General features: G+C 41.9%; 3 protein-coding genes and 1 pseudogene across 7 annotated transcripts; 3 read left to right on the forward strand and 1 right to left on the reverse strand.

The window, feature by feature from the left end:
* Positions 1-12761: 12761 nt before the first annotated feature.
* Positions 12762-37984, forward strand: PCSK9 (proprotein convertase subtilisin/kexin type 9). Of its 2 annotated transcripts, none has more exons than XM_033225025.1 (12): positions 12762-13420; positions 17522-17713; positions 20168-20291; positions 26317-26450; positions 26689-26830; positions 30023-30219; positions 31345-31528; positions 32055-32228; positions 32825-32973; positions 33773-33950; positions 35649-35830; positions 37661-37984. In XM_033225025.1, the coding sequence occupies exons 1-12, from the start codon at positions 12857-12859 to the stop codon at positions 37874-37876; spliced, it is 2436 nt and encodes an 811-aa protein (XP_033080916.1). In that variant the 5' UTR covers positions 12762-12856; the 3' UTR covers positions 37877-37984. The 2 variants fall into 2 exon arrangements, with proteins under 2 accessions (XP_033080916.1, XP_033080917.1); XM_033225026.1 differs by having other exon boundaries at positions 26320-26450.
* Positions 37985-40739: 2755 nt separating this feature from the next.
* On the reverse strand, positions 40740-189720 carry USP24 (ubiquitin specific peptidase 24). 4 transcript variants are annotated; one of them, XM_033225027.1, is made up of 69 exons: positions 189044-189720; positions 152210-152375; positions 150351-150418; positions 146425-146568; positions 145604-145726; positions 140298-140333; positions 139613-139678; positions 138396-138461; positions 135510-135584; positions 134795-134953; positions 133181-133295; positions 132879-132982; positions 130535-130642; positions 130235-130330; positions 129983-130144; positions 129734-129781; positions 127779-127838; positions 124009-124116; positions 123175-123324; positions 122465-122596; positions 121540-121651; positions 119678-119754; positions 118208-118348; positions 117975-118028; positions 116842-116957; positions 113532-113598; positions 112891-113001; positions 112087-112185; positions 111800-111973; positions 108478-108563; positions 108218-108311; positions 106692-106847; positions 103635-103732; positions 100561-100656; positions 100218-100446; positions 99364-99523; positions 98361-98516; positions 96362-96432; positions 95396-95556; positions 85634-85695; positions 82640-82831; positions 81554-81671; positions 78965-79109; positions 76672-76791; positions 75932-76057; positions 74857-74955; positions 73565-73647; positions 73043-73184; positions 72698-72817; positions 72057-72277; positions 71603-71727; positions 70372-70513; positions 69049-69199; positions 67938-68033; positions 66839-66942; positions 64466-64579; positions 60784-60880; positions 58613-58729; positions 58151-58243; positions 56198-56300; positions 53796-53917; positions 52790-52903; positions 51487-51552; positions 49723-49789; positions 48148-48226; positions 47124-47199; positions 46647-46733; positions 46146-46256; positions 40740-43490 (listed from the first exon to the last, which is right to left on the reverse strand). In XM_033225027.1, exons 1-69 carry the CDS (start codon positions 189362-189364, stop codon positions 43428-43430), a joined length of 7920 nt encoding a protein of 2639 aa, XP_033080918.1. In that variant the 5' UTR covers positions 189365-189720; the 3' UTR covers positions 40740-43427. The 4 variants fall into 4 exon arrangements, with proteins under 4 accessions (XP_033080918.1, XP_033080919.1, XP_033080920.1 ...); XM_033225028.1 differs by having other exon boundaries at positions 40749-43490; positions 152210-152372; XM_033225029.1 differs by lacking the exon at positions 127779-127838 and having other exon boundaries at positions 42279-43490; positions 189044-189626.
* On the forward strand, positions 189526-191606 carry LOC117093283. The gene is made up of 3 exons (XM_033228278.1): positions 189526-189615; positions 189720-190371; positions 191205-191606. The coding sequence occupies exons 1-2, from the start codon at positions 189526-189528 to the stop codon at positions 190263-190265; spliced, it is 636 nt and encodes a 211-aa protein (XP_033084169.1). The 3' UTR covers positions 190266-190371; positions 191205-191606.
* A 4939-nt stretch (positions 191607-196545) lies between these two features.
* On the forward strand, positions 196546-197583 carry LOC117093798 (annotated as a pseudogene).
* Positions 197584-288358: the final 90775 nt, after the last annotated feature.

The raw sequence follows: 288358 nt of genomic DNA on the forward strand, positions 1-288358 counted from the left end.
CTCTTTTCATCGTTCTCTAGCGCTCTTATCACCAACTCACAGGCTGAACATTAATTTATTACCTATTTCACTCAAATATGAGGGCTGCATGAGGAAAGGGATTTTGTCTGTATTGTTCACTGCTGTACCCCAATGCCAGTAACATGGAAGGTGATCAAGGGAGCTTTTATTCTGTTTGCATTTTTTTTTTGAGACGGAGTCTCGTTCTTGTTGCCCAGGCTGGAGTGCAATGGCACCATCTCAGCTCACCACAACCTCCGCCTCCCGGGTTCAAGTGATTCTCCTGCCTCAGCCTCCTGGGTACCTGGGATTACAGGCATGTGCCACCAAGCCCGGCTAATTTTGTATTTTTAGTAGAGACGGGGTTTCTCCATGTGGGTCAGGCTGGTCTCGGACTCCCGACCTCAGGTGATCCACCTGCCTCAGCCTCCCAAAATGTTGGGATTACAGGCATGAGCCACTGCACCTGGCCTGCATTTTGTTTTTGTAGGGTGGAAGAGATTTGAGTGTGCTCAGAGGCTGGCAGGAAAAGGAGTGAGTAAGCTTTGGTGTGTACAAAAGAGAGACAGAAAGAACCAGGCAGACATGTCTGAGAACAGCAACACTTCTTCCCTTTAAGCCGGCAGGGAGTGGGGAGATACAGGGTGGAGAGCGGCTGCCGGTGGTAGGTGCCAGGAAGACCCCAGTGGCTTTTCTCCATGAAGTGGCAGACAAGGGGCTTCCTGGGAAGAGAGGGGAGGAGAGGAGAGGATGGAGGCTGGTGATTTGCATTGGGCCCAGAGCCATTCTTGAGCAGGTGGAGAGGAAAGCATTTTTGAGGCCGGAGTGCTGGTCATGACTGTCTTTTGTTCAGAATACCCTAGGGTCCCCTACCGTCAGGAGGGGGCCATGCCTTGGCCTCGAGAGGCATTAAAAGCCAGCCTCCCATCCCAGTGTCCCCAGCTGGGCCATGCACTGCTTCCTGCCACCATTATAACCGGACCACAACCCCCCCCCCCCCAGAGGAGTTCCCGCGGCACCTAGCCTGTCCTTTCTGTGAGACTTGGCTCCTCTCGCCTCCTATCATAGACGCCTGTGCTCTCATCTGCCTCCCTGTGGACTCTGAGGGTGAGGCGGGGTCTGATTCAGCTCGGGTGAGAGCAGGTGCCAGCAGCTGATGATGGGCTGAGCCAGGCCTGGGCGGTGGGCAGGCCATGGGCTCCCATGACAGGTACCTGGCGCCCTCTGCTGGTCTAGCTGGGCACGGCAGCTGCTCCAGAGTGGCCGGAAGCTTCCAGGGAGAGGCCTGGTTCTCTGGGCCTGTTCCTCCCGCCCTATTCCTTCCTTCCTCCCTTCCTGGAACTTCACTGCCTCCTGCAAATCCTGCTCCAGCACCAGCAACCCCCTGCTTTTCAACAGCGTCTGGCAGCGTTTCCATCCTTTTCTGGCCCTGACTGGAAGGTCCCTATCCCCCAAGGACACTGCTGCCGTCCCTGCGGTCCTTTCCCCTGGCCTGAGGAGGGGTAGGGTCTACTTGCTCTCAATGTCCTGCTCTCTGGATCATTGTCCTTCTCTCCTCCATAAACACAGTTATGTGCCACACAGCAATGTTTCGGGCAATGACAGACCACATACATGACAGTGGTCCTGTAAGATTACAACGGAGCTGAGAAACTCCTGTCATCTCGCCTAGGGACGTCATAGCCATTGTAACGTCGTAGCACAGTGACTTAAAAAAATAAATTTAGTGTAGCCTAAATGTACAGTTTTTATCAAGTTTATAGTTAGGTACATTAATATCCCCGGCCTTCACATTCACTCCCCACTCACTCACTGACACCCAGAGCCTCTTCCAGTCCTGCAAGCTCCGTTTATGGTAAGTGCCCTACACAGAGGTGCTATTTTTTCTTTTATATTTTATTTTTACTATAGTATTTTTACTATACTATTTCTATGTTTAGATTTGTTTAAATGCACAAGTATTTACTATTGTGTTACAGTTGACTACAGCATTCAGCACTGTGCTGCACAAGTTTGTAGCCTAGGAACAATAGGCTGTCTATCCCATATAGCCCAGGTGTGTAGTGGGCTACCCCATCTAGGTCTAACTACATGGTGTTCACACCATGACAAAATTGCCAAGGACATATGGATGCATGACTGTATTGAAGTGCCTGTCATCAGATTACACCGGAAGACTTAGCTCCCGCTCATGACCCCTTTCTCCTGCTGGGGGATTTCAGCGTGCTTCTAGAGAGTTGGTCTCATGCTCTGGCCTCTTGGTCCTTCCACCTCCAGAGACCTTGCCTGCCCCTTTTTCAGCCTCCTATTCCCACCTGCATACTCTTGCCCTTGTCAGTATGGTGACAAGCTCCTCTAGAATCTCCATTCCAAACACCGCGTTTCTGACCACCACTTTCCTTTTCTCCCAACTCCAACATTTTCATTCACGCCAGCCTTTCACCTCTGCCTCTCACTCACCTCCTTGCACATCTCCCCTCCTTCCAGCCCAGACTTCATGGTCCAGCCTGCCATCCATCCTCCCCACACCCTCGTCCTAGTTGTTGTACTCACAGAGGAGAAACTCCAAAACCCCACTCTGTGTAAACTCAGCCACCCCCCACCCCCTGCTCCTGCACCCAGGCGGCTGAGCACAACCAGAAAGAAACACAATTGCTTTCTGGTCTCACTCACCAACCACTTGGCTCCAGTGGGCCCTGGAGGTGGTCCTAAAAACCCACTCCATTTCCAAGTCCATCACTCTGCCTGTCTTACTTATTTTATTTTTAATGTCAGTAAAAGTGTATATAATAGTAACATGTTGCAGGCAATATTCTAAGCACATTATTATCAACTATTTTTTAAACAACTCTGTGAGGTACATTCTATAACTACTGCCATTTCACAGACGAAGAGATGGACACACAGGAGGAGACTGCGTGACTTGTCCTGGAGCCCAGGCCTGTGGCCGCATGCAGTGCTGTCCTGCCCCCAGACAAAGACAGCAACATGCCTTCTCCTTTCTCCTTAAACCCCAAATCCTTCTCCCCCAGCCTTCCTTATAGCTGTTGCTTGCTTCCCATTTCAACAAGAAAATAGGCTCAAGAAAGAGAGAACCTCCATTGGCTCCCACCTCCACATCTCCCTACCTGCCTGCCTGTGCCTCCTTCTCCACCTTCCCCTGTGATTATGGCTGCATCCCTGTCTAGAGGATGGAGGCTTCCACCTGTGCACTAGGATCTATCCCTTCTCACCTTCTAAAAGATGCTCCCTACTCTCCAGCGTTGCCAGCTTGTCCCTTTCAACTGTATCACTTCCATCAGCTTTAGGCCATCATCCACCTTCCTGCTTCCCCAAGGATATAGGGAAATCCTTGAAAGCGATGTCTGCGGTGGCCGTCTTCGGCTCCTCTTCCTGCATTGTCTCTACACAGGACTTTCTGGTGATCTCCACATGGCTAAATCTGAGCACCGGACTCCAGCATCTGACTGATCTTCCTTTCTTACCTTGCTTGCCTCGTGGTCCACATTTGAGCCAGTTGGTTGCTTCCTCCTCCTGGACTTGCTCCCTCGTGATCTCTGTGAGTCCCCTGTCATTGAATAACATTGATATGTTGACAACTGCCAGCCCAGCATCTCCCCTAAGTTCCATGTGACACCTTGGCCATCTGGTGAATGGCTCAAACCCATGTACCCAGACCTCCTCAGTTCCCCACTAAGCAACTCCTCCCTGGGGTCCCCTGCTGCTCCTGAAGTGGCAAGGCCAAAACACTGTCACATCGCACATCTCACTTGTGGGCAAATCCAAATACACTCACAGTCCCACTGCTCCCTCTGGTCCAAGCCACTGCCAGTGTGGCTCACAGTCTCCCGCCTGCTCTCTCTGCTTTTTCCCTGGCCCCCTGACATCTCTTTTCCAAACAGCAGTCACAGCAATCCTCAAGAATTATAAATCAGATCATGTTCCTCTGATATGGTTCGGCTGTGGACCCATTCAAATCTCAGCTTGAATTGTATTTCCCAGAATTCCCATGTGTTGTGGGAGGGACCCAGGGGGAGGTAATTGAATCATGGGTGATTGTCTTTCCTATGCTATTCTCATGGTAGTGAATAAATCTCAGGAGATCTGATGGGTTTATCAGGGGTTTCCACTTTTGCTTCCTCTTCATTTTCTCTTGCCACTGCCATGTAAGAAGTGCCTTTCGTTTCCCATCATGGTTCTGAGACTTCCACAGCCATGTGGAACTATAAGTCCAATTAATCCTATTTTTCTTTCCAGTCTCAGGTATGTCTTTATCAGCAGCTTGAAAATGGACTAATACAGTAAATAGGTACTGAGAGTGGGGTGTTGCTTAAAAGTTACCTGAAAATGTGGAAGTGACTTTGGAGTTGGGTAACAGGCAGAATTTGGAACAGTTTGGAGGGCTCAGAAGAAGACAGGAAAATGTGGGAAAGTTTGGAACTTCCTAGAGACTTATTGAATGGCTTTGACAAAAATACTCATAGTGATATGAACAATAAGGTCCAGGCTGAGGGGGTCTCAGATGGAGATGAGGAACTTGTTGGGAACTTGAGCCAAGGTGACTCTTGTTACGTTTTAGCACAGAAACTGGCAACATTTTGCCCCTGCCCTAGAGATTTGTGGAAATTTGAATTTGAGAGAGATGATTTAGGGTATCTGGTGAAAGAAATTTCTAAGCAGCAAAGCATTCAAGAGGTGACTTGGGTACTGTTAAAAACATTCTGTTTTAAATGGGAAGCAGAGCATAAAAGTTTAGAAAATTTGCAGCCTGATGTTGCAGTAGAAAAGAAAAATCCATTTTTTGAGGAGAAATTCAAGCCAGCTGCAGAAATTTGCATAAGTAGCAAGGAGCCTAATGTTAATCCCCAAAACCATGGAGAAAATGTCTCCAGACCATGTCAGGGACCTTCACAGCAGCCTCTCCCATCACAGGCCCAGAGCCCCAGGAGGAAAAAGTGGTTTTGTGGGCCAGGTCCAGGGTTCCAGTGCTGTGTGCAGCCCAAGGACTTGGTGCTCTGTGTCCCAGCCGCTCCAGGCATGGGTGAAAGGGGCCAACATACAGCTTGGGCTGTGGCTTCAGAGGTGGAAGCCCCAAGACTAGGCAACTTCTGTGTGGTGTTGAGCCTGCAGGTATACAGAAGTCAAGAATTGAGGTTTGGGAACCTCTGCCTAGATTTCAGAAGATGTGTGGAAATGCCTTGATGTCCAGGCAGAAGTTTGCTTTGTGGTGGGGTGCTCATGGAGAACCTCTGCTAGGACAGTGCAGAAGGGAAATGTGGGGTTGGAGCCCCCACACAGAGTCCCTACTGGGGCATCGCCTAGTGGAGCTATGAGTAGAGGGCCACCGTCCTCCAGACTCCAGAGTGGCAGATCCACTGACAGCTTGCACTGTTCTCCTGGAAAAGTTGCAGACACTCAGTGCCAGCCCATGAAAACGGCTGGGAGGGAGGCTGTACCCTGCGAAGTCACAGGAGCAGAGCTGCCCAAGACCATGGGAACCCACCTCTTGCATCAGCGTGACCTGAATATGAAACCTGGAGTCAAAGGAGATCATTTTGGAGCTTTAAAATTTGACTGCACCATTGGATTTTGGATTTACATGGGGCCTGTAGCCCCTTTGTTTTGGCCAGTTTCTCCCATTTGGAATGGCTGTATTTACCCAATACCTGTACCGCTATTGTATCTAGGAAGTAACTAGCTTGCTTTTGATTTTACAGGCTCATAGGCAGAAGGGACTTGCCTTGCCTCAGATGAGACTTTGGACTGTAGACTTTTGGGTCAATGCTGAAATGAGTTAAAACTTTGGGGGACTGTTGGGAAGGCATGACTGGTTTTGAAATGTGAGGACAGGAGATTTGGAGGGGCCAGGGACAGAATGATATGGCTTGACTGTGTTACCATTCAACTCTCAGCTTGAATTGTATCTCCCAGAATCCCCACATGTTGCGGGAGGGACCCAGGGGGAGGTAACTGAATCATGGGGGCGGGTCTTTCCCATGCTATTCTCGTGATAGTGAATAAGTCTCACAGGATCTGATGGAATTATCAGGGGTTTCTGCTTTTGTATCCTCTTTATTTTCTCTTGCTGCTGCCATGTAAGAAGTGCTTTTTGCCTCCCACCATGATGCTGAGGCCTGCCCAGTCATGTGGAGCTGTAAGTCCAATTAAACCTCTTTTTCTTCCCAGTCTTGGGTATGTCTTTATCGGCAGCATGAAAACGAACTAATATACCCTCCTCTGCTTAAAACCTGCCCTTAGCTCTCCACCTTCCCGGAGAAAAGCCAGAGTCCCCAGAATGGTTGGCGAGCTCCCCCAGGTCTGCCCCCACACCAGCCTCCAGCCCAGCTCTTCCTTGCCGGCTCCCTCCCATCTCTGGGCTGTTCCAGTCTGGGGTGACACTTCTCCACTGTGTCCACGGCCCATCCTCTCAGCTCCTTTCCTCCAGTGTCCTCTTTGCACACTGCCCTGTTTTAAAGTGCAGGTGTCCCACCCTCTTCTCTTTTCCTTTTCCTTCACGGTACTCATCACCATCTCACACACTGCATGTTCGATTTGTCGTCTGTTCTGCTCTACTAGAGGGAGGGCTGCACAGGGGCGGGCAGGGATTGTGTGGATCTTGTTCACTGCCATACCCAGCATCTAGAACAGTACCTGGCACATAGTAGGTGCTCAGTAATTAACTCAGTCATTAAACATACACGTCAGGCTCTAGCCTGGTGCTAGGGATGCCAAGGATGACCTGACTCAGACAGGTTCCCTGCTTATACTGAGTTCACGACTCGTGGGGGAGACAGATGCACTCCCTCACGGGTTTGCAGGCAACCCTTTGTATCTGTCACTTTCCAGTGTAGCCCTTATTGTACATGGGAGGAAACGCTCTGAAGTAGAGAGCTGCAGCCCCATCTCCCCGACCTCAGGAGGGAGAGCACTGGGCTCCAACCCTTGCCCTCTTGGGCTGTGAGAAACAGCTGGAAAGGGAGTCTAAGTCCACTCTGACCCATAGCTGTGTGATGTGCACAAAATGCTCTCCCTCTCTGGCTCTCAATTTTCTTGTCTGTTAAACAGAGATGATAGTCTATTAAACAGGGATGACAGTCCCACAGGGCTGGGGTGAATGAGACAGGAAGGGTGAAAATGCTTTGTGGACAAAGAGGAGGAGTTCTAAATGCTACAAGAGAGGCGTCATGTTTATTTTACAATGTTATGTCTTTTTGGTTTTTTTTTTTTTTTGAGGTGGAGTCTCACTCTGTTGCCCAGCTGAAGTAGTTCAGTGGTGCAATCTCGGCTCACTGCAACCTCCGCCTCCCGGGTTCAAGCAATTCCCCTGCCCCAGCCTCCCTAGTAGCTGGGACTACAGGCACCTACCACCATGCTTGGCTAATTTTTGTATTTTAGTAGAGATGGGGTTTCACCATGTTGGCCAGGCTGGTCTCGAACTCCTGACCTCAAGTGATCCATCTGCCTCAGACTCCCAAAGTGCTGGGATTACAGACATGAGCTACTACACCCAGCCTATTTTACAATTTTAAACATGATAGAACTGTAGAACGCAGACATCAAGACTCTCTTATAATTCCATTTGGGGTCTGTACCTTAAATCTGGTGTTGTTTATGCAGAGACAAACATTATATAAACATATGTAACCACTTTATTGAAATGGGATCATAACATGCTGTTTAAAAGTTATTGATGTTGGACATCTTTCCATGCCAATATATATCATCTATTTATTTCTTTTTACCAGCTGCCAAATATCCCACCATATGAACAGACTAAAATCTGTCCCTCCATTGATGGATGTTTGGATTGCTGAACCTCTGGAAGAAATTCAATAGGCGCAAACAGAAGTGTAATATATGACACCCCTGGCAGATCAAAGTGAGAGTTTTATTAGAGGAGACAGTAAAGCTATAATGGGGGGAGAGCTAAGTGAATCAACATGTTGCAGTGGGAGCCCAGACTCACACCACCCCAAGAGGCAGGAGGCAGTGCAGCCAGAAGGGCACTGAGGAGCTGTGGCCACAGCTCCCTGTGGCTCCCAGCAGTGGGACCAGATGCAAACTTCCCACCCTACCACGTGTCTGGGCTTCCTATATCTTGTTCAGTCTTTACTGAGTCAGAGGCTGTTTTGAGAGCTGGGCACACCCATTTTACAGCAGAATTTTTTACGGATAAGCGTGCTGCTGTCCTGGACCCTTTGTCCATCCTCGGCCATTGGGCCAGCTCCAGCCTCATCCTTGAATGGTGGGTGAACATCGCTGGGGTCCTTGCTAGATTATATTAGGGCTGCCACACACCTTAGTTGCTCTCTGTTTGGCACAATGATTTCTATATCATTAGTACCTCTTTGTCCACTTGCCTAATTATTTCCTTAGGACAAATTCCTAAGAAATCAAATAGGTCAGTATATAGCACATTTTCATAGTTTGCTTCTGACTAGAGATATTAAAGGTACAAAAACAGCCAGAATTAGATGCATAGCCACAAGGGAGTTTTGTTACTAAGACGTCATTTCGAATCAGGGAGAAAAAATGAGTTATGGAGTAAATGGTATTGGAACAATCGGCTAGCCATCTGGAGAAAAATAACCTCACTCCTTACACAAAAGTAAATCCCCGTGGAAGCCAAGATATTAAAAAAGTTTTAAAAAATGAGGACAATTTTTATATGATCTTGATAAGGGGGAGGCCTTTCTAAGCACAGTACAAAATCAAGAAGTCATTAAATAAAAGGCTGATAAGTTTGACTCCATGAAAATTAACATTTTTATGGAAAAATACAATAAAGTCAAAAATCAATCAAACTGGAAAATAGATCTGTAACATACATGACAGACAGCAGGCTAATTTTGGTATTATACATAAAAAGCTATTATGAATCAACAAACAAAAGACCCACAGCCAAAATGAAAAAATGAAGGGATAGTTCAAAGACAAACAAATGTAGATAATTTTTTAACTTAAGGAAAGGTCAAAATATTTGGCAACTCTGTATTGGCCTGGGTGTGACCGTGAGTGGTAGTTGCCAGTGGTATTCACAAATTACCCTTTCTCCTCCTTCTGGGCGCTTGGTATGATTGTAGGTTCCTACGTTTGACCTTAGGTGTGGTCATGTGTCTTGCTTAGGAGGAGGAGAGGTGAGCGGAAGTGGTGTGGGTCACTTTTGGGCGGAAGCTGCATGGAGTCACCTCTTTGCTTTCCGTCAGCCTCAGTGTTCAGTAATGTTCTGGATGATGGTTGCTTTATCAGTCTGGTTCTGGGGCAAGGGTAATAAAGTAGTGAAGCAAAGTCGTTGATGGACATGTGGTGTGAGAGAGAAATAAACCTTTGACATTTCAAGCCCCTGAGATTTGGGGCGTGCACATGCTGGAAGCAGAACCTAGCCCATTCTGACGGATTCCTCCCGCACTGCTTGTGGGAAGAAATCATCAATGTATAGCATTCTTGTGCCCTTTATCTCAAAATTCCACTTCCAGGAATTTATGAAACAGATACTCTCACATGTGCAAAGAGACACTCACATGTGAAATGGATACTGTCACATGTGCAAAGAGCTATGGATAAGGATAGACATAGCAACTTGGATTGTAATAGCAAAAGACACAACCGACCAACAGAAACACCAATCAACAGGAAATTGGCTAAAGACGGTGTGAAACATACATAGAATGAAATAATCTGCAACCAGAAAAATAAGGCAGTAGATATAGGTTCACCAGTGTAGTTTTTATTCCAAGATTAGGGCTAGGTTAAGGCGTTAGATTAAGTTGTCCCTCTCCACCCCACCAATATAAATAAAAAGTTAAAAGTAAATCATAAACTGCTTTCACAGTTTTAAAAAGTGGGTTGAAGAGCCCATCCAAATAGTTTTATAAAAGTAGACTATCTCCTAAAAGATACCCAATAAATAGGTATATCAGCTTCCTGGGGCTGTTATAACAAGGTACTACAAATTTGCTGGCTTCAAATAACAAAAATGTATTGTCTTGCAGTTATGGAAGCCAGAAGTCTGGAATGAAGGGCTTGCAGGGTTGTGCCCTTTCCGAAGGCTCTAGGGGAGGAAGATTCCTTACTTCCTCCAGCTCCTGGGGGCTCCTAGTATTCCTTGACGTATGTCGGCACAGCTGTAATGGGCGCCTCCATCGTTACATAGGTGTTTCTGTGTCTCAAGTATCTCTCCCCTTTCTCTTCTGATATCAGTCATTGAATTTAGGGCCCACCCTAAAACCAGGTCTCCTCATGAGATCCTTAGGTCAATTACATCTGCAAAGATCTCATTTCCAAATAAGGTCACATTCAAAAGTACCAGGGGCTAGTCTTGGACTGATCTTTTTGGGGGATACCATTCAGCCCACTACCATGGGTAACAGTGGTTTCCCCTGGGAAGGTGGGGGTTCAGGAGCAGGAAGAAGATGAATTTTTCACTGTATATTCTTTTTTTTTTTTTTGAGACGGAGTCTTGCTCTGTCACCCAGGCTGGAGCGCAGTGGCCAGATCTCAGCTCACTGCAAGCTCTGCCTCCCGGGTTTACGCCATTCTCCTGCCTCAGCCTCCCGAGTAGCTGGGACTACAGGCACCGCCGCCTCGCCCGGCTAGTTTTTTTTTTGTTTTTTGTTTGTTTGTTTGTTTTTTTTTTTGTATTTTTTAGTAGAGACGGGGTTTCACCGTGTTAGCCAGGATGGTCTCGATCTCCTGACCTCGTGATCCACCCGTCTTGGCCTCCCTAAGTGCTGGGATTACAGGCTTGAGCCACCGCTCCCGGCCTCACTGTATATTCTTTCAAGCTATTCACATTAAAAACAATTTTCATGTAAGTTTTAAAAAACTGAACATCCACACAAAAAGATGCCCCCTACCCTTGCAAAAAAGAGTATGTCTATTCAAAGTGTTGAAATGTACACTTACAGCAATGGCGGCTGCAGACTCTAAGTTTCGGAGGCTGGAGAAGGCAGCCAGGGAGCAGAACAGTGAGTTCTGTCTACTCATTCAGTCTCTGAGGGGAAGACAATGACTGGGAGAGCATTTTGAGGGAGAGTAAAAGTGGCATTTTTAGAGGGGGAAGCCTTTGAGGATGCTTGTGGGGTGAAGGGAAAGAATAACACAGGAAGAGGGATTTAGGGATAAGAAGAGGAGAGGAGATAGTGGAGGTAGGTGATCCCTGCGGAGGCCAGATTGGGGCAGGGGAGTGTCAGCTGAGTACAAGAGGATGGTCCCCTCTGCCCTGAAGGAGGAAGGCAGGAGAGGAAAAGGAAGGGTATTGACCCAGAAAGCACTTGTAGTGGAGGGGAGGCCCCAGAAGAGGTTTCTGACTTACCCTGATTGCTGGTACCTCTCAGGGTAGCCGGCTGGTTATTTGCTGGCCAGGGTGTGAGGGACCCATTTGAGAAGAGGGAGGAGGTGACACAACTCCTTCAGGCAACTTATGGGAGGGGTAATTGGTGAGGGATGAAAGCCCTGCCAAGTGGCAGGAGGCCCAGCTGGACTTGCCCCTCAAAGAGTGCAGTGGAGGATGTGGGATGAGAAGTGACTGCCCCTCTGGTTCCATCTGTTGCAGAGCCCAGGGTGCTTCCTTCCTCCCCAACCCCCCTCAGAACACACCCACTGCACGCTGGACAGCAGCCCCCTTCCTGGGCCTGGGGACATCCGTGTCCCTCTGTGCACAGGCTTCATCATCCTCTGGGTGCACGGTAACAACCCCTGGTAGGTGAGAGGCCAAGGTCCCAAAGAGGAGCAACAGGGAAAGTTAGCTCCCATCCATTCTTTCTCCGGGAAGAGGCCTTTGATGAGGAAGCTGCCAAAAGCACATTGCAAATACAATTCCTCCAGGCAACAGGAAGGAAAACCACCTCTGCCACCTCTGTCAGCAAACAATGAGCTCCTACTCTGTGCTGCGATGGTGGCTCAATGGGGATAGCTCTGACCTTACCTCATGGAGTCACTGTCAACCCACTGGTTGCACAGCCTTTGTGCACTGGCTCTCTGGAGTGAGGTCTTTGCAAACAAAGTGGAAAGTGCAGCAACTTTGGACTCCAGCACCTAGATTCCGAACAGGTCATTTCACTCAGAATATGCTGTGCATCTGCAATGAAGGATCATAAAGCCGCCTTTGTTTCTTCCCAGTATTGACAGCCCTTCCAGAAAGAGCAAGCCTCATGGCATGCCCCATGTACAATCTGAGGCCAGGAGCTCTCTTTCCCCTTTTCATCCTCCTGCCTAGCACACAATAGGTGTTTACTGGATGCTTGTCCAGTTGAGTTCTTGAACATGCTGTGTAAAAGGAATCTTTGCAAATTGAATCTTCTGGAACGCTGAGCTTGTGCCTACCATAGAATTCTGAATGTACCTATATGACATCTTTGCAAACTTAAAACCTGAATCTTTGCAGTATAAATCCCTTGAAATGCATGTAGGCTGGACATCAAAAGCAAGCAGTATCTTCAAGGAACAGCTAGTAGGTAAGGTCATTGTGCAGGGTGCATAAAGAGCAGAGGCCGGAGGGGGTCCAAGCTAAGTTTAGAAGGTTGCCAGGTTAAGGCCGGTGGAAAGAATTCGGTGGGCAGGGAGGAGTCCATAGTAGGATTGATTCAGAAGTCTCACTGGTCAGTAGGTGACAAGGTGGACCCAGGAAACACTGAAAAGGTGGGCCTGGCAGAACTCGGAGTCTGGCATCCCACGCAGGGTGAGAGGCGGGAGAGGAGGTGCCTCTAGAGCGCCGACCCACCTTCCAGACCAGTTAGAATTTGGGAGTTTTTTCTTCCCTCTGCGCGTAATCTGACGCTGTTTGGGGAGGGCGAGGCCGAAACCTGATCCTCCAGTCCGGGGGTTCCGTTAATGTTTAATCAGATAGGATCGTCCGATGGGGCTCTGGTGGCGTGATCTGCGGGCCCCAGGCGTCAAGCACCCACACCCTAGAAGGTTTCCGCAGCGGCGTCGAGGCGCTCATGGTTGCAGGAGGGCGCCGCCGCTCAGTTCAGGGTCCGAGCCTGGAGGAGTGAGCCAGGCAGTGAGACTGTCTCAGGCGGGCTGGAACGTGCAGTTGCAGCGGCGGCTCCCAGCTCCCAGCCAGGATTCCGCGCGCCTCTTCGCGCGCCCTGAGCCTGAACTCCAGCTCCTGGACAGTCCTCCCCACCGCAAGGCTCAAGGCGCCGCCCTCGTGGACCGTGCGCGGCCTCTAGGTCTTCTCACCAGGACGGCAACCTCTCCCCTGGCCCTGATGGATACCGTCAGCTCCAGGCGGTCCTGGTGGCCTCTGCCGCTGCCACTGCTGCTGCTCCTGCTTCTGGGTCTCGCGGGCGCCCGTGCGCAGGAGGACGAGGACGGCGACTACGAGGAGCTGGTGCTAGCCTTGCGTTCCGAGGAGGACGGCCTGGCCGACGCACCCGAGCACGGAGCCACAGCCACCTTCCACCGCTGCGCCAAGGTGCGGGCGTAGGGGTGGCAGGCCTGGGGGAACCCGCAGCCGGGACGGTGCGGTGCTGTTTCCTCTCGGGCCTCAATTTTCCCCCCATTTAAGAGAGGAAGTGGGGTGCAGGTCTCCGAGGGCTCTTCGCTTGGCACGGTCTTGGGGACTGCAGGCAAGGCGGCGTGGGAGGACGGGTCGTGGGGAGCGCGGTGGAGAGCGGAGACGGCCGGCCTTTCGGGGACTTGCAGGGGCGTGCGGCTGCGCTATTCAGCGGGAAGGCTCACGGGGTTGGGAGACTGGGAGACTGGGAGGCTGAGGGAGGGCGGGCAGAGCACCGCCAGGGTCTCCTGCCCAGATTTCAGACTTTCCGCCTCGCCGCGGCACAGGTGGGTGAAGAAGTGAATGCCTGGAACGCACTGGGAACGCACCAGACACAGAGGAAGCGGGCTTGCCCTTATAGTGGGTTCCGATTTGGTTTGGGAAATATGGGCAGCGGAGGATGGAGGGCCTGGAGAGAAGGCCCTACCCGAGACAGGAGCGGGGTGGGAAGGACGGCAGATGCTGGGAGCGCGAGGCAATTTCTTTACGACACAGAACTCATGCTGTAGTATTCCATCTGTTTCAACTGAAGAAAAGAACCAGCTGAAGGGGCAGGGGAGAAGGGGCGGAGTTATTCTCGAGGCCCATTGGTGTCCTTTAGGACTCAGGCAGGGAAGGGCCCTTGGTGCTCTGGAGCCGGAGGTGGCGCGCCTGGTACTGGGACCCCGCAGCTGAGCCCGGCGCCGCAGCCCACCTGTGAGACGAGTTTGCTCAACGACTCTGCCAGCATCTGGCCCTCAGGCTCTGGGAAGCTTCTTCCCGGGGCCGGATCACTAGTTTTTTTCTAAGTATTACCAGCCCAGGACTTGGCTGAGGTTCTGTGTCCCCCAGCTTGGAGTCAGATCTGGGGTTGAATGATGGCTTCCCCTCACTAGCTGTGGTGCTTGACAAGCCACTTATCCTTGAGCCTCCATTGCCTAGTCTTTAAACAGGAAGTGACAATCCTCCCTAAGGGCTCAGTGGCAGCAGATGGGGAGATGAAGGGAAAGTTCTGTTGACCATGAGTGACCTCACTCATGCAAGCCCAGGGAGGGATCACTTGCAGTTTTGCCCGTCTGCAGGGTGACCTGTTGGTGACATTGTCTTTGCTCCAAACCACAGCTCCCGGGGCAGAGGGGAAAATTCTGCCACTCACAGCTGCCTGCCCCGTCTGAGTGTTCTGGGTGGCAGGATGGCAGGTCCTTACTCAGCTCAGTATAGCCCTCTTCCTTGTTCCCTGAACCTTTGACTTTCTAGAAGGATGTTGTGGGGTTGTGGCCAGGATAAGAAAGGGCATTTCAAGTTACCACTGCTCCAAAACAACTGTTCTGGAAATAGTGAGTACCCCATCCTGAGAGGTGAGTAAGCAGAGGCTGTATGACCACCTGAACCAAGCCCTTGAGGATGTTTCTTCTCTGGTGGAAGTTTGGAACAGGAGCCTCCTCAAATTCATTTATTCATTCATTCAATGGATATTTTGTGGGAATCGAATTTAGAATGAAAACTTTTTTGGCAAGCAGAAAAGGATTTTTAGACCAATCCTTTTGTTTTAGTCATGATAAACTGAGGCTCAGAGAGAGGAGGTCACCCCAGGTGCATTAGAACTGGGTTTCTAGAACTCACATTCCACTGCACAGAGTTCTCTCCCAATTCATTCGATTTTTATTTAGCAGAAGGCATTTTTAGATGAATCTTTGAAGCATTAGTAGGAGTACAGCGATGACGATGTCAGGAGAACTTTATTCTAGGATTAGGAGGTACCATGAACAAAGGTACAGAGCTGGGAAAACAAGAGGTGGAGGATAAGGAGCACGTGTCCACAGTTCTTTTTCTTTTTTTGAGATGGAGTTTTGCTCTTGTTGCCCAGGCTGGGGTGCAATGGTGCAGTCACTGCAAACTCCCCCTCCCAGGTTCAAGTGATTCTCCTGCCTCAGCCTGCCAAGAAGCTGGGATTACAGGCACCCGCCACCACACCCAGCTAATTTTTGTATTTTTAGTAGAGACGGGGTTTCACCATGTTGGCCAGGTTGGTCTTGAACTCCTGACCTCCTCAGTGGATCTGAGGAGGTGATTCGCCCGCCTTGGCCTCCCAAAGTGCTGGAATTACAGTTGTGAGCCACTGCGCCCAGCCTCCACAGTTCTTTATCCACCTTCTGAAATGTAAAATGTTCTGAAAACCAAAAGGTTTTTTTGTGATTTATTTGATGGTAGCATCTGACGTGAACTGACATGAGATTATTATTATTATTATTATTATTATTATTATTTTTTTTTTTTTTGAGACAGAGTCTCGCTTTATCACCCAGGCTGGAGTGCAGTGGCCGGATCTCAGCTCACTGCAAGCTCCGCCTCCCGGGTTTACGCCATTCTCCTGCCTCAGCCTCCCAAGTAGCTGGGACTACAGGCACCCGCCACCTCGCCCGGCTAGTTTTTTGTATTTTTTAGTAGAGACGGGGTTTCACGGTGTTCGCCAGGATGGTCTCGATCTCCTGACCTCGTGATCCACCCGTCTCAGCCTCCCAAAGTGCTGGGATTACAGGCTTGAGCCACCGCGCCCGGCCCTATTTTTAATCTAGTTGTGTGAATATGTGTATTCATGTATTTTGCTGCATAGATTACATATGCAGCTCCAGATTCCTCCAAGCAGACTCTCTAATTGCCCACTACTGTCTTTCTAAAATCCAAACAAGTTCTAAGGTTCAAAACTGATTTGGCCCTAAGGCTTTGGGTAAAGGGGGTGAACTCTGTTCTACTCTGACTGGAGTCCAAGATGCGTATATACAGAGATGTGGGTGGTGAGGCTGCAAAGGTAGGTTGAGGTAGGGGCCAAGGAGGAGCATGGAGTTTAGACTTGATCCGTGAGGCTGTGGGGAGCCAGTGAAGGTTCTTGGGCAGGTATGTCTGCCTGAGAGCAGCTGGAGCAGACGAGAGCTAAAACCAAACAAATCACCTGCAGATCATGGCTGCTATAGTTTGTCCCCTCCAAATCTCATGTGGAAATGTGGTCACCGGTGTTGGAAGTGGGACCTAATGGGAGGTGTTTGGGTCATGGGGGAGGAACCTCCATGAAAGGCTTGGTGCCATCCTTGTGATAATGAGTAGGTTCTCCCTCTATGATTTCCCTTGAAGGCTGATTATTAAAAAGAGCTTGGTACCACCCTCTCTTCTCTCTTGCTTCTTCTCTTGCCATGTGATAGATCTCTGCAAATGTAGGCTCCCCTTCACCTTCTGCCATCAGGGAAAGCAGCCTAAGGCCCTCACCAGAAGCAGATGCTGGTGCCATGCTTCTTGGAGAGCTTGCAGAGCCATGAGCTGAATAAATCCCTTTTCCTTATAAATTACCCACCTTCAGGTATTCCTTTATATAGCAACACAAAAGGACTAAGACAGTGGCCTTGATTCTTCTCTCTCTTTAAGAAGTGTTGCCTTTGCTCACTTAGTCATCCCTTCTGCCTGCGTTTGTAGAGCATCTGGATGGGAGATTTATACAGCCGTCCCTCTTGACCTTCCCAGCAGGCCTATGTCATAGGTACTACGATCTCCACAATACAGCGGAGATATCTGAGGCCAAGAGAGGTTGACTGACTTGCTCATGGCCACACAACCAGTAAATATTAGAGCTGGAATTCAGGTCCACGGTTTCCTGGCTCCAGAGCCCATGAGTTTTTCCCTCAGTTTATTCTGATTGGGGCATGGGGGAGGAGGTGGCCTTTGGGCAGGCCCGCTACAGGTAACCAGGCCCATAGAGAGCTGGGTGCAGGTACAGAGGAAAACCTGTTGTCGAGTGCGGCCCATGGTTCCCATTTTTGCCTGACTGGCACATTTGAAAGTGTTATATAACTATGTGAATAATAATAGTTGGCCTATATGAGTTTTTTAATTTGCTTTTGGGTCCGCATTTGGTAACTTCTTTATCATTTACTACACTCTGTGGTGTCTCTTTTGCTGTAATTCTAATATGTAAGTAGGGGTGAGATAAAGTACACATAGGGTTTGCTGGGTTTCTTCCATGTCATCATGTTCCTCCGTGCACGGGGCCAGGATCCATGGAGGCTGCCCGGCACCTATGTGGTGGTGCTGAAGGAGGAGACCCACCGCTCGCAGTCAGAGCGCACTGCCCGCCGCCTGCAGGCCCAAGCTGCCCGCCGGGGATACCTCACCAAGATCCTGCATGTCTTCCATCACCTTCTTCCTGGCTTCCTGGTGAAGATGAGTGGCGACCTGCTGGAGCTGGTGAGCCACCCTTTTTGGGAATGGCACTTCCTGATAGGGCTGGGCCACTGCATACACACTGGGGACTGTGCTTAGTAGGCCTACTGCTGAAAATCAGAAGGGGACAGCAAGTATGTATTGAGCACTTATTAGGTACCAAGCACAGTAACCACTGGCTTTCTGTATGGAATTCCCTTTAAGCCTGGCCATGCCCCAGTGGTATGTCCATCTCCATTTGAAAGTTCAGAGGGGACCACATAGACAGCTAGGGGTAGAACCTGGATCAAACCCAGTGGTCTGCCTGCCAGCCATTCTTGTGCCAATGCATCTGCTGCCTATGGAAACCTTTAGGGACAAGGCCCTGGGATGTTCAATGGAGCCTGAGTCATTTTATAAAAAAGCATGACTCAAGGGTGCGCAATTTCTTTGAGGCTGCTGCTATCAGAGTAAAGTCCCTACTTTAGGACAGGGTGGCCCTCCTCCCTCCTAGATGTCACATCTTTGGTGGAGGGGCAGAAAGGGGACTGGGTATTCTCCTCACCCTGGCCCTAATGCTTCAAATCTTAAAAAAAACTTTCTTGTTTTTGCTTCTGCCCCACCTTCTAGCCCACCTCTTTTCCTGGCCTCTCACTTGATGAGAGCGTGTGTCATTTTCACACTGATTCTCCACATGGCAAGGGGTGCTTCTCAGCCTCCTGCAGACAGTGAGGCCCAGGGTCTTGCCCAAGGTCACACAGCATGTAATAGGCAGGGTCAGAGTCTGGACCTGGGTCTCCTAGCTGCACTGTACTGCTGCTCCACGGGTTAATCAGCTCAGCATCCCGTGGCTGAACAGCTACCTCATACCAAGGCCTGTGGGACCATGACAGGGATTGACAGGGTCCCTGCCTTAGGAACCCGTAGTCTAAGTAGAGGAGACTGACAAGTCAATGCCTTCCATCAGTCTGCTCAGCACACGTTTACCAAGCGCCTACTGTGTGCTGCAGAGGCGAAGATGACACAGCCCAGGCCTTTCCCTCGAGCTTACAGTTCAGAAGGAGAGACTGATCAGTGACCGCCAGTACAGTTGACTCTGGGACAATGTGCTCAGCATTGGGGAAAGACGAAGAAGGTACCCGTGTGGCACCAGATGACAGGCACAAGCCCCACAGGCCAGGGCAGCTGCTCAGAGGAGAGTAGGACAAGCAGAAGCCAAGCAGAAAGCTGCAGGCATTTGCCATCGAGACCTGGGCTTCAAACTGGGCATCATACCAGCCTGGGTTTGAGTCCCACCCAGCCCCTTATTAGTTGTCTAACCCTGGGCAAATGCCTTCACCTCTCTGAGCCTCATTCCCCTATCTGTAAACCAGTTATAATAATGGGAACATTCATTTAAGGACTAAATGAGGTTGTGAAGCATTCAGCAGATGCTAGGTATGGAAACTCGCCAAAGTGGGGGCAGGTTAAGAAACCTCTGGGGATACCAAGGCATCCAGGGACTAGTTGTGGCAGGAAGCTGTTACCACTTAGGTCTGAAGGGTAAGGAGAGGGAATAGTTTTCCCTCTGCCCAACTGGAGCTGGTGGCATGGAGGAGAGGCTGCCTGTGGGGAGTCACCTGAGGGTTCACCGCTGCCATGCACAGGGAGTCAGGAGGTAGGGAGGGAGTGGGGCAGATGCACAGTTTTTTGTTTTTGTTTTTGAGATTCTGTTGCCCAGGCTGGAGTGCAGTGGCGCCATGTCAGCTCACTGCAACCTCTGCCTCCCGGGTTCAAGCAATTCTCCTGCCTCAGCCTCCTGAGTAGCTGGGACTACAGGTGTGTGCCACCATGCCTAACTAATTTTTGTATTTTTAATAGAGATGGAGTTTCACCATGTTGGCCAGGCTGGTCTGGAACTCTCGACCTCAGGTGATCCCCCACCTCAGCCTCCCAAAGTGCTGGGATTACAGGCGTGAGCCACCGCGCCCAGCTGCAGATGCACTCTTGTCCCTCTAACTCCTGCTGGTGCCTCCCATTGGCTGAGCCTAACTGGAGGCTTTGCAAGGGAGCTGGTGCTGCAGTTTGCAGTGAGCAGGCTGGAGAAGGCTGGGGAATAGACTGGGGGACAAACCGAATTGCCAGTGCTGTTATGTCATGATTTAGGCATGGTGTCCAGGGCCTGAGCTTCACTCCGTGTCCATCCTGCCCAGAGCCTTGGCACAGCCTGGCTCCCAGACAAGATGTCAAGTTCAGAATCCTTCCCAGATGGAGTCCTTTGTGCCAGGCCTTGTTGCAGGGATATGGGAGTGCTGGGCTCCCAGCTTGATCAATGAGTGAGAAAACTCAGGCTCCTAGTCTGTCCTCCGGGGCACCAGGAGGGAGTCTGCCGGGACAAGGTGGGAGGCTGCTGGGCTGGGGTGTGGGGATAGGTGTGATCAGGTGAGGCCAGGCTGTGGCTGTGTTTGCTGCTGTCCAGATGGCTTAAGCAGAGTTCCCCGACCTTTCTGGCTTCTGCAGGCCCTGAAGTTGCCCCATGTCGACTACATCGAGGAGGACTCCTCTGTCTTTGCCCAGAGCATCCCATGGAACCTGGAGCGAATTACTCCTGCACGGTACCGGGCGGATGAATACCAACCCCCCAGTAAGACCCCCCATCTGTGCGCTGCCCCTCCACATCTGAGCTGAATCCATTTGCTCTGCCCCGGCCTTGCCTCCCTGCCAGTGGTTTCCACTTCTCCGAGGGCTTTGGGACTCAGCACCTCCACTGACCCCTTTTTTTCTGTCCCATCCCCAGCCCCTGCAGCCCCCACTGCCTGCCTTCCTGTTGCTCCACAAATGCAAAAGTCTTGCCTTAAATGATCCTCTTTTCCTCCTTGTCTCTTGTTTTCCTCTTCTCTCCATTTGGAATGGCCCAGCAGGCTGCACTTACCTTGGAAGGAGGGTTCATCTGATGGTGACTCTACCTAGGGCCCCCCCAGGCCTCTATAACTCCCAGTGCCCTGCAGACTGGACTAGACCCCTTAATGGGACAGACACAACCTGGACTCGGATGCCCCTGCCTAGCTTCCTTTTTTGCTGCTCCACCTGCCTCCAGCTCTGTTTGGCTTTCTGGCTCTCCCTGCATGGCCCACTTTGTGTCTTCCCTCTAGGCCTTTCCTTCCACTGCTCCCTCTGCCTGGTGTGGCCTGACTATGGGAGGGAGGGAGGAGGAGCAGCCATGGAAAACAGTCTGCATTCTAGCAGGGCCTTGCAGGTGGCAATTCCTTGCAGGTGGCAGTTCAGTTGGGGAAGACTCTAGATGCACCTGGCCTGAGGAGAGGATGAAGGGTTCTAGTTGGACTGTGTTAAGTTTGAGGTGCCCATGGTGTGAGGTCTGCAGCTCAGTGCAGAGACGATGCAATGTGGTGGGTCCGTGCAACATGGTGCCAGGACGCAGAGCTTGGGGTGAACTCGGCTTCCACCCCTTACCGGTTCTCGTGGGGCCTTGGGAAGCCACTTCGTTCTATTAGCCTTGTCTTTCTTGTCTGTAAAATGGGCACACAACCCTGTCCCTGTCCTTCTCACAGGTTGATGTGAGACTCCAGTGAGTTGAAGGATGTGCAGATGCTTTTGGAAGTGAAAGGTTGGGGGCTTCTGTGTGACTTTGCATATGCCCGGATTGTGTGACCTTGCCTATGTCTGAGTTGCTGCCATTGCAACAGATCAGAGCTGGTGGGCAGGGGGTGGAGTTAGGGTTTGTGTGGGGGACATCCTCTGGCAAGGGTGGCAGCAGCAGAAGCGAGGGACCTGGTCGGTCATGTGTGCTGACCTGGCCTGGGCAGCCTGTGACCAGGGAGAGGGCAGCTCCTCTGTAGGAGGAGCCTGTTCCTTTCCAACCAGGCGGGACCTCTTCTGTGGATCCCTGGAGCCCCCTGCACTCTACATCGGTGCCTCAAGGACCTCCCAGAGCAAGTTAATATCAGAGACTGAGAGGGACACTGGCAGAGGGTCACAGAGGCCCCAGTCCAGGCAGAAGACCGAGAAGATCTTGCCCCCTAGGTTAGTTTCCTAGCACTGCTGTGACAAAATACCACCCCCTTGTTGGAACAAGTTGATTCTCTGCAGTACTGGAGGCCAGAAGCCTGAATCCGTGTTGGCAGGACCGTGTTCTCCCTGGGAGCTCCAGGGAAAAGCTTCTCTTGTCTCTTCTGTGTCCCAACAGCGGCGGCACACCCATCCCAGCCTCTGTCTTCACACAGCCTTCTCTGTGTCTCTCTCCTCTTCATTGTCTCCTAAGGACACTTGTTGTTGGATTTAGGGCCAACTGGATCATCCAGGATGATCTCATGTGGAGAACCTTAACCACGTCTGCAAGGACCCTTTTTCCAAATAAGGTCACAGCCACAGGTGGTGCGGGTTAAGATGTGAGTGTACCCTTTGGCAGCCACCATTCCCTCCTCTCCCTTGGACCAGAAGCAGCTGTGGGGCCCTTTCCTCCCCATAGGATGCCCATGGATTGTCCCCCTCCCCACTTCCCCCGAGTGTCTGTGGGAAGTGGCAGGAATGGCAGGCAGGGGTGTGGAACCCCTTCTGGAGTCACATCAAGGGCTTGGCTGGAGGACGTCCTACTGGAGCTGTTGGGCTGGCATGGGGCAGGCTGGCTGGGCCCAGCAGCAGCCTCTTCATTCATGGGGAGGCCACAAGCATGGGCCCTGGAGCTGGCTGCCGCCCTCAAACCCAGACTCTGCACTCTTAACTGTGTGACCCTGCACACGTCACTCACCCTCTCTGATCCTCAGGTTCCTCTGCAAAAGCGAGGGAATAGTAACTCTCACTCTGCAGGGCTGTTTGGAGGGTTAAATGAGTTATTGCTGTAGCATGCATTTCTCTTTCAGGTATTGAGTGAGGTGCTATGATTTTAGCCCTGCATTTTTCTTTTCTTACCATTCAACAATGACGTCTTGAGCACCCACTGTGTGCCAGGCACCATATTAGGTGCTGGGGATACAAAGGTGAATGAAATGGACGTGGTCTCTTTCCCCAACAGTGTATCCAGAAGATTAATCCATTCCTTAAACAAATGCTACTCGACACAAATTAGTTCTGGATAGGCTGAGAGCTCTGAAGGAGTGCAGGCAACTGCGAGCCTGTGTATCCGGCAGAAGGATCAGGAAAGGCTTCCTGGAGGAAGCGCTGTTCCAGCCAAGACCCGCGGGGGCATTATTAACCAGGCAAAGGGGACAGTGTCCAAGCAGAGGAATGAACATGGACTGAAGCTGTGAGGCAGGAGGGAGTGTAGCCTGTGCAGAAGGGACTGAGGCTGGTGAGACCAGCAGGGCCTGGGTGACCTCCAGGGCAGACGTGAAAGGAAGAACTCGGCCACAGTCTGAGCTTTACAGGCGCATGGCAGGGCTGCCTGGTGAGAGCTAATGAGCTCCCTGCTCTGGAGGTATGCAAGCAGGACTGGGCTCCCACCTGCCAGAGGCCACAGAGCTTTCTGTACCAACCCAGAGGCTGGAAGAGGCCACTCCAAGGCCTCTTTGCCCCTGAGAGTGGTGGCTTTTCTTGAGGCCATCTTGCCACGCTGTCACAGGGAACTAGCAGCCTCTGCCTCACCCTGGGGTTTGGAGGATAGAGGGAGGCCTAGGAAGGGCCCCAGAGGCCCTGTGTCCTGTCCGAGCTGAGCCCTTTTCCAGCCTCTCACTGGAAGGAAGCCCAAGGATGTTCCTGTGGGGGCTTTGGCTTGTGCTTTCCCTCCAGCTGTGGAGGTCGTGGTAGGGCTGTGGGCCCTGGGTGGGCGTTCCAGGCTTACAGCCTCTCTCCTGGCAGTGTCTTACCAAGAGCTGCCCCTTCGCCAGGCCCACCTGCCCTCTGCTGGCCATGCTTGCAGCCTCCTGACCCTGTCCCAGCAGGAGAGTGCGCTGGTGTCAGCGGGCAGGAACTGCCTGTATTTAGAAGGTGTGGGGCTGCGCTGGGGCCACACCCCAGGCCCAGGGATGTGACCTCACAGTGGTCACATCATCTTGCAGCGGACCCCAAATACAGCTCCTGGAACAGATGGTGGTCCCAAGCACAGGTGGGACCAGAAAGGATTGTCACCTGGGCTAACTCAGCTGCAGCCTCAGTTCCCTCCTCACACACGACGAGGAGCATGGACTGGAATCCTGCCCAGCAGGCCTTCTGCTTGATATGCGTTATGTGGCTTATGTCCAGGTAGGGAAGCAGCTTCTGTGCTGTCTTCTAGATGAGGCTGTATCCCCTGGGCTGTCTGCCAATGTATCATCCAGTCATCCCGTCAGCCTGGAAGCTCTGAGGGAGAACCTTGGGCTGCTTCCTAAGCACCTGTATCCCCTGTGGCCAGCTCGGGGCATCTGCTAGGGGCAGACTGAGCATGGCTTATGGGCCTGGCACCATCTGGCCTCTGCCCACCTTGCTGGCCCTGTCATGTGTCTGCCCCTCCGACATTCCATAGCCCAGTTCAATATCTAGTGGTTCCTCTAGGGTGACCAGCACCCTTTGGTCTCCAGATGTCTTCAGGTCGGAGCTCACAGCGCTCTCAACCACCCCTTCCCAGTGTAGCACCGGGCACGTGATGAGTGAAAGCTCCTAACACACTCAGAGAGCAAGGACTCTGCCTCATCCCGCAGCCTGGGAGGACAGGCAGCCTGCCGAGGACCTGCCCAGCATGCTACAGAAGTAACCAAAGTGCCCATGGGCACTGATCAATGGAGCTTCCTGCTGAGACTGGAGGCCATAAGGCAGGGTGAATAGTGTCTGTGCAGGCTGGGGACTCACAGTTCGGACTGTGCCCAACCCTACTGCCATAGTGGGTGGGAGGATGTAGGACTGGGAGCTGACCTTGCCTGAAATTAGTGTGGGATCTCAGAGTAGCCACTGAATTGCTATGTAGTGGGCTAAATAGTGGCCCCCACAGATATACACACCCAGACAGAGCCTGTGAGCCTGACCTTATTTGGAGAAAAGGTCCTTGTAGATGTAATTAAGCATCTCAAGATGGCATCATCTGGATTATGCAGTGGGCTGTAAGTCCCATGATGTGTCTTTAGAGACACACAGGAGGGGCCATTTGGAGACAGAGGCGGAGATTGGAGAAATGTGACCACAAGCCAGGGAGCATCAGCAGCTACCAGAAGCCGGAAGACGTGAGGCAGGGTTCTCCCTGGAGCCTTCGTTGCTGAGTCTGGGAATTTGTTACTGAAGCCATAAGAAGCGACGACACTCCCTGAGCCTCCTGTACTTGCTTACCTGTCCTGAGATGAGAATCTCTACTCTGCAGCATATTTGGAGGATCACTGCGGGGGACACAGAGGTGCTATTCAGATGGCACTTCAGAAGACTCAGGAGACCCTGGGGCAGGAGCAGGTTGATTGACAGCCCAGAGGGCTACCATCTGGTTCTACCTGAGGCCCTGCTTCTCCTGGCTGCAGGGGTTCCAGGGCCAGGCCATTTCCGCTGGCGCAGGACTCTTCTAGCAGCAATCTGCCTGAAGTCTTCTTTTGGCCTGGCTGAGAGTTTCTGAGACCCGCGCTGGAGCGGAGGTGCTTCCTTCCTTGCTTCCCTTCTTTCTCCCTCTCCTCTCTGTCCAGTGGGCTGGACCTGCCTTGCATCTGTGAGCTCTCCCTACTTTCTCCTACACCCCGATCTTTGTCCTGCACAGGCGACTCCCCCAGTGAGTCTCTTGCAGCTTTTACTCCAGTACCTGCTTCTTGGAGAATCCAAACTGATCCAATTAGGGATGATAAGTGTAGGGTAGGCTCTCGGTGACTGTTTTCTCTGAGGCTGTGACTCGTGTGAGGTGGAAGCAGCCCCTATGAGCCCTTCTGGTACGTTGTGGAGTGCAGAATGCTTGGACCCGGAGTCAGGAGGCGCAGACACACATCCTATCCGAGCTGCAGCTTCCTGTCTCTAAAATGAGCCGACCAGCGCAGGTGGCCAGACATCACTGTTATTCTTTGAGTCTTTAAATCATGTTGTCTTTCTGGCAGACTTGGTGAGCTGTGAAAAGCTATAATAGGGGCTTTATTTTACACTATGATATTATTTCTTGAACATTCATATTATTGTTGGATATTGATATTAATATGAAGGAGCAGGATGACTTGGGTCCTTCCTGGCAGTAGCATTGCCAGCTGATGGCCTTGGACAGTTATCTGCCCCCTCTAGGCCTCCCTTTCCTTGTCTATGAAATATAGAATAGGATGTAGCATGTGAGGACTTTTTTGGAGGTTCAATGAGTGCATATATATATATATATTTTTTTTTTGAGACGGAGTCTCGCTCTGTTGCCCAGGCTGGAGTACAGTGGCCGGATCTCAGCTCACTGCAAGCTCCGCCTCATGGGTTTACGCCATTCTCCTGCCTCAGCCTCCCGAGTAGCTGGGACTACAGCGCCCACCACTTCGCCCGGCTAGTTTTTTGTATTTTTTAGTAGAGACGGGGTTTCACCGTGTTAGCCAGGATGGTCTCGATCTCCTGACCTCGTGATCCGCCCGTCTCGGCCTCCCAAAGTGCTGGGATTACAGGCTTGAGCCACCGCACCCGGCCGAGTGCATATATTTAAGGTACTTTCACTAGTGCCTGGGATTTCCTCCACAGTTTCTGTGTGTTAACTATAAGGTTGACTTCATGCTCATTCCCTCCTCTCCCACAAATGTCACTTTGGAAAGAAGGAGGCAGCCTGGTGGAGGTGTATCTCCTAGACACCAGCATACAGAGTGACCACCGGGAAATCGAGGGCAGGGTCATGGTCACCGACTTCGAGAGTGTGCCCGAGGAGGACGGGACCCGCTTCCACAGGCAGGTAAGCACGGCCCTCTGGTAGGAGGGCTGTCTCTGCCCATATCCCCATCCTGGAGGTGGGTGGGGACTCCCGTCCAAGAGTGTTGCAGCTGTACTGCTGGGCCACAGCCCCCAGCTGTCACTGTCCCCTCCCTGTCATCAGTTGTGGGAAGGGTGTTCATCCATCCAGCCACCTGCTGATTTGTTATGGGGTGGGGGGGGGGGGTCTTTCTTACGTGGTCCTTGTGTTGGCTGAGCAGGCCAGCAAGTGTGACAGCCATGGCACCCACCTGGCAGGGGTGGTCAGCGGCCGGGATGCTGGCGTGGCCAAGGGCGCTGGCCTGCGTAGCCTGCGCGTGCTCAACTGCCAAGGGAAGGGCACAGTCAGCGGCACCCTCATAGGTGAGTGATGGCCCCAGACAGCGTTGGTCTCTCTCCATCTGGACCTGGCCTGGGAAGTGGCTTGGGCTGGGCCCAGGAAGAGCTAGTCTCCTAACCAAGAATGCTGTGGCAGCCACTGCCGCAGAGCCAGAGAACCAGAGTGCCAAGGCTGGCAGGGTCCCCAGTCACCACGAGTGCAGATGAAGAAACCCAAGCGAGGGTTACGCAGGTAGCCCAAGGAGTGCAGACTGGACCCTGGGTCAGTGACCTTTCCACAATTCCACACTGCTCCCCTTTTCAAATCTGGTGACATCTTTGTGTCTTTTGTGATGTTATCTTCAATGTGGAGGGACTGGAGGTGATCTAAGTAAACTTCTTCTATTTTCTGCTTGCATACCCCTGAGACCAGGGGACTCACTTACTTGCATGACTGGGCCCTGCAGGTCACACTGGCCAGGCAGATGTGGTGGAGGAACTGGCAGAGGACTTTTTCTAGACTATGACTATATTTAGTCCATCTGGCGGCCCCCCTGTGAAGTCCAGCTGAGAACTAGGACTCCAGGGGCCTGTGGACAGAGAAGAGGGAGGGTGCTCTCCCTTACTGACTTCCTCCTGTGGCCATTGAGCAAGGCCTCTGTACAACATGCCCTGGGGCTGGCCTTGCCATAGCTGCTGAACAGTTGATGAAACCAGTCCAGAGAGGGGAGGTGACTGCCCAGGGTCACACAGCTCAAGCTGATGACCTCACTGGGAAAGGTGCCAGCTCTGGGCAGCAGCTTGACTTCCACTGCAGACCCCAGGCCCCAGGCCCCAGGGTCAAACACTGGCTCTGGAGCTAGCGGAAGTAGCCCATGAGTCTGAAAGGCTGAGGAGGCCAGGAGTCTTCCCTGTGTTCCACCAGTTCTGCCCTGAGACTTTCCTACAGAGTACAGGTTTTGATGTTCACTTTTAAAGGCAAGAATCAATAACCTTCGGCCCCATCAGGTGACCCCTTGTGCCTGTCCCACCCCTTTATTGACTGACCTCGGCTCAGTCAGGCCAGTTCCTGAAGGTCAGTGTGTGGAGAGGAGGCTGTTCTTTCCCAGAAAGGCCTTCCCCAGGCCTGGTGCTCTGGCGTCTGGAGGACCTCCTGGAGAAATCCCTTCTTTGGCATCCCAGTCAGTCTATGGGAAGCCCTTGCTGCATGACCTGGCACGGGGCAGGGGCTCAACAGTCACTCTTGCCTTCCTTGCCGCTGCCATTTCCTCCTCTGTAAGCAGGTGGTTGTGTGTCGAGTCTGAGCACAGAGATAAGCACACAGCAGGTGCTTAATAACTAGCAGCTGCAGGCTGGGCGTGGTGGCTCATGCCTGTAATCCCAGCACTTTGGGAGGCCGAGGTGGGTGGATCACCTGAGGTCAGGAGTTCGAGACCAGCCTGGCCAACATGGTGAAACCCCATCTCTACTAAAAATACAAAAATTAGCGAGGCGTGGTGGTGGGTGCCTGTAATCCCAGCTACTTGGGAGGCTGAGGTAGGAGAATCACTTGAACCCAGGAGGTGGAGGTTGCAATGAGCCGAGATTGTGCCACTGCACTCCAACCTGGGTGACACAGCGAGACTCCATCTCAAAAACAAATAAATAAATACATAACCAGCAGCTGTAAATGTGGCTGTTGTTCTTCACATCCACTTCAGTGCCCCTCTGCTCCCTTCCTCCGTGGTGTGAGGGGCCTCACTAACTGTCTTCTAGGAGGAGCATGGCTGTGAGATTCCAGCTCCATCCTTGGCCACAGCTCCTGGAGACATCTCAGAGACCAGGATCTGGAAGGCTCCCACACCCCATTTGACAGGGGAGAAACTGTCAGCTCCAGGTCCCCTTGCACATCAGGGCCAGAGCTGTTAGGCTCCCAGTCTCCAGGCCACTGGACCAGAGCTCACAGGCTGGCAAAGGGTTAGAACTGTTACTGGTGGCTGGGTGCGGTGGCTCACACGTGTAGTCTTAGCACTTTGGGAGGCTGAGGCTGGCGGATCACGAGGTCAGGAGATCGAGACCATCCTGGTGAAACCCCGTCTCTACTAAAACTACAAAAAATTAGCCGGGTGTGGTGGCGGGGGCCGGTAGTTTCAACTACTCAGGAGGCTGAGGCAGGAGAATGGCGTGAACCCGGGAGGCGGAGCTTGCAGTGAGTCTCTGCACTCCACTCGCCACTGCACTCCAGCCTGGGCAACAGAGCGAGACTCCGTCTCAAAAAAAAAAAAAAAAAAAAAAAAGCTGTCACTGGTGACAGTAGCATGAGGTAGATCATGGTCTACACCAAAATGGGGGATGTAGTGCCACTGAGGCCAGAGGGAACCACACCCTCAAGGGTGGGGAGTTATGGTATGAGGGGTCCTGGGTGTGGAGTCTTTTAATTCTTCAGACAATCCTGGGAGCAGCTGTCCCTGTTTCATAGAGAGTGGGGTCACACAGCTGGTGAGTGGGCAGCCAAGACTCTGTTCAAGTTTGTGTGGGTTCAACACTTATGGCCATGGTGGGGGGGCATCTGAGCAGGCCTCAGAGAGTGGCAGGGGGAAGTTGGGTGGGGCAGGGCACCCTTCTCATTCCTCTGAGGCTCATCCTCTCAGTGCCTCTGTTTCCTGGAAAGGGATAATAAGGTTATTGTGAGGATCCCCTGAGTTCATATATTCAGACTCTTAGAGCCAGGCACACAGAAGGGCCAGGGTTGGCTAGTTTGATTGCTGAGGTTTGATTGCTAATATCTTCCAGTTTCTATTGGTCAAGGTTCTGCAGAGAAGCAGAACCAGTAGGATGTATATATTAAGAGTTTCAAGGAATTGGCTCATGTGACCGTGGGGGCTGGCAAGTCTGAAATCCACAGGGCAGGCCAGGCAATTCCTGCAGAATTTGATGTTGCAGTATTAAGTCCTAAGGCAGGCCTGGAGTAGAATTCCTTCTTCCCTGGTAGGCCTCAGTCTGTTCTCTGCAGGCCTTCAACTGATTAGACGAGGCCCACCCACGTTATGGAGAGTAACCTGCCTTACTCAGTCTCCTGATTTAAATGTTAGTCACATCTAAAAAATATTTTCGCAGCAGCATTTCCACTGGCTTTTGACCAAACATCAGGTCACCAAGTTGATCCCCAAAATTAACCATTACTCTGTGCCTGTAAGGGAGGGGCTGGGAAAGGGGAACAGTCCTCCCCAGGGGGTGACCTAGGTTTGTTCCTTCCAGGCCTGGAGTTTATTCGGAAAAGCCAGCTGGTCCAGCCCGTGGGGCCACTGGTTGTGCTGCTGCCCCTGGCGGGTGGGTACAGCCGGGTCTTCAACGCCGCCTGCCAGCACCTGGCGAGGGCTGGGGTCGTGCTGGTCACCGCTGCCGGCAACTTCCGGGACGATGCCTGCCTCTACTCCCCAGCCTCGGCTCCCGAGGTAGGTGCTGAGGCTGCTGCCCCAAGACGGGGGCGGGGGGGGCGGCGAAGGGCAGGCTGGCCCCGTGCCCTTCTTGCAGCACGTTCCTGGAGGCTGAACCCTTCTGGCTTTGGAAGGAGTCGTCAGAGACCGGGAGGCTGGGGAGGAAGGGGCTCGAGCCTCCATCATCGCAGAGTCTGAACAGCAGTGACCCCGCCACGCCCCCACGTAGCGGCGCCCACGTAGCCACGCCCCCACACCCCGTCCTGGCCACTCTTCCTCCTGAAGGTCGCCTGGTAGCCGCCCCCTCCGCATCTCCATCCCCAGGCCCTGCGTCCTCTGCCCAATATTCTTAGGGCCCGCCCAGTATTCTTAGGGCCTCCCCACTATCCAGATACCTCCGCGGCTGCATGACTGACCACTTGAGCAAGGCTAATGTGAATGGGAGCAGTTGAGGGCTCAGACCTCACCCAAGGGACATCCAGAGTGTGCCGCAGGGCCGCGCAGTGTGGCTGCGGGGACACAGACACGGAGCCTCCGCCCTGAGGAGCTGGGGGGCAGTGACCGTCCCTCCTCTGAGCACCACTCCTCCAGTGTCAGGACACTGCGCGTATCTAGGGGAGAGAATCTTGTTCCACTTCAAGTCTGGAACTTCAAGTCTTTGTGTGTGCGCGCGCTCATGTGTGTGCGCGCGCGCGTTGTGGGTGGGGATTGCGGAGCAGATGCGTACCTGACCACGGTAACCTGGATCCTCCCTGGCCTCTGAGGCTTCCCTAGCAGCCGAATTTAAAGGCATCAAGCAAACAAAGCCCAACACATCTCTGCCTTGCCCTCTCAGTTTCCCCCCGTGGCACTTAGAGCCACCTGATACACCGAGTAGTTTCCTGTCTCCCTCACTAGAATGTAAACTCCACAGGGGCATTGGGAATGCTGCCTGGCTATGGTAGGGACAGAGGGGAACACCAGGGCGGGGCAGGGCTGCCAGAATTCTGCCTGGGGAGTCAGATTTTCCTTAGGAGGGGACATTTGAATGGGACCCAAACAGGTGTATAGCAGTTGTTCAGCCCAGCTGGCAAGGCCTCAGTTTGCTTCTGCAACCCCTCTCTTGGGCTCCTTTCTCTGCCACCTACCTCCTCACCTTTCCAGGTCATCACAGTTGGGGCCACCAATGCCCAGGACCAGCCGGTGACCCTGGGGACTTTGGGGACAAACTTTGGCCGCTGTGTGGACCTCTTTGCCCCAGGGGAGGACATCATTGGTGCCTCCAGCGACTGCAGCACCTGCTTTGTGTCACGGAGTGGGACATCGCAGGCTGCTGCCCACGTGGCTGGTAAGTCACCACCCCACTGCCTTGGCTACGGTGATGCTAACAGCCCCTTTGGCAGTCAGGGTCTGTGCCGGGACCTCCAGTGCCAGGCTCTGTGCAGGGGGACCAGAGATGAGACAGGCCTGATGGTGCCTTCATGGACACTCAGTCTGATGAGGGAGGCAAGTGCACAGTGGGAACACGAGGTCAGGGCTGTATTAGAGGGAACCCAGAGGAGGCACCTGCCCAGCCCAAGGGTCAGAGAAGGCTTCTTGGATGAGGGACATTTGATCTGGAGCTTGATGGATGAATAGGAGTCCACCTGGCCGATAAGACAGCAACTACCAAGGCTTAGAGATGTGACGGAAGGCTGTCTTACCTCACTGTGTGAGGGACTGCAGGCGGCTTACCTTTGAGAAGAGAGCTTGGTGTCTCTGTGTGTGCACGTGTTTTTGTGTGTATGTGTGTGCCTGTGTGCACTAGGAGGAGTCCCCTGCTGGGGCAGGAGGGTCAGGCCATCACCATCTTTCACCATTCACCCCTGTACCAGGCATTGCAGCCGTGATGCTGTCTGCCGAGCCGGAGCTCACTCTGGCCGAGTTGAGGCAGAGACTGATCCACTTCTCTGCCAAAGATGTCATCAATGAGGCCTGGTTCCCTGAGGACCAGCGGGTTCTGACCCCCAACCTGGTGGCCACCCTGCCCCCCAGCACCCACAGGGCAGGTAAGCAGGATGGCAGGGTGGGCAAGGCCAGGCTGGGGCTTGGGAGGGCTGTGTGACCTTGACAGTCTCTCCCCTCTCCCTTGTCTGTGTAAGGAGGATGACATCACCTTAAATAGGATTAAATGAGAAGGGGGCTCTGAAAGGGCTTTGCAATATTTCCATAACATGTTTTTATAGAGACAGTTGAGTATGTTCTTTTTTTTTTGAGACGGAGTCTTGCTCTGTCGCCCAGGCTGCAGTGCAGTGGCCGGATCTCAGCGCACTGCAAGCTCCGTCTCCCGGGTTCACGCCATTCATTCTCCTGCCTCAGCCTCCTGAGTAGCTGGGACCACAGGCGCCCGCCACCTCGCCCGGCTAGTTTTTTTGTATTTTTTAGTAGAGACGGGGTTTTACCATGTTAGCCAGGATGGTCTCGATCTCCTGACCTCGTGATCCACCCGTCTCGGCCTCCCAAAGTGCTGGGATTACAGGCTTGAGCCACCGCACCCGGCCGAGTATGTTCTTTAAGCCCTCCTCTCTCCTACCATGAACTAAAGATTTTTGTGGAGGTCCCCTCACTCCCAGCACCCCCTCCTCATCCCAGGTGCTTTTTGCAGGTTGGCAGCTGTTTTGCAGGACTGTGTGGTCAGCACACTCGGGGCCTACACGGATGGCCACAGCCGTAGTCCACTGTGCCCCGGATGAGGAGCTGCTGAGCTGCTCCAGTTTCTCCAGGAGTGGGAAGCGGCGGGGCGAGCGCATCGAGGTGGCTACCTCTCCTTTGTATGTGTGTGTGTGTGTGTGTGTCAGTGCTGGGCTCTCAGGGACCTGCAGCAAGCCCCTCCATCCTCGACACTCCAACTCTTCTGTAAGCTTACAGGACTGGCCAGAGCAGGAGTGGGGCACTCCTCGTCTCACGCGGCTGGGGGCCGCTGGAGAGAGCCACAGTGAGAAGGGTTTCCTAGAGGCTGCAGGACAGTGCTGGATGGATTTTCAATGCCCATCTGGGTGTCAGCGTGAGGGTCAGGGATCTGCTACTCTGGACTCAGCCATCTCTAGGCCCTTCTCACTCAGGTGCTCCATGGTTCTGGGAGCTGAGAAAGCTCAAACCAGCAAAAAAGGGGAATTGATGTTGATGCTACAGGATAGTGCACAGATGCCATCTGATCGCAGCATTTTGGTGGAAGGGCAGTGCCCAGCCAGGAGAGTGAGGAGGGGCAGGCATTTCTGGCCTGGGAGATGGTGTCTTAATGCTTGTGTGGGAGGCAGAGTGGGTGGGGTGGAGCCAGCTGGGTCCTTGCTTTGGCCTCTTGGATTTCCCTGTATCTCCATTTTGAAACCACTCTGTGTTTGGAAGAACTTTTGAGTATTCAGAGCTGCCCATTGGCAGAACAGTCTACTTTGGGCAGGAGTGAGCTCCTTGTCCCCAAAAGGCTAGGAGCAGGGTCTGACTGGCCCCTGGTAGGGACACTGATGAGGGTGCTTGAGTTGAGCCTGTCTATTCCCTTTCTCTGTTTTCAAAGCCCATTCTAAAGCAGATTCCCATTTCTGTCTTTGACTCTCAGGCCCAAGGGGGCAAGCGGGTCTGCCGGGCCCACAACGCTTTTGGGGGTGAGGGTGTCTACGCCATTGCCAGGTGCTGCCTGCTACCCCAGGTCAACTGCAGCGTCCACACAGCTCCACCAGCTGGGGCCAGCATGGGGACCCGTGTCCACTGCCATCAGCAGGGCCACGTCCTCACAGGTAGGAGGCTGGGCCTGCCCTGGGGTGAGGAGAGTTCCCTTTCTCCTTATGCACCCACTGCCCACGAGGCTTGGTCCTCATGAGTGTGATCCATGAGACTCGAACCTGACTTTCCATTCCATACTCTGGTTCTGCCACTTCCATGCCCTTTGACCCTGGGCAGGTGACCTTACTTCTCATCTCAGCTTCCTCCTCCATAAGAGGGAAAAAGGTATTACCTGCCTCATTGTGTTGCGAGGAGATAGGGCACTGGCCTGGAGCATGGCAGGTGCTTTGCCTAAGGTGGTGCAGTTCAGGAGAGGCAGCTCCAGAGAGAGGCCCCCGGCTGGGGCTGAAAGGAGAGCAGACCTCGGTTTGAATTTCACTCTGCCACTCGATAGCTCTGTGACCCTGGGCAAGTTACTTAACGTCTCTGTACGAGGAAATGATGGGTGCTAAGCACTTAGCTTAATGCTGGGACAATATAGATTCTAGCTATCGTTGCTATTATTGTCATCACCCGTTGCTTTAAAATCCAGTCTCTGGTATAGGCAACTATTGATAGGCTACCCTGTGTTGAAAACATGTCCAGGCAGGTAGCAGGAAGTCAGAGATGGGGACTCTTGGGGCATCAAGGGCTGGCGCCCCGAGGCTGAGCTGTTCTGGTTGGGTGGAGTGTGAGAGGTCTGGGAAGACAGTGGAGCTCCAGCCTGGAATAAGAGGCTCAGAGTTGATTCTCGTCTGAACATGTCCAGGGGAGTCACTGAGGGTTTGGGAACAGGAGGGTGAGGGTGAGACCTAACTCTGGGCACAGCAGGCTGGCATGTAGGATGGATGTTCAGGAAAGATGAGTGTAGTCAGGTGGCTGGTGCCCTTGTCCAGGGGAGAGGCTCCATCCGGTCCAGGGATCCTGGCTTAGAGAGAAGTCCGCCATGCTCTAATCACACTCCCCTTTGGAAGTGCTCAGCCGATGAACTCACAGGCACATGTCAGTTGGAAGTCATGGAATCTGACTCTATGAGGCACACCTCAAAGAGCCCCTAAGGGAACTGCAGCTAAGGGAACTGCAGGCTGGACATGCTGAGTGACTGCCCTGAGCCCTTACATCTAGGACATAAAGAATGTTAGTAACCACGACCCTACCATGTTCAGAGCACATGCCAGGCTCCATGCTGAGGCTTCACATGTGTCATCTTCACAGTGTCCCTGTGAGTAGGTGCGGTTTCTCTTTCCATCTTACAAATGAGTATACAGAGCCTCAGTGTAGCTGAGTAACCACTGTTTTCGGTTTCTTAGCCAATGGGTGTGTCTGACTCCTAAGCCCATGGAGGGCATCCCCAGGTGGTCCAGACAGACCCCAGCTTACCCTTGAACTTCTGCCTGCTGGCTGCATGGGGAGGGGCTGGGGGGAGTTTGAGCATCTCAGACCATAGAGCCCCTGCCTCACTGTCTCCATCTCTGGGTGGAGAGATGATGTTTTCCCTGAGAAACTAAGGCTCAGGTTGAATGGCTCTCCCATGGTCACACAGCTGGACAGGAGCGGAGTTGAGAACACAGGAGTCCTGATGCTCAGGCCAGCATCTCTTATCTTCTTTGAGTTGTTTCTGGGTTTTCTAGCTCTTGCCTCACACCTTAAAGAGAGAAGGTCTGATGGGGATGGGCACTGGAGACGGAGCATTCCAGCATTTCACTATCTGAGCTAGCCTTCCTCTGACCCAGGCTGCAGCTCCCACTGGGAGGTGGAGGACCTTGGCACCCACAAGCCGCCTGTGCTGAGGCCACGAGGTCAGCCCAACCAGTGTGTGGGCCACAGGGAGGCCAGCATCCATGCTTCCTGCTGCCATGCCCCAGGTCTGGAATGCAAAGTCAAGGAGCATGGAATCCCGGCCCCTCAGGAGCAGGTGAGGAGGCCTGTGAGGACGGGTGGGTGGGGTGCCATGGGGTGGCGTGGGTCTCTCCTGTGCAGCTTTTCTGTGTCAGTTTGTGCCACCACCATACCGCCATGCATCAGGGTGGCGGTTTGCCGGGTAGATGCTGTGGGCAGCTTCCGCCATTGTGTGGACAGCGTGTGTACGTATCTGTGTGTGGCTGGGTCTGTTTTTGCTTTTGTCCAGATCAGTAAGGTTTGTTGCCTGAGTACCCCACTCTACTTGGTGTAGAATGTGCATAAATTTGGCATAAAGAAATACAATATGCTTGCATTTATTGATTGATCTATTTTTTTTCTGAGATGGGGTCTTGCTATGTTGCTCAGGCTGGTCTCAAATTCCTGGGCTCAAGCGATCCTCTGGCCTCAGCCTCCCCAAATGTTGGGATTACAGGCATGAGCCACTGCACCTGGCCTCTCTGATCTATTTAACAAACCTGCTGTGAGGTTCTCAGGGTCAGGAGCAGCACTGGGCTGTGAGGACACAGAGCTCACTCAGCCATGACCCAGAGGGGGTGCCTGAGCTGCATGCTGAAGGTTGTTAGCATGACCAGCAAGGCAAGAAAAGGCCCTGCTGAGATGAGCGAGGCACGTGCCAAGCCCTGGAATGTGAGAGCCAGGCCTTCTAGAAACCTGGGTGTGGACATGACCAACAGTTGCTCTGGAACTCTCCTTTTTAAAAGCCAGTGGGAGCTTCTTAAAAGGCAGCCTAAGGAGTCCACTCTTAAATGAACTCAGACTCGGTTTTAAAATGCGAGTCTGTGTTGATTCTGGTCTGGATGGTGCATTCCTTGATAGCAAAAGACAGTGTTGTTCTTGGATCCACTTTCCCTGGGTGCACTGAGGGCTGCGAGGTTTCAGGTGCTCTTCCTGGCACTGGGGAGGGATACAGGCCCGACAGACATGTTGTTTTCCCTCCTGGAGCATCTATTTTAGTGGGGGAGGACAGAAAACAAACCAGTAAATTACAGAGGACTGAAAAGATGCGATGGAGAAAACTATAGCAAGGAAGGGAATGGGGTGGGGGAGAAGTCAGGAGAGGTCTCGCTGAGAAGGTGGAGGAAATGGGCCATCAGGCAGGGAATGTGTTCCAGGCAGAGCAGAGGCCCCGGGGTGGGGATGCGCCCGGGAGTACCAGGAAACCAGAGAGGTGGGGGTAGTTATGAGGTGGGGGATGCCTCAGAGGGGACAGGGCCAAGTCAGGTGAGACCCGAGGGCCACAGTCAGGAGTCAGCTGGGGCCACACAGGGGTCCAGCCTAGGGGGAGTGTGATCTGGCCTGGATCTGAACCTCTCACTGTGGCCTAGCTGCTGAGCTGAGAAGAGATGACAAGGGCCTTGGGCAGAACCAGGGAGACTGGAGGGAGGCGGTGGAGGGTCCAGGCATTGGGGCGGGGCTCAGGCTGGAGTCTGAAGGGAGCTGCAGGCCTGGTGGGTGGACATGGGTGGCAGAAGGGGAGGACGGCACCAAGGCTTGGGCCCCTGGACAGATGGAGTTGCCATTAAGTGGAATGGGGCAGGCTGTGGGGCTGTCAGTTTCAGAAGGAAGATGAGTTTGGCATTGGCATGGTAGGCATCTGTCTGTCCCCACGCCCCTCAAACCAGGCATGAAGCAGGAGCTCACGTGTTTGGTCAGCGATGGTGCAGAACCGCCGGGGCGGGAGATGCGTGTTTGTGTCTCAAATGGGCCCTGAGCCAGGGAGGGCTCTTTGGCCTCACAGCGGGATGTTGGAGGGAGAAATGAAGTGTAGGCGGGGGTCCCGGGCCACGCTGGACATGTGCTTTCTTCTCCTCGGCCCTGGCAGGTGATCGTGGCCTGTGAGGACGGCTGGACCCTGACCGGCTGCAATGCCCTCCCTGGGACCTCCCACGTCCTGGGGGCCTACGCTGTAGACAACACGTGTGTGGTCAGGAGCCGGGACGTCAGCACCACAGGCAGCACCAGCCAAGAAGCCGTGGCAGCCGTTGCCATCTGCTGCCGGTGCCGGCACCTGGTGCAGGCCTCCCAGGAGCTCCAGTGACAGCCCCATCCCAGGATGGTGCCTGGGGAGGGTCAGGGGCTGGGGCTGAGCTTTACAATGGTTCCAACTCAGGAGGCTGAGGCAGGAGAATGGCGTGAACCTGGGAGGCGGAGCTTGCAGTGAGCCAAGATCGCGCCACTGCACTCCAGCCTGGGCGACAGAGCGAGACTCAGTCTCAAAAAAAAAAAAAAAAAAAAATGGTTCCAACTTGTCCCTCCCTCAGCCCTCCATGGCCTAGCCCGAGGGAATGGAGATGCTTCCACCTTCCTGGAGCTGCTGGCCTGGCCCTTGAGTGGGGCAGGCTCCTTGCCCGGAACTCACTCGCTCTGGATGCCCCCTCCCCTGGTGGAGGTGCCAGGAAGCTTCCTCCCTCACTGTGGGGCATTTCACCATTGAAACAGGTTGAGCTGTGCTTGGTGCTGCCAGCTGCTCCCAACATGCCGACATCTGTGGGCAGAATGGCTTTTGTTGAGCTCTTGTTCTGTACCAGGCATTCAGTCCTCACGTCTCCACCAAGGAGGCAGGATTCTTCCCATGGGTAGGGGAGGAGGTGGTAGGGGCGGCAGGGACAAGCATTGTCAGGGGGCGAGTGTGAAAGATGCTGATGGCCCTCATCTCCAGCTCACTGGGGGGAAGCCCCTTGGGGCTCCCTTGATTAGTGGAGGCTCAGCTTTCTGGATGGCATCTAGCCAGAGGCTGGAGATCAACGCGTCCCTGGTGGTCATGGGCTGTGCCTTGGTTTCTTGAGCGACCTTTACTCTGCTCTATGCCAGGCTGTGCTAACAACACCCAAGGGTGGCCTGAGGGAGCCGTCACCTAGGACTGACTCTGCAGTGTGCAGTGGTGCACGCACCATCTCAGCCAACCCGCTCCACTACCCAGCAGACTACACATTTGCACCCCTGCTTTACAGGGGAAGCAACCTGGAACCAGAGGAGGCATGCCTGCCAAGCTCACACAGCAGGAATTGAGCCAGAAACCCAGATTGGGCTGCCTCTGAAGCCAAGCCTCTTCTTACTTTACCCCGCAGGTAACAATGAGGCTGGGAAGGGGAACACAGACCAGGAAGCTCAGTGAGTGATGGTGGAACGATGCCTGCAGGCACGGAACTTTTCCTCTATCACCTAGGCCTGATTCACTGTGGCCTGATGGAGATGCTTCTAAGGGATGGTGGGAGGAGAGGGACAACTGTCCCTCCTTGAGCACCAGCCCCATCCAAGCAAGCAGACATTTATCTTTTGGGTCTGTCCTCTCTGTTGCCTTTTTACAGCCAGCTTTTCTAGACCTGTTTTGCTTTTGTAACTTGGATATTTATTCTGGGTTTTGTAGCATTTTTATTAATATGGTGACTTTTTAAAATAAAAACAAACTTTGTCCTGACTTTTGCATAGACTTGACTGCCTAGGGTGATGCCTTGTTTATACTAGGAACTGGGTAAGTTTGTTGAGTAAGCCAAGTACTTGTATCTTGAGTACAAGTATTGGGTAAGTACTGGTGATGTGAACTTACTCCCTGTGCCTGTCCTAGGAATGAAGTGAATGTCTTCCTGCAGCTCCCCTGACGACCCTGGCAGTCAAAGTGCCTCCTTCTTGGTGGACGGGTGCCCTGCACCCTAGATGCTCTGTTGTCCTAACCTCCCAATGCCCTTTTCATTCTTTTTTCTCCCCCGTTCCTGGCACAGGGCCTGGCCCAGAGTATTTATGGAATAAGTTACAGTGCCAGATGCTTCTGTAATGAGCCAGTGCTAAGTCCATGGCTATTTTTCATGATTTGAAATTCAGAACAGTCTCAGGTCGGGTGCAATGGCTCACACTTGTAATCCCAGTACTTTGGGAGGCTGAGGCAAGAGGATTGCTTGCATGTAGGAGTTCAAGACCCTGGGCAACACAAACGTCGTCTCTACAAAAAAATTTTTTAAATTAGCTAGGTGTGGTAGCACATGCCTGTAGTCCCAGATACTCAGGAGGCTGATGTGAGAGGCTTCCTTGAGCTGGGAGGCTGAGGGTGCAGTGAGCTGTAATTGCATCACTGCACTGCAGCCTGGGTTACAGAGTGCACTATGATCCCATTCAATGTAGGGCCTCCAGGCCCTCCATTCTAAGGCTGGTGAGCATAGCTGTCTTAAGCAAGTTGTTTCTCTACACAGCCCAGGTCACATGGAATCTCAGGCAAAAATCCTCCCAGATTACATTTTCTGACAATTTAGTGTCATATATGAAAAGCATTCAAGAGTTGACAGATGGCAATGGCTTGAACACCCCAACTGTGTATCTCTGCCCCTTGGAACCTAGGCCTGTTGTGCAAGCCTCGATTCTCTTTCCTTCCCCTCCCCAGGATCAAGTGTCAGCCGGTTAGATATCCATACCTTGACAGTTCTGTGATGTTGGAACAACTTGGTTCTTGCAGCGGGTTGGCAGGTGGTCACCAGGGATCAGGGAGGAAGGGGTGTGGCTTGCAGGAAGAGGAAGATCTGGACTAGCAAATAAGGGGACCCACGTGAGCAACGCCGGACACTAGGAATGAGACTGAGACCTGTGGGATCTAGCAAGAAGCCCAGCGTGACCAGCAACACGATCTATGCTGGAGACCACTTGGGAGAGCCAAAAGCTTTGGTGGAGATGAATGGAGAACATCAACCTAAGTTCAGCATCCTCCTCTAAGCTTTGCAGACGAATCCTAAAATGGTCAACCTCTCCAGAGGGAAGAACGGCAAAAGGCTCAGAGGACCCACAGTCCCCTTTATTAGTGTAAAGCACTAAGAGGAATCATAACAGCATTTAGCCCCAGGCACAGGCTCGTGTTCCCCCACCCACTATGGCCGTGTTCTGATACATGAAGAATGGCGGCGAGACTCCAACTCTTATGTTTTTGAAAAAATTTATTTTGTACTCTTAGAAGCTAAGAACTTTGCCACGCATGAACCAAATTTAGAATTAAGGTTCTTCCCTAGTGTATCTACTTCCTTTTGAAATTGTATAAACAAGATTTTATACACAAGAGGTAGCAGAGGAAAATTCCAGTCTGCTTGTTCCAAGCTCAGAAGGTAACTGCACACACCTCAATGTTAGCAGGGAAGGTGGGGCAGGACAGGGTAAGTTTGATGATACAGTGCTCTAGTTCCTAAAACTGATTGTAGTTGTCAGTGACCGTGTGAGGACTCCAGGAGAAGTCGTGGTGAGATGCCCGCTGGGATGCTTGTTTTCTTTCCCAGGATGCCTTCAACGGGCAGAATCGGCCATCCTAAGATCGGCCTCACTAAGGGAGCTTCTTGAGAACACACAGCATTATTGAGTTAATTGTGCAATTCCTGTTCTGTTTGCAGACCATTTTGAAAGGTTTATAAAAACATCTTCATCCAAAAAATTGGCAGTAAAAATGACAACTCTTCCAAGGTAAGCCTGTCATAATTGTCACTGTTGTACTACATTAAAAAAAGTCATCAGCAGGTTCATTGACTGTAGCTGTCAGCAATCAAGTGGTTACCAGCAAAGTGAAAATGATGGTCATTGCAGCAACAATATAAGCAACATGATCTGAAGCGTATAATATACACGGTGGACGATCCTGATGAAGCTTTTCAGTGAGGACTGCAGGTGCTGGGGGTGTGGAAGGCGTTGTTTCCATAGGAAATAAGGGGACTAGAAGTGGCGATTTCACTCCTGATTTTGGGCTCCTGAGAGTGCAGTTGCCAGCGATGACATCCCAGCGTAGATCATCGCCAGCATTTCAAGGTCACGTCCCACACAATCTCTTGGTGAGGATGCGGGTGGAGAGAAGGTGAGAACAGGGTAAGGGAAACAGTAGGACAGGAAGTATTCACGTACTCAAAACCAATGTTAGAACATCACATTTCAAACTGCAAGAACACTGGAACTGTCTGAAGTTTGCCACTCGCCTCTGTCCATTTCTCTAAGGGCACAGTTCTGCTCTGAAGTGCTGGCCCTTCCATCTTTTCAGTGTGTTTGACAAAAGGCCATTGCCAGCCTCCAGCAAGTCACAGAATAACAAAGTGAAGTCTGACGGCACAGAAACCCTCACTGCCAGAGAATGAAACGACTGGGCCAGGGCGAGAGCACAACAAGGAGACGCCATCCGCCTGGCCACGTGCCCACACAATGCCACAGCAGCCAGACAGGCACTTCGGGCCTGGCTGCGCCTCTGTGACTTGGCACATCTAACTGACAGTGAAAACCTGGCACTTCCTGAGGCTCCCTAGTTCTGTGCATGGTGAGATGAAAATAAGGCAGAACCTGTAACTAAAGGCAAAACAGGGCCGAAAATGTGAGCAATTCAAAATGTACAAAATATATATGAAACATGTGGGTGTAACCTCCCCCACCATAAAAGGGAGCTGGTATAAATGAGTGAATGGTGCTATACTTTGCAAATACAACTAAATGAATGGTTATTCAATTGCTTTATATTTATTTCTGGGAAAATAAATCTTAAACCTTGACTGTCTTTTCAGTTAATCAGTCATGTTGAGGAGAAACAAATTCTCAAATTCCTTCTCTGCATTACAATTACTACGAAACTCACAAGCAGTGTGTACCAACTCAAATAGTTAACCTCATATACAACCAATACCAAGGGTTTCAGTAATTATGTTTTAAGCAAAAGCAAATGATTGCAGATCACATGACTTAAGACTACAGTTTATTCAATATGTCTCCAAGCATTAAAAAGATAATTCTGTGAAGTCAAGCGCAGTAAAATTATAACTTAAAGTGCTTTTATTTTGCTGTTTTTAAAATCTGTTTGGGGAATAACTCATAAGTGACTGATGTCAAATAACGCACCCTGTACTTCTGGAGAACACAACATTTTCAAAATTGCTCTTTTTAATATCAATTATATCAGAAAAATACCTTCAAGAGCTTAATGTTTCCCAATTTTTGATCCTGATCCTGGTAACCTTTCATCAAGATCCAAGCTTATGCGTAGGGTTCTCATCTAGACCCATCTGAAGTTCTATACAAATAGGGAGACATATTAAATACAAAGGTCTGTGTAAATTGACTTCTTTAACTACTATTTTACAATGAAAAGGAATTTTATTACATCTTTACATCATTTTAAATTGGATATTCCTGTTTAATGTTACTGCAAGATTAAAAATTTGCCCCCACCACATATCTAAAAGCAGCTTGCTTTTTTTTTCCGTAAAATATAAAAACCAAAGGAATTTCTTTTGTAGCATCGTAGAGAAAGCCACAGCTTTATGCTCACTTTTGTATGTCTGTGTAACAAAAAAGTCTGCCACTGGCTCTATTTCTGAAAATCTCCACAGAAATGTGAATCCACATATAGACCACGCTCCCGGGACAGCTGATCCACATGCCGGAGTTCTCCCACTGTCAAACAGCTCCCAAATCTTCTAGTGGCCTAAAAACGCTTTCCTTGAGAAATACACGATCCGCCCAAGTCACAGCAGCTTTCCCAGTCTAATCTCCAGGCTCTTCCAAAGGGTTCAAGTTTGAGATTCTGATTCCAAGCAGGTGCTGAGCATCTTGTATTGTGTCTTGACTCCTCTCAGGCTGGGCACGTTCCTCTAAGGATCAACATCGTCAAGGTCACTTCTCAACTCACCAATCATCATGGGAGATTCTGAACCCTGCAGAAAAGAAAAGGAAGTTAAAAGTTCATATGGTTAGAGAAAAGATTTTCTATGCTGACTTGTGTTCTGCAATTTAAACATGTCTTCATCTGGCAACTTAATGCAATGTTTATCAAAGGGTAATAAAATGTGATAACCATTACATTTAATATTTGACAATTCATGATTATGTAAAACATGCACATTTCTATGATCTCATTTAGTCAGTGAAACAACCTAGTGACTTGTCTGAAGTCACAATGCTACTCTGCACTCACGTGAGGACGCAGAGCAGTGATAAAGCTGGGAGAGGCATTGGTGGCCACTGTGCCCGCTTCACGCTGGGCACTGTGTGAGCCTCCCTGCCCTGCACCTGCCAAATATGGGCTCTGGGTCACTCCTGGGTCTGAAGCCTGCCTCTGTCACCATCTGTGTGGCCTTTGGCTTACACACTTGGCGAATCGTTCTGAATACTCACTGTATGCCGTGGGACTGATCTAGTTGGAGCTGGGGTGGGGAGGAGCCAGAACAGTCTCTCTAAAGTGACAACCTAAGCTCAGTGACAGTTGGGGGTGAGTAGGGGGGCCCTGAGGTGGAAGGAAGAGAGTATACTTGATAAATAAAATTTTAAAAAATGGGCCAGGCACGGTGGCTCATGCCTGTAATCCTAGCTACTTGGGAGACTGAGGCAAGGAGAATCGCTGAAACCTGGGAGGCAGAGCTAGCAGTGAGCTGAGATCGCGCCACTGCACTCCAGCCTGGGTGACAGTGCAAGACTCCATCTCAAAAACAAAAACAAACAAACAAAAAATCAGAAAATGGGGTGGGGAGGTACACAGGGGCTAGATCAAGCAGGACTATGTTGAGGATTCTGGCTTTTCTCCTCATAACAAAGGAAAGTCTTTGAAAGGTTTTAGCGCATGAACTGGAGAGAAGCAGGAGTGGAGGTGAGGGGGTCCTTCCTTACAGACATGAGGAGAGAGAGGCTGATGACAGGTAGAAGAGAGCGACGAGCACCCTTTCAAAGGGAACTGTCCGCGATGACATGGGGGTGCTGTGTGTGAGATAAGGAACACTGATGGAGGGCCAGCTTTGGTGGGGGCAGGGAGGAGTCGTCGGGCACATCGAGCATGAGGTTTTTAAGGTATACCAAGTGGAGAACATCAAGAACAAGAGAGCTGGATGTTCATGTTCAGAAATCCAAGGAGGACACAGGTCGGAGACTCCACGAACCTTTAGTGGTGGCCTAGAAGAGGTGGTATGAGGAAGGAGACAGAGAAGGAGCAGCCAGAAGGGTCTGAGGAAAACTACGAGAGAGAAGTGTCAGGAAAGCCCTGGAGGAATGTTTCAAACGGGAAGAGTGCCAGGAGCGCCAGATGCGGCCGAGCACTCAGCTAAGATGAGGCCTGAAAGCTGCAGGCCACCTGTCACTGCAACTGCTGAGTGGGAGAAAAGTGGGAGTCAGTAGGGAAGAGGCTGAAGAGCGAGTGAGAGATAAGAAAATGGGGAAAGTTAAGTTTAGAGAATTAGTTGAAGTTTGGCTGCAAAGAAGAGGAAAGAAGGCAGGGGCAACAGGGAGAAGAGAGGCTTTGACAGGGCAGAAGAGAAGCCAGTGTGCTGAGACGCCGCTGGGAAGGGTCTGGCGGGGGGAGCATTCCGGATACTGAAGAGTTACATACACACTAGAATGCAAAGCTCTGCCAAGGTGGGCGGGGATGAGTGCTGGGGCTTTAGGTGGACAGAGGCAAATTCCTACTGTCACAGGAGAGGGGACAAGAACAGTGCAGATGCTTGGGAATTAGTGGCTGTAGGAGCTTTCCTGTGACAGCTTTTATTTTCTCTGCAAATGAAATAGGTGATGAGGTCATGTGTGGAGTGACCTTGGGCTAAGTCACATCGCTGTGCTGGGCCGCAGTTACCTTTCTGTGAAATCAGGGTGACAGCTGCCTCACATAGTGCTTATGAGGATAGGAAAGATAATGCTTAAAAAAAAAATGACACCCACTACATCAGTAACATTCATTTAATGGGGCCTATTCTGTATCAAGTACTGTGAAGGGACCACAGAGGAGACCGCTGTTAAGGAAGGTTACAGACTATTGGAAAGATGTAATGATTACATTGACACTTAGTTCAGTGTTTGCACACAGTGGGTGTTCAATACATATTTATTTTCTTTTTCCACTATCATGATTGGTATTAAAGCTGTTTTTTTTTTCTTTTTTTAAAATAAATGTCAAAATTTTCTTGGACTCCCCCAGAAAGCAGGTATACTTCAAGAACATGGCAGCTTTTCTTTCAAGAGTCCACGTTTCCAGGAAGGCTGGTGAGAGCAAACGAGGGACTTTCAGTAACCTGGCAAGGCAGAATAAAGTGAACGAGCTGGAACAAATCCACCTGTGGCCTGGCTTCATCGGGACTACCTACAGATTGATCAGGGTGGCCAGCCAGACATCTCGAGGCTTTGCATTCACTTCACACTGCAGCACTGCTCAGCCCCGTAAACACACGCTTAATGCGTGCTAAGCTGAGATCACTAGAGGGCAGTGCTGGTGTCTCTTTGGACTCACATTCCAGGGGAGGCATCTTGTTTTCCTCAACTGTGGAAATTCTTTTTGGAAAGCTTAAGAGCAAGGCTGCCCTTTGCACACAAGGACATGCTGACAGTTATACCTGCTGTAGATGCCTGTCTCCGTTCTCATTGGCAGGACTGCTCTCCGACCCATTACTGCTTCCTGATTGCTCTTTTTCATTCAACAAAGCTGTGGCATACGCTAATGTGTCCTGCAGAAGATTCAAACACAAGATGACAAAGTTAGGACCCATTCAGTGGCAGCAGCAACCACCAGGGAAGACTACCTTTCATGTGACCTTCCACTGTACCGGAGGCCTAAGAGTGAGGCCTTCATCAGTCACCAGAACCCCCTCAACCCCTGTCCCTTTTTGGGACCAGACTGCCCAACCTGTATGACTTTCCTTCTAGACATATAATCTGCACATATTTGCATAAGTGTACATCAATCTGTTGTCTTTTCATAGAAATCCAATTGTTTCTTCTGCTTGTTCTCATTTTCAACTCGTATCTCTCTTCTCAGAGGTTGCAGTTTCTGAGAAACACACTGAGAATCTTCCGTAAGGGATTCAGACCACACAAAAACGAGAGACGACTCTCACCTGAGCTGAAATGGTTCGCTGAAAGGTTTTTCCAGTTGATGTTTCATTAGAGACATTACTCTGTGGTGTCCAATAATGTTCTGACATCTGAGATGAAAGGTCAAAAATAATGCCATCAGAGGTGACAAATAAGCCCCCATGAGTTCACAGTTTCTACCATTAGATATTAAGAGTCTTAAAAGCATCCAAAGTAGGCTACAAGTCTACCCAGACCTTCCATCACATAAAGTGATTCAAGACTTCAGTCAAATATTGGTGCTTATATCATCATCATCCCTACCTTTTCCCCTAGGAAGTTAAGACATATGTATTAGGACAAATTTAATGCACACAAGATAGAAACTGTACCAAATAAATGTTTCAAATCTGAAAACACTTTAAGGTCAGTCTCCATATTCAGTTCCAGAGATTTTTCCTGACAAGATGTGCTATTATTGATTCCTGTGTTACAGCTAGAAAAAGTCAATGTTTAATTACCTTCTTCTGTAGCCACTGCACAGCCCAGCTCCAGTGGTGGGAATTCTCCTTGAAGTACTCCTTAGCTGCAGGACACCTGATGACCCAGGAGATTTTTATTAGCCAAATTCTTTCTTTCCTTGTTCCTAGTGCTTCATTTTGAAATGTAAATGCTAATTTCATTAAAATTCAGTTGTCTTTATATTTGTGATTCTATTTAAATGGAGTTCCTAGAGTAGTCAAATTCATGGAGACAGAAATTACAACTGCTTCCCCTAGGGGCTGTGGGAAGGGTGGAATAGGGAGTTAGTCTTCAATAGGTCCAGAGTTTCAGTTTCAGAAGATGAAAAGAGTTCTGCAGATGGATGCTGGTGATGGTTACATATCAATGTGAATGTACTTAAAGTCACTGAACTATACACTTAAAAATGGTTCAAATAGTAAATTTTGCGTTATGTACATTTCACCACAATTAAAAAAAAAGAGCCTTCATTTTGCAGTCAATCAGCTTGTGTTCAAGTTTTCACTCTAGGATTCTAGGCATGTCACTTAAACTACCCATGATATATGACTCACAACTGTACTAACTTCATGAAGTTGTTACCAAGGTGAAATAAGATAATATAGGCAAGGTTCTTGAACAGTGCCTAGGTTCACAAGCGCTCAGGAGCTACAGGTGACATGATCTGAAAGGCTATTCTGAGGTTAGGGGCCTAGAGCCTGAAGAGCTGGTGGCTGGGTTACATTAACGCGAGACCTTGAGTGAAAGCTCATGAACTCTTGCTCTTAAAGCCTCCATATCTGCCCTGATTCCTGCCTTTCTGACATAAGGCCTGATGGGTGAGCTTTTCTGGGCCACTCTTTCAATACTTCCCCTCATATTTTTTTGACATCATTCAAATAGGTTTCTGTACCTTCCAAGCAAGCAGACCCTGACTGAGTCAGATTCTCCAGGTATCAAAACCGGGCACATGTTTCCCTTCTGCTCATATGTGACTTGTAATTAAAACACCATTTCCTCCCTGCATTTTAATTCAATACTTACTTTTGAGCAAGAGTGACAAGAAATTTGACACACTGGTAGCAGCGACTGCTGTCCACATGATTACTGTGGTGCATCAAAGCTGACGGAAGAGAAAAGGACATTTTAACAATAAAAGACTAAACTGAAAGTGGCTCCAAGTAACAACAAGCTCTCCTGTTCTAAAACAATTTTAATAAACAGATAAAGAACAACTTAACTAAAAGCATGGTGGTGTTTGACCCCATAGAATCCCCAAATTCTAATGAGCAGAAACCCTACTTTAAGTATGTTAAAAAGAAAAAAAACAACGACAACAAAAAACATACATGGTGCTGCAAATTTGATTTTTAGGAACAGGAACAAAACTTTTTACTGCCTAATTATTCACCTAGAGACTTTTCCACACATCGTATTATTGAGAGTAGTTATAACACTTTTAGTTTGATAAATGAAATTTTATGATACTAGGGTCAGTTCAGCAATTATCTCCTGCTCTGTGTTTTAGAGATTTAAACATAAATAGGCTGGGCACGGTGGCTCATGCCTGTAATCCCTGCACTTTGGGAAGTAAAGGTGGGTGGATCACTCGAGGTCAGGAGTTTGAGAACAGCCTGAGCAACATGGTGAAAGTCTGTCTCTATAAAAAAATACAAAAATTAGCTAGGCTAGTGGCGTGTGCCCATAATCCCACCTAATTGGGAGGCTGAGGTGGGAGGATCACTCGAGCTTGGGAGGCAGAGGTTGCAGTGAGCTGAGATCATGCCACTGCACTCTAGCCTGGAAGATAAAGTGACACCCTGTCTCAAAAAATAAAAATAAAAATAAATAAATAATACTTGGTCCTGCTCTTGAGGAGTTTATAGTTTTTAAGTTCCAGAGGGCCTGTGTGTGACTCTGACTAGAGTACAGAGTTCCAAAGGGTGGCCTGAAAAGCTGAAGCTACAAAACTTTTTAGCTTAAAGCTCCTTTCTACAACAACAACAAAAAAACGCCCTAAATCTCTTAATACATAGCAAAATCTAAAAGGATTCAGATTAAGTAGAAATACGGGTAAATGGTGGGAGCTGGCTAAAATTATTCTTAACTAAACTTTTTCTAATAAATAGCTCAGGAAAGCCAATTTAGTCTTCTGAAAAAAAAGCCCTGCCAAAACAAGAGTAGACTGTGAAAATGTGGTTACGCTTGTACCATAGGTAAAAAGACATTCACATTTCATGAGCCTGACAACATCCTGAGTCTCAGGTTTTGGTTTTTCCCTTCCCAGTGGCTACAGAGTGGAATAAAAGATTTCTTGCATCAGGGAGAGGCCATTAGCTTGTTGAAAAAAATTCACAGCACCCCTGAATCTTACCTGATCTGGTAAAAGAACCCCAAGCTACACCTTCCTGACCAAAAGAGGAGAATGTGTAGGGTGAGAAGATCCCTGGGTTTTAATTTTTCTGACCAGCATGAGGCAGCCCAGTGGCCCTGACCAGACTTCTACTGTATCAGTCACTGCAGAGCCCACCGAGAGTAGCAGGAGGCAGAACTGGCCAGAACAATAGATTATCCACATATTTACTATAGACATTTGTGCATAAGGCCAGGCATACTTGCCTAGTAATCCATTTTCTGTCTCAAACACAAATTTGACTCGCTCTACTTGTATGGGATCTTCAATAACCTGTGAAGGAAGAAACAAAAATTAGTAAATAAAAGAAGGAACTTGTGTCATAGCCACGGGTGCTTTCTTTATAATTCTATTCAACAGATTAATTTAGTGTTCAACAACACCACCACCACCACCAATACAGAACAGGCATGGTGGCTCATGCCTGTGATCTCAGCACTTTGCGAGGCCAAGGCAGGAGGATCACTTGAGGCCAGGAGTTCTGAACTAGCCTGGGCAACAAAGCAAGATCCCATCTCTAAAAAACAAAAAAAATTTAAAAAGAAATTAGTTGGGCACAGTGACATGTGCCTGTAGTCCCAGCTATTCAGGAGGCTAAGGCAAAAGGATCACTTGTGCCCAAGAGTTTGAGGCTACAGTGAGCTATGACTGTGGCTCCAGCCCGGGCGCCACTGCACCCCAGCCTGGGCAACAGAGGGAGACTCTGTCTTGAAAAAAAGAAAACAAAAAAACCCCCAATACAAACAAATATTACATCATTCCCCATATCTCAAATATATCTTAAAACTAAGAGAAAAAACTATTAAGTATACGTAAAGATCTATTCATTTTCTATCTATGTGTTGCTATCAACTACACCTATAGTTCTCTGTGGGTTACGAGAACATATACTTTATGTTCCTAAGGATAAGAGGTTTATGCTCTAACTTGCTTATTAAAAATGTGTTGAAGTTTTGCTATCATAGCTGTATTTTTAGTTCTTAGTACTGAACTGTGCATGGTATAAAACTATATGAGTTTGTTGTTGATAGATGAACAATACGCAGTCCTACTGTGTATTAATCTGCCAAAGTTTGTAAAAGCACTAGGACCAAAAGGAGGTAAAGAACTTGAAGAATAAGCTTTTAACAAATGGCATCTATGATGTCTTTTCTTATTCAAAACTCTTTATTAAATGGCTATTCTGTGCCAAGGCCTCTATGAAGTATCAAGAATCCAAAGGGAACCCAGGCCCTCACTCTCTAAGGAACCTCTGGACCAGACTCTCATTAACTCATAACCAGTCACCAAATCCCATTGATTCTCTTTCCACAATACCTCTTGATCTGTCTGTCCCTTGCCCCACCACAGGCCTTGTTATTTCACACTCAGAATATTCCCAGACTCCTAAATGGTCTTCCAGTTCCCAATCTTGCATCCTTCTTTACTCCATCCTTCAATACAACTGCCAGAGGATTTTTTTTTCCCCAGCTCTTCACACTTCTGAGACTGGAAAGCATCCTACAATTGATTACATTTCAGTTTCATGGCTCTTAAAAATATTTTTCGTAGTACGTACATACAATCAATAGTGTCTAAGATTTGATAAACTATAAAACCAGAAATGTATCTCTGAGGGTGATTGTGAAGTTTAAACCTAACATCATTTGTGCTAACACGATGCCTTCTCCACCACAAGGCCCTGGCAGGGGTTAACCATCACTATTACTCCCCTTCAGTCCCCTGCACTACAGTTGTCTGTGTACTTGTCTTGCTCCCTCACTCAACTGTGAGCTCCTAGGAGGTAGTTTTATTACTGCTTACCTCTAAATCAAATGCGTTAGACACGTGACTGACATGAAGATTTGGTCTCTATAAATGCAGACCAAATGAATGGAGAAACAGTAGAAAGACATATAATTTTTAATTTATAAACACTTGTTGACTAATACATTCTTAAATAAAAGTGAATCAGAACAGTTATGACTTACCAATATTTCATGAAGTAGTTGGAACGTATTCTTTAACTCATGGGGTGGAGCCGTTTCTAGTTGGTTCTGAAATATTTTTTAAAAGCATAAAAATTTCAGTGGAAAGCATATTGGAATGGCAATAAACAATGCTGGATCCACACTCTAGTTCTATCACCATCTGGCTGACCTTGGACAAGTCAATACCCCTTTCTAGGCCTTAGTTTCTCAAATGCTAAATCTGGGAACTGAAATAAACAACCTCTAAGGTTCTTCCAGCTGCAACACTCTGATACTTTACTATGAAATTAGGAAGGAGAAAAGAGAAGAAAGAGAAGGGGAGATTTCAAGTCACTAAACAGATCCCATTTTATATATGTCCATATCCTAGCTTGTTTTCCAGAAGATGCTGGTAGAGAGCTACAAGAATACAAATGAGAATACTCTTGAGTTAAGGATGCTATAAACAAAGTACACAAAAAGTCAGCTTATAAAATAGAAAAATGTGCCAAGATATACTAAGTGAAGAAGGCAAAATTCATAAAACACATTCCTTCAGCTGTTTTAATAAACTTTTTATGTATAAAAGGTGGGAAAGGACATTGTGGTAAAATACCACACTTCCAAGAGGCCAGGTACGGTACTAAGTGAGCACTTCACATATTATACCACCTCACTGAATCCTCACAACCTGTGAAGTCAGTCACAGAGGAAGGAACTGCCCAAGGTCATATAATTAGTAAACAGCAAAGAGAGGAACTTAATCACCTCTGATAAAAGTCTGTACAGAAAAGGCTGAGGGAAAAACATACCGTAGTAAGAGCCTAAAGACATAATCCACTAATCACCTGCTTCTTGTTAACACTACATGTATCACCACTATAAATACTGGTGCAGAAAAGAAGGCATGCAGAAGTTCTGTGGGCAGAAACTAATATATACATAGTGTAAATCCATACAAAGAGGCCTAGAAGGAAATATCAATGTAACAGTGTTGGTCCCTGGGGTAGAGTGAGCAAGGGTGACTGGTGGTGACCACAGTAGACTTCGGTCTCATTTCTTATTTATTTATTCTTTTCCTGGCCTGTATTTTTTCTTTTGGCCTCATTTCTATGCTCAAATTTTTCCCAAAGAGAGTGTAGTAATTAATCTATGTAATTAAAAATTAAAGATTAAAAATGAATAAAAATGAGCCTATAGCAGAATGATTAGGAAAAACAATTTAGGCTATGAGAACAAGCATACTGCCTTGGAGCAAACAGATGCTCTCCTAGAGTCTCACCTAAAGGCGATCTGGCTATCACTCGTTTAACTGAGGTCTTACCTTAATGAAATGCAGCATCGTGAAGGAAAAATGCTCATTACAGAAACAGCAGTACACTACCATCTCAATGAGTGCCAAGAGCGAGCCTGTCAACTCCCGCAAGGCAAACATTACCTGGTGGGAGGACATAACACAGTCAGCTCTTCTCATGTCACAGTTAACAGTCCATCTGTTGTTGCTGCCTTTAACTGAAATCTACCCAGATTGTAAGATAATTAACACTGCCTGAAAACAGGGTTTCTTAACTGTTAGAAGTCTATAGATAGACTTCAGGGTGTCTAAGCCTGTCTGAAATTTTACACAATTCTGTGCAAATGTGCACTTTTTCAGGAGTCATTTCCATCAGTTTTTCAAAGGCAAAAGCTCCCACAATTAAAATAATCACCAATAGATCCAAAAAATATCAAGCCAAAAAAAAAAAAAAAAAAAGATATGTATTAAATAGTACAACCCTGTTGATTTAATTAAAAAAACAGAATTATAGTGTTCATAGATTCACATATCTGTAAATCAGGTAGGGAAGAAGAACTGGAAGATGGAGTTCACAGCTGGGGGCGGCTCTGCTAGAAGGGGAGGGTCAGACTGAGGATGAGCCACACGAGCGCCACAATGGAGAGCTGAGAGCAGCCCACCCACACTTCTGAGGTTTAACAACACGTGGTTCAGAGCTGTAGTATTCCAGGACCAGGGACACACAAAAGAGATTGGGGACAAAACCCTCTACAATGAATGAAATGATTCTGATGGATGAAGTGCCATTTACCTCCCTCTGGGGCCCTGATGGGTAGCTGGCTGGGCTGGACCTGGAGGTCTGGACCTTGGCTGAATGCAGGACTAAAAATATTCTCTTCCACAATTATTTCTTTTTGACATATAAGAAAACTTAATTTGAAATAATCATTTCTTCTCTTAACAATACTCTTCATGCCACAACATAACTACTAACAAAAAGCAATTTTCCTCAAATAGGAGAAAAAAAAATGGCTTTAGAATAACAAATACATACCTCTAACAGGTAAGGTTTCCCTTCAGACATGAACAACAAGGCTTCCACCTCCTCATGGAGGGGCAGCAGAGGGCTTGAGGGAGCAATGCTAATGGGTGGTCGTTGCTTAAATAGGCCAGGAGCTTTAAGAGACCAAAGAAACAAAACAGAACCTGTCTCACCTGGTGTTACTCCACAGAATACACATCCATAAGGAAATGTGCCTCCTTCAAGACTCGCACAAACATTGAGTACTCTCACACACACTGAGTACTCGCACACACACTGACTACTCGCACAGAGTACTCACAGAGTACTCGCACACACACTGAGCACTCACACAGAGTACTCGCACATACACAGAGTACACACAGAGTACTCGCACACACACACTGAGTACTCACATACACAGTACACACACACTGAGTACTCGCATACACACACTGAGTACACACACTGAGTACTCGCACATACACAGAGTACACACACAGAGTACTCGCACACACACACACTGAGTACTCACATACACAGTACACACACACTGAGTACTCGCATACACACACTGAGTACACACACTGAGTACTCGCATACACACAGTACACACACTGAACACACACACAGAGTACTCGCACACACACTGAGTACACACACACTGAGTACTCGCACACAGAGTACTCACATACACAGTACACACACACACTACTCGCATACACACACCGAGTACACACAGAGTACTCGCATATGCAGAGTACACACAGAGTACTTACACACACACACTGAGTACTCACACACTGAGTACTCGCACACACTGAGTGTGCACATACACACTGAGTACTTGCAGAGTACTTACATACTGAGTACTCGCAGAGTACTCACAAACACTAAGTACAAGCACACACACTGAGTACTCACACAGAGTACTCACAAACACTGAGCACTCACACACACTCTGAGTACTCACACACAGAGTACTCACACACACACACAGTACTCGCACACACACAGAGTACTCACACACTGAGTACTTGCAAACACACCGAGTACTCACAAACACACTGCATGCCCACACAAGCGGATCCCTCACAGTCTAGGGATACCTAGTAATTCCCACTCAATAATCTTTCAAACAGGTAAAAATATAAATAGTATATGAAATACTGCCGAAAGCTGCCACTGAAGATACAGTGGAGAAGACACTTCCGTTCCTCAAACAGCTGTTCTCAAATAATGGTTAACACCACCTATGCTAAGCAGAATCAACCCATATGGAAGGAGTTATCTCATTTACTACAAAAACCAGAATGTATACTTTAGTTTTCGTTACAAAATTGTCTGAACTCACGAAATTAGGCAGCTTTGTCTTTTTAGATAAGTCGGAGTTTAGTAAGCAAACTGTGCCTTATAATACAACCGTCCAAGTGTTCCTCCAATGTCCCTTTAGAGAGTCAATAAGCATTTCTCTATCAGAAGGATGCTCTGTGTTTTTTATTTAGTTTCCTGACATTAGATCTTCGTAGCAGCTTCTGGGTCTGAGTTTGCATTCATGCCTTGGCTTCTATGCCACTAACTAGCTGTACAACCTTGTTACTGAACTGAACCTTTCTGTACCTTAGTTTTCGCATCCATAGACAGGACAAATACTCCTCATAGGTTTGTTATGGGGATCAAACACAGTAAGTTTAAAGCACTGTGCGCGTTAAACACAACAAATTTAAAGCACAGCACACAGAAAACATTGAAAAGCTGGTTTGTTGTATTATTACTATGGTGGTTGTCGCTATCATGACAAGACCTAGGAAGAGTATAAAAACAATACACACATAGTTTAGGACATTGGATAATCATATAGGACAATCTGCGGTTTTGCTGTATTAAATGATGACTATGTTATTAGTTCTGGGAGACAAATGGAAAATGCTACCAACTATATCTTACATTCAAATATATTTCAGTGATGTAATTTATATCTGCATCTTCTTTGTTTTTACACAGTACTTTATCTCATTATACCTGGGGAATTATGTTTTTAGTATTTTCATTTTGCACTGAAGATCAGACCGGTCAGGTTCACACAGCTAGCTAGGAGACTCCAACCCACACCATGGCTATTTTCCACACAGTAGCAGTTCAAATTAAGGTGATAAATGAGCTCTCAATTAGTTTTTAATCCTAAAGAGTTATTTAAAAAAAAAATACTTATATACCCTCTCACCTCCCCCAAATAAATAATGACTCATTTTCTCTTATGGCAAACTAGTAAAACATTATAAAGTTTAACATGAATTAAAACAAAAATTTTAAGTGCACCTCAATTAGCAAGTAGTCGAATGACAAACAAGAGATATTCATTTAATTGCTAATATTATTACTCCCCAAACTAGACAAATTCAGTAACTCTTCATTCTAAGATATGTTAGGCTTACCAACATTCCTTTGGGATGAGACATCTGAATGCAAAACAAGTAATGCCACTGTATTGTGAAGATTCCCAAATTCTCGTGCTTGTGCTGAACTCCATCGACGTATCTGTCATGAGGGAAGATAAAGTGGCTGTTAGTGTTGTCGTTAGAAATAATATGAAGAGGAAGGGACAGGGTTTGCTGGTTCATAATATTCTGGGCTTTAATTATTTCTCAGTGCTTGATAGAAGAGGTCAAAGTACAAAAAAATCACAGGTTTTAAGCCAGCTCAAAGGGTTATATTAACTCTTATTCTAAAACCAGTCCCTTTATGGATTCACTGTAGGTACAGAGTGCTTACAATGTGCCTCAGTATAATGGGAAAAACTCTGAGGCTGGAGATCTGCAGGTCTGGCCCTGCCTCTGCCACTCACTGTGCCATATAATGTGAGTGCGTTGTTCACCACAACAGTTATCTTGAGTTCTTCATGTACTGGCAGAGGTAAGGCCACCTCCTACCTCCCTATTCTGCCTACTTTGTGATTTTGAGGACCAAATGAAATATTAAAAGTGAAAATGTTTTCAAAAGTAGAAATGTGCTCCATAAATGCAAAATAATATTAATTTTATATGCAACTGAATTATACTGAATTTAAATCAATTGCTAGTGACAATGGGGCCTTGGATACTGAAGAGCTTGAAGTGGAAAAGGGATATTGTTAATCTCAACATAGTATCAACACACAGAGCACATGATGCTGTCAGTACTTGTTTTTCAACACTAAAGAGAAACCTGAGAGGAAGCCTAAGCCGAAAAATCTGTCTCCCTTAGCAGGAAGGAAAAGTGCCTATGCAATGTATTTACACACAGGGGAAAAGGCTCTGGCTTTGACACCAGCAGAGCTGGGTCTGAATCCGTGCTCCACCAATGCATTAGCTTTGTAACCTGCGACAAGTTACTTATCATCTCTGAGCTTTACTCCTCGCCTGAGAATGGAGATGAAGCTGCTTAATTTTGCTGAACTGAGTATCAAAAGTATACCACCACAAAGTGACCAGATGTAGTATGGAGTACAAAATAAGTACTCTATAAATAGTACTTATTATCACTGCATGTTAGCATTTCACGTATTTTGAATATATCAAATAAAAGAAATACAATGGATGGGAGAAACACTGCAATAAAAGAATTTCAAACAGGAGAGTTGGTTTTGGACATATTCAACCCTATTATAACAAAACAATCTTGGTAGGCCAAGGAGGGCAGATCACTTGAGCCCAGGAGTTCAAGACCAGTTTGGGCAACATGGTGAAACTCTGTTTCTATACAAAATACAAAAATTAGCCAGGCATGGTGGCATGTGCCTGTAGTCCCAGCTACCAGGGGACTGAGGAGGGAGGTTCGCTTGAACCCAGAAGGTCTAGGCTGCAGTGACCCCTGATCACACCACTGCGCTCCAAAATGGGTGACAGCAAAGCTGGTGACAGAGTGAGACCTTGTCTCAAACAAACAACAAACAAAAAAAAAACCCAAATAACTTCCTTTTCATTTGAACAAGAGTATTATATCTGCAATATCATTCAGTTTATAACGGCACACCTTTGCATTTGGATTCTGGCTGTGTTTTCAGCATCTGACTTAAAAGAACCACCACCAAGACAGCCTTGTTCACAGCCCCAGAGAGAAGTAGAAGATCCCAATACCACCTATTCCTTAAAGGATTTTGAAACCCCCTCCCCAGTCAGAATCCATCCTTCCCTCTTAAGACTCTGTCATTAGTTAGTAATTTCCATGGGTTATTAGACTAAATTCTATGAAGAAGTTGTAAAAATAATTTAACTCCAAAGAATTTTAAAGTCTCTATGGTACTAGTACTTAGACTTTTATGAAATTCAAAACATTTTTCACCTACAAAAAGAAACACAGAGGCTACGAAAACCAGAGCCATTCCACTAGGGATATAAAGTAGTCCTTACCTGGTTGTTTTGCCGATTGGCCCCTAGGAGGAAGCTGATCATGTGCCGCAGAGCTGAATGCCTCAGAAGAAGGTCTCCAGCCCTAATTCCTTGCTGTCACAAGATATTGAGAATAGCAAATTATATTTCTATCCAGACAAAAATTGGTTTTAAAAACAGCTATTTCTATTTCCATATAGAAAGTACTTGTTAAAATCTAATAAAAAAAAACTCCTGAGCCTCACATTGCTTCACAATAACTACTAAACAATTAACCCCTAGTTTTAATGCAGACTTCTACTGCTATCAATGAATAACTACACGCACCTCATCAGAATTCTTACAAGTAGTATAATTCACAAGATTTTTAAGAAAAAACATCATAAAAAACATACCATATAGAACTTTACCAACCAGTCTAAAAATTTTTTAGCGTATAAATCTTCTGTATTAGAAAAAGATATGAGGAAAAAAATTATTTACCTTTTGTACAAAAGTGTTGAACAGGAAAAAGTACTGAGCACAGTTTTTACAATTTTCTGGGACGTCTTTGTCCAATAGAGCAAGCAGTACCTCCAGTAACTGATGAAGGCTTTTTAGCTGGTTAGAGGAAAGATAAAATTACATGAAGAAAAAGAACATAAGACAGACATTTATAACAGGATTAATTTGAGGTAAACCACCATAAGAACAAAAGGAAAGTCTGATTGATACAATCCAGTCTCAGATTCAGATGGACTTATGCTTTGAAGAGCTAAAACAGAATTATCCATTTTACCTTCCAGAGAAAGATTGGTACCATAGCAATAATTAAAGAAAAGCTTAGTTTCAGTTCCTAGATTTCAGAGTCAAGGGCATGATTCTACTGCCGAGTCACATTTTCTCCAGAGCCAGTATCTCTCTGTCTCTTAAAAAAAGGTGGGGTGTTTAGGGAAGACATTTCTGAATCCCTCCCTCCACTACGTTACTTCTTCACATAATCACAGATGCAAAGAATAAAAACACAGACACAGGCATAGGGCTGGAAACCAAGCCGATGGAGCAAATGGAGAGCAACAGCCTGACAGCATGACAACGGTGATATCGACTCAGCCGTGAACTTACTTGAGAGCCCGCTGACGCCTCATGGAAAGCTTTGAAAAACATTTTATTTGTTTAGAAACCATTTTGGTTATGACATTGCTTCTTCTTTCCCTCCCACCCCAACTGTTGTTGGACAAGTCCCTAGAAATTCATCTGTGATCTAGAATTAAGACCAGGCTTACTACTCTCATTAGTTCGTTTCCTCTGAAGATGGTATTCAAACTTTTGCAATATTCCCATCCATCCTGTCACACCCATTATAAATACAGTAAAATTTAGCATTTACATAGCACTTCATTTTCAAAGTACTTTCCAAGATAAAGTGGGTGGCAAGAGGCACCATTTCCATTTATGGGGGGAGGCGGGGGAAATAGACATGAAAATCCATCAGCTGGGCATCAGACAGAATTCACTGAGCAAATGGCTTCCAAGTGTATGGCTGCCATTCCCTTCTCTGCCTGCCACCTGCTGTCCTGCCTTTAGAGGCTGGTGGGTAATATGCTGTGGCCTGACCCCATCTCTAGGGAGGCTGCACTAACTCTGCCTTTATCCTTTGTTTGGGTTGGTACATGGGAGGAAGGAGGAGAGTGATATAGTCCTTACGTTAAGGATTCTTGACACATCTTAGAAACTTCTACAGGGAATGGAGCAATGGCATTTGAACTGTCCTCAGCAGCTCCTGTGGCTTGTATTCTATATTGTGCATCCAGATAGGGTTTTGTTTAAAAAATGGTTCTGCTATTTAAGCTGATCAAAACCACTGCCTTACAGTAAACCTCAACTTCCTAATGACTCCCGGAATTGAGACACAGTCTTTGAGGACCTTCCTAAAGGGCATATTTGACCGCCTTGTTCATGGAACTAAGTGCTTGGGTGGCAGGCACTGTATCTGGATCAACATCCTCCTTAAAGGACTTGCTCAAAGTTGCACAGCAAAGCCAACATCTGCATTTGAAGCAGTAATTCCTAGAATCTGTATTTAGTTCATTGAGGCACAATGCCTCCAGCCAATGTTTATAAGAAGCCAATTTGTTGTGAAAATAACATTTTTCAAAGTTTTCCATGTAGTGTCAGCTGTTTGAAACAGCAAACTTGGGAAGTAACTGCTGTATCTGTAAGGACTTAACGCCCCTGGATGAATGGCACCATTTGGTTTGGTTGCCAGCTGCAGGTTTAGATCAGGAAAATAGCTTATAAGGAAAAAGACAAAGCCAGAGGTGGCTCAAAATGTCTGCTGGTCTAGATGAGTCTCTAGACACAGATTAGTCTCAGTTCAGAGAGATCTAATACAAATTCTTGAGAGAGGACTCTGAAAAGGGAGTGATTCTAGAGAGAAAATCCCAAAGCAGACCAAAGCAGGCCTGAATTCCTGGCCTACCATGGTGTTTGGGATGTGTGGAGGAAGGGACAGAATGCCTTCTCCCTGGCATGTACCAAAAATCAGTCCACAGAAGGTGCGTTTATGTGGCAAAATTACCAGACTCCAATCCTAGGCTCTTTCTTATTACCTGTAATTTAAAACATTTGGTAAAAATACAATGTATACATAACATTTTAAAAACGAGACCGACCTTATCCTGATAAAACAAGGCACTGTCTAGGGTTTTCTCCAGAATGGTGGCCACAGCAACTCGTACTTCTCTCACACTGCACTCCAGTAAGAAAATCCTGAAAGAAAGAGAAAGGTGGTGTGAGAAAGCAAGATACATTTCCATAACCTCAACCTTTCCAACACAGTTCCCACCTAATAGCCAAGAAACAAAAGTAGAGTCTCCTGATACTGTTAGCGCTTCCAGGCCAAGTGGAGCTTTCCTAGGTCACTTCACTTCTGCTTATTCCTGCTAACTGGAATGCCACGAATTAGCCGACAAGGCTCTGCTCAAAATTCACTAAGATTCTAAGTGGCAACTATAAGAAAGTTTAAAAGATAACAAGTACTCCCATAATGTTCAGCTCTAGAGGTATAATCAGACTCAGGTACAATTCTCTTGAAGCGAATACCTAGAGGATGCAGAGATCCAGAATATGGGGAGCTCTACAGAGCAAACAGTCTACTCCCCAAACAAATGGCACAGCATACAAGGGGCAGGGGGACAAAGGAACGACTGATGGTCAAAAGAGCCTTAAGAGACACAGAAAGCAAAGGCCATGTGGGGACCTCACTGGATCCTGATTTGTGCAAACTCAATGGTAAAATGACACTTCTGAGACCTTTGGACGAAATCTGAACACGGACTAGATATAAGGTGATATGAAGGAATTATATTAATTTTGTTGGTTCATGATAATGGTAAAGTACTTACATTTTTTTTTTTTTAACTTTACTGTTAGAGATGAACTTTACCTTCAGATACATGCTGAAAATTTATTGTGAAATGATATAATGTCTGAAATTTAAAATACTTCGGAGAGAAAAAAAAGCCTGCATGTGGGTGTCGTGTGTGAGAGCTGAGATAGTTAAGACAAGACACGCAAAAGCTGACAACCTGCCTGGGGCCTGGGTCCAGGAAAGGGCTCATTCTGCCTACTTGTGTGTGTGTTTAAACATTTCCACAATAAAAGGTTCTTAAAAGATGTAAAGTATCCTTCATGTTAGTAGTTTGAATTCTTTACATCAATCTGTAAGCAATATTTACTATGAATTAATTTTTTTACAATTACAGTTAGGTTTAAAGAATTGCCTTAAAAGAAGACTATACCAAGGGGCTGATCTAAAAGACAACACCTCTTCATGTTTATAGTTACTAAAATATGAATACAGTATACATATCTATTTTTTAGTTGTAAAAATGACTATCTTAAAAAATTGTAAAGAAATAATTAGAAAAAAAGACTATTCTTCGAACAAAAAATCATAGCAATTGATAGTGATGAGTAATTGGTCTTTATAAAGAAAGAAACAAACTATAATAAACTCCATCAGGAAGAATGTAGAAGTACTTCACTAGGATTCTTGAGCATTAGGAATACTAAGAAACCAAACATACTACCCAAAGGACGTTACAGCTTCTCTGGAGACATTTAAAAGCAAGCCTGCTTGGATATAAGGGAATGAATAAAATATCTGCTATGTTCCTTCCAAATGGATGATGTTTCTATAACATTCTAATGCTTGCACAATGCTCAGGAGTCCTGTTGGAAAGATATTTTGGAATCAAACTAGAAAAAATGGTTATCTCTAACGCAAACTCTAAAGGGAAAGGCGTATAGTACACAGCACTTCAAAGAAATGCTTACTAACCCTTTAAATGAATTACATGGATATATATGCATGCATGCATGAATAAGTATTTGGGTGTCTGCTATTTGCCAGCCTCTTTGTGTCTAGTCGGGAATGAACTGAACCTGGCTTCTGGCCTCAAGAAGCTGAAGTGGTAGTGGAGGAGATGGGCGGAAAAACAGGGAGCAGACTAGCAGGCAAACATCCGTTAGACTGGGTGACCGGGAACAGCCTCTCAGAGCAAATGTTATTCACGCTGATGTCTGAAGGAGAAGTCACTTACTATGCGAAGAGGGGAGGACAGTTTTCCAGATAAGGAATAACAGGTGCAAGGACCTTGAGGCAGGAAAATAAGCTCGGCAGGTTCAAGGAACCAATAAGCCAGTATGGCTAAAGCCTGATAAGCAGGGAGAGGGTCAAGGAAAGCCTGGAAGGACAAAAACCAGATCAAGCAAGGCCTTGTGGGTAGTGGTGAAAATTTTGGATTTTATTCTGAGTCCAATAGGATTCCGTTGAATAATTTTTAACCAGAGAGGTAATGTGATCTAATTTGTTTAAAAAAGAACAGTTCTGTTGCTGAATGAAATAGATTAGAGGGAAAAGTGGAGATATCAAGTAGGCAAATAAATGTTTGGAGCTCAGACCTAGAGAGGAAGGGGATCAGGGATCAGCAGTTCTGAAAAGATCTCTAACTTACCACCAGACTGGCTTGTGGGAAGAGACTTGCGTTTCTGAATTCCCTGTTGTGTGTTTGTTTTGAGAGAAAACAGAGCATATTTGTATGCTGGCAGAAGTGACAGAAGTGACAGAAAATTCTAGAAAGTAAAGATGCAAGAATTAAGAATGAGATACTTAAAGGATCAACTTCCTTGAGAAGGTCAGGACATGCAAAGAGACTCATTTTGAGAGAAGAGGGGATACTTCCTCCACAATAAAGAGAGGAAAGGGCAAGCTGGAACAGACTCTGGCAGGTGTGTGGCATCTGTGGTTGGGGTAGGGAATGCTCATTTGCTAATCCGTACTTCCTCAGTGACGTTGAGCAGCTAGGAGCAGGCACAGTTGAGGAGAGTGAAGGAGAAACCCAATGGGAATAGAGGAGACAGGACACCAGAGACCACAGCAGTGCTTGCTGGAATTCCACATAAATGTTGAACTACCAAGGACAGGAGAAGCTGACTTGATGAGGATGATCAGAAGTAAAGTATAAACATTCATAGCGAGTGGAGCACTCTGAATTTCTGCCAGAAAAGCAACTTCTCTTTTTTAAATTTCAGGTACACAGATAGATGTACTATCATAGGTAATACACTACCAGTAGCTTTTTTTTTTTTGAGACAGAGTCTTGCTCTGTCACCAGACTGGAGTGCAGGGATGCCATCTCAGTTCACTGTAACCTCCGCCTTCCGAGTTCAAGCGATTCTCCTGCCTCAGCCTCCCAAGTAGCTGGGCCTACAGGCACCCACCACCACGCTCAGCTAATTTTTTTGTACTTTTAGTAGAGACGGGGTTTCACCATGTTGGCCAGGATGGTCTCAATCTCTTGACCTCGTGGTCTGCCCGCCTCGGCCTCCCAAAGTGCTGGGATTACAGGCGTGAGCCACTGCGCCTGGCCTACCAGTAGATTTTTAAAAAATTATTTTTTAGTCACAATCCAAACACAGTTAGACAATATTGTAAACTATGGTAACCTGGGATTGTTTATCTCTTTCCACCAGATTCTGAGTCCCTGAGGGAAAAGACTTGCGTCTTTGATCCCCTTGAGCCATAACAGGGTAAGTTTAGGACCCACGTGCCTATGAGCACCTGGCAGGCAATCTGCCTCACAGGCTCTTCCTGCGGTCACTGAATACTTGCCTGAGATGATTTTAGAGTGACCTGAATAATGTCCTCACTGTTTCAGTGAAGAGAGTTTAAAACGGACTTTAAGCAGAAAAATAATTTCAAGTTGAAATAAAAAGGGTTATAAGAAACTTCAGCTCTAAATCACTGGAAGAGACACAAATTTCTTTCAATTAAAAGACTCCAACACTTACTTTATCAATTCTCGTCCTTCAGAACTAATAAAATATTCAACTAACCACTGACAAGCATCAAAACTTTTTGAAAGCAATGCTTCAATGGTAGCAATCCATTCTTCAGTATCAACCCTTTAAAAAGAAGCAGAGACAGCAATGTTAGGAGCATGAGCCCAGCCAATGACCCCATGCAGTATCACTCTTATTGGTTCTTATTTCTATCTACCAAAGTCTGTCTCTCTGTCTATCGTGGGTAGGGTGGAGGGATAAGAAATACTCAATGACTGCCCACTACCATGGCTCAGTGTACTCTGGAAACCAGTGCTTTGCATTCCTTGGCTCCTTATGCTGTGGCTCATCTTTCCCCACAAACAAAAACATGTAAAGAAGTTTAAGTCTTAGACTTTACCTGCCTTCTGCATCTTTACCAAACATCTCTAATTGGAAAAAAGGCCTGAACTATATAGCATTTTGTTTTGTTCAATTAATTTACACTCACAAAATGTCCACTTTCAGAATAACTTACATTTACATTTTTATACTTTATTGCTAAAATCGTTAATATTCTACCTTACGGAATAAAAAAAAAATTCAGGCAGAAAAAAAGCATAATGACTATTCTACCCATGCCCTCATAACACCTCCCTTACATCCCTCAATGTCCCAAAATGATCATTGTGTGTAATGACCATATAAACAAAGTGGAAATAGTGTGCAACGTGTAAACAGCATGAGCAAATTTCACAAACAGAAGTGACCAAGTGTCCTTAGTTAATCCTATGCCATTAGGACATAAAAATCCATGCCATCTGGACATTAAAAGAAAGGAATACATTATTTTTTCTTTTTCAACCAAATACTAAAGACTGAGATCACTTAATACATCTTTGATTATTACACATAAAAATGAAGTTGTCACTATATATATATATATTTTTCTCAAGAGTTTCTTGACTGCAAAATCTGTCCAAAAACCTCTCCACACTTGGAGAAGTTGACTTTGCTAGCGAGAGGGAAAAGTCTGGGAACTTCGGTGGTCTTTTAACTCTAACTGGTCTCCTCACCCTGGGTCTCCCCTTACTCTAGGTATATTCTACAAACCACTGCTCAATACTCTTCATTCTTCACTCATTTATTCACAGAACTACTTAACCAGAACCTATAATGTGCAGGCACCTTATAAGGTGCTGAAGATAAAAATCAATGATGAGGCCAGGCGTAGTGGCTCATGCCTGTAATCCCTGCACTTTGGGAGGCTGAGGCAGGTGGATCATCTGAGGTCGGGAGTTCAAGAGTAGCTTGATCAACACAGCAAAACTCTGTCTCTACTAAAAATACAAAAATTAACTGGATGTGGTGGTGCATGCCTGTAATCCCAGCTACTTGGGAGGCTGAGGTAGAAGAATCGCTTGAACCTGGGACGCAGAGGTTGCAGTGAGCTGAGATCGTGCCACTGCACTCCAGCCTGGGCAACAGAGCGAGACTCCGCCTCAGAAAACAAAACAAAACAAAACAAAACAACCATAAAACCAATGATGAATAAGATATAGTCATGTCTGTAAAGTTTCTAAGGCAGAGGTCCCCAACCCCTGGGCCATGGACCAGTATCAGTCTGGGACCTGTTAGGAAGAGCCTGAGCTCCACTTCCTGTCAGATCAGTGGTAGCATTCGATTCTCATAGGAGCAAGAACCCTATTGTAAACTGCACATGTGAGGGATCTAGGCTGTGCATTCCCTATGAGAATCTAATTGTCCCTCAACCCTCCCTTCTGTGGAAAAATTGTCTTCCATGAAACCAGTCCCTGTTGCTAGAAATATTGGAGACTGTTGTTCTAAGGCATTACTCTGGACATACTTCCCTGTTCAAAAACCTTTCATGATCTCCCACTGAACAGAGCCCAAACTCCCTGCTCTGGTACTAAGGGCACTCAGTGAGTTCCAAACCCAACATTCAGCCTCAGCTCCAGGAGTCTCTCATCCGTCCTAGTAAAACACAATTAGTCACTCATGGTTCCCTAGGCCAAGTCTTGTCTGTTACTCAGGCTTTCCCTTCTGCCTAAAATGAGCCCTCTGTGTTTCAGTTTTGCCTTTCAAAACCCTCTGAGAACATCAGTGTCTTACAGCCCACTCTAATCTCCTTATCTGGGTATGATTTTGCCCAATTCCAAGATGTACAGAATTTATGCCCATTCTCTTTTTAGGTATTTCTCTTTTGTTTGATCTACTCTGTCCATTAGATTAGAAGTTTCTTAAAGCTAGAGAACATGTCTTAGTCCTCTGAATAAAATTAGCTAGCTGCTTTCACAATATTTTAAAATTGTAAATTCAACTTCAATTGAATTAACCAGTGCCCTTTGTCACAACAGATTATCAAAACATATCACTTCTCACCTGAGTTTCTTCTTTGTCCGTAGATAAGTTTGAAAAAGAAATTGAATAGCAAGCTGTAAGCTCACCTTTGCCATGCAAGGATAATATGGATGCTTTAATTTAGTCTAAGAGGGAAACATGAAAGAGGACGTTTTTCACAGAAGTTTTATAGATTATTACACATTGTTACGAACTAAATATGACACAATATATGAATATGATATACATACATGATAAAGTTAAATACTAATAAGAATCTAGCCAGCTCATTATAAAAAATGTTCCATTTAAATTTTAAAAAAGGTTAAGAGAAGACATCTTCTTCATTTCTTTTATGAAATCCTCTCAAAACAGTTGTTAGACCACAGGAATGCTAAGTCATCAAGAGACTAAGAACACTGTTTTCCCTTATTGGCAAATTATAATCATGGTACTCAAGGAAAAGTAGTTGAAAGTTAATCTTTAGTCTTGTAACATTTTACTACAAATTAGGAATCTCCACAAAGCCCAGTATCCATTGACATGAGTTCACAGTTACAGCTACTCTAAGATTCTTCTTCTTTTTTTTTTTTTTGAGACGGAGTCTCGCTCTGTCGCCCAGGCTGGAGTGCAGTGGCCAGATCTCAGCTCACTGCAAGCTCCGCCTCCCGGGTTTTACGCCATTCTCCTGCCTCAGCCTCCCGAGTAGCTGGGACTACAGGCGCCCGCCACCTCGCCCGGCTAGTTTTTTGTATTTTTTAGTAGAGACGGGGTTTCACCGTGTTAGTCAGGATGGTCTTGATCTCCTGACCTCGTGATCCGCCCGTCTCAGCCTCCCAAAGTACTGGGATTACAGGCTTGAGCCACCGCGCCCGGCCTAAGATTCTTCTATAAATCTAAACAAGGGCACTTTAGAAAGCCAGTATGTGGGAAACTCACACGTCCCCACCATCTATATTATACATTCAGAATGCTGCCTGCATTTTAATATTACCCAATACAGGCTACATTTATGGGAAAATCTTTTTGCATGTAATCTGAATGCTAACTACTGAGATTGAAGACGAATCACTGAATGCTTTAGCTAAAATATATTTCATTGTAATCTTTCTTATTTCTAACAATTCAATTAGCTACTTACAGCATTCAACGAAGCTAAAGACAAAACAAAACTGAAATAATCACTACTGTACACATCTCTATTCTTCATAAACTTGAGGTTCTCATCTCTCACCATCTACAAAAGAAGATTAATAGTTATTTTTATGAAATGGAAAAATGAATTCAATATGTGAAGGACATGTCTAATGATATGTAAAAATATAGGTAAAAAGCACTTATAAAAAGTGAATTATAATTTATAATTCCCCTTTCTCAAGTTTTGAACTTTCAAAAGAGGAGAGAGAAAACCTTCCTTTGGAATACAAGATGTTATAAGAACTATTATTCATCAAACCATACCCTTTTGGGAAATTCAGGTAAACTGTCACATGAAGGACAAATAAATTCTAACTTGGTATTTTAGGCAGAAAGGGACAAATAGAGCTCTCCCAAGCACAACCAACTCCATGCTTCCTTTGTATCAGATGGCTTAATTCTCTTTCTTTCTTAATGTAAGACTCCGTATTTTTCTCAAAGTCTCTTGTTCTAGCTACTGAGCTTTTGATTAATTAGTGTATAAAGTCTGGACTGAGTAGACAGTTCTGAATTTAGATCCTTGCCCTGTGACACTGGCACGTTTCTTCTTTTCTGAACCTGTTTTTCCATCCAAAAAATGAGAATAAACCCTGATACTGCACAATAATCTTTCACAAATTAAAGATTTGCTTAAAGCACGTAGCACACAGTAGGTGTTCAATAAATAATGGCCAATCATTGTCTTATTAGTCCTACTCAAAGGTTATGAACCTTGTTTTTCTCTCCAGACAAAATAAGTTTATTTTGGCAACATGGTTTCTTTACTGCCCACTCCCCACAACATTGTTTATTTGTGACATCTCACACTCACACAGCAGGTCAGTGATTGTGCCTGCCAATCCTGAGTGTGTATTCACACTTGTGTTCTTAGCACTCCATGGCTCTAGCTCTATGGTCCCCTCTGTGGCGTGGCATAAAAGTTTCATGAGACAAATGTGTAAGATAATGTAGCACCAGTGGTACCACTAACCCAGCAGGAGTACTTCTGGACCTACGGGATACATTTTGATGTCCATGTGGACATTCCTTCTTAGAATTTTTTATATGGTTCTTACCTGGTATATTCGAGCAGGCATTTTCTCCACAAACAGTCCTTTCTTCTCACCTTTTTTAACCAGCTTGGTAAGAATAGACAGCCGGTCATTGTTAGGCCTATGGGGCCGAGGAGATGACTGAGGTGAAATTTCCGGTGAAGATGGAGCTGACCTAAGAGACAGAATCAGAAAATTTTGTCTAGTATAAAATGGCTATTTTTTCAGTAGTTAGTAAGACTTGCCACATTCACATAAACAGGGTATTAGACTTAAACTATTTGATTATTATACATGTATCGAAACATAAAACTGTACCACATGAATATATATAATCGTAATGTATCAATTAAGAAATTAAAAAATGCAATACCTTCTAATTAGTTGGGAGAACTGATTGACATTATAGAAAATAGTGCAGGACAAACTTTAACACAAATTTTTACTTAATTGGCATATCAGATTTAACATTTAGTAAGCACAAAAATGAATTCTTTCTACATTATCTTTCCCAGCCATTAAAAAGCAGTGAAATAAACTTATCTTAGAGCCATACACTCAAAGTCTTGTAAGAACAAAGTATTAAACCAAGTTTTCAAATTTAATAAAACACATATAGTCATATTTCTCACATGAAAAAGTAAACACTTTCCTGACCCAACACATTAAAAGGCAAATTCACCAACGACAGGACCTTTAAAAAAACAACAACATTCTGACAGTTTTGGCACAGTACTGTGCTTTGGACAAAAAGTGTATTCAACAAATGCTGCTAACATCAAAAAAAAAAAAAAAAAAGTCCAGGTGTGGTGACTTATGCCTATAATCCCAGCACTTTGGGAGGCCTAGGTGGGAGGATTGCTTGAGCCCAGGAGTTCTAGACCAGCCCGGGCAACATTGGGAGACCTCGTCTTTACAAAAAACAAACAAATATCTGAGCCTGGTGCCTCTTGCCTGTGGTCCCAGCTATTGGGGAGGCTGAGGTGGAAGGATCGCTTCAGCCTGGGAGGTCAAGGCTACAGTGAGCTATGATCATGCCACTGCACTCCAGCCTGGGTGACAGAGTGAGACCACTCTGTCTCAAAAAAACAAAACAAAACAAAAAAAACAAAACACTTCAATTCTAGAATGAAATAACTTACGTGCGTCTTTCTAAATATGTAACAACCTCTTGCCAAGAAAATAACCAGAAGCAATAAGAAAACGGATTTATTTTCTTTTTGGAATTCTTTTTAGAATTTCTCTCTAGCTTAGCTAATTATCTTTAAAATCTCAAATAGTATATTCTCACAGACCACATCATCACCACAGAAATCACACAGCAAATTACAGGGAAGAGACACTTACAGAGAGAGATCTTCAGCTTCCTGCCGTACAACGCTGACTCGACTTTTCTTTGGTAATACTGGGGAGTTCTGATCAGACACCCTTTGGTAGAAAAGCATATAGGCATTCCAGTATCTTCGGCGTACATCAGTGTATGGGTTTGCTTTATAACAAGACATGAAGAAAGACATCTGTAAATAAAAGTTTTTCTTGTCTTGACAATCTAAAACAAAGGTCCCATTATTCCAGTAAGTAGTTAACTACTCCCTAAATTTGTAAAATGCAAAGTATAAGTAAAATATGAGCGTCTTTAGAGTAGTGCTTAGCATGGAAGTCAGGATACTTCAGTTCTGGGCCTAAGATTGATCTCTTACTTGGAAGTGATATAGGCGGGGGCAAGGAATAAGGGAGCAGTATAGTAAGTAAGAGAAAGAAAGTAAGTATCCTAGGGAGGTCTAAATGTTAAGCAAATAGCAAGTGACATTTAAAAATATGTATATGGCACAGGATGCGGTAACTGGCCTCACTTAACCATTTCTGCCAAGATCGGCCAAATCTAGGTAAATTCTGACAATACTATATCCAACCCGTAAAGGTTACCACCATAAGATGCATGGTTATAATGGCATGGTATCAAAATCTAATACAGTGAATCCAATACAGCTAAAAATTTAGAAATACCACTAGAAGATTTCAAAATCAGGTTTCTGAAATGCCAAGGTCTCCGTCAAATAGTTTTATCAAAGAGCAAGTTCTGATTGGGTTGTGCTTCTCCTCATACTCTTTTCTCCTGGGAGTGGGGGTTGTGGAGGGGAAGACTGCTTTGCCACACTGCATAATAAATATGGTTTTAAAAACACAGGTGCTAGAAATGTCTTCTCTAATTAGTCACACCTCTATATTAGTGAAAAGGAAATCTGAAAATTTTAATGGATAACTACTTCCAAAACTATTTTTAAGGTTCAATTTCTGTATTCATTAGTTTCTCTTTGATGTTCACTTCATCCTTTTAACTTACTCCCAGCTCCCCTACCTATCCCTCAAGGTTGTTGTAAGAAATTATTTGTAAAAATTTTTATAAACACCTTGAACATTTTCACGCTGGTTATTAAAGAGCTTGCTCATGGTTCTATAGCTAGAATAGCAGTATAATAAAAATCACAAAATCTGTTGTTTTTATATAAAGAATACTATATATTTTTATAGAAAACTATAAATAAAAAATGGAAAATATCCATTTGTAAATACTTACTTTGATCATAAACTTTTGGTCTATATTCTCCTCCAAAGCATTCATACTCCAGGGTCTCATCATTTAGGTCAAATTCTTCTATAACTGTGTCATTAAATTTATACCACTTTCCTTTTCCACACCCTCTAGAGCCCAGAAATCAGACAAACATTATAAGGTTAAAAAAATTAACATTCTCATCCTTAGCATTTATCTCTATGTACTGTCTACAAATAAAGCAGGTGATTATCATTTGAAAATATCTAAGAAATATGTAGTAACAATTATTTCAAGTTCTAAAACAACTTTTCAAATTGAAGGGGTAAAACCAGTTGCACTAAGCTTTAAAACTTCAAAATGAAACACAGTCAAGAAAAATGCCAAAGTGTGTCTGCACCACAGTGGTGAGTATGGATGATAAGGGAGAGCAGGGGAGGGCAGAAAGTGAGTAAGTGCCGCTTCAGGAAACCCTTACCGCCTGTCCTTAATGAAGGAATAGTAGTGGCCTGCGTGTGCCTGCCCACTGTGTACGATGACACCGACAAGTTCATAGTTTTCTGTGAGGGCAACCTTTTTTCGTGGGGATCCTCCACCTCCCTGATCCATACTTCGCCCATTTTCCCCAACTTCAGAAGAAGAATCTTGGCGAGCCATTCCTGAAACTGTGTAAGGCTCCATGTTTAGCATCCAGGGAAACTACGTAAAAGCAAAAAGACCATATTAACATTGATTAGTAACGTATACAGCAGTACCCAGTTAAGTGAGATCCAAATAAGAGGATGTGTTTTCCTAGTTTAAGCTAGGAACAACTACCTCTCCAATTCAAATATAAAATCTCAGAAATGCTAAGTCTGAGAAAGTCTAAAGTAGTCTCTGGTTTGAGCACTAAGGAAGGCATTTTCCTTCGCAGTAATCACTAGGGTGCCTTCTAGAAATGAGGGCTACTGTTTCCAGATCTGCCTATTCCAGTAGCAGCAACTGCCTAAGACAAGGGGCTCTTCATAATGCTGAGACAACAGCCTTAACATGGTAGATGGAATACGAAAATAGAAAAAGGAAAAAAAAGGAGTGAGGAAATGAATGGTTGTGAAAAATTTCAGGAAGAAAAAAAGTTACCCTTATTTGTTCATCATATTTAATGGAACGTCCACTTTCCCAGTCAAATCCAAATCTCATTAGGTGAATTACCAAGACGCTAGGTAAAGATTTAATACAGGTCCTTTTCACAGTTATTCTCTAAAGACAAAAAAAAGAAAAAAGAACAAATGTGAATGATCTCCACGGAGAAAATAAAACAGCACAATAATTAAGGCAAAGGTCTTTCTGACCCATGTGAAAACAAGTAATGACACAATCTAATGGAAATAACAATATGAGCTTACTACTGATTTTACATAAAACAAAGACACACTATGTGAATAACAAATTAATCTTGTTTTTTAAAAAGGGCAAACTTAATACCTTTTCTTTACACTTTTCACAGTAGTATGCGTTACTTCCCTCTAGAACTTCTCCTCTGACGAATTGGTCCAAAGAAATTTCCAAACTCTGACAAGAAGTCACTCCTAGATTGAGAGCCATGAAAGCTTCTTCACGCTCATATCTGATTAGGAAATAACAGAAAACCCACAATCAGCAATGGAATTTAAAACTCTTCAATTACCATAATTGAACACAGAACTACATTTTAAATCTGGGAGTCCCTTAATATTTTAAAAGTCCATTAATAAGTTAAAATGCCACTTTGTGACAATTTAGAATTGCTTAAAATTATGAATTTCAATGAATATTTTCTTAAGCCCACAAAGAAATTTTTTCTACTTCTGGAAGTAGAAACCAAAGAAATTTAAGTCACTAAATACTTATAGATCTATTGAGAGGGAGAGGGTTCTAAGTCTCTTAACAAATGCAAAATTTACAACATACTAGAAAAATCACTTCAAAAGGATGTTTATTTTTCCTGTCAGTGATATCTTCACTCACCTGTGAGGACAGTCTTTACAGATCTTCTGATCAGAGTAGATGCCCTGAAATGTATTCTTAAAAATTTGGTCTCTCCCCATTTTCTGTTGGAATGAAAAGTTACAATTTTAAATGATGCCTCCAGAACTTATGAGTATATAGAATTTTATTAACACATTGCAATTTAAGGGCCAAAACAAAACGAGTCATTCTGGCAGTGTCAGCTGCGATGAATGGAGGCCAAACCCATTATTGGCCTCATTGTCAGAGTGATGCAGACGATCAGAAGAGGAAGAGGAGGAGGAGGAGGGATGGGTCAGGTAGAGCTAATGACAACAGAATGTTCTCCAGGGTGATTCCGAATCCTTCTCCCTGTGCTACAAGGACCAAGTTGGGGCAACTCTCGGCAATCTTTTCTTTTTTCTTGTGGATAGAATGCCATCAATTTGCAAGTTACTTTATAAAATGGAAGAATTGTGCCTACTGATGAGAGGCCAATGCTGGCAGTGACAGCGGGATCTGAGAAGGCAATATCGTTTAGGAAGTCTGCCACATGGCTTACAGGGTAGAGGTAGAGAGCTTTGGGTTTCAACAGCACCACAAATAACCTTTTAAACTGGCTCCTTTCTCCCCTTTGCCAGAGCACTCTCTGCTCTGCACAGGGCCGTCAGCTCACTGGTGACTGCAGCACTCTTCTGAGGCCAGATTATTTCAGTGGACACACAGAAAGAGTATGTAGGTAGGAATGGCTATTATTATGTAGTAGAGATTAAGAGTTACATACTTCATTGAGCGTTAGATGAATTAAGAAAATATACAATTCTAGGCCAGGCACAGTACCTCACACCTGTAATCCCAGCACTTTGGGAAGCTGAGGTGGGTGAATCATTGGAGGCCAGGAGTTTGAGACCAGCCTGATCAACATGGCGAAACCCAATCTCTGCCAAAAAATAAAAAAATTAGCTGGGCGTGGTGGTGCACACCTGTGATCCCAGCTACTTGGGAGGCTGAAGTGTAAGAATCTCTTGTACCTGGAAGGTAGAGGTTGCAGTGAGCTGAGATTGTGCCACTGCACTCCACTCTGGGTGACAGAGCGAGACTCTGTCTCAAAAAAAAGAAAAGAAAAAAAGAGAAAATATACAATTCTATTGATCTGTGTTATGTTTTGATGTTTAAACACAGAATACATTATGGTTCTTATGTTAATCAATTTCTGATTTGTCAGTTTCATAGTAACCTCAAATTCTAAGACACTATTCTCATACTATAATTAGAGTTTGAGGGAGTTAGAGGGAAAGTAAAACTTTTATTACCTTGAGATATTCATCCATCTGATCAATGAGACTAGTAAAGAACTCATATGCATCCTGCTGTTCTCTCACATAAAGTTCTTTATTCCACATCTTGAAAATCTATATAACAAAAATTAAATGTTTTTAAAGGAAAAGTAGCAATTTCTGAATGTGGTAGAAAGGGAACATAAAAGAGCACTTAAATGCTTCTAAAAATCAGGTTCACTATTAGGATGTGAACATTTCTAGTAAAGTGAGACTAGCTTGTGTTCAGCCATCCACCCTTTTTCCTAGTCCCCTTACAATCATAACAAGTCTCTGAAATCAGAAGTGGATACTGGGTAAGATCTAGGCCATGGAACAGAGAATTTCTCTCTTAGAAACTAATCAACCTATGGGGAAAAACACAAGGTGATCCTCCAATCTGTGAAACACAGTACAGCAATGTTTCAAAGTAATGTTCTTGGCCGGGTGCGGTACCTCACGCCTGTAATCCCAGCACTCTGGGAGGCTGAGGCGGGCAGATCACCTGAGGTCGGGAGTTCAAGACCAGCCTGACCAACACGGAGAAATCCCATCTCTACTAAAAATACAAAATTAGCCGGGCATGGGGGTGCATGCCTGTAATCCCAGCTACTTGGGAGGCTGAGGCAGGAGAATCGCTTGAACCCAGGAGGTGGAAGATGGCGGGAGCCAAGATCGCGCCACTGCACTCCAGCCTGGGCAACAAGAGCGAAACTCCATTTCAAAAAAAAAAAAAAGTGTTCTTTATTTAAAGACATTAGTGAAATTGGCACAGGTCAGGGGAATGATATGAACAAATATTGCAAAGAGCTAAAATAAGAATCATGAAAAATATTCAAAACAATTAAGATGAGCAAATTCCTAGGAATTATGAATGACTATTCTCAACATTCTAATGATTTGAAACCAAGTACCAATTTCAACAAGGGTATACCAAATCCTTTTAGAGTTTCTTGGCAAGGAATTAGTCTACAGTTAATAAAAACAAAAAACCATTATCATTAGCGAAAGAATGTAGCCAAACTCCAAATATTTAACATCTTTAAATCTCAAGAGTTACTGGGTGAAATACCTTCCAAAAATTCTCAGGTACATAATACTGCAGCTTGCTTTCCATTAAATGCCCAAAGAGAGACTGCACTTGGTAAAACACGCTATCATCTGGATTGTCTGTGTCATCATCCACCGAGAGTAACGACTGCACAGAAAAGAAACATATCAAGCTTGAAATATTTAAAATGCTTCACAGGTAACTCTGACATATGCACATGTTAGTACCCACATTACTTTTTTAGAATGTTATGTATGTTTGGACATGGCTGTAATGCTGCAGATATTTAACTTCAATAATTTCTAGCTGGTGTAATTATGAACAAATCATGTCCTTAAGGTCTGATTATGAAAATCGGTCTAGTAGTAAGTGCAGCCCAATACACATGGAAGACTCCCAAAACCACTGACTACCATATTATAAGCCACTACCATATTATCATAAAGTGCTCATGGTCGACCCCATATATTTCTAAAATACTAAAACTGTAACCTTATGGAACATAATTTAAAAACAACTTTGAAGTTCAAAATTCACATTAGGCCAAGTCCATCTGTAATTAATACAGGCAGCTTATTACAACAGCAGCTTTATAAAAATGTGTGATTATAAACAACATGTCTCTACACATCTCAGGAGCTACTAAAAAATCGCCATGTCTCATTTTAGCAAACCCCAAAAGCAATAAAAAACTATGAAACAATTTTCAAGTAACGCACATATTATCTATCATACCAAAAAGGATAGAAAAAGGAAATCACCTCAGGGAGCCCAGGTTGCATATACAGCTGCTGGAAGACTGCATTCATATAACAAGTTGCACCACCATTCCTCAGCCCCACAAACCCTGAACTGGACCTGCTATCCACTGGGGGAAGGTACTGGGAAAGAGAGGAATAGAAACAGTAGAGGAGAAGAATGAGCATCTCTGCCACAGATACATTTATACTATAGCTATGTGGGAGATACATTCACAGATTTACCCATCCAGCATGTTATGAAAGCTATGCTGGCAAAAACCTATGTTCATGAAGTACTTCTGCAGATGCCGATATAATTATCAAATACTGCTATCTCAATGTTGCTTCTTCATTCATAAAATACCTGGCAGATAGGTGCATATTTGTTTATCTATTTATATAGTCACTTGATTATCATTCAACAAATATTGATTAAATACCCCACTATACGCCAGGCACTGTGCATGGGATATAAGAGAGAACAGAAATGTGCATCGCTCCTGATCTCAAGGTGCTTATAGTCTATTAGGGTAAAGAGGCATAATCAAGCAAATGTCCTGATATATATTCATGAATTAAGGTAGTACTCTGAAAAAAAGGAATGTGAGTCTAGGAAGCGATTACCATGAAGGATCCTGACCAATCTGGATGGTAAAAGAAGGCTCATATTGTAATTCCTTTTAGAGAAGGTAACACTCTTCTATTAAACTTCTTCCAGTAAACATATAATAGGTGATTATCCTACCATTTTACTTACAGGTGTTTTGAAACAACATAGACCCCAGTACAGAGCTTTTCTAGGTAGAAATGATCCAGGAAAAGCATAGTGGATAAAGTTCAACATGGCATTTCTCCAAGTGGAAAAGGATACTGTAATTTTACACTTTGAAATGCTATTATAGCAAGATCTTGGTTCTCATGCCATGACCAGAATCATGTTATCTGCACATATCAAGTATCTGCATCCATGTAATAACCAACTAGCAGACATAAATGTGTACGTCTTCTAGACCTCAAGGAATTGCTAAGTATTACTTATTCTTCATTAACATCAGACATATACTTAGAGCAGGATTATTTCTAAGACCTAATTAACACCGAAATTTATTTGTAGTCCAAAGCATAGATTAAAAAAAAAACTGGTTTATAACAGTGTTAAAAATATAAATATCTAACACAGATATTGCCTTCATTATGCCGATATAATTTTTGATGTAAGGAAAAATATAAAAAGTTCAAAAATCTGATTAAATAAATGCATATAAAGTAACACATAACCTATAAACTAAAGCATTATAAACCATTTTGATCAGTCAAAACCATTTCCAATTTATGACAGCCCACATTTCTAAGTCTTTGCCAAGTGCGATTCCCTCTATTTAGGACATCTGTCCCCACTTCCTTTCCTACCTAACCCCTATGTTCTGTAATACTTAACTCAGGCATCCAGAGGGTAAGTCTGACTTTCTGTGATGTCAGAGAACACAAAAGGCAGCTTTGAAAGCATCCTCCCATTTCTGGTCTGGTATTCCAGTGGACCTGCAATATACTTCCCTCTCGCAGATCCCAACATACACTAAGCTATTTCATGGCTCCACAGCTTTGTTCATATTCTTCTCATTACTGGAATGGAATGACCTTCCCACCTTGCTTCACCTGGCTCACTAGTTTTTACGGCCCTATTTTAAGTTTCATCTCCCCTAAGAAGCCTTCTGAGCTGGTGGTGAAGTGCCTCTCTGTGTTAGTAGAGCATTCAGGACATATCTCTATCTTATATCGTATCACATTGTATTGAAATTATCTGCTTACGGGCCTCTTTCACTATACACTGACCTGCTTGAGGGCTGGGATCCTATTTCCATTTTTGAGCTCCAAAAGCCAAATATGCCTCTTAGCACATACTAAACTCAGTAAATCTTCATTGAATTTAACTGAACATAGGCTGTACTGTGATAGAGCCAATGTCTACTTGACTTGTATCTCTAGGGTCTGGCCTATGCCCAGCACAAAGTTGCTCAAAAAATAGGTTGGAAAGCTACTTTTTACTTATTTACTTGGCAGTTATTTTAGAATAACTACCAAGCAACTTGAAAATGTCTCTCCCTCTTTAATTAAAAGGATACTATTTCACAATATATTCAGTATATTAGAGTGATACTATAGCTTATGCTTGATTTGAGTATGTGAACACAGTAAGCAAAATAATAATACTGACTTTCTTTGTGGTCAGCAGAATGCAAATACAGTCTTAAAATTATATGTTTAAGAGATCATTCTAAAAAAAATTAAGTTCATCAAGGTCTAGAAAACCTACATCAAACTCCTTGGTAAGAGCAGGGTCAGGTTGGTGATGCATAGAAAGCAGTTCTTTTATAATAATTTGAAGATTTGAAGGTGAACTATCAGCCAACATCACAAGGACTTCATAGGCTGCCAATCGGCTATTCGCTGTACTACACCTAGAAACAAGACACAAGTCAATGTCAACAATGAATAATCTACTTAAATTACTCATTAAACTAAAACAACAGTTGGAAGTAGAAGAGCTCCAATTTGTCCAATTTGAGGATAAACATACTTAACTCAGGTCTAACCCCAGACATCTAGTAATCGAGAGGTCATGAATACAGAAGGAATTAATAACTATCTTCTTGGCCTGATGATAAAGTAGCAAAATTCTTTCACTTATGATCAGAATAGTCTTATCTAATGAATGGATCAGCAAGAATGGAGGAGAAAGAGTAAAGAGAACTCTGTAATAAAGATGACATGGGAATAACTGTCTTTCAAATAAAATAGGTATGTAGACAGATTTTATTGCTGTCATCCTAAGATCTGAATATATAACTGGCAGCAAAAGAAGGCTGTAAAAACCAGAATAGATAGCTGTAAACATTTTATGTGAACTTTCTATGAAAAAATGGAGACAGAAATACAGCTTGTCAAATCAATTCGTTTAAAGTGACACAAAAGATAACTAGTGGCCGGGCGCGGTGGCTCAAGCCTGTAATCCCAGCACTTTGGGAGGCCGAGATGGGCGGATCACGAGGTCAGGAGATCGAGACCATCCTGGCTAACACGGTGAAACCCCGTCTCTACTAAAAAATACAAAAAACTAGCCGGGGGAGGTGGCGGGCGCCTGTAGTCCCAGCTACTCAGGAGGCTGAGGCAGGAGAATGGCGTAAACCGGGAGGCGGAGCTTGCAGTGAGCTGAGATCCGGCCACTGCACTCCAGCCCGGGCGACAGAGTGAGACTTCGTCTCAAAAAAAAAAAAAAAAAAAAAAAAAGATAACTAGCAAGCATTCTGCATGAAATCAAAGGATTTCTACACTGCCTGCCTTATAGTAGAAATCACTTTGGGGACGGACAATAATATCTCACTTTAACCAATGCTAACCTTGTATTACTGAGGGATCACTGGTTAAGAAGGATACACAGAAAAGAGGATAGCCAACCTCTGGGTGAAACACTGAGGGAGTGTAGGAGGCATTTAAGGCGGGGGTTATGAGGCTTTTAGACCAGCACACCAGGCACTGAGGACAATGGCCATGGAGCTGGCACTGTCCTTTGCTTCTTATCTGAACTTCAGGGTTGCAAAGGACAGTAAGAAAAGAATAGGGAGGTGCCATTTACACAGGTTAAACATTAAAAGTTGCTTTGTTACTGTGATACAAACTAGCATTACTTCTGAAAAGAGTTTCTGTGTATTTTAAATCTCTTTCTTCCTTGAAGGTTTTGGTGGGAAAAGACTGGGAGTTACTGTGATAAATCAACACCATTCAGTACAATGGGGAGGGATGAACAAATGTTTCGTTTTTTAGTCAAGGCACTGTATATGATTTTTATAAAAACACTCCTTCCTTCTTCATTTATGGAGGAACTGCTTTTATTAATAATAAAAGTGCTAAAGAAATGTCTTTTGTGTTTACTGAAAATTAAAATATTCACTTGTTTCTGCTGCTTTAATAAAAGACTTCCATAGACCTAGCACCAAATCTTCCAAAACAGGGCTGGGATAGCAATGAGGATGGGAGTCACAGCCTGAGGAACACCCCAAGAGTTCTAATGAAGGGTTTTGCTTTTTTTTCTTACCTAAAACAGATTTTGCTAATGAGGCAACTTTAAGTAAAGAAATATTTATACATGATAAGATACCTCTTAGGATTCCACAAAATACTGTTTATTATGCCTTGTCCATTTCAATAACCACTGATATTGTACAGGAACCCTTTTCACTATAAATAGCAAATCAGTTTCTTCCGGATTACTCAATTAACTCTGGTTTTCACAAGAAAGGAACAAAGTTAGTTAGATTTGGAGCAAATGAAATAGCAGCTTGTAGCTCTGCCTCGTCTTCCTACCCACAAGAGTATAAATACCACTCAAGTAGGGTCAACATTACAAAGAGATATTTCAAATTTGTATCCATAAAACTAATACAAAATTTGATTCCAAAGTTACTAGCGCAATAAATCATGAGCAGCTGCAGTTAACAGAACACAGCCAGCACTCAGCAAACCACAAGGTTCATGCACTAAAGCACCTATCGTTTTCTCCTGAGAAATCTTCAAGATTTTACTCAGAGCCTATTTACTTGTACTTTGGACATAATTCTTATAACCTTCATTTCTCTTGGAATTTGTTACTGACCAAGTTAGCCACATTTTATTTGTTCTTCCATTCTGATGATAATAATGGTGCCAGCACACTTGCTCCACGCTTACTATGTGCCAGGCAGGCTTGACGCTAAGCCCCTTCACATGCATTTCTTCATTTAGTGGATAACATAGGATATACAGACTCACAGATGGAAGACAAACTCCAGGTTAACAAAATCTTTTGGAACTGAAGTTTCAAATTAGAATTTTTACCAAAACTGAACACAACGTGCATTTTCCATACTTTGGATGAAAGTCCTGTTGACTGATGGCGGCACTGCCAGCTGGAGAATGACTATTTAAAATAATTCTAGAAGCTCGGAAAAGGAAGTCATCTAGCAATGGTTTAATGAGTGATGAACCTGGAATAGAGCATAATATTCATGTTGAAGATGAACACATATTTTAATTCAAAGATCCTATCTTGCGCTTTCTTATCAGAGCAGCAAAGGTACCTGAGGCTACCCAAAAGCAGGGCATTTAGTTTAATTTAATGTTTATTTTTTGAGAACTTACTACATGGCAAAGCTTGTGGGGTAGAATACAAAGGGGACAGAATACAAAGATAGGTAGGTGAGGGTGCTTTCCCTTATGGGCTTACAATGCAGTGAAAGGAGTCAAGCTTTCACTTTAGAAACACAAGTGCCAAGAACACCACAAGGCAGAATGGTTTGAGTGAATAGTTTTTACTCTGGGCATAGGGGAGTCCACATAAGAGTTCCTGAAACTTTTAAAATCTTGCCTCTTTAGTTTAAAATGATATGTCTTTCTCTCTCTGGTTAAGAATCACTCTTTTCTATATATCCCCAGTAGCCAAGAATATTTTGTAAAGCTTGGTTTGTGTTATAAAATAGTTAATTTTTCATTTGTCTTCTGAATACAATTTATAATACTGAATAATCTTTTACAAATTACATGTGCACCCTAGGAGAACCTCATATGTACCCCACCACTGAAGGGCAGGGGTGGTTAGGGGCTGCCTCCTCAGATGAGAATCCCCCTTAAAAGAAGACAGACAGTAAATTATGTATTATAAAGTACCTAACAGCAAAAAGAGAAAAATCTACTTTGAATTATAATTCTTACTTGGTATTAGGAAGTTATGTGATCCAGATATTTTGAACACTATAAAATTCTCTATGTTGTTTAATGACACGGGTAAAGTACACCTTAAATTTGTTAGCCACTAAAATAACAGACAATTTCCTACTGTGTGAAGGGTCAATTTGCCATGGAACACTTGGCATCTATCTTAGTTTCCCAATTACACACAACACTGGCAATAATTGAGCACTGAAGAATCTGCCATATAAGATGAAGCAATAATTACCAAGCATTTCCTTTTCTGCCCCACAGAGTGAAAGAAGGGTCTTGATGAGGCGTAAGTGCCCTGCCAGTAAGATGTTGTCCGCTTCACTGGTCTCACATTCAGCTGTGCGATTAGGTTCAAAGTTATCCAGCCAAGTAATCTCATCTTCAAGCATGGTAGCTGGGCTGATCCTTAACTGCTCCATTTCTGAAGCTAAGAAGGAAAAAAAAAAATCCATTACAAACAAAGAAGAATTTTCCTTTATGGAGTCAAAGTCTTCAATTAAAGTAAGCAAAGTCAAGCAGTCAAAGTCTTGAATTAAAGTAAGCAAAGTCAAGCCCCAATTTTTTACTTCATAGGTCTTTAAAAAACTATCATTAAGGCCGGGGCTGCTGGCTCACATCTGTAATCCCAGCACTTTGGGAGGCTGAGGCGGGCGGTTCACGAGGTCAGGAGTTCGAGACCAGCCTGGCCAGCATGGTGAAACCCCGTCTCTACTAAAAATACAAAAATTAGACGGGCACGGTGGTGCGTATCTGTAGTCCCAGCTACTCAGGAGGCGGGGGCAGGAGAATTGCTTGAACCCAGGAAGCAGAGGTTGCAGTGAGTTGAGATCATGCCACTGCACTCCAGCCTGGGCGAAAACAGCAAGACTCTGTCTCAAAAAATAAACAAAACAAACAAACAAAAAACCCCACAAAACTGTCATTAACAAATAGTAGGCGACAGCTGCTGCCCACAGGGAATGAAGGCACCCTCATTCATAAACTACTTATTGGTTGCCTCCTCTGTGCAGGTCACCGTGCCATATGCTGAGGCTGTAAGATGAGGGAGACAAATCCCGCTCTGAAGGAGCTCCTGGTTTGGTGGGGGGTAGCAGAGGTCCCAGGAAACAAAATCTTTTAGAGAAAGAAGGGGTAGAAGGGTATGAGGAGAATCAACACTCCCGCAGTGTTACCTGAACCAAGGGAGGGCCGAGTTCAGCAAAGGACAATGAGGTCAGAACTAGAGCTGCCAGAGTCCAGGTTTCTAAACAATGTGACAAACTCCTGAGAACTACTCTGTTCTTTTGTATTATGTATTTCACTTGCCCCTTCAAACAAGGACTTACAGCACAATTTCACATTGGAAATTGAGACTGGGGAGGAGAGGAAGAGTGATTATGCTCTTCTTCCACTGTACTATAGTGAGAAGCAAGCAGGGTCTCCACACAGTGAAGTGAAGAAGAACCCTTTAGGGTCAGTCAGAGCTGGACTGGGACCAGATACAAACCCTCTGTCTACCACTTACTGTGTGATCTTCTTTCCTTATTTATGCAATGAGACCAGCACCGACACAGCAGGGTGCTGTGTATGAAGTGCTAGTGTAGGCACTGGCTTATGGAAAACACTCCAGAAATGGCAAATATTGTTTGTTTCAAGACATGTTATTACCTGAGAATTAATTCCCCTCACCTCCCAAGATCTTAACAAGAGATCCTGGGTCCCTCATTTATCACTCAACAACACAGGGAAGGTCTACATTAATAACTCATTCATTCATTTCAAAGTTGCATGTGTATAGCCAACTCATGATTCCTGTCCTTGCTGCAGAGCAGAAAGCAAAGCCTGGATGGCTGCTGGTCAGCTTTCCCTGGGAGCCTGGATGAAAACCAGTGTTACGTGAGACTGTAAGATGGACATGGAGTCCACCCACTTCGCTAGATCCAACAGATCTTCTCTCTGAATCAAGACACACTCTCACACTGTATTAACTCCCTCTTCACGAAACCAATTCCACTGCATTGCTCAGAGCAATGTGGCCTGTTTTTCTTTTTTGGTGACTTTGTCTTGCTCTGTCACCCAGGCTGGAGTGCAGTGGTGCAATCTCGGCTCACTGCAACCTCTACCTCCCGGGTTCAAGTGATTCTCCTGCTTCAGCCTCCCAAGCAGCTGGGATTACAGACACGTGCCACCATGCCCGGCTACTTTTTGTGTTTTTGGTAGACACAAGGTTTCACCATGCCGGCCAGGCTGGTCTGAAACTTCTGATCTCAAGTGATCCGCCCGCCTTGGCCTCCCAAGGTGCCATGATTACAGGCATGAGCCACTGCACCCAGCCACCTCCTGTTTTTGACAGAAACTTACAAAACTGATGAAGGCATCTGCCACCATAGAAATGTTGTTGAGGATTATTAGTCACTGTCTTTATGTGTCCATTACATGATGGCCTTTGTATGAAATTTCTTCTAGACTTAGGTGCTGGGAAAGAGATTTGCTTCTTTTGAGAAAGTATTCTATTTCTTCTTACAGGGCATTCTAACCATATGCTGAACAACTAACCATACGCTGTTTTCTTTTTACTTCTGGCTTTCAGGAACCTCACAAATTAATTCTGAGGTATTTTTTTTTCTCCTGGCCTTGATGTTCTTTACCAATTGCTATTTTTGTGGATCCTGATTTTTATTTTATTAATTTCCTGTAAGCTGAAGCAAATTCTTTGTAAAGAGTGGAGAACAAACTCTTGATGTGAACTAAAATTTACACAGAGCATTGCAACATACATTTGCTTTATTTAAGAATAAGTACAATTAAAATCTCAGCACACTAACAAAAGAATTTCTAACCGTGATACTTTACAAGTAACACTAATGAACTGACTTCTAACACTATCAACATGCTGCAATAAAGAGTTCCTCTTTCCTTCGACAATTAACCTTTAAAATTATAACAGACTACACTGGAGAGAAAGACCCTTCATAATAGTTTTTTATCAGTGTAATTAAAATATGAGCCTTAGACAATTTAAGAATCAACAAATTTTCTCAATTCATTAATGACTGGTTATGTAACAGAAGAAGAGCTCACTGGTACATAGGTTTATACGCTATTTTCAAGAAAACAAGGTTCAACTTCAAACAATAACTGTAATTTTATTTACACCTGAGATATGTAAATCATACTTAGAAATGTCCATGTGACTTTCTCTTCTACTCTTCCCCAGTCCCTCTCCCCTACATATTAGTCATTTACTTACTTGTCAGATCATCTAATAACTGGCATCTCAAGTCAAAATACTCCATACACTGAGATAACAGTCTAAAAAACAGAAAGGTTTCAGTTACTAATAAGAGGCTGATTTGAAAATAAAAAGCATTTTCCTTGTAAGAACAAGTTCATAAAACAAGTTTCATAAGCATACTACTTTCATATTAATTCATATTCTATATTTTAGCAAGAAGCATATTGATTTTACTAATGCAAATATAGTAATAGAAGTAACAGTGTAAAGAGAGGGAAACATTAAATCTATCACATCTTAAAATAATAAATGCACAGATTGCATACATAATACACTCATTACATTCATTCATTTACATTTCAACCTGTATCTGCTAAGCACCTACAAATGCCTGGAACTGTTTTGGGAGATCAGTGAAATTAAGAAGGGAGACAAACAACAAATTAGAAATATACCCATTTGTCAAGTGGTAATATGCACTAAGAAGAAAAATAGAGCAGAGTAAGAAGAGAAAGACACAGGGAAACTATTTTACAGAGGATGATCAAAGAAGCTTTTTCTGCAATTATAGTAGTGAACAGCACAGGTTTTAGAATCAGACACAAATGGGGTTTAAACCTGGCTCCCGTACTTATAGCAACTGGATGTCCCATGGACAACTATTACACTTTTAACTTTTAGTATTGTAACTTTTAAAATGCTTACTATAATATTGGAAATAAAAAACATGCATATACACAAACACGTAGAAAAGGTTCAAGCACAAACTAATGAGGAGAATATATAATGAACCAAGAATTATGGTTATAACAAATGAAGACAATAAAACTGCCAAACTCATTAGGCCAGTCTGAGGATTAAAAGAAAAACATACATAAGCAGTTTAGTATGCTGTGTGGCATATAGTTGGCCCATGGTAACTGCTATTATTATCACCATACTGTTTTTTTTTCCCCTGGTATTCAGCATGTAACTATCATCATCACACTACTGAAGGAGAAAATATGTACCAAACTTGGGCATTAAAAAAAGCTGTGAGATGTAATTTTTTAAATTATGCAAACATATAATTAAAGATTCAGTTTGATGTGAAATTAAAAAGCTCTACCTTCAACATATTTTTAAGGATTCTTTAAGAGTGTACGTTAAAACTCTCATCTAATGCTTTCTGCTTCTTCCGTAAAACTTGGAGGAACTTAATATTAAATAAAAAATTAAATCTTAACGCGTACTTATATTAAGTAAACTGGCTTACAAGTATAAGCACAATAGCTTTAACTTCTTAAAAAATGGCTTAAACATTTATACTGAAGAACCATTTGTCTTTCAAATAAAAAGTTCGTCTGTTTAGAAAAATTTGAACCAGGAAAAGTTGGAATTCTAAAGTAAAAAGTATACAAAGACAAAAGAAGAAATTTCTACAGCTTTTAATTCACATGTTTACTGGGGGAAGCAATTCTCTGAAATATCATTAAAGAATTATTTTTTATTACCAGAAATACACAGCTAATGTCTAATTCAGCTTAAATCTTGATGGTAACCTATAACATAATTTTTAAGTTTTGGCTGAATTTTTAACATTTCTAAGTCACTCATAATGACCTTATCCCAGAAAACAAAATCTTGACTTCCTTCTTAGACATTTGGAATGTTAAAACAGAAGGTTAAATGTTTCAAAATAATATTTATGTAGAAGCCTGGATATGGGGGCCAGAAATCTCTGTATATTAGAAAGTGAATGAGAATATAACAAGTGTTTATACACACATTTAATCCTATAATAAAGACTTGCAAACAACAGATAAAATTATAACTAAATTTGAGAAATTCTATAGATTATACATATTATATCTAGAAAACAGAGGTATTAAAAAAAAGTCAAGAATGGATCAAAGAAACCAGAAGGGAAATTAGAAAATACATTAAGACAAATGAAAACAAAAACACAACTTGCCAAAAATTATGGGAAATATCAAAAGTGTTATGAGATGGAAATTCATAGCTATAAATGCTTACATTTATTTCGTTAATCTTTTCAAAAAATCAGCTCCTCGAATCACTGATTTTTTTGAAAGGTTCTTCATGTCACTACCTTCTTCAGTTCTGCTCTGATCTTAGTTATTTCTTGTCTTCTGCTAGCTTCTGAATTTGTTTGCTCTTGCTTCTCTAGTTCTTTTAATTGTAATGTTAGGGTGTTGATTTTAGATCTTTCCTGCTTTCTCCTGTGGGCATTCAGTGCTATAAACTTGCCTCTAAACACTGCTTTAGCTGTGTCCCAGAGATTCTGGTACGTTGTGTCTTTGTTCTCATTGGTTTCACAGAACTTATTTATTTCTGCCTTAATTTCACTATTTACCCAGTAGTCATTCAGGAGCAGGTTGTTCAGTTTCCATGTAGTTGTGTGATTTTGAGTGAGTTTCTTAATCCTGAGTTCTAATTTGATTGCACTGTGGTCTGAGAGATTGTTACAATTTCCATTCTTTGGCTGAGGAGTGTTTTACTTCCAATTATGTGGTCAATTTTAGAACAAGTGCAATGCGGTGCTGAAAAGAATGTATATTCTGTTGATTTGGGGTGGAGAGTTCTGCAGATGTCTATTAGGTCCGCTTGGTCCAGAGCTGAGTTCAAGTCCTGAATATCCTTATTAATTTTCTGTCTCATTGATCTAATATTGACAGTGGGGTGTTCAAGTCTCCCACTATTATTGTGTGGGAGTCTAAGTCTCTTTGTAGGTCTCTAAGAACTTGCTTTATGAATCTGGGTGCTCTTGTATTGGGTGCATATATATTTAGGACAGTTAGCTCTTTTTGTTGCACTGATCTCTTTACCACTGTGTAATGTCCTTCTTTGTTTTTTTTTGACCTTTGTTGGTTTTAAAGTCTGTTTTATCAGAGACTAGGATTGCAACCCCTGCTTTTTTTTTTTTTTGCTTTCCATTTGCTTGGTAAATATTCCTAGACCACTAGCCAGATTAATAAAGAAGAAAAGAGAGAAGAATCAAATAGACACAATAAAAAATGATAAAGGATATATCGCCACTGATCCCACAGAAATACAAACTACCATCAGAGAATACTATAAACACCTCTATGCAAATAAACTAGAAAATCTAGAAGAAATGGATAAATTCCTAGATACATACACCCTCTCAAGACTAAACCAAGAAGAAGTTGAATCCCTGAATAGACCAATAACAAGTTCTGAAATTGAGGCAGTAATTAATAGCCTACCAACCAAAAAAAAAAAGCCCAGGACCAGATGGATTCACAGCTGAATTCTACCAGACATACAAAGAGGAGCTGGTACCATTCCTTCTGAAACTATTCCAAACGAGAGAAAAAGAGGGACTCTTCCCTAACTCATTTTATGAGGCCAGTATCATCCTGATACCAAAACCTGGCAGAGACACAACAAAAAAAGAAAATTTCGGACCAATATCCCTGATGACATAGATGTGAAAATCCTCAATAAAATACTGGCAAATTGAATCCAGCAGCACATCAAAAAGCTATCCACCACGATCAAGTCGGCTTCATCCCTGGGAAGCAAGGCTGGTTTAACACATGCAATAAACTAGGTATTGATGGAACGTATCTCAAATATAGTAAGAGCTATTTATGACAAACCCACAGCCAATATCATACTGAATGGGCAAAAGCTGGAAGCATTCCCTTTGAAAACTGGCACAAGACAAGGATGACCTCTCTCACCACTCTTCTTTAACACAGTATTGGAAGTTCTCGCTAGGGCAATCAGGCAAGAGAAAGAAATAAAGCGTATTCAAATAGGAAGACAGGAAGTCAAATTGTCTCTGTCTGCAGATGACATGATTCTATATTTAGAAAACCCCATCCTCTCTGGGGCCAAAATCTCCTTAAGCTGATAAGTAATTTCAGCAAAGTCTCAGGATACAAAATCAATGTGCAAAAATCACAAGCATTCCTACACACCAATAACAGACAGAGAGCCAAATCATGAGTGAACCCCCATTCACAATTACTACAAAGAGAATAAAATACCTAGGAATACAACTTACAAGGCATATGAAGAACTTCTTCAAGGAGAACTACAAACCACAGCTCAGGAAATAAGAGAGGACACAAACAAATGGAAAAACATTCCATGCTCGTGCATAGGAATAATCAATATCGTGAAAATGGCCATACTGCCCAAAGTAATTTATAGATTCAATGCTATCCCTATCAAGCTACCACTGACTTTCTTCACAGAATTAGAGAAAACTACTTTAAATTTCATATGGAACCAAAAAAGAACCTGTATAGCCAAGACAATCCTAAGCAAAAAGAACAAAGCTGGAGGCATCATGCTACCTGACTTCAAACTACACCAAAAGGCTACAGCAATCAAAACAGCATGGTACTGTACCAAAACAGATTTATAAACGAATGGAAGAGAACAGAGGCCTCAAAAATAATGCCACACATCTACTACAACCATCTGATCTTTGACAAACCTGACAAAAATAACCAATGGGAAAATATTCCCTATTTAATAAATGGTGCTGGGAAAACTGACTAGCTCTATGCTGAAAACTGAAACTGGGCCCCTTCCTTACACCTTATACAAAAATTAGCTCAAGATGGATTAAAGACTTAAACGTAAGACCTAAAACCATAAAAACTCTAGAAGAAAACCTAGGCAATACCATTCAGGACACAGGCATGGGCAAGGACTTCATGACTAAAACACCAAAAGCAATGGCAACAAAAGCCAAAACTGACAAATGGGATATAATTAAACAAAAGAGTTTCTGCACAGCAAAAGAAACTATCATCAGAATGAACAGGCAACCTACAGAATGGGAGAACATTTTTGCAGTCTATCCATCTGACAAAGGGCTAACATCCAGAATCTACAAAGAACTTAAACAAACTTACAAGAATAAAACAACTCCATCTAAAAGTGGGCAAAGGATATGAACAGACATTTCTCAAAAGAAGTGGTCAACAAACATGAAAAAAGCTCATCATCACTGTAGAGAAATGCAAATCAAAACTGCAATGAGATACCATCTCACATCAGTTAGAATGGTGATCATTAAAAATCAGGAAACAACAGATGCTGGAGAGGATGTGGAGAAACACTTTTACACTGTTAGTGGAAGTGTAAATTAGTTCAACCATTGTGGAGACAGTGTGGCAATTCCTTAAGGATCTAGAGCCAGAAATACCATTTGACCCAGCAATCCCATTACTGGATATATACCCAAAGGATTATAAATCATTTTACTATAAAGACACATGCACACGTGTGGTTACTGAGGCACTGTTCACAATAGCAAAGACTTGGAACCAACCCAAATGCCCATCAATGATAGACTGGATAAAGAAAATGTGGCACATATACACCATGGAACACTATGTGGCCATAAAAAGGGATGAGTTCATGTCCTTTGCAGTGACACAGATGAAGCTGGAAACCATCATTCTCAGCAAAGTAACACAAGAACAGAAAACCAAGCACTGCATGTTCTCACTCATAAGTGGGAGCTGAACAATGAGAACACATGACACAGGGAGGGGAACACCACACACCGGGGCCTGTCGGGGCGGGGGGGGAGTGGCGGGCTAGGGGAGGGACAGCATTAAGAGAAATACCTAATGTAGATGACGGGTTGATGGTTGCAGCAAACCACTATGGCACGTGTATACCTATGTAACAAACCTGCATGTTCTGCACATTTATCCCAGAACTTAAAGTATAATTAAAATAAATGCTTACATTAAAAACAAGAAAAGGATCCAACTGACAACCTAACTTTACACCTAAGGAACTAGAAAAAGAAGAACAAACCAAACTTAAAGCTAGCAGAAGGAAAGAAATGAGTGGAAATAAAGAATGATAAAAAAATACCAAAAAGAAAAAAAAAATCAACGAAATCAAAAGTTGGCTCTTTGAAAAGATCAACAAAACCAACAAACCTTTAGGTAGACTAAGACAAAAAAGGCAGAAGAATCAAATTACTAAACTCAGAAATGGAAGTGGGTACGTAACTACCAATTTTACAGAAATGAACAGGATATAAGAGAGTACCATAAGCAACTGTATGCCAACAAATTAACCTAGATGAAGTGGACAAATTCCTAGAAATACAAAACCTACCACGATTGAATCAGAAGAAACAGAAAAGGTAAACAAACCTATTCAGCAAGGAGACTGAATTGGTAATCCAAAAAAAAAAAAAAAAAAAACCTCCCAACAAAGAAAAACCTGGACTAGATGGCTTCACTGGTGAATTCTACCAAATATTTAAAGAATTACCACCAAGTCTTCTCAAGCTCTTTCAAAAAACTGAAGAGGAGGTAACATTTCCCAACTCATTCTATGACACCAGTATTACCCTGACAGAAAAGTCAGAAAAAGACACCACAAGAAAACTACAGACCAATATCCTTTATGAATGCTAATGCAAAAATCCTCAACAAAATACTATCAAACCAAAGCAGTGCATTTAAAGGATTACACCCCATGAACAAGTGGGATTGACTCCTGGAATTCAAGTATGGTCCAGGGTACAAAAATCAATGTAATCCCATATTAAGAGAAAGAAAGAAAAAGACCTACATGATTATTTCAATCAAAGCAGAAAAAGCATTTGATAAAATTTAACCCACTTTCATGATAAAAACACTTAAACTACAAATAGAAGGGAACTACCTCAACATAATAAAGTCAGATACGAAAAACCCACAGCCAACATACTCAATGCCGAATGACTGAAAGCATTTATCCTAACAGCAGAAACAAGGATGCCCACTTTTACTACTTCTATTCAACATAGTGTTGGAGGTTTCAGCCAGAGCAATTAGGCAAGAAAAAGAAATAAAAGACATCCAAATTGAAAAGGGAGTACAATTATCTGTTAGCAGATGACATGTTACTATATATGGAAAGCCCTAAAGTTTCTGCAAAAGAAACTGTTAGAACTAATAAATTCAGTGAAGTTGCAGCATACAAAATCAACACAAAAATCAATTGTGTTTCTTACACTAACAATGAACAAACTGAAAAAGAAATCAACAATTCCACCTACAATAGCATCAAAAACAATAAAATACTTAGGAACCAACTTAAGGAAACGAAAGACTTGTTCAGTGAAAACTACAAACATTGCTGAAAAATTAAAGATGACATAATGAAAAGACATCTTGTGTTCAAGGATTGAAAGACAAAATCTTGTTAAGATGTCATTACTATTCAAAGTCACCTACAGGTTCAATGAAGTCTCTATGAAAATCCCAAAGACATTTGCAAAAACAGAAAAACCCATTCTAAAATTCACATGGACTCTTCAAGTAGCCAAATCAATCCTGAAAAAGAGGAACAAGGTTGAAAGACTCATACTTCCTGATTTCAAACTTAGTACAATACTACAGTAATCAAAACAGTGTTATACTGGTATAAAGACAGACATATAGACCAATGGAATAGAAATGCAGAACTCAAACATATGGTCCTGATTTTCATCAAGGGTACCAAGACCATTCAATGGGGAGGGGAGAGTATTTTTAAAAAGCAGCACTGGGAAAACTGGATATTCACATGGAAAAGAATGAAGTCAGACCCTTACCTTACACCATATGCAAAACTAAACTCGAAATGGGTCAAATACCTAAATGTAAGAACTACAACTATAAAACCCTTAGAAGAAAATGGGGAAAACTTTGTAACATAGGATTTGGCCATAATTTCCTGGCTATGACAGCAAAAACACAGGCAACTAAAGACAAAATACACACATAGGACACCATCAAGAGAGCTAAAAGACAACCCACAGATTGGGACAAAATATCTGCATATCGTATTATCTGACAAGGGATCAATATTCAGGATATATAAAGAATTCCACAACAAATAATCCAATTTAAAAATGAGCAAAGGTCTTAAAATAGATGTTTCTCCAAAGAAGATACATGAATAGCCAACAAGCACAAGATAAGACGCTCAACATTAGTTATCAAGGAAATGTAAACTGAAACCACAGATGCCAATTCGCATGCATTAGGATAGCTACTATCAAAAACAAAACGAAACAAAAACAAAAACAAAAATCCTAGAAAACAATAAGCATTGGCTAAGATGCGGAGAAATGATGAGAATCCTTGTACATTGCTGGTGGGAAAGTAAAATGGTATAGCCATTGTGGAAAACAGTATGGTGGTTCCACAAAGAAATCAAACACACAATTACTAAATGATCTAGCAATTCCACTTCTGGGTATACACCCAAAAGAACTGAAAACAGGGATTCACACAGATATTTGCACACCCATGTTTGTAGCTGCATTCGCAAAGGCCAAAAGGTGGAAACACCCAAATGTTCATCTATGGATGGATATACCAATATTGTTTATACATACGATGATATATAATTCAGCCTTAAAAAGGAAGGAAATTCTGATTCATGCTACAACATGAATAAACCTTAAGGACATTATGCTAACTGAAATAAGCCAGACATATAAGGACAAATAATGTATGGGTCCACTTATATGAGGTACCTAGAGTCGTCAAATCCTTAGAGACAGAAAGTAGAATGGTGGTTGCCATGGGATGGTGGAGGGGGAACAGGGAGTTATTGTTCAATGGGTACAGAGTTTCAGTTTAGGATGACTAAAGAGTTTTGGAAATAGACAGTTGTGATGGTTGCATCACAATGTAATGTATGTACTGAATGGCACAGAGCTGTACATCTCAAAAACGGTAAATTTTATGTTATGTATATGTACCACAATAAAAGAAATTTAGCAATTCAAACAAAATCTACATGTCTTTGAACAGTCTGTTTACATTCTTTGTCCCTTTTTAACTTGGCTGTTGGTCTTTTGCTTAATAATTTGTAATAGTTATCTCTCTCTCTCTCTCTCTCTCTCTCAAATTAGCTTATTGTCTGTCATGTATGTTGCAGATTTATTTTCCCAGTTTGGTGATTGACTTTTGACTTTGAGGCATTTTTTTTCCTATATAGAAAATTTTAATTTTTATGGAGTCAAATTTTTCAGTCTTTCATTTAATGACTTCTTCACGGGCATAGTGTTTCAGTTTAGGATGACGCAAACGTTTTGGAGATGGACCTAATTTATAAAGCACATAAACGAGGAAAGGAAACATTGACTTCACAAATCTCCAGGACACTTTATAAGCCCCACAGTAGGGGCTGTGTGGTAAAGGTGAGTTAGAAAAAGTCGTATGAACTTGAGGTCAATGTGAGACCCCTACCTCCTACCCTGGGACTAGACTGAGGAGCACATGCATGCAGGCTCACCTGTAGAGATAAGATGGGGCAGGCAGAACAGTTATCTCATGAGCCTGGACTACAAGCTCTCTTACATACTGAAGCATGTATAAAACCAAGAAAGCAAGCCAGGAGGATACCCCGGCTACCTCTAGACAAGGAGCTATGAGATATCAGCACTGAAAAAGTGATGCACAAGGGGAAAGAATCAGTATAACCTTTACACAGTGACTGGGCTCCAGTAATTCCAGGCTCTCACCAATCAGGTGAACTCCATTTTCTCTCTGGGGTAGATGAATCACACAGGGTGAAGCAAGAACTAGGGGTATGGAGAACAAGGCCTGGCAGTGTTTCTTCTAAATCTCCTATCCAAATGCCGTCTTTCAGGATCCAAATGTCAGAAGAAGAAAGGAGAAATTCTAGTCATCTCAATAATGCACTGTGGACTTTAGGGGAGCAGCACACAAATTATTATGTATCCTCTCTCTGTAGAAGGTGAGCTTTTCCATTTTTATTACATACCTCTGATTGACTCCTCTCATAATACTAGTTGGAGACCAGAGAGGCAGCTGAGCCGTGAGGATGACGCCTAGAAGAAACTGATTTGGCTTCTGCACATCCGGATGCGCTGATGTGTCTGTCTGACTAAGAGTGTACAGCTGATCACAGGCAACCCGGCGAATCTGAAATTACATGATCAGCAGCAAAGGACAGACATGAATCAACATGTTGAGACTACTTCAGGAGTGATTTTCTTCCAAAGTCCACCCTATTTAGTCACTCAAGTTATTGAAGGATACTAGAAAGGTATGAGTGTTTCAGTTTTTAGGCCGGGCGCGGTGGCTCAAGCCTGTAATCCCAGCACTTTGGGAGGCCGAGACGGGTGGATCACGAGGTCAGGAGATCGAGACCATCCTGGCTAACACGGTGAAACCCCGTCTCTACTAAAAAAAAAAATACAAAAAACTAGCCGGGCGAGGTGGCGGGCGCCTGTAGTCCCAGCTACTCGGAGGCTGAGGCAGGAGAATGGCGTAAACCCGGGAGGCGGAGTTTGCAGTTAGCTGAGAACTAGCCACTGCACTCCAGCCTGGGCAACAGAGCGAGACTCCGTCTCAAAAAAAAAAAAAAAAAGAAAGGAAGTTTATGGGTTGAGGTTGATCTTTCCTGATTCTGACCAACATGTGGATGCTTAATGCCAGCTGCCCTTGCCAGTTATGGATGTCAGACACTGGTTGTAACATTGTTTTAAACAAAAATAACTTACTAACATTAGTCTCATAACTTTTGGTGGCATATGGAGGAGACAGTAGAAGGAAAGACAGTAGAGTCCAAATGGTTACTTTTCTTTCATGGTCTGCAGCCCCTCTGTACACTCCCTGAGAGCACCCAATGCCACTCCTGTATTCCCAACAACGTCACAGGTAGTTGAGAGAGCTCACAAAACAACAGGACCAAAGGAGTTTTGTAAGGAACGTGAAAAATCCTCACCTCAGCACTTGGTGATCCGAGCAGAATATCAATGATGAAATCAGCAACACAGGGCAAGTTATAGAAAGATGCTAAGAAAAAGAAATGGGGGATGTGGGTGTGTGAAACAAGTTAGGTAATGCATTTTCAAATTTTGATTAATTTCTTAAGCTCATCTTAAGCATAAGCTCATCTCTTTTACATACAATAATTCAGAACCTTTTACAACTGCTTTCATGCCTGTCCATTTACCCCATAAAATTCTAAGTTACTTAAGAGAAGAAACTGTGTCTTATTTTTGGGCCCCATATTTTAGCACAATGCCTTGCACATACCAGTTACAGAATAAATGTCTTGCCTTGAGAAACTATCAATGGTTGCAAACTATAAAATATACCCTAAAATAAACTTACAAATAATAACAGATAAAAGTTTGGAGGGAAGTTATTTTTTCATCTTGATTTGAAAATATCTCTGTTAAACAATTCTAGGAAAATTAAACAAAATCAAACAGCTAAGAGTAGGACTAGTACACTTTTTAAAAGTGGAGTTGCTAAAACTTCATTTCTGAATATTTATTTATTGAGAATCTACTACACATCAGACAGTGTTTGGGGGCTGGTGATTCATTAGGGAACAAAATGAATAAAAGTCTCTGTCCTCATGGAGCTTTCAGTGTAGTTGGGGAGGAGATAATGATAATAAACACAATAAATAATTATTTTGCATGTTATAAAATGATAAATGATACAGGAAAAAAATAAGGTAAGGGGTCTGGGTAGTGCTGGGGCAAGAAGAGCATTGTAATTTTTTCAAAGGTGGTTGGGAAAAGTCTCAATAAGCATACTGGAAAGAGAGAACAAACAGCCAGTGCAAGGGAAGGAATGTATGCTGGCTGTTGGGGGAACAGCAAGGAGCCCAGGGTGGCCGAAGCACAGTGAGTAAAAGGGAGAGTAGAAACAAAGGCACAGAAGTATCAAGGAGTACACCGTGTCCACTCCTTGTAGACATTTGGCTTTTACTCGGTGAACTGAGACGCCACCGAAAGGCTTTGAAAGAGGAGTGACACACTCTGACTTAAAATGTAGAAGGTCCACCCTGGCTGCTGATAAAGAATAAACTGCAAGGCAGAAGCAGTGAGATGATTTAGGGCACTCTTGCTATAGTCCAAGTAGGAAGCAATGGCAGCTCAGAGGGCACCAACAGTGAAAGGGGTGCTAAGGGGTAGAATCTAGAGAGGGCTTGAAGGGGGATGTGCTGACAGATTAGAAGTAGGGGGTGAAAAAAAACATATCAAAGATGAAGCCAAAGTTTTTGGCCAGAGCAACTGAAAGAACAGAACTGCTTTTAAGTTGAGAAAACTCTAGGGTGATATGGGCAGGATTAGGGGACCTCAGTTCTGGAAATGAGAAGTTTGGGATGTCTATTTGATATCCAGCTGGAGATATCAGGACAGTGGTACAGGCCATAGACCCAAATTTAGGTGTTGTCCACACATAGAGGAATTTAAAACTGTGAAACTGCACGAGATCACCAAGGGAATGAATGGAGATAGAGAATAAATGATGAGGAGCTGAGCCCCGGGGTGCTCTCATGTTAGAGAATGATGAGTAATGGTCCCCGTTCACCAAAGCCAACAATAAAGATGAAAGGGTACATCTCAAGTTACACAATTTTTAATACTAGAGTCATTATCAGAAATTGATATACAATTCTAATTCTGTAATTTACAAACTAGTAAATTTGGGCTGTTTGAATTCCTCAACTAGACAGCAAGCTCGTGGCGTGCAGACACACTGCCCTGGTGACAGCAACTGTGGAACCCTATACAGAAGGTGCTCAATAAATATTTCTTCAGAATGAGCTACTTTAGCATCATCCTTAGCTACTCCACATGCCAACTTCCCGCCTTTTTCATTTCGACTAATGGGACCTTATCTATAAAGAAATGTAAATAATTCCCAACAGAAACGTGGCCTTTCCCTGAAAGAGATTAATCACAAACAAGCCTCCAGCACACCTAGTTGCTGGCTCCGAAGCTGTAGGCACGTAACAAGAAGAGACAAAGCCTCTCCCGCAATCAGCGAGTCTTTGGTGGATACAGACTGTTGTCGAACACAGATTCCTGCATGCAGGGCTACCGGTTCTCCTTCACTTCCAGAGCTGCAATTGCTTCCTGAAAATAGGTAAGCAGAAATTTACTGTGGATCCAACAGGAACTATGCAATATTTTAATCTTTTTACTATATGTTCCAGAATCCTCATGTGACATTAAATACTTCAAGAAAGCACTTAGGTCCAAGAAGCAAGAGAGACTTAACACTGTATTTGAAACACTCTAACTACTTTTTCTTTAAAACACATTTGCAGGCAATCAAAATGTGTTCACAAGGCAAAACTAATTTCAGGTGACAGAAATGAGAATAGTGCAATTCTGTGGGCCTGAGGGAGCCCTCCAGAGGATATCAGAAATGTTTTCTACCTTATAACTTGATGTAGATGGGTTATATGCACACAAAAATCCAAAAAACCCCACATGCTTTACTGTAGGTCAACATTTTAAAAACTTCCTTTATTATTGAGGTATTTCTAAAACAGAGATTGAGCAGGAAGACCAAACAAAGCTGGGAAATAAAGCTATGTTTTCAAAAGGCCTAATGAAAAATAACCTGGCAAACGAAGAAAAGAACTGTTTTCCAGGACAGAATTCTAAATGAATTTGTATTATTGCCACAATGATTGGTTTCATGACACTTTTATACTCAGCTAAGCTAAAAACTGCTGATTTGGTTTCTTCACTTACTCTGTGTGTTTATAAATATTTTTCTTCTTAAGTGAAACATGACATGCATATAGGAACATGCATAAATACTAAGTGTATACAGAGCTTGATGAATTTTTACTCATGCTCACAAGCAAAAGAGGGTCTTCTCCTTTTGTGACTCTGGCAAACCTACACATAGATAATTCTTATGGCTATTTCTTACCCAATGTTCTCATTACTGTCTCTTTTTAATCAGTACCTGAACTGCTGAGTCTGTTTCGAATTCCAGCAGGACACAGGGAATTACTTTCTTTAATTGGTTGGCTACTCCCAACAAGATCAAGCCGTCCTGCAGCCGCAGCCCATGATAATCTCATGAAGCAAGCCACAGTAGAAGTGAAATCACTTACTTCCATCGTCTAAAGAATGGAACAAGTATTATGAGAAAAAGCAATACTTGAACACATGCCCTGACATCTACAACCTTCTTACAGGTCTGTTTCATAAGCCTCCTTTCCCTCCAAGGTCATCCAGAAGGATGGCCTTTCTCAAGCTGCCATCCTGCTCAAGGACTTTCAATTTCTCTGTTTTTTCATCTGTAAAACAGATTGATCTTCATGCTGTGGCTTCAAATTACGCTTTACCAATTTTTTTTCACTTTTCCCCTTTCCCACATACTATGACCTCGTGACCTCCCATAAGCTCTGGTATTGTCTCTAGTTTGCACGTGTGCTCCCTTTTGCTTGAACAAATCTCCTTTCTCCAACTTTCTAAGTACTAATCTCTGTATATCGAATCCTCATCTGTTCTTCAAGGCCTAGCTCAAATGCCATCTATTAAATAAAATCACCCATCACAGCCACAGGTGAAGGAAATTATTCTACCTACTTTGAAGACACACAGAACGTTTTATCTTGTAGTTTTACAACACCTGATACTTTCTACCTGGAATTAGAGTTATTTATGCCCTAGTGATCTCTCTTTAAATCACCATAAATTTCTTGAAGGCAATATTCATGTCTTAATCATTTTTAAATCCCCATAGCACCTCTTCCTAAACAGGACATTCTGAATAAGAGGTACTAAAATGTCCTGAATACACAAATCACTTACTTGTATTGCAACTCGAGCAGCAGGGATGATTTCCTCAACCCTAATAGAAGACCTGTCAGACACTGACAACTGTCGGTAGGATGACTTTTCTGGGGTACCACATAAGGACATCTGTCTGCTTGTCTGCCGGCTGACATTTCGGAATGGGCGGGAAGAAAGTGCTTCTATGCCATCTTTGGTGAGGTCTTCATCTAATAACGTGGGCATTGTTTGTCCAACAAGTAAAAATCTTAAAAAGAAATAGCTAGACTTATTCTGAGTCCATTTCACACTATTTAAAAACATGATTTGAAAGAAAAAGTCAAATATTGCCTGTTGAGACTAATGCAATGTATTTACATACCTTGCAAGCTGTAGACAGATGGAATAAACACCCTGCCTTGTTTCATAGTCTACTTCTGATGGGATGGAGTCTCTCTGCATGACATTTACAACCAAACTTCAAAAAGAATAAAAAAAGGCAGGATATTAAAGACTTCTATTTCTTTCATTTTAAATTTTCCATAAGTACAGTAATGTAATTGGTCATCAATATTATCAATCACTTAGTTTCTACACGATTCTGTCATATAAAGAGCCTACATATATCTATCATAATAATTTCCTATGATACCTATAAGCTTCCTAACTGTTCTCCCTGCTTCTGCTCTTGACTCTCCACCTTCCAAACCTATTTTCAAAAGACCCATCAGGGTGATCCTTGGAAAATTTGAGTCAGATCATGGCACTCCTCTGCATAAAATCCTTCAATGGCTTCCTATTTCCTACGCTGAAAAACAGCAGAGTCTTCACAGCAGCCTATAAGATCCTTCATAACTTGACCTCTGGTATCTCTACTATGTCATGTCCCAGACCTCTGTCTCATTTGAGAATGGGAAGCACTGCCTCATTCACTCTGCCCCAACCACACTGGCCTCCTGTGGCCTCTGCAGGCACTCCAGGCAGGTCCCCATGTATGGGTGTGTGCTGGCTGCTCCTCTGAAAAGCTTTCTCCTGGGTCTCGCTCCCTTATCTCCTCAGGTCTTTGCTAGATGTCACCCCAGTGAAGCTTTTCCTGATCACCCTACTGAAAATCACAGCCCCCGAATCCCTGCTTCCTTCTTTATTGTTCTCTACAGCTCTCCTCACCACCTGACACATATTTTTACTTACGTTAATTGTTTCCCCCTCTAAACTGTAAGCTTCATAAGGATGTGGATTTTGGTCTAATCTACTCACTGCTCTGTTCTCAGTGCTTAGAACAATATTTGGTACATGAATTAAATGACATACACAAATAAGCCAAATGTTTAATGCCTTTAGTTTGACAGCCCTGTAAATGGCTGAGTGATATGAAAGGAGCTTTTACTAAAACCACCTCTACAGTGTTGAACACAGAATAAAGCTACACATGTGTGCCAGACATTCTACCATACCTGGGAATACTTTTCGCCATCATTTCCCTGTTTCCCATCCCCTCAACCTCCTCAAGGTCCCTACCCAGCTTCTCTGTGCCAGATCTCCTCACATGAATTCCTTCAACCATCCTCTGCTCATGCGTCAAGCTGGCGTCCATGCTTTCCTTACCCAGAGGAAATGGCATGCCTACTTCTTTCTAGAGAAAATCTGCTTCCAACTGCAGTACAAGTTGGCCGCATCATTTACCCCTTTCTCTTTTATCTTTATTTTTTTCTCCTTCATTGGTCCGTTTTAGTTAGCCTATGAAAAGAACCAAGTCTTCTAGTCTTTCACAAGCTAAAATCAAAACAGAAAAGCCAACTTTCCCCTCAGTTATTTTTCTCTTCAATTTACTGTCACCCCTTTTTTCTGACTCATCTGAAAGGAGAGATCTCTATGCCCTGATGCTACCTTCCTGCCTTACACTTGCTACTCAGCTCTGACAGCTGGATTATGCCCTCGTGGTTTTACTCACACGCTCCCAAATCTCTCATGCCATTCTCCACTTTTCTAACAAGCACCCTATCCAATCCAAACCATCTACTTCACATGACTCGGAAGGACCTTGTATGCAATCAAACTTATTTCTCTTGCTTTCCTCTGTTCCTTCCATCTCTCTCTGTGTTTATTTCCCATACTGACTAATGACTCACCATTTCCCCACTCTACCAAGCTACAAACCACAGGGCCATTTTATAAATGTCCCCACGCTCTACCTAGTCATAAATGTCATTCTGTCACTGCTCTTCATCTCCTCTCTGAATACTGTCAGTGCTCAGTCTTCCCTTCCTTCAGTCTCTCCCATTTCCCTTCGTCCTCTTCACTGCTGCCAGAGTAATTGTCCCAGGTAATTCTTGGCTTAGAAGCTGCCTGCTTTTTCATGGACTACAAGACAACACTCATATTCCCCAATGAGACCCTTCTTGACACGTTTCTCTCCTTCATCCTTTGCTTGAACCTCACCAGGCAACTGAGGTTCCCAGGAGAGGCGATGCATCTTCATGCTCTCACTCATCCTTCCCTCCATACCTGCTTGGAGTGCTCTTTCCCTCCTTATTTACCTAGAGGATTTCTAGGTAAATAATTTCCCAATTCCTAGCTCAATGGTCATTTTCTGTGAATCATTTCCTAACCTTATGACCCTAAGCAAATTCAACCAATTTAACCACCACTTTCTTGCCCCTCCCCATCACAAGTACTTTTTATATATAGCTCTGTTTTAATATCTTTTTTTTTTTTTTGAGACAGGATCTTGTTCTGTTGCCAGGGTGGAGTGCAGTGGTGCAATCATGGCTCACTGAAACCTCTACCTCCCAAGCTCAAGTGATCCTCCCACCTCAGCGTCCCAAGTAGTTGGGACTACCGGTGCATGTCATCACACTCAGCTATTTTTTTATTTTTATTTTTCGTAGACATGAGGGTCTCACTATGTTGCCCAGGACGATCTCAAACTCCTGGGCTCAAGTGATCCTTCTGCCTCAGCCCCACAAAGTGTTGGGATTACAGGCATGAACCACCATGCCTGGTCTGTTTTAATACTTATAATATAGTTACCTAGCTTTTGTTATTCTTTGTTAAACCATCAGCTGCCTCTCAAAGGCAGAGATAATATCGAATTTATCTTTGCATCCACAACACTAATACCTTGCACAATATGGATTCACAGGGATCAAATTCACCTTATTTCAAACTGACATGAGACACAGAAGAAACAGATACAGTCTCCTTGCTTCTACTCTTCTTGAAAATGTCCCCCACTACCAGAGGGGAGACATGCTTCCATACATTTTTCAAATAATCAGAAGTAATAAAAGGATTTAAAATATTCTAAAGGACTGAAACATCATTCCTTCTTATAAGAACTCTCACAATGAGTCATATGATACCTTGTAGGAATAAGCAAGACTTTGCAGGGGAAATTAACTAAAATAACTATATTCATTTTCGGCAACTCATGTAACATGACATTGAAACTCCAACCTCAAACCGCCGGCTTTGAGGAAGTTTTCACAGAAGGATTTGGCACAGCTTCTGGCCATGTCATCATCAGCTGTTGGCATGAGTTTGGAGCTCAGAACCTAGGAAATAGGTAAGCACAATTTTTCATTCACATATTTTCAGCAGAAATTACTCCGTTATTAAATAAAACATTCAGACAACTTGAGTTAGAATTTCTTTAAATGTTGCACACTGTTTTTCCCCCAGAAGTATGTAGAAGCTGATGTTTCACGATAAAATAATCACATTTTCCCTATTCTATTTACTTTGGAAGAAAAATCTTTCCATTCTAGAGAAAGTTGGTGTGTTCTTTTCATGAAACTGGCAAACATGAAAGTCTCAGGCCCTCAGGCTTAGATAAGAACAGATAATTCCATGTGATATGCTAGATATATTCTTTAGAAAGATACAAACCAAAGTTTTATAAAACAGCCCATATATTAAAAATGCAAGATGAGTTCCCCAATAACTCTAACTCCTACTTATTGAACATCTACAATGTATCAGGCATATGTATTTTACTTGATAGAGAACTGAGACCTGAAAGGTTAAGTAGGTTAAGTGACCGCCCACCCAAGATCACATGGTTAGAATTCAAATTCAGATGTGTCTCATTCTAACACCCATGCCCTTCTATGATGCCGCAATGCCTACCTAAAGTGGAGTTCAACTGAATACTTTGGTTGGGCAGAATTTCACACAAATAACCATACTATAGCCAAGACTACAAATCTAGTTCACATTCTAGTTTTACCTAGCTGAGAGACCTTAGGCATACAATGCTCCCTTTTGTCCTAGTTTTCTCATCACTAAGTGGGCATAGTAATTACCTTTACAGGAAGACCAAAGGATTAAATACTACAGCACAAGCTTTAAGGTGCTTAGTAGAAGCATCAGGACAAAACAACTACTCAGTAAACAACTGCTTATTTAGTTACGATTTAAAAATAAAAACTCACATTGCCTCAGTCTTAAACTAGATGTGGCTCAAGATCATTTTCTAGTCTAAAAAAATCTGCTTCTATGAACCCATGAGTTTTATGAGTTTAGAACTTAATGTGGGATTTTGTTAAAGATGCCTTCTTCTCAGGTTGCTCTTGGAGAAACAGGTCCACTAACCTGGGATAAAGAGCATTACATGGGAGAAAAGGAACCTGTGCTCTTCTAAGCCCTTCAAGCCTATATAGCTTTGTCTACATGGACACTCCGACCCCACCCACCTCATGCTTAATGGACAACAATTTAGTGAATTGACAGGTTTCTTCAAAGACACGGAAATACCCACTTTGAAGTTTCCTAGCAGGTACGTAAAAGTTAATGAACAAACTGTAAAGAAATTAACCTTTTGGCTGACAGCAAAATAAGAGCTTTTGGGAGTGTTAGGTTTCCAACTATTTTGTGTATCTAAATCAAAACAAAAAATATCAAAGGAATTCACACTTACTCAGGAGTCCTAAAATGATACCAGAGGTATTTTACTACTGCAGTGCTATGGCTCTAAGATAATGTAATTTGGATAGTTGATGACAAGTTGACCCATTGTTGGACCATTCTGTTTTTCTATCAAATGTGGGTGTTAAAAATTACACTTGAACTTTTTGGAGATAATCATTTAAAAACAAATGACAGATCTGGCAGGAATCACAAGATGCAAATTCTACAGACTTAAGTGGGCTAAAAATTCCTAGGCAATTTTCTGTTTTGGAATACTGCATACATTTTATTTTTTGACATCTGTTTATTAAACAGGGTGAACACTAAGTTAGTATTTTCATTTTGAATATAAGCCTCCGCAGTATGCACGAAAATGTAAAATATAATCTAAACAGAAAGCACTTTGGTACTTCAAGCTGTTGTTATAACTTAATACTACACTGAATGCTACTACATTTCATAAAGTTAATTCTTAAACACAGGGATGACTCAACCTCAAACATGGTTTTCATGCTGAATACTGCATATATTTTTAAATGTTCACACTAAATAAGGACATGCTTAATTTTTAAAATATTTGCTAAATACTTTCTCCTTTTTTAGACCAATATGTCTTTTCACAAGAATGATTAAGGCAAATATGAAATGTCATCACACCTTGAAGCAATAAGATACTGCTTGTATGAAAAGTTATCACATTGTACAAGCAACGAGTGGGAAAACGAAGGACTATAATTATATGCTCCCAATTAGATTGTCAATGAAATGAAACTTGGAAAAAATGCAGGTACCCTCTTAAAAAGTTTGACTTTTGTGTACTTAAGATACATGATATAATAATTAAGATTGCTTAGGCACTGATATGGATTCTTTATTGCCTGGATATAACTTCCTAAGACAAAGCAAAATCATTCAGGGCCTTATTTTCTTCAAACCAAAAGTGGTATGAGGGTCTGACCTATTACTCTCCAAGAGCAGAACTGATTCCAGTTGGTCACTTTCACATAGTGCTTTGTTTACTCTCTGCCATCCAGACTCAGTATATCCAGCTTCCATATGTCTTACTCGTAAGATCTTGGAGAGAATATCTTGTTTTTTTTCAACTCTGTTCCTTTAACTATCACCATGACTTGTAGACAGTAAACAATTAAATGTGTTAGTTTAAAGCTTCCTTTGGGGAGGCTAATTACAACGAACTGAGTGTTTGTATTCCCCTGAAATTCCTATTTTGGAAGTGAGGACACAGTGAGGCGGTACCATCTATGAACCAGGAGGCCAGCCCACACCAGACACCGAATCTGCCAGTGTCTTGATCTTGGACTCCCTAGCCACTCCAACTATGAGAAATAAATGCTTGCAGTTTAAGCCATCCAGTCTATGGTGATTTGTTATAGCTGCCCAAATGGGCTAAGGTAGTGATAGAAATAATCTTTTGCATATTCAAAGGCAAAAAAGTTTCAATTTATAATCTATTTCTTAAAACTAATTTTCAACCAATCATCACATAACAGAAACCTATTTACTTATTTCTGACATCTGAAAGCATGAATCTGTAAATCCAAATAGATCTGTCAAAAGGAAACGGAAAGAAATTAGGTTTCTTACTTCCAAGTTGTAGAGCACTCTGAAGGTAGACATTCCCGGGGCAAAAGATCGAAACAGACTTTCTAAAATTGAACTGGCACTTGGCTGGTGCTGTTGCTTTGATGACAGGGATGGAGATTTTGAGGACTGAGAACTTGATTCAGACAGCAATGTTTTCTAAGTTGAAGAGAATAAAAAAAGACATAAACTTCTTAAAAGGACAAATTAAAGAGAAATAGATCTTAGTACATGTTCTAATATTCTTTCCCTCTTTAATATAAGCCACATCAATGTTATTTTCTAAAAATTAACTTCATAAAACCACATTACTCTACTATTAAAACATCAAACTTGATCATACAAATTCTAAACATTCAATAAGATTCAAATACTACATGAATGCTTCTGAGCATGTATTCTAAGCAACACTGAGAGGGTCGTTTTAATTTGTTTCTGTGTTTAAAATTTGTATCTCTAAATACTGATAATAAAATTATAAGACTGCTAAAGTGGTAGCCTTGAAAAATGTGTTAAGCTAATACTAGTGATACATTTTATAATTACATTAGTTCGCTTATCCTTCAAATTAATTTGTAAGCAATAAATGACATGACTGAGCTGACCTAAATTTCTAACACTAAATTATAAAATAGAAAACACAGTTCTAACAACTTTTTCTACATGAATTTATTCTGAGAACATAATTAAACAGTATTATACATAAGACACAATATCAATATATAGATAAATCTCTTAAGGAACAACATTCTAACAATTAACACAAATGAACTTTAAATATCGACTGTGAAAAAATTAAATGGTAATCCATTTATATAAGCAACTCAGACAGAGGCAACAATCAGATTCAAAGAGGCATCATAGCTAATGAAAAACTTCTCAGCTGAATCACAACTAGAGTCTGATCTGGGACAAGTAACTTCATCTCTTTGAGCTTTGGTTTCCTAATATATAACATGAGGAGGTGGAAAGGTAGATGATATTAAAGGTTCTTTCCAGTTCTGAAACCTGATGTCATTATTGACTTTTATATAGATACTTTAAAAGCCAACATTAAGTTCTGATTTCCATTTATGGCAAAGGTATTTCTTTCTTTCTTTTCTTTTTTGAGACAGGGTCTTACTTTGTTGCCCAGGCTGGAGGGCATGTATAATCTTGGCTCGCTGCAGCCTCGACCTCTTGGGTTCAAGCTATCCTCCCACCTCAGCCTCCTGAGTAGCTGGGACTACAGGTACATGTCATCACACCAGGGTAATTTTTTAATTTGTAGAGATGGGGTCACCCTACATTGTCCAGGCTGGTCTTGAACTCTGGGGCTTAAACCATCCTCCGACCTCGGCCTCCCAAATTGTTGGGATTACAGGTGTGAGTCACTGCAATGGGCTGGCAAAGGTATTTTTCAAAAGAAGAAAAAACAGTATGGGAAAGATATCATATGACCTTGATGTGATTTCAGGTTGCATTTTCACTCACTGAATTGTGATATAAAATTGTCATGCTAGTTAAATAACTATCAAAAATACTCATACCTTTCTTCCTAAAGAATCAAGTTGATCAAGGGCTTCCTGAATAGCTGGATCAGTGGGTATCAAGAGCAGAAGCTTCCGTACTCGTAGAGTTATCCTGAAGTTTTTCAAATACAAATTTTTGTTACATATAAGCCATAGTTTAATAACAAAGTCCATTTGCATAGAATATAAAGTAAAATGCATTTCAAGTGAAAAGTGACTTGGCTCCCTAATGTTAGTAACTTTCTCTCTGCCCAAGTCTCACAAATATTTATATTTACCTTGGCTCTTCCAGATTGGCGAGCTGATAAAGCATGTCAAATACATTACATACGAGAGCCATCACTACACCAGGGAGGGATTTCTCCTGATGGAAAAAAGCAAAATAGAAATTCAAATTTACAAAAGAATGTTCTCCTTTCCTAATCAAACTTACAAACAATAAAAATACTAGTTCTGAAAGGCTGGTCACCGTAAAGCTTGAGGGAAGCACAGTGCTCATCTGTACTGAAGAACACCACAAGGGAACATAATAGATGAGGGATCACTACCTTCTAGTATGTATTACTTGCTCTCCCTTCTCCTGGCCACCTGCTAGTGAAGGGACTAAGATGACAAAGGCAGGCACAGTAGAAGAGAGGTAAAGCAGAGGGCATATGTGATTAATATAATGGAGAGCAGGCACCACTAAGCTAATGACTGCTCACCAGCAGAGAACAGGGTGAGTGATGTGAAAACAAAAGTAGTGTGTTTATGTGTCTACATTCACACGTAACACTAGATATATGTAATTTAAGTTGAGAAAAAGAAGTTACCATGGTTTTTTCTTAAAGATCAGAAAAGACAAAATGGTTATAACTGCATAAAAGAGATTCGGGTATGATTAAAGTACTATTTTCTGGTTATAAGGAATAAGAAATCGGACATCATTACACAATGTATTTATAAGTGGGAAGATTTTTAATAAATTCAGGATAAATGTGAGACAGTTAAAAATTATTAAACTTGAAGATACTATGTACATTGTTTTTGTTGTTATTTAGCTGCTATAATACCATTCTGAGTGGGATTTCTTTTTAAAATTCTTGTTATATATGAAACATAATTTTTTTAAAAAATTGAGACGGGGGTCTCACTATGTTGTCCAGGTTGGTCTTGAACTCCTGGCCTACAGCAATCCTCCTGCCTCAGTCTCCCAAACTACTAGGATTACAGGCATGAGCCACCACACCCAATCTTTCAATATAGTTAACTTTGACAACCCCACAATACCAACACAGGCTGAGTATCCCTAATTCAAAAATCTGAAATGTGAAATTCTCCAAAATCGGAAACTTTCTGGGTGCCAACACGACATCACATGTGGAAAATTCCATGCCTGACCTCATGTAACCGATCTCAGTCAAAATCTTGTTTCGTGCACAAAATTATTTAAGATGTATAAAATTACCTTCAGGCTATGTATATAAGGTGTATATGAATCATAAATAAATTTAGTGTTTGGATTTGGGTCCCATCCTCAAGATATCTCATTATGTATATGCAAATATTCTAAAATCCTAAGGACTACTCAACTTGCACTAAACTTTAAGAATTCTTTGATCTCTCTAGTAAGGTGTATGCTCTGTAAATTAAAAAGATGCAGTCACACAAAGTCTTATGTTTGGAATTAAAGAAATATATATAATAACCATAGGGGGAAAAAACCGTATATGTCTTTTCAATACCTTTATTTTACATTAGCTTGCTTTCTAGACTATAGAAGCCGAAAAAGCAGAACAGTCTTACACACCTGGAGTCCTAACACAGAGAAGGTACAAAATAAACTAATTCATGAAGTCACTGAAATACTGATTATCTATCGTGTTCTAGCCACTGTTTTAGGTGTCGAGGATGCAGCAGTGAACCAAGCAGAAGAAAACCTGCTTTCATGGAGCTTATGTTTTATTAGGGGAGAGAGATAAACAAGATAAATAAAATACACAGTATGCTAAAGAAAAAATAAAGTAGGGAAGGGAAATAAAAAGATACAGGGATAGGAAAGAGGCTGAAAATCTAGATAAGACAGTCAAAGAAGGCTGCCTGAGAATATGAGTAAAAGCTGAAGAAAGTGAGAGTGAGCCACCTGTATATCAGGAAAGAACAGCTTAGGCACAGGGAAGAGCAAGTTCACAGACCATGCTATTTGAGGACCAACATGGAGGCCAGTGCGGCTAGAGTGGTGAGAGGAGAAGCTCACAGGAGACAACCTTGGAGAGGCTCTGGGGGACACATTAGGAAGGCCCTGAAGGTCCCAGTAAAGACTGGCTCTTATTCTGAGTGAGACAGGAGCCACTCGGGCCGAGTGGTACAATCTGACTTATGTTTAGTAAGATCCTGGGCCACTGGGTGCCCTGTAGCGAAGAGACTGAACTGGTGTAAGAGCAGAAACTGTGAGAGCAGTTAGGATACTATTAAAACACGCCAGGTGAGGCGTGGTGATTGCCTAGACTGGTGTGCAAGCTGTGGATGCAGAAAAAAGTAGCTGGATTCTCGATGCATTCTAAAGGTGGAGTCAAGAATTTGCTCATGGACATGGGTGTGAAAGAAGGAACCCAAAGATTCTGACATGAGCCAACTAGAAAGCTGGAGATGCCATCATTTGCAATACAGCAAGACTGTGGGAAGAAGAGATTTGGAGTGGGAATGAGGTAGTGGGGAAAAGGGTATAAGGAGTTCAATTTGGGATAAATTGGGATTGGGGTGCCTTGTAGACACTTAAGAGATGTTAAGTGGATGGATCCATTTCTTTGAACTTCAGGTTAAAGCTAAAAACCAGAAGTCAGCAATGTACACACAATATGCGGAGACTGGAGACTGGATGAGATTATTAAGGGAATGACTGTAGACAGAGGAGAGGTCCAAAGATTGGGCCAGGGAACTCCTCAGTACAGAGATCAGGGAGATGAAGAGAAATTGGCAAAGGAGACCAAAAAACAAAAAACCAACCAAACAGGCAGAGAGGCAGTGGAAAGTCACGCAAGTCCTGAAAGCCAAGTGAAGAGTGTTCCAACGGGGAAGTGACCACACGTATCAGCTTCGACAAAACACCAAGAAGACAAGGACTAAGAGGTGGAGGTGACAGACTAACTTGAAAAGAGGTTAATTCTTATCAAGAGAGATCAAGACAGTATGTCAAAGAAAAGCTGGAAAGAAGTTTAGACAACTCTTTCAAGGAGTTTTGCTGATTTTGGAAGGAGAATGGGGCAGAAACTAAAGTGGAAATGGGGTGAAGAGTTTTTTTAAGATGGCAGAAATAACACAATATGCTTGAACACTAATGGGAATGACCCAGTAGAGAGGGGAAAAAAAAATAAATGAAGAGAGAGATGCATGAGAGGACAGTGAGTGGCCAGGCAGAATCATTCAGTGATTGATTCAGAAGGCTGGTGAATTATATTATCTTCTTCTCTCAACTAAATCCCAGCGTTTGTTATACAGTTTGGAAGAGTCAGAACTTGTCTGAGAGAAAAGGATATCATCATCCAAACCCATATGGGCTGAATACAAAAAGACAGTGATTGTTAAGTTCTTGTTTTTAAATTGAAATTGATCACCCAGTACCTGCTCCATGACATATGAAGAACTAAAAACCCCACTGCTGCTGCTACTGGAGCTGGTTGAAGAATCTGCTGAACTCCCAGATGGGGTCCCACTGCCAGAAGTCTTCACTGTAAGGATCTGTTCATCAGAAAAGCCCAGTTGGTGGAGTAGCTTTTGATCTTTATTCACTGTCAGCTGCAAAAAGTGGTTTCTTAATTATTGAGAGGAAAAGAGGAAATTATTCATATCAGGCTAAATATTTATATTATATCATTTATTATTCATAAAAACTGCTTATTTAAACCTACCAGGCTATCATTTGTAAATATCTGTATATTATCCATAGGAGAGCACAACTGCTTGGCTATTTTCCACCGGACACTCCCTATGGTTTCATTACTGTGAGCCTGTAAAATAAAATTAAACATGTTGTGAGAGAATTCATTTATTTATTCATTTAAACAACTGGGCATCTACTAGGTAATGGGCACTGTTCTAGAAGCTGGGAACACAGCAGAGAACATAAAGACAAGAATCCCTACCCTCGTGAGGCTTCCCTTCTGCTATAATTAAATGTTCCATTCTACACTCCACCTCCTCCCCATCAAGCATGGAATGAGACCTCAAGCCCTTCTTCCACTGCGGTGTTGTCCACTCTTTCCCTTTTTCACTGTGCTCCCCTCACACCAGCCACCTTGCTTGCCTTTGTACCTGTTCCTCCATTTGCCTGGAACGTTCTCCCAAGCAAACGTCATTTACCCTGTCACTTTACTCAAGTTTGTGCTCAAACGTCACCACCTCAGAGAGACTTTTCCCTGTCCACCTTTAAATAAAATATTTTGTGCATTTCCATCACCCTCTTATCACCGTCCTCACCAATGTATCCTACTTTACTCTTATTTGTTCTTTATAATACTCACCACTGCCTGACATTATATAATATTTATTTATATATCTGCTTATATCCCCCAGTTTCATTTCAGGTCTTTATTCTACATCTGTTTACCAAACAACCTTTAGAATGATTATTCATGCAGCTATCTCAATCAAGACTGCTTTATGAAACTAGTAAGACAACATGAAAATGGCTATAGTTCTTAATATAAACCTACCTCGACAGTGAAGGTATCTTTGGTAGACTCATAGGTAACATTAAGAGTTAAAAGATGTCCATGAAATGAGGCACCATGAGGTAGAATAGTTCGTGGAACAGAGTAAAAATCCTTAAAAAACAAATAAGTCAAGTCAGATGGACAGTACCACATCAGAAATACATACCTTTGTACATATGATGAATGAAGATGCTTTCTTAAGAAAAGAGAGGCTGGCCGGGCGCGGTGGCTCAAGCCTGTAATCCCAGCACTTTGGGAGGCCGAGACGGGCGGATCACGAGGTCAGGAGATCGAGACCATCCTGGCTAACACAGTGAAACCTCGTCTCTACTAAAAATACAAAAAACTAGCCAGGCGAGGTGGCGGGCGCCTGTAGTCCCAGCTACTCGGGAGGCTGAGGCAGGAGAATGGCGTGAACCGGGAGGCAGAGCCTGCAGTGAGCTGAGATCCGGCCACTGTACTCCAGCCCAGGCGACAGAGCCAGACTCCGTCTCAAAAAAAAAAAAAAAAAAAAAAAAGAAAAGAGAGGCTAACTGGGTTTGGTGGTGTGCTAAACTCCCAGCTACTAGAAAGGCTGAGGTGGCAAGATGGCTTGAGTCCAGCCTAAGCAACATGCGTCTTAAAAGAAGGAGGCGGCTTACCTCTATAGTGATCACATAGCGCTCTGCCAGAAGCAGCAGTCTCTCAATTATTACAAGTTTAGTGGATCTACAGATTAAAAAAAAAAGTATTACAAAGTATTTGAAGTGAGTTACTGATCTGACCTCAATTCTAGTCTGTTTCACCAAAACCACAGTAACAGTTAGCACTCAGTGGTCAAAGACTGAAATTTGCAAAGATTAAACTTCCCTTTTACCCAATGGGGAGGTGGTTCTACCAGCTGACAGCTGTAGCATACAGATGGAATAAGGGAGAAGCCTGTACCTTCCCATGTTTCCTTTCCTTTCTTCTTTTTAATTCTTTAAACATTTATTCCACAAATGGAGGACCTGGGTTTCTAGGCCTATCTGTCCATTAATTCATCAAGAATGAAATCAGTGAGTTTGACTCTCATTAATCTTGTAACTAAAATATGACATACAATTCTGTGAACACATGAAATCTGACGAAGTTCTGAACTGCCTGAGAATTAGAAGACAAATGCACATCAGTAAGTATGACACAAACAAACGTTGCTATCTGAAAATGAGATCTGAGATCTCTTTTGGTTGAAGACTTATGGGAGCTTACTTATCAGTTGAAATAATCAGACTGCAATATTCATCAGCTTATATAGTCATAACCCTATACTTTACTAAAGAGAACACTGCATGTATTAACATTAAGAAATGAAAATCCAAGTCCTCTTAATTTAAACATTTTATATTCCAGAGACTCTAGATATTTCAAAGAGGTATATATCCAAAACTGAAAAGAGGTGCTATTTTCTAACAATTGGTCTGGTATGCTGATTAGCAGTACCAAAAATTTCACTCTAAAAACAGCTGATTAAACACATTTTAGCAGTTCTGTTAAATATATTTAACGGAGTTCTAAATTATTCCAGTCTATGGGCAAGAACTAGAACTTGAAATTCAGATGAAAAATTTTCAGAAAATATTTAAGCCCATAATAAGTGAGTGAACTATTAAGTGAACTGTTTTTAAATTATGCCTCAATAATGAATTAAATCACAGACAGTATTATGAAATACTGTACAGATGACAGAAACCCCACTACACCAAGCTGGAACAATTATGGATACTGAAAAGTTCTTTCCAAACTAGTGAAATGAGATAAACTACAATGTTCTGGTTCAAATTCGACTTTGAAACTATATATTCTTATTAATCCTATTTAGAGTTTGTAATAAGAATATTTTAAATTATGTGGTTTTTCTCTGTAGTCCACCAAATATGAAATGATTCAGAATAAAAAGCACTTAGTAAAGAGAAAAAAACAAAAGGCATAGTCATTTAAAGAAGTAGGAGTTTGGACATCCTAACCCAACAGCACATAAAATACACTTACATTCTAATTTATCAGATAAATAAACCATTAAGAAACTGAGTCATAGAGATGGACTACATCTTACAAACATGTAATTGGGAATTCTTAATATACATTTTAAATGAAAGTCTATTTGAGATATACTTCCAACAATGTAGGAATGTGAAAGTCATGTTAGTGTTCTTATCATGAGTTGAATCTATCATTACTTCTGCCATTTAAAAATGAAGTCGGAAAAGGCTGAGTTTGTTGGCTTCCTTCATATTAACGAAGTATAGTACACAATACTCAAGTCATTTTTAAAAAGAAGAATGGGCTGGGCGCAGTGGCACAAGCCTGTAATCCCAGCACTTTGGGAGGCTTAGGCGGGCGGATCACCTGGTCAGGAGATCGAGACCATCCTGGCTAACACGGTGAAACCCTGTCTCTACTAAAAATACAAAAAATTAGCCGGGCGTGGTGGCGGGTGCCTGTAGTCCCAGCTACTCAGGAGGCTGAGGCAGGAGAATGCCGAGAACCCGGGAGGCGGAGCTTGCAGTGAGCCGAGATTGCGCCACTGCACTCCAGCCTGGGCAACAGAGCGAGACTCCGTCTCAAAAAAAAAAAAAAAAAAGGAAAAGAAGAATGGGAGAAGGACTCACTGCCTTGATTCCCCTTTTTAAAGGAAGGCTTTAACAAGCAAAGGAATATCCTTATTCAGTTGTGAATAAGCATAGTCACTCTAGAGTAGAGACAGACTCTATGAGTACCCATCACTAGAGGGCAGCAGCAGAGTGAGGTACGGAGAGCAAGCCCTTCCCAGAGCACTCGCCAGTTTTCTGGGAAACAATGACGTGGTGCTGCTTACCAGTACAGGCTCAGAAAGACCCACAAAAGTATTTTAGTTACTTCCATCTAACGTTCCAAATTATGCATTGTTTCTCCTATATCACCTATTCATGAAATCTGAGTTTAGCGTCTGCTGTAGTTCTCTGACATCAAAGAACTACATCAGATGCTAAACTCAAGATTTCATCAATATGGCTGGGCACGGTGGCTCACGCCTGTAACCCCAGCACTTTGGGAGGCCGAGACGGGTGGATCACGAGGTCGAGACCATCCTGGCTAACATGGTGAAACCCCGTCTCTACTAAAAATATATAAAAAAAAAATTAGCCGAGTGTGGTGGCGGGCGCCTGTAGTGCCAGCTACACCTGAGGCTGAGGCAGGAGAATGGCGTGAATCCGGGGGGCGGAGCTTGCAGTGAGCCGAGATCGCGCCACTGCACTCCAGCCTGGGCAACAGAGCAAGACTTCACCTCAAAAAATAAAAAATAAAAAAGATTTCATCAATAATAACTGAAAACTCAAAAAACAGCAATGTAATAGATTGAGACAATGTACAAAAAAAAAAAGAGACAATGTCAGTTTAAAGTTTTAACACAAACATTGGGGGATAAAGTTCTCACTAAAAATTATTTTGAAAAATACTTTTATTATTTGAATATTTTAGTGACTATGATTATATTATAATGCATAATTTTAATTAATCATCTTCCACCTCATTCTGCTTACCCTATTAATGCTCTGAGCTTGAGTATTCAAGGAGAAAAGCCTAAGTAAATATTTTAAACTTGAAAAAAATTAATCTTCATACAATGTATGTGTATTCCATTCTAAACAGTAAGTTATTCATACTACATAGAATAAAAGTAAAATGAATCAAATAAAAACTAAAACAAGAAGACTTGTCCACCAGGCACAGGGCAGTACTTGGGTGGTTCTGGTGATGACCTACACACAGAACTTCCAAAGAGACACAGATTCAGGGGTGTATGATGGGGAACATGTAATTCTCAGGATTATGACAGCTTGCAAAAATTATGATACAAAATGAAGAAATCAATAAGAAACCTACATAAAAAATACCATTTAAGAAAACTGACGTGTGTGTGTTGTATATTTTTCACTTCTGATCACTTACCTATAAGGAGACTGAACTGAGGTTGCTACAGTTGGCATGGCAGTTGCTGTAAGCATTTTTGTTGCTCTGGTCACAGCATGTGTTAGAGTGGGGCCACCAAGTGCTGAACTGGCTGCCTAAAAGATACCAAACAGTCATTCTTTATCAGGGTTTCTCAACCTGGACGCTAATGACACTCTGGACAGGATAATTTGCTGTTGCAGAGGGCTGGCCTGGGCATTCATTGCCAGATGTTTAACAGGATCCCTGGCCTCTACCTACCTAGGGACCAGTAGGATGCTTCTAGTTGTGACAACCAAAAATGTCTCCACATATTACCAAATGACCCCCAGAGGCAAAATAAGCCCCAGCTGAGAACTAGTGCCCTACATATGTTAATACTTACATGGGACCTCATAAAGGGTATTTGAATACTTGAACATTTTTTTCTAATGACATATTTGCATAGAAGTCACAATTAGGGAAATACTGTACATATTCTGGCACATACTTATCATCAGAAAGTTTTATTGGAATTGGGAGGCAGTAGCATTTTAGGCTTTTGGAATATTTTTGATTAGATATAAAACTTAAGCATATCAACTGAATATGAATGTTTAATGCTTTAACCGTCATGCTAGAAATAAAAGAGATACATGTGAGATAGCATTACACAGCAGGCTTCTAATGAACAAAGACAACCGATACCACCTACTACTAACTGTCCTGCTGTGGCCTTTAATAACATTTATGGTATAACTAGGTGAAACATAAAGTAAAAAAAAAAAAAAAAGAAAAGAAGCAGTGCTTGTATAAAATTCCTGAACAGAAAAAGAAAAAAGAGAAAAAGATTCTATTACAAACATGGAATGTATAGATGACCTATTTTCTGAAGATAGTTCCTATACTCCAAAAGGGGAGGAAGGTGGATGGAATGGGGAAAACAGCTGATGAGAGGGAGAAAGATTTCCTATAAAGTACCCTTATATATTGGGCAAACATCTGTTCCCTATGCCACAATATGGTACTGTTGATAAATTCTTCAATAGGATCCAGCCACAAACATCAATATTATAAATTATCTAAAAATATAAAATTACAAAAGGAAAAAAAAATTTACCTCAAAGAGAGGTTAAATAAAATTTGCTACTCACTTCTAATCTTGTGTAGCAATCAGCAATGAATTTCTTATGTAAAGATACTGAATCCTGAAAGAGTATATGGAAATTACAATTAGTCCTTGACATTTAGCTGTAATCATTATTCAGCACAAAATATCAAAATAAGCCAATTTTTGGTCATGCCAAGGATCACAGCTTATCACTAAAATATATATATAATTTTCTGCTTTTTTGTGTATGGGTAACTTCTTTCCTTAGATACCTACCTTCTTTAATCTAGGATTTAGATTAATGTAACTATAGTTTATGATTAGCTGAATAGCTTCATTAGCAATTTCTTCATCAGGTGATTCCATGGCTATTTTCCAAATGAAATCCATTCCTATCAATTCCAGCTTTTCTACATACTGTTCAAAAGAAGAAAAATTATAAAGCATATCAGGATCACAAAATTACAAAACCAGAGACAATTATTTTGTTACATCATGAGTCCACACTTCTTCAGTTCAATACAAATTAAGGCTGCAAAACCTCAGCTATATGAAAATAATATTATACTGATGTGGAACTTTAAAAAAGCAACCAACCACAGAAGCACTGGGCAAATTCCATGGCAACCAGGATAGGTATGGAGATACCTCTTCAGACATCCCTAGACCCAAAATGGACACACAGCCCAACAGGCTGCTGAAGCAGAAATAGAGCAGGAGTGAGATGGGCACCATCTTCAGGAGCTTTTCTTCAAAAGGAAACACAGTCAAGCCAGAAGTGGTCACTAATTCTTGGGGCTCAATCTGGTCTTACTAAAACTCAGTAGGAAATAGCAGGACCCAGAGCTTGTAAGATCTGGTAAAAACTCTTACCACCCAGGAAGTCATGTCTTAAATAAAAAGGACGTAGAAAAAGAGTTAATAAGCCTTTTTTTTTTTTTTTTTCCCAAAGGGGTATGTGTAAACATAAACATAAGCTGTACATCCTAGTTTTCCTGCCTGTCTGTTCCTGAATTTTTCTCCCCAAATCCCTGCCATTGTGATCCCAGGACGAAGACTGCGCTTGCTTTTTTTTTTGAGACGGAGTCTTGCTCTGTCGCCCAGGCTGGAGTGCAGTGGCCAGATCTCAGCTCACTGCAAGCTCCGCCTCCCGGATTTACGCCATTCTCCTGCCTCAGCCTCCCGAGTAGCTGGGACTACAGGCGCCTGCCACCTCGCCCGGCTAGTTTTTTGTATTTTTTTTTCAGTAGAGACGGGGTTTCACCGTGTTCGCCAGGATGGTCTCGATCTCCTGACCTCGTGATCTGCCCGTCTCGGCCTCCCAAAGTGCTGGGATTACAGGCTTGAGCCACCACGCCCGGCCTGCGCTTGCTTTTTTAGGTACATGTGAATTGCTGGATCTGAGGAGTTGGAAGCTTAGGTGAACTATCCCTGCTCTGCATTCATGTAGCCACAGGAGGCCACTGGCTGTCCCTAGATCAGCCAGAAATAGAGAGATGTGAGGAGGGACTGGTGTCCTCCCAGGTAGCTGGTGAGGCATGGTAGTGCAGGTAGGAGCCTCCCTTACACTCTAGGAGCTCTGTCATCAAGGTAGAAACTGGCAGTCAAGGAGATGCTGTTCTTTAAAAAAAAAAAAAAAATCCGTGTTATCTCTCAAAACACTTTTTTTCGTTTGTTTTTGTTTTGCTGAATATCAAGTTATACTAGATTATCCAAACTCTCTAGATTTGAGAATAACATACTTACCAGCTGAGCTCCTTGTCTTTTCAATCGATGATCACAAAGATTCACATTTTCAAAAAAAGTTTTAAATAAGTTAAAACCTGTAATTATAAAATGCCAAATAAATTAATGTACTCTAGGTAACACAGATAATCAATGAAAAGACTCAAAGTGGATCAAGAACTAAAACCATAAGACTCTTGGCATTGGTTTCTTAGATATGGTACCAAAGCAGAGACAACAAAAGAAAATATTAGTAAATCGGATATAATCAAAATTAAGTGCTTCAAATGACACTAACAAGGAAGTGAAAAGACAACTCACATAATAGAAGAAAATACTTGCAAATCAACTATCTGATAAGGAGCTAGTATCCAGAATACATAAAGAACTCTTACAACTCAACAATTAAAAGACAAACCCATTTTAAAATGGGCAAAAGATTTTAAGATTTCTCTAAAGAATATAAACAAATGGCCAATAAGCACATATAAATAGATGCTTAATATAATTAGTCACCAGAGAACCGCACATTAAAACCATTAGATTTGGCCGGGCATGGTGGCTCAAGCCTGTAATCTCAGCACTTTGGGAGGCTGAGGCAGGCGGATCATCTGAGGTCAGGAGTTTGAGACCAGCCTGACCAACATGGTAAAACCCTGTCTCTACTAAAAATATAAACATTAGCCAGGTGTGGTGGCATGTGCCTATAATCCCAGCTACTTGGGAAGCTGAGGCAGGAGAATCACATGAACCTGGGAGGTGGAGCCAAGATCGTGCCACTGCACTCCAGCCTGGGCGACAGAGCAAGACTCCATCTCAAACAAACAAATAAAAAAACACCCATTAAATTCTGATACCACTTTATACCCATTAGGATGTCTAAAATAAAAAAAGGCAGATAATAACAAGTATTGGTGAGGATGTGAAGAAATTGGAACCCTCATATATTGCTGGTGGGATTACGAAATTACAAAATAGTGTGGCACTTTGCAAAACAGGAAGTTCCTCAAAGGTTAATTACATATCACAACAATCTGACTTCTAGATATACACCCAAGAGAAATGCAAACTAATACCCACAGAAAAACTTGTACATGAATGTTTACAGCAGTATTAACCATAACACCCAAAAAGGGGCAACAATCAAAATGTTCATTAGCTCATGAGTGGATAAATAAAATATGGTACACCCACACAGTGGAATATTATAAAGCCATAAAATGGAACGAAGTGCTGATACATGCCATAACCTGGGAGAACCCTGAAAACATTATGCCTTAATACAACGAAAGAAGTCAGAGATGACAGATCACAGTGTATGATTCCACTCATATAGAATGTTCAGATTAGGCTAATCCATAAAGACAGAAGATAGATTAGAGGCTGCATAAAATGAATGGAAAGTGACTGTTAATGGGTATAGGTTTATTCTTGGGGTGATGAAAATGTTCTGGGATTGGAACAGAGTGAAGGTCACATAATTTTGTGAATATACTAAAAGCCACCATGTGTACACTTTAAAAAGTGAGTTTTATGGTATGTAAATTATATCTCAATTTAAAAATTCAATGAAAAGAAACACCTGAAAGGAGGATTTGTATACTTGGATACATTTTTACCTTAATGAATCCTTTGTACTAAGAAATTTTAAAAAGACAATTTGGCAATTTGACCTAGCAGGCCCTATGATTTAAACACTAATTATAAGATACCATTCATGTAAAAAGGAATTTGAGTACTAAATATGTCTTTGTATGTACATGAAAAATTCTAGAATGATATTCCTGTTTAGTTGCTTCTGGGAAGGAGGATTAAAAGTAAAGGAAAGAGTAACACTTCTTACTTAAAAGTACTGAAAAAAATGATCTTAAGTTTTTTCCTACCATTCATAGTGATTTCATATGACTCCAATTTAAGAATTTTCTCCTTGAAGAGCTGTTGCTGAACATCACTCTCGAGATCATGCTGCCCTTTTGTAAACCATTCAAAACACATCTGTGGAATAAGACAAATATTACCCTGTAACTAAGATCCATTTCAGGCACATACATACTCCAAACTGGAAAAGTAAAGATAAATTATTTTAATACTTCAAATGTTTATATTGTCAAAATACCACTCAAAGCTAAAATGCCTGGAATTCTGAAATTAAATGAAGCGGTTACTAGCAATCTTTCCTCTAGATAATGAAAATATCTACTCATACTTTTCATTGGATTTTATACTTGGGTTTTTCCATCAACATTTATTGCCTGCTTATGCCAGGCACTATCACGATAGTGAAGCCTTTTGACAAGTCTAGGAAGTAGTTAATATTATTCTGTCAAATAAGATGAGGAAAATGAAATTCACTGTTAGAAAACATCAAGGCAGGTGTTTTGTTCCTGATTTAATCTATCTTTGGCAGTTTAATTATAGTTTAAACAAAATTTGGCCAGGTACCAATTCTTCTTTACTGTTTTTGGGGTGCAACATCATTATAGGAACTCAAAGTTTTCTGTTGATAACTTAAAATTAGTTTCATATGGAGGGGAAAAAACTTAAATATATCTAGAATTCTTTATACTCATTTGGTTAAACTTGGTATTTTATCCAGAATGGTATCAAAATTACCAAAGAACTCATACATTTATTTTTATCATGAATACATGTTATATAAAACATTTTTTCAGCACTTACAGTTCTTGGCCCATACTATTTATGCTTATATAAACTGAAAAGTGTTTAGAAGATGTGAAAACACTTTTCAGAAAAAGTGAAATATTTAAATATTTCTGCCTTATTTTATCCACACTACCATCTTCTTACCTCTCTATCTAATTCACAAACATCCTGGCCAGTTACAAGACACTCCCAGATCTCCTTGGCACGATTCCAGCCCAGATACAGAGTAGCTTCTTGCAAGAAAAACGCCAGAAATTTTAGATGTGCTTCTAAATACTGCAAAAAGAAATAATGCTAATTAGTTAACTCCAGGCATTCATTCCTAAAAGCAACATTAAAACAAAACAAAACTCTTAACAACAGTCTTACTTAATCCTTTTTCATATAATTTAGGGTAAAGTAAGTATTAGAATTCTGTTTACAAGTTGATAGTACAATGTAATAGCAGCTATCTATCTCAAGTCTTTTAGAAATTCGGTTGATTTTGGACGTCAATAAAATGTAATTTCAGCAATCTCAGAGTAAAACACTACAAATTCACAACTGGTGAGTTAACATTTTTTTCCTAATTTTTACAAAAACTATAATATTGCTAATCTATTGATTTGGAAAAACAAAACCCATTATCCACTGAATTAGCAATTATTATTTCAGATCAAAGAAAAAGATGTTTATTCCTTCATCATATGAAAGATAACTCACAAACATCAAGATACAAAACTGTTTCATCACTACAAAGATACTTCACACAACCTCTTTATAGTTACAGCTAACAAAAATTCTTTTTATAGCAAAAGTATAAAAAGGTCCAATGAATGTTGTAAATCATGAAGCAAAAACACAAGGCCTGATACCTCCCGGTAAGTGTACCGGCCATCCACTAGTGTAGAGCCACTTAAGCCTCCAGGCCCGGCCACAGCAGCTGCAAGCCGATGACAAGCGATCAAACTTCCCGTTACCAATTTCACTATTTCAAAATTTTTCTTCAAGTCTTGAATAATGCTCTTGGCGAAAATAACAAAAAGAAAAGTGGTAATGAGAATTTGCAGTTATTTTGTTGGTTTAATACAAGCTGCTATTTAAAGATGTAGTCCTAGATGAGACAAAGCAAACATAAGAATTTCCTCATTCATATTTCCCACACAAAAGTAAACAAAATCAATCTGGTATGTACATTTACTAGAAAATTAATAAACTACTAACATTTTCCATCTAAAAAATATTCCTTTTTTTAAAGCTATTTAAAAGTTATTTAAAAGTTTAAAATTATTTAAAAATGACTATTTCACTTCCTGTATATTTTTCTGGATCGTTCTTCCCGTGTCTATATACTGAGGAAACTCTAGTACTTTAAGCAAACTGATCTTTTTATGATACAAAACAAGCAACAAGCTTTTTAAATCTTTTCAAACCAATTTTTAAAATGCCATTCTAACTTTTGAAAACTGGTTTAACTACTTCAAAATTAAGCAAATAAAAAGAAAATGAGTTAAGGAGATATCAAAAAAAAAGCTCCACAGAGATGAAAGCAGAATGATGCTTAAACTCAAGATTATTAAATGATGTAAGTGAATTACATTAATAAACATAAAGATAGTGCCTATAAACTCAGCAATCTTAGCCATGTTTTGTTATTATAAAAGTTATGCCAGTAACTGTATAATAATAAAAAATAGCTATACCCTTACCTTGTCTTGCTTTTGATAAGTTTGTTTTATGAATGAGCGAGTAATTTCATGGAGCTGACGTAAAGCTGGTACCACCCATACAAACTGGGGATTATTAAGCTGAGATGACTAGAGTTAAAAAGAAGTTACATTAATTAAATTTAGAAATAAACAGCAGATTCATTTATTAGCTATACAAAATTTCCAAGTCAATCAGGTTTGTAACACATTTTATTATTTTACTCTTTATATTGACCATTTAGAGCTTATCTCCATGCACTCATAATTCAGTCTTCAACTTCTTACTCTGCATGCAATTTCCTAAAGCCAAGAACTGCAAACAGGAGTGGATGTGAAGTGACAGTAAATGTACAGGGGTACATCAGCAAAAAACAGACAACAAGGAATTAGCAACTTCAGAGGACAGATTAAGTAGCACAGACTGCTAAGTCATGTTGACACAAAATAAACTGATGGCCAAAGCTTAACTTGGATAATATTGAACTGCATGGTAAGTAAAATGGAGTAAGAATATTGCTTTCTATGATTATATGATTAAGATACCAATGACATGATCAAGACACCAATAGTGGTCTAAATATTAAAGAAAATATTCATAATCTGTATTTCCTAGTTAAAACATTTTCATAAGAGGTAATTCTACTTTTATTAATTATTACAGACATTTTACACTTACACTGTACATTTTTCAAAACACTTTCAAATATATTATTTCTGAAACTGGTATATGACAATCCAGATCGTCATAGCACAGATCTAAAAAGTCTACTGTTTGTGTAATATTCTTTTTTTTTTTTTTTTTTTTTTTGAGACGGAGTCTCGCAGTCGCCCAGGCTGGAGTGCAGTGGCCGGATCTCAGCTCACTGCAAGCTCCGCCTCCCGGGTTTACGCCATTCTCCTGCCTCAGCCTCCCGAGTAGCTGGGACTACAGGCGCCCGCCAACTCGCCCGGCTAGTTTTTTCTATTTTTTAGTAGAGACGGGGTTTCGCCGTGTTAGCCAGGATGGTCTCGATCTCCTGACCTCGCGATCCACCCGTCTCGGCCTCCCAAAGTGCTGGGATTACAGGCTTGAGCCACCGCGCCCGGCCTGTGTAATATTCTTTATAAAGACAACTACTTTTTAATAAATAGCATCTTTCAAACTATGAAATTTCAAAATTGGTAAGAATTTCAGTCAAAACATGACTATAAATCTCTAACCAAAAAGCTGAGTAAAAACTTAAGTCCTCAGCATTCTTCAGAGGCTGAATTTTTTGTTTTAAAGCCTCCTTGTTCTATTGAGCCTTAGTATAAGATGAAGACCCTTGTGGAGGGGAAATACACTTTTGTTGTCTTTGTAGAGAAACATCTCACTATTGAATATGTAAATGTGAGCAAGTTATTGTCACACAATAGTTTTTTCCTTGCCTCATAGAGATCAGCCAATCCTCAATCAGCAATTAGTATATTTCCTAGATTCTAAGACAAAGATTTCATATATTTTAACATTTCTGAAATTGACACATTAGACAATTATGTCAAAAGAAACTCACTAGCCACTAGGCACAGGGGAGTCAGTTTTTATATAGCTGTGCTTACCTGAGTATGTGCAAACTTAGCTGGACACAAAAGGTATTTATTCATCTACCTGTCATTTTGGTTGTCACCTGGTATAGGTAGTACCAAACAAGAATGGCTTTCTCACTTAAATTTGGATCACTAATATGTTACTTAAATGTTATCAAAAATACTACACTATAATGCAGCACTAACTAACCAGTTGTGTCCATCAACATAATTAAAATAAAAGAAAACAGGCAGTGGTCTCACACTAAAGCATTTTCCAAAGCCAGGAGAAGTTGGCATGACAGACTCATACCCTGTGAAGGGCTGTACCACTCAACACTAAATATCTCTGTGTCCTAAGCTGCACCTTATTTCAAGAGAAGGTGTTTGACTTGTAGTGTACATAACTCAATCATGAAAAAAAGCAGCTTGAGTTTTACAAAATAGAACAAGCACACAAAACTCCATATTCATCAATATGCCTCAAAATTATACAGCCAATCTTAAAGATTTCAGAGAGGTCCAAAGCATTACTATATACAATGCAAAGCAGTGTGCTCCCATGAAGCTGTTCATAATTGTTCAAAAAAGGCTTAGGCTCAACCTCTCATTAAGAATCTAAACCAATGGTCCATAACTGCAAAATGGACAGTTTCTTTTTTTCTTCTTCGCAAGTTTATTAAATCTGAGATGCAGGCTGCAATCACTGGCATCTTAGAATCACAGAAATAAGGTATATATTAAAGGCCAACTATGTAGTGAGACCAGCTAGACTATTTCTCGCTACACGTTGCAAAATGACAGTAATAAAAACTGTAAGGTTCATATCCAAACAGATACCTTCCCAAAAGGATTACAAAATTGGGACATAAATATGAACTCTTCAACAACAAGCAAATATATTAAAAAGTATCATGATGGCCAATTAAGTCAATTATGGTAACACTATTTTTATTTAATATTGAAAATTATCCTTTGAAGGTAACTTGTTATACAATAAAATTCAAAGAAAAAGTCCATAAAATTAAAATTTAAGTATTTCTAATATAGCCCTTTTAAAGTTTAGCAAACAGGAAAGATGTTATTTATTTCATCTTATCTATGACATGGTGACAAGTTATAAGAAAAATTTTAATTACTCTTCTCCAATTACAACGAAGACATCTGATAATGTCACAGAGTGGAGGTTTCATAAGTAGGAGCTAATGGGATGTCTAAATTGGACTCAACATTAGATGAAGCCCTAGAGGTCAAATGGTTTAGCCTGCAAACCTATGCCTAAATTATATTTATTCATTTTTTATACAATGACTGACTTACTATTTCCAATGATGAGGAACTCACTACCTCAGAAGGGATTGAATTCTGTTTTCAGACTGTTCTCACATAAAAGTTCATTGATACTAAAACATGTTTCTGCATAACTTCTTAGGAGACATAAAAAGTAAGTTGAATGAAATTTCTCTATGACAATGCTCTAAGTATTTAAAGAAAGCTTTCATGTTTTCTTGAGTTCTCTCTTCTCAAAGTTGAACATCCCCACTTCCTCATCTGTCTTGTTTTTCCAGACCTACCCTTTTATCTAGGACCACAGCAAAAATTTTTGCTTGGGAGGACAATTTCTCAAAGTATTTCCTCTTGTACTAACCACATCATGTGAAAGTATCTGTACTGAGGACATTTTGCTACTTTTATTTTCGGTTATGTGTTTTGTTAAGTAGAGGCAACTCAGCTACGGCTACGTGAGGCTTTTGGTGTCCTCATAGGGTGAAGGGGAGGAGGTAAGAGGAAGGAAACCAACATTTGCTAAAAGCCCGTCAGGCACTGTGGTAGGTGGCCTGAAGATAAACAACTTAAGGAATATCAGATACAACTAATTGAGGAAAAATTAGGTTTTTTTTTTTTTTTTTTGGTTTAGTAATTTGTTTTTGGATGAGTACATTTAAACTTTTTAATTGAAGAAAAAAAGAAGTGAAATAAGAGGGAAGGATTGGGGTAGACAGTGGAAGGTATAGAAGCAGCAAAGGAAAGAGGACCAAAGGAGCCGAGGGTACCCTGCAGAATCTACAGAAATAAAGTTAGGAAATCAAGGTCAGAATTTCTGAACACAACAGTGGAACTTGGGAATTTTAAGAGTATCAAAAGCACAGGGAAGGGGAATCAGTTGGGGGAATAGAGGTAGCTGAGGACGGGAGGGGAGTAAGAAGTGGGTGATCTTGTCTTACCCTTTGCTTAGTTTCTGTGTAGCCTGGCAGGGAGACATAATCCCCAGTCAGCCCACCTTGCTGCCTGGCAGGAAAGGGCATAGCATAGAAAAACACCTTTAGTGGAAGTAAATAATTCACCCCCCTGCCTGGAGCCATATCCAGGGGGCTTTGATCTTCCCACTGCCCCCCTTCAGCAATGTGTACTTTGTAAAAGTCCATGAAAGCACTTAGTAAACTGAAAAGTGCTATATAAAAGGCAAGATATTATTGTTTAGAATGAAATAATGGTACACCAGAATTTCTTTACTGGGAGCAGTGGGGAAATAAAAAAGAAAGAATATTCCTTTCAAGTCTCACAAAATAACTCCAAAAATTTTTTGACTTTTTGAGTTTTGTTATAAAACAACAGACATAAATGAAATGACTGCAAAGAGAAGCAATAAAGATGCAGTGATGTAACTGACTAGAAAAGCTAAGTAATGCTTAGCTGTAATAAGGAAGGAATAATGGTCAGGAGGGATATTCTGGTTTCGTAACGCCACTTCCCTGGAGGAGGGAAAAGTCCATTCAGCTTTGGCCTTTTATATACAAAGAAACGTGTCTGTTGCTGAGAAGAAAAGACCATTTTTCTATGGATACCCTTTTCCTCTTACTATTACTATTGAAGGTTCTAAACATCTTCAATAACTGTGGATGAATTTTAATCATAAGGAGAGGTTGCTAAATTATCTGAATCACTGAGCTAAGGAAACTGGGAAAATTCAAATTGTATCTGAGTGAAACGAAAGCAAGGTTGTTGAGTTAAAAGAAAAATTCCTCATAACCTGAGAATTACCAGCTCCAGTTTGCAAATACCTTTTAAAATCTCTAAAGCTGGGTTACATGTAGAAATTAACTTGGTCACATTTCAGTGTCAGAAACACAAAACATAAAGTTCTTCAATGCCCCCAACTAAACTTTATGATCAAACACAACATAAGAAATAAAAGCCCATTGAGCTAAGAGTCTCTTAATATACCAATGAGTGGTATCCAAGATTCTTTAAAGAAATACTTAACAAAAGTCAAACAATATGTTTTGCCAATGAAATTATTAAGCCACTAGTTATTCTACCAAAAATTTTCTTATGTTAATAATAAAATGAAAATCAGAAAGTGGAAGCCTTCCCGGTGCTAGGCTTTAAGTTTGGTCTGGGCATCTTGGTCTAGGTGAAAGGACACTGCTCCAATTAGGGCTGCTGCAACAACAGCAGCACAGTCCACTGAGCTGGCCGCTGTGATCAGCCCTCTCAGAGGAGAGGCTTGAGGCGTAAGGACTGGAGAGCTGCAATCATTACCGCTCAATCTGCTAACCACCACCTCCAAGGAAAGTCCAGAAGTTCACAGTAACCTACAGTCCCAGTCCCTCTTATACAACTCACTATCCAACACTGTCTTCTAAAATCAAGCCCCAGCAACAGATACTCACTGAATGACTTTGCCTATAGAATTACTTTAGGAACATGTCTAAATGAAGAACCTAAAACACTACCATGTGCCATCGATGACTGAACCTCCTCCCTTTCTCTCTCTCATTCTATGAATGTTCCTCCATTTCTCCCTTATGGGAGGAAAACAAGCACAATATTTATTTAGAATCCACTGTACTTATTAAAATTGTGCATACTTTAGATTTAATTTTAAAAAGAAAAACTAAGTTGAAAATCTTCTTACTTTTCATAAAATTAGAAGATTTTAATTTTAATTTCAGAAAATTAACTCTTTGAATGTGACCCTAGATTTGTTTTCCCATTAAGAGTAACTCCCAAGTTTTTAATAAAGCATAGGCCATAAACAAATTTTTAGACATCAAATTTGAATATGAACATTAAGAAACATTAAAACATACTATTATTTTAAAATTGTGATGTAATTTATTAAAGGAAATTATTAAACTAGTATACCTTTTAGTTGGTTCCATCTGCAAATTCTTACCTTGAATCCATCCTTCTTGTTTTTTTCCAAACCTGACCATTCTCCAGGCTGAAAATTCATTTTAAGAGAAATATAAGTGACTTGGTAAAAGCAATACCTATAATTTCCCAATCTTGTACTTTAAGGTAAGAGCTTCCAGATACAGTATTTAGTTTAATTTACATAATAGGGGAGGAAAATTATTTGGCTCTAATTACTCAGCGAATACTGTTGCTTTAACAACAAAATCAGATAAAAGCTGAAACCAACCCTCTTAATATCTTCTATGCACTTGATGATATAGCTCCTCTTGATTGCTTCTTTCACTGCATACGCATCACTAAGGATTGTCAGGTGCTCCTCCAAGGCCTGCTGAATAAGGCTACTGGGCAGGGTTGGAAGGTGAGCCAGTTCCCAGAGTACGTCTAATACCTACAATAATATTACATATAATCAGCCAGCCAATACGCAAATAGCTGCTTTGAGCATTTGTAGCTAGAAAAATCCATTTGATTCTCCTGCCTTTCCAGAAGTGGTCTCAAAGCGAGCTTCCCGGCCTATTCGTCCAATCAGGCTCAGTAGCTTCTGTCTTACTCTATCACTCTCAGTCTCCCAGCTCTGTAGAATGAAAAAGACACAGGAATTGCTTCACGATCAAACTGGCAAAATATGCAGAAATTTTAAACTTGAGCTAAAAACATTAATAACGTAAGAAAAGTACACTTAAACACTGCTAATTGGTGGGGAGGAAGGGTATTCAGGACCACAAAAGAGCTTATTTTAAGAAAATTTAAAAGTAAGCATGTCTGACGGAACACATACCTTCTGAATGAGAACAAACAAATGATTAAGCTGATCTGAATTAAATTTCACAGCTGCTGCAGCAATAATAGTATGAATGTTCTCAATCACGGTAGATGATTGTCCTGACTGGAAAAGGAAACATTGGCAAAAAGTTAAGTCTTGGAACTTGGAACAACCTAAGTCTTCCCCCTAGCAATTTACAGAAGCACAAGCAAAAATATAACAAAGATAAATTGACTCTGGTCTAATCAGCATCCACTTGCATAATATTGGCAAGACTATATGAAGCAACCATTATTAATCGTTATCAGCTGGCCTTATTTAAATTCCTAGCAGCATTAATTCTTTAAACCGACAATGGAAACACACACACACACACACACACACACACACACACAAGAATCAAGTTCTCAATCTGACATACTTCACTTCAAGAAAAGAACAAAATATTTTCAACTGCTAAAAGATTTAAACAGATTGAATTATAAAACAAATGTACTCACTTTTGGCATTTTATAAATGATACTGAAGGTTCCAATTGAGTGTATTACCTGCCTCATTTCTTATTTTACTCATAGATATTTTGTGATTGCAATTAATGTTTATTTATCCCGTTAGCAGTAAGTCTTTGCTACAGAGCTATAGACCCTATTGTCAACCTTAAGGTTTAAATTCACTTTATAACCTCAATTATGTCACTGTTATGCCTCACTGTTCATCGTGTGAGAGACTTGAAAGGAAAGAGGACATTTTTAGATTCAATTTCTTAAGAATTTTCTCAATATATACTAGGCACATAGAGTCATTCATTGAATGTAGTAGGAATATACAATATATAAATCATGGTCTCTAATCGTCAACCTAAATCTTCAACCTTATGTGGATTCAAAATTTATATTCGCAGAACAAAATTATATGAGTGTATTCCACCAAGGTCAAGACATGGGAAGTAGTATCTTGGGGACTCAGGACTGTTTTCTTTTACTCCTGCACCTGACTTTTTACAGTCGGCTCTGTAATGCTGGGCTGGGAGCCTGCCAACTACATTTCCCAAACTCCTCTGCCAGCTAACTTCCTGTTATGTTCTGCCAATGAGAAGAAGCGCTGGGAGATGAGTGGCAGGATGAAGTACGTCTGGCTTAGGCTCAGAGTGGATGTAGATGCTGGCTGTGGTAGCAAGGGACTCTGGAAACCTTGGTGGCGGTAGCACCTCTCTGACAGTTCCAGCACTTCAAGTAAAAGCACCTCCAAGAGCAGCTTCAGTTCTGTGAACTTAATACCCCTTCTTTCTTTTTGCTTCTCCAACATTCTCCTTTTTTGTTCCTCTACCTTACTTAGGAACACCTTTGTAAACAATCCCCTGTAATCAATTCCCTTTGTTTGATATACCTAGCACAATTTCTACTTCCTGACTAGATTCTGACTGATACGGTGACTAAGTTGATACAGTCAAAAAGTGCTGCAGGTTTTTCTCTGGCTCACCAACTAGATAAAGAATAACACCATTAAGAAACAGACTGGAGAATGACTAGGTTTGGAAACAATGAATTTGAGATGCCAACGCACTACGCATGGGAACGTGTGTTACATATTTAGATATATTGAACTGGAGCTCCAAGAAGAGATCTGAATTAGAGATATAATTCATAGAGTAAACAGCATACAAATGTAGTCAAAGTCACGGGAGTGCCTGCAATTGACTTATGAATACAGTGAGAAAGGGGCTAAGAACTAAGGCTTGAAAAAAACCAAATAAAGTCAAAGTAGAAGAGAATAAATTAGTAAAGGGGACTCAAGGAGGAATGCCAGGAAAGTTAGGAAAACCAGTAAAATGGACTATGACCAAAGTGAAGAAAAGAGAAATTGAAGACTATGTTGGATTCTGTCACACCTCTTGACAGTCCTAGTAAGATGAGATCTACAAACTCATCTATCATCTTTATTTAATAGGGACTAAATGGGAAAAAATTATTAATGAAAATAATACAATGAAAAGAATACTACATTGATAAAGACACACACCTATTCCTAGCTCTGTCACTAACTGCTATATAACCTTCTCATTTTTTAATCTAAAAAAAAGTAATTTAAAAAAATTTTTTAAATTTTAACATTTTAATTTAAAAAAATTTTTAATATAAAAAATGAGAAGACCAGACTAGATCAGCAGTTTGAAACTTCTTGTGGCAAGTGGATTTACACATACAATCTTAATAAAAACCTGAAACTGTAAAGTGGGTTAGGTACAGCTGCTCTGTTTAAAGCAAGATAGGTTCCGTTACCCTGCTCACTCACCACCCTTCTCCCTCTCCTGTAGTCCAAAAACGTTAGGCAAAGGCAAAAATAATTCTGATCCACCTACCTGTATCTTCCAAATTTTAGTCAGCTCATCTAACGACAATTTACTACCCAAGAGTTCAATAATTCCCTTTATACGGTCACAGTATTGTGCTTGGTCTATGTTGCCTAATTGAAGAAACATGAGAACGTCAGATATAGTGAACACTGACTCTCTAAATACAATTCTATTAATTCAAAATAATAACTTGCTATAAGATCATTTAAAGGCTAATACAGTCAAAGCAACAATTTTGTACACTTTTTAATACAAAGATATATTATTTAAATTGTTAGGTAATTTTTATTTTTTTGAAAGCAACTTACCTTCTAGTGCAATTGACAGAACTGAGTTTTCAACTAGCCAATCTAATAATCTGTCCGTATCTATAGCATTCTTCACAGATTTGGATAAAGTGCTATCTTCTATTAGTTTGGTTACCTAAAAAGATAAGATTATTGTGATTGAGTCTAATATACATTATCAAATATTCATATGTATATAATTTTTACAATGTTACAATGTGCTTTGATAACTAGCCAAAACGTATCAAAGGCCAGTTATAAGAAGTTAACAGACTACCATTTGTGATGTCCCTTTAAAAAAAACATGGAGGGCCAGGTACGGTGGCTCATGCCTGTAATCCCAGCAATTTGGGAGGCCAAGGTGGGCGGATCACTTGCGGTCAGGAGTTTCAGACCAGCCTGGCCAACATGGAGAAACCCCGTCTCTACTAAAAATACAAACAATTAGCTGGGCAGAGTGGTGGGTGCCTGTAATCCCAGATACTCAGGAGGTTAAGGCAGGAGAATTGCTTGAACTTGTGAGGCGGAGGTTGTAGTGGTCCGAGATTGTGCCACTGAACTCCAGCCTAGGTGACACAGCACCACTCCATCTTAAAAAAAAAAAAAAAAAAAAAAAAAAAGGAATATGGAGTCATTCTTACAGCTCTCATTCCCTGGACCACAGCTAATTGGCTCAGGGATGAACATCTAACCCAAACCTCAACCAGGCACTCCCTCCAAATTTTATATGTGGAAAGTATAAAGAAGTGTCAAGAAGACACTTCATATACAGAAAGTCAGTCCCTCTCTGGTGATGGGAACCGCAGGATGTGAAACATGGGATCTATTCATTGTCTTGATCTCTACCATATGAAAAATGCTAAATGCAGGTAGAGAGGGAGCAAGGCCAACATACTATGAAAAGCAGGCACGAGACTTGGACAGAATCCTGACAGTGGTCAGGTTGCAAATTCTAGTTGTTCTGTTGCCCACATGTGCCCACCCTTTCTTGGTCTGGCTAGTAAACCCTTCATTCATGTGAAATAACCCAGCCTCTTTTCAATAAACTCCTCTTTTGGCCTAAAATGGTTCAAGATGAGTTTCTTTCACTGGTAGCCAAGAATCCTAACCAATACAAAACTGAAGGAAAAATAACTGAATTATAACTGAACTGCACTGGATCTATATGTCACACACCAAAACCAACTGTGCTGTTTCTGTGGATATGATAGCAAGTTCAGAAAGCTACAGAAAATTATTTCCATCATTTTGCTTTGACCAATACTGTTGCAGTCATTTTGTTTTTGTCCCAACCCCAGTTAGAAGATTGAAGTAAACTTACATCTGAAATAAAACAAAATGAACTGTACCCTTAGAGCAAAAGTCTCAAACTGTACTTTCTAAGGGATTATATTCTAGGAAATTTCACAAAAACACTACATATTTTAAATATTTCAGACATAAATTTTGAAAGTAACACAGAAGATGTCTTTACTAACAATGATATACAATGTTTTATACAGAATTGTTACCTCTTTTTTATATGATTACAATAAATTATTCATATTTCCCAACATTTTTATAGTAATAAACATACATTTTGGTAGGACTTAGTATCTGCACATTAAGTCTTGTAGAATCAAATGCAAAACTTACTTCTTTGAGAGAATTCATCTTAGCACTGAAATGTGGTGATTTCAGCATGCGCAGTAGAATATCTAGTCGAAGGTCATCCACAATTGTCACCAGATCCGGTTGGAAGCGCATGCAAAGTAACTTAATGGCAGACAAGAGCTCAGGGATGCTAACCAATCTCTTTTATTGAATAAAAACAAAAAATAAAAAAGGAACTGTAAAAACATTTTGATCCCAATTCTTATAACACACAGAAGAATATTGGGTAACAATGGTCTGGCAGTATCTGATATTTTACAAAGCCAATTAACTTCATTTTGCTTAGAAACAAAACAGCACATAGGTGAGCAGTAAAGGAAAGGGAATGGTCCTGTGAAAAATTTAGGCTAGACAAAATAAATCATGTTAAATTTAAATGGTAAAATTGCTTTAAACAACTCTGGGTAAGTTTTAACACTATTATTTTAAAGTTTCCTCTATGCCAATTGTGATACCATCAAAATCATGTTAGTAAAATTCTGAATGGTATAACTTACTCACTGTGTTAACTCTACTGACTGAGGCAACAACAACCAACGGTGCTTCAACAACAGTACTTTTTAATTAGGAAATGTAAAGTTAATTCGATGTGAATGCATGTGACCAGAATCCAAAGCGTGTGAACCCTGCTAAGTCCTGGCTCTGCTTCTGTGAACTAACTGGCACTAGGGCGTATCTGGCTGGAGAGAGTGTTTACCTTGTCTTTGAGGTCCTTCTCTTCTACGCTCCGTACATCTTGGATTGTAGTAAGAATGACTGGGTCTAGCATGGGCTGTAGAAATAAAATGTTACAGTTATTAAGAACTCCCGAAGCTGTCCCAAAAGTAGAGAGGGAATACTTCTTCATCTACAATTCGCAAAGGAGAGGGTGCAATGAAAAGATAAAAATTTTCATATCAGAGCAGCTACTAACTAGCTAATACTGCCAAATAAACTCTTAACTGATTCTGCTTAATCTTAGGTGCCTCAGTTTCTTCAATGTAAGTAAAATTTCTGTCATTACCATCTTATAAAGGTAATTTTGAAGAGTGACTCAAGACACATAGTCTAACGTTTAAAACATTGAGCATGAATTGTTTTTATAATAAATATTTTGTGTTTGATTTTTAAAAATGAATATGGCCGGGCGCGGTGGCTCAAGCCTGTAATCCCAGCACTTTGGGAGGCCGAGAAGGGCGGATCACGAGGTCAAGAGATCGAGACCATCCTGGCTAACATAGTGAGACCCCGTCTCTACTAAAAAAATACAAAAAAACTAGCCGGGCGAGGTGGCAGGCGCCTGTAGTCCCAGCTACTCGGGAGGCTGAGGCAGGAGAATGGCGTAAACCCGGGAGGCGGAGTTTGCAGTGAGCCGAGATTTGGCCACTGCACTCAAGCCTGGACGACAGAGCGAGACTCCGTCCCAAAAAAAAAAAAAAAAAAAATGAATATAAACACAGACCATGGAAAATATGCTGTCATATGAACGACTTTTGCTTACTGATGTGAATGAAGCCTATAGATGAGATTCATACAATACACTGCTCCAGAATGGTAACACAACCAGAAAACTAACTAAAGAGTATGTGAGAATGGTAAAGTATTAGCAATTAATACATCTAAATTACCATTTCCATCTAAGAAAGAAAATATTTAAAACTTAGCTGATGAAGAAAGAGCTAAACAATATTTGGCTGTCAAACCCAAGAATACATTAGCAATGAGCTAAAATGACATCAGGCATTTATCCAGATAGAATTTCTTCATTTACACTTAATGCCAATTGTATAGGAAGGAGAGAGAGCTGTTATAGTTAAGAGAGTCATAGTGTTCTTTTCAGCATGTGCTGTTTAATCCTTACTGCAACTCTTGAGATAGCTATTACTATTATGGCCATTCTACAAATTAGGAAATTGAGGCACACAAGTTAAATAAGAGTCTTCTGAAGTCATACAAGGAGCAAGTGGTAGAGACAACTGTTATGTAAGTAACATGTATTGTATGAATTTATTGCTGAAATTTAATTTTGGATGGTTTGATATAATTAAAATAAAGATGAAGTCAGATGTGCTTGCTTGGGAATTCATACACTTCTTGTTCTTTTTAAAGTACACTCTGTTTATATAGTAAATCTGGAATTTCTAAAGACCTTAATGTTAGCAGCTGGGGTATTTATGCTAAATTCCCTTCCACAGAGCAAGGCATGAGTAAAGAGCACGCATTTAAAACCCAATCCTGACCCTGATTATTAAATTATTAATGTTTATTATTAAAATATTAAAAAGTTCAATCACTTTATCTCTTTATGGTCTTCATGTTTCAACTATGAAATTAATGATTATATGCTTAATAAACTGAAGGAACATTAGCTGTTTCTAAAGAGCTTAATATGCAGAATGGAGAAATATGTAAACAGCCATCCTATTTCACCTAAAACTCTTGCAGGATTACCTTGACATCTAAAGAAAGCATTTAACATTTAGAAATAACAGAGATTGGTCAGGCACGGTGGCTCACGCCTGTAATTCTGGCACTTTGGGGAAGCCAAGGAGGATGGATCACGAGGTCAGGAGTTTGAGACCAGCCTGGCCAGTACAGTGAAACCCCATCTCTACTAAAAATACAAAAATTAGCCGGGCGTGGTGGCACACGCATGTAGTCCCAGCTACTCGGAGGTTGAAGCAGGAGAATCGCTTGAACCCAGGAGGTGGAGGTTGCAATGAGGCGAGATCACACCACTGCACTCCAGCCTGGGCGACAGAGCGAAACTCTGTCTTAAAAAAAAAAAAAAAAAAAAAAAAGAAATAACAGAAATTTCCAGAACCTACTAAAAAAAAATCCTATCTCCCTTATTAAAGCAGCCCTAAATAAATGTGATGTTGGAAAGAAGGAACAGCGCATTTAAAAACACCGCTCCAGAAGGACACCATGCTTTCAAAACCATTCACGGTGATTTTGTAAAAGCTCTATAAAAGTTTAGGGTCCACAGACTTATTTATAAAAATAAATAAATAAATAGAAGTACTTCAACGTGACATTTTGCTCGGTAAAACTTGTTAATTGAAATGAAGGAAACAAGGTAGTAGAATAGGCTTTTAGCATTAGAAAACTGAACACTCACAGCTTTGACTGTTCTATGACCTGCTGACTTACAATCCTACAGAGGCAGGATATCAGACAAGATGTGCTGTTAAGCTGATATTCAGAAGTGAGCGACTGAGCCAGTAAGTGAGCCTAGTTGATTTAATACATAAATACTAATCTGATTCAATACATAATGGCATTAAATCCTTAAATAATCCTGTGAAGCAAATAAGGACATGCTGCCTACTTTACAGATAATAAAATGAAAAATACATGAAAATTGTATTTTATAAAATGATAAACTGAAAAGGTAAATAGCCTTCTCAAATGTTAGGTCTCCTCTACTTCAAATTATTCAACAATTTTTATTATCTGATGGCATTTTTATTAAAAGGACAGCTAATGTGAAAAAAGGAGTTACTCTGGATTAAAGACCATTCTGAATAACCTGATAAAAAGAAGTTATTAGAGTTTGCATGTCTTCAATCATAAGAAGTAACATGAAATGGTTTAATCTTACCTGTACCACGGAGGAATTGAGGTACTCTGCACATACTCCCAAGGGTTGAATCAGTGCTGAGACAGCCTGGAAAAAGACAGTGAAGATTAGAAATACATTTGAGAAGATTTTTTTTCCTGTCAAAATTAAACAAATCTCTTTTCATGTATCAGAAAAAAGTTTGAATAGTGATTTGATCAAGTCATGAATAAGACTAGAGAAACTAAACTCCTGGATAGAAAGAATTGATATAAAGATGTCAATCCAATAAAGTCATTTCCAACATACTTGATCTATTCAATGGGGATCACAAGGACAGTTCAACAACCTAAATAACTTCCAGGGAAGCAAGAGGAGGCTTCTGCATCAGTGTCTCTGATCTGGCAGACATCTGATCTTTAGGATAAACACTGGATGGCAAGGAAGAGTCAATACATTACTACACCATCAGTCTCTCTCCTTGACCATTGCTATTTCCTTCACCCAGAGAGGGACCAATAGGAATCAATTAGTCATGGTTTCACAGAAATAACTGCAACTGTAAGCACAATCTGTAACACCTGGGTATGTTATTTTAACACATTATTTTCTGTCTTGTTTATGCCAAGTATGTAATAGCTTTTAATTGAATTATTAATTATAGAAAAGAATAAAGTGCTCTCAGCAACAAACAGGTCAACAGTATCTGAAAAATTAAAGATTAGTTATTCCCCTTACTATGAGGTTATGTTTTAAGAAAATGAAGTTGATACGAACACTGTACCTGATGATTCTAAGCTCCCATGTTACAGCCATTTGTTATCTAAAAGTTTTTGTAACACCAAAAAGCTTACTAAACAACTCTGTTAAAGTATTTTTATTTGTGCCTGAGTCTATGAAGTAAATTCTGATTTTATATAATCATTTAACTGAGCCATAAAATTGTTATGCATATATATACTTGCCATATATAGCAACCAACTTTAAACAGCAAGATAACTTCATGTAACCATTACAAATTAAGAGAAAAACTCCATAGGTAAAGAAAAAATAGTGAGGAAAAACACTCTACATGGCAATTTGATTATAATTAGGAGTAAACATTTCTTTGGTTATCAGGACTGTGGAATCTGCTCCTCTAAAGATGAAAACCTTGAATTTGACATTTAACTTCGCATGTCCAGACCGTGTCCTCTGGCTGTATACCAACTCAAATGAAATGAACTTCCACACTGGGCACAGGCAGTGGTTTAACTTACCCCAAGTTCTATATCTTCTGAATGGAGCTTGGCTTGGATTGCTGCAAATCCACCTAATTCTCCAAACTGAGAAGAAAAAAGGCACACATTAATTTAGTTTATTTTTCCCTTTAATTGTTTTATTTTGAAAAATTTATATCGGCACATAGTAGGTGTATATGTTTATGGGGCACATGAGATGTTTTGATACAGGCATGCGATGTGAAATAAGCACATCATGGAGAACGGGGTATCCATCCCCTCAAGCGTTTATCCTTTGAGTTACAAACAATCCAATTACATTCTTTAAGTTATTTAAAAATATACAATTAAGTAATTATTGACTGCAGTCATCGTATTATACTACACAAATTAATTTTAAAATGTTATATATTAATAATTTAAGCAAGGAACTAAAGCTAACATTCTACGTTATCACTGTGCTCTGTAACACTGGTCTTGAGAGAAGCCTTGCATCGATCCTTCTACTGCTCCTGTGGCATACTGCAGCTAGTACTAAGTCCAAAAGCTGATGTTTACCTGCTAATATTGTACACACAAAAAAAGGAAGAAAATATGAAATCCACTCCTTAAAGCATTTTTATTATTCTCTGCAGCTGCCATTTGCTTTACATACCAAACTCTAGGACATCTCATTAGAAAACTGAAAATATACCACATGACAATATTAACAAAAGTCATATACCTTATTTACCAAATCCACAACCCATCCATGAGGCTCCTATGAGAAAAGAAAAAAAAAATTGAGATGGCAATATAAAAGTTTCCCCATTAACCCTTACATTTATTTTATCCTAAGTGAAAAGTTAGAGGAAAAATTATAAAAGTTTGGAAACTATTTCCAAAGTTTTTTCCCAAATGGAAAGCTTCATAATATGTCTTTAACATTACTGTATATAATTTTGGGAGTCTATAAGTCTGTATTTTGATGGAATTGCCACAATGTGGAACATCTATGCATTTTTGGATAGCTGAGATCAGTTGTTTCAGCTCTCCAACATACAGGATAACTTGAGTTAAATTCTTTAAAAAAGTTTTATTTTAGAAATGAAAACTTAATTATTAACATAAAAAGTAGTAAATCAGCAGAGATTAAAAGTTTTAGTCCCAGTTAGATAATTAATTAATGCTCTTAAGCAAGCTCTATTTTCTCCTCCTTTCTTCTTTTCTTTTTTGAGCATTCACTGTTCTAGGGACTAGACACAGAACAGTGACTACGAAGAGATGTTGTACCTGCTTTTACGAAGCTCATTCTAGCAGAGTCAACAAAACCAAGTAGAGTATCATATACAGAAGATAATTCAGATTGTGCTAAGTCCCAAGAAAGGAAAAACAAAAAGGCCTCAAAAGAAAAACAAGAGCTTCCTCTACTTGGGGTGGTGGTCATGAAAGACTTCTCTGAATACATAATCTTTAAAGGATGAGACAGATGTAGCTGTTTAAAGAACAATCCAGGCAGTGAGGCTAAAATGGTAAAGGTCCTGATTGGGAATGGCAGAAAAGAGTCTGCTGTGTTTAAAAACTCTCCCAGCTGCGACACAGTGAGCCAGGAGTGACAGAGATGAGGTTGTACAGAGAGGCAAAGAATGTAGATCATGGAGACACTTACAGACCATAATTAGAAAGAAAGCAACAGAAGCGTTTTCAGCAAAAGAGTGTTTTATATTTTAAGGTCATGCTTGCAGTTCTATGGAGAATGGAATGGAATGGATGAATGGGAGAATGAGACATAGTCAGACACAACCAGTTAGAAGGCCAGTGCAGTGTCTAGGTAGTCCACAGCTGTGTGTGGAGAAGGATGGCAGCAGAAGTGGGAGAGAGAGGTCAAATGGAGACATATTAGAGATTAAATCAAAGGACTTGTTTATGGTTTGGTTATTCTTTATTCAAGGAATGAATCCTGGCCGACTCCTATGCTTCTGGCTTGAGCATCTAGATAGAGGATGATGTTATTTACTAAAAAGGAGAATAAAGGCGGAGAGGCAAAATGAAATTCCATTTCAGACACACGAAGTTTGAGAACTCTGTATGGCAACCAAAAGGAAATAACTGACTCTTCAAGTCTGGTATACTCAGAGAAGAGGTTTGGGCCACAGAGATATAAATTGGAGGCCCATCGGCATAAGTATGACATTTAAATTCATTAGAGAAAGTATAGTGAATAAAGAGAGGAAGCACTGAAGAAAACTGGATAGAGGTGAAGGAGTCAACAGAGGAAACACGGCTTGGGGGCAAGCAGAAACACAAGGCACTATAGTATCCTGAAAGCCAAGCAAGAAACATCTCCAAGAAGAGAACAACTGGGACCAGTGCTGTTGATGGGGTCAAGGGACATTTCTTTCCAATGTGGAAACATGGAGAGGTGTTGGTGCCTTAATGAGAATGATTTCAGTAGATGGTGGATGAAGGCAGAATGGAATGCCCTGAAAATTTAGTAGACTTCTATGTAGGTATCCTAAATGGCTCTCCAACTAAAAATACTACTACTGGATAAAAACATACAATATTTAAAACATACAGCTGAGTTGACAAAAAAAAGAAAAGAAAAAAGCTCAGAAGCTTAAAACAAAGAGAAATTAGGAATCCTGTGACGCAGCCAGGAAGGCTCTGAAGCCAGCTTCACCCACAGGCAGTGCAGAGCCCTGGTGACTGTGAGCTTCCATTTGCAGGAGAAAAAGGACACCAATCCCAGGTGGTACAGGGTGACTCAGAGGGTACTGTAACATAAAGCTGGAACTAAAGGGCTACATCCTTGGTGCCAGATGAACTGATATAGATTTACCTGTGGAAAGAGAAAATAAGGACGCCTAAAAAGAGAAAAAAAATTCTCCAAGAATTCATAACCACAGGATTGCCCTCATATGGCTTTACTGCTCAAATTCACACTGACGTTATGGTCTGAAAAACCCTAAGCTGGCCGGGCGTGGTGGCTCAAGCCTGTAATCCCAGCACTTTGGGAGGCCGAGACGGGCGGATCACGAGGTCAGGAGATCGAGACCATCCTGGCTAACACGGTGAAACCCCGTCTCTACTAAAAAAATACAAAAAAACTAGCCGGGCGAGGTGGCAGGCGCCTGTAGTCCCAGCTACTCGGGAGGCTGAGGCAGGAGAATGGCGTGAACCCGGGGGGCGGAGCTTGCAGTGAGCTGAGATCCGGCCACTGCACTCCAGTTTGGGCGACAGAGCAAGACTCCGTCTCAAAAAAAAAAAAAAAAAAAAAAAGAAAAACCCTAAGCTGATAATTTATTCTAAAAAGGTCACAAAATGTAGTGCTTCCAGGAACCCAGAAGAAGTAAAAGTAAATCCTTTTTGGAAGAAAGAACTTTCAACTTAGGCCTCAAACTGCCCACTCCTAGATTAAATGCAAACAAACACGAGTTCATAGAAAAATGAACAACCAAATAAGTATAAGTACATTTCTACACACCTACATACATACACAAAGCAAGTGAGTAAAGTAGATATCAGACACAGAATATAAAGTATTAAACAAATTAGGGATTGAAAATATGAGTTAAGAACATGAGACAATACAAAATTAAACGGAGTCAAAAACAAAATTTATATAAATGAAAAATTCAGTAACTGAAATTAAAGACTTAAACAAGTTAAATAGCAGATTAGATACAAATAAAAAAAATCAGTGAACTGTACTGCTATAGATCTGAAAAAAAGCACAATTGCAACACAAGGAGACAAAAAGATGGAAAATGTGAAAAGGAGTTAAGGGACATGAAGGACAGAACCAGTGTGAAAAGGAGTTAAGGGACATGAAGGACAGAACCAGTCAGTCTAACATGTATCCAATCAAGTTTCAGAAGAAGAGAGACTAATGGGGAAGAGGGAATATTTTAAAAGACAAAGGCTGAGAAATTTCCAGAATTGACATAGACATTAACCCTAGATTCAGAAGCCCAATGAATCTGAAGCAAAATAAATAAAAAGAATACCATGGTTAATCACATTAGAGTCAAATTTACAAACATCAAAGAGAAAGAAAAGATTTCAAAATACAGCCATGGAAGAAAGGCAGACTTCTAATAAAAAAACCAGTCAGATCAATAGTCAACTTCTCCACAGCAATAATCAAAGTCACAAGACAGTGAAATGGCATTTTAATATTCTGAGAGAAAAGAAATATCATCTAGACTTTTGAACCCAGTGAAAATACACACTTCAAGGAATGGGAAATAAAGTAAAGTTCAGGTCATCAAAAACCAAGACTTATCCACAAACAGAACCTTACTAAAGGATTCTTTATAGAATGCACTATCGACTTTACCGGGTAAAAAATGATAGGAGGGGACTAGGACAATGCACAAGATAAAGAGGTAATGAATCATTTAAGAGGGGAGTGAGCACATGCAACGTTATAAGGTCTTTACGTACTGCTCAAGGAGGAGAAAGATACTAGTGAAATTTAGATTTTGTTTATTAAGTTAAAATTTTAGGATAACCACTGAAAGAATAACTGAGAGGGAGGACATGGAATCTTCAGGTCTGGTTGGGAAGGGGAGCAGAGGACCATGCTCAAACTACAGAGGGATATGATATTAAAGGCAGAATATTTAAAGATGAGAAGTACTAGATCATGTTGCATACAAGGGTAACAATCCCAAAAATGAGGGAAAGATCGAGGATACCAAAGAAGTAATAGAAAGCTGAAGGAGAAATATGCTTGAGAAGGCAAGAGGAGAGGGGATCCAGAGGAGAGAGAATTCCTTTGTGGTAATGAGATGAAACACAAAGACTGTACTTTTCTGGGTCTCAGCAGATGCATACGTAAAGTGAAAAAAGAGAATGAACATCTGCTGAGTGCTCACTATAGTGAACCACCATGTTCATTATTTCTATGTATATTTGTCACTTGATCTTCACAACGCATATGAAGAGAAGAGTTTAGCATTTGGGGAGGCAGTACTGCATATGGTTAAAGAACACAGACTAGCTGCCTGCATGGGTTCTCCCTGTAACTAGGTATGTGGACTTGGGCAAGTACTTCACTTCTGTCTATTTCAGTTCTCACCTATGAAATGGGGGTAAAAATAGTACCCAACTCAAAGAGCTGCTGTGAGGATTAAATTCCAAAGTACATATTCACTGCCCTTGCCGCTCAGCTTTTTCCTCCTCTCTGGGGAACTGTCTGACTTCCCAAGGTGGCAATAACTACTCCTTCCCCTGGATTCTGTGCACAGTACATATTATTATAATTCCACCTACTGTTTATCATGCTGTCATTGTTTTCTTTTCGTATTTCCTCCACTATGCTACAAGCTAGTAATCACATCTTATTACTCTTTATATTAAAAGATAGGACTGTGTACTTATGTTTAACATCTCAAACTTAGAATAATGCCAGACATATAGTAAGTGTTAAATAAATGATTGTTGACCTAAACCTCTGCTTCCACTAAAGCAATGAACAAGTTTTCTATTGATTAAACTCAACTTCTTTCAACTGTTTCTGAAACCAAACAGTGTTTTAACCAGAGGATTGTTTAGCTTATGTACTTCTTGTGAGTATACTCTTATTGGCAGACTGTAGTCTTTTGATATACAATATATTGGTTCCAGGCCTGAAAAAGCAAGTTTTAATGCGTATGAAGTTCAAAAGAAAATTATATATGAGATTAACTACTAGATTATTTTTTCTAGGTACAACTAATCATTTTAAATGTTCTAGTCTCTCAACTCTAAGAAACTGGAACACCAATTAAACTGGGGTTCTGATAATCTAATATACGACACTAAAGACATTTCTCATTTTACTAAACATCATTTCAAACCTATAAAATTCTTCATGATATTAGTTAACAGCTATGGAAAAATTATGTACTATCTGAAAAAAAAAAAAATTTATGAGCCAGATGGGATATTTGTCATTTTTCAGATTGTTTTAATCCTCCCATGTAAATTGTCTTTTTTATAGCACAGAAAACATTCTTTTTCAACACATTTTTCTAAAAAAAGATGAAACTAAACTATGTTTACCTTTTGGAAAGTCGATACAGGTGAAACAGCAAACATACTTCCCTCTCCAAACACTTCTGCCCAATTCCTTTGAGACACTTTCATTCTGTTCTTAAAATGGTATTCATTATCAGGATTGAAAGCCTAGATTCAAAGAGAACAGAGAAACATTATTATCTATTTCTATAGCAACACATATTAGCATTAGAAAAGAAGATGAAAATATAGCCTTGGACTCCCCTCATTAATGGAATCTTTCAAGAATACACCAAAAGCATACGCCTTAGCTAGAGCAGAGGCGCTAAGAATCAATGTGCTATTCTCCTGTCCTGTTCAGTGTTCACTGTGAAGGAAGAGGAGGAGGTAACAGGATGAGAGGTCTGACTCAAGGCAGTGTGACGCCAATGCCCCAGGTGTGCTAGGGCTACCGGGGATGAGATGAGCAACAGAGGCACTGAAGGCAGAAGTCAGGAGGGGAAAATATGGGGGTCCCTTCTTCATGCAGCTACTGTTACCTGTTGGGGGAAAAGGCCAGAAACCAAACTACATCTACATGAAAACTCCATATAAAAGTACTCAAGACATGAATAATCAGGGAGAGGTAAGAGAAAGGCATTTAATCATTCTATAAGTCGAAAAACCCATTGAAATTAGAAAAGTACCTCTTTCAAACTGAGAACACAAGACGGTTGCTCTGCTTTTAAAATAAAGACAAAGGATCCTAACAGCTAATATCCTTAATGATAAAATCATTATCACTCATTACTAATTATACGTCAGAGAACAGCAAGTATTTTAAACAAAATCAAAACATAAAGTACTTAATTTTAGAGATACTATACCATTGTAAGCACACCCAGGAGACCAATGGGAATTGGATCTTGTTTTATTCTCTCTGCAACCAGCTCTATTAGCAGCATCAACATGTTGTAAATTCCTTCATGAATTTCAGTACCCCACTTGTGAACAGCACTTGATGTCAGGAGCTATAAAAACATACAGGGCAGTCTAGAGTCTAACTTGAAAAAAGAAAATAAATCTACAGTTTATCAGGTCCATCTCAAATAACTGAGAGATTATGATGAAAATACTTTTTTATGCAGATGATTGGCTTTTAAAACACCCATAGCTATAGTTCATCTACTTGCCCATTTATTTCAAAGTCAACACAGAGTTTTGCTTTTGAGTTTTAATTCTCTTGCATTAAAGCACTTGGTTTAAAATAAAAATTTTATTTGGTTCTCTACTTTTCATAATTACGAGGGGAGGTCAAGTGGTACAGGGCAAGGTAAAAATCTGAGATCAATTCCAGTATTACTGTTTTCTAGCTGTGTGACCTTGAACAAATTTACCTGAGTTCTCAAAGGTTCAGTTCTCTCATCTCTAAAGAGGCACAATTCCTACCCACTTCACACAAATGCTATGAGGATTAAAACATATAACAAACATGAAAACATTTTACAAATGGTAAGGCATTATTAATATATCTTGATGGGTGGCTATCCATATTAATATTTCTGGAACCTAAGAAATGAATGCTGTATTGCATGGATTCTACCATACATATCCTTTTAACATTTTTTAACATCTCAGAAATAGGATAATTTTTTTCTACCTGTTGATTAGATGATAGCAGGGCTCAGAATGTGAAAAAAAAAGTCTTAGAAATATCTTAACAGTTTATTTGGCTTACATTTTCCTTTTTGGCATGTACAAAATAATATTTAATTTTTTAACTGTTTAAGCAAATCTAAAATAGCTCTAAGCTTTAAGACACTGAACTGTTTACTTTGTAGCTATGCTTCTTAAACATAAACATCAAATATAAAACAATGGTACAAATCTTATAATTAGATACCTTCTTAGATTCCTTAAAAAGTAGAGAAATTGGATGCCCCTAATTCTCAGTCTTCTGGTCTTTGGGGAAGTGTAGAACAAATGCCAGAATAAGAAATGAAAAAGCAAAGGATTTCACTTAAATTGGTATGGTGGTTTCATGTTTTTGTAAGATTTTTCAAAGGTAAAATACTATGTAACAAAAATTTCATCTTGGCCTTACTGAGAATCTCTTTAAAAAGAGTAGGCTGGAAGAGCCCAAACTGTAATAGCTGCAGAGAAAAACCTCAGTTCCAGATTTTCTAAATACTAATTAGCCACACTATTTGCTCAAATTAGCAAAAGTCATAAGACTGATTTTATGTAAACCAATGAGTTACTATTTTTTGCAGAATTTTTTTTGCCTGACTACATATTCCTCCTCTAGTTAAAAAATAAATAATAAAGCAAAACAAAGCAGAGATTACCAACTAAAAAGCTTCAAGTGACTACAAAATAAAAATGTATGTGGATTAAGCAGCAATCCCTCTGGCGCCATTCCATTTGTTCATTTTTCACTTTGAAAATGCAATTCTGCCTACATTCTAGAAGAGACAGGGAAAGGGAGGCAGTACCTTGTGGAGAAGATGCACACACTAATAACCATGCACTATGGCCAAACCTGAATTATCTTCTCTGCCTGAATATACTAGGAAAAAATCCAGGCTAGCCTGAAGGTAAAAGGTGAAGGAGGTGGAAATGACAACAAAGCTCCTTTGGTCACCTTATTCATGTAATCACCTATCATTTATACCCTCACTTATAAAAGAAAATGTGCGGCAGCTCATGAGAAAAGCCTGGAGAATTGGGGAGAGGGATGGTCACCCAACCAGGAAACACAGCTAGGGAAGTAGCACCAATTATATCAAATCCTACTGAGTTTTCTGGCAGACAAGCCTAAAGGTACACAGAACTCTAGCTCTTCTGATGTAATAAAAGAAAGTATGCCTAATTGACGGGGAGGAGAACCTTTTTAATAGCTCTAAAGTGCAAGATAATTTAATATTTTTACCTTAACAGAACTGAATAACATACGGCAGGATACCTTTGTACTCATAGTTTTACAGAAAAACGACCAACCATGTGACCATTTATTACACTGCTACTAACAGCTGAAGGCATGAGACGAAACAGTTCTCTGAAGTATCTCTGTACAGAGTTAGAGTATTATATTCCAAATATGCAACTTGCTGGTGAATGGACTGGATACAGGGATTTCTGGATCTGGAGATCCTCAACCTTGAATAAGCCCTTTTCCACAACTCTGAATACACTTTTCAAGTTTATGTATCCACTGTGATATGTGTCTCAATATGTTACAATATAACAATTTTGCTATTTCTAATTTTTTTTAATTTTGTAGAGACAGGGGAGTCTCACTATGTTGCCCAGGCTGGTCTTAAACTCCTGACCTCAAGATGTCCTCCACTTTTGGCCTCCCAAAGTGCTGGGATTATAGTGTGAAGCACTTGGACTAGACAATTTTGGATTTTTTTAAAGTTGCTATAATTCTTAAAAGCTTAAAATTATTTTAAACTACAAACTGATAGATGACCTAATCTAAAATGAAGGTAAATCTTGATTTCATATAATCTTTGCCCAAATGGCAATTTGAAAAGATTTCTCCAATTTTTTAAAAAATGAAGCTACTTTTGCTTCTAAAATTAATTTTATTATTTTTTAAGGCTTGAATCAAGGGAGGTTCTGTCTACCAAAATGCAGCTGGGAGTAACTATTTGCAAATGAACTGTTTGTTTTACTGGGTCTTTTTTTCTTCTTCTTTTTTTTTGAGACAGAGTCTCGCACTGTCATGCAGGCTGGAGTGCAATGGCGTGATCTCAGCTCACTGCAACCTCCACCTCCTGGGTTCAAGAGATTCTCCTGCCTCAGCTTCCCGAGTAGCCGGGATTATAGGTGCCCACCCACCATGCCCAGCTAATTTTTTGCATTTTTAGTAGAGATGGGGTTTCACTATGTTGGCCAGGCTGGTCTCGAACTCCTAACCTCGTGATCTGCCTGCCTCGGCTTCCCAAAGTGCTGGGATTACAGGCGTGAGCAACCGTACCCAGCCTTATTGGGTCTTAAGATAAACACAAACATTACCCATCTGTAGTTCTGGGGACTTATTTGCATATTGTACAAAAATGGACGTCAAAATCCAGAAGTTAAGCCAGCAAAAGAATCATTCATTGAAACTTTTCTGAGCTCTTTCTATGAGCTAGGCACTTAGTTATATGCTGGGGGAAATGGCAGTATGTTAACAGACACAGTCCTTGCTCTAATGAGGATTCAAGACTCACCTACTAAAAAGGGAGGCTGATTCAGTCTGCTTTTAGAAACACAATTCTTGTGATCTCCTATTCCTATTGTTAAGAAACATTGCTTTCTAAGAGATGTGACCTGAATGGAAGCAAGCGTATCACTCTGGCTCTAATAGAAATGGTGCCTTATGCATACTATTCTGTCAGTGAGAACACCTAGTCAATCTTTCAGTAGTTTAAATGGTCTACTCCTGTCTCACACACTTAAAACGGCTCATATTTTGATAAGTATATACTGTCTTAGTTCTAAGTGCCACAAGTCTTTGTTTACTAATATGTGCAATATCCTAGTATAATTAAGTCTTAATCTATTCTTTAGCAATTAAATAGTAGGAAGTATTTATTATTAATAAAAGTTATATTTAACCAAAGATACATGCAGACAATATAAAAGAGATAAATCATTTATAAGCCCCAAATTCAGAGCTCCGTTTTTCATATTAAAAGATTCCTCAGTTGAACAAGATTCATAAACTGGTCTTAAACATAAAAAACTAAAAACAAAAAGTTTCTCTTCCTTCACCCTCGCTCCCCAACACACACAAAATATCACATCAGCACGTTTTTCTTACCTTTTTAAATGCTTCAGGCATACATCTATCCATAAACCTTTTACAATTCTCATCAGACTCGGAAAGACCTTAGTAAAATGAATGAAATAATATACTTTATTTAGGTCAGACTCAGAAAGACCTTAGTAAAATGAATGAAATAATATACTTTATTTAGTTCTTTGGTAGTTTGTAAAAATCATACACATTGTTCTAAATTCACACACATGGAACTATGTCATAGGAATCTTAATTCTTAAGAAATTATTAAAAGTAGAATATATACCTTTGATGAAGGAAAGGCTGAGAAATAACCACAGCATTAGATTAAATAAATACCAATTGAACTGAAATGGTTGAACTTATATTTCCATGTCAGAGTAACTTCAATGATCTGATTAAATAGCTAATAAAACACCAACAGCAGCTACTTACTAGCCATTAGTATTTCCTAAAAAGTTCTACAGAAACACAAATATTTTCTAATCCCAGAACTTCGGGAGGTTGAGGCAAGAGGATCACTTGAGCCGAAGGGTTTGAGACCAGCCTGGGCAACATAGTGAAACCCCATCCCTACAGAAAATAAAAAGCTGGGCGTAGAGGTGCTTGCCTGTTGTCCCAGCTACTTGGGAGGCTGAGGTGGGAGGATCACTTGAGCCTGGGAGGTTGAGGCTGCAGTGAGCCATGACTATGCCATTGCACTGCAGCCTGAGCAACCCTGTCTCAAAAATCAAAAATAAAAAACCAACAACAACAAAAAAACACACCACACAAATAATTGCAATAAATGCCTAAGTCACTCTTCTTCCCTAAAACAAACCAATGAACTCTGTTACACAGATTTGTGTTTGGCACAATTCACATAGTAAGAGATAAATACTTGCTAAGTGAATGAATGAATTCCCTGTAAAATCATCTTTTGGAAAAAGTACATTTCTTTATTAAACTCAATAATGGATTCTGCTTATCATTGGGAATACTGCTAAACATACTTTCTTTTTCTTCAGACCCAATGCCTGGCATAGTACCTAGATCCTAACAGGCACTCAATAAATGCTACTGCTGAGAAGCCAGTCAGAAATACACCATATTGTGGCCATATTCATTTCATAACTGAATTCAATATGAAAAATAAGTTATTTTCTCTTTTTTAGTACAGGTGTTCATATTGACACCCACTCTTCCAACCTAATCATATTTTATTATTTTAATAGCTTGATATTTATAAAGCTTAAAACAATGTCAGCCACTTAATAAGCACAAGTGTGTTAAATAAAGATTACTTTCTTCTCTTAAAAGAAACAAAGGGGCCGGGCGCGGTGCCTCAAGCCTGTAATCCCAGCACTTTGGGAGGCCGAGGCGGGTGGTCAGGAGATCGAGACCATCCTGGCTAACATGGTGAAACCCCGTCTCTACTAAAAATACAAAAACTAGCCGGGCGAGGTGGCGGGCGCCTGTAGTCCCAGCTACTCGGAGGCTGAGGCAGGAGAATGGCGTAAACCCGGGAGGCGGAGCTTGCAGTGAGCCGAGATCGTGCCACTGCACTCCAGCCTGGGTGACACAGCGAGACTCCGTCTCAAAAAAAAAAAAAAAGAAAAAAAGCTGTTGAATTGAGGCTTAAAGTGCTCCAAGCTTCTGTGGAAAAAGTTAATTTCAACTTCCATTAAGTTTTTCAATTATATTTTAAATAATCTTATACTCTATCGAAGGTAGAAGGAAACAATTTAGCTCAAAGCTTTCCTCCTGCAGGAGATAAGCGAAGACTAAGAGAAAAATGATCTGTCTAATATCACACAGCTAGGCAACAACAAAAGCTAAGATTAAACTCAGGCATTCTATGAAACAAATGTCCTCATGTGTTCTGAGGTCTGAAAACTTACCAAGCCTTGCTAGGTAGGTAGATGCCAACAGGCATTTGCCTAGTGATTCTTCTCGCTTGTAAGGGATGGACCAATGATCAGTCAAAACACGGCTTTCCAGCTCATATAAATTTGTTGTAGGGAATTCAATTCCTTCCCCTGAGCAGTTTCCATTTTCATCATTCTTCTGACGAAAAGGGATTATGATAAAAAAGCAAATAAACTAATTAGTGATTACTCTAAAAACTTCCTGTGTAACACAGAGCAGATACTTAATCAATGGTAGCTATTAATATCAATAGCGTGGATTCCACCTTTTTTTCTTATACCACATCTTTCACCAATATCTGAGAATATCTGAGATATTCTCAACTCTTATCATTCTGGCATGTCTACTCGCTCTCTCAGAAGGTGACCTCATCTCTTTCTTTAAAAATGAACTGTCCAGGCCAGACACGGTGCTCATGCCTGTAACCCTAGCATTTTGGGAGGCCGAGGCAGGAGGATCACTTGAGCTCAGGAGTTCAAGACCAGCCTGGGCAACAGAGTGAGACCCTGTCTGTCTTAAAAAAAAAAAAAAACTGTCCATTTCTCATGATAAAATATCAAATGCTTGCCTTCATCAACAGCCCTCCTGTCCTCACCTCTCTTTTCTCACTGAGGGGATAAATTCTTCAAAGAGGCATCTATATTTGTCATTTTCATCTCCACACCACGGACTCATTCCTGATAACACCCCAATCTGGATTCCAGATTCCCTATTCTCCAAAATGGCTACTGTTAAGGCCACCAATGAACTTTATTTCATTAAATCCAATGATGTCTCAGTCCTGACCTTCCCTCTCAGGAGTATTTGGCCTTCTGCCCATTCCCTCCTCTTGAAATGCTGGCTTCTCTTCCCTGCCTCCTAGAACAGCACACTCTCTGTTCTCCTCCCATGGGTCTGGCTGTTATAGTCTGTCTCCTCTTCTGGTACATTTTCCTCTTCCTAATCATCAAATATTTGAGTTCCTCAAACCCCAGTGCTAAGCCCTCTTCTCTTTTGTTCCTGTTGATTACCCTGGTTGACCATATCCACACTCCAAATCTCAATTACCTCCTACCTGTAGATGACTCATACATTTCTATCTCCAGCTTAGACTTCTCCTCTGAGCTTCAGATCCACAAAGGCAACTGCCTACTTGACATCTTCTCTAATTCAGTGTTTGCCCCAAACCAAATTCATGATCCTTCCCCCGTAAATCCTGGTCCCCTTCTTGTGCTCCTCATCCCAGTGAATGGCACCAGATTCATCTAGCAGCATAGCCAGAAGCCAGGGGATCATTCTTAACACTTTGTTCTCCCATCCCCATCCCCAGGACCTGGTGATTGGACCTCATATATTTCTCTCCAATTCCTCTACTCCTGTCCATCTCCACAGTTACCACCTAGCCCTGGTTTATGCCTAGATTACTTCACCAGCTTCCTAACTGTTCTCCCTCTGCCTCATACACACATTTACTCTTCATACTGATCTTCATAAAGCACTAATCTGACGTTAAGCTTAAAACCTTCATGGCTTCCCTTTGTTCTTAAGGTAAGCCTAAATCATGTTTGAAATATTTTACAAGGCCTTGAATGGTCTATTCCCTAACTCACTCTCTCCAGCTTTCTGCACTCCAGATCATTTCTCTGGGATTTAGCTTCTTGTCAGGCATAATGCTCCATGTATTGGGCTATTTTCCCAAAAGGACACAGCAGTATTTCTGGTCCTATATACTCTTCCAGAACCTTGTCTCTCTTCATCATAAAGTGGCATTTACTTCCCCTGGATCTGAACCAGGGTGGAACCGTGTGGGTGCATGCCTCGGTGAATAGAATACAGCAGAAAGAGACACGTCTAAGCCTAGGTCATGAAAGGCAATACAGCTTCCTCCTGGCTCTCTCTCGGGACACTCCCTCCTACAATGTGGACACCATGTCCTGGGGGAACCCACGCTAAATGCAGAGGGCCCGTATGGTTGTCTTGTCCAACAGTCTCACTGAGGTCTCCTCGGACAACCAGCCCCTGAAAGCCAGAGAAGGAGCCTTCAGATGAGTCCAGCCTCCAGCCATCAAGTCATCCCCAGCCTTAGTCTCCCAGCTGAGGTTCTCGGCATCATGGAGCAGAGACAAACTGCTGTCTGAATCCCTTCCCCACATAATCTATGGGAACAATAAATGGTTGCTTTATGCCACTATTCCTGAGCTCATCTTTCTGTTCTCTTTAACCGACTTAACTCCTACACAACTTTAATTCTTTCCGGGAAGCCTTTCCAGAATTTCTAAAATAGACAAATTCCTCCAGTTATTATATACCCTAATTATCCTCAACCTCTCCTTCACAGCACTACTCACAGGTGTAATTTTACATTTAGCTGTGATTTATGTTTGCCCCTCACTAGACCAAGCTGCTTAAGGGCATGGACCCTATCTATTTTTGACCACCTTTGTATCTCTAGAAGCTGGTACCTAGCATAAAGCAGGTATTTAGTAAATATTGTTAAATGTAAAAATAATCCATATAAAGCTTCAATGATTAATAGGGTAACTGCCAGACGTTCCTTCAGTTCTCACCATGCTAATTTGTAATAAAGCAAACTGGACCCCAAATTGCCTAATACCTACACTAGTTTGTTTGGTTTTTTTTTTGAAAACCTACATATCCTCACAACTTACTATATAATTACAAAATAAAATAATCCCATTAAAAAATAATGTTTAATCTCAATGAAGAAAAAGACCATAAATATAAAGCAGAAATAATAAAACACAGAAGACGACTAATTTCAATGCCGTATCAATGATATCTGAAGAAATCCAACACATTTCTACCCCCACAACCAAAGTTTGTAACTAAATAAAACAAAAAACTGGAAGGTAATTAAGCATAGACAACAATGTAAATTGGGCAAGGGTAGAAGGAGGGGGTGATGAATTAAGTATGCTTAGAATCACAATGCACAGGAAAAATTCAGTTTTTAAAGTGTAACACTTTACAGAAATACATTTAATTCATAAGTACTATAAGTAAGCCAATTTTACTTAAAGGAACCTGATGGGACTCAAATAGTAAAAAAATTTAGGACAGTTTTAAAATTGCACACATGCTAACTGCTTAGATTTATTACCTTACGATTAAAGTGGAATTAAGACATATAAAAACAAAAAAATTCACTGGGCTGATTTTGAAGTGGATATATGTCATTACTATGGAGTATCTATCATTAATTTCTATGGAGTTAATACATCAAATCATATATAAAATCATCAAATGTACCCAGTAGCTATAAAAACTAAGAGCCTCTTTGGTGAAAGAAACAAAAGTCCTCTAGCATCATCAGTGTTAAGGAGTGAATTGTGTCTACTCCCTCAAATCCAAGTCATCAATTGAAGCCCTAACTCTCAATGTGACTACATTTGGAGACAGGACCTTTAAGGAGATAAACAAGGTTAAATGAGGTCATAAGGGTAGGGCCCTAATCCAATAAAACTGGTGTCTTTATGAGAAGGGGAAGAGACATCAGAGATCTCCCTCTTTGTCAGAGAAGAGAGGAAAGGCCAGTTGAGGACACAGCAAGAAGGCAGCCCAGAAGAGAATCCTCACCAGAAACCAACTCTAATGATTTCTCTTTTATTTTTATTCTTTTTTGAGACAGAGTCTCGCTCTGTTGCCAGGCTGGAGTGTAGTGGTGCAATCTCGGCTCACTGCAACTTCTGCTTCTCGGGTTCAAGCGATTCTCCTGCCTCAGCCTCCCAAGTAGCTGGGACTACAGGAATGCGCCACCATGACCGGCTAATTTTTGTATTTTTAGTAGAGACGAGGTTTCACCATGTTGGCCAGGATGGTCTCGATCTCTTGATCTCGTGATCTGCCCACCTCAGCCTCCTAAAGTGCTGGGATTGCAGGCGTGAGCCACTGTGCTCAGCCTCTAATGACTTCTTGATTTTGGACTTCTAGCCCCAACTGTAAGGAAATAACTTTCTGTAGTTTAACCCACCCAGTCTGTGGTATTTTGTTATGGCAGCCTGTTCAGGCTGATTCTGAGGTGGGTATATTTCATTACTATGAATATCCATCATTAATTTCTACAGAAATTAATAAACCACATATGAAACTGTCAAATGTACCTAGCAGATACTAAATCTAAGGGGGAGCAAGGGGGGAAATCTTAGTATGTGCCTCCTGATATAGCACACTGTAAACAGCACAGTTCTTACGTCTTTGATATTCCCACCAAAAATGTATAACCTGAATCTAACAATGAGATAACCCAAAATGAAAAACAGTCTTTTATTTTTTTTGAGACAGTCTCACTTTGTCGCCCAGGCTGGAGTGCAGTGGCGCCATTTTGGCTCACTGCAGCCTCCATCTCCTGGGTTCAAGTGATTCTCCTGCCTCAGTCTCCCGAGTAGCTGGGACTACAAGCGCACACCACTATGCCCAGCTCATTTTTGTATTTTTAGTAGAGACAGGGTTTCGCCATGTTGGTCAGGCTAGTCTTGAACTCCTGACCGCAAGGGATCCACCCGCCTTGGCCTCCCAAAGTGCTGGGATTACAGGCGTGAGCCACCATGCCTGGCCAAAAAATAGTCTAAAAATGGTCTAGCCACTATTCCTAAAAAAATGCCAGAGTCACCAAAGACAAGGAGACTAGACAAATACAACAACCAAACACAACATGGTATCCTGGACTGGATCTTGAAACAGAAATTATTATGTGTTTTATTTTACATTTTTGGCTTCAAACGACTTAGTACTGGATCAATGTTAATTTCCTGGTTTTCGTAAATATACTAAGGTTAAGAGAATATCCTCATTTTTAGGAAGTGTATAAGGGTAAAGGGGCATGTAATTCATTCTCAAACAGTACAGGAACAACAAAATACACATTTTATACACACATGCATATTATATATGTCTGTATATCTAAATACATACATAGAGAGAGAAATAAAACAAATGCGATAAAATGTTAATATTTAAAGAACATGAGTAAAGGTTACTTCTCTGTAAAGGTGAGATGTTAATTGTAATCCCCAGGACAACCATGAAGAAAATAAAAATATATATAGTGAAAGAAACAAGGGAATTAAAATGATACACCAGAAAATATGTATTTAATATAAAACACAGGAGTAATGGAGGATCAGACGAACAAAAAGATGTAAGAGATAAGAATAACAACAAAGTGGCAAATGTAAATCCTGTCTTACCAGTATTTATATTAAATGCAAGTGGACAATAACCAAAAGGCAGAAGTTGGCAGAATGAATTTTAAAAAATATTATACAACTATATGCTGTTTACATCAAACACAATTTAGACAAAGATACAGATACTGGAATAAAAGAATGTAAAAAGAGATCATACACACATACAGGAGCTGGAGTGGCTGTATTAGATAGGATAGACATTAAGGCAAGAAATGTATTACTAGAGAGTAAGACACTTCATAATAAAAAGGTCAATACAACAGGAAGATAAAATGATGAAAAAATATATACCCTAAAAACAATAACCAAAGAGAGCTGGGGTGACTACGATAATACTGGGGGAAAAAAGACACTGAAAAGTTGTTGCTAGAGACAAGAAAGGCTGTTTTTTTCCCCATTCTTTTGGGGTTTTGAGACAGGGTCTGGCTCTCTCACTTAGGCTGGAGTGCAGTGACGTAATCTCAGCTCACTGCAACCTCTGTGTCCCAGGCTCAAATGATCCTTTCAACTCAGCCTCCCAAGTGGCTGAGATTATAGGCACACACCACCACGTCTGGCTAATTTTTGTATTTTTTGTAGAGACGGGGTTTTGCCATGTTGTCCAGGCCGGTCTCAAACTCCTGAGCCCAAGCAATCCACCTCCCTCGGCCTCCCAAAATGCTGGAATTGCAGGCATGAGCCACCATACCCGGCCAGGAAAGGCTATTTTGTAATGACAAAAGGTTAATCCATCAGGAAGATATAACAATTATAAACACATATGCATCTAACAACAGAGATCTAAAACACAGGAAGCAAAAATTGACAGAATTAAAGAGAGAAATACACCAACAATAGTTGGAGACTTCAACACCTCAGAATTAGGCAAAAGATCAACAAGAAAATAGAATACTCAAACAACACTATAAACCAACTAGACCTAAAACACATTTACAGAACTCTCCACCCAATTACAGTAAAATACAGATTGTTCTCAAGTGCGCATGAAATATTCTCCAAAACAGAGCATATGTTAGGTTGCAAAACAGGCCTCAACAAATTTAAAAGAATTGAAATCGTACCAAATATGTTGTCTGACTGCAATGGAATTAAAAATCAACAGCAGAAGGAAATGTGGAAAATTCAAAACTATGTGAAAATTAAACATCACATTCCTTAATCACCAATGGCAAAAAGAAGAAATCACAAGATAAATAAGAATGCACTTTGAGATGAATGAAAATTAAAATATAATATAAAACTTTTGGGTACAGCAAAAGCAGTGATTAAAGGGAAATTTGTTTGTTTTGGGATTTTTTTTTTTTTTTTTTGAGATGGGGTCTTGTTCTGTTGCCCAGGCCTGAATGCAGTGGCACAATCATAGCCTACTGCAGCCCTGACCTCCAGGGCTCAAGGGATCCTCCCATTTCCCAGCTCCCTAGTAGCTGGGACCATGGCTGCATACCACCATGCCCGGCTATGTTTTGTTTTAGAAATAAGGTTTTATTTTGTTGCCCAGGCTGATCTCAAACTCCTAGGCTCAAGCGACTCTCCCAGGTCAGCCTCCTAAAGTGCTGAGATTACAGGTGTGAGCCATCATGTCTGGCCACTAGAGGGAAATTTTTAACTGTTAATGCCTGTATCACAAAGGAAGAAAGATTTCAAATCAACAACCTAACCTCCCACCTTAGGAAACATGAAAAGCAAGAATAAACTAAACCCAAAGCAAGCAGAAGGAAGGAAACAGAAAAGATCAGAGTGGAAATAAATACATTTAAAAATACATAATAAACAAAACCAAAAGTTGGTTCTTTGAAAAGATTTATAAAAAAAAAGGGACAAACCTTCAACTAGACTGACAAAAAGAGAGAAGATTCAAATTTAATAATAAGAATGAAAGAGAAAACATTACCACTTTTTATTTTATTTATTTTTGAGACAGGGTCTTGCTCTGTCATCTAGGTTGGAGTGCAATGGCACAATCACGGCTCGCTGCAGCCTCGACCTTCTAGGCTCAAGCAAACCTCCCATTTCAGCCTCCTGAGTAGCTGGGACCACAGAAGCACCCCACTACACCTGGCTCATTTTTCTGATTTTTTTTTTTTTTTATAGAGATAGGGACTCACTATGTTGTCCAGGCTGTTCTCACACTCCTGGGCTCAAGTGAACCTCCCAGCTCAGGTTTCCAAAGTTCTGGGATCACAGGTGTGAGCCACCTCGCCAGGCCAAGAAAACATTACCACTGACCTTACAGAAATAAATATGATAAGATATACTACTAACAAATGTATGCTAAAAAATTAGATAACCCAAGTGAAATGAACATTTCCTAGAAAAGCATAAACCACCAAAACTGACTCAAGAAGAAACAGAAAATCTGAAGACCCGTACCAAGTGAAAAGAATGACTTGTAATCAAGAACTTCCCACAAAGGAAAGTCCAGGACCAGATGACATCACTAGTGAATTATACAAAACATTTAAAGAACTAGCATCAATCCTTCAGTCTTCCAAAAAATAGAAAAGCAAGGAACACTTCCCAACTTATTTTATGAGGCAAGTATTACCCTGACATTAAAAATGGACAAGGAAATTTCACATCTATTAGTATGGTTATTATCAAAAATATAGAAAAAAATGTTGGCAAGGATATGGGGAAACTGGCACTTTTGTACATTGCTGATAAGAGTATAAAACTGTGCACCTACAGTGAATAACAGTATGGAGGTTTCTCAAAAACTTAAACGGAACTACCACGTGATTGAGCAACTCTACTGGATATACACACACAAAAAAACCGAAAGAAGAGGCTTGAGCAGGTATGTACACACCCATGTTCATAACTGCATTATTCACAATAGCCAAAAGGTGGAAGCAACCCAAGTGTCCATCAACGAATGAATAAACAAAATATTATATAAATACACCATGGATTATCCGGCCTTTAAGAAGAGGTATTTCCGATAACATGTTACAGCATGGAAAGATCTTGAAGATATTACGCCAAGTGAAATAAGCCAATCACAGAAAAAACAAATATTATGATTCCACTTACATGAAAGTACTTAAAGTCGTCAAATTCACAGACGAAGAAAGTAGAATGGTGGTTGCCAAGGGTTGGGTAAAGCGGGGAATAGGGAGTTAGCATGTAATGGGTACAGAGTTTCAGCTGGGGAAGATGAAGTAGTTCTGAAGATGGATGGGACTGACAGATTAATTAAATGTACTTAATGCCACAGAACTGTACACTTAAAAATGAGTAAAATGGTAAATTTTATGTTATGTATATATTATCACACTTTAAAATAATGTACAAAAACACACACACACCCCAAACCAATATCCCTATGAACAGTGACACAAAAATCCTTAATAAACCAGTAAACCAAATCCAGACATATATTAAAAAGATCCTAACCTATGACCAAGTGGCACTTATCTCAGGAATCAAGGTAGGTTTAGCATACAAAAACAAACCCAAAAAAAAAAACCAATCAATATAATAACACCATAGTAACAGAATAAAGGACATTAAAAATCACATGAGATCATCTCAAGTGAAGCAAGAAAAAACTTCACAAAATGCAACACCATTCCATGATTTTAAAACAACGACAAAACATTCAATAAACTAGAAATAAAGGGGAACTTCCTCAACATGATTAAAGGCATCTACAAAAACACCTACAGTGAACATCATATTTAACTGTGAAACGCTGAGTGCTCTTCTCTAGATCAGGAATGAGACAAAGATGTCTGCTCTCACAGCTTCCATTCAACATTGCACTCGACTCTAGTCAAGGCAATTAGGCAAAGAAAAAATAAAAGGCATTCAGATTTAAAAGGATGAAATAAAACTACTTCTATTCACTGATGCCATAATTTTGCACATAGAAAATCCTAAAGAATTCACCAAAACAAATACCAGAATTAATAAATGAGTTCAGCAAGGTTGCAGAATACAGTATCAATATACAAAATGCAACTGTATTTCTATACACTAACACTGGGTAATCCTAAAATGAAGAAAATGATTTCATTTACAGTAACATAAAAAAATAAAATAGGAAGTACAAGATTTGTACACTGAAAACTACAAAGCATCATTGAAAGAAATTAAAAGAACTAAATAAACAAAAAGACATCCTATGTTCATAGATTGGAACTTAAAACTGTTAAGATACCAATATTCCCCAAATTGGTCTACAAATTGAACACAATCTGCATCAAAATTCCAGCTAGTTTCTTTGCAAAGAACGACAAAGTTTAAAATTTACAAGGAACCCTGAATAGTCAAAACAACAAAGTTCAAGAATTCACATTTCCCATTTTCAAAACTTACTACAATGCTATAATAATCAGGACAATCTGGTACCGGCATAATGAATCAATGGAATATAATTGAGATTTCATAAATAAAACCTGATATTTATGGTCAATTAATTTTTCAACAAGAGTCACGAGACAACTTAATCTTTGACAAAGGCACAAAAGTAATCCAATGGAGAAAGGACAGTCTTTTCAACAAACGGTGCTGAGACAACTGAATATACACAAGCAAAAGAATGAAACGACCCCACCTCAAGCCACATACAAAAACTAACTCAATGTAACTTAAGACTAAATCTTCATGACCTTGGATTAGGTAATTATTTCTTGGAAAAGCAAAAGCAACAAAGAAAAACTTCATCAAAAATAAAAATTTTGTGCATCAAAGGTCACCATTAAGAAAGTGAAAAAAGAAACGGCCGGACGCAGTGGCTCAAGCCTGTAATCCCAGCACTTTGGGAGGCTGAGACGGGCGGATCACGAGGTCAGGAGATCGAGACCATCCTGGCTAACACGGTGAAACCCCGTCTCTACTAAAAAATACAAAAATCTAGCCGGGCGAGGTGGCGGGCGCCTGTAGTCCCAGCTACTCGGGAGGCTGAGGCAGGAGAATGGCGTAAACCCGGGAGGCGGAGCTTGCAGTGAGCTGAGATCCGGCCACTGCACTCCAGCCTGAGCGACACAGCAAGACTCCGTCTCAAAAAAAAAAAAAAAAAAAGAAAGTGAAAAAAGAATCTACAGAGTGAGAAACAACATTTGGAAATCATAGATCTGATAAGAGATTTGCATCTAGAACACACACACACACACAAAAAAACCCTTACAACTCAATAAAGAGACAAATAACCTAATAAAAATGGGCAAAAGATTTGAATAAATGTTTCTCCAAAAAAGATATATAAGTGGTTCACAAAAAGATGCTAAGCCTCTTCAGGAAAATGCAAATCAAAATCACAAAACACCACTTCACACATACTAGGATGGCTAAAACTTAAAAAGAAAAGAAGCCGAGCATGGTGCGTCACACCTGTAATCCCAGCACTTTGGGAGGCTGAGGTGGGTGGCTCGCCTGAGGTCAGGAGCTCGAGACCAGTCTGGCCAACAGAGTGAAACCCTGTCTCTACTAAAAATAAACAAGTTAGCTGGGTGTGATGGCAGGCACCTGTAATCCCAGCCACTAGGGAGGCTGAGGCAGGAGGATTGAGGCAGGAGGATTGCTTAAACCTGGGAGGCGGAGGTTGTGGTGAGCTGAGATCGTGCCATTGCACTCCAGCCTGGCCAAGAAGAGCGAAACTCCATCTCAAAAAAAAAAAAAAAAAAAGATAGGAAATAACAAGTATTGGTGAGAATGTGAAGAAATTGGAAACTTCACACATTGCTGGTTGATTATAAAATAGGGCCACCACTTTCCAAGAGAGTTTGGCAGTTCCTCAAAGGTTAGTAAGTTTCCACATTACATAACAATTCCATTCCTACAAATATTCATAAGAGAAACGGAAACATGTCCACACGAAACATGTGTACACGACTGTTCATGGCAGCACTGTTACTAACAACCAAAAGGTTTGGAAATTATCCAAATGTCCATCAGAAAGAATGAATGAGCAATCCATTTTATGTCCATGTGTTATACCCATACAATAAAGTATTTTTTAGCTCTAAAAATGAACAAAATATTGACAAGTTACAGTACTTTGAATGAACACAGTGAGTTGGATGAATTTCAACAAAAATGAGTTCTGAAGTTCAGTTCTCAATGAACTCCAAAAATATACTAAGTGAAAAAAGCCAGACACAAAAGGCCACACATTGTATGATTCTGTTTATATGAAATGTCCCCAACAGGCAAATCCATAGACACAGAAAGCAGACTGGTGGTTGCCACAGAACGGCAGGAGAAAGAAAAGGAGAGTATGAGGTTTCTTTTGGAGGTGATGAAAATATTCTCAAAATAAATGGTGGTGATAGTTGCACAACTCTGTGAAGGCACACTTTAAAAGGGTGAACTTTATAGTGTGAGAATTCTTTCTCAATAAAGCTGTTATTTAAATGACTTGATACACAAAAGTGAGTTCAATGATTATAGTCACTAAACAAAGTGAGTATATATCTAAGAATTGCAAAACAGAGTTGTACCTAATGATCTATAATAAAAATTTAACACATACGACAATTAGTTTTAAAACAGCAATTAAAAAATATTATTATATAAGGCCAGGCACAATGGCTTACGCCTGTAATCCCAGCACTTTGGGAGGCTGAGGAGGGCAGATCACTTGAGGTCAAGAGTTTGAGACCAGCCTGACCAACATGGTGAAACCTGGTCTCTACTAAAAATACAAAAATTAGCTGGGGATGGTGGCAGGAACCTGTAATCCCAGCTACTCGGGAGGCTGAGGCAGGAGAATTGCTCAGACCCAGGAGGTGGAGGTTGCAGTGAGCCAAGATTGCGCCACTGCACTCCAGCCTGGGTGACAGAGCAAGACTCCATCTCAAAACAAACAAAAAGAAAGAAAGAAAGAAGGAAAGAAAGAAGAAGGAAGGAAGGAAGGAAGGAGAGAGAAAGAAAGAAAGAAAGAAAGAAAATATTATTTAGGACTTGACAGGTGAAAAATACCATGCTGCCTCCTAGGTAGTTAACATTCTTGGTCTTAAAAATGGAAGCAACAGCACATTATACACAGTGTTAAGGAATGATACAAAGCAGCACTACATTTTCAGGAGGGTGCTGCAAACACAAAGAGATAAGCAACCACAGAGGGGGATAGTATGAACCCATATTTAGGTTGGCTTGCTATTTTGAGTTATCACTTTAAGTAGAGCCTGTCCTTGGCAAAAATTACATATTGACCAAGAGACATACACAAAGCAGCTCAGTATTGTTCTACTGCAAAATGTCATAGCTCCAAACAGACATAATGTATTCAGTTTTTAATAAGATCTCTGTAATTTAACTTACTATTTTCTCATTAGATGCCAAATCCAAATGATACAAAAGTAACCATCAATGGTCACTGATTCTAAATTAATTAAAAACATATTTATCGAGAGTGCTGTGCTCCAAACAAAATGCTCAGTGCTGAGGACAGAGATAATGGACACAATTCTTGTCTTTAAAGAACAGGATAATGCGAAAGTAGAGAAAGGGCTGGTGGATGCCAAACCAGCCTGTGGGTGTCCATGTATATGGGCAGTGAGAACAAACGTGTACACAGTTGAAGAAGTTTAAAGGAAATGGTGCTCCAGAAAGAAGATTATAGATCAAACTATTTCAAAACCAGTATTTATTTTTCAAGTATATTTATAAAACTTCAACATTTTTAGCCATTTGACTACTGGAATTCATAACTTTGCTGCTTTTTATGATACTCCATCAACTTCATTTAAAATTGAAAAATAATTTTTATAAAATATTTTATAATATTCATGTAAATCCGGCAGTTGTTAGGAGATGCACAGCTCTGGCACGAAGGTAGAAGAGAAATGAGCTTGCCAACAACTACTGAATGTCACTTTTAACCTGAAAAATGTTTAGTGACATTAAATCTAGTGTATTCAGTTGTTCAAGAAAAACAATACAGATGAACTAATGTGTTCAATTATGATTTCTAATTGGTCAGTTTACGATTAAAGAAAGAACAATTAACATTGTTGGATACATACTCATCTCTTCAGTATTTTAGGCTACTTTCTAAATATGTAATATTTTTATGCCCATAAATACAAATGAAAATATAAACAAGTCTCTGTAACTGCCATAATACTTTATAGTGCCATAAATATGGTAGGAATTCAAATAGTTATGATTATGACTTCATCTGTTTACCAACTGTTTGGACTAAGGACTATTTACTCTCTTATAAGATCAATATGGCACTTTTTTTTTTTGAGATGGAGTCTCACTCTGTCACCCAGGCTGGAGTGCAGTGACATGGTCTTGACTCACTGCAACCTCTGTCTCCCGGGTTCGAGCGATTCTCCTGTCTCAGCCTCCTGAGCAGCTGGGATTACAGGCGCCTGCCACCATACCTGGCTAATATTTTGTATTTTTAGTAGAGACGGTGTTTCACCATATTGGCCAGGCTGGTCTCAAACTCCTGACCTCGTGATCTGCCCACTTCAGGCTCCCGAAGCACTGGGATTACAGGCATGAGCCACCCTGCCTGGCCTGGCACTTTTCATTGTTGCAACTGAAGTTTTTCATGGAATTGATATGCACTGTCACTGTACAGTATTAATCTGCCCCCACACAGTTTAGCAAAGATCTTTAGGTTTAAAATATAGATTATTTTGACAAAAATATCTTTCTGCATGCTACCTCTCATATTGCAAACTGTAGCCAGACATGTTTCTACATATGTTGCTATCCATATCCAGAAACTTGCCCGTTTGAAAAATGCAAATGAACCAACCTAAGTACAGATGATATCTTAACTGGCAGTTAAGTACACACGCACACAAAATCTACCTAATCCTTGCAAATGAGCTTTAAAAAATCAACATGCAAGCTTTCAATAATGGAGTTTAATATCTATTTAGAAAAAGTACCCTTAATTTTTTTAAAGACACAATAAACTGATGACTCGTGAACCCAACAAGGATACATGATTGTCATTTAAGCCTTCTTTGTTGAAAGAAGTAAAACCTGCTGCGGAGGTACATACCACCTGCTAGTTTAGAGCTAAGCTCCTGTCTGCCCACTGACTCAACAAATACAGATAAAAGAAAATTATTCAACCTAACGGATAAGAGACTACCAGTGTTGCTTAAAGTTTATTTGAATAACTAAATTCAATTACTGAACTATGCTATTAACCGACATGTACTCAAAAGAATCTCTGATCAATATACAGAAAAATGAAGATGACAGACTGATTTCTTCATGATGACTTAAAACAGATTTGTCTATTATTTAACTGTTTATCATAATAAACATTTAGTAACATATATGTCAACAGCCTAAGGAAAAACATGCAAACATGGGCATTTGATTGCAAGTCACTAATGACAGACTGATTTCTTCATGATGACTTAAAACAGATTTGTCTATTATTTAACTGTTTATCATAATAAACATTTAGTAACATATATGTCAACAGCCTAAGGAAAAACATGCAAACATGGGCATTTGATTGCAAGTCACTAATTTAGAATACCTTTCATTAAACCTTGAGGTTGTCAGTTTTACTAAATATTTTTCAAAGCAATTTGGAGATGGTTACATGCAGATCTGATATTCCCTGTTAATTCAGACTAGAGAAAATAATTCCTACAATATTGCTTCCTGGAAAAAGAGATGATAAACAAGTGTAGGTAGTCCCCATGTATGAATACATTGTGTCTGAAGTCTGCAAATATTTTCCTGGAATGCATCTTCATTCCATGTTATGAGTAGTAAATAATTTCCTAAACTATTCAACAAAAGCTGACTTCTTAAAGTCAGTCCTCCATACCCATGGGTTCAACCAAATGTGAACTGAAAATATTTGGGGAAAAAAAATGGATGGTAGCATTTGTATTGAACAGATCCAGACATTTTTTATTGTCATTATTCCTTAAATACATAGAAAATAACGTATTTACATTTTGTGATTTACATTACAAATAACGTATTTATATACAGTGTAACAACTACTTGCACAGCACTTATATTGTATCAGGTATTACAAGTAATCAGAGATGATTTAAAGTACACAGGAGGATGTGCTTAGGATACATGCAAATACTAAGCCATTTTATATAAGGGATTTGAGCATTTCGGTATCTGCATGGAGGGCAGGGGGATGCAGATTTTGGTATCCCCGAGGGGGTCCGGAAACCAATTCCCCGCAGATAGCAATGGACAACTGTATTTAGAATATAGAGGAACAAGGTTTTCATGAGAAGAGGTTGTCCTATAATCCAAAGGTGATATCTTACAAATAGAGGGTAACCTTCATAAATGAAGGTTATTTAAGGTTTGGGATGTCCAGATGATCCATTACAAGACCGAAATAGTAGGTAGTTGTTCCAGTCCCAGTTTTCTTAGGGCATCCCCAGTGACTGCAGTTATGCTGGGCCCTCAGTTTGAGCGGCCAGCAGGAAGGAGGAGAGATATGGTAAAGGGGATTGAGATAAATTCAGATGAGAGCAATATGAGTGAGCGGCAAAGGAGAACTAATACGTCTACTGAGCACTTAGCTGCTACATGTCAGGAACAGCACTAGTAACTATGGAAAGTGTACAAATATTATAATTTAATTACTCTCAAACCTCAGGAGGTAAGAGTTATCATCCTAATTTTTTACATGAGCAAACAAACTGAGGCTCAAATAAGGCAAAGTTACTCACCTAAAGTCACATTTCTTATGGTCACTTGCCTAACACCAACAGTCATTAATGCATTCAGACTGGAATGAAAACTTAAGTCAAGGTTTCTCCAAATCTCAGGCTCCAGATTAAGCACACTTGAAAGTATTCCAATTCCTCCTAAAATTGGTAGCATGACATGGCCTCAAAAAACAACAATGCAGAATGGAGGCAAAAATGCTTTTACAAAAAATAAACAGAACTTATATAATGGACCCCAAGCCAAGAATTGGGAGAGGATTATCAAGTAAAGCTTATTTTCTTCCAAAGCACTAGTATTTTTTAATCCATTAAAACTTCTAAAGTTCTAGATAAAGAGCTATCTAGCATAAGCAAGCAACTTTCATTCTTAATTTTGTTGACATTTCCTTTACTAAGTATTCCCACCTAACAGATCTAATTGTTGATTCTTTCACTACCACTTGCTAGCTGTGTCACCTTGAATAAACTTCTTATAATTTGTCTTTGTTTTCCTCAATGAAAAAGAGAGCATGGTGCCTAATTTGCAGGATTCCTACACCGATGAGGGATAATTCACTACAGTGCCAGCTATAACACACAGCAAAGTAAGAAATGGAAGCCCAGCCTGGGAGCAGTGTGCTCACACCTGTAATCCTAGCACTTTGGGAGGCTGAGGTGGGTAATCACTTGAGCCCAGGAGGCTGAGGCTGCAGTGAACCGTACTCCAGGCTCACTGTACTCCAGGCTGGGCGACAAAGGGAGACCCTGTCTCAAAAAAAAAAAAAAAGAAAAAGAAATAGTAGCCTAGTCCGCTCCTCAGACTTCAGATGAATCTTTCTTTCTCCCCCCGCCTCTCTCTCTTTCTATGCTAGACTCTAACCTTGGTGCCCTCAAGGTACTCCAGATTTACCACATCCACAAAGAACTCAGAGCTGGCTCAAATCTGTTACTTCTCTAACGTTCCTAATCCCTGGAACTGTATCATCGTCCCAGCCAGTTGGTCACCACATGACAATAATTCTACCTCATAAATTTCTTCTGAATAGTCTGTTGTAGCCAAGCCTGCTTACTTGAGGTCTCCGTCATGTGTTGCTTGGACTGCTGCAATACTCATATAACTGCCATTCCTTCCACCAGTCCATGTATCACTCCTGTGCCCCCTCCAAAGGGCCACCAGAAGGAGCTTCCTTAAAACAAAACAAAAACCCTAACCCCAACCCAAACCAAAAAAAGAACCTGATCCCATCACTCACTTCCTCAGAAAGCTCCATTTGCTCCCAGCTGCCTAGAAAGTAAACGCAAACTTCTTGCATTGGCAGGCAAGGCTCTCCATCCTTTGACCACAACCTATCACAATATATGGTTTGCCACTTTCCAAACCTTCTGCTAGAGCTACACACAAGGTCCTATCATGAAACCAAGCATAGCTGTAAGCTGCTCTCTCTACCTAGGTTGCCCTTTCTCAGCCTGACAAATTCCTACTTCTTCAATACCAGTTCAAGTACCATCTCTTCAACAACATTTTGGAGTATTGAGATTCCTCCAAACAAAGGAAGGTATTCTGTCTTCTATTTTTACACAGAATTCTCATTCAGTGTCTTCCAGAGGCTATGAATACATCTATGAACAAGACAAACATATTCTGCCACTGAATCTTGGAAATATCCTGTCTTTCAGGAGAAAAGACAAATAAGAAATTACAACTTCCTGTAAGGAGTGTTATCGTAACAGAGTATTATGAAAGTACATAAGGAGGCCCATTCAGCCTTTAAAAAGAAGGCAATCTTGCTACATACTATAACATGAACAAACCTTGAGGACATCACGCTTAGTGAAATGAGGCAGTCACAGAAAGACAAATAGTGTCTAGTTCCACTTATATGAGGTATCTGAAGTAGTGAAACTCAGAAACAGAAAGCAGAGTGCTGGGTGCCAGGAGCTACAGGGTAGGGGAAAGGAAAGGTTGTTGTTTAACAGCTACAGTTTCAGATTTGCAAGATGAAACATTTCTGGAGATCTGTTTCACAACAATGTGAATATACTTAATACTGAACTGTACACTGAAAAAAGGTTAAGATGATAAATTTTACGTTATGTGATTTTTACCACAGTTAAGAAAAAAGGGGGGACCCATCCTAATCATAGTCAAAAGTACCCTACTAAATGAAATAATACTTAAGCCGAGACCTAAGTAAATATCCACCTTCTTCACCACAGCCTCATATACACAGTTAATTCTCAGTTCTCATCTTACCTGACCCATCAGCAACATTTAGCACAGCAGATCCCTTGTCCTGGAAACACCTCTTTCTCTCAGTTTCCAAACACAGTTCTCACCTGCTTCCTCACCCCACCAGCTACTCCTCAATCTCCTTTGCTGGTTCCGCCTTCCCACCCCAGTCTCTAAACATTGGAGCACCTTCGAGCTCAGTCCTCAGACTTCCTCTTTATCTACAGGCACCCCCTTGGTGACCTCAGTGAGTTTAATCTAATGCAGTGTTTTCTACCTGATTTTCATTATCATTCTTCCAAGGAAACTTTCAGACATCTTTTTCTTAACCATCCTACCTCCCATGAAATTAAATACTAAGAATTGACTGGGTTGGGTAGGGCTGAGTTTTAGTGTGATCCACTGTAATATCTAAGATTGTTTTTCATCTCCCTCAAGAACCAATTTCTGCCCCCGCACAGAGTTACATTACTCCTGTTAAGAACAGTTTAATGGTTTAAGTGCTATCTCTAAGTTGAAGACTCACATTTTGGCTCCAATACAGACCTCTTCTCTGGACACCAGGCATATAACCAACTTCCTTTTTGACAACTCCACTGGGGTATTTAATAGGCATCTAAAATTAACATGTTCAAAAACAAACCCCTGATCTTTCTCACCAGATCATGGTATCTCCCTGTTGAAAACCTTCGATGCCTTCCTTCCTATTCTGACAAAAAGTTATCGTGACAGTTGCTGCAAGGCCCTAATGGGGAGCTGACCTTTGCCTGTTGAGTTCCAGCCATACTGGCCTCCCTGCAGCTCCTCCAACATGCCAGCCCTGCTGCTACCTGGTGTTTTTGCATTAGGTGTTCCTTCCACTTAAAGCAGGAGTTGGCAAAGTAGAGCCCACTGCCTGTTTCTGTATTTTATTGAAACAAAGACCTGCGTATTTGCTTACATATAGTATATAGTTGCTTTCATACTACAATAGCTAAGTTGAATAGCTAAAACAGAGACTGTGTAACCCACCAAGCCTAAAGTATTTACTTTAGGCCCTTTACAGAAAACGTTTGTCCACCCCTAACTTAGAGTGCCATTCTCTCAGATAACCAGAGTTGGCTTCACCTTCTTCAGGTCTTTGCTCAAATATGACCTGCTCTGTGAGGCCTTCCTTGAATAATACTCAAAAATCAGCCCTTGTCATACCCCCTACCCACTGCTGTCCAGCATGATCTCTCTCCTGTGCTGCTTTTCCATAGTACTTATCATCATCTGACACTCTTCATTTCACTTATCTTGTTTGTTGTCTGTCTCCCCTCGTTAGGATATAAGCTCCAACAGGGCAGAATTGTTTTGTTTGTTCCATTATCTGTAACAGTCCCTAAGACAGAATGGGTGCTCAACAAATATTTGGTGAATGAATGAATGAATGTTAAGACCTAATAGATGCTCATGACATGAAAGAAAGGAAACAGATCCTGAGCACAGAGAACTGTATGTGTGTTCAGGCATGAAAGAGAAAGCATGGCACATTTAAAGTACTACCTTCATAACATCAAATACTGAGCTGTAGTAAACTTCACCTATTTAAGGTCTGGCTCCTCAATAAGAGTGTGTTACTCAATGGAGCTCTATCTAATTCTCCATTGTATCTCCAATGTCTATTCGATACCTAATCACTTGTACAACATGCCCAACAATATCCCAGAACCTCTGCCTAAATACATTTAGTGACCAGGTGCTTAGGACATTTTGAGATTACCTGTTTCTGTTTTGCCCGTTCAACTGAAATCTATCTCCACATAACTTTGACTAATACCTTACCTGACCACAATTAGATAGGACGTTATTTTCTGGGAACCTTCATTTTCTCACTTGTGAAAAGCAAATGCTTTTTGCTTTGCTCATTATTATAACTACAAGGGGTTTCTGTGAGTACCAAATAAGATAATGCATGAGAAAGTGTTTCTTAACTCAAACCTCATATAATCAAAAATGAAGAGCAGTCATGGTTATCTAAACTACCCAAAAGTCATTCTGCACAAATTTTTACTTATAGGAATAAAACCCCACTGAAAGCACATTTATATTTCTTTTTTTCTTTTTTTAAAAAATATTAAAGATATATATATTTTTTAAAGACAGGATCTCACTATGTTGCCTAGGCTGGTCTCAAATACCTCACTTCAAGCGATCCTCCTGCCTTGGCCTTCCAACATGCTGGGATTACAGGCGTGTGCCACCATGCCCAGCCCATATTTCTCATTTTAGAAAGATACTCCAGGTTCTCTCAAGCAGTATGTTCTAATTTGTCTTAATGGAAATGGAGGATGAAGGCAGAGAGAAGGAAAGGGTAAGAAAGGCATTTCTATTTTTGTGTGTAGAAAGAACACAGAATTGAAAGTCAAGTAACGTGGTTTTAAGTCCCACCATGAGCTGTGTGATTTGGGACAGGGTTTCTTAACCTTGGCTCTACTGACATTTTGGGCTGGACAATTATGTTCTGTGCACTGTAAGATGTTTATCAGCATCCCTGACCAGTAACACCTCTGTAATTGTGACAACACTAAAACATCTCCATATATGCGTAATGTCTCTGGGGTGGGATGACAAATCACCCCTGGTTGGTTAAGACTTGATATCTCTATACCTCAGTTTCATCTATAAAATGAAAATATTTACCTACAGATCCAAGATCTCTTCTGGCTCTAAAAATGCTAAAATTCTACTACAAGTCAAAATATAGGTTGCTGAGAAATGCAGTCTTACTAATGGGGAACAAATTATGTAATGAAATAAGGTAAATATTTTTCTTTGGTTTTCCTTAATAAATAATAAAACATCCTTGGGTATTTAAAATGATTCATTCATAAAATCTTTTTAAAATAAGAGATCTGAATTAGACATTTCACAAGTGTCAGTATAAAAAGATGAAAAGACCATTCTAGAATCTGGATTAAAAGAGCATGATAACCAGGACAGGCATGGTGGCTCACACCTGTAATCCTGGCACTTTGAGAGGCCAAGGCGGACAGATTACTTGAGGCCAGGAGTTTGAGACCAGCTTGGCCAACAGGCAAAGTCCCACCTCTATTAAAAATATAAAAAGTAGTCAGGCATGGTGGTGGGCACCTGTAATCTCAGCTACTTGGCACCAGAATCACTTGAACCTGGGAGGTGGAGGTTGCAGTGAGCCAAGATTGCACCACTGCACTTCAGTTTGGGCGACAGAGTGAGACTCTGTATCCAAAAAAAAAAACAACAAAAAAACAAAAAACATTATTAACAGATGCAATGCATACTTTTTGATTCAATCCTAAATTACAATTTCTATAAAAGCCTATAGAGGATATTTGTACTATAAATGGAGAATTTGAATATGAACTAAATAATAGGCAATATTATCGTATTAATGTTAAATTCCTTTGGTAGGATAATGGTACTGCAGTTCTGTAGGAGAACGTCTTTGTCCTTAGGAGATTCATACTAAAGTATTTAGGAGTCAGATGTCCTGACATTTGCAACTTATTTGAAATTGTTTCAGAAAAAGTGTGTGTGTGTGTGTGTGTGTGTGTGTGTGAGATGGGGGGGCGGCGGGGAAGGGGGGGAAGGAGGAGGGAGACGGGGGGGAAGGGGGAGGGAGAGAGGGGGAGAGAGAGAGAGGAGCTAAAGCAAATATGACAAAGTGTTTGCAAATAATGAATCAAGGTGAAGGGTATGCAAGTGTTCACTGTATTGTTCTTTCAAATTCTGTAGACTATAAATTGTTCAACATAAAAACTTGGGAAAAATATATCTAGTATTGCATTAGTCCATTTTCACGCCACCGATAGAGACATATCTGAGACTGGACAATTTACAAAAGAAAGAGGTTTAATTGGACTTACAGTTCCACGTGGCTGGGGAAGCCTCACAATCAAGGCAGAAGGCAAGGAGGAGCAAGTCATGTCTCACATGGACGGCAGCAGGAGCAGGCAAAGAGAGAGTGAGGAAGATGCAAAAGTGGAAACTCCTGATAAAACCATCAGCTCTCATGAGACTTATTCACTACCATGAGAACAGTGGGGAAAACTGCCCCCATAATTCAGTTATCTCCCACTGGGTCCCTCGCACAACACGTGGATATGGGAATTATGGGAGTATAATTCAAGATGAGATGTGGGTGGGGGACACAGAGCCAAACCTTATCAAGTATCAAATCAAATTATACGCAGTTGAAATTTGTAGTAGACCATTTTCTAATATTTTACTAAGTAGTTTTCCACAACATTCCCCAGTCTGTCAGAAGTTCCTAGGATACTTTGAGGTCCTAATGGGGATAAGCTATACTGAAAAAACAATCCAAGTGACTCTGATCTGATGTTGGCCATCCCTAGCAACTCTTTAGAACCACTGGAATAGGTTATGAACCTCTTAAAAGCAAGGGCTGTATCTTAGTTCTCAGAAGCCAGAAGAGAGCCAAAGACATTCAATAGATTGCTCAGTGTTGAACAAATAGTTACCATACCACTGTTTCTTTCCTCTTCCTACTCCCACTCCACATACTTTTTTTTTATTTTGGGAGGAGAAAGGAGAAAAAATAAACAGTATCTCAATAGCTTTACTTCAAAATAAACTCACTTGGATTAACAGTGTAATCATTAATCATTATAGAAATAAATGAAATAAATGTGACTATTTGAAACAAAAACAACACTAAAAGTCAGTTTTCTGCTTTATACTGTGACATGTTTTCTCTTTGCTCTCTTTCCTCTCCAGAAATGATAATCTCTACAAATAATCTTTTCCTTACTAAAGTAGAGCTCACCTAAGTGATGTAACAAAACTAAATAAAAACAGACTGGCAAACAGTCCTACTAAAGGCTGAAAAAGGGTTTGTTTCTTTTGGCGTTCACTATGTTCTTTCTTGTGTCCAATATTTTTCTATGAGGTAAAGAAAAAACATAAATCAAAGGAAGTGGTACAGAATACCAAAGTTCAAATTTAATGTGTTATATCCAAAATTGTATACATTATAAAGACACCAGCAATAGCTCAAAAAATGTTCCTTCCCACCAACTGTAATACAAGGCAAACACTATGACAGAAATCTGCCAAAAGACTACAAAAACATTTATGCTATTTTCAAGCTATAGTGTAGGGCATTTTAGGCAAAAGTAGATTTAAGAGACTATTTGATAAGCATGAATGGGGGAAATGTGTTCCCAAATGGTGATGCAAATAAATATTTTCCAGATCAGATTCTCTGATTCAGTTGAGTATCTCCTGTGTCAAGGGTTTCCCTGAATTGTCAGGAAACACAGAAAACCAGACACTGCTCTCAAAAGACTCAATTTAGGCTGGGCGCAGTGGCTCATGCCTGTAATCCCAGCACTTTGGGAGGCCAAGGCAGGTGGATCACGAGGTCAGGAGTTTGAGACCAGCCTGGCCAAGACGGTGAAACCCCATCTCTACTAAAAATACAAAAATTAGCTGGGCGCAGTGGGAGGCGCCTGTAATCCCAGCTATTTGGGAGGCTGAGGCAGGAGAGTCACTTGAACCCAGGAGGTGGAGGTTGCAGTGAGCCGAAATCATGCTACTGCACTCTAGCCTGGGTGACAGAGCAAGACTCCGTCTCAAAAAAAAAAAAAAAAAAAAAAAAAAGACTCAATTTAATATGGTGACAAAGGAACAATGCCAATGTAATGAAATAAATGCTATGACAGAGGTACGAAAGGGTTTCTATTCAAACTCAAGAAGGGACGTATAACTAGCAGGAAGGGAAGAAAGAATGAGCGGAGGTATAATGGAAGGCATCAAGTTCTCACAGAAAACCATTAGCAAGTGATTAACAGTACAGGTGGTATGTTAGCATTCGGAGTCTCTTGGGACTTGCTGGACTTAAGGAAGGAGGATGTTCCTACCCTATCTCTGCCAACTGCAAGGCTGTGTGAAATCTATTTTGTAGAGAAAGGATCAAATGCAAGGATCAAATTGATACCACACACATAGTGCTATGGAACAGCCCACTATGGCAAGAGGCGAGGGAGGAGGGCATGCCAGGCAGGAGTAAACCCACGTGCACAGGCAAGGAGTCATAAGAGGATCCAGCAAATTTTAGAACTGATTGCCTTTTTAAGTATCTTCTAAGAGTTCATCAATATTCACCGTGCTTTATTTTTATATTCATTAAAATATATAACCTAAGGCAAGTGTTGTATTTTCAGTATATTTACACCATTCCAAGGTATGTTTCAAAATGTTTTTCAAAACTGCAAGCATATAATACATTCCAGTTGATATTTGTAATCATTACCGTGTTTGACACACAGAGAACAAAAAGGCTATTCTAAGAAACTAAACAACACACATCTGAAACAAAAAATTACTAAATTAGATGGTATACTGTTTCAAGCGATGTGTATACCGACTCTTTTCTCTCTCTCTCTCTCTTTCTTTCTTTCAAGATGGAGTCTTACTCTGTCACCCAAGTTGCAGTGCACTGGCGCAAGCTTGGCTCACTGCAAACTCCGCCTCCCAGGTTCAAGCAATTCTCCTGCCTCAGCTTCCTGAGTAGCTGGGACTACAGGCACCCATTACCACACCCGGCTAATTTTTGTATTTTTAGTAGAGACGGGGTTTCACCCTGTTGATCCAGCTGGTCTCAAATTCCTGACCTCAGGTGATCCACCTGCCTTGGCCTCCCAAAGTGTTGTGATTACAGGCGTGAGCCACCACGCCCAGCCTGTATACTGACTCTTAAAGCTTATTTTTAAAATATTCAATACCATGCGCAACTGTGGATAGACTCAGGCAGGGGATCACTTGTACAAGCATGCTAGTCGAGAGAACGACACAGCACCTTCACAAGTGACAGCAATTGCTCAATATTCCTTTCCTCAACTCCCACCATCTTTATAAACTTACGAATAACCAAAGTTTAAAAGTACCTAATGAGAAAGCAAGATAAACTCTAGAATAAACACTCTAGAGCATGAGTACAATAAGACATTTTAAGTGAGAGAGATCACATTCATAAAACTTTTACTACTGTATATTGTAATTGTTCTATTTATCAGTTCCTGTTGTTAATCTCTTACTGTGCCCAATTTATACATTAAACTTTATCACAGGTATGTACATATAGGAAAAAACAATATATGTAGGGTTCAGTACTATCTGTGGTTTTCTGTATCCTCTGGGGTTCTCAGAATCCATTCCCCACAGATAAGGGGAGACACCAGTGTATATCTAACAAAGGAAATGTGATGATTAAATAGAGAAAGTTTATGAGGAAGGATATATTAAAGATAACCTACAGTCAAAGACTTCCTCAGGTCAGAAGAACAGTATGGTAAAGTAAATAAAATACATCTCAAGAGGCAGAAGGCTGGGCTCCTTTTCTGACTCTGCTGAGCCAAGAGTCAAGGTCCTCCTCCCTAAGCTGACAAGGCTTACCACCACCAGATCTCCATGGTCCCAGCTCTGAGACAAATAATCCATTTTAATCCTTAAAGTTTCAACTTTTAGTTCTACTTACTGGAATAAGGAGAGGGAAATGCAGGAAATATTGTCAGCTCTACAGATAATTGTGCTGTTTTATGAAGTATACCTTGCTAAGTAGTCTTAATATTTCTCTCCCATATTACAATCACTATGAACTGGGAGAATACAAGGTAACTGCATCATTTCTAATCTTCGATCCTCCTTAATAGATGCTTAAAATTTCTCTACCACAGGCATGTTTTATACTTCAACCATAAAAAGCTCAAAGTATTAGAAAGCAAGCAGCACTTCCTTGTTATTCTCTAAAGGTGTCAGTATATCTACACATATATCATGAACCAATTGTTTTAATGGTATAAATCATATATTTTTGGCTGACATAATTCAACACAGAGAGTCTGGTTGCTCAACAGACACCTGACATTTTCTCAAAATTAAATACATTACATACATGTGTGTGCATGTGCACATCTAAAATATTTTAGCTGTTAACTAGGGAATTATAGGATGATCTGCTGCTACTGTAACTCACCAAAATATTTCAAAATAAGGTAGACATCATGAGAAGTGTATTACTAAAAGAAAAATCATTAACATTTTCCAAGTTTTAGCACAGTTCATTCCAATATAAAACTGACCACAAAAGCAAAATACTTATAATAAACTAAGCAGTCCTCATGTTATTAATGCCAGACAGGTTTTTATTTACAGAGTTACTGCTATTTCCACCATAATTAAGTCTTTCAAAAATTACCAACATTTCTCTAAAGTAATTTTTTTTATTATCAATAATCATTAAGAGATTTTTAGCCTAAAATAAGACCTAAAGCAATTTCTCTTTTTGGGAAAAACTGATACACTTATGCTTTTAGGACAAAAAATAATGCCATTTCATTAAAATAATTAACATCACTCTTTAAAAAGATACTAGTTGAGAGAGTCATCAATCTACTAATATTAAACATCTAACAGGCAAATAAATACAAATTCTGTATATTCCATGACACTACAGAAATACTGCTTAAAAAATATATCATTTGGCTTCTTGGCAATGGATACCACTATGAATCAAATTACATCACAAAAAATTCTAGAGGCACTATACAAATGCTTTTGATACACAGATTTAAGCTTTCATATTTAACCCACAACTCTTCAAGACCTCTCTCTAGTTTCTGAAAGAGAATATTAAGATTTATTAGACCTGGGGCATAAGAAACCAACCAGCCTTGAATTTATAATAAGAGAAGGAAAATGTCTGATTTGTTCACCATTGTATTCATTTCTAACATCTCGCTTAGTACCTAGCACACAATAAGTTCTCAATAAAAACTTACTGAATGGTTATTTTGTTGAACTGGATCATGGCTGTTTTGCTGCTCTGACATTTTCAGTATAATGCCTATTCTTTCCACTGGAATTTGATCTAAACCATTATTTAATTTAAAACTAGTTTTTATTCTGAGAACTCTTTATTTTCTACTTAATAAAAACAACAGAAATAGCAGCCCCACCTTCTTAAAAATGTGCAGACATGAGAGTACATTAAAGTATACAAATGACAGAAAGAAAGTTAAGTAACAGATAAGACTGTGAGTGCAACTACCAATGGCCCCACAATGAGTAATACTGCACAGGTCACAGGAACAGAGGTCACTAGGGAAGGCCATGTCAGCCAAGTGTGTGTTTCCATTCCATCCCTTTGGCCAAAAAAAGGGCTCTAAACACAGCTGGTTTCAAAATGTAGTCACCACAGAACTTTGAGAGTCTTCAAAAGCTGGCAGATAATCTAAAGGTCAATCAAAATACACACTGGAGTCATATATAACAATGTCCTAAAAACAATTAGCAAGGCAAAATGCTGTGAGATATGGGGGCAGGACAAGGGGAGCATGCAGAAAAAGAACAGAAGGGGCAGAAAAGGCAACAAAATAGAAGCTCCATTAAAGCTTAAACAGTGACTCAAATTCGAAAAGTCCTGCTGAATTGCATCTTCTGAGTCAGTTTTCTTAAAGCTAGAAATAACTATATAACAGAACAGTCAAATGTGAATTCTAGATTTTAAAAAAATAGTTCCCAATGATGTGCTAGGAAGCAGTATACATTCTTCCTTATTTCAATTAGATAAAAAGCAAATTAAATCTTTTTTATATTTCATTTTCCTCATTGGTAAAGTTTTTGAATAATTTTAGAGTCTGCAAAATTTTCCTAAGAATTATGCAATACTTTAATCTTTTTAACTACTCTCATTTGAACACAGTTTGGTTTGCTTTTAATTTTAATAAAGTTTATATACTTTTTAAAAACTCATGAAAGAAAAATTCTAAAACACAGAAAAATAGGCAGAGTATAGCCCCATCATCCCAAAATAACAGTATTAATATTTTAGTACAAGCTTATTTTCAAAATTAAGTATGCATATTTACATGTATACACGAGAGGTCCCATAGCTCTTAATTTCTTAAAGGAGTCAATGAATGAAAAAATTAAGTATTCTAGATCTAGTCTAAGATGATGCCCACTTTATAGAGGAGAAAATGGAGTTTCAGAAAGGCAAACTGACTTGCCAAATAAAAGCAAGAAACAGAACGCTGAACAGAAAGGTACAGTCTCCCAAATCCTGGGCTGAATACTCTTTCAAATACCACGAGACGTTTTCTTTCATTTCATTTACGATTTTCTTTCCATCCAACCACTGAGTCATCTCTCTATCCAACTAAGTATTATTGTGAGCCAGTACTAGGGACACAGAGATAAAAATAGTCCTGTTCAATGCCTAATGGGAATTATCAATACACACATGCAAATGCAGAAAATTTTTTAACTGTTTTACTTGGTGTACATGCAAAATGCAGTGGGAGAATGTAGTGGTGTAAGACAAGTGTTCCCTACAGAGAAGTGGCAATTGAGCTAACCTTGAAGAATGATTTAGTGTTAGACAGGCAGAAGAGATATCGGGGAGTAGGAATGAGAATGGGAAAATAGCAGCTAAACTGCAAAAGAGCTTAGAACAGGAAGGCAGGAGATAAGACCAGATAGGTAAGTCTGGAGACCTTGAAAGAAAAGGAGTTTAGGTTTTACCTATACGATATGAGGAACCACAAAACCATTTTACCAAGATTATTCCACAATTAAAACTTACATTTTACAGAAATCATTCTTGTGCCAGTGAATGGCAGAGAAAAACACTAAAAAAGAAAAAAGGGTGGCGGGGAGGACATAAGCCAAAACCAGAGTAGTAATAGTGAGGATAGAGGGAAGGGGCATGAGAAATATTTAGGATTAGAATAGGTTATTCCATAAGAAAGAGAGCAAGGAGTCTAGAATAACACAGATGATTAATGATAGTGTTGCTATTCACAGAGTACCTTCATATTTTCTAGGATCTGAAATACATCTTAAACTGCTACCAAGGCTGGGCATGGTGGCTGGCTCACACCTGTAATCCCGGCACTTGGGGAGGCTGAGGTGGGCAGATCACCTGAGCTGAGGAGTTCAAGACCAGCCTGAGCAACATGGCGAAACCCCGTATCTACAAAAAAGAATACAAAAATTGGCCAGGTGTGGTGGTGCACACCTGTGGTCCCAGCTACTTGAGAGGCTGAGGTGGGGAGGATCACTTGAGCCTAGGAGGCAGAGGCTACAATGAGCCAAAATCGCCTCACTGCACTGCAGCCTGGGTGACAGAGTGAGACTTTGTCTCAAAAACTAAAACAAAATAATAAAATTGTTACCAAAATGCTCCACACTATAGATTACCAACTATAGTTCTCAAAAAGCAATTAATGTTCAACCAAAACTGACAATATAGGAGAAATGGAAAAGGGGAAAAAAAAAAAAAGGAAATGCTGAACTATTTATGAAAAGGTGGGTTTTAACAGTACATGAAGCAGAGACTGAAAAGTCTTGGATTTGAATTTCTGACCAACAAGTCTTTCTGACAAAGAATTTAATTTCAGAAACAATTTTGGAAACCTACTGATACAGGAGTTAAGTACAGCTGGCTCTCTGTATCCATGGGTTCCATATCTGCAGATTCAACCAACTGCAAATCAAAATTATTTGAAGAAAAAATTAAAAATAAGACTACAACAATAAAAAAATACAAACAAGAAACAATATGATGTAACAACTATTTACACAGCATTTCCATTGTATTAGGTATTACGAGTAATCTAGAGATGACTTAAAGTATAGGGGAGGATGTGTGTAGGTTAGATGGAAACACTAGGGACTTGAGCATGGCCGAGTGGCGTCCTGGAACCAGCCCCCTATGGGCATCAAGGGACAACTGTATTGTGTTGCTTTGTAAGTAACGGTTTTATAAAATATTCTTGATATAAACTTAAGTGAAAATATAATAAATAATGTCAAATGAATTTCACAATACAAATAACTGGCTTGATGCTACAGGAAAGTAAATCGTGTGCTACAACAACTACTTGTTAGTGTTTATCTTTAGAAGTAGGAAGCCTTTGGCGAGTACCTAAAATATTATTTATTTTTTAAGAGAACAATCACATCTTCAACTCAGTCCTTTAAAAGATTTCACAGACTGTTGCATCATGTCTGAAGCATTTTAATTTCTGGAAAGATTGTAAGAATAAAATTTAAACTTACTTGTGTTAGCTCTTCAGAGAAAATAAAAACAAATCAAATCTACGGTTATATATTCCATTAACTAGCTTATGGTAATCACCTCTAAAACAGTGGATTCTACTTCTCACACATAACACACACAGAGAAATAAAAAAATGGAAGCTAACAAAGGTGGGAGCCAGGTTTCTCACTAGTGGACAGACAAGTGACCTTGTAAACATACTATAAAAACAAATGGTTATAAAACACTTCGCCAAAACTCACCACAGAGATTATGGACAAAAACAATAACGTTGGCCAGGTGTGGAGGCTCACACCTGTAATCCCAGCACTTTGGGAGGCCGAGGTAGGCGGATCACTTGAGGCCAGCGAGACCAGCCTGGCCAACATGGTGAAACCCCGGCTCTACTGAAAATACAAAAATTAGCCAGATGTGGTGGGGGCATGCCTGTAATCCCAGCTACCTGGGAGGCTGAGGCAGAAGAATCACTTGAACCTGAGAGACGGAGGTTGCAGTGAGCTGAGATCGCACCACTGCACTCCAGCCTGGGTGACAGAACTATACTCTGTCTCAAAATAATAAAACAAAACAAAAAACAGCGCTGGTCATGATGATTCACGGCTGTGATCCCAGCACTTCAGGAGGCCGAGGCAGGCGGATCATGAGGTCAGGAGTTCGAGACCAGCCTGGCCAATATGGTGAAACCCCATCTCTACTAAAAATACAAAAATTAGCAGAACATGCTGGCAGGCGCCTGTAATCCCAGCTACTTGGGAGGCTGAGGCAAAATAATCGCTTGAAACTGGAAGGCGGACGTTGCAGTGAGCCAAGATTGCGCCACTGCACTCCAGCCTGGGCGAAAGAGCAAAACTCCATCTTAAAAAAAAAAAACAACCAATAATGTCACCTACTATCACCTACTGTCAATACGAGCTTAACAACAATTTTTATATCAGCTGTGACTGAAAAATGTGATAACACTAAACAATAAAAATTCCTATGATAAGGAGAATGAGAAATACAAGCTTTAAAAAAAGGAAGTAAAACTCCCTAGAAAAAAAGGGAGGAGAAAAACATTTACTCTTTTGAAAATGAAGCACAACTCTCTTAGCTGTACCTCTGTAATCTAGTATTGTGACTGAAATGTCCTCACATCTGAATTTTCCAGGTATCTGAAGCCTACTTCTCCATCCATCCAACTTTCTTCTTCTTCTTCTTTTTTTTTAAGGAAAACCTTACTAAAATACATTAAACATTCCTGACCCTTCTTAAGCAGACCATACTGGAACCTCTTCTTGACTGTGACATCATTGAAAACACAGTTATCCTCTCAGGGCCATGAAACACATAAAGCTGTTTCAAATCACCCTACACAAATTGGCTAGTGTGATTTGGTTGAGTCGGCTTTTAAAGCTTTCCTGTCCCCTCCTTGACCACTAAGCTGCTACTGTCACTTCTCACTATTGTCAAATGCTTGTCTCTAAGAGCTCATCACCTTGTGTTTAGACTGCCATAACACCATTCTAATTTGATAGGAAACCTAATATTGAAACTTGTTTGAACTATATTTTTTTTAAGTTTAAACACGAATGAAATGTATGAGCTTTAGTGCACTGAGAGCGCTTAGTGAGTGGAGTAGTGCATGAACTTTAATGCATGTATGAAGGTGTTCTGAAATGGTTCAGTCTTATGTGTTTACTTCTTATGTCTCTCTGTGGTTCCATATAAGGAAAATTTCCAGGAAAACTGAACTCCAGATTTGAGATTCTACTAAATCTTTCTTAATATTTTCTTATTAAAAGCAAAAAATGCCCTCCTTCACACTCAGATTCAAGTAAATGGTATATGATATTGTAGGCAGTAAGTATAAAAATACTTAAGTATATGGACTTATTTTTCTATTAACATTGAAACCTTTTCCTCAAATTGCTAAAACATTACAACATTTGTTTTTCTAACACTGAAATTGTTTTCAAAATTTAAGCTAACAATATTACTATGCTGTATAAAGCTGTCACAACCTACTATGATTCCACTAAAACCACATTCACAGACACGCAAAAGGTACTCCCTTCATGCCAAATTACATTCATTCTAAAAGTGAATGGCCAGGTAATTACAAGGTGAGACTCCAACCATTAGATTAACTCACAGACCTAATTCCCAAAGGAGATATATATATATATATATATATATAGGATCAGAAAGAAATTCTTATTTAAAAAGTAGGCTATGCTGATTCTTTAATTCCCTATTTTTATTTCATCTACTTTCAACTGATTTGGGAAATTATTTCATTTTCTTACTCTAAAGCCTTTTAAGGGCCTTTTTTTTAAAATTTACCAAATCACAGTAATTCATAAACCACAGGTCATGGATTCAAATCACTAATAGTTAACTAAAAGCTACTCATTTGATATTCACTCCACTAGAGGATTGCTGTATTTTGGGAAAAGAATAACATGAATTTTAACATAAACCTTAATTATACACACTGACAGTATTACAATTTTAATCCATTTATAATTAACACTTACTACCAAAGGGGAAAAAAGGAGACAGGAATGAGATAAGTTAAGGAAGTACAAATTAATATGCTTTTTATTTTTATGTGACTTAGATATATTACAACAGGACCAACTCTGGGGCTCTAAACTTAAAAAAAAAAAGCAATGAAATCTTGAAAGCTCTTCTGACAAAATAATACCTCCAGAAGGAACATCCACATTAAAACAGGAACAAAGCAAGGAGTTCACAATGTTTATCAGATCACAGTATTAAATGGCACTTCTGGGAATATTAATTAACAGCACTAGACAGCTAAGAAAAGTATTTCCTCAGTTAATATGAAATTTCCTTCCCAAAACTTACACTTTAGTATTTTCTAAAGACAAACTTAATAAATAAGGTATTCATTATAGTATTAATGTACAAAGGTATTCCTTATGGATAAGGTATATTTCATAATTGTTAAGTTCTGTAAGATGCACAGGATACCTGGTTCAGATTTCTACTGATCCCCTGGAGGGATTACAAAGGCCTGACTCTTCCCATTGTGCAGAGAACAGAACCAATTGGTACGCACTTAGGAGGCCAAAGGAGTTTACATTAGCCATGCAGTAAAGAGTGAAGAATTCTGACAGGGGGGTGGTTAAAAATCAGAATAAGTTATTTAGAGCAGCTGTGAGAGATCACGCTCTTTAATAATAGAACAGACTCTTGTGTGCTGTGGAATGATTTTGAAGTATTGCTATTCAAAATCAAAACTGGACAGCTTCTCAAAGTCCCTTCCAGACCCAGAGACCAAGAACATTTACATCCAACAATACTAGTGAGAACCAAACGCATCTTTTCTGAAAAACAGTATCTTTACTTACTTAATTGGAGGATATTAACAAGGTGGCTTTCTATGCAGTTCTGTGTTTTGCTAGATATCTGGGTCTTTTTTATCTGCATTCTCCTTGCTTCTACTGAACCGGAAGTTAACAGCTTTCACTGTTCAAATATTAATTTTTAAACCAACCCCTAATTACAGTAGGGCCCCAAACAGATTTACCTAACTAGCTACATGACCTTGGGCAGTCATTTCTCGTAAAATGAGAGGCCTGGACTAAGACTCACTAGAATGTAAACACCATGTTCTGTTCACCACTCTACTCCCTGCCCCTGGGACAGGAAGGCATAAGAGAAAACCATTGCTATCCCCAAACTACAAATATAAAAAAAAACTTAAGTCATTTTTTTCTTTTCTAATCAATTAGATTTTACTGTTTTCCCAATTTTTAAAGAAGACAATGAAACTGAAATTTCCTATGCAGCAAATAGAAATGCATATAATTTAAAATAAGGTTCTGTTTTTAGAAATAAAAAGGGTTAACTATATAATAGCTGACAATCTTCACCCAGTTTTTTTACTCTTTTCTTCCTTCCCTTTAACCCATTACTGTGTCCTATTCCTTTTTCCTTGAAAGAGAGGCCAAAAGAGTGCAGGACTTAACAGCAAAAGGGCCTGGGTACTAGCCCCACCTCTTCTATTAACTGACTCTGTGGGGACAAGTCACTTCCCCTTTGGGGCCTGAAAGGCTGCATCTGTTAAACAAGGGAGCTGCACTAGTTATTAATTTCTAAAGTATGCTTCTTTTTTAAAAATCTGATTCACCTTATTTTCTATCCATTATTCGATTCCTAATGCCTTGATTGGTGCTCACCACATCATTGCACAGTAGCCTCAAAATCTGTCTTTCCCCCATTATTTTTCCTTACTATCCATAATGTTACCAAACAAATTTAATCCCAAAACCATGAGTTGAGCAGAGTGAAAATCACACTGGTTTTGAAGTCAAAGACCTGGGTTCACAGCCTCTGCCACCCACTACATAATCGTATCACTAAAATGGCTACGTTAACTCTCTCACTAAGGGTTAAATGAACTGTATAACGCACCTAAGACAGGGCCTGACACCCTGTAGATGAGATGCTGGATAATATTTATCGCCTTTCCCTATTTCCCAAGATCAAGAGATTGAGTTTCCCACTGCGTACAACAAGGATGACCAAGAAGTTGCATAGGTGGCATGCATTAAGATTTTTAAACCACAGAGGCACATTCTGCGTTAAATGTTCCCAAAAGGCTCCTGGCTGTCAGGAAAGTGCCAGCCTGCCAACCTCTGCCAACACGCTTCCTGGGTAAAGCAGCCTCAGTCACCAGCTCCTCTAGAACTCTAAAAAGTAAACAGTGCAGCCTCCCTCCCCCAGGCCAAATCCACAGGTCTAGGAGAAATGAGGACTTGATGCACTGCTTCAAAAAGATGAAGATTTTATGGATTTTAATTTACCGCAAACCAAACTCCTTAGCCTGCCACTCACATAAGAAGCCACTCCCAATTCTTTGTACTTACATGTACTGGCAGTAAGCTAAGGTTAGCGCTAATGTTAACATGAATGCACCAAGCATTGTAATTTAAATTGATTTTCCAATCACAGGAAATTAAAAGGTATGACAAAAGAAAAAAAGAATCAAATCTGTCGCATAATGAGGATACACTGAGCTTTGCAGTTATACAAACACCTTCTGAAAAAGCAACGGCTTTCTTCTTGATTTCAAAACTGGGTCAAAACTAGAAGGAACAAGGGAGGAGTGATAGGAACTGGCAATGAGAAGCTCATTTCTTAAAGTGACTTAAGTACGGTTACTCAATTATATGGGAATTTTTAAAAATTCCCAAACTAGGAATAATAACAATATTTATTTCCAAATACTAGTCAACGATACAGCTGAGTTAGCGGGTTACAGGGGCAATCTAGCAACTCTGTCAAAGTGTGGAAGCCAAAGAAATCTTGTGCAGAAACCATTTTTTTTTTAAGTGCCACCTTCTTGCTCAAGCTACTTCAGCCCCAGGAACTGTTGCAAAAGCATACAATTAAAAGGATATAAAACTGCTCAGGAAAAAGTCTTTCAGAAGGCTTAGCTTCTCTAAGCTTCCAAATTCGTATCTCTACCTAATAATGCAATCCCAATAATTTGAGATCTGTGGTTTTCTGTGGTCAGGTCAAGCTGCTCTACCGGCCCCTGAAATGAACTACCCAACGAATCTGACCAAAATTCCTGCCATGAGCTATGTTTCTGCAAAGTAATTATTCAAAAGCACTGCTGCTTCTGGTTGATCTTTTTTCTTCATTGTAGAAGAGTCCGTTTTCTTCCCCCATGTTCCTTGCTCCCACCCCAAACTAAACAGGCATAGTTTTCTCCATCTAGACTTGAGGTCTCTGATTAAAGCCATTAGCCTCAAGACTCCTCCTCCACTTCCATCGGGCTCCCACCCTGTTCCGTGCCCCTCTGCATAGCACCTCAATATGACTACAATCTCTTTCCCCAGTCTAGTTTTCTCTCATTTCTGACCTTACCGATGACCAGTGACTCCCTCTTAACCCAGACCTGGTCCCAGCTCTATCTTCCAATTCCAGTTCCCACCCCTGCCCAGGCCTCCCACCTCTGCCCTCTCAGTGCAATCCCCACTGCTCTAATACCTGATCTTATTCAAGTCCAGTGCCCACATCCCAGACTTTATTCAAGCCCTCATTCCTGGCCCCGGCCCTTTCCCTCTTCATTTTAAATCCTACTCAATGTCCTCTTTCCGATCCTTGACTAAAACCCCAACCTCATTCCTAACCCCAACAGTTTTCCTGTGATCCTGTCAAAGACCACTACTCCGGCCGGCGCACACTACTTTTTCTGACTCTGAACCTGGTGCCTCCGCCAATCCTTCACTGAAACCTCGTGCCACAAAATCTCCGACCTAGCCTAGTGCACCAGTACCCCATTTCCGACACCCTACTGCACGCATCCTTCTCACTATACGCTCAAGTGTCTGTCTTCCCATCTAGGATGATAGCCCTGGAACCTCCTCCCCATCGTCGGCGTACATAGCCAGAAGCCTAAGGGACCCCTCCTCACCCCAACCCACAGCTCTGCTCTCGGCATCCCTAATTCCCTTTTACACGCCTCTCCTAAGGGTCCCTCTCCCCACTTAACCCCAATCAAGTGACTTCGGTCCCCAACTGGAGCCTGGGGCTTCTGTCTCCGCCCCGCCCCCACTAAAGCCCCCGCCGAATGCCCTCTTCCCACACCAAGCCCAGCGGGGTGTGTCCCCTCCCAGTAACTCCAGCCCAGTGGCTTCCCACAGAGGTCTGGTGTTGCCCCTCCTCACCTCCGCGTCCACTACCTCGTGGTAGGCGGGCGGGGGGTCGAAGCCGCCCCCGCCTCCGGTGCTCCCGCCGCGGGAGGGGCCGCCGCCGCCGTCACCTCCGCCGTCGCCCCGCGGGCCCCCGCCGGGCCCGGGGCTGGGGCCGCCGCCGCTGTCCATGGGCTCGTAGCCGCCGTAGTCGAGGCCCGGCCGCTCGTTGGTGAGCAGCGCCACGGCCTCGTTGATGTCGTTCTTGGCCAGGCGCAGGGCCTTGCGAATGGTGGCGGGGTCCGAGAAGCCCATGCACAGCAGCGTGGTCATGTGCTGCTCCTCCTCTGATTCCATGGCTTGGGCCTCCGGGCCGCCCCGGCGAGCGCACGGCGAAGCTACGGGTCCCGGGCCTGGCGGACCGCGCGGCGGACCGCGCGGCGCACCCCCCGCGCCGCCTCCGCGCCCAGGTTGGCCCCTGCGTTCCTGCCCCGCGTGCTTCGCAGCAGCGGGCCAGGATGGGTGCGGGCGTGGGTTCTGCGAGCCGTGCTAGGGCGGTGGGGCGCTCAGGCACGGCGGCTGCCCGGCCCAGCCCTGCGCGCCGCCATGTTGGCCTCCTCCCCCTCCGCCTCCTCCTCCCCGGGCCGCGGGGCCGCGCCTCCGCTCCCGGAAGCGGCACGGGAGGTGACGGTGCTCGCCGTTGCCCGGCTAGGGGTGGCTGCGGCGTAATCTGTTTGTTTCAAATGAAGGAGCCGAGGAAGGGGCCGCGCCGCGGAGCGTGCCTAAGGTGAAAGGGCTGCCGCGCAGCCAGGCAGAGGCGAGGGAGGCTCCTCCATCGTCGCCACCGCCCGCCCGTTTCGCCGGCAACAGGTTCCCCCGGGGCGGGAGGGGCCGCAGCGCCCCGCCGCGCAGCTCGCAGCGCCGAACGTCGCCGAAATCCCCTGGCCGGCCGAGCCTCCGCAGCCGCGACGCGGCTTCCCTCCGTTCGAGTCCCCCGAACCTCTCCGAGCCCCCGTTGGACTTCCCCTCCCTGGCCGGCGCCGCCCGACCAGCCTCCCCGCATCCTAGAGGGAATTCCCTCGCCGCGGCTGTGAGGCACCTACACCCCGGCCTGAAATGCACCGCAGTCCTGAAGGAAATCCACCCTCATCCCACGCAGATTCACCCGCAACGCTGCCTGAATACGCCTGGCTGCCTACAGAAATTCCTGCCCAAACCAGACGCGTGGACCACCCGAGCTGAAATTCACGCTCACTGACACTCGACCCTAGCCCCGCCAGCCCTTGTCGAAATCACCCTAAACCCGTTGAAATTAATTCTCAGCCGTCCGAATTTTCCTTCCAAGATTGACCACCGGTCTCCGCCAAACTGACTGAACTCTACCGAACTCTTACCCTGAAATCCCCTGGGAGTCCAAAACATATTTTTTCAGCCCGAAATCTAAATCCCAGTTCTCTGTATGAAAACCTCCAGAAACCCAGACTCTGTTACTTCCTTCCGCCACAGACTCGTTCGAACATCGTGGACATCGCCTTCCCACATTTTCACCGCAGTCTTTGGCTCTGATTCGTTGTCCCTGCCTCTTGGGCAGCATCCTATCCCTATTTCTTTCCACCTTTGAGCATTCCTCTACCCCTTTGAAAGCCTGCTTTCTTTGCTTTCTCTTCTCTTTCACCTTTGGCATTGGCACTCTGGGGCCATATCTTTAGTTCCCTTGACTCCACCATCTAAGCCAAGGGTGTCCAATCTTTTGGCTTCTCTGGGCTACCTTGGAAGCAGAAAAACTGTCTTGGACCACACATAAAATACACTAACGCTAATGATAGCTGATGAAATGTTTTAAAACTCTCATCGTGTTCTAAGAAAGCACATAGAATACACTAACGCTAATGATAGCTGATGAAATTTTTTAAAACTCTCATCATGTTCTAAGAAAGTTGACAAATTTGTGCTGAGCTGCATTCAAAGCCGTCCTGGGCCTAAGTCCTTGCTATTTTTCCTCTTCAATTTCCTTCAATTCATAGTTCTCTAGGTTATTTTCCCACCCTTTCCCAAGATTCAGATATCTGTTCCTTCGTTCTTGCTGAGTTCATCTTCTATGCCTATTCTTACATACTTGCTGAGTTCATCTTCTAATGTTCTCATCCTGGTTTCTTCCTGAACCTGAAATCCAACTAACCTTTCTTTTTCATCCCATCAAACCCCTGCTGTTGCCAAAACCAGCACTCACTAAGATCTCCACATACACCAAATATTAAATTAGTGCCAGTACCCAGCCATTGTCTCTGCATTCTGCTGGCATATTTTCCCCTGGACCACGAACCCTTCATACCTAGTAAATTGCCACCTATATTTGTAAACACCAGCAATTTGATTTACAGGGTGAATTTGTCACTATTGTTTACTTTTAAATGAAGTTACTGTATTTGTTTTTTCCATTAAATGCGACATTATAAAGCCTAGACCTCATATCGAAAGCAAATAAAGTCTCATAATTTTTGAATTAAAAGTAACAAAAGGAAACCTTCTCATACTTCTGAACAACGACAAGAAGGAATGCCTATAATTGGTTTGAGTCACAATGTATATATTGAAATAAAATTTTATTAAGTGTGAACTTCTAGGTACACAATGAAGTTTTAAATGTTACCTGAATAAATTTATTCAATAAATAATTCAATAAATAATATATTCAATACATTTAATTAATAGAATAATAAATGATTCTATTTACTAGGTGCCAGGCACTATTCTTGGCACAAACAAAAATTTGATGATGGCAAAGTGAGGGCATTCAATTCTGCCCTGTGTTTGAAGAGTTAGTGACTAAGAAATGAATTACAAGGAGAGAGGAAGTAACAGGTGACGAAAAAATTGTTTGCCACTAAAATTTGAGGTTGAATCTAAGAGGTCATGAGAGAGCCAACTGAATCAGATGGCACGTTAAAAGACACATCAACGGTGGCAGGTTTATAGAACATGACAGAGGAAGCTGTGCTTAGCTGAGAAGAGGAAGCAGAGAAGGAAGCAGAGAAAAACAAAGTCTGTGATAAAAACTGGAAAGGAGCCACAAAAGGCCACAAAAAACAAGGAAGTCCATTTTGGAACCGGATCCTGGAGTGACGGAAAAGGCAGAGTGTCATTTGAGGATGCGAGTAGTATAATCATACTTTTTTTGCATATAAGAAAGCAAGTGAGTACTTTAAACTGTGGAATTGGGATAGCAGGGGTGGGGCCTATGATATGAATATTCATAATTTTCATTTACATTTTTATTTTTATTGCAGTAAAATCTAGAAAATGTTGAGAGGATTTTTAAAAATTTAAATTACATTCAATTCCCATACCTCTTTCTCTAGAAAGGTTCTAAAGGAAAAAGAAAAAAAATAGCTACATCTAGAAGTTAGGTATGATGAATTATCTTGAAGACTGAGGGTTTTCTAATGTTAATAAGTAGTTTTTCAAATTATATATTGAATATCTACTTTGAGCCAGGCTGAGGACTAGGGAGACAACTGTGAGAAAAACATTACACAATTTCTGCCCCTTTGGAACTTACCGTCTATAATAAAGGGAAATCGGCAAATAATAGTCATAAAGCATGATAGGTACTTTGATGGGGGAATTTCAGGACATAAGGGGCAAATTCTTGCCCTATGTGGGGGTAATTACCAAGTCTATAAAAACTGAAAAGTTTCCCAGAGAAGATGACATTCAAACTATAATCTGACATAAGATTGGAAAGCCAGGAAAAGGAGTATGAAATAAGGGGAGAAAGTTCAAAAGAACAGGAACAGCATGTGCAAAGGTCCTGTTGTGGGTGAAAATAAAGCAATTTGGATGAATTAAAGCCAGTGGAGTATAGAATTCTAGAGAGATATGGATTGAGCATTAACCTGAAATCTGGGGGAAAAAATTTATTTTCTTATTCTTTTTTGTTTTCTTATTAAGAGATGGGGTTTCACCATGTTGCTCAGGCTGGTCTCAAACTCCTGAACTCAAGTGATCTTCCCACCTCGGCTTCCCAAAGTGCTGGGATAATAGGCATGTGAGCCACTGCACCCAGTCCAAAATTTGAATTTTTTTTTTTTTTTTTTGAGATGGAGTCTCACTCTGTCACCCAGGCTGGAGTGCAGTGGTGCCATCTCAGCTCACTGCAACCTCTGCCACAGGTTCAAGCGATTCTCCTGTCTCAGCCTCCCAAGTAGCTGGGATTACAGGCATCTGCCACCATGTCCGGCTAATTTTTGTATTTTTAGTAGAGGTGGGATTTCACTATTTTGGCCAGGCTGGTCTCAAGCTCCTGACCTCAAGTGATCTGCCTCCCTCGACCTCCCAAAATGCTGAGATTACAGGTGTGAGCCACCGTGCCCAGCCCCCAAAATTTGAAAATTTGTGTGCTGACATGATGCCACAAGTGGAAAACTCCGCACTTGACTTCATGTGATGGATTGCAGACAAAACATGGGTGGAAACTGAAAGCCTGCCATTGTTTGTTATTGTTGTTGTTTAACAGCTAATATAGGTATTCTGGGGATGATACTGCCCTGTTTAGGTATGCTGAACACATTATTCTTTCACTGTATTAAGCGTATGCCATATTTTTTACTGTTAAGTACTTAAGTGTGAATGGTATAAGAAAAAAATTGCTTATTGGTAGCATACATATTCATAGTCAGGAGTGATGGTGATGCCAGACAATCACAGATTGTCTACATCAGCAGCTCGCATGGTGACACCTCTGCTTTCTGATGGTTCAATGTATATAAACTTTGTTTCATGCATACAATTAAAAATGTGTATTAGGTCGGTGCAAAAGTAATTGCAGTTTTTGCCATTGCTTTTAATGGCAAAACTGCAATGACTTTTGCATTGACTTAATATAAAATTATCTTCAGGCAGAGAGTGATAGCTCACACCTGTAATCCCAGCTCTTTGAAAAGCCGAGGCAGGCAGATCACCTGAGGTCAGGAGTTCAAGACCACCCTGGCCAACATGGTGAAACCCTGCCTCTGCTAAAAATACAAAAAATTAGCCAGACATGGTGGTGGTTGCCTGTAATCCCAGCTACTCGGGAGGCTGAGGCAGGAGAATCGCTTGAACCCAGGAGACGGAAGTTGCAGTGAGCCAAGATTGCACCATTGCACTCCAGCCTTGGCAACAAGAGTGAAACTCCATCTGAAAAAAAAAAAAATATTAGCTGGACATGGTGGCACACTTGTGAGCTCAGCTACACAGGAGCTAAGGCAGGAGAATTGCTTGAACCCAGGAGGTGGAGGTTGCAGTGAGCTCAGATTGCTCCCCTGTACTCCAGCCTGGGTGACAGAGAGAGACTCCATCTCAATAAATAAATAAATAAATAAATAAATAAATAAATAAATAAAATTATCTTCAGCTTAGGTGTATAAGGTGTGTGTAAAGGCTGGGCACAGTGGCTCATGCCTGTAATCCGAGCACTTCGGGAGGCCAAGGCAGGCGGATCACAAGGTCAGGAGATCAAGGCCATCCTGGCTAACATGGTGAAACCCCATCTCTACTAAAAATACAAAAAAAAAATTAGCCAACGTGGTGGCACACACCTGTAGTTCCAGCTACTCAAGAGGCTGAGGCAGGAGAATCGCTTGAACCCAGGAGGCAGAGGTTGCAGTGAGTCGAGATCACACCACTGCACTCCATCCTGGGTGACAGAGTGAGACTCTGTCTAAAAAATAAATAAATAAAAATAAGATTTGTATAAAACAAATGACTTTTGTGTTTATACTTGGGTCCCATTCCTAAGGTATCTTATTGTGTATATGCAAATATTCCAAAATCCAAAAATGTCCAAAATCTGAAAAACTTGTGTTCCCAAGCATTTCAGATGAGAGATATTCAACATGTAGTAGTGAGAAAAGAAGCTAAGAAGGTGGACAGACACCAGTTCCAAGAGGGCCGCTTAAACTGCAATAAGGAAATTGAACTTTATTCTGAGGGAATGGAAAGTCACAGAAACATTTATGAGAGGACACAAATGATGCTACTTAAATTGTAAAAAGATCAACCTAACTCAGTTTGGAGAATGGTTAGAAGGGAGGAAAAGTGAAGGTAGAGAACCCGGTAAGGAGACAAAACCAGTTAGCCTTCCTAGGTAACCACTTTGGAATGAAAAGTTGAATTTTATTTTCTTATGCAGTGTACAATTTTTGTCTTTTGTCTTGTTTTGAAGCAGTTTTAGTGTGATATGTCTAGATGTGGCTTTCTTTTTATTTATCTTCAATGGAGTTTGTAGAGTTTGTTGAGTATGTGGTTTGAAGTCTTTAATTAGCTTGGAAAATTCTTGGTCATTATTTCTTCATATATTGCTTTTGTTTCATTGTCTCTCTCTTCTCCTTCTGGGACATTAATTACATAAATGTGAGACCTTTTTCACCAAATCACATTTGTCTCCTATGTTTGTTTATTTTATAATTTTTTTTTTTTTTGAGACAGGGTCTCACACTGTTGCCAGGCTGGAGTGCAGTGGTGTGTTCCCAGTTCTCTGCAGCCTCAATCTCCTGGGCTCAAACAATCCTGTCACCTCAGCCTCCCAAGTAGCTGGGAGTAGAGACATGAGCCATCTGCCTGGCTAATTTTCAAAATTTTTTTTTGTAGAGACAGGGTCTCACTATGTTGTCCAGGCTGGTCCCAAATTCCTGGGCTCAAGTGATCCACCTGCCTTGGCCTCCTAAAGTGTTATATTCTTCTGTCTCTTCATGCTCATCTCAATATTTTTTTCTGCCTCTCTTCTCATTCACAAATTCTCCCTTCAGCTATATCTAATCTGCTGTTTTTTTTTTTTTTTTTTTTTGAGACAGAGTCTTGCCCTGTTGTCCAGGCTGGAGTACAATGATGTGATCTCGGCTCACTGCAATCTCTGCCTCCTGGGTTCACACCATTCTCCTGCCTCAGCTTCCCAAGTAGCTGGGACTACAGGTGCCCACCACCATGCCCAGCTAATTTTTTGTATTTTTAGTAGAGATGGGGTTTCACCATGTTAGCCAGGATGGTCTCGATCTCCTGACCTCATGATCCGCCTGCCTTGGCATCCCGAAGTGCTGGAATTACAGGCATGAGCCACCGCGCCTGGCCTAATCTGCTGTTGTCTACTTATTGTGTTCTTAATTTTAGTTATTGTATATATTTCTTTAAATTCACTTTAATTTTTTATGACTTCCACATCTGTGCTGAAGCTATCTTATCATTTAATTTTGCAAACATTAATCACAGTTATTTACAGTTTGTGTCTGATAACTTTCAAACCTGGATCTCTTGTGGGTCTGTTTCTATTGTCTGATTTTTCTCTTGATTATCAGTCACTTCTTATATTTTTATCAGCATAGTTTTTTTGAAATGGAAAATTGTGTTTTAAAAACTATAGAGATGACCTGAGGTTCTAGTTGATACCTTATTTAAGGGAGGATTCACTTTAGTTTCAACAAGCAGTTGGGAGTACATATAATAAGCAACTTAAGTCCCACTGTGCCTCCTCATTGGCCACACTCCCTCCAGGCACTGGCTTCTCTGAGCCACCAACCTGTGGCTGCCCTGGCCCACCTGCACCTCTGGCAGCACCATGACAGATCAGGCCTTTGTGACACTGACCACAAATGATGTCTACACCAAAGGTGCCCTGGTCCCGGACTCATCTCTGAAACAGCACAGGACCACCAGGAGGCTAGTCATGCTCCCCACCCCACAGGTCTCAGACTCCATGAGAAAAGTTTGAGAGAGAGTCTTTGATGAAGTCATCATGGCAGATGTCTTGGACAGTGGTGATTCTGCTCATCTAAGCTTAATGAAGAGGTCACAGTTGGGTGTCACGCTGACAAAGCTCCACTGCTGGTCGCTTACATATTATTCAAAATGTGTATTCATGGATGCAGATACTCTGGTCCCAGCAAATATTGATGATCTTTTTGAGAGAGAAGAATTGTCAGCAGCACCTGACCCAGGGTGGCCTGACTGCTTCAATTCTGAATTTATCAGCCTTCAGTTGAAACATATAATCAGCTGTTGCATCTTGCTTCTGAGCAAGGTAGTTTTGATGGTGGGGAACAAAGCATACAGAACACGTTTTTTAACAGCTGGGCAACAACACATAGCAGAAAACACCTGCTGTTTATTTATAGCCTAAGTCGCATCTCTATATATTCCAATCTCCCAGCATTTAAAGTGTTTGGTGGAAGTGCCAAAGTTGTGCATTTCCTGGGACGAGGCAAACCATGGAATTATGATCCCAAAACAAAAAGTGTCAAAAGTGAGTTCCACCATCCCAACATGACTCATCCAGAGTTTCTCATCCTGGTGGAACATCTTTACCACCATCGTTTTACCTCTGCTTCAACAATTTGGCCTTGTCAAAGGCACCTGCTCATACATAAATGTGGAAGACGTCTCAGGAGCCATATCACATCTCTGTCTTGGGGAGATCCCCGCTATGGCACAGCTTTTGTATCCTCAGAAGAATGGAAGGAGCGGTGGGAACAGGTCCAGGCTGATTACATGGAGCAGATTCCTTTGGCAACATGGAGAGGAAACTTGACACTTACCGCCAGTAGAAACACTGCACTTTCCTGTGAACACATCCACTTCACAAGCCTTGTTTCTGATACTTAGTATCTAGAGCTGAGTTGAGAAAAGTCTGTTACAGTCGCTAGAGGTTTTCACTAAAACTTACCAGATGAGAGGTTTTTGTAAGACAACAGGTGAGAACTGGGCAAAAGTTGTGAAGCAGCAATTCTCTTGTTACCTGGACAGCGTTTTGCTTTTTAATCCTATTTAGCTTGTTTCAGAAATTCTCACTTTTGTTGACTGCCAACATACAAAGTAAGGGAAGCTCAATATTAAGCTGTTAAGGTGGCTGTATCGATTCTTAAAATCTGCAGAGCCTGGTTCCAAATCAGTCACTGCCTTCAGAAGTAGACATGGCATCTGATCCTTCCTTGCTTGCTTGCTGGTTGTACCTACCTTTCACTAGACCTGCATTTTAGAATTGCCCAGTGCTGCCAGGGTGAGTGATTGTAATTCTGCTTGCAGGTAAATATAGCTTATATTAACACTGCTGAATGATTCATAAACGTATCAATAAATAGCATTAACCCATTTTATTTCCTGGTCTTAGTGTCTGAAGATGTTCATCAGTTTTCTATGTACGATAAGACAGCATGCTAAAATGCTTTTGTTCAGTCTGCATATTTGAAAATAGCAATATGTTCTCTGATGGTTACCTGCAGTGGCACCCTGTATGAAAAATAAAGACTTATTGCAGTAAAAAATAAAAAATAAGCAACCTTTGCGAGGCCGAGGCAGGTGGATCATAAGGTCAGGAGTTTGAGACCAGCCTAGCAAATATGGTGACACCCTGTCTCTAATACAAAAATTAACTGGGCATGGTGGCGCATGCCTGTAGTCCCAGCTACTCGGAAGGCTGAGGCAGAAGAATCGCTTGAGTCTGGTAGGCAGAAGTTGCAATGAGCTGACATCGTGCCACTACACTCCAGCCTGAGCAACACAGCAAGACTCTGCCTCAAAAAAAAAAAAAAAAAAAAAAAAAAAAGCAATTTAATTCAGAGATTAGAAGGGTTTTTATGGGTTTGCTGGACCTCAGTCTTTGTGAGGGCTAGTCTATATTTGGCCCATGCTTACTTGTAGGATTCTTTAGGGTTCCCAACTGATTTACTTGTTTATTGCTGTATCTCAAACCACTTCAATACTTGTGGCTTAAAACAATAGTGATTTCTTGTAATTATCTGGGTTGATTAGACAGTTCTCCATTTGGTGTTGGCTGGGATCGTTTGTAAAGCTGCATTCAGCTGGGCACTGGGCTGGGGCATTTTGGTAAGCTTTCACATAGCATCTCTATACAATGTTCCATCCCCCAGGGCCTCTCCACATGGCGTATTTCTCCACTGGGATAACCTTGACTTAAGCATGGAGGCTAGATTCTAACAGGGAGAAATCCAAAAGTACAAGTCCCAGTGAGCAAGTGCATATTTAATCTTTGTTTTCACCTTCACTAATGTACTATTGATAAAAACAAATCACATGAGCCAGATGCAGTGGTGCACACCTGTAGTCTTACCTTCTAAGGAGCCTGAGGCAGGAGGATTGCTTGAGGGCAGGAGATGGAGGAGAGAGTGTGCTGTGATCACACCTGTGAATAGCTACTGCACTCTAGCCTGGGCAATACAGCAAGACCCTGTCTCTAAAGAAACAAACAAAAGAAAACAAATCACATGGCTAAGCCCAGAGCCAATGTGAAGAGGACAACCCACAGGTATAAATCCTGGAAGGTTTGGTTCACTAGCGGCCAGCAATGTAACATATTACCGTATCAAATGAAATCCTATGGTGTTTACCAGAGTACCTCCTCTTTAATGGCTCCTGATCTCTAATTCTTGTCATCTCAGCCCTGTAAGCTCTCTTCAGCTTTTGGGCTTCTCAGTTGCTGATTAAGAGTCAGCAAAAATGTCAAAGGAAAAGCAATACCAAGTGATGGGTTCACCTCTCTGTACTTCCTTTCTCTTTGAGATTGGTCCTCTGAGCTCACATTTTCTTAGAAACTTTCCAGTGCCTTCAAACTGATATTTCCTGTATTCTTACCAGCTTTTCTAGTTATTCTCCATAGGAGGGATGGTCTTAAGCAAGCTGATCTGTATTGCTGGCTCACAGTGGCCCGGGAAGTAGAAAGAGCTCAAAGAGAAGTGACTGGTTGGGTCCCAGGGCTTCTAGTCTTGGAAAATCCCTCAGTCTCTAACAGGGCAGGGCAGAGGAGCAGCAGAACCACCTTTCCTCAAAGTACTTTAGCCTCTGCAAGCTTAGACTGTCATTCTTTCACTGTTAACCAGTATTAACCAGTTAACCAGTTCTTCTGCAGTCAAAAGCATCAGGAAGTACCCACCAAGTACCAGTGAGCCCTTCTTGATGCTCTTGACTGCAGAGGAACCCTGCAACCTGAATAAATTCTCCTGGAAGGTAAGTAGGGGAGTCCTAATTGTAACTATAATTCGATGTCTCAATATTTTAGCAAGGTTCAGGTGAGTTTTAATTTGTTTCAGAAAAAGCAAAGTAAAATGATATTTAATGTACTGGATTTTGATGGATACAAATCTGTATCCATTATATATTATATGTTTGTTTTTTCTAAAAAAAAAAAAAAAATAGCAACCAGAAAATTGTCATCAACATCAACGTTCATACCTTGAATACTCTGAGTATTGATTTTTTTTATAACAGCTTTCTTGAGAGGCATAATTTATGTACCATACAATTCACCCATTTGAAATACACAATTCTAGTTTTCAATGCATTCACAGGTATGTACAACTATCACTATTGGCAATTTCAGAACATTTTTATCACCTAAAAGGAAACTCTGTAGCCTTTAGCTATCACCCTCCCATTTCCTACTTCCCCCAACCCCCCCCAGAGATAAGCAACCACTAATCTACTTTTGATCTCTATAGATTTGCGTATTCTAGAAAATTCAAATAAATGGAATCTTACAATATGTGATCTTTTGAATCTGCTTCTTTCACTTAGCATACATTTATAAGATTTATTCATGTTGTAGCATGTGTTACTAGATCATTCCATTTTATGGCTGAATAGTATTCCATTATATGGATATTTTATTTATCTATTCATGATGGACATTTGAGTTGTTTCCAATTTTTGGGTATTACGAATAATGCTATAAACATTTAAGTAAAAGTTTTTGTGTAGACATATGTTTTCATTTCTCTTGGACATAAACCTAGGACTTGGATTGCTGGGTCAAATGTTAACTCTATGTTTAAATTTTTGAGGAACTGCCAAATTTTTTCCAATTTTATATTCCTACCAGCTGTGTATGAGGGTTTTGATTTCTAAACATCTTCTCTAATATTTAGTAATAAGTATTAAGTATCTGACTTTTTTTTTTTTGAGACAGAGTTTTGCTCTTGTTACCCAGGCTGAAGTGCAATGGTGTGATCTCAGCTCACCACAATCTCCATCTCCTGGCAGAGATTCTGGGGTCAATCTGAGCAGGAGGGTTTTGAGGGGCTGGACTGGCAGAGGAAGTCTTCTGCTAGAAACTATGCGATTGCTGAAATCTGAGCATTCTCAGATCCCATGGAAAGAGGTATCCAATAGCCAGAAGAGACCACATGCAGATCAAAAGCAATATGGAAAGCTGGAATATGGAACCAGCTATACAGGAGCAGGGAGACGAAAATAAGTATCAATGAGGTAAAAATGGACAGTGTGGGCTGGGCGCGGTGGCTCACGTCTATAATCCCAGCACTTTGGAAGGCCAAGGCAGGCGGATCACCTGTGGTCAGCAGTTCAAGACCAGCCTGGCCAACATGGTGAACCCTTGTCTCTACTAAAAATACAAAATGAGCCAGGCACGGTGGCAGGCACCTTTAATCCCAGCTACTTGGGAGGCTGAGACAGGAGAATCGCGTAAACCTGGGAGGCAGAGGTTGCAGTCAGCCAAGATCACACCACTGCACTCCAGCCTGGGTGACAAGAGTGAAACTCCGTCTCAAAAAGGACAGTGTGTACTTGGGGCACTTTTCCCAAAACAAGCTTTGCTTGCTTCCCCTGACATATAGTGTGACGGGTAGGTCAGTATGCTGAGTTAAAGGCTAGGAACTAGGTCATCAGATAAATAAATAGATCCTTTCACCTTTCTCTTTTTTTGCTAAATCTTTTCACTTGCTAAATTAAATAGCCCCAGTGTCCTTTCCTTGTAAATGCTTATTAGCTTTGGCTGTTTTATTTCCAATTGTTTGCATGGGATATGATTGTGGAAGCCTGCAGGCAAACTTTCCTAGTTTTAAATCTTAGCTCATCTAAGGCCAAAGCCATCACCTTTCCTTCTAGTCAAACTTTGACTTCAGAAAATACCACCAGTATTGTTTCAATTGTCCAGCCTTAAAATCTAGTAGTCTTTCCTTTCCCTTGATCATCAAACCTAATTGCCAGATCCTGCAGAATTTACCTTACTTCTGCAAGCTGCTTTTCATTCTCATCACCCAGCTGCTTATTTGATCTTTTATATCCAATGCACTAATGCTAGTTGAATCTTCTTAAAGCACAGCTTCAATCATGGTATTCCCTGACTCAAACATTTAATGGTTGCCTACTGCCTAATGAATCAAGGAAAAGTCCTGGGTTTGGCAGTCAAAACCTTGGTCTTAGCTCCCATGTCTCCTCTACTTGACAATCCAGTATCATGCATTTTTAAATGCTGTGACTACCAGATATAAATCCAGCTCGACTACTACCAGTAAAAGGTATTCCAAAGTGGAGGTGGTGGAACCAATTTGCAGTGCCCAGGAAATAGGTCTACCTTAGTGATGGGGGCTCAGAGCAACTCATTGCTGCTGCTGCTGCTGGAAAAATAACTAAAAGCTAATGTTGGGTTGTCATTAGATCAGTCACATTATCAGTCACATTATTTCTTTTTTTTTTTTTTTTTTTTTGAGACGGAGTCTCGCTCTGTCGCCCAGGCTGGAGTGCAGTGGCCGGATCTCAGCTCACTGCAAGCTCCGCCTCCCGGGTTTACGCCATTCTCCCGCCTCAGCCTCCCGAGTAGCTGGGACTACAGGCGCCCGCCACCTCGCCCGGCTAGTTTTTTGTATTTTTTAGTAGAGACGAGGTTTCACCATGTTCGCCAGGATGGTCTCGATCTCTTGATCTCGTGATCCGCCCATCTCGGCCTCCCAAAGTGCTGGGATTACAGGCTTGAGCCACCGCGCCCGGCCGCATTATTTCTTATGTGAAGGACAATACCATGTTAAATTTCCAATGACTCTCCATTTGGGAATATACTGTCTTTACTAAGGGATAGGGAAACTTAAGAATTATCTTTTCTCTTCCTTCTTTCAGCCTTCTCCATTGTCCATACTGACTTTTTAAAAATTATTTATTTATTTATTTATTTATGTTTTGGCAGTACAGACTCAGAACCTAGATTCCTATAAAAGTAATTGCTCTTGGCCAGGCACGGTGGCTCACGCCTGTAATCCCAGCACCTTGGGAGGCCGAGGGGGGCAGATCACTTGAGGTCAGGAGTTCAAGACCAGCCTGGCCAACATGGAGAAACCCTGTCTCTACAAAAAATACAAAAATTAGCCAGGCATGGTGGCATACACCTGTAATCCCAGCTGCTTGGGAGGCTAAGGCAGTGGAATCACTTGAACCCAGGAGGTAGAGGTTGCAGTGAGCTGAGATCACACCACTGCACTCCAGTCTGGGCTGGAGTCGCATAGTTTCTAGCAGAAGACGTCCTCTGCCAGTCCAGCCCCTCAAAACCCTCCTGCTCAGATTGACCCCAGAATCTCTGCCAGGAGATGGAGATTGGGGCAGTTTATCTTAATTTGGTTAGCAGGTTTAGCTTCTCCAAAGCCACATTCTTACAAGGAATATTTGAAAATACATAGTTATAATGTAACAGCTTGTAATTCTCTTTCTTATTCTATAACTGATTGAAAATTCTAATAAGGAATACATGTGTACCTTGATAGCAATGTTGAAACTCAGTTGTTTAGAAAGATGGACTCCCCTATATTTAGCTGAAAAATCAGGGTTTGAGGCTTTTAGTTCCCTCTGAAACCATGAGGACTTAGCCCTCGGGCTCCAATTTAATTCTAACATGATTTAGAAGTCTGTTTCATTTCCCTGATGTTGAGTCACCAGGCTGGATTAATTTTCCAGGGTGTTGTGCTAATTATAGGTTAGTGGAGGAATGGACTAAATCAAAATGGCAATAAGCGAAAAAATAGTAGGTTACTCTGGGTGCTGCTCGAATGTAAAGCTATTTATAACATCACAGTTGTATGGCTACTATTAATTAATAAGCATCGCAGTGACCCTCAATTTTCAAAGACGTTCACCATCATTTTCTAGTTAATCTTTCTCATCCATGACTGCATTTGTTTTATATGAAGGGCAGAGCTGATGAATTACTTCCCTGAAGTCATGTCTGTGGTTAAGCCAAAATTACACTTTAAACAGGTGAATAATAATAAAAATAATATATTTGTGGAGTGTTTTTCAATTTTCAAAGGATCTTTTCCTTCGTTGTTTCGTGACACTTTATTCTTCATGCTTACTAAGCATCCCCAAGAGGGTTTTCTGCTGGTTAGCTTAGGATAGTAGAAGAGAAGAGGGTTCAGTTTATGGGTATCTTGGTTAAACTTGAACTGAATAGGAACATAAGAAACACAACATTCAGGAGTTTAGAGGTCTGAGTTGTATGATCTTCGTTCCTTTCCACCTTTTTTTGTTAGGTTTTCTTGGCCTTTGAGGACCCATAGAGCAAACATTCAGTTACCTTAACTCTTTGTTTTTCAAGGCTTTAATTTTATTCCATTCAAACGTAAAATGTATGAATCCACAGAATGTGGTGTCAAAAGAAGTCTCAATTTAAGAAAGTTTAGTTAATCCAAAGATTACTTACATTAGAATATTGGAGTACAATCTCCAAATAGCTTAGCTGATCCTGGTGTCTGCTCTGAACCTTCACGCAGTATACCATTTCTGCTCCCTTTTTCTCACTCAACACCTGGGCTTTTCTTGACCCTCATAGACCCAGGATATCCATACAGTACAGTTAATCCTCCCAGAACCTTCTATACTCCCACAAGCAAAGAAATACATAGTTGCATGGATGCTTAAAAGGTTATGGAGTCTAACATTGTCATCTTACAAATAAAGAAACTGAGGCTCAGGGAGTTGAAGTGACTTTTCCAAGTCTCACAGTAATTACCAGTGCTGGGGTAAAAGCTGTCAGAGTTTCGCCCATGTAGAAAAGGAACTGAAAGTCACCAGAAAGTCAAACTCTCACTGCAGCAGTATTTGCCATAGCGCAACTACTGAGTTAGCCACTTAGATCATAGAGTGGTTCCCAAGATGTTCAAAGACGCGCTCTGACATAGGGTTTTGTGGTCAGATTACTTGGTGTAGTTGGGAATTCATGATGCAGATTTGAAGATTGGAAACTCTGGTAGGTTCCTTAGGAAGGATTTTGTTAAGCATTTCTCAAATCATTTCTTCATTATTTTCTTCCCAAAGAAAATCTAGTAACAGCTTGTGTAATTAGTGTTCATTGGTGATAGTGACACTTTGATGAACAAATACATGGTATCTGTTAAAGCAGATACCAAGCAGTCACAAGCAGGCTGAACTGTTGAGTTCTTTATTACAGGTTATTTTATCTTCACATCTTAGGATTAGGTATCACTATTCCTACTTTACAGATGGGCTTGGGACTCGTTGCATGTGACAGAAATTGAGCTCAAACTTGCTTCAGAGGAAAGGAGTGTTATTAGTTCCTGGAACCAACAAGCTTGGAACATTGAAACCAACGAGGTTCTTTCTCCTATCTCTGCTTCTGTGTTTGTCAAGTCATTTACAGACAGATGTCCTCACAAGAATGAGCATATGGCTGTGCACAGCTTAGATTCACTCCCTAACACTCTGCAGCTAGAGAGGAAAGGACTACTGCTGCCCCACTTAACCAGATTCTGGAGAGGGACTCTGGCCAGCAAGGCCAGCCCCTCTGCTGTCTGTCTCTATGGAGGAAAATGGGTACCATTGTTAACCGAAAGGGGTCCTGATCCAGACTCCAAGAGAGAGTTTGATAAAGAATTCAGGGTGAGTCTATAGAGTAAAGTGAAAGCAAGTTTATTAGGGAAATAAAGAAACAAAAGAATGGCTATTCCATAGGCAGAGCATCCCCAAAGGCTGCTGGTTGGCTATTTTTATGGTTATTTCTTGATTATATGCTAAACAGGGGTGGATTACTCATGAGTTTTCTGGAAAAGGGCTGACGAATTCCCAGAACTGAGGGTTCTTCTCCCTTTTAGACCATATAGGGTAACTTCCAGATGTTGCCATGGCATTTGTAAACCGTCATGGTGCTGGTGTGTGTCTTTTAGCATGCTAATGCATTATAATTAGCATATAATGAGCAATGAGGACTTTTGTCACCATTTTGGTTTTGGTGGGGTTTAGCCGCTTTTACGGCATCCTGTTTTATCTGCAGGGTCTTTGTGATCTGTATCTTGTGCTGACCTCTTATCTTATCTTGTGACTTAAGAATGTCTAACCTCCTTGGAATGCAGCCCAGTAGGTCTCAGCCATATTTGACCCAGCCCCTATTCAAGATGGAGTCGCTTTGGTTTGAATGCTTTTGACACCGTGATTGGTTTAGACTCAATCTCACACCCTCTTTGTGGCATAGGAGATGTGTTTTCAGAAATCCAGAAAGGAGCTTAGACAAAACAGTAGTCTCAGGGAACATAGCTAGCTAAGTAATGGAACTGAGATTTAAAGTCAGATCTGTCTGACTCCAAAGTCCATGATTTTTTTTGTTTGTTTTCTCTGTGGTTTGTTGTTTCTATGATGTAGTATCTGTCACCTTGACTCTCCTTTTGTCCCTCACCACCTTCTGTAGTTTCCCAGTCCTCCTGACTCATACCAGGGAAGCCTCCTGTTTCCATATATAACAAAGGCTCAGGGACTTCTAACTCCTGGCGGCCTGGCTGTTTGAGCCCTGGAATTGTACTCTCTCCTTCATTTCCCTCCTGACCCTCACTGGGAGAGTTTAGACTCCTGAGAAATACAGGTCTATGGCCTGCCTAAGAGAGGACCAGCCCACACCAAAGAAAGTACCACTGCCTCCTCCTCCCTAGTGGATGCCACTGAGCCCTGAGGAGGACAACATTTTCCTTAATCTCCTTGAAACCCAGGCAAACTTTGACAAAAGGAAAGGTGTTTCCAGTGTGTTGTTAATGGAACCTTGGTTGCTTGGCAGAAGTTAGGTATGAATGCTATGTCTGGCAGTGTGCAGTTCTTGTCTAATTTACCCGAAGGAAATGTCTGTGTGATGTATTTTTAATTTGCTGAAGAAGGATAAGTGTTCAAACCTTTGTACATTTATGCTGAAATTAATTTTTCAAAGTCCACATAACTTCAGTGCTCTGGGATAGTCCTTAAAAACAGAAATTATGACTAGCCATAATAAATGACACATTTTTGTGAATGTCATCTCTCATAAAGTTGTTGTGAAACTTAAAGAGGATGAAGCATGGAAACCACTCAGCACCATGCTTGGCATATGAGTTGCCTTTCCTCTTACTCCCTTTTTAGCTCTTGGGGTGGTGATAGAAGCCACAAGAGATAAAATTCCTATGTGTATGGGATAGGAGTAGCTTTGGCGGTAAATAACAGAAAACTCAACATAAGAGCATAAAGAAGATTGGTCCGGCATGGTGGCTCCCGCCTATAATCCCAGCACTTTGGGAGGCTGAGGTGGGTGGATCACCTGAGGTCAGGAGTTTGAGACCAGCCTGGCCAACATGGTGAAGCCCTGTCTCTGCTAAAAATACAGAAATTTAGCCAGTGTGGTGATGTGCACCTATAATCCCAGTTACCAGAGAGACTGAGGCAGGAGAATTGCTTGAACTCAGGAGGCGGAGGGTGCAGTGAGCTGAGATTGTACCACTGCACTCCAGCCTGGATGACAGAGCAAGATTCCATCTCAAAAAAAAAAAAAAAAAAAAAAAAAAAGAGAAGATCTTTTTCCCTCACATAACACCAAGTCTGATGTTGGAATCTGTTGGTTCAGTTTTAGTCTGGGAGCCCACTAAACCTATGGCTAATAGCTGTTCAATTCTCCTGGCCTTTTCTTCAGGCATTTTGACTCATGGTTTCAAAATTGCTGCCACAGCTCCATATATCATACTAACATCTTTATTTTTATTTATTTATTTATTTGTTTATTTATTTATTTAGAGATGGAGTCTTGCAGTGTCACTAGGCTGGTGTGCAGTGGTGTGATCTCAGCTCTCTGCAACCTCCACCTCCCAGGTTCAAGTGATTCTCCTGCCTCAGCCTCCCGAGTAGCTGGGATTACAGGCATATACCACCACGCCTGGCTCATTTTTGTATTTTCAGTAGAGATGGGATTTCACTATGTTGGTCAGGCTGGTCTTGAACTCCTGACCTCGTGATCTGCCCACCTTGGCCTCCCAAAGTGCTGGGTTTACAGGCGTGAGCCACTGTGTCCAGCCTATACTATCTTAAGCATGGAGGAAGGGTAAGTGACCCACCTAGTCCTTTTATCAGGAAAGCAAAAAGCATTTCCAGACCACTGTCCACCAGCACTTCTTATGTCTCATTGGCCACTCAGCTCCGCAGGAAGTTGAGAAAGAGAGTATTTAGCTTTTCCACCCTTTATAAGTAGAGGTAGCCAAGGGAGAAAATGGTCAAGAATGGGTCTTGGGTCAGCTAACTTGTAATATTTGCTACACTGAAGCTTTCAGTGTAATTCTTAGTTGTTCTGCAAAGCTAGGGAGGGGGTTGGAGTTGGTGGTCAGTTAGCAAGAGTCAACTTTGCTTTCTCCCCTTTGTCTAACTAAAAGACCCAGTAGAGCACAGTCAGATCCCATCTAGAACATATAGGGGTGTGTTAAGCTGCACAGTCAGTAGGAAGCCACTTCATGGGAGCCAATCATTAAATTTTTAGGAATTTTGTGAGCCAGCTGATAAACACAGACATTATTAAAAACTGAATTATAGGCTGGGTGCAGTGATTCACGCCTGTAATCCCAGCACTTTTGGAGGCCGAGGGTGGCGGATCACCTGAGGTCAGGAGATCGAGACCAGCCTGGGCAACATGGCGAAACCCCATCTCTACTAAGAATATAAAGATTAGCTGGGTGTGATGGCACACGCCTGTAATCCCAGCTACTTGGGAGGCTGAGGCAGGAAAATTGCATGAAACTTGGAGGTGGAGGTTGCAGTGGGCCAAGATCTCGTCACTGTATTCCAGCCTGGGAGACAGAACAAGACTACGTCTCAAAAAAAAGAAAAAAAAGAAGAAAAAAAAAAAACAAGCCAGGTGCAGTGGCTCACGCCTGTAATCCCAGCACTTTGGGAGGCTGAGGTGGATGAATCACAAGGTCAGGAGATCGAGACCATCCTGGCTAACATGGTGAAACCCCGTCTCTACTAAAAATACACAAAAATTAGCTGGGCATGGTGGCGGGTGCCTGTAATCCCAGCTACTCGGGAGGCTGAGGCAGGAGAATGGCGTAAACCCGGGAGGCAGAGCTTGCAGGGAGCTGAAATTGCACCACTGCACTCCAGCCTGGGCGACAGAGCGAGACTCCGTCTCAAAAAAAAAAAAAAAAAAGTTGAATTATATGAACTTATAATTAAATGAAGTGTGCAAAAAGATAATAAATACTCAAAGACCGTCACAAATAATACTCAAGTGCTTTACTACATTTTACTATTAACTATGCTCTTGGGGATATTTATGTCTACTGTATCCGTATGGTATTTTTAAAATGTGTTACTGTGCATTTCTTCCCTTCTCTGTGTTTAATAGTAGTATGTTGATCGCTTTAAATTGGCCATGGGAGTATTTAAACCAAAAGAAATCAGCAAATGCCACAAATCTGTCATGTATTTATTTGAGAGTATTAGTTGCTGAGCATTCACCAGCACACCACTGGGCGCAATCCTAAAAATCAACAATTTGGAGACAGAACAGAAATGCATGTACATTTGGGACAATTAGGTAGGAATTTCAAAACAATTTTCAGATCCTTACCAGAGATAAAACACAAACAAGTGGTTTCTTGTGTTTGAAACCAATGCAATAAGAATGCGCTTTATAGGCTGCTTTCGTTTTGCAAGGATACAGAAAGAAGTGTCATTTCTTCAGCTCCTGGTACTTAAGAGTCATTCCCAAACAATAGGATTCATTGTCACTACACCCTTAATAAAAACTCACTGTATATCTACTATGGGTGAGATTCTGAGCTTAACCAAGTGACATAAAAGATGACCTTTATTTTCAAAGAGCTGATGATTAAACTAGAATATTCACAGAAAAAAATAAATGAGAGAAGTCTGTTCTGAATGCTTCTCTTCATAGCACTTACCTTGATTTGTAAATCTACATATACACACACACATACACATACAAACTATTTATATTTATATATTTGTGTATATATTATATGTATATACACACACACACATAGTGTATACTTGCGTAAATGTTTGTTTCATATTGTGTCTTCCATTAGTCCACAAGTTCCATTAGGGGTGGCAGCTGCATCTCATTTGTTCACAGCAGTGTCCTTGTATCTGCTCGGTGTCTGGCAGATAGTAGGTACTCAATTAATGTTTGTGGAATGTACATAAATAAATGAAATGAGCATTATGGACAATTGGAGCTCTAGGAGGTGAGAGGAAGGAACACTTAGCAATGACTGGAATGATTGGAAAGGCCTTAAGGAGGTGCTAGGACTTCAGTAGGACCTCAGAGGAGGGGTAAGGCATAAATTAGGCACATGACACATTCTGCAGAAGATGTGTAAGCCTGGAATGGAAAGTTTATTCCTTTTGTTGGAGTTGGAGCACATTCAGTGGAGCTTCTGGGTTAGGGTCAGCAGGGTTATATTCAATTGAACTATGGTATTACCTGGACTCAAAGGAGCCAGATGCAATTTGAGAAGCAAATGCAGATCAAGGCCCAGAAGGGAATTCAAGGTTGAGTGAAAAGAACGATATCCATTCGGAGATCTAAAGGACAATTTTGAGGTCACACCTAAGAGACTAGGGAAACAAAAAATGCAGGATGGCAAGCAAGGCTGGAAGAGGCAGAGTTCTAACCTGTGCTCTTCTTTTTTTTTACCAAGTGAGTTTGGTTTATTAGAACATAACATACTTTAAGCTTGTTAGAAACTTACTTTTACATAAAATAAACAGAGCTTAGAATGTTTTCTTTTTATATTATTTTAAATTAGAGATGGGGCCTTGCTATGTTTCCCAGACTGGTCTCGAACTCCTGGACTGAAGTGATCCTCTTGCCTCGGCCTCCTAAAATGTTGGGATTATAGGTACATGCCACCGGCCCCAACCTAGAATATTTTCTTTTCTTTTCTTCTTTTTTAAATTTTTTTGAGACAGAGTCTTACTCTGTCTCCCAGGCTGGAGTGCAGTCTGGGTTCAAGCGATTCTCATGCCTCAACCTCCGAAATAGGTGGGAATACAGGCATGTGCCACCACACCCAGCTAATTTTTGTACTTTTAGTAGAGACGAGGTTTCGCCATGTTTGCCAGGGTGGTCTTGAACTCCTGGCCTCAAGTGATCTGCCTATCTTGACCTCCCAAAGTGTTGAGATTATAGGTTTGAACCACTGCAATCAGCCTAAAGTATTTTCTTGATGGTTATTACAATAAGAAATAAAAATATAATAACTTTGTTTCCCCACTCTTTGTAGTCTCATTTCCCTCACTCCCTATTGGACATTCAGTATATAGTTCCAGATGGAATAAAATAAACCCTCAATATCAGATTAAGCTTAAAAGACTATTCAGGAAACCATTTTTTGAACAAAACTGAACCAGAACATGTTTCTCACAAATGCCTATTAAAGAAACAAGAAATAACATCACTATCATTATTAATATATTTAAATATAATGTGTATCTTGCCACAGGCTGCATTTTAGGATACTTATTTTAGATGTATTAGAGAAACTTTGGCAATACAAAAAAGATGAAAAATTAGTGCTAAAGGAGTAATTATAAATCAAGACAGAAATATTATGGGCCAGGCGTGGTGACACATGCCTGTAATCCCAGCACTTTGGGAGCCTGGGGCGGGCGGATTACCTGAGTTCAGGAGTTCAAGATCAGCCTGGCCAACATGGTGAAACCCTGTCTCTACTAAAAATACAAAATTAGCCAGGAGTGGTGGCACACGCCTGTAATCCCAGATACTCAGGAGGCTGAAGCAGGAGAATCACTTGAACCCAGGAGGTGGAGGTTGCAGTGAGCTGAGATCACGCCATTGTACTCCAGCTTGGGCAAAAACAGCGAAACTCCATCTCAGAAACAAACAAAGTTATAGAAGCATTGTACACAAAGTGGGAAAATTGCTTTAGAAGTAGGTAAGTCAAGATAAGAAATACCAGAAAAAAAGGCCTTTCTTTTTTCAACCAAGATTTGCTAAAAGGTTTTTGTTGTTCAGTAATTCACATTGATCCACAAAGATAGCATTAAACAAAATAGGCTTAAACTGTAATATAAGATATTTAGGTTGCATAATACAAGATTTGTTTCAGTGAAGATTACTAACCAACAGAATTTGATATAATAAATATAAATGTCGGCCGGGCGCGGTGGCTCAAGCCTGTAATCCTAGCACTTTGGGAGGCCGAGACGGGCGGATCACGAGGTCAGGAGATCGAGACCATCCTGACTAACACGGTGAAACCCCGTCTCTACTAAAAACTACAAAAAACTAGCCGGGCGAGGTGGCAGCGCCTGTAGTCACAGCTACTCGGGAGGCTGAGGCAGGAGAATGGCGTGAACCCGGGAGGCGGAGCTTGCAGTGAGCTGAGATCCGGCCACAGCACTCCAGCCTGGGTGACAGCGCAAGACTCCGTCTCAAAAAAAAAAAAAAAAAAAAAAAAAAAAAATAAATAAATAAATAAATGTCTTTTCATATATTTTTATTTTATTTTATTGAGCAAATGTAAGAGGGTTGATAATCTATCAAATCTCTTCTATGCTTTTGCTTCAGGATATTTAAAGTAAACATAAGAGATATGCCATGTGACAGATTTGACAGGGTTTTTTCCTCTTGTTGTTTATTCAATTATAATTAAAGACTTTACCTGCAGAAATAAGCCACATGAAATACCAATGGAAAATCTGAACAAAATTGATTACTTCCAAATATCATTTTACAAAACAATCATTCTATCTTATGATATATCCCAAATATATTAGGGCAAACAAGAGGAAGATGATAATGCTTTCTTTTATTTCCTCTTACATCACAAAAAGTAAGCAAAAACAACAAATAAGAATTGCTACTAGGTGTGGTGGCTCATGCCTGTAATCCCAGCACGTTGGGAGGCTGAGGAAGGAGGATTACTTGAACTCAGGAGCTGGAGATCAGCCTGGGCAACATAGCAAGAACTTGTCTCTACTAAAAAAATAAAAATGAAAAAATAAAAATAAAAAATCAGCTGGGCATGGTGGCATATGCCTATAGTCTCAGCTATTTGGGACGCTGAGGTGGTAGGATCTCTTGAGCCTGGAGATCAAGCCTCCAGTGATCTGTGATCATGCCACTGCACTCCAGCCTGGGTGACAGAGTGAGACCCTATTGCAAAAAAAAAAAAAAAAAAAAGAATTGCTAATGCAACCCATATTTTAAATATTTACCCTGCATCTAGATGTCAAATAAAGGAATAAAGGAGTGAACAAAAAGGGAACTATATTGATTCAGTGATTAAAGAACAAATGTTTCATTGAAAACTTAAGGTTTTTTTTTTTTGTTTTTGTTTTTCTTGAGATGGAGTCTCCCTCTGTCAGCCAGGCTGGAATGTAGTGGCACGATTTCGGCTCACTGCAACCTCCACCTCCTGGGTTCAAGCAATTCTCTGCCTCAGCCTCCTGAGTAGCTGGGATTCCAGGAACCCCGGCCACCATACCCGGATACTTTTTTTATTTTTAGTAGAGACAGGGTTTCACCATCTTGGCCAGGCTGGTCTTGAACTCCTGACCTCATGATCCACTGGCCTTGGCCTCCCAACGTGCTGGGATTATAGGCGTGAGTTACCGTGCCCAGCTGAAAACTTGAAGTATTTTTAGAGAAAGAGAAAATTAAGTTTTCATGAAAGAAAATCTAAAATTAGAATGGCATAAAAGATTCCTAGGGCAGGTTGATAATATTCCGAGTGATGCCAAATACCTATTTATGGAAACAAATGGTCTTTTTCTTCTATCAAGTTGCACCTGTGCAGGACAGATGAGATAATGACTATGCACATTTATGCTTTCTACTAAGACAAGGGAAGAATGAAAGCTTGGCTAGTTCTTGTACTTGTCTCTTTTTAAAAATATTAAGAAGAAAATGAAATGGAAAGAATGATTTAGAAAAGAAAAAAGAAGTGTGGATTGAGGATCATGAAATTGGCTCATTTAAGGAAGTGGTATAATAACAAGTTCAATTAATAAGATACTTTTCTATTATTTCAGAGCCAACAAAAGGCAGTGTGCTATAGAACAGCATTTCTTAAACATTTCTTAACCCCCTGGGGGTCATAAGAGGTCAGTTCTGATTGAGCAGTTCTAGGGTAGGGCCTGATAGTCTGCATTTCTGGCAAGCTCCAAGGTAAAGCCATGCTTGCTGCTAGTCCAAGGCCAACACTTGGATCAGTAAAGCTGTAAAATTAATGTTAATCTAAGTCATAAAGAAGACAAATGAAAATGTCAGATAATTTTGTCCTAGGGAGAAGATTTAAAGCCCTAGAAATTTCTTTGGGAGGGCTGGGTTCCCATGTAGTTTAGAAATGGAAAGGGCATGTAGACCAAGAGAGCACTATCAAGTCACCCAGAGTTAAGGAATATTTAAGTATAAGTCAGAGGGGCATGAAAGGCTGTTTCCAGAAAGGTAGCTACAATCCAGCTTCTCCTCTGATTCTGAGCTCAACTCAGAAGTGGCAAAATTCTTTGGAAGGCAGAAGAATCAGAGCTTAGGGATGCATAAACTACTAAAAGCTCTGCCTGGAGCACAGACATAAAAGCACAGCAAGAACACAGCAGTGTATGTCTTGAATTAATCCTGGCTCAAGGGAAGCCTCAGGTCTTTATTTTACCCAAACCCCAAAAATAATCAAATTGTCATTATTAAATACCTCTATGTTCAGAAGAGGTGCTATGTTTATTTTTCTTTAATGTTTGTTTTGATTAAAGGGAGCCAGTATATATTGAGTACATAGTATTTACCTCTCATTGTAAGATTAGTACATGAATTAACTCTTCCAAATTTTCATCCACCTTTCTACACACATTTACAATTGAGAAAACTAAGAATTAGTGTTTATGACTTTCTCAAAGTAACACACATATTAGGACTTACTTATAGAGTTAAGTTGATAACCAAATTAATGTATTAATTAATAATTTATCACCAAAAGATACTTGCTTACAGTTTATTCTAAATCTCTGTTGCAAATCTGGAGTCTTTTAATTGTCTGATTGATGGTCTGATTGTAGCAATACTTTGTGTCAGCTCCATGAATTACAAATTTGACATATTAAATGATCAAATCAAATTTGAGATGTGAGTTCTGGACTTGCACTGCCCAATATGGTAGCCTTAGCCCCATCTGATTACCTACATTTAAATTAATAAAAATTGAGTTAAATAAAAAAACTCCTTTCCTCAATCACATAAGCCACATTTTCATTGTTCAGTAGCCATAGATGGCTGGTGAATACCACATTGGACAGCATATTATTCTAAATGAACATTTCCAGGATATTTTCAACATCACAACAAATTCTGCTGAAAAATTAAATCCGATTTTAATGTTAACAGATCTCCTATGCATTTGTTAATTTTTAAGCAATTTAACTTACTACCTAACTCTATTCTCACAATCATATGAAAAATACCTAAGGTAATGTTACTATGTTTTATAAAGCAGACTCATGCTGGGATTTTTTTAGAGCCACAGCTGAGGTTAAAGATCCTGGGGACTTAAAACTTGTGCAACTTGTTTATGCCCCTCTTCTTAACTCTTCTGTTCATCCATTGTCTTTCCCTAGGTGATGTCATCCAATTCCGTGACTTTAAATACCTTTTCTCTTGGGACTGGGGATATCCAACTGCTTGACATTGCCATGCGAGTTCTTACAGGCACCTCAAACTTAATATGTCTAAAACAGTACTCCTGATTTTTACATCCCATCCCCCTGCCCAGCTTTTCCCCCTCCTGCCTTTCCCATTTCATGGAATGGACTCTGTCTATTCTCCCTGGCGCTCCTCATTCTTAATATTTCCGTTTCCTTCACCAGTCCTCCTTCCCACAAAGCCACAGCTAATCCAACAGCAAGTTCAATTAATTCTCTCTCTCTTTTTTTTGTTTTTTGAGATGGAGTCTTGCTCTGTGGCCCAGGATGGAGTGCAGTGGCAGGATCTCCGCTCACTGCGACCTCCACCTCCCAGGTTCAAGAGATTATCTTGCCTTAGCCTCCCAAGTAGCTATGCCACCACACCCAGCTAATTTTTGCATTTTTAGTAGAGACAGGGTTTCACCATGTTGGTCAGGTTGGTCTTGAACTTCTGACCTCAGGTAATCTGCCCACCTCAGCCTCCCAAAATGCTGGGATTACAGGCGTGAGCCACTGTGCCCGGCCCAAGTTCAATTAATTCTATCTCCACAACATATCTTGAATCCAATGACATCTCCTCTACTGACGTAACATCTGGTCCACTCTGACTAGCTTTCTAACTAGTTTTCCAGCTGCCATTCTTAGTCTTCTGTTTATTCTCCACAAGAAACCAGAGTGATCTTTTAAAAATGGAAATTAGCCAATATCTCTCATGAACTTAGATGCAAAAAAATTTAACAAAATATTAGCAACTTGAATCAAGCAGTGTATAAAAAATTACATACCATGACCAAGTGGGATTTATTCCAGGGATGCTGGGCTGGTTCAATATTTGAAAATCAAATAATGTTATCCACAACATTAACAGACTAGAGAAGAAAATTCACCTAATTATATTGATTGATGTAGAAAAACAATTTGACAAAATTCAATATCCATTCATGAAAATTTTAGAAAAAATAGAAATAGAAGAAAATGAATCAACTTGACAAAGAGCATCTACAAAAGATCCACAGGTAATATTATGCTAAATGATGAAAGACTAAATGCTTTTCTTCTAAGATTAGGAAAAAAGTAAGGATGCCCACTCCTACTACTCTTAATCAACACAGTCATGAAAACTCTAGCCAGCACAAGGTAGAAAAAAAAGCCAAACATACAGATTGGAAAGGAAGAAATAATTTGCCCTGATTTGCAGACAACATGATTGTTTATGTAGACGAACCCCACGGCATCTACCCCCAAACCCAAACAAAACAAAACAAAAATTCCTACACCTAATAAGTTGAGTAAGGTCACAGGTTACAAGATGAACACACAAAAAAAGTCTGTATACTAACAAGGAATATGTGGAAACTGAAATTAAAAACACAATATCATTTACAATAGCTCCAAAGAAAATGAAATACCTAAGTATAAATTTAACAAAGCAAGTACAAGATTCATATACTAAAAATTACAAAACACTAATGAAAGAAATCAAAGATCTAAATAAAAGATAGTGGTAACATTGAATGCTGCTGAGGATGCGAAAAAACTGGATCACTGAGAATACAATCCCAGTGGGAATGTAAAACAGTTCAGCCACTTAGGAAAATAGTTTAGCAGTTTCTTTTAAAACTAAAAATTTGGCCAGTCGTGATGGCTCATGCCTGTTATCCCAGGACTTTGGGAGGCCAAGGCGGGTGGATCACCTGAGGTCATGTGTTTGAGACAAGCCTGGCCAACATGGCTGAAACCCCATCTTTACTAAAAGTACAAAAATTAGCCAGATGTGGTGGTGGGTGCCTGTAATCCCAGCTACTCAGGAGGCTGAGTAGGAGAATCGCTTGAACCAGGGAGGTGGAGGTTGCAGTGAACTGAGATGGTGCCACTGCACTCCAGTCTGGGGGACAAGAGGGAGACTCAATCTCAAAAAAAAAAAAAAAAAAAAACAACTAAAAATCCACTTAACATACAATGTTGCAATTGTACCCCTGGATATTTATTCCAGAGATATGAAATTGTATCCTCAATGTTCAAACCTGCACACAAATGTTCATTTATGATCATTTATTTATAATTGCTAAAAAATGGAAACAACCTAGTCGTCCTTCAATGGGTGAATAGTTAAATTGTGGTACATCTTTACCATGGAATACTATTCAGCAATAAAGTGGAAAGGACTATTTTTATTTTTATTTTTTTGAGACAAGGTCTCACTCTGTCACTCAGGCTGGAGTGTAGTGGCGTGAACATGGCTTACTGCAGCCTCAACCTCCTGGGCTCAGGCCATCCCCCCACCCCACCCTCCCAAGTAACTGGGACCTGCTGATTTTTAATTTTTTGTAGGTACAGGGTTTCACCATGTTGCCCAGTCAGGTCTTGTACTCCCGAGTTGAGCTGATCTGCCCACCTTGGCCTCCCAAAGTGTTGGGATTACAGGTGTGAGCCACTGCATCTGGCAAGGAAGGGCCTATTGATTTAAGCGACTAGTTGGATAGATCTAAAGGGAATTCTGCTGCGTGAAAAAAGCCCATTTCAAAGGATTACATACTGTACAAGCCCATTTGTACAATATTCTTGAAATGCTGTAATTATAGAGATGGAAATTAGATTTGTGTTTTCCAGGAGTTAGGATTTGGGGTTTTCCCAGGAGTTAGGATTTTGTGCGGAGGGAGTAGGAGTGCTACAAGGGGCACTACATGGCACTACAAAGTGCCATGGAGCCTTGTGGTAATGAAACAGTTGTGCATTTTGATTGTGGTGGTGGCTACTGGAAGCTACACATGTTAAAAAATTGCCAAGAACTACACACACACACACACACACACACACACACACACACGGGAGTACCTGTATTGCTGGTGAAATCTGCATAAGCTCTGTGGATAGTAGCAATGTCAATTTCATGGTGTTTGTATTGTACTACAGTTATATAAGATGCTAACATTGGGGAGGAGGGGGAAGGGTATTATGAGACCATTCGGTACATCTTTTTGCAACTCCCTGTGAATCTACAAATAAAAAGTTAAAAAATATCAATCAGATTGTTTGTGTTCTCTTACTTTAAGTCATTTGAAGGCTCCCCATTGCAAGTAGAAGAAAATCTAGGTTCCTTACCTTATTTTACCTGCTCCCTGCCTAGCTCTCTCTGACCTCATCTCACTCCTTATCTTATTAACTGAGCTGAAGCACACAAATCTCCCCTCTCACACACACTGCTCTTTGTGCTCTGCTCCTTCTCACCTGGGAGAGGCTTCACGCTGTTTCCTTACTAAATAGCTCTTCGCATATCTCACTGCATGTCTTGTTATCATTCAGGCTCACCTCCAGGTCACCTCCTTGGAGGAGCTTCCCTGACCTCCTGTTGAAAGCATTCTGTTATTCTCTAGTGCATTTTCTTCCCAGCACCTGCCAATATCTGAATTTATCTTTTATCTTTGTTTATGAACTGTCTTCTTCCATTAGAAGGTAAACTCTAAGAGAACTGGGGCCATGCTATTTTATTCATAGCATTATCTCCAGTGGTAGAAAGTGCCTGGTGCTGGATTCCAAGGACAGTCTACACCCACACACCCACAGATGTGCACACACACACATACACTAAAAAGCACTCTTCTTCCTCCCCTAGGTTCTGGACAATTTCAATAAATATAATAAAAGGGTAAAGACAGAAGTGAAAACATCACCTTTCTTACTAACAAGGGATAGTTGAGAAGTATAGTTAGACAATGCTCACTGGCAAATTAGGCAGCCTTACCCCATCTGGTCCCAGGCAGCTCTATGGTGAATTAATCCCTCCTTCACCAATACCAGGAACATAGGTGCATGCAAAATATTCTGTGAATGAAAGAGGGAAGGAACAAAGGCTGTAATGAATTCCTGAGTCTTCACTCATATTGTCTCCCAGAAAAAGGCACAGAAGTAGGACTGCTGATTTAAAGATACAGGGCACAGATGGAAAAGATGCTAAGGATGGTTGGAGGCACAGGTAGGAGGAAGTCTGCAGAGAGTCTCAATGCCAGGCCCAGATATTGAGAAGCTGTTTAAGGTGAAGTTGGGGGTGATCATACATCTTTTTATCCACCTCCGTCTGCTCATTTACCTAGGTGCTGTTTCTGTTACTTGGGGGAGGTGTAAGTGATTGCTGTTTCTATGAGTAGGCTCACTTTAGTACTCCTTGCTGGTACAGTATTAAGCAACCCATCAGCCTTAACAGAGTTTATGTCTGTATCACAACTCCCTTGTCTCAAAAATAATAAAGGCACACCTAACCTTGTCAGCGACCACAAGGTGCCATATTAATCAGAATTGGAATTTTTTGAAAAAGATAACCCTTGAGTTACAAACCACCCCCACAGCATTTTCTTTAATGAAAAATGGAAGTTTGGGGAGCCAAATAGATTATCTGGAGCAGTCCGGCTATAGTGATAAATAAGAGACAAAAAAAGTAATTGTCAGCACCATCAGAGGAAAGAGAAAGAAAGTGGGTTAGGCAGAATACAGGTTATACACAAGTATGAGGAATAAACAACACCCCTAATTCCAGCAGCCTAGAAAAAGAAACCCTTTAAGAAAGAGGAAATGTTGTTTCTACCCTGAGCCACCACCACTAAATTATCTCATTGACCCAATATTGCTCAACACACAGATACAGCTTTTTTTTTTTTTTTTTTTTTTTTGAGATGGAGTCTTGCTCTGTCACCTAGGCTGGGCTGGAGTGCAATGGCACGATCTCGACTCACTGCAACCTTCGCCTTCTGGGTTCAAGCGATTCTCCTGCCTCAGCCTCCAGAGTAGCTGGGATTACAGATGCCGGCCACTGCATCCAGCTAAATTTTGTATTTTTAGTAGAGATGGGGTTTCACTATGTTGGCCAGTTTGGTCTCAAACTCCTGACCTCAGGTGATCCACTTGCCTTGGCCTCGCAAAGTTCTGGGATTACAGGCGTGAGCCACCAAACCTGGCCAGATCCAGATTTTTCTTGATGGTTTCTCTATTATTTCTCCAGGTATTTTATATATATATATATAGTGTGTGTGTGTGTATATACATATGGTGTGTGTATATATATATATATGGTGTGTGTACATATATATATGGTGTGTGTATATATATGGAGGTGTATATATACTTGGAGGGGTGTGTGTGTGTGTGTGTATATATACATATATGTGTGTATATATATATAAAATTTCTTTTCTATTCTATCTCTCTGGTTTGCTTGTGCCCACTGGGCAAGGTTAAGCCCACCCATATGCTCTGTCAAATGCTTCAGTGTTTTGTGTGTGTGTATGTGTGTGTGGTGGGGGGGCGGGGCGGGGTATGGGAGGATAGAGGTGTCAGAGGTCTCTGTGTAAAAACCAGATCTACTTACTGTTCTGGAATTGTTTTAAGATTTGAAGAGCTGTTACAGGTCACTAATGGCTTGGTGGCTTAGCTTTTCACCTTGCTTTGCTGTGGAAGAAGAGACCCTGAGCACCAGGAATAGCATGAAATGCAGGAAGGGGGAAGGTAAAAGCAGTTTTACTTACTTTAGGATTTTACTTAATGTCTATTTGTAGAAACCTACTCATTGAAATGAACATACCTCTCTATGTCAATCAATGGTACGCAAGATTGCAGGAAAAAACGTTCTCCACTAGTCGACATTTGAAAATGTCTTAAATGTCTTGTGTGTTTCTTTTTCTTGAGATGAGGCTTCAGTCTGTCACTTAGGCTGGAGGGCAGTGGTGTAATCACAGTTCATTGCAGCTTTGACCTCTTGGACCTCAGCCTCCTGAGTATCTGAAACCACAGGCACATCACCATGGCTGACTAATTTTTGTTTCAATTTTTTTTAGAGACAGGGATCTCTGCTATGTTGACTAGGCTGGTTTGTAACTCCTGCCCTCAAGCAATTTTCCTACCTCAGACTCCCAAGTAGCTAAGATCACAGGTGTGAGCTGCCACCCCGGCCTGAAAATGTCTTTCAGTCAGAAATTTAGCCACATTTGTGAAAATACAGGAGCTGCACCATATAACCCACAGAAAGCTTCTGAGCTTTCTGAGTTTTTGAGACAGACTTTGGGAATTCACTTTTCTAAGTTAGAAAGGAAATATGAGAGTCCCTGTTTGGTGCTTAAACGTATTCTCAAGTATTTATCATTGTTTCACTCATATTACCATTTAACTTTTCAACTGTTTATCCCTCAGTCCCCTAATGAAAAGGGGGACAAGGAGGGTGTGTCAGTCACGGTCCCTACAGGAAGCAGACGGCACATTCAGATAGAGTTTGGAAAAGAATTGAACGAAGGTTACCTATTTACAGAGGTGAAGCCAGGTTAGAGAAACAACTAGGGCTGAGGAGGCACCCAGGAGTAGCCACAGGGAGAAGTCTACTGGCTGTTGGCCTAAAGGGGCCTTGTGGGCACTGGAGTCGTGGAGGAGGAGCGGCCCGGACTGGCATCTCAGAGGGGTCTTAGAGGTAATGCATTACCAGAACCCCTGTGCAGCAGCAGAGAGGGATCAGCAAAAATATACTGACCTCATGCTCCTCTAGCTCTTAATCTTCCACCAGTGCCTTCAGTAGCCAAACCCAGCTGGAACCCAGAGGACAAGGAAACCCAAGAGATATGGCCTATAACAGTTCACTCCTTGGGACATAGTGCAGGTTACAGAACGGCCCTGAACAGAAGGTAACAACAGCTATCATGTTGCTACCCCCTGGTGGGGTGGCAAAAAGGGTGAATTTTGCCAATTACTATTGGTGCCCTTGATACTCCAGGTGAATGAAAAACTGGACTTAGCAGTTTCCCTGTGGATGGGACCACTTAGGAGAGAGAGTAAAAGCGGATGAGAACTTTGTGATTGCTTTTTTCTCATAATGAGCATGACATCACCTAGACTTGGGCTATGCAAGGAACGAAAGAGGAAAAGGAGATCACACACTCTCAGACTGGTCTCCAGAGGCAGTAGGCAGCCCAGATTTGAAGTAACTGCCCCAGGTCTGGGACAATTTCTGGCCTGTTCCTGCCAGAATGTTGCTCCATTTTCCAAGGAATTCAGGCAAAGGTTGATTTAAGAAGTCTGGGTTCAGGCCGGGCGCGGTGGCTCAAGCCTGTAATCCCAGCACTTTGGGAGGCCGAGACGGGCGGATCACGAGGTCAGGAGATCGAGACCATCCTGGCGAACACTGCGAAACCCCGTCTCTACTAAAAAAATACAAAAAACTAGCCGGGCAAGGTGGCGGACGTCTGTAGTCCCAGCTACTCGGGAGGCTGAGGCAGGAGAATGGCGTAAACCCGGGAGGCGGAGCTTGCAGTGAGCTGAGATCCGGCCACTGCACTCCAGCCCCAGCGACAGAGCAAGACTCCGTCTCAAAAAAAAAAAAAAAAAAAAAAAAAAAAAAAAAGAAGTCTGGGTTCTTTGAGAAATTGTCTTGGCCAAAGAAGAGCTGACTTAGCTCACCAGGTCTTCCATCCACAGGGATGAGCTTGTGTGACATGGCATCCTCAGTCTGGATGCTCCTGGCAGAGCCTGATGTGCACATAGTACTTCTAAACTACGTTGATCAGAAATCATATTGCTCAAGACAGGGATTTTCTTGCCATCAGAGCTAGCTTTGTGGATGAATGTACAGAGGGGTAGCAGTTGATGGAAGGTGAAAAGTACCTTCCAAACCCATGTTCTTTTTCAGAGGCCTGTTTCTAACTTGTTTGTGTTGTTTACTCGTTCATCATCTGATAAATATATTTAGAGTTATATGTGTCAGGCAGAGCCATCATAGCTCAACTCTAGCACCGCCCAACTTGTGCAATGCCATAGCCCTGTTAGGCTGTGTACTTGACCCAAGTGACATAAGGAAAACATGGTATTTACCTCCTTAAGAACATAATTGGTTTGCATATGTCCACACTTGCCTCTTCTTCAATTAATTCTCTGTAGAAGACGCATAGTGATGATTGAAAAATACAGTGTAACCATGTGCCCCTCTGCTTAAAATCACTCAATGGCTTCCTGCTGCCCAGAAGGTCAACAGCAAAATCTTAGGCCTTGTGAGTGAAGAAGACAGATGATAGATCACAGTACAACATTGGAGGTCCTGCAATAGACACTAACCAAGTGCTGGTGCTCAGAGGATAGAGTCTGGGGCTATCCTCTTGAAAGTCTCACACTGATGGGATGCAGTGGCTCACACCTGTAATCCCAGCACTTTGGGAGGCCAAGGTGGGTGGATTACGAGGTCAGGAGGTAGAGATCATCCTGGCTAACACAGTGAAACCCCGTCTCTACTAAAGAATACAAAAAATTAGCCAGGTGTAGTGGTGAGCGCCTATAGTCCCAGCTACTCGGGAGGCTGAGGCAGGAGAAAGGTGTGAACCCAGGAGGCGGAGGTTGCAGTGAGCCAAGATTGTGCCACTGTACTCCAGCCTGGGCGACAGAGCGAGACTCCGTCTCAAAAAAAAAAAAAAAAGTCCTACACCATCTATTACTTGGAATAAGTTATCAAGTATCTAAACAAAAACAATATTTCCTGGGAGGTGGATGGTGTTAACTTTACCTGATAACAATTTTCAGATTTATTTGATAGAAAAAATTGAACCTCTTTCTACCTATGTTTATGTGCCTCTTCAGCATTTAATCACTTAAGGCTCATACATCCTAAAGTGTTCTCCCTGGACCCCACTTCCCTCACTATTCATACCTCCCCTTTTCCCTGCATAGCAAAACTTCTCAAAAGAATTGTCTTCTTCCTGGGAGGTCATTTTCTCATGCCTGTCATTCCTCATCTTCCAGCTTACTTCATCCTTTTTTACAATACCGTCATGCAATCAGAATGATTCTCACTAAGGTTAATAATGGCTGCCATGTTGCTAGAACAACTGGCAACTCTTCAATCCTCAGCTTGCTCAACTTGCAGCAACATTTGATACTATGGACACCAGCTCCCTCTCAAAACACTTGCTGCCCTTGGCATCTGTGAAGCACATTCTCCTAGCTTTCCTCTTCTTTCTTTGGCTATTCCTTCTTAATATTGTGGCTAGATTACCCTCCTCTGCATGATCTTCAAATGTAATTCCCAAAGGTTTTTCCCCACGTGTCTTTCTCTTGTCCCTCTACCCTCTTTCCCTAACTGAACTCATCCACACCCATGGCTTCAATGATCACCTATGCAACAATAACACGAACATTTTTTTTCATTAGCCCAATCTTCTCTTTTGAGATTCAGATTCACATATATTGACTTTTCTGTTCTAAAAGGCATCTCAGGTTTGTCAAAGATCAGATGGCTGTAGATGTGTGGTATTATTTCTGAGGACTCTGTTCTGTTCCATTGGTCTATATCTCTGTTGTGGTACCAGTACCATGCTGTTTTGGTTACCTTATACGAAAATTAACTCAAGATGGATCAGAGACTTAAATGTTAGACCTAATACCATAAAAACCCTAGAAGAAAATCTAGGTAGTACCATTCAGGACATAGGCATGGGCAAGGACTTCATGTCTAAAACACCAAAAGCAACGGCAGCAAAAGCAAAAATTGACACATGGGATCTAATTAAACTAAAGAGCTTCTGCACAGCAAAAGAAACTACCATCAGAGTGAACAGGCAACCTACAGAATGGGAGAAAATTTTTGCAACCTACTCATCTGACAAAGGGCTAATATCCAGAATCTACAAAGAACTCAAACAAATATACAAGAAAAAAACAAACACCCCATCAAAAAGTGGGGAAAGGATATGAACAGACATTTCTCAAAAGAAGACATCCATACAGCCAACAGACACATGAAAAAATGCTCATCATCACTCGCCATCAGAGAAATGCAAATCAAAACCACAATGAGATACCATCTCACACCAGTTAGAATGGCAATCATTAAGAAGTCAGGAAACAACAGGTGTTGGAGAGGATGTGGAGAAATAGGAACACTTTTACACTGTTGGTGGGATTGTAAACTAGTTCAACCATTATGGAAAACAGTATGGCGATTCCTCAAGGATCTAGAACTAGATGTACCATATGACCCAGCCATCCCACTTCTGGGTATATATCCAAAGGATTATAAATTACTCTACTACAAAGACACATGCACACGTATGTTTATTGCGGCACTATTCACAATAGCAAAGACTTGGAATCAACCCAAATGTCCATCTGTGACAGACTGGATTAAGAAAATGTGGCACATATACACAATGGAATACTATGCAGCCATAAAAAAGGATGAGTTTGCGTCCTTTGTAGGGACATGGATGCAGCTGGAATCCATCATTCTTAGCAAACTATCACAAGAAGAGAAAACCAAACACCGCATGTTCTCACTCATAGGTGGAAACTGAACAATGAGATCACTTGGACTCGGGAAGGGGAACATCACACACTGGGGCCTATCATGGGGAGGGGGGAGGAGGGAGGGATTGCATTGGGGAGCTATACATGATATAAACGTCATGCACATGTACCCTAGAACTTAAAGTATAATAAAAAAAAAATAAATAAATAAATAAAAATAATAAAAAATAAAATAGATTATTAGACAATGAAGTCAAATATCATAAAGTTAAAAAAAAAAAAAAAAGGCATCTCAAACTCAGCTTATTTAAAACCAAACTCATGATGTCGCATCTACCTCAAAACTGGCCTTTCTACAGTGAGTAACTCCACTATCTATTGACAAGTGTGGCTTCATTCTTAATACCTTCTCTCCATTCTTCCCAAAGACCAAGTCCTGTTTTTTAACTCACCTATCTCTCCAGTCTGAACATATCTCTCCTCCTCCACTGTCATCTCCTAAATCTAAGCTACCATCACCTCTCCTTTGAACTGTGGCAATGGCCTGCTGATTGTTTTGCATATGTGCGCACTTACCTCTTCTCCAATTAATTCTCCATAGAACACCCACAGTGATCATGGAAAAATACGGTGTAACCATGTCCCCCTCTGCTTAAAATCACTCAGTGGCTTCCTGCTACCTAGAAGGTCAACAGCAAAATCTTTCCCAAGGCCCAAGGCCCTAAGGTGATCTAGACCATAAATGATCCAGCCCTGGGTCCCTGCTTCAGTCCCAGCTCTTTTCGTTCTTCCTCTTGCTCAACCACACTGGCTTTCCTTCAGTTGTTCCTATTTTTGTGCTCCTCCTGCTTTAGGACCTATGGAGTGCTAGTCCTTATTCCTAGAAACCCACCTCCCCTCTTTTCACTAAATTATATAAACCAACTTTTAGATCTCAGATTACATTTCCATTCCCAGGGAGTCTTTCTTAAACTCTAGGGTAGATGAGGCCCATTTTCCTTCTTAGTTATTTTAAATGTGTAATCATATGCTTCTATGGTTATTTGGTTAATGTTTATCTTTTCCTCTATACTGTAATATTCATGATGTCTGAGTCCACTTCTGTTTTCCTTAGTATAGGATCCCTAGTTCTTAGTGTAGTACCAGGGACATAGTAGGCACTCAATCACTTTTAGAAGAAAGAAAGCCTAAAAAGAAGGGCCCAGAGGGAAAGTGACTGAGGGTAAGTGGATTACGACCTTGGGAATTACTCAAGACAGATATAGACAATTTGGTGGCTATGTCTTGACAATGGTGACCCTCAGGCAGAAGAGAACTATGAGGGTGTGTCAGGGACAGAAGGCCAGGTCCACAGGCACCCTCTGTGCCTCTGTAAGGCTGCATCATGGCTGGGGGCACACACAGTAACCTGTGAGTCCAAAGACCTGCTTTCAAGGCCTGGATTTGATGCTAACTAGCTGTGTGTCCTTTCCCTGTCATTCACGACTTCATCTGTAAATTAACAGGGTTGGATTATTATATCAGTCAGGGCTCTTACTTGCAAAGAAACAAATATTGCTTCTGGACAATTGAAGCAGAAAATGAACTGATTGAAAGGATGCTGGCCAGCTTACAAGATTACCTAGAACCCTGGAAGACCAGACCTAGAGGACAGGCAAAAGCAAGGAAGACTGTGCAGACAAGCCAGGGCCAGAATCTCAGGGAGGGACCAAGGCCACTGTGGCCGCTTGACACACCAAGTGTCACAGCCTGCACCTGTGCCATGAATGGGCACAGAGTACCCCTGTACTAAATTGGCTGTGCTGTCCTTGGAAACTAGATGTTACTGCCTTTGCTGCTACCCTTGGAAAGAATTCGCCACTCTCCCTCCTTCTTTGCGTCACTAATTCCTGACTCACAAACCTGAGCAGGTGCATCTGACATTCTGAGCTAGGTCACACTTAGAGCCCTGGCTGCCAGGGGAAGTGGGAAAGCAGAGCTTTCCAGAGAAAGAGGCAGCCTCTGCCAGCCAGCTTTACTCCTGAGATGGAAAGTTCCCCAGTGTAGGAGCTGAAGGGTTCAGATTCTGGGTAGCCATGAACATCACATGTCCAGTACTAGGCCGTCTACAAGGTCCCTCCAGCACTAACGTTTCCATGTTTCTGGGCACCACAGTGAGAATTGGCACAGTCATCACATCAACATTCTTTCCTTTAAATCAGCAGATTCTAAGAGCTACATCAACATCTCTTTGCCACGGACAACTACGCTATGTATTACAAATCCTTATTTCTAGGTACTTGGAGACATACTCTGCATGTCCTTGCCTTTGTGTTTAATTGAGCCAGTGACACCAGGCTGTTTTTCCAGGCCCCACAGCCCTAAAAATAGGGCATTATTGAATAGCCCAGTAACCTGGTCAGAGCTCTCTGCCTGCCCCTGGCCTGTGTGTGGATTCATATTTTCAGTGAGCAGATGCCCTTTCCATTAGATGATCTATTTTTAAACTTGCCAAATGTCAATTCTCTCTCAAATGGCAATTCCCATTCTCAAAAACTCGCTGGTTTGTTTGTTTGTTTTCCTGGCAGAATTTACTCTACAATGTACAAAACACATTTGTCATTTATGGTTCTTTTTGGACAGAAGTACATTTTTAAATTCTTGCCTCTACTCTCTTCTTTTTTATTTGATTGAGAGCTAAGAGAACTGATGAAAAAGGGATTCTGGAAGTGCAGGGTCCAGGATGTTGGAGTAATTTATGCGCCTTCTTTTAATTCAGTTTCCACCATATCTGCTTCCTTTTTTGGCATTTAAAGTAGACAAGCTGCGGGAGCAAAGCAAACTTTATAAAATCATTCAGTGTGAATAGCTGATTCCGGCTTAATTTGTTGCCACTCCAAGGTAACATAGAGGTGTGAATATAAAGTAATATGACTGATGCTTAAAAACCTCCAGACATCTGACACATCCAAATGAATGTTGAACTCCTCAAAGAGTCCCCTTTGGATGACACTGTTGTTGGTTTGACAATATTCTCTTTTTGCTCAAAGCACTTTTGGAATATTTTTTCAGAATCATCTCCCCAAATGTGGATCAGACCCTCAAATGTCCTCAGTGCCTGAGGAGCATGGGGCGTTAACTCCGGAGATGGAGCTGTCCTACTCTTTGGAGATGGTGTGAGAGAGGCATTAGTGTGGTCATAGTGAAAAGGGTGTGAGCTTTGGAGTCAGATGATTTGGGTTCAAATCTTCTCTTTCCCACTTACAAGCTTGGCCATGCTGCTCAACATCTTGAGGTATCAGATTCTTTGTGTAAAATGAAGGAAGTACAACTTCCTTGCAGGGCTGTCATGAAGGTTAAATGAATTAATGTATACAGAGTTCTGACACCTGGTCAAAATGTAGAGTGTTAATACTGTTCTCTCCACTGTTTATTTTTTTTTCTTCTTTTTTTTTTTTTTTGAGACAAGGCCTCATTCTGTCACCCAAGCTGGAGTGCAGTGATGTGATCACTGCTCACTGCAGCTTTGATCTCCCAGGCTCAACCCATCTCCTGCCTCAGACTCCCAAGTAGCTGGGACTACAGCTGTGCACCACCATGCCTGGCCAATTTTTTATTTTTTAAATTTTTTTGCAGAGATGGGGTCTCATCATGTTGTCCAGGCTGATCTCGAACTCCTGATGTCAAGTTATCCAACCCGCCCTGGCCTCCCAAGGTGCTGGGATTACAGGCGTGAGCCACCCTACCCAGCCCTCAACTGTTCTTCCTAATACACTGTGTCCAGCCAAATGAAGCTGCTTTGCTCTTCCTGTGTGTTTAGTCATGCTGTTCCTTAAAGACGGTCCCCTCTTTAATGCCCTCTGTCTCACCTTTGTATGTCCCAAACCTCTTTCTCTTTTAAGTCTGGCTCAAATAAAAATAAGAATACTAATGAACAGAAAAGTTAAGCAATTTACCCAAGGTCTCACGACTCTTATGCCAGTAGTAGAGGCAGACTTTGGGCCCAGGCTGTCAGACACCAGTGTCTACACTCTACAATGTCCGCACTACAACATTAGGCTATGCTACCTACTTGTGTAACTTCCTCTACAAATTCCACCATCTTCATGAAGCTTAGCAGATCTCTCTTAGAACACCCTCTTCTACCTTTGAATTCTATGTACTCCACTTACAAAGCTTTTCTAATGAAATGTATATCTTTCCACATAATATTAGAATCATTTGGTTACTGGTCTCATCTCCCTGCTAAACTGGATGTTTAATAAGTGCTATTTTTTTCATAATACTCTTCTTGATACCTTGCATAATCTATTGTGCTCAAGAATATTTATTCAGCAAATTATTTTAAAATGCAAATCTGATTATGTCTCTTCTCTGTTTAAAATGTACCGTTTCCTTTAAGATAAAAACTGAAATTTTCAATGTAGCAAGAAGGTCCTGAGCAAGGAGTTTCCCACCCTGCTAGTCTCACTTTACCACTGCCCCTAGCCCATTGCTGCCCAGCTACCAGTGGCTTTTTGTCCACACTCCAAGCCACCAACCCCCTCAGGACCTTCTCACCGGCTCTCCCTCTCCCTGGAAGACTGGGTTCTCTTTCCCCACATTGACCTTGGCTCCCTCCTCTCATGACTATTCTGATGACCTTCCCTTGTTACTTTGCCACCAGGCACCACTGCCCTTCTCAGGAATGGATGTGTAACATTCTGGCCAGGTCTTATCAGTCCTGTGAAAGGAGACCAACCTGGGGGCCCTGACTCTGCCCTCACTTTCCTAGTGGGAAATCCAGGTTGGCTGACACTTGGGGATCTGGGCCCGACGTCTGTAGGGGCCTCTGGGGCAACAAAGGCTGCTTGTCCAGTCCAGCTCACCCTGCCGTGGAGGAGGCGAGCTCTGACTCCATGCCAAAGATTGATCCTGACCGTGGCATTTTCTAAAGGGACTTGTATCCTTCATCTCTCCTTGGCTCATATATTCTGGCTGCCAGCAGGCCTGGCTCAAAGCCATCTTGGCAAAGAAAAATTTGTATAGCCTGGTTGGTTTAATTTTGTTTTCTTCCCACCTAATTCCAGGCAGAAATATCTCCAAACAGCTTTTATATTATCGGAGATAGGATGGGGGAGCTATGCAGGGGAGGAAAGGGATCAAGACAAGGACATCTATGTTGGAAATAGGTTATTTCTTCATTTAAAAATAATATATGCTGGGCTTAGTGGCTCACACCTGTAATCCCAGTAATTTGGGAGGCTGAGGTGGGATGGATTTCTTGAGGCCAGGATTTTGAGACCAGCCTGGGCAACATAGTGAGACTCTGTCTCTATAAAAAATTTTTTAAAAAATATATGTTAGTTTTACAATAATTGGTAACATTTACTAAACATCTGCTAGGTCCCGGGTATTGTACCAGGAATGTGGACATATATTAGTTCATTTAATTTTCCTAATTATAGCCCTTCGAGTTAGGTCTTATTATTAGTCCCACTTTATAGATTAAAAAGTTGAGACTTAGGAAGGTTAAACAACTTGTCCAAGCTTAGTAAGTAGCATGGGTGGGCTTATAGCTGAAGATACGGGAATGCTTGCTGAATTTTCTGCCATGGGAATAAGAATATCAAATTACATTACGGTTTTGAGTGCAGGGGTCCAGCAAAGAATGATCATCAAAACAGCAGATTCCAGAAAGATTCAAGTGTGAACCCTGATATTCCCCAGGTGTCCACATGTCAATGATTACTTTTCATTAAGTAATCATTGTAATCAGTAATGGATGGTTACTCTAGTTCACTGGGAAGCAGCCTGGTGCAAAGGAGAGAACATGAGCTTTGAAGTCATATAGACCTTGGTTTGAAACTGAACTCAGACTCTTCTTTTTGTCTGTTTGTTTGTTTATTTGTTTTTGAGACAGGATCTTGCTGTCGCCCAGGCTGGAGTGCAGTGGTGTGATCTCAGCTCACTGCAACTTCCGCCTCCCAGGCTCAAGCGATTCTCCTGCCTCAGCCTCCTGAGTAGCTGGGATTACAGGCAGGTACCACTACTGCCTGGCTAATTTTTGTATTTTTAGTAGAGATGGGGTTTCACCATGTTGGCCAGGTTGGTCTTAAACTTCTAACCTCAAATGACCCACCCGCCTTAGCCTCCCAAAGTGCTAGGATTACAGGGGTGAGCCACCACGTCCAGCCTGAACTCCGATTCTTCTCTCTGTGTAGCCCAGTACAATTTATGTAATATCACGGTGACTCAGTTTTCTCATTTTTAAAATGGTGCTGTGATTCATTAGTCATAGGGACGCGAAGATTAAGCTGGAAAACACACTGAAGCTTCCTGCACTATGCCTGGCATGTAGACAGTGACCAATAAATGGTAGGGATGTTCCAATACCATTGTTAGCCTCCCTCTAATATGTTATTGTTGGGTGGTGATTCTACTATTAATATTTGCACTAAGGTATGCCATCTCTTAGAAGCCCTATTAAAAGAAAATTCCATAGACGGGAAACACATTATACTATGATTAGTCTGAATTATTAAGTTTTTTTTTTTCTTGGGACAGAGTCTTGCTCTGTTGCCCAGGCTGGAGTGCAGTGGCACAATCTCAGCTCACCACAACCTCCGCTTCCTGGGTTCAAGCTATTCTCCTGCTTTAGCCTCCTGAGCGACTGGGACTACAGGCTCCTGCCACCACATGGGGCTAATTTTTGCATTTTTAGTAGAGACGGGGTTTCGCCATGTTGGCCAGGCTGGTCTCAAACTCTCAACCTCAGGTGAACCGCCCACCTCGGCCTCCCAAAGTGCTGGGGTTACAGGCATGAGCCACCGTGCCTGGCCATTGTCTTAATTAATAATTAAGCTACACAGATGGGCCTCAACTTACAATGGTTCAAGTTACGATTTTTTGACTTTATGATGGTGTGAAAGCCACATGCATCTGGTAGAAACCATACTTCAGATTTTGGATTTTGATCTTTTCCTGAGCTAGTGATATGAGGTAGGGTACTCTCTTGTAATGCCGGACAGCAGAAGTGAGCCACAGCTCCCAGTCAGCCACGGAATCACAAGGGTAAAACAGTACTTTGCCGCATATAGTGTTGCCAGCGTTTTTTGAATATTGTGTTTTCACATCTTATCATGTCTATAAAATGCCCACCTGCAAACAATATTTAACATTTATTATAAAATAGGCTTTATGTTAGACGAGTTTGCCTAACTATACAGTAATGTAAGTGTTCTGAGCACGTTTAAGGTAGGCCAGGCTAAGCTATGATGTTTGGTATGCGGGTGTATTAAATCCATTTTGGTTTAGGATACTTTCAACTTAGGATGAGTTTATCTGGATATAAGTTGAGGAGCATCTTTTTATTGTGCAAGCTTTCTGGAAAGTAAGATGGCAACTTACAGGAAAAAAAAAGCCCTCAAATTAGTAATACTAACAACAGCTGCCTCCATTTAGTTACGGCCTATTATGGTTTCACGTCTTTTATTTTATTGCTAATCCTTGTAACTACCTTGTGGGAATGATACTATTATCATTTGCTTTATGAGGTTTACGAAGAGATTAAGCAACATGGTTGAAGCCTCCTGAGTAAGTGGTGAAGAAAGGATTTAAATCCAGGCCTCACTCCAATGTCTGTGTTTGCCTCAGCAAGCCTTTCTGTTGTCAGGCCTGGCAGTCCCACTTTTGGGAAAATATCCTAAGCAAATAATTTAAAAAGAAAAGAAGGTCATTTGTTAAAACAAAACAAAAATGAAAAATATTTATAGCTCTGTAATGTTCATCACCCAGCCCTATGACCTCAAATTGGAAGGTGGAATGGCAAGCTTCCACACATTAACATAAGATGGCAAGCTTCAAAAGACAAATGCATGAATTACATCAGTAGAGAACATCTGAAGCTACACTTAATAAAAAGGATGGGCTCCAAAATAGCACCAAAAAGAATATGTGGACACTTCTCTAAAGTTAGGTGAAATTGATGTCTGTATGCTAGTAAGAATCAGAAGTATTTATAGAGGTATGCAAATGATTAGTATATGGAGCTTCCTTCCTTGCTGTTGTATTTTTGGGCAGAGCAGTTTAAATATTGTAGTCAATAAAAAAAGAAAAAGAAAAAAATGCTGAATCAAGTTTTAAAAAAAGGAGTTTTTTTTTTAAACTCTAGACTGAAGTGGTAAAACCAGCTTCTTTAAAACACTAAAACAAAAAGTAATTACTATCTTAAAGAGGGATTTATTTATTTACTTATTTATTTATTTGAGATGAAGTGTCACTCTGTCACCCAGGCTGGAGTGCAGTGGTGTGATCTTGGCTCACTGCAACCTCTGCCTCCCAGGTTCAAGCAATTCTCTTGGCTCAGCCTCCCAGGTAGCTGGGACTACAGGCATGAGCCACCATGCTGGGCTAATTTTTTTGTATTTTTAGTAGACGCAGAGTTTCACCATGTTGGCCAGGCTGGTCTTGAACTCCTGAGCTCACTTGGGAGCCCTGGCCTCCCAAGGTGCTGGGATTACAAGCATGAGCCACAGCACCTGGCCGGCCAGGTTTTATTTATTACAGTGTTCCCTTACTTGGAAGTTGAGAGCTCTTAGGGGTGTACTAGGATAGCGATAGAGGGGCTCTAAATTTTTAGTATATTTCATAAAACATGATGGACATTATATGCTTTAACTGCATATTTAAGCACCTTGGCAATAGTTTGATAAAACAAAAAGGTAGAAGATCTTGGGTTCTGTTATCAGGTTACCTGTTTTTTTTTTTTTTTTTTTTTTTTTGAGACGGAGTCTTGCTCTGTTGCCCAGGCTGGAGTGCAATGGCATGATCTCAGCTCACTACAACCTCTGCCTCCAGGGTTGAAGTGATTCTCCTACCTCAGCCTCCTGAGTAGCTGGGGCTATGGGCCCTCACCACCATGCCCGACTAAGTTTTGTATTTTTAGTAGAGATGGGGTTTCACCACACGGGCCAGGCTGGTCTCAAATTTCAGACCTCAGGTGATCTGCCCACCTCAGCCTCCCAAAGTACTGAGATTACAGGTGTGAGCCACCATGCCCGGCTACCTAGGTTTTAATTCTAGCTTGTTACCTAGTTGCTGTGTGATGTCAGGGAAGCTAAGCCCTTCTGTGGCCTTGTCTGCAAAATGGGGATAATAATAATGCCTACCTCAATGGATTGCTACCTAGCACATGATAAGTTTTCCATAAACATTAGCTGTTTTTAAGCCATAAAGCTGCATTGCTTTGACCTGGAATTATATCAGTTCAGCATGAATTTTATCTCAAGCAAATCAGAAGTATTGATTGACAATTGTACAAGCTTCTGATTGCTAAAATATGGAGAAATAAATAAACTATGAGCCAATGTACTTTGATCAATAAAATCTTTGAAAATTACAGGAGAGAGGAAGAAGAGAGGGAAGGATAAATGACAGGGATGTTTGGTGATAAAATCTGAGGATGAATATACAAGACAGATACATTCTGATAAGGACAAGAGGAACAGGAGGCCTGGGCAGAGAACAGAAGTGAAAACTGAAGCCACGACATGCTTTTGCCAGAATCAGAGAGAGAGGGTCAAGTTGTTGAAGTCTGGCTTTTCCTGAAGACAGATCATTGTCCTCCTGTACTGTCGGTGCTTTGGTCAGAGTGCAACACCTGGCCCCACACTAGGACTTGTAGATGTGCAAATGTGTTTCAGAAAGCATATGTGCAACCTAGATGCTAGCTGGGGCTCCCGCTCCCTGGGAAGTCGGGTTAACCTCGACCTGAACCCAAACAGCACAGCCTGTGACATCATGAGTCCTCTATGCAATTTTTCTCTTGCTCTGATCTCTTCCTCCACCTCTCTGCTTTGTGCTCCGGGCCCCAAGTCAATTCAGAGGCAAAGGTCTGCTTTTCCACCAAGTTCTACAACAACCCACATGCACCAATTCTTTTGTGAGCTTAGTTATGCTGCTGAAGATGGCTGGGGCAGTTCTTGCAGGTTGGGGGTCCTAGCCACAGAGCTTTCTGCCTTCTCCCAGTTCCATTTCCTCCATTTTTCTGGTCTCTTCCTCTTTCCTCCCTCTGGCCCCAACATAAGTGTCTCCCCTGCCTCACACAGGGGAGACATTCCAACCCAACCACTTAATGTATTTTGCCAACTAAGAGAGTTTACTCATCCTACGGGGAAGTCTGTTTAAAGTGTTTTTCCATTTACATAACAGGTGTATTAGGCTAGACCAACACTGGTGTGACCATGTTTTATGCAAAAGAGTGCTTATAAGTAATGTATAATTATTGACTGGGCCCAGTGGCTCATGCTTGGCCAACATGGTAAAACCCTGTCTCTAATAATAACACAAAATTAGTCGCGTGTGTGCCTGTAATCCCAGCTACGCAGGAGGGTGAGGCAGGAGAATTGCTTGAACCTGGGAGGTTTCAGAGGGCCAAGATTGCATCACTGCACTCCAACCAGGGCAACAGAGTGAATGAGATCCCACCTCAAAAAAACACAAACAAAAAACAAAAAATAATAATTATTAAAAATATAAAAATGGTTATAAATAAACAGTGGCCTACCTGTGGAATTTTGGCAAAAGAGAACGCCGGTGGTGGCAAGGGTTTAGGACTAAGAGTTAGACTATGGGGAGCCATTGAAGGATTTTAGTGTGTCTTCTGGGAAGGTCAGTCTATGCCGGGCACATGACAGGGAGGCAGAGTCGTATGCAAGGAAACCACAGGCAGGAAACAAGAGGCTCAAGGATAAGGCTTGTTGGTGGCAGTGGAATGGAGGGATGGATTCAGAAGGTTGAGCTTGTGGAAGTCAGTGGCCAAAGGATGTGGGAAGCTGGGGAAGGATTAAGAATTAGGGTGGCCCTTATCCTGGTTGGCTTGAAACTTTACCAGTTGTAAAACTGAAAGTCATACATCCTGTGACACCCCTCTTCCCTGAGCAAACCAGGATGGTTGATCTTTTCCTAGGCTTATGACTTGAGAGAGTATGGGGTTAGCAATGCCATTCATCAAAAGGAAGAATATAGAAGATAAAAGTTAGTGGAATGATAGGGTAGGAGGGGAGGTGGTGTTTGGTGATAATAGAGTCTGAAATAAAATGTGTTTGAGATGTCTGTGGGATATCCAAGTCATGACAATAGCATCATGGTCAGATAAAAGGACAAGGTAGGCGATACAGGCTTGATAACAATAAATTGACAAGCACAACCATCACCCAACAAAAACAGCCAAGATTACTGACTGCTTATTATGAGCCTGGTACTGTTCTAAGTACTCTGCATTTTTTGGTCTCATTTGATACCCAGAGCCATTCTATAAGGTGGAAATTCTTATCTCCATTTTACAGTTGAGGAAACTGAGACACGGAGACTATAAGAAACTTGTTCAAGGTCAAAAGTCAAAGAATTAGTCAGTGGAGGTTCTGGGGCAAACATATCTGGCCAAAGATGTTCTTTAAAACATATTTTACAATAGCAAAATGTTAGACACATCTAAGTAGGAGGTAAATAGTTAATTAAACTAGAATGCACCCAGAGAGGGATGATTGAGCTCTATTTGTCCCCTGCTGTCACTCCAAGGGAAAGAAAGCCACTCTCCTCTTTCTGTCTCCTGCAGAGGCTCCAGCTGTGCCAGTTTTGTTTTTTGCTGCCTATGCAGTGTCAGAAGGACAAGAAAGTGAGAGCAGAGATGAGGGGGAGCGTTGAAGATACTGGTTCTGATGCAGCTGTGGCATCTTGGGGAAGTAGAAGAGAGAAAAAGGGAAATTTTGAAAGACATATTCTTTTTTTTTTTTGAGGCGGAGTCTCGCTCTGTCCCCCGGGCTGGAGTGCAGTGGCCGGATCTCAGCTCACTGCAAGCTCCGCCTCCCGGGTTTACACCATTCTTCTGCCTCAGCCTCCCAAGTAGCTGGGACTACAGGCGCCTGCCACCTCGCCCAGCTAGTAGTGTCAGAAGGACAAGAAAGTGAGAGCAGAGATGAGGGGGAGCGTTGAAGATACTGGTTCTGATGCAGCTGTGGCATCTTGGGGAAGTAGAAGAGAGAAAAAGGGAAATTTTGAAAGACATATTCTTTTTTTTTTTTTTTTGAGGCGGAGTCTCGCTCTGTCCCCCCCGGGCTGGAGTGCAGTGGCCGGATCTCAGCTCACTGCAAGCTCCGCCTCCCGGGTTTACACCATTCTTCTGCCTCAGCCTCCCAAGTAGCTGGGACTACAGGCGCCTGCCACCTCGCCCAGCTAGTTTTTGTATTTTTAGTAGAGACGGGGTTTCACCGTGTTAGCCAGGATGGTCTCGATCTCCTGACCTCGTGATCCGCCCGTCTCGGCCTCCCAAAGTGCTAGGATTACAGGCTTGAGCCACCGCGCCCGGCCTAGTTGAAAGACATATTCCTATTGAATGCATCCCCTTCACAGTGTTAGAAGATATAAACAAGGCCGGGCGCGGTGGCTCAAGCCTGTAATCCCAGCACTTTGGGAGGCCGAGACGGGCGGATCACGAGGTCAGGAGATCGAGACCATCCTGGCTAACACGGTGAAACCCTGTCTCTACTTAAAAATACAAAAAACTAGCGGGCGACGAGGCGGGCGCCTGTAGTCCCAGCTACTCGGGAGGCTGAGGCAGGAGAATGGTGTAAACCTGGAGGCGGAGCTTGCAGTGAGCTGAGATCCGGCCACTGCACTCCAGCCTGGGTGGCAGAGCAAGACTCCGTCTCAAAAAAAAAAAAAAAAAAAAAAAAAAGAAGATATAAACAAAAGGCTTATGTTCTTTAGCTTTCTGTTTGCTGAGCCCAGTTTCTGTGATGGTGGCAGCACCCAGAGACAGGGCTGGGGGAATGGCTTTACCTGTACTGCCACAGCATTGTCTCAGGTTTCCAGGGCAGTGGAGGCCCTAGAAACCACCTGAACAGGAAGGGCAAGGGGAGTCACCAGGAACTAAGAACTTAACATGTGCCAGGTGCTGGAATCCCACTCAAGCAGAGAGAAACCACACCCTTGGTCTGCTAGGAGCTTCTGGCTTAGTCGGGGAAACAGACAGACATAAACAGTTGTACTATAATGCAGTAAATGAATAGGTGCTGGTCTACATAGCAGGATGCACAGGCAAGGAGGAGCTTCGCTTAGGTAGCGGTGGAGGGGTGTAGGTGGTCAAACAAGGCTTCCTGGAGGAAATAGCAATTGACCTAAGTCTTGAGAGAAGAGAGAAGACAGGAGGGAAAAGATGTTCCAGAAAGAAGGACCTGTATGGGCAAAGGCGGTAAAGCAAGAAATAGCCTAGTGTGCCCTACAAGTAAGTTAATGTGCCCAGAAGAGCGAGCCTGAGCTGGGGAGTGGGCACTCCTGGGTCTGGGCAGGAAGCAGGGATTGGATAAAGAAGGGCCACGCCAGCCTGGTGTGGTGGCTCATGACTGTAATACCAGCACCTTAGGATGCCAAGGCAGGTGGATCACCTGAGGTCAGGGGTTCAAGACCAGCCTGGCCAATATATGGAAACTCCGTCTCTAATAAAAATACAAAAATTAGCTGGGTGGGGTGTCACACACCTGTAATCCCAGCTACTGAGGAGGCTGAGGCACCAGAATGGCTTGAATCTGGGAGGCAGAGGTTGCAGTGGGCCAAGATCCGCCACTGCACTCCAGTGTAGGCAACAGAGTGAGACTCTGTCTCAAAAAAAAAAAAAAAAAAAAAGGGGGCTACACCTAGGACCTTGGCTGGCATGCTGTGGGCTAGCTGAGCCCCAGAAATTCTTTTAAGCAAGGGTGTAACTAGTCAGATTTGTATCTTAATAAACCACCTCTGGCCGGGCGTGGTGGCTCACGCCTGTAATCCCAGCACTTTGGGAGGCCGAGGCAGGTGGATCACGAGGTCAGGAGATTGAGACCACGGTGCAATGCTGTCTCTGCTAAAAATACAAAAAACTAGCCAGGCGCAGTGGCGGGTGCCTGTAGTTCCAGCTACTCGGGAGGCTGAGGCAGGAGAATGGCGTGAACCCGGAGGCGGAGCTTGCAGTGAGCTGAGATCCGGCCACTGCACTCCAGCCTGGGTGGCAGAGCAAGACTCCGTCTCAAAAAAAAAAAAAAAAAAAAAAAAAAGAAGATATAAACAAAAGGCTTATGTTCTTTAGCTTTCTGTTTGCTGAGCCCAGTTTCTGTGATGGTGGCAGCACCCAGAGACAGGGCTGGGGGAATGGCTTTACCTGTACTGCCACAGCATTGTCTCAGGTTTCCAGGGCAGTGGAGGCCCTAGAAACCACCTGAACAGGAAGGGCAAGGGGAGTCACCAGGAACTAAGAACTTAACATGTGCCAGGTGCTGGAATCCCACTCAAGCAGAGAGAAACCACACCCTTGGTCTGCTGGGAGCTTCTGGCTTAGTCGGGGAAACAGACAGACATAAACAGTTGTACTATAATGCAGTAAATGAATAGGTGCTGGTCTACATAGCAGGATGCACAGGCAAGGAGGAGCTTCGCTTAGGTAGCGGTGGAGGGGTGTAGGTGGTCAAACAAGGCTTCCTGGAGGAAATAGCAATTGACCTAAGTCTTGAGAGAAGAGAGAAGACAGGAGGGAAAAGATGTTCCAGAAAGAAGGACCTGTATGGGCAAAGGCGGTAAAGCAAGAAATAGCCTAGTGTGCCCTACAAGTAAGTTAATGTGCCCAGAAGAGCGAGCCTGAGCTGGGGAGTGGGCACTCCTGGGTCTGGGCAGGAAGCAGGGATTGGATAAAGAAGGGCCACGCCAGCCTGGTGTGGTGGCTCATGACTGTAATACCAGCACCTTAGGATGCCAAGGCAGGTGGATCACCTGAGGTCAGGGGTTCAAGACCAGCCTGGCCAATATATGGAAACTCCGTCTCTAATAAAAATACAAAAATTAGCTGGGTGGGGTGTCACACACCTGTAATCCCAGCTACTGAGGAGGCTGAGGCACCAGAATGGCTTGAATCTGGGAGGCAGAGGTTGCAGTGGGCCAAGATCCGCCACTGCACTCCAGTGTAGGCAACAGAGTGAGACTCTGTCTCAAAAAAAAAAAAAAAAAAAAGGGGGCTACACCTAGGACCTTGGCTGGCATGCTGTGGGCTAGCTGAGCCCCAGAAATTCTTTTAAGCAAGGGTGTAACTAGTCAGATTTGTATCTTAAATAAACCACCTCTGGCCGGGCGTGGTGGCTCACGCCTGTAATCCCAGCACTTTGGGAGGCCGAGGCAGGTGGATCACGAGGTCAGGAGATTGAGACCACGGTGCAATGCTGTCTCTGCTAAAAATACAAAAAACTAGCCAGGCGCAGTGGCGGGTGCCTGTAGTTCCAGCTACTCGGGAGGCTGAGGCAGGAGAATGGCGTGAACCCGGGAGGCGGAGCTTGCAGTGAGCCGAGATCGAACAGATTCCTGTTCGAGAGATTTGCTGGGAGAATGCTCTCCGGAGAAAAGGAGAGACGCAGGCAGCATGAGGCAGTGGAGGAAAGCTAAGCCAGAGTGTGGTCCAGCTTCAGTCTGCTCCCACGGGAGCACACATCATGCACATTCATTAGTCTCACCTAGGGTAAGGGAGTGGGAGTGGGCCTTTTATACCCCGATGTCAATCAGTCATTGGCTGAGGTCCGTGGGCAGGTGAAGTAGGGGAGAAAGTGGGGTAGCCTCTTTTGTTTTATTTTGTTTTTGAGACGGAGTCTCACTTGTTGCCTAGGCTGGAGTGCAGTGGTACAGTCTTGGCTCACTGTAACCTCTGCCTCCCAGGTTCAAGCCATGCTCGTGTCTCAGCCTCCCAAATACTAGGACTACGGGCATGTGCCACCATGCCCAGCTAATTTTTGTATTTTTAGTAGAGACAGGGTTTTGCCATATTGGCCAGGCTGATCTTGAACTCCTGACCTCAGGTGATCCACCTGTCTTGTCCTCCTAAAGTGCTGGTGAGGGTAGTCTTGTTGGCCTAGGGCAATTCTGTGCAGAAGAGGGCAACAAGAATTTTATCAGCAATACTCATATCTGTTGGCTGGGAAAAAGGACCATGAACAGATCCACTAGAGCTATCCTACGAATAACAAATAGAAGTATCTTCAGGTTTGTAGTGGATGGGAAATCACATATAAGTAGATGGAAACAAAACAAAAATAAATGGTGGTCCTATCATTCATGCAGATTTAAAAGCAATTTGAAGGGCATATATAATCAACTCATAAACATCACTCACCATCCCAGTGACAAACACTAGAACTGCTCTCACCCTTCCACACATGTTTATTAAGTTTCACATTGCCAACAAAGAATTCATACCTTAATATGTAAAGAGCTCCTACAAATTGATGAAATTAAAACTCTGATAGTTATGTAGGTGGCAGATTTTAACCAATCCAATGGATTTTAACCAATCCATTGAAGAGGAAATACAAATAGCTAACAGACATTAAAACAATAATTCAACTTCGCTGGTAATCAAAGAAGCACAAAGGAAGGAATACATTATACACTTTCACCTTTTATTTTATAATGTAAAAAATGTTATTTTATACATTATAAAATAACAAATACTTTAAAATGAGAGCACACAAAACTGGCAAGGGTAAGGAGAGATGGGTGCTCTCTACATAGTTGGCAGAAATATGTATTAGTCTTACTATTCTTGGAAAATAATTTTATAGTATGTTCACAGGATTTAAAAACATTTAAACTCTCTGATTTGTATTTTTACTCCCAAGAATTCATCCTAAAAAATAATGCAGGCCGGGCATGGTGGCTCACACCTGTAATCCCAGCACTTTGGGAGGCCGAGGCGGGTGGATCATGAGGTCAGGAAATCGAGACCATCCTGGTTAACATGGTGAAACCCCGTATCTACTAAAAATACAAAAAATTAGCCAGGTGTAGTGGCGGGCGCCTGTAGTCCCAGCTACTCGGGAGGCTGAGGCAGGAGAATGCCGTGAACCCGGGAGGCAGAGCTTGCAGTGAGCCGAGATCATGCCACTGTGCTCCAGCCTGGGCGACAGAGCGAGACTCCGTCTCAAAAAATAAAATAAAATAAAATAAAATAATGCAAATGTTTCACTATCGTCATATAATGTGATTGAGAAGTTGCTATATGCTAGGCATTGTGCTAATTGCATTAATATGCATTATTTCATTTCATCCATAAGTTTCCTTTTGAGGTATTTTCATGAAGTCTTTTCTTTCTTTCTCTTTCTTTCTTTCTTTCTTTCTTTCTTTCTTTCTTTCTTTCTTTTTCTTTCTTTTTTAACAGGAGAGGAAACTGAGACTCAAGGAAGTGAAGTAAGGTTATATTGTGAAGAACTGAGGAAGCTGGGATGATCTGACTCTAGTGTGTGGACCTCTAATAACTTTACTTGCTTTATGTGCTCGTTAATATATGAGTTCAATAAGAGTAAAAAAAAGCTAATCCTTAAACAAAATAATTAAATCAGGCAAACTGTTCCTTGCTCCATTGATCAGGGAGACTTGGCAGTGTTTGGATTTCTAATTAAATCAGGCAGATTTAATTAGAGTTCCTAGGGCTTTCTCCTTGTCCTGTGGAAAGTTTTGTGACGAGTTTTACATGAGAATATAAAACAGTCCTAGCCTCCTTTATGCAAGCTCGTGTCATTGGCTACTGAATTTGACACCTTTTATGAGTTGGGATATCTGTGAACTGACGGTGGTTTATTGCAACCCATTACTGAAGCAATCAATTGCATGTACCTGTTTACTTACCTATCTTTTCCCCCAAACTGAGAGCTGTATAATAGCGGGAATAGTGTCTGTCTAATTTATTAACCTTAAAAGGTGAGAATGGGTTATGGGAGGCATTCAGCGGTGTCTCCCAAACTCTCACAGTGAAAAAGAAGACATTTCACAAGAATGGCCCTTACAATGGTGTTGTTGGTATTTGCAAACAATTTGGAAGTCAGGGACCCCGAACAGAGGGACCGACTGAAGCCGGGGCAGAAGAACATAAATTGTGAAGATTTCATGGACATTTATTAGTTCCCCAAATTAATACTTTTATACTTTCTTACACCTGTCTTTACTGTAATCTCTGAACATAAATTGTGATTTCATGGACACTTATCACTTCCCCAGTGAATATCCTTGTAATTTCCTATGCTTGTCTTGTCTTTTTTTTTTTTTTTTTTTGAGATGGAGTCGTGCACTGTTGCCCAGGCTGGAGTGCAGTGGCGCGATCTCGGCTCACTTGCAAGCTCAGTCTCCTGGGTTCACGCCATTTTTCTGCCTCAGCCTCCCGAGTAGCTGGGACTACAGGCATGAGCCACCACACCCGGCTAATTTTTGTACTTTTTGGTAGAGACGGGGTTTCACCGTGTTAGCCAGGATGGTCTCGATCTCCTGACTTCGTGATCCACCCGCCTCGGCCTCCCAAACTGCTGGGATTACAGGCATGAGCCACCGCGCCCGGCCCCCTGTCTTGTCTTTAATCTCTTAATCCTGTCATCTTCTTTGTAAACTGAGGAGGATGAATGTCGCCTCAGGACCCTGTGATTGTATCAACAGCATAAATTGTTTGCAGAGCATGTGTGTTTGAATGTGAAATCTGGGCATCTTATAAAAAGAACAGGATAACAGCAATGTTCAGGGAACAAGAGAGGTAACTTTGAACTGGCCGCCGGTGAGCCGGAGGGAACAGAGCTATATTTCTCCTCTTTCAAAAGCAAATAGGAGAAATATCGTGAATTCTTTTTCTCAGCAAGGAACATCCCTGAGAAAGAGAATGCGCCCTGAGGGTAGGCCTATGCACGGCGCTCTCAAAGCGTGCCATCTTTTATGGTCGAAGCCGAAGGGTTGAAATAAGCCCCGGTCTCCTATAGTACTCCCAGGCTTATTAGGATGAGAAAATTCCCACCTAATAAATTGTGGTCAGACAGATTATCTGCTCTCAAACCCTGTTTCCTGATAAGATGTTATCAATGACAATGTGCGCCTGAAACTTCATTAACAATTTTAATTTCTCCTCATCTGGTGGTCCTGTGATCTTGCCCTGCCTCCATTTGCTTTGTGATATTTTATTACCTTGTGAAGTATGTGATCTCTGTGACCCACACCCTATTCCTGCACTACCTCCCCTTTTGAAAATCGGTAATAAAAACTTGCTGGTTTTATGGCTCGGAGAACATTACGGATCCTGCCGACATGTGATGTCTTACCTGGATACCCAGCTTTAAATTTCTCTCTCGTGCTCTTTCCCTTTATTTCTCAATGCAGCGGAGACACTTAGGAAATAGAAAAGAACCCATGTTAAACATCGGGAGCGGGTTCTCCCGATAATCTGGGTTATTTCTAGTTTTTGATTATTACAAATATAGTTGCTATAAACATGTGCATATAATTGTTACATAAATGTAAATTTTCATTTCTCGGGAACAAATGCTCAGGAATGCTATTGTTGGTTTGTACAGTAGGTGCGTGTTTAACTTTTAAATAAACTATTAAACTGTTTTACAGTGTGAATGTACTCCTCTCTTACATTCTGATCAGCAATACGTGAATGACTCGGTTTTTCTTTTCTTTCTCTTTTTTTTTTTTTGAGATGGCGTTTTGCTCTGGTTGCCCAGGCTGGAGTGCAATGGCACTATGCCGGCCCACTGCAACCTCTGCCTCCCAGGTTCAAGCGATTCTCCTGCCTCAGCCTCCCGAGTAGCTGGGATTACAAACATGAACCACCAAGCCTGGATAATTTTTTTTTTATTTATTTTTTATTTTTTTTGAGACGTAGTCTCCTTCTGTCGTCAGGCTGCAGTGCAGTGGCGCGATCTCGGCTCACTGCAACCTCTGCCTCCCAGGCTCAAGCGATTCTCCTGCTTCAGCCTCCTGAGTAGCTGGGACTACAGACACATGTCACCATGCCCGGCTAATTTTTGCATTTTTAGTACAGACAGGGTTTCTCCATGTTGGCCAGGCTGGTCTGACCTCAGATGACACACCTGCCTCCACCTCCTAAAGTGCTGGGAGTACAGGCATGAGCCACCACACTCCGCAGACTCAGTTTTTCTCAATCATCAATAGTGTTTGGTGTTGTCACTATTTTTTAATTTAGCCATTCTTTTAGGTGTGTAGTAATATCTCATTCTGGTTTTAATTTGCATCTCCTTCCTGACAATATTAAACATCTTTTCATGTGCTTATTTATCATCTGCATAACCTCTTTCGTGAAATGCCTCTACATGTCTTTTTCCCATTCTCCAACTGGATTGTTTGTTTTTTAAGTTAAATTTTGAGTGATGTTTATATATTCTACCTATTTGATATGTGGTTTGCAAATATGTTTTTTCAGTCTCTAGCTTGTCTTTTCTCCTCTTAACAGGGTTTTTCATGGAGCAAAATTTTTTATATTGATGAAGTTCATTTTATCCATTTTTTATTTTATAGATTTTTTTTCTAAAAGTGTGATAGTCTTACATTAAAGTCCATAATCCATTTTGAGTTAATTTTCATATAACATGTCAGACTTAGGTTGAGGTTAACTTTCCCTCTTTCTGGGTATTCAGTTATTCCAGCAGCATTTGTCAAAAAGGCTGTTTCTCCATTGGATGGCTTTTGCATTTGGGCATATTGGTATGGGTCTATTGATCAGTTCTCTATTCTGTTCCCTTGATCTATGTGGATCACCACCAATTCTACCAACATCAATCTTGATTACTATAGCTATAGACTAAGTGTTGAAAGCAGGTGGTCTGATTCTTCTCATTTTTCTTCTTTTTCAAAATTGTTTTAGCTATTGTAGTTTCTTTGCTTTTTCATCTAAATGTTAGAATACGCTTCTTTATATCTAAAAAAGTATTGCCAGAATTTAGAAAAGGATCATATTAAACTTATAGATCAATTTGAGGAGAATTGACATCTTCACTCTTTTGACTCTTTCAATCCATGAACACCATATGTCCCTCATTTATTTAGATCTTTGATTTCTTTCATTTTGTAGTTTTTAGCATGCTAGTCATATGTATTTTGTTAGATTTACTTAAACATTTCATTGTTTTGAGTGGTTATAAATGATATTTTATTTTTAATTTGCTAGTTTATACAAATACAATGATCATTGTATGTTTATCTTATATAACCTTTCTGTGCTCACTTATTAGTTCCAAAAGTTTTTAGTTTTTTGGGGTTTTTTTGTAGATTCCTTGGGGATTTCCTATGTGTACAATTATGTCATCTGAAAATAGATACAATTTTACTTCTTCTTTTTCTATCTGAATACCTATTAATTATTTTTCTTGCCTTACTACATTTGCTAAAATTTCTAGCATTATGTTGAAGAAAGGTGGTAAGAGTAGTATCCTTGCCTTGATTCTGATCTTAGCAAGAAGGCATTCAATCTTTCACCATTAAGCATAATGTCAGCTATAGGCTTTTGTAGATTTTCCTTATTGAGTTGATGTTTCTCTCTATTTCTATTTTTTTCCGGGAGTTTTTAAAAATCATAAATACATATTGAATTTTGTCAAGTGATTTTTTTATAGATTGATATAATCACTTGATTTTTCTTCTTTAGCCTGTTAATATGGTGAATTGTTGAATATCAAACCAGTCTTGCACGCCTGGAATAAATTTGAGTTGGTCATCGTATATAATTCTTTTTTAAATGTTGCTGAATCCTATTTGCTAATATTTTGTTAACAACTTTTGCATTTATATTCATGAAGGATATTGATCTGTGAATTTCTTTTCTTTTTTGAATTGTCTTTGCTTTTGCTATCAAGGCATTATCTAAGCTGTATAAAATGAAGTGGGAAATATTCCCTTCTCTTCTATTTTCTGGAATACATTGTGCAGAACTAGTGTTAATTCTTCTTTAACATTTGCTAGAATTATCTAATAAAAAGATCTGGGTCTGGAGATTTATTTTTGGAGAGTTTTTAAATGATGAATTACATTTCACTAATAGTTATAGGGCTAAGCAAATAATTACTTCACATTGGGTAAGGTGAGGTAGTTTGTACTTTTCAAAGAATTGGTCCATTTAATCTAAGTTGTCAAATTTATGTGTGTAGTTCGTAGTATTCCTTATTATGGGTTTGATATCTATGGGATCTGTAGTGATATTCCCTGCTTCATTCCCAGTATTGGTAATTTATGCCTTCTCATTTTTTCTTTGCTACTTTTGTTAGAGATTTATCATTTTATTGCTCTTTCAAAGAAACTGTCCTTTGTATAACTGACTTTCTCTACTTTTTTTTTGTTTTCAATTTCATTTATTTCCTTTTTTATCTTTATCTTTATTGCTTTCTCCCTTCATTTGCTTTCTTTCTTTCTTTTTTTTGTTTTTTTGTTTTTTTTTGAGACGGAGTCTCACTCTGTTTCCCAGGCTGGAGTGCAATGGCGTGCGTGGTCTTGGCTCACTGCAAGCTCCGCCTCCAAGGTTCAAGCAATTCTCCTGCCTCAGCCTCCCAAGTAGCTGAGACTATAGGCGTGTGCCACCACATCCTATCTATTTAGTAGACCAAATCTACTAAAAAATTTTGTGTTTTTAGTAGAGATGGGGTTTCACCATGTTGGCCAGCCTGGTCTTAAACTCCTGACCTTGTGATCTGCCCGCCTCAGCCTCCCAAAGTGCTGGAATTATAGGCGTGAGCCACCACACTCGGCCCTTCGTTTGTTTTCTAGATTCTTGAGGTGGAGTTTAGATTGTTGATTTGAAACTTCGTTTTTCAAAATATGAATTTAGTGCTATAAATTTTCCTCTCAGTACTGCTATAGATATGTTCCATAACTTCTTATGTGTTACATTTTTATTTTCTTTCAGTTTAGTATATTTTAAAAATTTCCTTTGAGACTTTTTTTTTTGACCCATAGATTACTTACTTTTTATTTCCTTTTTTATCTTTATTGTTTTCTCCCTTCATTTGCTTTCTTTCTTTCTTTCTTTCTTTCTTTCTTTTTTTTTCTTTTGAGACAGAGTCTCGCTCTGTCACCCAGGTTGGAGTGCAATGGCAAACTCTGCCTCCCGGGTTCAAGCAATTCTCCTGCCTCAGCCTCCCAAGTAGCTGAGACTGCAGGCACGTGCCACCATGCCCAGGTAACTCTTTTGTATTTTTGGTAGAGATGGAGTTTCATCATGTTGGCTGGCCTCCCAAAGTGTTGGGATTACAGGTGTGAGCCACCAAACCCAGCCAGATTATTTAGACATTATTTAGTGGGTTATTAGTTTCTAAATGTTAGGACATTTTCTCCTACTCTTTCTGTTATTTTTTTCTAGTTTGATTTTATTGTGGTTGGATAACACACTCTGTACGATTTTCAATTCTTTAAAAAAATTTTTTTATTGGCTTAGAATATGGTCTATCTTGATGTATATTCCATGGGCTCCTGAAGATAATGTGTATTCTGTTGCAGCTGTTGGGTGAAGCATATCTACATCATTTGGGTCCTGTTTGTTCATAGGGTTGTTGAGTTCTATATCCTTGCTGACTTTCTATCTAGTTGTTCTACCAATATTTGAGAGAATGGTGTTAAAGTCTCCAACTAAAATTGTGAATTTGTATATTTCTTTTTTTCAGTTCTATCAATTTTTACTTCACATATTTTGCAACTCTATTGTTTGGTACATATACATTTAGGATTATAATGTTTTCTTGGTGGGTTGGCTGTTAAATTATTATATAATGCCCCTCTCTGTCTCTAGTAATTTTATTTTTTTTCTGAAGTTCATGTTATCCGATATGAATATAGTCACATCTACTTTCTTTTGATTAATGTTTGCATGATGTTCCTTCCCCATCCTTTTACTTTTTATTCATTTATTTATTTTTCAAAACATTTTTTGGGACAGGGCCATGCTCTGTTGCCCAGGCTGGAGTGTAGTGGTGTGATAATGGCTCACTGCAGTCTCAACCCTCCAGGTTCAAGTGATCCACCCACCTTAGCCTCCCAAGTAGCTAGGATGACAGGCATGTGCCACCATGCATGGCTAATTTATTTTTTTAAATGCTTAGTAGAGATGAGGTCTTGCTATGTCGTTCAGGCTGGTCTTGAACTCCTGGTCTCAAGCAATCCTCCCACCTCAGCTCCCCAAAATGTTAGGATTACAGGCATGAGCCATTATGCCTGGCTTATCCTTTTACTTTTAATCTGCCTTTTAATCTATCATTCACTTTTGTTGTAGTTGAAGTGAGTTTCTTATAGATAGCATGGACTTGGCTCATGTTTTTAAATCCCTTATACAAATCTCTTTTCTTTTGATACAGACTCTTGCACTGTCACCTAGGCTGGAGTGCAGTGGCAGAATCTTGACTTGCAGCAACCTCTGCCACCTGGGTTCAAGCAATTCTCATGCCTCAGCCTCCCGAGTAGCTGGGACCACAGATGTGAGCCACCACGTCTGGCTAATTTTTGCATTTTTAGTAGATATGGGATTTCACCATGTTGGCCAGGCTGGTGTTGAACTTCTGGCCATAAGTGATGTGCCCACCTTGGCCTCCCAAAGTGCTGGAATTACAGATGTGAGCCACTGTGTCTGGCTCAATCTCTATCTTTTAATTGGGTACATAGACCATTTACATTAAGTGTAATTATTGAGATGGTGAGTCAGTCACTTTATGTTTTGTTTTCTGTATGTACTCTGTTTTTCATTTCTTTGTTTTCTTTTTACTGCCTTTGTTGCTGTGGATTATTTAAATTTATTTTTAGACTTCTATTTTTGATTTATTTGTAGTGTTTTTGATTACATCTCTTTGTGTAGCTTTTCAATGATCTCCCTAGGTATTATATTATATGTGAGTAACTTATCACAGTTTACTGGTGTAATTGTTTTGCCAATCTGAATGAAGAGATTGTTTTTTGAGACGGAGTCTTGTTCTGTGGCCCAGGCTGGAGTGCAATGGCATGATTTCGGCTCACTGCAACCTCTGCTTCCCGGGTTCAAGTGATTCTCCTGCCTCAGCTTCCCGAGTATCTGGGATTATAGGCGTATGCCATCACACCAGCTAATTTTTGCATTTTTAATAGAGACAGGGTTTCACCATGTTGGCCAGGCTGGTTTTGAACTCCTGGCCTCAGGTGATCCGCCCATCTCAGCCTCCTAAAGTGCTGGGATTATTAGTGGCCTTATAAAAGGGACCCCAGAGAGCTGCCTTGTCTCTTCCATCATGTGAGGAGACAGTGAGAGGGTGCTGTTCTATGAACCAGGAGGTGGGCCCTCACCAGACGTTGAACTTCCCAGGCTCTAGAACTGTGGGAAATAACTTTCTGTTGTTTATACGTCACCTAGCTTATGGCATTTTGTTGTGGTAGCCTGAACAGACTAAGTCCCTGAGGCTCTTCTTTCTTTCTTTTCTTCTTTTCTTTTTTTGTCTATTCTTTTTTGTTGCTCAGATTGTATAATTTGTATTGTTCTATCTCTCTGTTTACAGTTTATTGATCCTTTCCTCTGTGCGCTTCATTATGCTCTTGAACCCATTGATTGATATTTATAATTTTGGTCACTAGATAGTTTACAAAATTAATTTTATTTTTTAGAAAAGTTTAGACTCACAGTGGCCAGGCATGGTGGCTCACGCCTGTAATCCCAGCACTTTGGGAGGCCAAGGCAGGCAGATCACCTGAGGTCAGGAGTTCAAGACTAACCTGACCAACATGGAGAAACCCTGTCTTTACTAAAAATACAAAATTAGCTGGCCGTGGTGGTGAATGCCTGTAATCCCAGCTACTCGGGAGGCTGAGGCAGGAGAATTGCTTGAATCTGGAAGGCGGAGGACATGGTGAGCCGAGATTGCGCCGTTGCACTCCAGCCTGGGCAACAAGAGTGAAACTCTGTCTCAAAAAAAGAGAAAAAAAGAAAAAAGAAAAGTTTAGACTCACAGCGAAACTGAGTAGAAAATGCAGAGAGTTACCATATACTCTCTATCCCCATGTATCCACAGCATCCACCACCCACCCCCGCCAAAAGGCGTCCTGCATCAGAGTGGTATATCTGTTACAATCAATGAACTTACATCGACACATCATGATCATTCAAAGTTCATAATATATATTAGTGTTTATTCTTGGTGCACTTATCATAGTTTTCAGCTATAGCATTTCCATGTGGTTCTTTACATCTTATCTTTCTTTGGCAAGCCTTTCTATTTGTTTGCTGAGACTATTTTTTCACTTGTTTCAATTGCTTATTAAAACATTTTTTATAATGACTACTTTAAATCTTCAGCAGAATATTCTAACATCTCTGTCATCTTGGTGATCTGGCATTTACTGATTATCTTTTTTCACTCAATTTGAGATCTTTTGGTTCTTGGTAAAGTGAGTGGTTTTTAATGGAAACCTGAAATTTTGAGTATTATGTTATAAGATTCTGGATATTATTTAAACTTTTGTTTTAGCTGGCTTCCTTTGATACTGGTCTGCTGAGAAATGAGGAGTGCTGTCTTATTATTGTCAGGGGGGTAATAGGGGTCACAGTTCCTTACTCAGCCTCTGTTGGCACTCAAGGGGTAAGGGCCTCCTTGTTACTACTGCACAGAGGTGGGAGTTCTGGCTGTCCCCTACGCCTCCACTGATACCTCCCTGGCTAGAAAGGGTTGGAAGGCCTTGTTAGTGCTCCACACGTGGCCTCACTGATACTGTGTGGGGAGGGGAGCCTTTAACTGTTGGGAGGTGGTGACTCTATTTCCATTGACCATTCCATGGGGGAGATGAAGGGACACCTCATCACTGCTGGGTGGGGTTGGAAATTCAGGCTCCATGTGGCCTTTACTGATACCCTCATGTCAAGGGTTCTTGCTACCACTTGGCAAGGGTGAAAGTCCCAGCTCCTTACTTGGCCCTCTTTGATACCATCCCAGTAGGGGTTTGGAGTGTCCCATTTCAAGTTGGCAAAGGTAGAAATCTAGGCTCCCTGCTCCACCTTTGCTGGTACACTGGGGGTAGGGCCACAGGTGTGTGTGTGTGTGTGTGTGTGTGTGTGTGTGTGTGTGTGTTTCCTGTGGTGTTTGGCTAGAGTACAGTGGTTTTTAATTTTTTTTTTTTTTTTTTTTTTTTTTACTTATTTTATGTTTTATCACTCACATCTTACACAAAAGTGATTTTTATTCAAAAGTTTTCTGTCTTTTTAGGCTACTGCTCACCTGGTCCTTTGACTGGACAGAGCAGACTTTTGTTGGGGCTTTTCTGGTCTGCATCCATTGATGTTTCCAGGTCAAAGGCTTCTTTAGCTCCAAGTCTGGAATATATGAGGCAAAAAGAAACCCAGAGAACTCACGATTGTGTTGTTTCTTAGTTCCTGAGGTCCCCAGCTGGCCTGCCTTCTTCTCTCCACCTTTCAGAGTCTTTTAAGGTTTGTTTTATGTATACAATGTCAGGGTTTTTATTTGTATTTAGGAGAAATAAGGAAACGTATGTTTTCTTCATCTTCCCTGAAGTGAATGTTGTCCATGTATACTTTTATAAAAGTTAAAACACTGGCTCTGAGTAATCTGAAAAGGTTACAGACTTTATGATTTCAACTATACAGCATTCTAGAAAACACAAAACTTTGGAAACAGTACAAAGATGAGTGGTTTCTAGAGGGTGGGGGGGAAGGTGGGATGGATAGGTGGAGCACAGGGATTTTAGGCCAGGGAAACTATTCTGTGTGATATGACAATTGTGGATACTTGCCATTATACACCTGTACAAACCCATAAAATGTACAATACAAAGAGTGAACCCTAATGTAAACTACAGACTTTGGGTGATAATGATGTATTTATGTTGTTTCATCATTCTGTCAAATGTAACCCTGGTGGGGGACCTTGGGGTGGGGGTGGGCTGTGTGTGTGATGGGGAAGAGTATGGGGGAGCTCTGTATTTTCTGCTCAATTTTGCTATTAATCTAAAACTGTTCTTGAAAAATACAGTCTGTTAATTAAAACAATTGGGTCTATATGATGGTAAAACGTGTGCTCTTGCCTCCAGCTCACGACTCCCAGTGTACCTGCATTCAACTGCCCACGCCTCCACCCCTTGGATCTTAATTCTGCGAAACACTGGCCACTTTGCCTAAGCCTGAGACTGCCCTGGCCTTATTCAAGTTTGATCTGCTATCCCTGCTACCTCCCTCTTCCCCTTGGCTTAGAAGCTCCTGAACTTGGCACCAGACAGACTTGAGCGACAACCTCTCTAAGCCTCATTTCCCCCATCTGTACAAAAGAAAATGCCGTCAGATTATTGCTTAAGGTGCCAGACCCAGCGTAGCCTCCCATTCCTCTGGGAGGCTGACTCTGGAAAGATGGTCCTTTCAGATGCCCTGCACAAGAAGTAAGGAGAGGGTTGAGGAAAAGAGAGTGGAGCAGGATGACCTCTGGGGACCCGCACACAGCAGTCGGGCTGGCCAGCACCCTTCCTGCCACTGACACACCTCGAGATATGTTTGTTTTCTGGGTCCTCTTCAGGGTCAGGGTGGGAGCCAGGAGCACGTGGGGCGGTGGGGGACGGATGTTGTTTTTCAAGTGACAAGCGCGACTCTGTTTCCGATTCTCACAGGCAACCTGAATGCCCATCACATCAGGCAGGGAGAGCTGCCCAGATCTGACACTAACCCCTTGTGGAAGTGCCTGGCGGGTCTGTGGGGTGAGGGGGACCTCCTACAGGGCAACGAAGGCGGATTGAATTTAGTGCCTGTGAATGAAGCGGGATTGGCAGCCCTTGAAACAAACTCTGTGTTTGTTCCTGACCGTACCTCCTGGACCAGGGCAGTGCCAGCTTTCTTCACTCCATCCTGTCCACATTCTTTGGCCCAACTCAGCTGTGAGGACAGGCACAGAGGCTCCCATGTTTTAAGCCCTAGAAGGAATCAGTTAATCTGTGTCTCGGAGACCCACAAGCAGCCTGCAGCCTGCAAGGGTGGAGTCTTAGAGCTGAGAGTTGCCAAGATAGCAGCTTTCACACACTTGTGACTGTAGCTTACAGTGAGAAATAAATTTTGCATTATGATCCAGTGACACACACCCCCCCTCCACACATTCATGTACATGCTCACACACAACCTAAACATTTAAAAAATGAAAGAAATAGACTAGATGGTATCAGAATGCAGTAAAGATAAATATTGTTTTGTGGAATGTGTGTATGTATGTATCTCTGTGTGTGTGTTGAGTCACGCGTGATAGAAAGCATATTTCTGACTGTGGATTGTGGTAAAAAAAAAAAAATCAACAGAAATTTGTCTGAATCATTGTTTCTCCAACTATATAGTAAATCACCAGACTGGAGACTGACAAAACACTTTACCATATTAAAGTCCCCCAAAATTCCCACAGCAAAGAAATTCTGTTGAACTTTGCTGATCCCTCTACTTCCCCCACAAATGCTAATATTACTATGTTTTGGAACTAATATTTCATAGAACACAGTCCTGGAAGGAATTTGAAAAATTCTCTAGAATTTCCACAGGAATTTTTAGCCACAGAAGAGGGAGTCTGTTTGAACAAGTGAAGACCTACTAAATCTGTTATATTGTTGGTTGCCATGTAAGATTTTTTTTTAAGTCCTCCTGCTAAAAAATGTTTGAAACCTACACGTCTCATCCAGCTCTCTTATGTTATGATTGGGGAAGTGACTGGGCCAAGGTCACCCACTGAGGTCATGGAGAGCTGAGACTCAATTTTGCTGAATTCTCAACTGTAACCCCCGGACTCCACCTCCAGGACCAGATAAATGCCCTGATGGAGGGAGGTTAGGGGTGAAAATGTAGATGAAATACATATGAAACTTCTTTGAACAGGCAGAAATTGTATAATAAATCTAAGGAACATATCTTTTTACTAAGCCTCAGAAAGGAGATTCTGTAGTTTCAACCAGGAAGTTACCAACCCTATTGTATTGTAACTTAATGAAAACTTTTTCCTATTTTCCAATTCTAAAGAAAGTTGCTCATTGCTATATTAAAACAAATCCAAGAAGTAAGAATGTTTAGGCATTACTTTTTTTCTAACTAAAGCCCTATTACTGTTCTCCCAGAAGAGACTTTGCTTACATTGCACTCAAACCAGCAAAAAATGTCTATGCCTCATCCACAGAGGAATGGAAGTGAAAGTTGTTTTACATGCAATAGTGTCTGCATCTAGCAAGGCTCATACAACTTTTGTTGAACAGACAAACGCTTGAACAGTGATTACGTGTGCCACCAAACCACTCTCTGTCCTTGGTCAGCCTGTTCGGTGCCCCAGGAGCACATCTCTAGGGACTCTCAATGGCTGCCTTGCCTTTTGGCTTCTGGTTGAGTTTGACCCAGGGGGCACTAGCAAGGACTCAGAGGGTGGGGAAGAGTGGGTTTGGGTATTAAATCCCCCGGCTGCTTCCCTCTACTGAAGATCACAGCTCCTGCCAGGTGGTGGGAAGCCACCCAGCCCGCCTTGTCCCTGGATTCCCATAACCACTCTCTTTGGCCTTGGGGTCACTGCCCCCACAGATACTGATTTGTGGTTTTTCTACATCCTGACTGTACATTCGCAATTCCTTTGTTAACTCTCCCCAAGGTACCCCATTTGAGTAGGACCTTGACTGTTTGCTGGGCCTTGACTTATACTCTGTTTTGTATTCATTTTCTCTTAATATTGCATAATTTATTGCCTCCCCCTCTCCTGCCCCATTTAGTGTCTTGAGACTTGTTAAGGTATCGAAGACTCATATTTCTGTCTTTTCTCTCCCTTTTGTTGAGAGGCAACCATGGAGACAGCAGGACTTCTTAACCCTGGGGTGCTTTAAAAATCTGAGGCCTGGGCCCCACCTGGAGATTCTGACTATTTGGGTCTGGGTTGGCCCCAGCATGTCTGTCAACAGAAACTCCCCAGGGACCCACTGATGAAAGGAGGGAGGCCTGGCTCTGCAATTCGTCTCTGTGAGATTACAGGCGAGTCCTTCTCCCTGGGCCTCCGTGCTCCACGTGTTGTGCGTGTGCGCATATGTGTGTGTGCGTGTGTGTGCGCCTGTGTGTGTGAGCATGTGTGTGTGAGATGATCTTAGCTGTCTGACTCTGGATCTTATATCACAGTCCCTAATTCTGATCCTAGCGGCTGACGCCGGGGTGAGAACGTGGGTTCTGACTGCATGCACCACTGCCCTCTTGTGGACATGGGCACAGCAATGACAGTGACTGATGCGTTCTCCCCTGTCACCAATGTCAGGACTGAATAGTGCTTCAAGGTGTGATTTAGTCAAGCATAGCAAAGGCTGCGATTAACCACTCCCTGAATATAACCTTCTCCTTTTCTTTAACAGCTTTTAGTGAAGACTTCATCCTGCGCATTCTTCTTTTAAAAGTGGGTTTGTTTAGAATTAGCTTTCTATGGTAAGGGGATGGGGTGGAGTAATTGCTTTGTAGAATAACCATGATTAAACATAAGGTGGAGCATTCAGGAAAAAGTCAAAAAGATCATCAAGTAGCCCCAGGGAAAGAGCCTCTTAGCAGGGTGGCTGGGAGTCCCAGGGATGGGGGAACAAATGTTCTGTCATCCGGCTGAGCTGCTGAGAATGTTTCCTCCCCTGACCGTAGACACCCATCCTGAACCTCTTCTAACCCACCACCACTCGGAAATTTCCTCCTCTGGTGTCAGCCTCCTCTTATCTCATCTTCTCTCTGTTCCTTCCTTTGAGCCTCTTCCTGGCCTCTGCGTTCTACCACACACTCTTCTGTCTCCTTTTGTTCAACAGATTTCACTGGCCCATTCACAGAAAAAATGGTAACAACTTACTAGCTGTTTTCATCAATGTATGTGATACATTGTGCATTAATTACTAGTATTCTCTATGTCATATTATTATTGTTAAGGATGATGGAAGAGGAAAGGCATTGTGTATTAATTACCAGTATATTTCATATATTCATATATATATGTGTGTGTGTGTGTGTGTGTGTATATATATATATATATATATGTTTGAGACAAGGTCTTGCTTTGTTGCCCAGCTAGAGTGCAACAGCATGATCATAGCTTACTGCAGCCTTGAGCTCCTAGCTTTGAACTCCTGGCCTCAAGTGATCCTCCCACCTTGGCCTCTCAAAGTGCTAAGATTACAGGCATGAGTCACCATGCCCAACTAGGATTATATAATAATTATTTTTGGGGAAAGACATGAGAAAAAGGATAAATGTGTTTCTAAAATTGGATATAATTTTGAACATTTAAATTTACCTGAAACAGTTTTTGTGTCATATTTGTACAATTATTATTTTTCTTTTGAGACAGAGTTTCACTCTGTCACCCAGATTGGAGTGCAGTGGCACAATCTTGGCTCACAGCAACCTCCGCCTCCCGGGTTCAAGCAATTCTCCTGCCTCAGCCTCCTGAGTAGCTGGGACTACAGGCACGTGCCACCATGGCCGGCTAACTTTTGTATTTTTAGTAGAGATGGGGTTTCACCATATTGGCCAGGCTGGACTCGAACTCCAGACCTTATGATCCGCCTGCCTTGGCCTCCCAAAGTGCTGGGATTACAGGTGTGAGCCATTGCAAACAGCTGGTGATCTCTTTCTGATCAATTTCTGGGAACACTTTGCTATTTATCGGCAACTTTTTTTTTTTTTCTTGGCAGAATTTTGCTGTCACCCAGGTTAGAGTGCAGTGGTGTGATATCAGTTCACTGCAACCTCCGCCTCCCGGGTTCAAGAGATTCTTGTGCCTCAGCCTCGTGAATAGCTGGGATTACAGGCGTGCCACAGCTAATTTTTTTTTTTTAATTTTTAATTTTTTGTAGAGATGGGGTTTTGCCATGTTGGTCTCAAACTCCTGATCTCAGGTGATCTGCTTTGGCCTCCCAAAGTGCTAGGATTACAGGCATGAGCCACCGTACCTGGCCTATTTATTGGCAACTTCTGATGGCTGAGTTCAATTAACTATTCATAATTGGGTAAATTTCTAGTACAGCTATACTTTGCTTTATTGCACTTTGTCAATGTTGCATTTTTTACAAATTGAAAGTTTGTGGCAACCCTGCATCTAGTAAGTCTATTGGCACCATTTTCCTAACAGCAAGTGCTCACTTTGTGTGTCTGTGCCACATTTTGGTAATTCCTGCAAAATTTTAAGCTTCTTTATTATCATTATATCTGTTATGATGATGATCTGTGATCAGTGATCTTTGATGTTACTATTGTAATTGTTTTGGGGTGTCATGAACGGCGCCCACATAAGACGATAAACTTAATAGATAAATGTTGTGTGTATTCTCACTGCTCCACTGACTGTTTCCCCATCTCTCTCTCTCTCCTTGGGCCTCCCATTCCCTGAGACGCAATGATATTAAAATTAGGCCAGTTAGCAACCCTACAATGGCCTCTTAGTGTTCAAGTGAAAGAAAGAGGTATGCATCTCTGACTTTAAATCTAAAGCTAGAAATGATAAAGTTTAGTGAGGAAGGCATCACAAAAGCCAACACAGGCTGAAAGCTAGGCCTCTTGTGACAGTTAGACACATTGTGAATTCAAAGGAAAATTTATTGAAGGAAATTACAAGTTCTATACCAGTGAATACATGAGTGGTAAGAAAGCAAAAACAAACAAACAAACAAACAACAACAACAACAACAAAATTATTGCTGATATGGAAAAAGTTTTAGTGGTTTCAATAGAAGATCAAACCAGCCACAATAATCCCTTAAGCCGAAGCTTAATCCAGAGCAAGACCCTAACTCTCTTCAATTTATGAAAGCTGAGAGAGGCAAGAAAGCTGCAGAAGAAAAGTTCAAAGCTATCAGAGGTTGCTTCATGAGGCTTAAGGAAATAAGTCGTCTCCATAACATCAAAGTCCAAGGTGAAGCAGCAAGTGCTGATGGAGAAGTTGCAGCAAGTTATCCCGAAGATCTGGCTAAGATAATTGATGAAAGTGGCTACATTCCACAACATATTTTTAATGTGGACAAAATAGTCTGCTATTGGAAGAAGATGCCATCTTTCATAGCTATACAGAAGAAGTCAATGCCTAGCTTCACATCTTCAAAGGGCGGCTGACTCTCTTGTTAGGGGCTAGTGCAGATGGTGACTCATTCTAAAGATCTTAGGGACCTTAAACATTATGCTAAATCTACAGTGCCTGTGCTCTGTACCTGGAATAACAAAGCCTGGATGACAGCACATCTCTTAACGGCATGTTTTACTGGATAGTTTAAGCCCACTGTTGAGACCTACTGCTCTGAAACAAAAACTCCTTTCACAATATTACTACTCATTCACAATACACTTGATCACCCAAGAGCTCTGATGAAGATGTACACAGAGATGAATATTGTTTTCATGCCTGCTAATACAAACACCCATTCTGCAGACCATGGATCAAGAAGTAATTTCAACTTTCAAGTCTTATTACTTAAGACATACATTTCATGAGTCTATAGATAGCATTTTTTTTTTTTTTTTCTGATGGATCTGAGCAAAGTAAATAGAGAAACTTCCAGAAAGGGTTCACCATTTTAGAAGTCATTATGAACATTTGTGACTCATAGGAAGAGGTCAAAATATCAACCTTAACAGGAGTTTGGAAGAAGTTGAATCCAATCCTCATGGATGACTTTGAGGGGTTGAAGACTTCAGTGGAAGAAGGTGGAAGTAGCAAGAGAGCTATAAGTGGAGCCTGAAGATGTGACTGAATTGCTGCAATCTCATGATAAAACTTGCAAGGATGAGGACTTACTTTTCTTATGGATTAGCAAAGAAAGATGTTTCTTGAGATGGAATCTACTCTTGGTAAAGATGCTGTGAACATTGTTTTAATGACAACAAAGGATCTAGAATATTACATAAACTTAGTTGATAAAGCAGCGGCAGGGTTTGACACGACTGACTCTTTTTGTTTTTTTTTTTGAAAGACAGGGTCTGGAACTCCTGACTTCATGGCTCAAGGGATCCTCCCATCTCAACCTCCCACATAGCTGGGATTACATTTGCGTGACACCACACATGGCTGATGCCAATTTCGAAGGAAGTTTTCCTGTGGGTAAAGTACTATCAAACAGCATCACATGCAACAGAGAAATCTTTTGTGAAAGGAAGAGTCAATCAATGTGGCAAACTTCATTGTTGTCTTGTTTTAAGAAACTGCCCCAGCCACCCCAAGACCCTCTGTCAGCAAAAAGATTACAAGTCACTAAAGGCTCCCATGATCATTAACGTTTTTTAGCAATGAAATATTTTTAAATTAAGGTGTGTACATTGTTTTAGACACAATACTATTGCACACATACTAGATTGTAGTATAGTGTAAACATAACTTTTATATGTCCTGGGAAACCAAAAAAATTCATGTGACTCACTTTATTGTGATACTCACTTTAATGCAGTGGTCTGGAACTGAACCTGCAATATCTCCAAGGGATGCCTGTAGTTGAAGTGACAGCAAGAAGAGGAAAGGAATGCCACTTTCCAGTGTTGAACTTGTTCTCATAGGGCCCCTGGTTCTTGCACAAAGCTGTGAGTCTAACCCATGCTGCATAGAGGCAGGATAGTATAGTGAGATGGAGACTCAAAAATCTGGATTCAGATTCTGGTTTTGCTACATATATATCTGCATGGGTTGGGGCAAATCATTTAACCTCTCCAAGGCTGATTCCCTGCAGGCTCCCACCTGTACCTCTTATAGAATGAAAAAAGTGACACCAACCACCTATGAGGCTTGGAGTAGTCAGTAAATGAGATTGTAGAGGTATGCATGTGTGTTTGTGTGTGTATGTATTTATATAAGTGCTTAGTGTAGTGCCTGGCACAAAGCTCAATAAATAGTAGCTATTGTTACTGAGTATAATCGAGTGTTTCATAATTTTCACTTGTTATATGGACTTCTAGATTAATTCCACTGTCATCAGAGAACACATTGCAGATAGTTTGACAAGTGCTGAAACAAGGGAAATACAGGTTAATACGGGTGGAAATAATAGGAACACCTGACAGGCAGGCTTCCTGGAGAGTGATTATAAGCATAAAACTGAAGGATAAGTGAGGATATTCTACCAGAGAAGGTATGTAGGTTGGAGGTGTGTGTTGGCCAGAGTAGTGGCTGAAGAACTTCAGCCTCATGCAGGAGGCCCATATGTGTAATTTAGTAGGTTTGGTGTAATTTAGTAAATGTTTTGATGAAGGGAAGCTTGGGAATTTGGGGAGTACATCAAAGTCTAATGGATCTGCTTCATGAAGTTATGGGTCTATAACGCTAAACAATATGCCCTAGTGATTAAGCATGTGGGTCTCAGACTTGGATTTGGATCCTCTTCTGCCTCTTAATAATCATTTTTCCTTGGGCAAGACGCTAACCTTCTCTAAGTCTCAGTTTTCTCATCTATACAATGGGGTTAAAAATCTCTGCCTCGTGCAATCAATATGAAGTCATCTGAGATTATGTATGCCAAGCAATTAGCACACGACAGGTATCAGGGCTCTGTTAGTGGGAAAGGGTATGGGTTTTTACAGCGTCATCTGGCCCACCATGGGACTGTCTGCTGCTACAGAACACCCAGGAAGCAGCAGGTGGAGAGGGAGGTAGACAAGAATGTCCGGGAACCTTCCAGAAGGAGCATATGGGCACAGCACACTGTGGCCATGGTAGACCCCACCAAGCTTGTGATTGCTGAAAAGCTGCATGTGCGGAGCATCAGTTTCAGAGGATTCAGACCCTTTTCCCAACTCCGCATAGGCTCATTCAATGAACTTGGCCTTCCTGGATCTCCATTTCCCTAAGTGAAAAATGCAAAGAGAATTTTCAAGGTAAAGTGGATTTCTACCTCTCTCTCGTGCGTGGAGAATTAGATTAAGAAGAATTCAGAAGCTTTGTCCACATTCAATAGAATGGAGCATTCAGATGACTCTGGGGTTGGCACTGAGTGGCAAGGGAACGGTAGCCATGGACTTCCCATCTCTGGCTCACCAGTTGTCCCCTAACACTTGCCGTGTGCTTATTTTGTATCAGATACCACATTAAGTGCCTTATGTGAGTTACATCATTTAACTCTCTCAGTACCCCTATAAGGCAGATACTATTATTATCCTCATTTTACAGATGAGGGATCTGGCACAGAGAGGTTAAGCAATTTGCCTTATGTCCCATAGTTGTTAGTTGTGGCCAATGTCTCTTCTAGCTCTTGTAGTCTACCTAGACTGGAAAATCTCTTTGAGGGGGAGCTTTATTATATTTATTTTAGAGTCCCCAAGGCCTAGAAGGCTTTCAGACTGTGTTTACTGCTTTGCTGAAGTAGGTGGTTTTAACTATAAATCAAAGGTCCAAAACATAGAATCACTTGGTGAGCTTAAAAAGTGGCTCATGCAGGCTGGGTGCAGTGGTTCACACCTATAATTCCAGCACTTTGGGAGGCCGAGGCAGGTGGATCACCTGAGGTCAGGAGTTGGAGATCAGCATGGCCAACATGGTGAAACCCCGTCTCTACTAAAAATACAAAAATTAGCTGGGTGTGTGGTGGATGCCTGTAGTCCCAGCTACGTGGGAGGTTGAGGCAGGAGAATAGCTTGAACCTGGGAGGTGGAGGTTTCAGTGAGCTAAGACCATGCCGTTGCATGCCAGCCTGGGCAACAAGAGCGAAACTCCATCTCAAAAAAAAAAAAAAAAAGGAGTTCACATGCTTGGGCTAGTCTCAGATCATTTGTATCCCACGCCTTGTGTATCTGATGGAGAACCATGGAGCTAAATATTCTGATTATTATTATTATTATTATTATTGAGACAGAACTTTGCTCTGTTGCCCAGGCTGGAGTGCAGTGGTGCAATCATAGTTCACTGCAGCCTGAAACTCCTGTGCTCAAGAGATCCTCCCACCTCAGCCTCCCGAGTAGCTGGGACTACAGGCATGCACCATCATTTCCAGATAATTTTTAATTTTTAATTTTTAGAGATGGAGTCTTGCTATGTTGCTCAGGCTGGTCTGGTCTCAAACTCCTGGCCTCAAATGATCCTCCAACCTTGGCCTCCCAAAGGAGCGTTACAAGAGTGAACACCTGGACAATATTCTGGTTCTTTACCAATTGCTAGCCCTTCTCCCCTCTTTCTGCCTCTTGGCACTGGGGGGTGCTGTTGGATAGCTTAAAAAGCAGTATTTCTTTCACCCCAGGTTTGGTAAATTTTTTTGTTTTGTTTTGTTTTCAAATTTGTCTTGTGTATTTCATCTCAAAAACTTGGTGGAGAGTTGCTGAAATGGGCAATAGCCTGAATTTCCCTTCCTATGGCTCTATCTTGAATGTTAACCATTGGTGTTTAGGCAGGCAGATATGGAAAGTTTCTGGTGATTCTGCAGTTTAATTCCTTTTTCAGCCTTCCTCCAGCAGCAGTTTGTCTTTGTTCTGGAGGACGATGTTTACAAAGAATTATGTGAGGTGTGGCAGGCTGAATAATGAACCCCCAAAGATGTTCTTGTCCTAACCCCCACAAACCTGTGAATCTGTTACCTCACTTTCCTGGAGGGACCTTGCAGATGTGATTAAGGTAAGGATCTTGAGATAGGAAGATTATCCTGGTGGACCCTATGTAATCACAAGGGTTCTTGGTTCTTAAATGCTGGAAGGGGAAGGCAGAAGGTTAGGGTAAGAGAAGGAGAGTTGAGAATAAACGGAAGAGTCAGAGTCAGAGAGCTCTGAAAATGCCCCACTGCTGGCTTTGAAGACGGAGGAAGGAGCTGCCAGTCACGGAATGAAGGCAGCCTGTAGAGCTGGAGTTGGGTTTTCCTCTAGAGCTTCCAAAAGGAAGGAGGCTCTGCTGATGCCTCAATTTTAGCCCAGTGAAACCCATTTTGGACTTCTGACCTACAGAATAGTAATATAGTAAATTTGCATTGCTTTAAGACAGTGTGTGGTAATTTTAATTTTCATCTTTACAAAGATTCCGAAAATTACAAGAATAAAATTGTTACCCTTGATATAACAAATGAGGAAAGAGAGACCTAGTTTTTGAGTCACTTTCTCAGTGGCACTGAAAACCCAAGGCAGGGTGGTGACAAGGCTCCAGGTTTCCTGATTTCTGCTTTGTTCTCTTCACTAGTGCATAGATGGCAAAATGTCATAACAGGCAAAACTCCTTGGAAGTTGTCTAGCTCGGGGATGGTAAACAGGTTTTATTTGCTTCATGTGCCAACTTTGGCCTATTGGTGGCACTGTACCATGTCCTGCTTACTGGAAAAGGGTGCTATAATTGATTAGCAATGTCTGCATGGGCTTCAGATGAGTAAGTCTGCTGGGGCAACATGTGTGTCATGCATTTGCTGTACCTCAACTAGTCCAACCCTCTCATTTAACCAACTAAGAATAGAATTCCAGAGAAGGAATTGACTTATTTAAGATTATACAATGAACTAGAGACAGAGCTGGGTTAATGGTTTTTCTCACTTACTGTCCAGCTCCCAAGGTCACCAATCAGACTTAAAGATTCTAACTTCCTTTTTCTTACCTTAGCAGGACTTCCATTGCTTAAATGGAAATCATTGAGGCAGCCCAGAACATTTACGACCACAGCCTTTCATCTCATCTATGATGCTGTGTAGTATTAAACAAGTGGACTGATTTTTTTCTTGTGCTTACAGATTAGTCTGTTTCCCCTAGATGTCTTCCCCTATCTTGGATAGCTCAAGCATTGTGAAATTCCCCAATTAGATGTTGCCTAGGACATGTCAGCCAAGAAAGTTACAATGAAACACGTTGGCATTGAATGCCTTGACAGGCTGCTTGAGTTGGTAAATTGAGGTCTCAGTGTGTTTCCCTGAGAGGAAAAAAGAATGGCTAGATTTACACTTTGCACAAAATAAAAGAAGCGATCCTTTTACCTATGAGGTTATAAAACCCTGGCTTGATTTTGACATATGATACATGGGCATTTGACCCTTTGTGGATGAGGCTGGGTTGCTCCCAAGTAATCATAAGCTCAGGACCCTTTGGATTTGACGGAAGGCCATGACTTAGGGTTGACACAAAGTATTCCACTTGGCTCTTCAAGCCAACTGTAGCCTTCTTAGGCCCTAGGCTGTATGAACAGTTTGTAAACTGTAAAGTGCCTCGGAAATGAGAAGTAGAACTCCCATTGTCTTAGCAACAACATATATTACTTTTACATTTTTCAGAGTGGGGACTAGGGGGAAAAATAGGAAGTCTGTGGGAAATTTTGCTTATCAGTTACACGAATTCTCTTGCATCATTGAGTCAGTACTCTGGGTTTTCTAGTAGAAAATTTACAAACCACAAATGAAGATCCAAATTATAACAAAATTAGCTTTTATGGCTCAGTATTACTATTGCCCTAAAACTTAATAGTTTATTTTTTCCTAACACTCCACGGCATTTCAGAGTTTACAAAGTCCTTTCACATATATCATCCTGTTGACTTTCTATAACAAGTGAAAAGGGCTATTTTCCCCCTCTTAGAGAAGAGGAAACAGAAGTCCAGAGAGGTTGAGTGACCGGTGGAAGGTCAGGTGTTGAGTCACCGGAGAGGTGGGGAATTGAACCAGGGTCTTTGGGTGTTGAATTCAGTAGTATTTCCATCCCATGGCTGTGGTCTTCCCAGGGTGAGTGTGGTTACTTGGAGTCCTGAGAGAGGAGTGGAGGTCAGGGCCAGGGGAGAGACAAGTGTGGTTGGAGCAGCCATGTGGAACTCGGGGTGGGCTCGCACTGGTGAGAGGCTGGGCAGGCAGGATTCTGGGGGCCAAGGACGGGGCACAGCCAGAAGTTTGGCCCATAGTTGGGTTATGGGCTAGGTAATGCGCTGAAGGCTTTGTGTGAATAATCTCATTTAATTTGTGGCAAATGCTCTTACTTTTTGGGATGTGGAATCTGAGTCAGGTCAGAGAGGTTAAAGATCTTGCCGAAAGTCACATGGCTTACTAAGGGACAGAGCCCAGATTAGAAACCTGGTATATCACACTTTGAAGCTTATGCCTCTGACTGCCACGTGACGCAGAACTGTGAGTCCATGAATGTGGTACTGGGAAGTAGGCTTGTAAAAGCTGGATGGCGCCAGCTGGGAAGGCTCTGAAATGCCAGATCGGGGAGCTTTGGGCATTGTCTTGTAGGCAGTGGGGAGCCACTAGCTGTGAAAGCAGAGCGGAGATGTTCTCCTCTTTCCCGAGTAAAATGGACATTTCATTCAGAAGTCAAGTGGGCAACGTGCGGTAGTTGCTGTGGCACCATCTCCAATGACTGTCATGCTGCTTCACCCCCTCTGCAGAGGGTGAGTCTCACTGTTCCCGCTATATTTTTCCAATTTCGTTTTAAAATAAAAGCCATTTCAGAGCCTCTTTTGGTCTCATAAATTCTGGAGCCATTCTTGCCGAGGGCTTAGCGAGGGTCCTGTGAGGATGCAGAGGGACAGCCGTGGGCCCCGCTGAGTTGCGCATCTGTCTCTGGCCAGCGGCTCCTGTAAAGCTGTTCCCTGGGGAAAGCACTCTTTGCCATCCTCACTGACTTCCTATGCCCCTAAATAATCCTTGTGGGTGTAAATGCTCCCATGGGGCCTCTTGGGAGAGAAGAACGTTCCTGCAACCAAAACTGGGCTGACGTTTATGCATCTCAAGCTCCTCAGTCACGCTGACGAGGGGACCATTTCCTGCCTGCCCATCCGGGCGGTCATCACTGATGCTACAGGGACCTGGACTAGACTCCTCACTGCTGGCACATCAGAGCAGAGGCGGCTTCGTGGGGGTCTGAGAACCCCCCCCGGCCTGTAGCTGAGGAGTGACGTGTTAGGGGTGGAAGTGATGGAGCTAGAGTGGCCTGGTCATCCTTCACTGTGATATGTGGCTTTATGTCTGTGGCCCTTCTGTCCTCGTCAGTCATAGCAGAGCATCTCTGTATGTTGTTTTATACTTTATAAAGATTCTACGAGCTCATTGCACACTCACACAGCAACCCTGGGAAGTAAAAATTACTATCTGTAATTCATAGGTCAGAGCACTGAGCCTCAGAGGACATCTCTCGGTAGCTTGGGACAAATTCAGTCTACTATCCTTTTTCTTTGCCCTACAAATTTTTAATTGAGTGAAATGAGATTTTATTTTATTTATTGTAAGAGTCGGCATCTTGCTCTGTTGCCCAGGCAGGAGTGCAGTGGCACCCTCATAGCTCACTGTAGATGCAAACACCTGGGATCACGGGATCTTCCTACTTCGCCTTTTGAGTAGCTGGGACTACAGTCGCATACCATAACACTCACCTTAAAATGCGATTTTAAAGACTACCAAGCCAGGCATGAGGGGAAAAGCAGTGCTTAGAGACACTGCCAGTGTGCTGCCTTGCAGAAGGACTGTGCGTTGGGTGCCCGTCATTTGTCCCTCAGCGCCATTTCCTTCCCTAACAGACTGCTTCCATGGGCGTCAGCCCCCTCTACCTTTTGAACAAGGCACAGGCAGGAGATTGGGGTAGGAGCGACAGAAGGCATTCTCCCAGCCAGAAGACCAGAGGTGGCTAAGTTCTAGGCAACGCAGCTGCGGCTAACCCAGGGCACTGCACTACCCTTGCTGGTTTCCTTAAAGTCTGCTCACATCTTTAAGAATAGTCCCTTAGGCCGGGCGCAGTGGCTCAAGCCTGTAATCCCAGCACTTTGGGAGGCCGAGACGGGCGGATCACGAGGTCAGAAGATCGAGACCATCCTGGCTAATACGGTGAAACCCTGTCTCTACTTAAAAATACAAAAAAAACTAGCCGGGCGATGAGGCGGGCGCCTGTGGTCCCAGCTACTCGGGAGGCTGAGGCAGGAGAATGGCGTAAACCCGGGAGGCGGAGCTTGCAGTGAGCTGAGATCCGGCCACTGCACCCCAGCCTGGGCGACAGAGCGAGACTCCGTCTCAAAAAAAAAAAAAAAAAAAAAAAGAATAGTCCCTTTATTATAGATTTGAGTGTACTCCTGCTTGCTGGGAACTCACACAGCTCATTACACAGGTAGTGAACTGACTTAAAATGGCTCGTCACACGCAATAATGGGGTTACTGAATGTAAATGTCTGGTATTGATCTGTGAGTTGGGGAAGGTTGGGCTGTGTGTATGTGAGACCAGGTCTCTCATGGCACTAGTTGGTAGACTTGAATCTTTTCCTGAGAGCCTCCTTTTCTTCCACTTCCTGCCTGGTGAGGAAGTCTCCACATAGTAAAATTTCCAGGTAGTGAAATGTCCACTGTAAATGCTCTGAATCTGTAGTGAGTGACCCAGGGGTAAGTCAAAATTATTCTGGTGCCCACAGTGCCTGCTTCGTGCCCCGTGTCCAGTGGGGGCAGTGGAGGTGCCAGTGGTAGTTCCCAGGGTCCAGCAGTGGCAGCAGTGGCACCCTCTCAGATTGTGCGTGATCTAGCAAAGATTTAACTTACAGCCTGTGTCATTCTATAAAAGAGATAATTTGTGAAGTGTATGTGGTGATTATCATAGCAAACCCTGGCCAAAGCAGAAAAACAAGAACATTCATGAAAAATCCCAGGTCTGCGGCAGCTGTGTTCTGATTTCCAGATCATACTAGGAATGATCGCTCTCTCTTCAAGGTCGTGGACAGTTAATGCCACAGCCCTATGTTCTGATCAGAATCTATCTTTTGTGTTTACAGTAGATTGTTAAAAATGGTCCATGTAATTTCAGGGTTCTCCAAAGAAACAGAACTAATAGTATATATATATATACACACACTATTTTATACACACACAGACACAGGCACACACTTTTTAATATATATACACACACTATTATATACATATACACATACACTATTATATATGTATATGTTTGTGTATGTGTATACACATACGCAGAGAGAGAAGGAACATGAGAGAGAAAGAGAGAGGTTTATTTTAATGAATTGGCTCACATGATTAAGGGGCCTGGTAAGTCTAAAGTCTGGATGACTGCTCAGTAGGCTGGCAATTCAATAGAGCTGATGTAGTCTTGAGTCCAAAATCTGTGTGACAGGCCAGCATGCTGGAAACCCAGGCAGAAACTCCACAGCTTCTTTGTTGCACACTTGAGGTAGACTTGCTTCTTTTTCAGGAAATCTGTGTCTTTGCTCTTAAAGCCTTCAACTGATTGGATGAGATCCACCCACATTATTGAGGGAAATTTGCTTCAATTAAAGTCAATTGATTATAAATATTAATCACATCCACAAATACCTTCGCCCAGACATCTAGACTTGTGTTTGACCACAGCTGGGCCCCATAGCCTAGCCAAGAGAGCACATCAGGTTGACCATCCCAGCCCCAGTGGATCATTTCTCCTAGGCCCATGTCCTTCATGATGTGACTTTTCTTTCTTTTTTTTTCTTTTTGAAACGGAGTCTCGCTCTGTCGCCCGGGCTGAAGTGCAGTGGCGCGATCTCGGCTCACTGCAAGCTCCGCCTCCCGGGTTGACGCCATTCTCTCGCCTCAGCCTCCCGAGTAGCTGGGACTACAGGCGCCCGCCATCTCGCCCGGCTAGTTTTTTGTATTTTTTAATAGAGACGGGGTTTCACCGTGTAGGCCAGGATGGTCTCGATCTGCTGACCTCGTGATCCACCCGTCTCGGCCTCCCAAAGTGCTGGGATTACAGGCTTGAGCCACCGCGCCCGGCCATGATGTGACTTTTCTTGCTTCTCTCAACAAGGGCTGAAGTTGATCCCTGTGCTCTCTTGAATCTAGTCTGCACTTGTAACTTGCTTTGGCCTATTGTAGAATGCAGCAGAATTGACACTCTGAGAGGAAGGAGGCTTTTAAGAAGACTTTGTTTTCAGTCAGAGGGAAACACATGTGCCATGACAAGAAGAGACAGGCCATGGAGAGGAACATAGACCCTGCATGGAGCAGAGAGGAGCAGTTCTCACTAAGCCCTGACAAAATTCCTGATCCTCAGAATCAAGTGCAAAGAAAATGGGTGTTGCTTTAAACCACTAAGGTTGGGGGTGGTTTATTATACAGCAATGGAAAACTGAAATGCTATTGCATTCCGTTTTAGTTGTCACACTGGGCAACAGGGTTGGAGCCCATGAATTCACAAATACTGAACAAATATTTTTATAATAAATACTTTGCGCATCATTGCTTATTGGAAGGAGCCCAGGCTTGGATCTGAGTTTGGACCTTGACCCTGTGGGTAATCTTTCTAAATGTCAGTTTCCAAATAGTGGAAACAAACAGAATATCATGAGTGTCAAAGGAGATAATGAATATAAAGCATGTGGGACATGTGAGTACCCAACAGATGGTGGCTATTAGTTTACTTTTATTACTGCAAAGAGGGCAGGGTCCTTGCTTTCAATATGACCACAGTTTAGTCAGGAAGTATAATTAATTATTGGGCTGAATATGATAATTAAAAATCTAACCATAAAACAGAGCATTGGAGAGGGTGAGAGGCATTCCTTCCAGGGAGTGGCTTCCTAAAGGAGGTGGCATTTGAACCAAGACTAGAAAAATATTTTAGCAAGCTAGTGTTCTAAATGATAGGCACTCATAAATGGCAGAAAATCTTCTTTTTTTTTTTTGAGGCGGAGTTTCACTCTTTTGCTCAAGCTAGGGTGAAGTGGTATCATCTTGGCTCACTGCAACCTCCGCCTCCCGGGTTCAGTCTCCTGAGTAGCTGGGACTGCAGGCGCATGCTACCATGTTCAGCTAATTTTTGTATTTTTAGTAGAGATGAGGTTTTACCATGTTGGCCAGGCTGGTCTTGAACTCCTGACCTCAAGCAATCCGCCTGCCAAAGTGCTGGGATTACAGGCATGAGCCACCGCACCTGGCCTGGCAGCAATTCTTGTACTTGAGGTTTTCCGTATTGTTTGATTTTATTTCTTGTCTCTGCAGCCTTTTCCTCTTAAAGTACAATACACACACAGATCAGAGCTGAGCAATACAAGTGGGAGGTGGCCAGGGGAAGGCAAAGTGCTTCCATATGACCTCCCCTGAGGCTGGACCTGGGGTGAGGAAGGAGCTCAGGATCTGTCCTGCATTTGCCCCAAAATTTGCAGCCCCCAGTACCATTGGTCTGAGTGTTAATAGGGATTCACCATCTTGGATTTCAGAACCACTAGGAGGGCTGGGCTCTAGCCAGATGCACACAGCATTTTGCTTTCATAAATCCTTCTGGATCAGGCAGCATCTTGGATTATATATAATCCGGCAGGGGTGGCAGTGGACGTGTCAGGCAGGGGCCTTGGCAATGGAATCTTCAGCTCTTCCTAAGTTACCCTTTCAATCCCCAGCTCCATTACAGTTTGCGACTGTTTTCAGTTTGCGACTTTGTTCAGTTACCTCTGTGCCCACTTTCCTCCTCTGTAAAATGAAGATAATGACACCTCTTCTCTAGGCCGCTGTGAGGAAGAGATGAAATACCACGTGGGGAGTGTCAAGCCCCATGCCTGGCATGCTGTGGACCCTCAGCTCGTGCTCTTTCCTTTTCTCTTCCCCTCCCGCCATCACTGCTTGGCTTCACTTCAAGCAATGCCTCTGCCTTCGGCTTTCTCAGAAGTGCTGACTCCTCGGCTGCAGCTCACTAATCTTAGCAACCTCTGTTGGTGGGAGGAGTGTGGGCCTCACAGTACGTGAAAAGATGGCAGGCTTTGAAGAAGAAGGACCTGAGTTCAAATCTTTTTTTTTTCTTTATAGAGACAGGGTCTTGCTCTGTAGCCTAGGCTGGAGTATAGCGGTGTGATTACAGCTCACTGTAGCCTTGAACTCTTGGGCTCAAGCCATCCTCCTGCTTCAGCCTTCTGAGTAACTGGGACTACAGGTGCATCACACTAAGCTAATTTTTATTTTTTATTTTTGTAGAGATACGGGTCTCACTATGTTGCCTAGGCTGGTCTCAAACTCCTGGCCTCAAGTGATCCTCCTGCCTTGCCCCTCCAAAGTGTTAGGATTATAGGTGTGAGCCACTGTGCCTGGTTCTGAGTTCAAATCTTGATGCAGTCATTCACTAAGTGGGTGACCTCAGAAAAATTATTTACACTTACTAAGCTTCTGTTTTCTTACTTGAAAAATGACATCTAAACATCTACTTTATGCAGTCCTTATGAGATTGGATGACTTAATGAATGAAACATTCCAATCCAGTGCTTAATAAATATTTCACCGCTTCACTTAGGAGCATGTAGTACCCCATCATGTTCCAACTTGTATTTTGATCAACAATTCTGATTTCTATATATTTTTAGCAGACAATGACCAAATGGACTGAATTTAATGACAGTTCTAGAATTTGTGGCCTCTGGTAACTTATCTGGAAGATGGAACACAGTATTGAGTGAAGTCTTCTGTTGGTCTGTCCTTGATGCCTGGTTGCCTTAGTTAACTGGAGCCAACAATCCCAGGTTAGATTCTAGGAATGGTGTGGTCCCGGGAGGAGCTGGATTTGTGATCACTGCTTGCCAGTAGATTCTGCCTCAGGCCCTGGGGCTACAGAGATAAATAAGAGAATTTCTTCCTCTCAGTAACTCAGAGTTTATCAGAAAAGACCAGCTAAACTAAATGCCCACAAGAGAAAGCAGGAAAGATCTGAAATCGACATCCTAACATCACAATGAAAAGAAGCAGAGAAGCAAGAGCAAACAAATTCAAAAGCTAGCAGAAGACAAGAAATAGCTAAGATCAGAACAGAACTGAAGGAGATAGAGACACAAAAACCCTTCAAAAAATCAATGAATCCAGGAGCTGGTTTTTTGAAAAGATCAACAAAATTGATAGACCACTAGCAAGACTAATAAACAAGGAAAGAGAGAAGAATCAAAAAGATGCAATAAAAAATGATAAAGGGGTATCACCACTGATCCCACGGAAATATAAACTACCATCAGAGAATACTATAAACACCTCTACGCAAATAAACTAGAAAATCTAGAAGAAAGGGATACATTCCTGGACACTTACACCTTCCCAAGACTAAACCAGGAAGAAGTTGAATCTCTGAATAGACCAATAACAAGTTCTGAAATTAAGGCAATAATTAGTAGCCTACCAACTAAAAAAAGTCCAGGACCAGACGGATTCACAGCAAATTCTACTAGAGGTACAAAGAGGAGCTGGTACCATTCCTTCTGAAACTATTCCAATCAATAGAAAAAGAGGGAATCTTCCCTAACTCATTTTATGACACCAGCATCATCCTGATACCAAAGCCTGTCAGAGACACAACAACAACAACAAAAAGAGAATTTTAGACCAATATCCCTGATGAACATTGATGCAAAACTCCTCAATAAAATACTGGCAAATCGAATACAGCAGCACATCAAAAAGCGAATCCTCCATGATCAAGTTGGCTTCATCCTTGGGATGCAAGGCTGGTTCAACATATGCAAATCAATAAACGTAATTCATCACATAAACAGAACCAATGACAAAAACCACATGTTTATCTCAATAGATGCAGAAAAGGCCTTTGATAAAATTCAACAGCCTTTCATGCTAAAAATTCTCAATGAACTAGGTATTCATGGAATGTATCTCAAAATAAGAGCTATTTATGACAAACCCAGAGCCAATATCATACTGAATGGGCAAAACCTGGAAGCATTCCCTTTGAAAACTGGCCCAAGACAAGGATGCCCTCTTTCACCACTCCTATTCAATATAGTATTGGAAGTTCTGGCCAGGGCAATAAGGCAAGAGAAAGAAATAAAGGGTATTCAATTAGGGAAAGAGGAAGTGAAATTGTCTCTGTTTGCAGATGACATGATTGTATATTTAGAAAACTCCATTGTCTCAGTCCAAAATCTCCTGAAGCTGATAAGCAACTTCAGCAAAGTCTCAGGATACAAAATCAATGTGGAAAAATCACAAGCATTCCTATACACCAATAACAGACAGAGATCCAAATCATGAGTGAACTCCCATTCACAATTGCTTCAAAGAGAATACAATACTTAGGAATCCAACTTACAAGGGATGTGAAGGACCTCTTCAAGGAGAACTACAAACTACTGCTCAATGAAATAAAAGAGGACACAAACAAATGGAAGAACATACCATGCTCATGGATAGGAAGAATCAATATCGTGAAAATGGCCTTAATGCCCAAGGTAATTTATAAATTCAATGCCATCCCCATAAGCTACCAATGACTTTCTTCACAGAATTGGAAAAAACTACTTTAAAGTTCATATGGAACCAAAAAAGAGCCCACATTGCCAAGAGAATCCTAAGCCAAAGGAACGAAGCTGGAGGTACCACGCTACCTGACTTCAAACTATACTACAAGACCGCAGTAACCAAAACAGCATGGTAACGGGTACCAAAACAGAGATATAGACCAATGGAACAGAACAGAGCCCTCATAAATGATACCACACATCTACAACCATCTGATCTTTGACAAACCTGACAAAAACAAGCAATGGGGAAAGGATTCCCTATTTAATAAATGCTGCTGGGAAAACTGGCTATCCATATGTACAAAGCTGAAATTGGATCCCTTCCTTACACCTTATACAAAAATTAATTCAAGATGGATTAAAGACTTAAATGTTAGATCTAAAACCATGAAAACCCTAGAAAAAAACCTAGGCAATAACATTCAGGACATAGGCATGGGCAAGGACTTCATGACTAAAACACCAAAAGCAATGGCAACAAAAGCCAAATGAGATCTAATAAAACTGAAGAGCTTCTGCACAGCAAAAGAAACTACCATCAGAGTGAACAGGCAACCTACAGAATGGGAGAAAATGTTTACAATCTACCGATCTGACAAAGGGTAATATCCAGAATCTACAAAGAACTCAAACAAATTTACAAGAAAAAATCAAACAACCCCACCACAAAGTGGGTGAAGGATATGAACAGACACTTCTCAAAAGAAGACATTTATGCAGCCAACAGACACATGAAAAGATGCTCGTCATCACTGGCCATCAGAAAAATGCAAATCAAAACCACAATGAGATGCCATTTCACACCAGTTAAATGGCAATCACTAAAAAGTCAGGAAACATCAGGTGCTGGAGAGGATGTGGAGAAATAGGAACACTTTTACATTGTTGGTGGCACTGTAAACTAGTTCAACCATTGTGGAAGACGATGTGGTGATTCCTCAAGGATCTAGAACTAGAAATATCATTTTACTCAGCCATCCCATTACTGGGTATATACCCAAAGGATTATAAATCATGCTGCTATAAAGACACATGCACACGTATGTTTACTGCAGCACTATTCACAATAGCAAAGACTTGGAACCAACCCAAATGTCCATCAGTGATAGACTGGATTAAGAAAATGTGGCACATATACACCATAGAATACAATGCAGCCATAAAAAAGGATGAGTTCATGTCCTTTGTAGAGACATGGATGAAGCTGGAAACCATCATTCTGAGCAAACTATCACAAGGACAGAAAACCAAACACCGCATGTTCTTACTCATAGGTGGGAACTGAACAATGAGAACACTTGGACACAGGATAGGGAACATCATACACTGGGGCCTGTCGTAGGGTGGGGGGAGGGGGGAGGGATAGCATTAGGAGATATGCCTAATGTAAATGACGAGTTAATGGGTGCAGCACACATACATGGCACATGTATACACATGTAACAAACCTGCACATTGTGCACATGTACCCTAGAATTTAAAGTATTAAATTGTCTCCACCCAAAATCTCCTTAAGCTGATAAGCAATTTTAGCAAAGTCTCAGGATACAAAATCAACGTGCAAAAATCACAAGCATTACTATACACCAATAATAGACAAGCAGAGAGCCAAATCATGAGTGAACTCCCATTCACAATTACTATACAGAGAATAAAATACCTAGGAATCCAACTTACAATGGATGTAAAGGACCTCTTCAAGGAGAACTAAAAACCATTGCTCAGTGAAATAAAAGAGGACACAAACAAATGGAAGAACATTCCATGCTCATGGATAGGAAGAATCAATATCGTGAAAATGGCCATACTGCCCAAGGTAATTTATAGATTCAGTGCTATCTCCATCAAGCTACCACTGACTTTCTTCACAGAATTGGAAAAAACTACTTTAAATTTCATATGGAACCAAGAGCCTGTATTGCCAAGATAATCCTAAGCAAAAAGAACAAAGTTGGAGGCATCATGGTACCTGACTTCAAACTATACTACAAGGTTACAGTAACCAAAATAGCATGGTACTGGTACCAAAACAGATATATAGACCAATGGAACAGAACAGAGGCCCCAAAATAACACCACACATCTACAACCATCTGATCTACCACACATCTACAACCACCTGATCTTTAACAAACCTGACAAAAACAAGCAATGGGGAAAGGATTCCCTATTTAATAAATGGTGCTGGGAAAACTGGCTAGTCATATATAGAAGGCTGAAACTGGATCCCTTCCTTATACCTTATACAAAAATTAACTCATGATGGATTAAAGACTTAAATGTAAGACCTAAAACTGTTAAAACCCTAGAAGAAAACCTAGGCAATAACATTCAGGATATAGGCATGGGCAAAGACTTCATGACTAAAACACCAAAAGCAATGGCAACAAAAGCCAAAATAGACAAATGGGATCTAATTAAACTAAAGAGCTTCTGCACAGCAAAAGAAAGTATCATCAGTGTGAACAGACAACCTACAATGGGAGATAATTTTTGCAATCTATATATCTTACAAAGGGCTAAGATCCAGAATCTACAAAGAACTTAAACAAACTTACAATAAAAAAAGAAACAACCCCATCAAAAAGTGGGCAAAGGATATGAACAGCCACTTCTCAAAAGAAGACGTTATGCAGTCATAAATATCTTTTATAAATGAAGACATTTATGAAAAAATGCTCATCATCACTGGTCATCTGAAAAATGCAAATCAAAACCACAGTGAAATACCATCTCACACCAGTTAGAATGGCAATCATTAAAAAGTCAGGAAACATCAGATGCTGGAGAGGATGTGAAGAAACAGGAATGCTGTTGGTGGGAGTGTAAATTAGTTTAACCATTGTGGAAGACAGTGTGGCAATTCCTCAAGGATCTGGAAATAGAAATACCATTTGACCCAGTAATCCCATTACGGGGTATATACCCAAAGGATTATAAATCATGCTACTATAAAGACACATGTACATGTATGTTTATTGCAGCACTATTCACAATAGCAAAGAGTTGGAACCAACCCAAATGTCCATCAATAATATACTGGATAAAGAAAATGTGGCACATATACATCATGGAATACTATGCAGCCATAAAAAAGGATGAGATCATGTCCTTTGCAGGGACATAGGTGAAGCTGGAAACCATCATTTTCAGCAAAATATCACAAGGACAGAAAACCAAACACCACATGTTCTCACTCGTAAGTGGGAGTTGAACAATGAGAACACATGGACACAGGGAGGGGAATATCACATACCAGGGCCTGTTAGGGAGTGGGGGACTGGGGGACGGATAGTGTTAGGAGAAATACCTAATGTAAATGACGAGTTGATGGGTGCAGCAAACCAACATGGCGCATGTATACCTATGTAACAAACCTGCATGTTGTACACATGTACCCTAGAACTTAAAGTATAATAATAATTTTTAAAAAAAGACCAGCTAATACAATGAAAAGGTCTGACTTTATGTTTTGGGATACAGATATGGTCCTCCTCAGTGGTATCCTAGAGTACAACCTTCTCATTACCCCTGTCCTGCTCTTACTTGGAAGAAGCCCACGCCTTCTCCTCCAGTAACCTCATTAGGACTCCATGGATACTTACTAGCGTGTGTGGAGAGGCCAAGTCCTATAGACTCCCAAGTCATCACAAGAACGCACTGGTCAGACCTTACCCTTTAAAACAGGAGGTGCCCTACCTTCCGCAGGAGATGGCTTGCCTTGAGATGTGCTGATGACTGCCAGGGTGGTTGGAGCGGGGAACTGGTGTAAAAATGGCAGTGAAGACAGTCTGAAGGGGCCTTTGCCTCTATTTTTCCTGCTACTCCTGTCCAGGTTTCTTCAAAGAAGGAAGGTTCTCTTTCCCAAGGTTAAACTTGGTAACTAATTACACAGACAAACTCTTGCCTGGTAAACATGGCCAGGTATGGCCGAAAATGCTAGTGCTCAGCAGTATTCATGTTCTTTTCTTCTTTGTGGGCATGGAGCTCAACTATGTTTCCAGACTCCCTTGAAGTTAGGTGTTGTGTGAGTGGGTTCTTGCCAGGGGAATGTGAGTGGAGGTGACCGCACCACTTCTAGAATTGGCTCACATGTGGTCCTTGCTCTTTCCTGACCTGCCTGCTGTATGGAGAAGTCTCCGAGGCAACCTCCGCCTCCTGGGTTCAAGTGCTCCTCCAGCCTCAGGCTCCCCAGTAACTGGGATTACAGGCATGTGCCGCTGCATCCAGCTGATTTTTGTATTTTTAGTAGAGACGGGGTTTCACCATGTTGCCCAGGCTGGTCTTGAACTTCCGATCTCAGGTGATCCATCCGCCTCGGCCTCCCAAAGTGCTGGGATTACAGGTGTGAGTCACTGCGCCCGGCCGAGAAGTAAACCTTTAATGATGTGAAGCCATGGATTTAGGCACTTGAGTGATTTTCTCTAAAAATGACTTGCTGCCTTATTTCTAGATACAACAGAAACTGACCTCATTTTAAGTGTCCCTTGCCAAGGAGCCAATTCTACAAGTGATGAGGAAAATTCAATATGGTGAGATGACTGTGGTGCTGGGACACACAGAGGGCTCTGGGAACTCAGAAAAGGTGCCAAACCCAAGCTGAGAGGCTCAATCAGGAGAGGCACTGCCACTCAGAGCAGTTCAGAGGATGAGGCGGGGGATGGCGAGGACAAAGAGAAAGAGGTGAGCAGATTTCTGTGCAGAGTAAGCAGGGGCGGGTGGAATGCCTGGCCAGGGTCAGGTCAGGAGCAGAGGCTAAGGAAGAAATGAGGAACCTGAGTGCAAAGAGTTAAGATCCCAAGTCCTGTGAGAGCTGGCTTAGTCGGCTAGGTTTTAGGATTCAAGGCTGAGGAGGGACATTTGCATTTCAACAGGAGGGGAAGAAAACGGGTCCAGTCTCTGAATTACAGTGGGTTGGCTGTACTTACCACAGGATCTATAGGGAAGCACCTGCAGTCACCTGATGTATTCTAGGTAGGGTGCAGAGAGGGATGCTGGCTTTGAGATCCATTGAAGAGACAGAACCAGATTTGCTGACTATTTACAGATGGAGGATGTCAGGAAGAGAGGAGGTGAGGCCAATACCCAGGTTTCTGACTCAAGTGCCTGCGTGGATGGTTCTGCCGTTCACTCACAGAGTGGACTTTGAGGTGGAACAGTGTTGTGCGGGAAGTAGGAAAATGAATCTGATCTGGGGGGATCTTGAGTTCAAAGGGCCCATGAGACACCCAGTAAGAAAAGTCCCGTAGGCAGATTGCAGAATGCGTCTGAATCTCACGAGTCAGGTTGGAGCTGGAGGCAGTAACTGAGAGGAGAAGCAGGCCAAGACTGAATCCTGGGGAGCACCAACATTGATGGGAATGATAAAGAAGGGCCTGTGAAGGTCCTTCGGGTCCCCACAGCCCCCAGTATTAATACTTCCGTCTTGCTTAGCACCCAACCGTGCATGGCCTGCATGGTTTCCTCAGTCCCCACTTCATTCCCTTAGATGAGCTGCTGGCCAAGGCCCACACACGCCTCCTTTCTGAGCCTGCCTAAGCTAGGAGAGCCCTAGCAAGGCAAGTCACATTCTGCCTGAGGGCCCTGCTCTCCTAAGACTCCACAGCCAAACTTCAGCTTTCTACCTTCCCTGACTCAGCCCTAGGCTTGGGATTGGTGTTGGTGACATGACTTTGGTCTGTAGAATTTATTACGGGCCCCGCTCTCCTCCCCAGCCAGCCCCCTGACCGTCTAACTTAGGTGTGAGTTCACATTTTGGGAATTTTAATAAGTGCTGAGCATCCCAGCCAGTCTAGACTTCTCTGTTTCTGTGCCAGTGGTTTCTTTAAGGTGATCCACTTCCCATTTGTCATTCTCTTTGCCAGACTTCCTCTGGCCCATTAATTAAAGTCCCCCCAAAAGAAGAAAGCATTTGGAAGGTGTGGTGAGTGCTCCTTTTAGCTAATTGACCAACATGTCTGAACGTCCATGTGGTTTTCTTTGCAGAGTCTGACCTGGATCAGAAACACTGGCTTCACTGAGGCTTATTCTCATTATTATTATTTTTTCCCTTCTTGAAACTTTTACGGAACTTTTCTTCCTCCAGATTGACTTAAGCCCAAACACTCGCTTACCTTGTCTAAATTGTCACAGATGACTTGCTGACAACAAAAATACTGTAGATGGTCTGATTTGGTGTCACGGGCCGCGGAATGATCAGACTCTGTAAAAGCCACCCTGAGGACTTCTCCCAGCTCTCATGGAAGGATTACTTGGGCATTAGTCTTTATGTCTTCAGTTTGGGGAGGTCCCAGTTATCTCCGATTGGGTCCTTTATTACAGTGATTTCCTTCCTATTTCTGTCACTTTTTCTGCAGTGACCAGGTGAGCAGCGAGACCATTCACAAGAACAGGGATCCAGTAGCCATCCCAGACTCCTCCTTCTTTCTTAAGCTCCATTTTCTATCAGCTCCAGGTCTGGCTGATTTGGCCTGCTGGTTTATTCAGCATGTATTTATTATGAGTCTACCCTACAACAGGCACTACATTTTAGCCCTGGGGGTGCAGTGCTGAGCAGGGTAGAAGCAGTCCCCACACTGGTAGAGATTTCACTTCACAAGGAAGCCAATAACACAATGACAATAGAGAGAAGTAAGTCTTCTGTGGGGATATCACCCTGGGAGGATTCCATTCATCTCAGGCTAAATGAAGCAGCACATGTGAAGTTAGTTTTAAGTTGCAAAGGGCTAATGCAAATGTTGGTCATGTGTTAAGATTATCGACTAGTTCTTAGAACCTGCTCTCCAAGGACAGAAAAGGAACCAGAGAAAAGGAAAAAAGCTGCTGGTTAAGGAGAGACACAGGAGGAGATGAGAAGCTAACGGTGAGAAAGAATGGGGCAGGACTACCAGTGTCAGGACTGAAGAAAATTCATTTTCTTGAAATGTGCAAGTTACTAGTCTCTGTGGTGAAAGTGAATTTCCAAACAACTTGCTGGTCACCAGGAGGCCACCAGGACCACTTCATCCAATTGCTTTCTTTCTCCCCATCCAGCTACTTCCCATCAGGATTCTACAGCTGAGGGAAGCACGGGCCAAAGAGAGGATGGGACTTGCCAAAGTCCGTTAGTAAGCCAGGTACAGACCTGGACTAGAACTTTGGCCTCCTGACTCGTGCTCCAGGGCTTTTTCTCACTATGCATGTTTTTCTTTTTCTTGGTCAGGAGGACTTTTAATTTAATAAAGAAAATGCACAGTTTCCTCTCTAACCAAAGATATCCTGTTCTATCTTTGGACATAGCAGCAAAAATGCAAACTGATTGACAGGCCTGGCAATGTGCTTTCTCAGGCAGAATCTGGGCCGTGCCCTGGCCTGGTTCCTGCCTCTCCTGGGGGCTGCTAGTGGTTATGAAAGGATCATCACAACACTCAGGTGGTGATCATGGTTGTGGGGAATGGGGCCTCCCAGCAGGTTCCGCAACTGCAGCACATCTGAAGGATGCGCTGGCTAATCCAGAAACCCCTAGCTTGCCAGTCTCGGGGCCCCCATTGTCCTAATCCCATCAGGACTGGTCAGGTCTGAAGTTTCTCCTATAGGCTGTGCCCTAGAGTTCCTGAGGCATTCTGATGAGGGCGCAGCACCAGTTGCTTGACTTCAGCTAACTCAGCTCCTTGGATTTGAAATGAACCTTGCTGTCTGGAATGAGCTGTCTGTGTGGCTTAAGATAACAGTAAGACCCAAAGTGTATTGAGAGTTGACAATTTGCCAGGCATTGTTGTAAATGATTCACATGCGATATCCTATTTGATCAACAGCCCTGGCAGAATAGTACTATTTTGAATGCCTGCATCATACAGATGAGGAAACTGAGGCACAAGAGGGCACCTCTCACAGGCAGTAAATAGCCGAGCCAGGCAGACTCAGGCAGCATGATTTCAGAGGCCAGTGTACTTAACAACGAGGAATGTTGGGAATTGCAGCCTCTCCCAGTGGGTCACCTGGGCTTTTGCCTCAGTTTTTCTAATCTGTACCCAAATTCCTTGATTAAGTTTAAGACCTTCTATATTAGTCAGGACTCTTAGTTCCATATGTCAGAAACTCAACTCAAATAGGTTTACACAAAACAGGGGCTAGATTGGCTTCCTTCCAGTTCCTGAAACTGCAGGGATTGCGCTGAACTAAAGCATTACTGAAACTAGATACTCTGGTGATGGAGACGGGATTTTCCTTCTTTTCTCTGTCTTTCAACTCTGTGCTTCTTTGTATTTGCTGCATCCTCAGGCAGGTGCTTCCCAAGTGAGGGCAAGTTGGCTCCTGGCTTATGTTCTGCTAGTTGGTGCTTCTTGTCCTAGTTTTAGAAGACATTTCCTGCCCTAGTTTTAGGAAAAGCCCTAATGCTGACTCTCAGTTTGTACTAAGTTGGGACAAGTGTCCATTTGAGACCAATCATAAGGAAAGGATCATTCTCTCCTAAATACTCTAAGGCATAGTCCCCTGCATTCGTGTGGAGCCACAGCAGCCCTATTTGAACCACGGGGAAAGAGAGTGGTAGGAGGTTGAGGTTCCTTAAGGGAAATGAGGCTGTAAAGACAAGGAAGAGAAATGGATGCCTGGCAGATAAAAACTGTCAGATGTTCCCAGTACCTGCTCTGGGTCACTACTTAATGTTTGAGCCCTGAAACCCTATTCAACCTCTGCCAGCCCCTTCTACCTAAGAGTTGTAGGTCACTTGACTCCAAACCGTCAGGTTCAGTGTCCCCATGCAAGCTGGTCTCTCCGGACTTTGAGTCTTGCCCCTTTTCCAGCAATCCTTCTGCTGTGGCCCACCCATCCAGCCCAGGTGTTCTACAGAGGAACAGGGTGGAGGGAAAGAGCCTTACCAACCACAGTTCTGGGCTCTATCTCTTTGGGCCCCAGTTCCTCATCTGTAAAATGGGGATAATGACAAACCTTGCCGGGTTGCTGTCAGGATTAGAGAACATGTATGCTTTGGCGCTTGAGAAGTCACTTGGGACATGTGACTAAGTGACTGAGTCTCAGTAACTAAGGCTAATGGTTCTGGAGACTAGGTTTTAGACTTCAGAACTGTTTCTAATGATGACCCTGAAATTAGCTACTTAGCACAATAATTCTGGTTAGTTTTTTAGGAGGGGCACCACCAGCGAGCGACCAGCTTCTCTGTACCAGTCCCAACTCACCTGGATTACAGCACAGTGCACCATGCAGAAGGTCAAGGGATAGCCTGTGCATCAGTCAGGAAACAGACAGCACACTCCAATTAGGACAGATCAAGAATGTCATAGAGGAACTGTTTATGGCAGTATGGCAGGGTATAGGGAAGCCACAAAGAATGTTGCAGAACCCTGGATCTAATAACAGAGAAACTTCTTTACCTTTCCCAGCCCTGAAGGGATGGGGAAGGAGTGGTGACTAGAACCAGAAAAAGACAAGGCTGTATGGAAGGTCCTTCTTACAGCAGCAGAGACCTGCAGGTGAGGGATCCAGTCAGCCTGCAGTAACTGGAAAGAGCAGGAGCTGCAGGAATAAATACCCCAATTTCCCTTTTCTCTTCTCCTCTAGTCTCCTGATCATATTTCCCATTGACTAGAGGGCAAGAAAGCCCATTGATGTAGTCTATACAAGTTAGGCACCAGGGATAGACAGCCAAGTCTAGAAAGGTGGATAGAGGGCCAAGTATAGAGTAGTGAAGGGGCATGGGTCAGCTGGCATATTGGCATGTGACCTTGTTTCTGCCTTTAGTTTGTTGGAGATGGCAGCAATAATTTAGCCTAGAGAAAAAGGGTCAGTGTGCTGCACTGATATACTCTCAGTGCAGACCAGGGGCTGCTGCAGACTGAGGAAGAGCTGTGGGTAGGAGAAGGCAGGTGAACCCACCCAGGCCCAAAAACAGACCAACTGATAAAAAGCAGAGTCCACATTAATGAATAGATTCTGCCTTTTGGAGGATGTGAGGTTGGAGTTGAGGGGTTGGATGGTCTATCTGCAGTTCTGAGTAGTTTTAAACATACAGGTTGCCTGAGTTCAAATTCTAACTCTTCTAGCTGTGCAACTTTTGGAGAGTTACTTAAACTCTCTGTTCCTCACAATTTCTTCATCTGTAAAACGGAAATCATGCTATTACCAGCCTGATGGGGTAGTGCTGCTGGTTAAATGAGTTAAAACATTCAAAGCACTTAGAACAATGTCCAGTACATATTAAATACGCAGCAAATCTTAGCTGCTTTTATTGTTATTATTATTGGAAAGAGTACTGAATGAAGACTCTTCAAACTTCTATACCAGTATTCACTCTGCCATGACTTGCTTCATGACCTTGGGCAAGTTACTTTCCCTCTGTCTCTGTTTCCTCTTCTGTAAGGTTAAGAGGTAGGATCTGATGTATTTTGGCTAGAAAATTCTACATTCTGCATGTCCCAAGTCCATTACAGATTTTGCAAAAGCCCCCAAAGGCAAACTGTGTTTCCAGGGCCTCACTGGCTTCTGCCAAAGAGAGCTCCGGTTTCTTCTGTTAGCATCAGCTGGAGGAGTTCCCAGTAAGGGGACCAGTAAGCCTCCTCCCTGCAGGTGTCTCAGGGGCTGTGCTAATCTCTTTTTGATGGCCTCCATCTGCAGTGGATCCCCTGGAAGCATTGGCTGCCAGCGGGAGGGGTAAGCCCTTTGCTGCTGGTCCTTGGGGCAAATCACTCATCTCTGATGGTCTCTCCCTTGGGGTCTGAAGCCTGAGAGTTGGGAGAGGAGGTCCCCTGAGCTGGCTGGGGGAGGTGCAGATAGGCTTGGAGGCCGTTACACCAACCCTGGCTGGGAAGGATGGCCTGATTCCATGTGAGGCTCTGAAATCCCATCCTGGGGTTTTCAACTGACAGTATGATCTCAAATGGCTTAAACTCAGGAAATTTGCCTTCCAATTCTTTTTTCGTGCTTCGTCATTGTGCTTCTTCTATTCCCTTCTCTTGATAAAAATGTAAGCCCCTCAGCACAACCCATGCATTTTGGCTCCTAGCTGCCTCTAAGCTCTCCTTGTTGCCATTGAAGTCCTTTGTTTTTGAGCTCCAGTCACTCTGGGGTCTCAGTTCCTTGGTTATACCAAGTGTTTTGTATTTCTGGAACTTAGCATGCCTGGAACACCTCTCCTTTCTATTTCCCTTAGCTAATTCCTGCTCAGCCTTCAGATCTCTGGGAGGTCATTTCCTCCTCAGAGCCTTCCCTGACACCCGAGGTTACAAGTGATGATAGGTATTGAGCATGTTGCCTATGACTGTCTTCTCTACGAGACCCCAAGGGCAGGGGCTGTTTCTACCCTAATGAAGCTGGATTCCCCAAGCCTAGGATGGTGTCTGATGCTCAGTATCTATCATTAATGGAAACTTCTCCATCCATTACTCTTTCGTTCTCTTTCTTGTCTTTCTTCTTACTTTTCTTTCAAAAATGTAAATTTGCTGATGTTGCTCACCCATTTAAGATTGTCTGACTTTTCTCTCCTCCTTGGATAAAGGTTTTATTGACAAGGCTCATGAGGATGTTTTCTTCTTGCTCTTTTCCCAGCCCTGTCCCCATAAACACTCCACTCTACCCATGCCCGCTTGCATAGTTTCCAAGGGTATTGTGTTGTTTCTCCTCTCCAGTCTTTTGCACAGGCTGTTCACTCAGCCTTGCCTAGCCTTCCTGACCATCTTTACCTAATTAACTCTTGTTCTTTTAGATCACAGCTCCTGAGTCCCTTTCCCCAGAAAATCTGTCCTTAACCTTCCAGATGGGTCAGTCGACTCTTCTCTCCCCCATGCTTGCCTGTGCCTGCTTTCCTCATTTTTCTGGTCATGCTGGCTAGGATTTGTTTATTGTTTGTTGTATTTCTCACTAGACTAAGAAGGACCTTAAAGGACTATGCCTTTTATTTCTGAATTCAGGCCACCTAATATACTGCCTTGCACATAGTGGGTACTCAGCAAATGTTTACTGAATAATGAGTTTCAGTAACAATTTAGTTAACCATCATGCCCAGCTTTGTATTGTGATAACCACTTACTACCAGGATAGACCTCACTGGATAAATGTACGTAATAGTCATTTCTTACTGATGAAGCTTCAATTTTGAAGTATTAGGTGCTTAGGGGAAATGGCTCTATCCTCATGCCTTGGAGGATGAGTCATATTTGTTTAAGTCATCCATGGTGGTGTCAAACTCTTTGTCAGTTTTTGGGTTGGGTATAGACATATCAACCAATCATATGGTCCATGGGACCTGAGAAGAAACTCGCTATGGGGTTTCTGGGAAAGAATTTCATTGCTGATAGGAGAGATTCACAGGGGGAAAAAATATCCTCCTTTTTGGATAATATGTCCTCAAGTTACCCCTGCTGAACTGTCTTGTGACAAGGAGGAAAGACCTCAATGACATGCAGAGAATGGCATAGGACAGGGATGGTAAGCACCTGAGCCTTTGATGACATCTCCTGCCCCTGAGTTAACCAAAAGGAGAATTTCCCCTTATTTCTGGACTTCTTGCTATGTGAATTAATAAGCCCTCTATTGTTTAAGCTATTTTAAATTAAGTCTTCTGCTACTTTTAGCTAAAATCATTTAAAATGATTTTCTGCCAATGTGTTCTTGGACAAGTCATTTATTCTTGCTAAGCTTGAATTTCTTTACCTGTGAAAAAGAGATGCCAGTCTTTCTGCACATCTGTGCATCAGTGATCTTGTAAAATAAGTGAATTTGCTTGGAATGAGGGCAGCACTAGACAAAAGGAAGAAGGGATTAGCATTAGTCCCTGCTAGGGGACTTGGAATACAGTTATTGGAGCTGACTCTTGCTCTTTCTCTCCTTATTCCTTTCACTAGGTAATAGATTTAAACACCCAAAAGTACAGAAATATATAAGAAAAAAAAGATTCTCATCCTTCCCTTTCCCCAGTGTGCTAATTCATACTGCCCACCAGCACGTCAGCAAGTAGCCACTATTGCTCATTCCTTGTTTTTCTGCCCAGGGATGTTTTATATACATATAAATGCACACTACAAGATGTGGTTTGACTGTGTCCCCACCCAAATCTCATCTTGAACTGTGGCTCCCATAATTCCTACACATTGTGGGAAGGACCCAGTGGGAGATAATTGAATCATGTGGGCAGTTTCCCCATACTGATCTCATGGTAGTGAATAAGTCTCACGAGATCTGATAGTTTTAAAAGGGGTTTACCTTTTTGCTTGGCATTCATTCTCTCTTGTCTGCTGCCATGTAAGACATGACTTTCACCTTCTGCCATGATTGTGAGGGCTTCTCCAGCTATGTGGAACTGTGAGTCAATTAAACCTCTTTTTCTTTATAAATTACCCAGTCTCAGGTATGTCTTTATCAGCAGTGTGAAACGAACTAATACAGTACACAAACATAGAGTACTATTCACTCAATTGATTTTTTTTAACTTAAAGAG

The sequence above is a fragment of the Trachypithecus francoisi genome, unplaced genomic scaffold (assembly GCF_009764315.1).
Source record: "Trachypithecus francoisi isolate TF-2019V2 unplaced genomic scaffold, Tfra_2.0 Lachesis_group12, whole genome shotgun sequence".
NCBI classification, from domain to species: Eukaryota; Metazoa; Chordata; class Mammalia; order Primates; family Cercopithecidae; genus Trachypithecus; species Trachypithecus francoisi.

Excerpts from the sequence above, each read along its gene's own strand:
- PCSK9 (XM_033225025.1), top strand. The coding sequence starts at position 12,857 with ATGGGGCTCTGGTGGCGTGATCTGCGGGCCCCAGGCGTCAAGCACCCA. Across the intron at positions 32,229-32,824 it reads CCCCAGCACCCACAGGGCAG|GTTGGCAGCTGTTTTGCAGG; the intron begins GTAAGCAGGATG and ends TGCTTTTTGCAG. Across the intron at positions 35,831-37,660 it reads TCCCGGCCCCTCAGGAGCAG|GTGATCGTGGCCTGTGAGGA; the intron begins GTGAGGAGGCCT and ends CGGCCCTGGCAG.
- LOC117093283 (XM_033228278.1), top strand. The coding sequence starts at position 189,526 with ATGGGTGCGGGCGTGGGTTCTGCGAGCCGTGCTAGGGCGGTGGGGCGC. Across the intron at positions 189,616-189,719 it reads CCAGCCCTGCGCGCCGCCAT|GGGTGGCTGCGGCGTAATCT; the intron begins GTTGGCCTCCTC and ends TTGCCCGGCTAG.
- USP24 (XM_033225027.1), bottom strand. The coding sequence starts at position 189,364 with ATGGAATCAGAGGAGGAGCAGCACATGACCACGCTGCTGTGCATGGGC. Across the intron at positions 133,296-134,794 it reads AGATGAATTCTCTCAAAGAA|GTAACCAAACTAATAGAAGA; the intron begins GTAAGTTTTGCA and ends TTATCTTTTTAG. Across the intron at positions 98,517-99,363 it reads AAACAGACTCAGCAGTTCAG|GAAGCAATTGCAGCTCTGGA; the intron begins GTACTGATTAAA and ends ACCTATTTTCAG.